General features: G+C 42.2%; 10 protein-coding genes and 1 long non-coding RNA gene across 22 annotated transcripts; 4 read left to right on the forward strand and 7 right to left on the reverse strand.

Annotated features, from left to right (window-relative positions):
* Positions 1-6,143: 6,143 nt before the first annotated feature.
* LOC144410247 (uncharacterized) lies at positions 6,144-7,382 on the reverse strand. The gene is made up of 3 exons (XR_013468191.1): positions 6,879-7,382; positions 6,462-6,644; positions 6,144-6,295 (listed from the first exon to the last, which is right to left on the reverse strand). It is a non-coding gene; the product is annotated as an uncharacterized LOC144410247 (long non-coding RNA).
* Positions 7,383-11,288: 3,906 nt separating this feature from the next.
* Positions 11,289-29,801, reverse strand: slc1a1 (solute carrier family 1 member 1). 2 transcript variants are annotated; one of them, XM_040182252.2, is made up of 12 exons: positions 29,686-29,801; positions 24,059-24,199; positions 23,178-23,270; positions 22,926-23,040; positions 21,987-22,029; positions 21,715-21,810; positions 21,040-21,224; positions 20,481-20,588; positions 19,035-19,157; positions 18,736-18,930; positions 13,818-13,952; positions 11,289-13,744 (listed from the first exon to the last, which is right to left on the reverse strand). In XM_040182252.2, the coding sequence occupies exons 1-12, from the start codon at positions 29,687-29,689 to the stop codon at positions 13,504-13,506; spliced, it is 1,479 nt and encodes a 492-aa protein (XP_040038186.2). In that variant the 5' UTR covers positions 29,690-29,801; the 3' UTR covers positions 11,289-13,503. The 2 variants fall into 2 exon arrangements, with proteins under 2 accessions (XP_040038186.2, XP_040038185.2); XM_040182251.2 differs by lacking the exon at positions 29,686-29,801 and adding an exon at positions 29,252-29,550.
* Positions 29,802-31,232: 1,431 nt separating this feature from the next.
* Positions 31,233-53,371, forward strand: rap1gds1 (RAP1, GTP-GDP dissociation stimulator 1). Of its 2 annotated transcripts, XM_040179921.2 has the most exons (15): positions 31,233-31,655; positions 34,958-35,065; positions 35,359-35,481; positions 36,668-36,793; positions 39,982-40,128; positions 43,342-43,470; positions 44,676-44,801; positions 45,770-45,913; positions 46,786-46,917; positions 47,224-47,358; positions 48,584-48,709; positions 49,056-49,195; positions 50,205-50,331; positions 50,474-50,602; positions 51,289-53,371. In XM_040179921.2, exons 1-15 carry the CDS (start codon positions 31,652-31,654, stop codon positions 51,414-51,416), a joined length of 1,824 nt encoding a protein of 607 aa, XP_040035855.1. In that variant the 5' UTR covers positions 31,233-31,651; the 3' UTR covers positions 51,417-53,371. The 2 variants fall into 2 exon arrangements, with proteins under 2 accessions (XP_040035855.1, XP_040035856.1); XM_040179922.2 differs by lacking the exon at positions 39,982-40,128.
* A 669-nt stretch (positions 53,372-54,040) lies between these two features.
* On the reverse strand, positions 54,041-62,636 carry tspan5a (tetraspanin 5a). 2 transcript variants are annotated; one of them, XM_040179924.2, is made up of 11 exons: positions 62,246-62,589; positions 61,428-61,494; positions 60,575-60,625; positions 59,825-59,971; positions 59,562-59,732; positions 58,168-58,293; positions 57,952-57,999; positions 57,466-57,582; positions 57,307-57,368; positions 55,947-55,987; positions 54,041-55,863 (listed from the first exon to the last, which is right to left on the reverse strand). In XM_040179924.2, exons 3-10 carry the CDS (start codon positions 60,614-60,616, stop codon positions 55,975-55,977), a joined length of 726 nt encoding a protein of 241 aa, XP_040035858.1. In that variant the 5' UTR covers positions 60,617-60,625; positions 61,428-61,494; positions 62,246-62,589; the 3' UTR covers positions 54,041-55,863; positions 55,947-55,974. The 2 variants fall into 2 exon arrangements, with proteins under 2 accessions (XP_040035858.1, XP_040035857.1); XM_040179923.2 differs by lacking the exon at positions 61,428-61,494 and having other exon boundaries at positions 62,246-62,636.
* A 487-nt stretch (positions 62,637-63,123) lies between these two features.
* Positions 63,124-65,064, reverse strand: LOC120821424 (uncharacterized). Its single transcript, XM_040179925.2, has 2 exons — positions 64,613-65,064; positions 63,124-63,709 (listed from the first exon to the last, which is right to left on the reverse strand). The coding sequence occupies exons 1-2, from the start codon at positions 64,896-64,898 to the stop codon at positions 63,294-63,296; spliced, it is 702 nt and encodes a 233-aa protein (XP_040035859.1). The 5' UTR covers positions 64,899-65,064; the 3' UTR covers positions 63,124-63,293.
* A 4,357-nt stretch (positions 65,065-69,421) lies between these two features.
* frem1a (Fras1 related extracellular matrix 1a) lies at positions 69,422-106,865 on the forward strand. 3 transcript variants are annotated; one of them, XR_013468192.1, is made up of 37 exons: positions 69,422-69,562; positions 75,311-75,749; positions 77,195-77,289; positions 77,390-77,700; positions 78,471-78,667; positions 78,881-79,204; positions 79,306-79,414; positions 80,016-80,147; positions 81,416-81,760; positions 81,857-81,999; positions 84,168-84,364; positions 84,453-84,543; positions 84,638-84,805; positions 85,183-85,391; positions 86,008-86,101; positions 86,203-86,455; positions 86,967-87,170; positions 89,507-89,692; positions 92,081-92,277; positions 92,354-92,555; positions 95,206-95,350; positions 95,452-95,593; positions 98,361-98,556; positions 98,709-98,973; positions 100,276-100,693; positions 101,863-102,064; positions 102,142-102,286; positions 102,364-102,493; positions 102,623-102,695; positions 102,904-103,941; positions 104,139-104,326; positions 104,404-104,451; positions 104,531-104,716; positions 105,123-105,248; positions 105,817-105,932; positions 106,083-106,168; positions 106,290-106,696. XR_013468192.1 is itself a non-coding variant. In XM_040181739.2 (37 exons), the coding sequence occupies exons 2-37, from the start codon at positions 75,504-75,506 to the stop codon at positions 106,490-106,492; spliced, it is 6,540 nt and encodes a 2,179-aa protein (XP_040037673.2). In that variant the 5' UTR covers positions 69,422-69,562; positions 75,311-75,503; the 3' UTR covers positions 106,493-106,865. The 3 variants fall into 3 exon arrangements, 2 of the variants coding, with proteins under 2 accessions (XP_040037673.2, XP_040037674.2); XM_040181739.2 differs by having other exon boundaries at positions 103,792-103,941; positions 104,121-104,326; positions 106,290-106,865; XM_040181740.2 differs by having other exon boundaries at positions 103,792-103,941; positions 106,290-106,865.
* A 5,413-nt stretch (positions 106,866-112,278) lies between these two features.
* sorcs2 (sortilin-related VPS10 domain containing receptor 2) lies at positions 112,279-232,166 on the reverse strand. Of its 7 annotated transcripts, none has more exons than XM_040181590.2 (27): positions 231,075-232,166; positions 182,986-183,053; positions 165,624-165,723; positions 147,086-147,250; positions 145,401-145,474; positions 144,969-145,033; positions 142,715-142,833; positions 141,734-141,823; positions 140,664-140,843; positions 138,592-138,738; positions 137,073-137,175; positions 135,509-135,585; positions 135,330-135,421; positions 127,758-127,865; positions 123,002-123,122; positions 122,781-122,914; positions 121,938-122,057; positions 121,139-121,310; positions 120,863-121,049; positions 119,173-119,306; positions 118,524-118,647; positions 118,087-118,199; positions 116,686-116,808; positions 115,863-115,962; positions 115,452-115,554; positions 114,556-114,662; positions 112,279-114,067 (listed from the first exon to the last, which is right to left on the reverse strand). In XM_040181590.2, the coding sequence occupies exons 1-27, from the start codon at positions 231,639-231,641 to the stop codon at positions 114,003-114,005; spliced, it is 3,558 nt and encodes a 1,185-aa protein (XP_040037524.2). In that variant the 5' UTR covers positions 231,642-232,166; the 3' UTR covers positions 112,279-114,002. The 7 variants fall into 7 exon arrangements, with proteins under 7 accessions (XP_040037524.2, XP_077961905.1, XP_040037522.2 ...); XM_078105779.1 differs by having other exon boundaries at positions 112,279-114,063; positions 114,514-114,662; XM_040181588.2 differs by having other exon boundaries at positions 114,514-114,662.
* A 24,373-nt stretch (positions 232,167-256,539) lies between these two features.
* LOC144410187 (uncharacterized) lies at positions 256,540-259,889 on the reverse strand. The gene has a single exon (XM_078105070.1). It carries the CDS (start codon positions 259,409-259,411, stop codon positions 258,470-258,472), a length of 942 nt encoding a protein of 313 aa, XP_077961196.1. The 5' UTR covers positions 259,412-259,889; the 3' UTR covers positions 256,540-258,469.
* Positions 259,890-266,035: 6,146 nt separating this feature from the next.
* On the forward strand, positions 266,036-269,602 carry grpel1 (GrpE-like 1, mitochondrial). The gene is made up of 4 exons (XM_040180100.2): positions 266,036-266,254; positions 267,261-267,405; positions 267,827-267,908; positions 268,534-269,602. Exons 1-4 carry the CDS (start codon positions 266,139-266,141, stop codon positions 268,884-268,886), a joined length of 696 nt encoding a protein of 231 aa, XP_040036034.1. The 5' UTR covers positions 266,036-266,138; the 3' UTR covers positions 268,887-269,602.
* A 2,420-nt stretch (positions 269,603-272,022) lies between these two features.
* tada2b (transcriptional adaptor 2B) lies at positions 272,023-276,997 on the reverse strand. Its single transcript, XM_040180098.2, has 2 exons — positions 276,608-276,997; positions 272,023-275,773 (listed from the first exon to the last, which is right to left on the reverse strand). The coding sequence occupies exons 1-2, from the start codon at positions 276,875-276,877 to the stop codon at positions 274,562-274,564; spliced, it is 1,482 nt and encodes a 493-aa protein (XP_040036032.1). The 5' UTR covers positions 276,878-276,997; the 3' UTR covers positions 272,023-274,561.
* cfap184 (cilia and flagella associated protein 184) lies at positions 276,992-279,711 on the forward strand. Its single transcript, XM_040180099.2, has 3 exons — positions 276,992-277,824; positions 278,739-279,086; positions 279,179-279,711. Exons 1-3 carry the CDS (start codon positions 277,129-277,131, stop codon positions 279,473-279,475), a joined length of 1,341 nt encoding a protein of 446 aa, XP_040036033.1. The 5' UTR covers positions 276,992-277,128; the 3' UTR covers positions 279,476-279,711.
* Positions 279,712-280,856: the final 1,145 nt, after the last annotated feature.

Here is a 280,856-nt window from a genome sequence, read left to right on the forward strand (position 1 = left end):
CTTACCTCCGTAACTGGATACTGGACTTCCTATCCAACAGACCCCAGTCTGTTGGGGTAGAGAACCACACCTCCTCAACCCTCATCCTGAACACCGGCGTGCCACAGGGCTGTGTGCTAAGTCCTGTCCTCCCTCTTCACCTACGACTGCACACCTGTACACGGTTCTAATACCATTGTCAAGTTTGCAGACGACACAACGGTGATTGGCCTCATCAGTGACAGCAGGTTCAGGAACAGCTTCATCCCTGCGGCTGTCACTCTACTGAACTCTGCCCCCCACACACATCTCCCTCAGTGACTGTACATCCCCCCTCCACCCTGGCTTGACTGCCACACACCCTCCTCCAGCCACTGAACATTTGCACTGTTATTACATATACATTTCTTACTGTTCATATTGCATAACTATTTCTTACTGTACATATCTATGTATTCACTTATTACACTTTACATATGCACATACTCTGCACTTTTTGCTATTTTGCACTTCTGGTTAGATGTTAAACTGCATTTCGTTGCCTCAGTACTTGTACCCTGTGCAATGACAATAAAGTTGAATATAATCTAAATCCTGGAAGACTGCTGCTAAATTGTTGAGGGAGTCCGCGACTTGGCTGAGTCTATGACCTTGCTCTGATTGTACGGCGGAAAGGTGTTCAATGACCTGTTGCACACTGGGGACTCCTACTGTATGCTGATCCCACTCGGACATCCTCAAAGGCTGAGGGAGGACTGTGACAAACACTGCTGGGTCTGGTTGAGGCGAAATCTTCTTTGACGCTTCGCAGGAGTAGACCCAAGCGCAGGGCACTGATTTAATCAACAAAAGGGAGTAGGCTAGTCGTATCCAGGAAACAGGCAGGAGGTAAATATTCAGTCTTCAGCAAGAGGCCAAACAGGAGATCAGAATGTGATGGTCAACTACATAAGTTGACCATCGCTGTTGACCGTCGCAAGGAATACAAAGGAATCAGGGGTGTCTATATATACAGACCAGCTTGATGGGTAACTAGACACAGGTGTGTAGGGATAAGTGGGCGTGCACAACAGATAGGCAGACACAAAACGGAACAAACCAACTAGACAGTAAACGGGGAATTTGGGGTCCAGATTTGAAGGCCTCAGTACTCAGGGGAAGGGTAGCGCTGGATCATGACAGTTTTGGTAAAATGTATAGGCTCATTTTAAGTGCCTCGCCATTCTAATCAATCAGATTATATTTCTTTAAGTGTGTCCAATGAGAATGATCTCTATGCTTTCAGAAGATGTAGATGAAAACAAGCCCAAAGAATCTAATTGATACGAATAAATAGGATATATGTACTGTATCAGCTTATGGATCATGTAGATGATCATATAGAACAAGGAATTTTATTATGTGTGTGAGTGAATATGAATGGGAGAATCAGTATATAGCCATTGTTCATAATCAGACATTTGATCAATTGAAGCAGTGAAATGTGGAACATCCAGAAGTTTATTAAGCAACAAATAAACCAACAGTACTTTACAAAGAGCACAACATGTAGCTGCTTTCCAGATGTTCTCTGCATCGCAACCCTGTACAGACATGTACAGTATGAGAGACAGTGGCACACAGGCCGTGGGATAGTGTGTGAGAGTCTGCGGGACAGTGGATGCCCGGCTGCAGCGTGTGGTGTTCATCACGTAACGTTTCGGCTCGGGAAAATCTTCTTGTAATTAAATGATTCCTGTCTTCAGCATCTATAGCGCTCCTACATGGACGTCATAACGGGTCTTGGAGCACTCTCTCCCTATACAATTTTAATCTAACTGATATCACTCACATCAATGAGGAAGAGTACTGCCCTTTTTTCTGGGGTAGTGGTGAACTAATCTAGCAGATCAAATGAACCTGCGGCAAAGCAGCAAGTTTTTCGATGTGTTGCTATGGTGATTTAGCCAAATCTGCTTCGGTGAATCATCTCATCCTGAAAATTATCCAGCTAACTCAGTTAGCCACGTACGAGGAACAGGGCCCAGATCTTCATCCAAATGTTAAAAAAACAAAAAAAAAAACACTTTTGGATTCTTTTCCCAAACAACTGAAGCTTGCCGGTCAAATAAATTTTTTAAAAAACAAAAATGTATGTCATTAAATAAACATCAACATTGCAACCAAAAAATATTGACGTCAACTTCTAGTTGAATCCATCCTACATCTCAGCTGACAACCCGAGCGCCACCTCATAAAACTGTTGACATTTTCTCCAACTTGCTGAATTCTTTAATCTGTACTTCATGAATTGTGCGGCATTGTGTACGCTGGAGTTGAGGATGAATAGGATACACTTGTAAAGAACATAATGTCATGGCGCTCTTGAGTTTCGTTATTTCTACAACTCTGATTTTGTCTGAGTGATTGGAACAAATACTTGGTGACAAATACGGTCACAAAAAACATTTTATGTTATCTTGAATAATTTGAAGGTAATCCTTCATTATCCCATATACTCTCTGTAAAGCACCAGTTCCATGGGCAGCAAAACAGCATAATACTACCACCACTGTGCTTGACGGTAGGCATGGTGTTCTTGGGGTTAAAGGCCTCACCTTTCCTCCTCCAAACATATTGCTGGGCATTGTGGCCAAACAGCTGGATTTTTGTTTCGTCTGACCACAGAACTTTCCTCCAGAAGGTCAAATCTTTGTCCATGTGATCAGCAGCAAACTTCAGTCGAGCCTTAAGGTGCCGCTTTTGTTGCACCGCAGTTTCTCAGTCCATGGAGATGCAAAACACGCTTGACTGTGGACACTGACACCTGTGTTCCAGCAGCTTCTAATTCTTGGCAGATCTGCTTTTTGGTGGTTCTCGGTTGACTCTTCACCCTCCTGACCAATTTTCTCTCAGCAGCAGGCTTGCATTTTCTTCCTGATCATGACAGTGACAAAACAGTGCCATGCACTTTGTACTTACAAACAATTTTTTGCACTGTTGGTCGTGGGACCGGCAGCTGCTTTGAAATGGCTCCAAGTGACTTTCCTGACTTGTTCAAGTATACAATTCGCTTTTTCAGATCCATGCTGAGCTCCTTTGACTTTCCCATTGTAGCGTTTGTGGGTGTTTGTATCCAATGAGCCCTATTTAAATGGCCTCAGAGAAGTCACCAGCTGTAGTCACTCATAATCACTCACAAAAAGTTAAGAGGCCATGCTATGAAGCTCATTTCATAGCATGGCCGGCATATTTTTGACCCAGCAGATTTTGTTACTTTTTCTGTTAATCCATAATAAAGTCATAAAAGAACCAAACTTCATGAATGTTTTTTGTGACAAAGAAGTATCTGTTCCAATCACTCTATCAGACAAAATCAGAGTTGTAGAAATAACTGGAAACTCAAGAGAGCCATGACATTATGTTCTTTAAAAGTGTATGTAAACTTTTGACCACAACTGTATGTTAATTGAGTCACTTGGTGTTTGGTATCAATGGGGATAACGATGTGTCCAAAGTATAGTTTGGGAAAGAGACAGTGGCCCATATTTTGCTGACCGCTAAAAAGTATGATTAAAAGTATGGTGTACAAGATGACAGATGATTTTATAACAAATAAAGCAAAAATAAAACAACAAAACGCAGCCAGTGGATCCTTGACTCATTGAAGGAAGCGCTTCCACAAGTTATATCCACTACTCAGCTCTCAGTGATACAAACAAGATTACGATGGTCACCTACACCCGGTATAATCCCGAACTTTGCTTAAAAAGAGCTATTTCAGGTGCGTGGCGCAGTGCCACTGCATGCAGTGGAAATGTGCCACAAGAGTCCAGGAAGCTCCACCCGGGTGCAAGTTAACTTCTTCTTAATCCAGAATAGTTGGTTTTACATTTCTGTTTGTGTACAGATGAAACAAGCAGGATATAACACAATGACCTGTTAACCACTGAGTTTGTTAGTGTTAGAAGAACTGTTGAACTTTGACGGTTTCCAACTGTTTTCAGTTTTTATGCTAAGCTAGGTTACACACATACTACAATCCCAGACAATGACCACAATGATGTTTGTTTATGAATTTGAATCATGACGAGTTAAGAAAATACAAATATGTAGATTTGATAATCCATCATTTATGCTCTTCAACCATATGTAAATATATTGAAATAGAACAGATTCATGTACACAATAATGTGTTACATTAATAATGCGCTTCCATTGGTAGGTTGGAGGGATATCCAAAAACACACGCCAGTTCTTCAGAAAGAAATGCCCCCTTTGACTACCAGCAAGGTCCTGACCCATCTGAGCTGTGGGATCATGCCAGGTACAGCAGGTCCTATTCTCTACAATTGCAGTTGTGACTTAATTCGGCTCATCATTCCAAAAGTCCGTATGTTTGGTCATAACTCCTTTAATTTTGCTGCTTTACAAAGAACTTCCAGTAATGTGCCTTTTCAGCCATTTGTTTTCATGTGTTTGTCATACTGTATTGTATCTGTGATGTCTGTATCACTTGTGTGGACTGTGCTACTGCCTCTTGGCTAGGTCATCATTGTAAATGAGAATTTACAGGTCAAATAAAAATTTGACTTATTCAACAAAGAATTTACTGTAACAACAATTCAGAAATATTGCGCAGTATATTAAAAATGGCTCATTTGCTTTTTTTAAATATAACATTTGTCACGTTAAAACTTTGTTTATGTTTGTCACGACTGGACCGAACCCAAGTGCATGACTCCACAGACGATGTTCAATAATAAAAGTTTATTAACAAAGGCAAATGCCGCTAAAATGAAAATCACTCTCGGTCAAAGAAAAACCCTATACTAAATCTAAGAACAAACAGGGATCTAGAACATAAACAATTAGGCTGAGAAAAGGAATCAAACAGAAAGCGAGCCTGAACAAAAAACATAGTAAAGCTTTAACGATGGATGCTGGTACACGCATGCTGGTTCTTTGACTTGGGAAAAGACAAACTGTCACAGCACAAAGGGAGACGTAGACAATATATACACACAGGGTAAGGGCACAGGTGGAAACAAACAGCAGAGCAGACAATCAGACCGGCACACACAAATTTACCTTATTTGGGTTTGCTTTGTTTTGGCCTCCTAACTGGGTCAAGACATATTTTAACTGTGTACGAGAAACAGGCCGTGCCTATTATTTGTTTGGATCCTTTGTTATTTTCCTTATTTTGTCATTTTGTTAAGCTTTGGTTAAGCCGTTTGTCGGTGTTTTATTAGTATAGTGTTTGTTTAAATTTAATTATTTTCTTTCTGTATGTTTGGGTTTAGTTTATTTTATTTTAAACCTATTGTGCTCCTTGGGTCCCCTTTTCTTTGGACAGTCCATCATCGTAAGTCTCAGCCCTGATTGGTTTCCCCGTTGCTCGTCCCAGAGTGAGTGAAGTTTTTACCGTTGTTTTTAAACCGTAAATTGAATTGAATAAACTTATATTTTGTATTTTTATTTGGGTCTCTGCCTCATTTGCGACGAACCTGAGTGCCTCCCCTTTTTCTTACTTTTGTTGGGTTGAGAAGATGTAAAACAATTCCCTGGGTGAAATTCCCAGGCTGGCGTTGTCTGGCAACATTAAAAAATTTAAACTGGCCTCACCCATACAATGTAGGCAAGGACCCCATTCTCCGCCTATAAGAGTAATTCCCAAGTCTCACACTTGTGTAGCTGCTATCAAAGTTGTGTTTTGCTGCACATACTTTCTTATCTGTTGACACACACCCTGCAAAATGATGTAACCACAGAGGTTTTAAATTGTGACAAAAGAACAGCGGTCTCTAGTCGACCCGCGCTTACAGCTGCAAAGGGCCAAGGCGTGAACTTCAGCTCCAGCCACCTTTTATTCATAACGAAAGCAGCGCCAATAGATGTGAATAGTAACTTGCTGACAAATTCTGCATCCAAAGCCCTGACTATGTGTGTGTATATATATATATATAATATATATAATAGTGGTGGGCATAGATACATTTCACTGTAATCTTGGTATTAATCTAGATTAATCTAGATTAAAATGGCTCATTTGAATTCTGCCGAAGGCATTTAGAATATGTGTGCTACCCAAATAATTACTAAAAGTAAGTCTTTGAGAATTGGTGAACAAATCATGCTCAATAAGATATACTTGTGTTTACTAACTGTTTATTCAGTTAAACATGCATTTTGAACTGTAGTGGTCGTACATAAGAGGTCATGATGAACTGTTTACTTCCTTCACCAACTCACTTAGCTTTGCCCACACTGGCTCCCTCTCTGCTCTGGGCAAGCACTTGAGGTCCTTAAATTGTGGATCTAGAGCAGTCGCCACCTTTGATGAATAAAAAATAATAATTATTGATTGATGAAAATTTCACTTCCCAAATCCAACCTCCATATTTCTTCATGACTCATTCGTCTATTCATTGACCGATCTACTGGCTTAACAGTCTATAATGGTCAAACAATGCAGTTATCTTCTGGTCAGTCTGACATACCTTAAGCCATTCCAGGTTTATTTTCTCCCTCCGCTGGTTGAGGTCCTTGGTGAAGGCAGCCTTGAATCGCACAATATAGGCAGGATCATCATCTGAGATCTTCATCGCGTGCTGGAGGTGGCACAGGGCAGAACCACAGGGCAGGATACATACTTATCCCCACCAAGGAGCTCAGTGATATACCTACACAGACAGACAGACAGAGACACACACACACACACACACACACACACACACACACAGACAGACAGACACAGAGCAATAAAATAATAAATGACTGATTTATTAAACTCAGATTACACATTTTTAAAACTCTTAATCACATTACATTTACAGGCATGTGTTTCTTAAATACAAAGTGACATTTAAAAGAACTTGTATGCCAATTCATGAACACGCTATCTTTGTAGACCATACCTGCATGGCTCCAGCAGTTTCTCTAGCTTTGCCAACTTCTCATATTCAGCATTTGTTGGGAGGGCCAGATTGTGCTTCTGCTGAGACAGTGTTGTGTGCAGTGCGTCTCTGTTGCGCCTCACGCGGCTGATCATCTCAAGGGTGGAATTCCACCGTGTTGGAACATCTTGCACGAGTGGCTCCTGAACCTGTCCAAGGGAGGCTTGCTGGACATTCAGCTCGTCTGAGTTGGCCGGACTGTGTTTGAAATGTCCAACCACTTTACGGCACTTGGCCAGCGCACCATCAAAACCACCTTCCCGAAGTGACATTACAATAGCTGTCTGTACAACATGTGCAACACAGGGCAAATGCTCGAATGGCAGTATTCTCCCTGCTGCCACCATATTAGGAGCGCTGTCTGTTCCAATAGTACTAATTTTGTCAGCTATCCCCCACTGATTAGCGACGTCGAGAAACTGCCTGGCACACGCTTCTGCAAAGTGACGCTCCTCTGTTTTCATCACACCTAATGGACAGACAAAGTAGATCAGAATGATGTCATTCAAAATTACATAACGTTAACGTAGCTTACCTAAAGCGAAGGAGTGAAGTTCCCAGCTGGCATCGATAAGGTGTACAGTAACGCCGAGGTAGTTATCGTTGTTGACAGATGTCCAATAGTCCCCAGTCAGTGCTACACACCTCGCCTCTACCATCTTCAGACACACACATCCACGCTTCAACGGGGTCGCAGAACTTGTGTCAACACGATCTGCAGCTCCCCGATGCCCAATGGTTATCAAAGGAGTCCTGTAGAACTGCAGGCCCAAAGGGCCGATACCGTACACAATGACACTGCCAGCCACTGCTCCCACCACCTGAGCACTCATGTAGAAAAGGGCTCTAAGCGGACTGATATTGCGCCAAGAGGCCCAGCGTGATGGCGGGATTAAGGTGGGCACCGCTGCCGTGTCCCAGGCACTGCGCCAATGTGGCAACGGCCAAGCCGAAGGCCAACGCCACTTTTATCTCCTGGTCGAGGTAGGAGTTATTGCGGTCTTCTATTGCGGCCGAGAGGCCGATGAAGATGAAGACGATCGTCCCCAGACACTCTGCCCGGACTGCCCTCCAAAATCCCCACACTTTGATTTCCGACATGACCGCTCAGTTGAATCATGACTTGGCGACGGCAAACAGATTCTGGAGTGTCAGTGACGCGCGGAACTTATATGACATTTTATTCCTGAACACTTTCTACATTTTTTTTGTGGCTTCTGACAGTATTTGCTTCTTTATGGAGCGATACACATTCCCACAGATTTTTTTTGGATTGCTGTTCTGGAAATCTATAGATAATATCTAATAAGATAATGGCACATTTGCATACATGTAACGGAGGAAAGCGTGACTATGAATTATGTTCCTACAAGAAAGACTTTAGGAAAGAAGCAAAGCGGGGAATGTTGGTTTATGATGACAGTAATAACAATGTGATTAATATTTATAATAATAATAATGATAATGGCAGCAGCAGTTGCCAGCGTGGCCATGGCACGAGGCAGATCCGTGGAAACCTGTGAGGCAAGAAGACTCCCTCGAAGAAACAAAGTTAGTGATGGGCATTCATTTTGACAGTGATAGTAATGGGAATAATAATGGTGTTTGAAGCGGTAGCTGTCTGCGGGACCAGGCAGGAATCAGGACCAGGGTCCAGCAAAACCACAATCTACAGAAACCTGCGAATCGAGAAAGCACTAAAACACTAAAGCACTAAAACTCCTCTTTGATTCTGCCTATAGTTAGGGCTGGCTCAGGTTAGCCCGGACCAGCCCTTAGTTAAGCTGCTATAGGCTTAGACTGCCGGGGGACTTCTTAGGACACACCGAGCTCCTCTCTCACACTCTCGTTCTATGATAATTCACGTTTTATTAATGCACATGACTAATTCAGCTTCTTTCCGGGAGTTTTTTTTGTGCTTTCTCCCCTAGCAGGTCTCCGTAGATCGTAGTTCCTTCTGGACCCTGGTCCTGACACCTGCCGTGGCCCTGCTGACGCCTGCTGCTGCCATCTGTTACGTTTTGGGGGTGTTTGTGTTGGTTTGTGTCCTGTCTCTCCATGTACAGGAAATCTGCAGGCAAGATGGCTACCCTTCACCCAAGGTGTAGCCGATTGGATACGACCGACCTGGACTCCTCCCCTTCATTATTGGATGCAGCTGGTGCAGGTCTATAAAGACCTGTCATTGTAGATCTTTGAGGGGGAGGGTTCTGCAGCTCTGATGGCAGAGCGCTTCTGGTGGCTCGCTGGTGTCCTCTCTGCTGGTGGCTCGCTGGTGTCCTCTCTGCTGGTGGCTCGCTGGTGTCCTCTCTGCTGGTGGCTCGCTGGTGTCCTCTCTGCTGGTGGCTCGCTGGTGTCCTCTCTCCTGGTGGCTCGCTGGTGTCCTCTCTCCTGGTGGCTCGCTGGTGTCCTCTCTCCTGGTTCTGTGTTTATTTCCGTCGTTGGGGTTTGTGAGTATCTTGTTCAGAGAGAGAGAGGGAGTTTGTTTGTTAAAAGGTAGTCCCAGAGCGTGGGCTCTTTGGGTTAGTGTGTATGTTACATTTGTTTTGTATACTGTTTGTTATTTGAGTTAAACATTTTTCTTCCTGTGTTGCAGGGGGGGATATTGTTAGGGAAGAGACCCATGGGTATACACCACCCGTAGCTGACTGCCTGTCTAGATACACTAGGCAAGACCTGGGCGGACCACTCCCTGTACTTTTGGTTAGCGCGCCTCATCCGTGCCCGAGGTAGAGTAAAGGGGGGGGGGATTAGGTCAGTTAGAGAAGTGTTCACCCTTTTTGCTTGTTTCTTTGCTTTGGTCTCGCCCAGCCCCTTTTCCCCTGAACATTTGTTTGGTTTTTCCTTTTAAGGAGAGAATAAACCTCCTATTTTGTTTACACCGTTTGCCTGTGCCAGTAGTCGTCACTCACACCACGACCCCATACCTCTGGTCGCCGCGTTCATCAGGGCTCATGTTTGCGGGGGTTGCGCTCCCTTACACCTAGACTAAGGGAGACGTAACACCATCATCCTCATCATTATTATTTTAGATATTAATCATATTACTGTACTCGTAAACCAACATTACCCTCTCCTAAAGCCTCTGTGCTCTCCCTCCCCACAGGCTTCTGTAGATGGTGGTTCTATCTGATGGTGGTTGCCCCTGCAGTGGTCCTGCTGTGCGCCTGGCTTACTACTCACAATTACTTGAATCATTTCTGTCATAGGAATTGCATGTATTATACATTGTTCATTCTGTACACATGGCATCCATTGTAGTCTGTCCACCCCGGGAGTGGGATCCCTCCTGACGTTCTCCCTAAAGTTTCTTCCCTTTTTTCCTGTTTTTTTCCCCCGTTTTTTTCTTTTTTCTGTATGTGTACAGACTGTAAAGCCCTCGGATGTCAATTATTATAGAAAGAGAAATAGAGAGAGAGAGAGAGAGAGAGAGAGAGCAGCTCGGTGAGTCCTAAGACATCCCCTGGCAGTCTGGGCCTATAGCAGCTTACATGAGCCACCCCTAACTATACTTGTTATCAAAGAGGAATATTTTAAGCTTTATCTTAAATAAAAGGGTCATCCCCACAATGTACAGTGTTCAACTACAACCACACTTAACCTACGCATTGCATAAACACTATTCAGCTTTGCTAGTTTTTCCAAGCCGGACCGCTGAAATTAGCAGATCAACATAGCATAGACTTGAAGAGTAGTGTATACAGTTCCTTATCTTTTGTACCAGCCTAGCTATTTACGTATGCAGTACAATATTGACACACTTACTACTGATTTGTGCGCAGTGCTTTACAAAAACTAAAGAAAATCTCACATGTGTTTCTTAAGCGATAATTTTGCCCAAGCTAGCAGATAGCATATCTAACTAGCAGGGAATTCCAACTTCTAACTTCAAATGGAACACAACGGTATGATATTGGGCTACAAACTAATCTGATAGTTACCACATTCACACCAACAACCTTCCTAGACGCTTTACTTTTGTTTGTAAAATGTTAATGTGCAGAGTCTATTCTTCTATAAAATACCCCTTGTGATTGTGCTTCCTCCTAGGAGATAGGAAAGTAGGCTACTTGGCTCCGACTCTTCAAATGGAAAGCAAACCGAAATGTACGACTGTTACCTCAACCTAGGGACAATGGTATTTGTAATTGTACCAATGGTAAAATGGTTGTAGAGTTGATGATGGGACCATCACTGTGAACATACTAGATACTACACAAGAAAACCCTCAGCAACTGTTGATCCCAAGTTAAAGGTTTTTCATGTTGACGCCACCAAACAACTCTATACTTTATTCAAGTTTAGGTACTGTACTGTATGTGTAGCCATCCCAGTATTCAACTGTGGCATGGAGTCAAATAAACAGATCAATTACAGTTACAGATATACATTTTATTTAAAAAAAACACAAGCATCACACGCAGTGATCATCACAAATAACAGTGCAGACAAGGAGCATTAATATTAGTAGTCATTTGTGGCATTTCTATCAAAGGATTAACTGTCATTGACATTTTAAGGAAGCTGAGGCTCATTCTGTTAGTCTGTCCATACAACACATTTGTCCATAGTATTCTAAAAACTGGTTAAGTCATTTCAATTGTTGCCATCATTTCAATCTGCCAACCAAAAATTCAAATATTATTACTAGATCACTAGGCATGAAATGAATTAAACATATGAAGTATGCAGTTACATCCACCCATTTTTATTCCCACAAAATAACTATGTGGAAATGCAGAAAATAACTACAAAATCTTGAATATAGAAATATTGGAAGCAGAAAAGTATGTGTCCACAAACACAAAATAAGACAAGGAAGGCATATTAATGAAGTAAAGTAAAGATGTGACTTAGTCAAAAAATATCATCAGATAAAAACCTCTGTACTCCACACAGACCTTATATACCTTCCTCACATAAAACACACAGATTTGTCTTATTTGAGTTTTCTAAATGGTTTTCAATGTTGGTACATACAGGGGATTTTGCAGATTTAATATTGGTTTAAAACCTTTTCAGCTACTGGACCACTCTTATATTGGGAAAGTCGTCATTGACACTATATGCCTTTTATTCTGACTATCTCTACAGAAGAACATCTCTTTCAAACCCACAATGTTTTTTGCTCATGCTAACTAGTTGCAATTACACAAATATGGTACATAGTTAGGGTAGATTACCTGCCATACTTTTAGTCATTACAAATTTGGACATGACAAGCAAAGGTAAGAAAACAAGGCAGATTGGACAGGTTAATGACTCCACAAAGTGCCTATACAGTTTTGTCTATATCATTCAATGTTTTTGATGCATCATATCCTTTCTCCACAGCCTGGTTTATTTCAAGACGTGGTACCGTTTTGCAGCTTTACTGCATGACTGAAAACTTGATAATGTCAAGGTATTAGATGTTATAAATGACACCAATACTCTGAATTTGACAATGCTGTTCAGTATTTTCATCAATTGCAAAAAAAGCTGGCGTAGCTTTCAGCCAGGGTGCCATACCTGTATCAAAGGAATACCTCAACATTAAGAATAGTTATTGATCTTGTCATCAAACTATTGACAAAAAAGCAGAGCATATTTACCAACATGTCCAACTCTTCTTTATCAATGGTACTGTTTTCATGTGTTGTTCAAGCAGAAATACCTATAACATGCAAAATTTACTGTAGTCAGCCATTGGTTTCAGCCATTGGTTTAAGAGCATTTGAACATTTTACAACGTAACCAAACAGTAAAAGACCACTAGCTAAGTTATGTTGTTGCATCATGTTAAAACCCGCTGTGATTAAGTGGGTCTTAACCAATAGGTCACAATTAAAATAATATTGGTTAAGAAGGTACAATTTGGGGTCTTATGTAATGTAATGAACATTATATTTTGGAATAAATCAATGACTTTTATTGATTTGGTTTACAGTTTCACAGTGTTTGATGACTTCATAAATCTTGCTTAACCATCGCCATTCTCTGTAAAGGCTCTATAAAATTCATTTTGCAGCCAGTGATTAGCATTTTTTTAACATATTGCTTCATGCAACTTGGTGAAAAACCTCTTTAAATGTTTGGCACAAATATACATATTTGATAGATATACAGTACAAGCAGTGCATTATGGGACATAGAAATTCAACAACAGCCACGCAAAAAACAATCATTCAGACATGTTAGAATTATTTTCTAATCAAAAAGCAAATTGAGAATGGAGCTTCAAATTAAGATTATTGTTTTATTTTTACAATGTACACACACTCCGGAAAGATCCCCAAAAACATACTAACAGCTCTTCTTTTAAATAAATCTTTGCACAAACGAAAACAGACATTTTCAAAAATCTTGGCACAATTTGAGTGTAAGAAGGAAGCACTTAAACTAGTCGTGGTTATAAATGTCCGACATGAAAGGTGATCATCTTGGATAAGCTTAAGGTCGACTGCTATTGCTGATGTCAGAGCTTGGATGGGTCTGGTTGGCTAGTTTTCTCCTCTTGTCATGATGCTGATACATGATGGAAGGCTTTCCGTTTTACATCCGTAGCAGCATGGCACTTTCTCTGTCCCTCGGAACTAGCCACAGGCTAGAACTGAGAGGTTTCAGTAAAGGAGATTGCATCTGTCTTATCAACGGTGAAACCTCCGTTGACATAGGATTTCTTCTCACACTCTTCGTCATCCAAAGTGCCTTCCAGAGCGAAGGGGTTGGCGACGTCGACATCCGATGTTAGGTCCATCCTCTCCAGTTCCAGCTTGGATAGTTTCTGGACAATTCCTGCTCCATAAGCATCGCCAAGAACGTTGATCATAGTACGGAACCGGTCCCTGAAATACACCACTCAAAGTCAATCTACAGCACTGTAGCAAAATAAGATAAAAGGTAGACAGATGGACTTACAGCAGCCAATCCACAGCAACTATCAGAGTGACATCACTTGCAGGTAATCCAACAGCGGTTAAGACTATCACCATGGTGACGAGACCAGCATTAGGGACTCCTGCTGCTCCAATACTGGCAACTGTTGCTGTTATACTGCAACACAAAGCACAATCTCATAACACTAATATTCATATTCATATTCCGGAGTTACTGTCAGACCATCCCACTCAATACACGCATTGCACGTAATGACGAGACAGTGGCCTACCTCGCTGGGCAGCCCCACCTACTTCGCCACCAGAGAAGTTGCCAGTTTTGTTGTTAGTAGCTTTTGTTGTACCTTTTGGGACTTTTAGTATCAGCTTGTGTGACGGTGGGCCAGTTATGATACACACATGAGCCAGCTAGGACATCTTAAATAAAGTTAGACTGATTAGAGATTAGATTAGTAAAGCTGGGGTCGAAATTATCTAAGGTTTTCTAAGCCTGAGATAGGTAAATAAATTAGGAGGTAAACTACGCTCCGGGTAGTATTGTTAGAGATTCAAGTAGAATAGCACACCAAGGGGTAGAAATTATAGTAGCAATGTTTATGTTTATAAGTAGAAATGGTTAGTCTAGAATTGTAGTTTGTGTTAGATATTAGTTATTACATTAGCATGTTAGATCAGTGAATGCAATATGAATCAAACACAATTTATAGTCATGTAAATCATATAAACACTGTACGCATTCTGTCAATGTGATGTTAAAACCTGGGGACGGATGCTAATTGCTGTCCCATTTCTCCCAATTTTCTCCCCAAAGAGGGTTTTTTGGGAGTTTTTTCTCCTGTCAGGTAGTAGATAAGCAACTGAATGCAAGACAGCCAGCAAATATCTTGAGTATGGGACTGTGTTAAAGCTTATGATGACGTGTGATGAAGTGTGATCATTTATGATGTGTTGTAACTAAAGTGTACCGTATTTTCTGTGCTTTCAGGATCCGATCAGTGCTGCGAGGTGCGTCCGCTCCCACCGCCCCCCTCGGCATCCACGCCTTAAATCTTCGGCTGCTCATCTCCAGCCACGCCGCCTGCCAAGGGCCCCTTTTAGAATAACTTATTTTCCCAGTTAAGATGGTTCAGCTACTGTAAAGAAAACGGCACCGTCTCTCGCTCTTTAATCTCATGTGCTCGGCGAGAACGACAGCTTTGTTTCTCCGACGCGCCCTGAAACAAGCTCCATATCTCATACGCTTGAGCGCCCGCTCAGCATCTCGCCGTCGTAGACCGAGCTTTGGCATGTTTGGCAGAGCGCCTTGAGCGCTGTGTACAACCAGTATGGATCAACCGATTAACGAATTGATCCATATATAAGGCACTCCGGATTATAAGGCGCCCTGTCGTTTTTTTGAGAAAATTAAAGGCTTTTAAGTGCGCCTTATAGTGCGGAAAATACGGTACTAGTTATAAGATGAAGACAAACTATGCATGCTATGTTATATTCACTCATTAAGGCCATTAGCGAAATGTTTCTACATTGAAAGTATTCGAATGTGAGGGACAGAGAGGTTTCAGGTTACAGCAGCAGATTCACACCTCGATGTGAAGGGGACAGACCAAGAGGACACGCTTGTAGGAGAAGCCAATGACATTCAAATGCACCCAAAAAGACACACCCCAGGAGTTGTCAAAGGACTAAAGCCTAGTTTATGCTTCTGCGTTTTCAGAGCGACGCAGACGCAAGACCCCCTTGCGTGCCTTTTCACACCTCCTTGCGTCCTTGCGTGTGTCGAGCCATTTTGCAAGCGACGCAAGCCTCCCGCAGCTCACCAGGCTGCGATTGGTCTGCTAACTACATCCTTTACGGAGTCTCACATTTCCGTTTTCATAGCCCGATACCGCCAATATTAAAACGAAGAATGTTTACGAGAGAACGGATCAGATTGAAGAATCTTTGTCGGAAGAAATGCGTAAATATGACCGCTTATACAAGCCATCATTGGCGGGTTGTAGAAGCGGGTTGGATTCACGGAGGGAGATCGCCGCAAACGCCGGTTTGCCGGTCGAGAAGTGCACAAAGTTGTGGAGGAAAATACGGGACAAATGTGTCTGCGATGAAAAGCAACAGTGGCGATGCACGTGGCAATAAAGTCTATGATAAATAAATAAATAAATAGACGTGACTCTCTAGGTTGTCTTCGACACGTTACTCCACCTGTTGTTCTGGCGGTGAATTGCTCTGCAACACACGCAAGACTTTTAGAACCATGAATTGAAACGAGTGCGTCGACGCAACCACGCAGACGCAACCACGCAGACGCAGAAGCATGCGTGGGTACCAAGATCGCAACCTCTACAGCCAAACAATCAGGAATCAGGAATCAGGAAACATTTATTGCTAAAATATGTCAAACATACAAGGAATTTGTCTTGGCGGTTGTTGCATGACAGACAGTGTAACAATAGACAACAAGACAGCAGTGCACAAGTAATAAAATAAAGTAAAATGAAATGCTAATGCAGTGGGTTAGTAGAATAAGGCTATGGGTTAGTATAAAACAAGGGAATAAAGTTAAAGTTAAAAATTAAATTAAAAAAGTTATAAAATATTAAGCATAAAGTGCACTAGCGAACAAGTAACAAAGTGACGAGTGACGACAAAGTGATAAATTACAGTTAGTGACATGACATTAAAGTGACATGTGCAGTGTGAAGGGGAGTGACCGGTGTAATGTTATAGTCAGACAGTTGGGGACCGGGCTGTTGATGAGCCCGACTGCCAACGGGAAGAAACTGTTTGTGTGGCGGGAGGTCTTAGTCCTGATGGACCTCAGCCTCCTGCCAGATGGAAGGGGCACAAACAGTTTTTGTACCTGCAATCTAACTATTTTGTGCCCAATGAACAAGGCTATTAATACGGAGAGGTCCGCAGTAAGTAACCACTATATTAAGTTTGCTAAGTAGTGTCAATAAGCTACACAGTGCAAACACACACCTTCCATTAACTAATCAAATGATACCCTATTGGTGTTGGTATCACTTTAAGGGTAGATACTCTTTTGGGTACTGGCATATAATTGTTTACACTTGCACCCATCACCCTGTGTGACTGTGCAACCTCGTTGACACTGTGGAGTCCTTCTGCTTCCTGGTCTCCAATATTACCAGGGCCCAGGGCTGTAGTGGAGGGTATACGCACGTAAACGGCGTTTACGCACCTCTAGAATTTTGGAAATAGCGTTTACGCACCTATAAATAGCGTTTACGCACCTCAAAATTCCCTGCGCCTTGTATTCTTCCGTTGGAATAATCCGAAATAAACTTGGTGTAATTTTAAAACAGCTAAGACTACGTTTCCTATTGTTAAACATATAAACGACGTAGTCTGAATCATGTCCATCTGCGCTGTATTACGGTCTGTGAGCATCCAATCAGTGCCTTGCGGCTGCAGCAGCGACACCAATCAGGATCCAGGCGGTGTGTAAACACACGTTGTGGATCAGCCCAGTGGTCCCCAACCTCACGGACCGGTTTCATGTCAGACAATATTTCGCGGACCGGTCGAGAAGGTCCGACGGGGGGGGGGGTGTAGTAGTCGTTGCGGGCGGAACGACCGACGGGTGGGGGGGGGGGGGGGTAGTAGTCGCGCGCTCTGTGTCCTGCTGTATAGGCTATTTATGATGACATAGGTAGTACACGAGTGTTCCTTTAACTTATGTTGTCAGTGTAATTGACAGGCTGCTTAACAGGTTAACTCTTAAATTCAACATATTTTTTCAGGCAGTGAGAGGACAGGCAATGATGCAGAGAGCACAGGGAGAGGAGAAACACCAGGTCCAATAGAGAGAGAAGCACAGAGGAGCCAGGCAGGACCTGACGTGGAGGACAAGGAGGCCCTCTGGGCACTACTGTAAAAAGGAGACTCCATATGTAGATAGTTCTTAATCTGCAATTGTGTTGTTGTGTTGTGTTGACATACTTTTCTTTACTGTTTTCTTAAATTTAATAAACTACAAACTACTAACACATTTATTCATTGTCATTGATTGTATATGACTTTTACTGATAACATAATGCAATATAGCCAGGACAGCCTAACAGAGTCGCGACGCTTTGTGTTGCGTTGCTTCGCATCGCGTCGAGGTCTGTATGATCACAAAATTCAGAGTTTACCCACCTCGAATTTTACCACTACAGCCCTGCCAGGGCCCTCAAGTTAGATCTGCTTCATCACCAAGAAGGCCCTGCAGAGGATGTGCTTCTTAAGGCAGCTGTTGGTACACTTCTAAACTGCCATTGTTAGGTCCATCCTCTTCTCTATCATAGTTTGGTACACTACATCCACAGGCAAGAACAAGTGAGGACTGCAGCAATAACCTTAACGTTATGGTGTTAAATTTCATCAATGACCACAAAAGTTTCCTAACCTTAACATAATGATGCTTTATTTCCTCAATGACCACAAAGGTTCCCTGACCTTTACATAATATTGATTTATTTCATTAATGACCACAAAGGTTATATAACCTTAACATAATGGTGCTTTATTTCATTAATGACCACAAAGGTTACCTAACCTTAACATAATAATGATTTATTTCATTAATGACCACAAAAGTTATCTAACCTTGTTTTCTGATCATAGAAATAGCATATACATTTTTTTTTTCCAGACCTTGCAAACGCATGGTCTCGTTATCATCATCCTCAATATCATCTGGTGTGGATGATGAAATGTATTAAGTATAGTAGTAAGTGGCTTTATTTCATGTTTGTTTACCACACATCAGAATTTGTATTCATGGTTATATATTATCCGGACAATGGTTATGTTAGAGTTAGCGAAACATTTCTCTCTTGGTCAACAATAGTTTAATTTTATGGTATCATAAGTTGTATTTATAGTCGTTTATAGCCTGCAGTAAGAAGAGTCCTTTAGTAACTATGATGTACCTGATAGTAACAATCTGGCCCACATCCAGAGCGTAGTCGTTCAGCTGGGCGATGAAGATGGCGGCCACTGCCTCATATAGCGCTGTCCCGTCCATGTTGATGGTGGCACCCACTGGGAGGACAAAACGTGTGATACGCTTGTCAATGCGATTGTTCTCCTCGGCACATCGGAAGGTGACAGGCAGTGTGGCAGAGCTAAAAGACATGTGAGCAGTTGTCACACAATCATTTTGATTCACAGATATGAAAATGGGTTATTTGGTTTTCAACTAATATTGAGGGACACAGTGGATTCTGACCTGGAGGAGATCATGAGTGCTGTCACCAGAGCCTGAGCCATTCCCAATGTGAATGTATACGGGTTCTTCCTCACAATAACAAAGAAGATCAGTGGCAGACAGATGGTGGCGTGGATAGCTAGTCTGAAGGACAAAACAGACATTTTTATTGAACAACATTCTATGTTCTGTTATATGTCTTAAGAGTTTGGTTCTGTTCTATGCAGAAAATGATTATACCATCAAACTTATTTTCTACAGGTTTTTAAGCCAATACCGTATTAAAAAGGTGTTTCCCAGAATTTATATTCATACATGAAATGTACTGGCGCAAGAGATTACAGCCCAATTCGGTATTTGTTGAATGAATAGTTCGACATTTAGTTTCTTTCTTTCTTTTAGAGTAGGTACGTAGCCTGGCTTAGCAAAAAAGTAGAGGATAAACTTGTTGATTCCTTCTAAATCATGAAATGAATGCCTACCAACAGTTGGTGTTTATTCCCAAACTAATTGTCAATTAGTACTCATTACAATTGTTCGTTGAGGTACTGTTTTCATGGCAACTATTCCCCTGCTTACAGTCTTAGTGCTAAACTAGGTTAACTGCGCTTCTGGCCGTAGCTTGGTATCAATCTTATCCCACTCTGAAAATATATATGAAAATAAAGCAGTTTCACAAAAGGTTGAACTATTCTTCCAAAGCATTAAAAATAAATTGGATCAATTTTAGGATAAAAACCTACAGCATTTATCATTTATTTATGCTAAGTCACGCTGAGCATTTCTTTTTATTCAAACCCATTAAAAAATTGCAATAGAATGCTGTTTCACAGAACTAAACCTGTGTTGGGCAAGTTGAACAATGCTCAAGTCTAGTGATTATTAGATACAACTATTTTATTTATAAGCTATAATTTATAAGCTATTTTATTATAACTTATAATGACTGTTCACCTTTGATAAACACACAGGAGATAAAGGTGAGGTGTCCAAGTTGGAAATAATTACATCATTATCATCACTTAACAATTTGACATATGTATGAGGTTGAAATGTAAGTGAAAATTGCAAATTTATGTGTAAATACAATACATTAAAAAAAAATTAAAACATGTATTTATTTATTATCATGAGGAAATAATGCTTCAAAATCTTTTTTCATAGGCTATGAAAGCGTAAGAAACAAAGTGTGACTGTTGCGTGCAGATGGGGGCACTGACAGCTTTGGACCCACCCAATGGGAGAGGATTTACTGTAAAGTCTTTAATGGTGTCACTTAGATTTAGTGGCATGGGGGGAGCTTTCATTACTGCAGCTGCAGGTTGAGCAGTTTTAAATGTCCTTGGCCCTTATCAGAGCCTACACAGTGCTCAGCTTTTACTGTATCACTGTAGGGTGAATCGGCCCAAATGTCAAGCATAAATCCTGGTGTCTGGAATAGGTGGATACAGAGTAATGGCAGCTTACCCACTCAGCACCGTCACCATATAAAGACCCATCTTCTTGAAGATCTCCCAGTCTTCTACCTCGATGATCTTGGCTGCAATTAGGAACAGGATCCCTATTGGCATGTAGCTGAAAAAACAAATCAAGTTGGAGTCATTTGGTGTATAGAACATAACATTTGATTCTGGTTGTAGCTTCTCAAACATGAAAACGTGCTGATGTTTTTATGAAAAGAATTATTTACAAATATGACCTGTAAAATAAAGGTATTTTTCTCTATCCAAAGTGTGGTGAGTGTATATTGACGCTCTTGTTTAAATGTTTTTAAGGATTAAGAGGATCATAACCGATATTGTGCTGGAGTTTATTCACTCTTCCTCTCACCTTACACCTACAATAGTTTTTAAAGTTTTTTCTAAAACTCATTGTCCTAGACCATGGAATTTACAGGGTGGTGAAGATTACGAAATGCAATAGCACATCTTTGAAAATGCTAAGACCATGAGATAAGAGTGAGATTTTTTGTGGACCAGGATTCATTCTTAAGTACTGAAATTGTAGAGCACTCTTTCATACCTACCACATAATGATCTGGACCAGTTTCATGGTTGCTTCGTTTAGTGCATCAAAGAATTCCAAGAGGATACGTCCCCTTTCGCCCATCTTTCCAATGACAAGGCCAAAAGCAACACAGAACACGATAAGCCCCAGTACGTTGATTCCATCCGAATACCGTCCCACGATTTTATATTCCTTGGTTATGTTCTGCCAAGAGAGGACACAAGGAGGTTATTCATTCAGCTAACCAAAGAAGGTCAGGAAGCTCACTCTAAAGAGCCATTGATGAGCTATGCCAATGTTCTCAACAGGATCACAGCCCAGTGACCCGTGGTTACTTTACTTCGGATGTATTAAGAATAGATCTGGGGTTACCAGGTGCAGACACATAACCTGTAAAGTGACGTATCCACAAGGACACACATACAAAGATCAAAATCCCAACAGTTCTCCCAAAGGTTTCTTCCTTATTTCTCCCCACTGAAGGTTTTTTCATTTTTGGTGGAGTTTTTCCTGTGCCTGATGTGAAGGTTTTAGGACAGAGGATGTTGCATGTGTATAGACTGTAAAGCCCTCAGAGGTCATTTGTAAATCTCGATTTTGGGCTATGCAAAACAAACATTTTAATGGTTGTTTTTCCACCAGAAGACATGTGTGACCTATTGCGCAAGGTAGTGACTGCTCTAGGCACACCTACCTTTACCACCGACAGGAGAGTAGTGGCGAGAGGTGGAATTGTGGTGGTGTTGGATGAAACTTTTGCAGGCTCCAGCTCTTGGCGCATGGTCTTGTACTAGAGTATGAACAAATTTCCCAATTAGTGAAACAGTAAGTTAATCTAACATGGTACTTGTATTGACCATATCGTAATGAAGGTTTAAAAAATGAACATGGTTTGAAAGTGGAACAGAGATGAATGATAGATGCATGGCTGCATGCATCTATCATTCATCGTGCATGGCTTCTTACCTGCTGAAAACAAGCCTGCACCAGATTTTCGGGAAACATGTTTCTGTTGAAAAACCAAGATTGGTGGTTAATGACAGGCACTGACTAATGTTGGTATTACACATCTCTGACAGATGGATTATTGCAACTACATTACAGGTCATTTAGCTGATACGTTTTATCCAAAGCAACTTACACTGCATTTTTAACCCATGGCTTTTTACATTTTTGCCCAGGGAGCAATTAGGAGTTAGGGGTCTTGCTCAGGGACACTTCAACATGGGGCGTGGGCAGCGGGGGCTCAAACCACTAACCTTGCAGTTCCCGGCGCACCCTCTCTACCCCTGCGCCATGTCGACCCAACTACTATCAAGCAAGGGAGCCACAACTTTAGCCACAACTTTAAAAAGTAGGATTTTGTCAACACTGCGATTGGCTGGCGTACCCCGTCTCTCGCCCGAAGTTGGCTGGGATAGATTTCACCCCCCCTGTGTGCAGGATAAGTGGTTTGACAATGGATGGATGGATGGATGGATTTTGTCAACAGAATATTGTATTGGGAATTTGATTTTTATGAAATGCTTTATGAAGTTGAAGTTAACCCTCAGAGCTCTTGGATGAGCTCCCAACAGCTAACAACCCCTTCCTGAAAGCCGACTAAACTGTAACTTTATGTGTTGAACTAACTTCAGTTGACAAGTTCCATTGATGACAATAGTTGCCGTAACTTTTTGAGTTCTCATAATCTTTTCAAGTTGGTGTAAGCTTTTAAGGACCCTACTTCCTGGAACAGACAATCCCCGGAACATGAACACTTTTAAGTGTGTAATTTTCTCATCCAGTTCATTGCATTGAGTCATCAAAGACATGTACGATACAAAGAGAAGGGAATACCCTGCCTTCAACTGTGTATATTCAGAGTTGACCACATCAAAAAGGTTTATACTTATAGGAGGTCACCTGAGGAGGTCCAAGAGTGTGTCAACTGTTGTGATGTTGGGCGTTGTACCGGCTCTGTCAATGTGTTCCGCTGTCTGAGAGACTCCTGGTTTGATAGTCATCACCAAAATAATACCTGGAAATGATAACAACGTAACTCATTCAGATGTCACACCAACCACCTTTTTTACACAACAGTCTTTATGGGACTCAACTGTAAACCAGCGTAGGTGCTTCTGACAACTAGACAGGTGAAGAAAATAATCAACTCACCAAGAATAACTGCAATGATGGTTGTTGAAAAGTAATAAATAACAGCTCGTAGACCTATCTTTCCTGATACCTCAGAGTCCAGGGCTGCAACACCTGAGAAGAAAAAAGCACAATATTGAATAGAATTCCAATCCAGAAGATTATTCTCCTAAGCTTGCGGATCACACACCCTCATTGGACTCATCTCTGTTGGGGATGAGTCTGCCTACAGGTGGTAGATTCAACACCTGGTGCGGGCTGAACAACTTCAACGCACCAGAGCTCAACGCACTAAATACAGAGGAGATATGGTGGTGGGTTCCAGGAAGAACGTAGGTCCACCTGCCCTCCATGACCTAAGCGGGCATTCATGTTGTAGACATGTAAAAAGAACAGAGTGCAAACAACTGAAACTTCCGAGGGCTAAACATGTAGGAGAACTACAGTGGCCAATGTGAAAACCCAAATGGTTCTTTCTATTGCCAGTGTTGGGTTGTCCATAAGGGGCTACTGAGGAAACATGGCAGACTTGCTCTGTGTCTAATGAAAAACACAGGTATTTTTGTTTTAATTTTCAATCATTAGATGGGATGAGCAAACTTTGTCCCATAAATGTTAAAGACTGAATTAGCTCATCCCTGATGAGGTTGAAATGAACCGTGAAAAAGGATTATAAGGATGACAAGCCTTTATTTAATAGCCGGCAGTAGAGAAAATTTTAGTGGAAAAACTCCTAAATGAGGAATTCAAAGATATTTCCAAAGACTCTTAACTCTATGAATGAGCTACTCTCTCACAACGGTAATCACGTTATATTTATTTTTGTTTTTTTAAGCACATCAATATCTGCGGTACATCATTACAACAAATAGTACGAACAAAAGTAATTATGTTCCTGTTACCTGTTATCATGCTTGAAATGATGAGTGGGAGGATGACAAGCTTCAGCATTCTCATGAGGATCTCTCCTGGGAAGCCGAAGTACTGCTTGTGAAGGTGGGAGAGGGAAGCATACTCTCTCACCAAAACGCCTAAACTAATCCCTGACCAGGACAAAGACAAAATCACATCATAAAGAATTATTGTCCTCAACTGAAGAAAAGGGTCGAGTCCTTAGCTGGAGTTAGTTTTTTTTCTAAGTTAAACACTGTGGCAGAATTTGTAAAATATTGGCCAACAGACAGATCAAAGGGCAGAACATTTTGCTGTTATTTAAGAACACACCATCCCATGATTGTGTAATCACACAAATGGCATTGATCAAAAAGTAAAATACCTTAATAATTTTCCTAATAATAACTTGACACACACAGATTTAAATAGGTTTCCCACCTGTGTTAGGAAAGCACAGTTAGGTTGTAATTAATGGGATAAATAATTGGAAAGTTAGCCGTTCTGTTGATACCAGGTAAACCAACAAAGATGTCACAGCTATCAGGAAGAGAAAAGAAAAACCCACAACCAGCTTTGGCTAAAACACAGGCTTGTCTGCAAAAAAAGTGGTGGGACTATTTGAAGATGAACAATATTAATGAACTTGAACCAAAATAGGCTGCGCGGTAAAGCAACCAGAAAGAGCAATTACTGCACCAACACCACAAAACGGCCTGCTCAAAATATGCTGAACAGCAACCAAAACATTTGAGGTGATGATCCCTAAATTAAACTCAGTCATCCCAACCAAGAACACTAGCTTGGGCAGGAGTCAACAAGTCTCATGAAGAAGTCCACCATCCCAACTGTGAAGGATAGGTGGATCCCTTTTTTATTTGGTAGGGGTTTAGAGGGTGCAGGGAATTAGTTTAAATTCATGGCAAGATAAATGAAGCATGTTATTAGAAAATATTGGAGGAGAATTTCCCGTTGCACTCACCCCAATAGTGATGTGTTTCGAGAGGATTATCATGACCCACACACCCCCCCCTCCACACCACTGACCACTAACAGCCCCACTACACACACATACACACACACACATAGACATACACATACTGATCTGTGACTGACCGCTGCTGTGACTTCATGTCACCAATTCTTGTGCAATATTGGCAAATACGCATGGTGCGTATGTCAGACGCATGCTCATATTTATACATTGTGCTATTTAGTGTATATATATATTTAGCTATATGTAGCTTTGCGGAAAGAGGGCATAGTGAAATAAGAGCTCACATGAAGCTCAAAAGAACTCATTATTCATCTTGTTTTGTCTTCATTAATACGTTGTGTATAATGATTGTGCTACTGTGAAGTCTCATAGTTTAACAGGAACTCGCTCCAAATAAAATAAATGTGTTTTGCCTGGTGGTACAAATCTTACAAAATCTGCATGGTTTGTAAAATTGTGAGCCCAACAGATGGGACAGCCAAGCACATGCAACATTGAACTTGGTATAATGTTGCGCTTAAATTAAGGCTGATCATTCTCTGCATTGGCAACTGTCACATTATTGCACATCAAAGGTGAATCCTGAAGGAAATCATGATGCAAAACAAACTTTCAGCTATAACCTTCACATTTATCCCACTAGGTGATTTTGAAATCCACTCCTAACCTCCGTCTGTGCTATGGTGTGCTGTGTTAAAGAAGCCTAACATGATGTAAAACACTGCAATGACGCGGCAAACTGTACACCGGCACCTGGACCACTGTGAGCCATCTAACCATCATACAACCTTGAGCAAACCTTATTGTGTGACAGCCAATAAAAAATGCTGAAATTGACATATATGTCATAACTCTTCCTGCTGTTCTCATGCAGTTTGCTGTGCTCTCAACTCTTCATCATTTGACGGGCTGTGTTTGAAGTGCCAACAATCTCCCGACATTCAGCCAGGAAGTTTTTAAAACCACTGTCATTAAGAGCACCAGTGAACATCCTGTGCAGACTGTGTGCCGTGCTGTTGAGATGAAAGTAGCCAAGCAGCTACCAACATTTTCCCGGCACTAGCAATTCTAAAGTGGTCCGTTTACCACTCATCCCCCTTCTGTTTGACAACAAACTTCCAAAGCAAAAAGCTCTCTCCATCTTCAACTACCATCTCTGCCTCTTTTTTAACTGACTGCAGGCACGCAGCGGTTTTGTGTCAGTGGTCAATGGACACCGGAGATAAACAAGTCGCTAACTGCGTTAAAATATTTTAGCGCATTAATCTCGGCAATAATCTCATAGGTTAACTTTGACAGCTCTAATTATTTTATTAGGCCAGAGAGCCTTTGAAGTCAACTGTCATATTGTTTCTCTAGATGGCATTGCTCTGGTATCTAGCAGTCCCCGAAATAACCTTAGATCTATCTTCAATCACGATGTGTCCTTTAACTCTCAGATAAAACAAACTTTAAGGACTGCCTTACTTCACCTATGTAATATATACAACATCAGGCAGTTTATATCTCAAAGTGAGTGAAATATTAGTTCAGGGTTTAGTACTTCTAGACCAGATTACTGCTCTATCTATCTAATCTATATTATCAGCTAAATCTCTTCGCTTTTCCAGTTGATTCAGAACGTGCTGCAGCACATGTATTTACAAGAACTAAAAAAGGGGATCATATTACTCCTGTATTAGCTTCTCTACACTGGCTCCGTGTTGAATCAAGAATAGAATATAAGGTACTTCTCCTCACCTACAAGGCAGTTGCTGGTCAGGAACCGTCTTATCTTAAGGAGCTTATAATACCATATTACTATAGAGCTGCACTGCATAAATGGTGGGTTACTTGATGTTCCTAGAGTCTTAAAAAGTCGAGATCCAGATCCTTTAGTTATCAAGCTCCTCTTTTGTGGAATCAGGCTTCACTTTTAGTTGGGGGTCAGAAACAGTCACCTCTTTTAAGACAAGGCTTAAGATTGTTGTGGCTGTAGTTAGGGCTGGCTCAGGTCAGCCGGACCAGCCCTTAGATAACCTGCCGTAGGCCAAAACTGCCATGGGACTTCTTAGGATAGAAGCTCCTTGTCATCTCTCTCTCCTTTTATACAAAATCCCGTCTTATTAATGCACATCACCAATTCAGCTTCTTCCACGGAGTCTTTGTGCTTTCTCTCACATTTTTCCATGGACATGGTTCTTTCTGGACCCGCGCTATCACTCCTCACAGGGTTCTGTGGATGGTGGTTCTGTCTGAATGGCGGTTGTTCTTGCTGTGGTCCTGTTAGACATCTACTGATACTGTTATTATTATTTGTAATCCCATTACTAATGCTGACCCTTGTTTCAGCATTAGTAATGGGTAATTGTGTTTCCTTTGTAATTATAAATCAATATATATATCAATGCAGACTGTTCACCCAGAGAAGTAACAATTTTCTTTTTAAAGTAATAAAACCTTTTCAATAAATGAGAACATCTCAGGACAACAGACGACAATGCCCCTCAATATCACCACTGCCCTACACCTGCAGACCAAGAAAACGTCTTTAAAAACGCAACATAACTGATAAGTAAACAAAGAACATTAAAGAATCACAAAATATCTGATCCTCTCCAGACTCAGGTGACAACTCAACCAAATCTTACTTGCTGTGTCAAAATTATAAAAGAGAATGCATTAAAATGTTTCTGCCTGAGATGCAATAAGTTCTGTCTTTGGATGTGAGGTACAGTAGGTAGTCTACCTTTCTTACTGTACTGTTTATAATCGTGTCTCTTGATATTTTGATTAACATTATCCTAGAACATCAACAAACCAAAGACCTTTCAAAAGCATTAACTAACAAACAAATCTTTTTTATAGTACAATTAGAGGCAAGCGAAAAATATCCATCAATCTGTATCAAAAGATCTGTATGGTAGAAGGAAGGTACAGTGATCAACAATGTGTCAAAAGTCATAGTCATAGTATGTGACCCCCCTCCAAGTTAAGTAAAATCACTCAATACATTAACAGGTTGCAGAAAAAGGCACATTTTACATTTTTAAAAGAGAACCAAAAATATACATGCACAGGGAGATACAAACTTGAATACGTCATAGAACTATTTTTGCTTTAATCTAGATATAAGACTAGCACTGCTAAATACCAGAAACTCCGAAACCAAGAAATCCCTGATCTTGTAAAAAAGCATAACTTGTGACATTAGGCTATCTTTGGACAGAATATAAAAGTTAAGTCATTTTTGAGAATGACATGAAATGAGATCAATTGCATTTAAAGAGATACAACAATGGAATCAGAGTATGGTTAGCGTAGCTTAGCAAAAAAGCCGAGAGCAGGGGAGGCTTATTGTACATTAGCATGTTGTTCAAAAGTGAACAACATGCTAATGTGCCGACATAGCATAGCTAGACTATCCTGTTAAAACATACCTTATTATTAGTGAGGTTTGATGGAAGTGAAGGTAAAGTAGTCATGACGTGTTTTACGTGCTTCGGACTCTGTTTAAGGAAAGTTTTTAATGCTACATTATTTATCAACCGCCAGTCATACTGTGACTGAAGAGGCTAGTCTATGTGCTCTGATTAATGTGACGTGCAGTGAATGCACCAGGCATCATTTTGTAATAATGAAAAGTCTACTATTGTACTATTTTAGTAAAGCAAAAACGTAAGTGACTGGAAAACCAGCTGTAAAGTGGCCTGTTTAATTTATAATTAAATGGCTGTGGATTGGCATGACAGGTTTCCAAGTTCCCTCTCAGAAATAAAACAAATAACACCCCGCAATGTAAAGATGTTAAGTAATGCAGATCTTCAGATTGCATTGAGTCACATGCATCTGTCTGTAAGATACGCAGCTCATCTAACTGCCTCAGTGATGGGTCTCCTCACAGACCCAACATCAGCAGTCCCTTCAGTCTGGTCACGTTTGACTAAGACACGTCCAGACAGGCAGAGACTGTGTCTCCTGCAACACCTCACCACACGCCCATCCACCATTCGTTAATGAAATCGTATTATGAATTACCATGATCCTTTACATATTTAGTATTCAGTGCTGCTGGTTAGTCCACTGGTGCAAGAGAGGTTGATTTATATACAGGGTGACTGAATCTGAAAGCAAATCTGGAGGATAAAACAAAGAGGAATGAGGAAGATAAATAACGATGATCATTCTCTGTGCAAACACGATGAGGCATTCAAGGGCTTCCACGTACCGAGCAGCACAGCTACAATCGTGGCAATCAGCAGCCAGTTCCTCTTCAACAAGCCTTTGAAATTCATTCCTCGTCGCTCTTTGTTACTCATCATGTCCGCGGTTTTGTTATTTCTCCAAACAAACAAAAAGGAGTCTGAGAAACGCCAAATGGAGACGCAACAGACTCGTGCGGGTTTGGATGTCGGGTGGGAGACGCCGCAGAGCAGGATGGAGGAGGCGCGATGCTGCGCAGCAGAGGATGCAGCCGTCAGACGCTGCTGCTGGCCAGCGGTGGTGTGAGGCGGTGTGTGCATGCGTGGGGAGGAGTGAGCGAGACAGTCTCCTTCTCCCTCTGCCACCCTTCCCCCACACAATGTGTATCTGACATTTTCTCCTTTCCACGAGGGACAGTTTGTATTGTAAGAAGAATTATGAAATATATATCAAACTTACCCATTTGGAAACAAATGTTATAGGATGACTCCAAAATGTACAATCTAGTCTGACCTTAACCTGAAGCAGCTCCAAGATTAAACCATATTAACGTTTCATCTCAGTCTGGATCAAATGTTGGGTGTTAGATAACGGTGTGAATCCTGAAGCTTTACCCTGACAGAATATAAAACCTTGACTTTTTTACCTGAGACAAAATTATTCATTCCTATCTGATCTATGTATATATATATGAATTTCATATAATAAATATTAAAAGATAAATATATAATATCAATATATTTATGTAAAATCTAATAGAAGAACATTTATATATTTATATATATATACATATACGTAGATCCTCCTATGCCGTTCTCTCCACGTCAAAGGTTTTTTTGGGAGCGTTCTTCCTGGTCCAATGTGAAAGTTTTGGGATGGAGGATGTGTACAGATTGTAAAGTCCTACAAAATTAGAAATGTGTCACTTTGGAGCATTCTAAATATATTTATTTGACTGGAATTGAATCCCCTTAAGGCAAATTTGTGATATTGGCTTATGTATAAATCCATGTACTCTTTTTTGTGTTTTTTTCTAAAGTGAGATATGACTTCCCACCTGTCTCATCTTCGCTTACATCCAGTGTTTTAACCTTTCCCCTTGCTGCAGTGCAGGACAGGCGGGCTCCAGTACATATGTCCCAATCCAGCGATCGCTTCCTCCAGAGACTGCTCATCATTTGTTTGATTGCGTCACCGTGGCTGTCCTAAATTATAATATACAAGAAGAATATTATGATTTCTGGCTGCATTTCATACGTTTTTAGAATTATAAGGCATTTACTGTCAAGTGAAGCAGGTTGCTAAGCACCTGAGCGGCAGAGGACAAGTTGCTGACGCAAGCAGAAAGTCCCACGTACCGTCTCATTTCAGAGACTCCTTTTAGTTGATTAAATGTTTAAAAAAATGTTAAATGTCAAATATTACTCTGCAGTGAAATATTTAATATTTCTTGAAGAAAATCAGTAAATAACACTTTGACAATCTTATTTTTGTCACCCTCATAGGCAATTCAGTATAATGTAAAATATATATCAAATGTGATGAAGGTGCTGGAGAGGCTGGTCTTGGCCCGCCTCAGGCCGCAGGTGAAATCTTCACTTGACCCGCTGCAGTTTGCATACCAGCCTCATGTGGGAGTGGATGACGGCATCATCTACCTGCTGCAACGAGCCCAGTCGCACCTGGATGGAAAGGGTGGCTCTGTGAGAATAACTTTCTTTGATTTCTCCAGTGCCTTCAACACCATCCAACCACTGCTGCTGAGTGAGAAGCTGCGGGTGGTGGGGGTGGACTCGTCCACCGTCTCCTGGATCACTGACTACCTGACAGGCAGGCCACAGTTTGTCCGACTGGGCAGCGTGCTGTCTGATACAGTTGTCAGTGGTACTGGAGCTCCACAGGGAACTGTTCTGTCTCCCTTCCTGTTCACCTTATATACCACTGACTTTCAGTATAACTCGGAGTCCAGCCATCTGCAGAAATTCTCTGATGACTGATAAGTCTCAGCCTGCCATCTACCGGTGATGTTCCTTCCACATGACTTCAAATAATTTTATTTTGAAGGCTCTAACCGGAAAGCGTGCTCTGAATCCTCGGCGTTAGCATGTCAGACAGAGCCAGTCGTCCAAGGGAGCGCCAGGCAGTAGGTCTTGACTGTTTGTGCAAATGTGAGAGGAAGTCAGATGCGTTAACGTGGTAGTCACCCGGTGTACAAACCACTGTACAGCTCCCTCCAGTGCGACTTCCCGACCGGCTTAGTGGTTGCTGTTGCTATTTAACTGGCTAACTAGCTAGCTAACCGTAACCCGATAAATCTGCCAGTCTCCATTGCGGGGAAAGTGGGGCCTCCGGTTACGACTTGTTTTACATCTGCCCTGGAGAGCTTAACATATCGTGTTATATTCCGAAGCAACATCCTGTTGAGATGGGTGAGTAGACCGCTAGCAACCAGCGCACTCTGAGCCGAGTTAGCTAACAAGAACGGCTCTTACCACTTAACCTAACAGTTAACGTTTACTGGTTATTTACGCACTTAAGCAGCCATGGATGGTAGATTGTTCACGTATACTCACTGTTTATTAATGCATCTATACCCCTTTGATTCCATTGAACCGCATAGCTCTATGATTTATAACTCTTAGTTAGTCAAATGAAAGCTGACTGTAGCTAAATCATGTATTCGTGCGCGTGCGCGCTTCAGTCCTCGGGTGGGGTAGCTTCCCCGACTCCCTCCGTGCACCATCCGCTCTCAGTGGTCGTGATTGTTTTCCATTTAGCAACGCTAGTCCTGAAAATATGATGCGTTGCCTCTGCCTGGTCTGGATTCAGCGGGCATTGGAGATGGCGTGAAGGACCCAGGTGGCCAATGAAGCTGCATCCCGTGAAATGGCAGAGCCGTTGATGAAGCAGCTCACTCCTCCATCTCCACAGCTGTTATGCAATAGGAACCAGCAGTTTTTACTCCACTGCTTTCTAAGATGTAACTGCTTATACTGCTTATTGGTCATACACTCTTATTAGTGATGTTTTTGTAGTGTAGTAGCCATATACCTGAATGGAATTGAATAGAATTTGACTTAAAAAACATGGTGTGTATCTTGATATTACCTCCCCATCACATTTAAAAACCTGTTCCCGGATACTGCATCCCTGGGTGTTACACAGAGCATTATTGGTTTCACAGTGCATACAGTGCTTCTGATATTTCATAAAGTCTAATCCCAGGCTGGATCACTCGTGTTGTCACTTGATATCAGGCATCTATTATGGAGGGTGGATGTGTGGGTTGTGCAGTGCACAAGCAACCGACAGAAACAACCAGGTCACTGCAACAGGATCTGCAATCCTTATGCAACTTCTCATTACCTGGTTTGTTGGCAAAGTGCCGGGACAGCAGTTCCCTCTGTTAATACACTTCTTAGCATTACAGACAATGAAAGTCAGTCGTATTCTCTTTTGACGGTCAATAAAAAAGGGTGCCTCTCGAGTAAGTAGAGTGCCTTCTGGACTAAACCTCACAGGTCAGTCACATTTTGCTCAGAATGTAGTTCGGCGTGTAGGCATCCAAAATGTGTGTTATAGACCCATGAATAAGCATTACTCTAGTTCAGCGGTTCCCAAACTCAAGAATGCTGCGGCCCAATTTGAAATCTGAAAATCTTTTGCGGCCCACCCAAACATATAATCACAACTCTGATCAAAACATAAACTAGAGATGATTAAATTACCTTAAGAATTTAACCAATTAAAAATGTATTAACCGACAATGTATGTTTTGTAAACCATTTTCTCCGGAGCTCATATATATTTACTTTTAGTACTACAAGAGGGCTCCCCTTTTGATATTGTTTTGTTGAATGACGACAGGCGGACGACAGTGGGACATGTTCAGTAACATGTTCATTAGCAAGTGACTCTGTTACAGTGAGGTGGTTCCGCACTAAGCACTCAGCTGGGATTTTGTGTGCAGGGACGTTTTAGTCTGTGAGGTCCTGGATCCCAGTTTTTACTGGATTTCCTTTGGAGAATCTCGGTCCAAAAAAATACTTTTAAGGGATGCAGGTTATTAACTTTGGTTCAATCAACTCCGCTGTCTGGAAGACATTTGAAATGAATTGATTAAGATTTCATTACCTTTCTCCTTTTTTATGTCCCCGCCAGTTAGTCATTGTGAGCGCTGCAGCGGTCTTAGACCTGCCCCCAAATGCTCTCATTGGTTGTGATACTGATCAACACCCCCCCTCCTGTGACCCAGGGTTTGTCTGTGTATTTAGAGCCAGTGAGCAACAGACTTCAAAAATAATAATTTCTAAAAACTGCATTAGTTTACGATAAAATGGTTGTTGCCTTTTATTAAATAAACAGGTTAGTTAAACGCCCAGGCCTTGTTTTAACTAGTTACTAGTTGCTATGCAGCTATACAAGGAGGTTGGTGTTGGAGGACCCATATGGAAGTTGGGAGTTTGTTGGTATATGAGGTCAGAGTTATAAAGGAATCTCGAACTTGACTCCTCGCTGTATGGGGAGCGTGTGCTTTTGAATAACTGGGGTGATGTGATCTCTGGTGCAGTGGTGTTCTGGATTTATTTTAGTTTGATGATTCTGGTGGATTTGCCGTAGAGGATGTGTAGCCGTAGTCCAGTGTGGAGAGGAGATGAAGGCGGGGTGAGTGCTTCCATTAGGGGGTTGCTTTTGCTTTCCATGTTCCAGCAGCAGTTTCACAAATACATTCAGCACCTGCGGTAACTGCTACGTCACATAAATCCCAGTTTGAATCAGACTGTAGGGGCAGATGGGGTGGCCGGTAATTTCGAGAGACTGCAATACAATATGTCCAACATACACACATCAACACAGTATGGCCCCGGCCTCGCCCCTTCTAAAGAAAGCACTTTAAAGCTCATGGTGATGTCATGAAAAACTTCCATTTTTGCTGGTTGAACCATGAGAATTAACCATTTAGAATTGTTTCTACTGATGTCATGTTCAAGGTGCAAGGATAATTTATTGTTGTTATTTATCACATGGTGTGTTGTTTTGAACATTTGGGGTGTTAACATGTTCTAATAGCAACCATGAATGAGGATGATTGGTCCTCTTTAAAAAATGTGTTCCATTAAGGATTGGACATGTTATGCATCTTCCGAAATAGCAAACGGTCGTGAAAACGTATTCGACTCTTCCCTGCTCAGTCAGAGCTATTTTTTCATATGCATAGTCTCTAACAGCAGGCTATTCAACCTACAGAACTTAGAGGCCTGGACATAAACAAGTTTGAACTTCATATTGCATATGAAGCCTGCTCATGAAAACAATCTTTGCTTAGATATAGGCTCATAAGAAAGATGCTTGAAAACAACAATGTAACACTGCGACAAGAGAATAGAATTTAAACCTAAATAGTATCTACATTTCTGCCTACTTGCTCTCGTTGAGGAAAAGTACTGGAATATTCCACTAATGGACCATTAGTTTGTCGCGTAGGTGATGGATTTTTCCCAGAGAGGGGGAGACAAAACAGCACTTGGGGAGGAGGCTGATTATTCACTCGTCGATTAGTCGTTATAATCCCTGCTCCTCCTGTTAGATGTTTCAGAGAACAAACAAGTGAGCGGCCAGTAGTTTCAGGCATAAGTAAATGTGTGAACAGCAGCTACGCTGTGAGTGACCTGCAGCGATCTCTCAAGGCTGTCTGTCTCCCAGACTTTTCACTACACGTCTCTGTTTTCAGACAACCTGAGTGGCGCCCTGGAGAAGCTGAAGCTTGTGTCCACAGACAGCGCCACTGACAACGTGGAGAGCTGTCTTGACTGCATGCTGAAAGCACTCGCCAACAACAGTAAGTAGATCCAGTTTGACACCTGCTGTGTTCTGAGGCCACATGCACACTACTATGTTTCCTTTTTAAAACATTTACACTGATCGTCCACACTACAAAAAGGAGTTTAGAAACGCTTTGTAATGTGGACAGAAGTACAACAACCTTGATTTGTAAGTCTTCATTTTGAAGTGAAGTGTGTGTGTGTGTGTGTGTGTGTGTGTGTCACCCACCCTCCCCCCAATATAATGGTAGGGGACACACTGCACCTCATACGATGATGGAACCTTAAATTCTCTTTATTTCTCCTGCAGACACTGAGGCCAGTCTGAAGATCCAAGAGATGGGCATTCTCCCCCTTCTCCCCGCCTTGCTACGCCCCCAGTCCTCCTGCACCCCTAAAGTAGCCAACATCATAGCTGAGCTGGCCAAAAATGGTGAGGTTTGTTTTTCAAAACCATTCAACCGGGAACATCTTTACTTTTTGTTCCACCATTCCTCTCATCCTTTCTGTATTTCATCATACATACATTACTGGTGGGGACTGTATGTCTCTACAGTCATGGATATTATAGAATATTTACATGGATTCACTTTTATGTTTCATTGACATGCTATTCCCTAGCTAAACTTTCCCCGACTGAGGTTATTGTGTAAGGACTCAAATGTCCAAGTGCTTTAGTTAACCATCGTACCTCTGACAACAGGAGAAGCTTTTAAAGTGAGATGACGCCGACGCAAATAGAACTGGAGAAAAAGTTAGGATAATTGATGTCTTTTTAGCAGCTAATGATTAGGCTGTTTCCCAGCAGTTTTACTAAGCTTGTCAACCTCATACAGAAATTCATTTGTCACAACATCCGGAAATGACTGCAAGCAGGCCAAGTGACTGAGGGCTAAAGACAACTCCCTCTGTGCCTGACCGTCTGAGAGACATGATAGCTCAAAGCTACACTATGCATAGATTGAATGTAAAATATGAATTAGCACAATGCAGAGAAGTCACATGATGCACATCCACATGAACAGGATCTTCCAAATAAATATATATGATCAGTGCGGCTACGTGCTGCTGCAGCAAAAACTATTTTACACTTATTTAAAATAGCTTTACTCTTTTACATTGCCTTCAGACGGCCTTTCTGATGGGGAGCTGAAACAGTTTTCTACGCTTTCTTCCACAGCACTATGTTGCTTCTCTCCTGTGCTGGTCATTTCTGTTTCTCCAAACCCGATCTACTGTTGTACGACACTGACTATGGAGCGGTGGCAGCTACACAAACACTTCAAAACATCCAAACTCTCCCTTAAAATGTTAGATTTTCTTCATCCCAACCTGACTTACACACCAGTTATGTCTTGAGGATACACAAAGTAGTTATTGAGCACATTTGGAGCTGTTTTTTTGTCTTTGTCACTCATACACAGATAATGATTGTCAGGGACAATGTATTAATGTATTAATTATTCATTACATTTAAACTTGTCTTTGTTCAAGCCACTGCATATTTTGATCATGTGATCGCTCCATTTACTACAGATACTCTGAAGTTCAAGCAGTACAAGTTCCCCGTTGAGCACGTTTAATTCTGAGCTGTCCCCCAACGCCTCTCCCTCTCTCAGAGTTCATGCGGAGTCCCTGTGTGGAAGCCGGCCTCATCCCTCCTCTAGCTCAGCTGTTAAACTCCAGCAACCAGGAGGTTCTGCTGCAGACCGGCCGAGCACTTGGCAACATCTGTTATGACAGCCGTAAGTAGCAGTCTGCTTCGCACAGGGAGCACAGAATCCTTAATTAGCCTCGTAGTCACCAACACACAGAAAAGGGGTCACACATCTGATTGAACTTCTGAAAGCGTTGATGTTTATACGTTTGTTTCAGCCACACAGACCTTTAACAGGGGGAGGTCTTTGCATTCAGCCTTGTGTACTAACACTGCTGCTCTGCTGTCGGGTTTGCTTTGAACACTTGAATTGTATGAAAGTAAGTAGAAAAACAATAATAATGACAACGACTGAAAACATCTGGTATGATTTATCAGTTAATAGGAAATCTTAAAAACATTTTTTATGAATCACCCTAAACCTTGTTTAACATTTAGTGAATCACCTTTGTTTGAATCTTAACCAGATGTTCTTACCATAGTTATGTTTTGAAAGAAATATGTAAGGTTAAGTAGTACCTATACTTTTAAATAACAAACCCACTTTATATGCATTGTAAAGTGTTCATTACTTGACATTACACATTTCTAAGAGTACAAATATAACGTCCTAGTACTGCCGTTTGCAACTAAAAGCGAAGATACATTTACTTATTGTATTTTTGAAGTGAAGGGATCCAGAAAGGGTTTATGAAAAATTGTTTTGAGATTTTCGCTTAAAAATAACCATGTTGATATTTGTTTAGTGATGAGAAAACTGCCAAACTAAAGTATTACAGCACATATGACAATAATACTAGTATGTGTTTTGAAAGTTCTACATATGGCACCTTCTGAGATTTCTGCTGTAGGAGTATTTGAGTTTTGACCTGAAGGAGGGGTAGCCAACTGGAAGCCTGATTATACATCACACTTTAGAGGCTTTAATCACAGCTGTCAGTCGGGCTGCATGGTTTGTCCTCTTACTCAAAAGCCTGCAATCTGTGGAATCCAGGCGGATGCAACATTTGTTTGAGTGTAGGTGGCGGGGGGGCTGCATAGTTTTATCAAAGATGCACTGAGAGTGTGTGGAGATACAGCTGCTACTTTAAAGCACACTTTCATTTGGAGAACAGAAAAATGTTTAAAAAATCAGTTGCAGTTTAACAACAAGGAGTTTGACTGCTGCTTCTGTCTATATAATAATCACTGCATACATACATACATATACAATACTGAGGTGACATGATTGTCACCACATGCAAGTTGAGTCAAAAGTCAAAGGAATTGCAATACGTCACAATTTTTTTTAACATTGAATGAACTCACAAAAGGGCACGTTACATATAAGGTAATGAATAAAGTTTCCTGCAAATATTAAATTAGCACATTAAAACATGTCTTTGTATTGATGGAGTAAAACTGCATATATGCTTATATCTCAAATTAATAACTATCTTCATCCGGTATATTCAGACAAGCATCTTAAGTATGGCCTTGTCCACCCCAGGGACATCTTTCAATGTGAATGAGTGGTGGCTCTCCCACAGGCCTCTTCCAGATGTTGGTGCCTGCCATCACAGCCTCCCCACTGCCTCCACCAATCTCCTTCCTACTATGTATTTGTAGCCTGGATATGATCCCACCTGTTGGACATTACCTCATAGAAGACAGTGTTAATTTTGTTTGTCCACATTGAAAGGGATGGGAGAATTTATGTGGTTGTCTGGTTTTCTCTTTTAGTAACTTGTCAGAGGCAACCCCATGAGCATGAAGGCAAACCTAGAGCTTTGCCTTCATGCTCCGGTCGCTTTTCACAACCTGCCCCAGTGCTGCAGGGATTAGTCTGTTGATCTCACGGTCCGTTTGACCCTCACTCATGGACAGGACCCCAGTATACTTCAACTATACTCTGAGCATCAACTTGTTCCTAAGCTGGACTTTTTTCTCGCAGGGTATTCAATGTGTCGTCTTACTTTCTCACTGTCCCTTCATAAAATGGTCTCAATCGGTGAACTCATGACAACCCTGGGTTCCTTGCTAGAGTAAAGTAGGCTGCAAAAGTAAAACATGAAGCCTTTTGCGGAAGTGGCCTTTATTCTTTCTAATCTTTTCTTCATCATGTTGTTTGTTGTGTACACGTGGCATCTTTTGCACTACTCTTCATCTAAGGAGAGGAATCCCTCTCCAGTTAGTCTTCCTAAGGTTTCTTCCCTTTTGTGTTTTTTTTGGGAACATTTTCCATATCTGATGGGAGGGTCCAAGGAAACAGGATGGCTTTGTCATATCCAATTATTTGCCTCATTTATTATTATTTAATTGGACATTAGAAAATAAAATTAATTGACTCTAGATCAAGTTTGTGAAGAAATATGACTACTTCTCTCTTTATGTATCCCCTAAGTAAACGTTGTAAACATGAGTATAGTCCCAATCTCTAGTGTTGATTTAGTAAATTATTGTCCATTTAGAGTCGGATAGACCATAAAGCAAAGAATGCTTTAGGGTGGGGCTACCTTATGATTGACTCTACCACAACAATGGCCAGTCTAGGAGTTTTCTGTACACCTCATAAAAATATAATCTAGCCTTTTTTGTTACTCAAAAGCTTGGCAATGACCCAAATGACAAACTCCTTTTCTAAAACAAAAATGGGTAACATCGTGGTGACTACATACATTTCTTACATACAGTCTACAAAGTAAAGAAGGGATCTCTAAGGGATTTCTTCCTCCATGACTAGGAAGAATTCCCAGACAGCACCCTGGCATAGACTTTGTTAGAGCAACATAATCAACTCTGGCCAAAGGTTTCACAATACCAATGCATTAATGCAATTACCTGACGCAATAATCTAATAAATGCTTGTTATAGGAACTACTATCCAAACTATATGATTATTTACTATTATTATCATATATATATATATATATCTGTGTATGTAAGTAAATATAATAATCCCACTAAAAGTATTACATGTATTAGGTTGCTATTCTTAGCACACTAGCTGTAGTTGTGATGTTCTCTTGTGTCTAAATGAAGCTAAGAAACAGTGGACTTCTATAATTTTGCATTTTGAATTGTTTTCTTTTTATTCTTGGGAGCATACAATAATAATCAGTAAACTGCTTTGTAATGCCACAAATATTTTGAATGTCTTAGTTTGCCTTAATTTTTATACTTCGTACAACTCACTTCACATTGCTTTCACATGTACATTTTCAGGTTGTGGTTATTTTCTTCAATTTTTTCATTTTCTATGTGCTTGATTTGTGTCCTGGCCTCTTTGTTTTGCAGATGAGGGCAGGAGTGCAGTTGACCTGGCAGGAGGGGCTCAGATAGTAGCTGAACACATTAAATCCCTCTCCCAAAATACTGAGCCGGAAAATGAGAAGCTCTTGACTGTCTTTTGTGGCATGCTGATGAACTATAGCAATGATAATGGTAATGACCATCTTCCCCAAGAACAACTGTTAACTAATCTCAACTAATCAGCGGATGTTCTCTTTCTTATACACAGGCAATGTCGCCTCATTTATTTGTCTTAAGAACGTATGGTTGCACTGAACATGCCGTGCTTTGCTGTTTTTGGACTGATCCCTCTCTTGATCTTTTTCTACCATGTTGTCTGTTACTTTTCCAACTCCATCTCTTGGGTAATCTGAAGTTATTCATCTTTGTCGTAGTAGCAGTACCTTTTCTCCCTTTGTAAACATTCATTAGTTAGTCCAGGTCTAGCACCACAAGCAGACAAATACCTGTCTGTCAATGTTTTACAGACATTTCTGGTGATTTTTAGAGGATGCATTATAATTAGTGGTGACACGCAAACTTTGGTCTAGCTTCATCAGCAGGCTAATTCAAGTTTGTCAATTGTTTTTTTTTTTTTTTACAGACATTCGTAGTTACCAGATTATGTATCCCATCAACTTGCCGTATAGCTCCACCATAGGGTTGATTTTGTTGTGGTCTTAATTATAATTTTGCTATATAAAGCTATTGCCATGTGTGTTCTGCAAATTAGCAAATGTTGTCATGCTGACACGCAAACTTGGGTGGCGACCATGGCAAACATCCATTGAAAATCAACATGTTAGCGTTGTCCCTGCAAAGATGACCCTAGCGTTTAGCTCAAAGCCCTGCTGGGCCCAATTACATTAGCCACTTGTAGGGCTTATGTCTATTAGTCTGTTCGAATTGTGTGCAGTTAAAAGAAATCAGGAGCCGTATGTTAGTCAGAGAGCTTTCAAAATGGTGGTCGGGGATTTTTTAAACTTTGGACAAAGTCAGGCTAGCAGTTTACCCCCTTGCGTCTATTCATGTACTTGGCACACAATGCAACATTGACAAACTCGCGCTTTTTAAAGAAACCAAGTAAAGTTATTTACAAAAATGCTGACTCTCTCGTTAAAGTATCAAAAGTATCAAAGTATTTTTTTGTTTGTTGATTAAACGCATTCGTTCTTTGACGCCGAAATGGACCACCAGCCAACTTGTTCACCACTTGCTGGCCAACTCGCTCTCAAGTGGCCAGCTGTTAACTGTTGTGGCTGCTAGTGTTGCCACCAGAGGCTTAATAAACTTTGGAATAAATAATTTTCTTACGTCGTATTGTTGAAATTTGAAACCGGTGTACTGCCCAGTCCTGCTCTCAGACAACATGTATAAAATGTTTTCGAAACATCTAAATTCTATTTAGCTTAGTAAAGATTTGCAAAATAAAATAGGAGGAGTATATAGAAGTAACTTCACCCATATTTGATGTATCATGCTTAGAACTATTTTCGATCCTTCTAGCCTTCTATTTACCTAGAATGCTATCTCTACCATAGGTCTCTTTCTTCATTGATGATCTGCATTACTTTCTCTGGGCTTACCGTAATATTTATTATAACTTTACCTGAGAAAGGTGAATTTCCCTTTCACTGTATCTGTGCCTATATCTTTGTGGATTATGCTTACAGTTTGTGTCTTTGTGACAACACGGCTTGTTGACAAGAGCCCGTCTAGGATCTGATGGATCACACCGCCTGCCAAGTGTCTTGGCATTAGTTGGATCTATGCAGGGTTTTGGGATCCGCTAACACAATGAATGGAAGTTTGTCTTGCTTTCTGCAGCTTTCAGCATCTTTTTATAATCAAACATTGTGTGCCACGGCTGCCTAAGTGGTCGCTGTAAGCACTTTTAGCGCTGTTCGCTTTGAGCTGCTAGCTCAGCAATCCCGATTTTGAAAACCATATTTATGCTTTGAATTCTAAATGTAATACTTTAGACTTAAGCATAATCTTGCGAGGCAGGACATTTGTCAGTGCTCACTGGTAACTTAGTAATGGGAAGACTGTTTCTATTTTTCTTCTGTAATGTTATTACCCAACGGCAGACATGTATGTCCATACGTTTTTTTTATTAATCCAAAGTCAACCTGTTTTACGATGGCTTCAGGGTCACACAAGTGCTCTTTTGTACTGGCAGAGTGCTCATGCTTCCTGCCCGCAATACATATTCAATCTCTTAAGGCTCTGCAAACAGGAAACCGTTGTATTCATGAGATCCAATACACTACAGCATGAGGATTATAATCAAATATAAATGTGCCCCTCTTATGATTGCTGTTCAAAAAACACATCTGTTTAAGTTGTTTGTAACTTCTTACATTTATGCAATTCTGAGCAATTTATGTCTTTCTGTTATTTTCACACTAGCAAAGTCATCTGGGGGGCCAAGCTGGACCCACCTGGCTGTATGTTTGACATCCCTGTTCTAGAGGCTTTAACTGGATATGTTTCATCTGTCATCTGGTCTGCTCAGCTTGCCATTCTTTTGTCTTCCTTCGCCATTCATTTTCCCTGGTTGTTCACTTACACTATAGACTTTCCTTTTGCTTTCCAGGCACGTTTAATCTACCACTTTTGCCATTCTGTCCACTTTCTGTGGTGTAAACTACTGTTTAATGCAGATTTCACATTCAAACTCTTGTTATATAGTCTTCATATTTCATGTAAGGAGCCTTGAGACCAAACCCCTTGCGGGACAACATAGTGTGTCCTTTCTTAACTTAATATAGCAGCCAAGAACTATTATGTATGTAAGTAAAGATACAAGGGAATTGGTTTCCATCTGGGTGTGTTGTAATTCAGGCTTCTCTGGCCTTTTTCATCTTTGTTTGTAGCTGGTCGCTCTGCACCGGTTACCTCTAGGTTCACCCTGTTGGCTCTCTCAGCACTGCTGACTGCTATCTGCCAGCTGTCGCCATGTTGATGCATTTCCTGAATCATAGATATGTTTGAATTTGTACATTAGCCCCAATTAGGTAGGAATGGCTTTTTGTTGAATCAATAACACAATCAGTTCCCATTTTTAATCTGTTATGCCACCATTCACTCTTACTTACCCTTTGTAGCATTATAAACTTTTCCACATAAGAGGAATGACTTTAGACAGTTATGAGATAGGAGTCAATGGCGTCTTAAGGCTTTAGCAGCAAACCATCTTTTGAGATCAGATTTATACAAAAACTTACTGTTTGGTAAAGTAAAGTAAAACGGCTTTCAAGCAAAAATCAAATGTCTGACGGTTTTCTCCATGTCATGTTTGGAACAACACATGTCTTTCTGTATCTACTTTTTTTTTTTCTTTTTTTTTTTTTTTTTTTACAGATTCCTTACAGGCTCAGCTGATCAATATGGGTGTGATTCCCACTCTGGTGAAGCTGCTAGGCATCCATTCCGACAACACAGCCTTGACAGAAATGTGTCTTATTGCCTTTGGGAATTTGGCTGAACTTGGTGAGTAATTCTAAGCACCAATGGTTAACACACCTAGCAACCATTCTAAAATGTGTATATAAATATATGTATACACTGAGGTCCTCATGAACGTACATTAGCAAAGTTAGCGTTATCAGCGCCACGGCCAACCCGCAAAAAGCACATGCTGTGATACTTAAAAATCGTATTTACAAAACTGGCAGTCTCCACTGTACCGCACATTGGGAGCATTTAAACGTGGAAGTGAATTGAGCTGCTGGATTGGAATGTTAAAACTGAGTCGGAGATGCATTGTCATGATTTCTCCCTTGTCGCTGTCTGGCTCGGATTACTGCAGTCATTTCACCAGGAGGCATATGCGAGGAAACCCGCATTCTTGTTTACACCTGCTTTAAAGAGGCTGAGAATTTTCACCGCAAAACGGAGGTGCGGTTTCACAGGCAGTTTCTGTACATACCGCGGAATACATAATTCGCCGCACTATACACATCCTCTTCTCTCGTTATGGGAAATTTCCCCTTACCCGTGAATGCATATGCATGACATGGAAACGCGCAATTTGCCATTTTCAATTTCCGTTTTAGAATTGTTACAGTCAGGGCAAACGAGTAGTAGTGATAACCAATGGGAACAACAGCGCTGCATGCCATAAGCGCAAAACGATATGAAGAAAACAACGAGCCCCTCATCTGTCAGAACATGTGAACCGTCACAAGCATGCCACACATTCTTGATCTTTACCTTACTGGATGACTTGCACTGCATCTGCATTAGTCAAGCTTTAGAGGTTACAGAGTGAAATGTCCTTGTCTCATATCATTGTGTTTTTTAGTCTCTCACACACGCACACACACACACACACACACACACACTGCAGGGTGAGACTCGCATCACGGCACAGAGTAGAAACAGGTTTCCTGCAGTAGATGCTGAGGACTCTGGTTGTATCAAACACAATCAAAGAGAGGAACCAGCAGCAGACCACATGTGACCAACAAGCACAACATCAGTGTGCACTAATGATACATTTTCTACTGGTGGGGGAGCAGCAGGTAACCTTAGTGATGATAGACCCAGTTTGATCATGCGAAAGACAATCAATCAACTAATGCTGAGCCGACAATCTATTCCAATGTAGATGTTTTGTTATAGTTTTTTTCAAGAAAGACTATTTGTTGGTATACAAGAATATTAAATTAATTAATTAATTGCTTTCCCTTCAGAGTCCAGCAAAGAGCAGTTTGCATCTACCAATATTGCTGAGGAGCTGGTGCGTCTTTTCCAGAAGCAGTCCGAGCACGAGAAGAAGGAAATGGTTTTTGAGGTTCTGGCTCCACTTGCAGAAAATGGTAGTTTTTTAAAATGTATTTGATCTCTTTTAAATGATCATTTTTGGATTCCACAGAATGCCATATACTGTAATTTGAGATGGTGACAGACTGCAGTGGTCTCTCATCTCTTCCTTCTCGCTTTGTGAATAGTCATCTTCCTGTGATGCGTGCTCTGCAGACCAGCAGCTATCTCCTCAGTCTTGGCAGACAGCTCCTGCATTTCCCCATCTGCTCTTTCTCAGATGCGCGCATGCTTTATGCGCAGACATGAAAAGGACAGCAAGGTTATACAAGGTGTCTCCTTGTATAAAACAGTAACTTGGCTATCAATTAATCTGAAATCTTTTTTCAATAAACAGTTTATTTCATGAAAACTTAAAATTATGGAAATATTTCTGAGCCACATGAGATTTCTTCTCTTTTCTTCAGACAAACATTCCAGAGCTCCATATACACTTTGATAGTTAAGTTATATAACATGGTTGTAATGTTTTGGATATACTATTCCTGTATTAAAAATAATACTTTTTTTAAATAAAAGTAGTGCAGTACCATATTTTTCTGAGAGATGAAGTGGGTTAGAAGTATGAAATACTATGAAATGGTAATAGTCAACCAAACCACTACACCTAAACCCCTAGAGGAGATTTACTACAGGTGTTTTCCCTCCAACTATTTTCCATGTGCTTATAAAGACCGCTAGATGGAAACAATTATAGAAAACACTAAAGAAACATTGCTAGAAAGAGTAATGACAACACAACACACAGACCAATAGACCTAAATATCTAATCAAATATTTGTCACATTTTCCAAATGCGGGGTACCCCCTAATATAACGGAAGGGGAAAAACTGCACAGGTCCCAGATTGAAACATGAAAAAAGATTAGGTTCAAACTACTTAGATATGATGCACCACAGCATTATGTCACATACCACTCACTGACATCTGCTCTACCTGTCTCCTCCTGCTTCCCTCTGCCAGATGTGATAAAGCTCCAGCTGGTGGAGGCAGGTCTGGTGGAGTGTCTCCTGGAGGTGGTGGCCCAGACTGTAGATGGAGAGAGGGAGGAGGACGTCGCCCAGCTCAAGACTGCCTCGGACCTCATGGTTCTCTTGCTGCTGGGGGGTAAACACCACCGGGAAACTTGCTTAGGTTGACGTGTTCTGTCATAACGTACAGTGAAATGTATTTTCAGCAACATATTTTAGTGTGGTGTGTGTGGTTCATAAATATTTGAATTCAGTTCCACAGCATACTTTATTCATAGGCAGCCACAGTCAAATGTCCTCTTCATCTGCACTTTAAGAGAACCTTGTATAAGTCATTAATCATGCATACTTAGGACTCTTAGATTATTGTAGCAGGATGGATTCAAGGTCATCATCATCATCCCCTCAGTGACTCATTTTATGGACAGAACCTATACAAAATAGATTCACAGTCTTCTGACCATCACGATCTTAAGTATTAATAATTTAACCTTTTGTTTAAATGTTTTACTGCAGTGGATCAGACCTGAACATGCTGTGATCTAAATATCCTTACTGGAATGACACAGATCAGACAACAACATATCACATGTTCAACTGATGCTGGAAGTCTGTCCCCGTTGCTCCTATACAGAAAGTGGATGTAGTGTGCAGTTTGTAACCGGTTTGGTGGATTTAGTTGGCAAGAGGCAAATATTCGTGGCCATTTGAGTAAGACAACATGCTATAAAAAAGTTCATTTTATTCTGAATAGCCCAATATCACAATTTACAAATTAGACTCAGAAGGCTTTATAGTCTGCAACATCCCTAGTCCCGAAACCCTCACATCAGCACAGAAGAAAATTACATTATGTTATGTACTCCCTTTCCCAGTGTCAATGAAGCCTTTGTTGCCTTTATAACCCAGAATGGCCAAACGTTTCCTGAGAGGCTTCGTCTCATAGAAAACGGAAAGTGGCATGTTGCCTAGCAGCATACCCTAACCTGTCTTCCCTCTGTTGGCTAGATGAGTCCATGCAGAAGCTGTTTGAGGGAGGAAAGGGCAGTGTCTTCCAGAGAGTCTTGTCCTGGATTCCGTCTCATAACCACCAGCTGCAGCTTGCTGGCGCTCTGGCTATTGCCAATTTTGCTCGCAACGGTAAGTCTGACGCAGCATTTTAGGAGATGAGGGGAGAATTACAGACCAAAGATTTCATCAACCCGATTTGTCGAAAGGGAAATAGCTGTAGCGTAGAATAAAGACAAATAGTATATATGTATATATACTATAGTATTTAAAGTGGTCTTTATCTCATTAGTATTGTGTTGTTACAAAATGGTCAATAATGACAAAGCCACATTCAGGGTGTGTAAATGAAAAAAAGTGACAGTAATTCAACTGAGACCAAGCACTGCTCAGGGTCTGACTCAACATCAAGGTATACACTCCTTTGACTTTATATAGATGGAAATTGCATCCACATGGTGGACACTGGCATCGTGCAAAAGCTTCTGGAGTTGTTGGACCGGCATGTTGAAGAAGGCAACGTCACCGTTCAGCATGCAGCACTTAGCGCCCTGCGGAACCTGGCCATTCCCGGTGAGGAGCCCACGCACGAACACACACACACACCACACACCACACACACACAACACACGGGACCTATTTCTGGAGGCATTCAAAGGGCCACTTTGAGTGAGTGAGGTATTTTTACTAAGTCTAATTGAAACGGTTATGGATACATTCTCTCTTCATGGCACTAGAGTCTTGAGTGTCCGTATGTCTGCTAGCTTCTATACTGCCAGATGTCATTTTGTCTTGCCCACCCCATATTTATCAAGGTCACTGTAAATAAAGTTGACCAAATTACAGCAGCACCTCTCTGTGTAACACAATACGCTTGGACAGCAGTAACTGCAGTTTCCAAAGGGATTCACAGTCAAATCAAACCAGCACCCATCCAGATCCATTATTGTCCATTGTTGAGTCAATGTTGAAATGTATAGATATAAAGGGCCATTTCTAACGGGTGTTCGTTTCAGGGGATTATGCCCTAATCACCCTCCTCAGGTAAACACTGACTTTATCATTAGCTGTTTGTGCTGCTACCTTTGTTGGAACCCTTAGCGATGAGCCGCCGACTTCTGTGTTGCCAACTACATGTTGCTGCGACGTAGTGTACAACCACATGAGGGCTCTGAAGTCTGAACCAAAATGAAAAACTTGATTTCTCTTTTCAACCTTGACAAAGGCAGCGCTGACAAGATCCATTCATTCCATTCGTACCTTTCATAATAAAAGCCCTAGATGTATCTGTTCACCTGATTGAATCTAAATTCACACAGAGCCTAAAGGAAAGTCAATAAACTAGTTCACAGCAGCTAAGGCTAAACAACCTTTCACTTCCAACAGATTGCCCTCTGCTCTGGTTCAATAGGGTCCTGGTAGGTTGTGTATCGTGTCCCTGTTATAAGAATGCTCAGTCTTAACACTGATGTCACATTGCCACTCACCTTCTTAAAGAAAGCAACTTGATCATCATTTGTAGTTGTGAAAACATTTGTTTTGGTCTATCATGGTTCCAGAGAGCACCTGACATGGCTACATCATGTTGAGTTAAATTCAACATGATGGTTGTTTTTTATCACAGCTTTAAATCAGCTCCCATAAACAGCTGCCAAGACTATTGATTATTTAAAAACATACTGTATGTTTTGTTTTCCCTTAAGATGAAGCATCCAATAAATTTGCTGAATTCAAAGAATATTTTATATCAGAGAAGAATGCTTAATTTTGTGCTTTATGTCCGTTGTTTGCTCTCCAGTGGTAAATAAGTCCAAGATGCTGTCAGCTGGAGTAGCCGACGTGGTGTTGAAGTTTTTGCAATCTGAGATGCCTCCAGTCCAGTTTAAGCTGCTTGGGACGTTACGCATGCTCATCGATACACAAGGTAGAGATTTAATCACTTTTATCTTTTTCCTTGTTTCAAGCAAATCAGGTGTCGTCTGTTCTTTTTAAGCTTTGTCGTGTCAAAGGATTCTTTTCAGCCTTGAATCTGATTCATAACGACAGACCAATATGCCCACTGATGCTCAACTTGACACTGCACTATGGTTTTTCATGAAGAAAGTAATGGTTCAGTCATTAAATCCCAAACTCCAACTGCCATTTGAGCTTTTTTTGAAAAAAATGACCAAATTAAATGCATTTCAGTATGTTTGGGTACAAATAATGAAAAATAAAAATGTGAACACCCGACTAAATGTCAGTAATCTTGTGTGTGTGTTATGTTTCAGCTGAAGCCGCAAACCAGCTGGGAACCAATGGGAAGCTAGTGGAGAAGCTAGTGGAGTGGTGTGAGGCCAAAGATCACGCCGGGGTGATGGGCGAGTCCAACAGGCTCCTGTCGGCCCTCATTCGACACAGCAAGTCCAAGGTCTGAAACATAAAGCTTTTAGGCCCTGGTGCTCCTCATGTAGATGTAATTCAATATAATTTTCAACATAACTAGGAAATATCAAGTAAAAGTAGATCATTTCAATAAGTAAATCTCTGCAACCACAAGGTATTTTTGAATTATTTTTGTGATATGTGTTCAGGTGTGTAAATATTAATGTGTGTCTCACTGGTTACGACTAAAATAAAAATGGCACACGGCAGAAATAAAAAACGCACTTTCAGGATGTTTACGACTTTGGAATGATTCATTTGAAGCTTTAAATATCTCCCAAATCATAGCTCCATACATGGACATTCTTTCTGACTGAAAGTCTGACTTGAAGAAGTTTTTAGTATTGACAGTTCAGACAAGGTCTCCAAAATGGCCGTGGGATGACTCTGCAGCGTTATAGGAATGATGACATTTGGTAATTCATTTAGTTGTGTTTGGAGCCTGTAAAAATGGCTTACATCAACTTATAGCCCAGGTCCTTCTGTTTAATCTGATGTGACTTCAACTATAACTTTGTAATCAGTGCAAGCCTTCACTTTGGGTTTTTGTCTAACAATTAGATCTAGCCAACATCATTACGGTAACAAGCTAACATAAGCTATACATTCATGAAAAGAGTATTCATTAGAAGGATGTGTGGAAATAAAGCTTCAATTCAAATTGTGCTGGACTCTGACCATTAGATCAGAGAGATTTGCATTTTATGATTCATCAAATTCTGATAAACATATATGATTTATAAAATATCCTTTACGCCAGTTTATCAGTCTGTTTTCTGCCAAATTCACTCTCGAAAAAAATCAGACTGATGGCACCTGTCAAACTACTTGCTGTCGGTGACCAATCGATGGCATTGTAGTGCAGTGTTTCCCAGGGGTTTACAGCCTTGGGGGGGCTTTAACAAATGATGGTGTCAAGAACCTCCTGGTGCTCAATGCAAAGGTTATTATTTATCCTGAAAGCACATTACAGTGATTTGTTTTTTTCTTTGTAGGAAGTCGTCAGAACTGTCATCCAGGGAGGTGGAGTTAAGCACTTGGTTACCATGGCAACCAGTGAGCATATGATTATGCAGAACGAAGCACTGGTGGCTTTAGGTCTCATTGCAGCGCTGGATTTGGGTAAGCGTGAGAATGAATTATTCTGAAAACTTGTCATGTCAAAACTTCATGTCAGTTTGAACAAGTCTGAATTATTTGTCTTCTCTCAGTTTTGTCTAATGAGCCAAGTGCCTCTGTGAATTTCCTACTTTCTGCTTTCCAGTGGCAGCAGAGAATGACTTTGTCGGAGCCAGCCTGGTGTCGGTGCTTCACAAGCTGCTGTCAGATGAGAGGAGTGCACCAGAGATCAAGTACAACTCCATGATCCTCATCTGTGCAGTCATGGGCTCAGGTGAGGCTCTAAATGCTTTAATACAAATCTTTCTTATTGAAATGAACCCTAGGAACAAAAAATAATAATGCTTCTAACTGGTTGCATGTATTTATTACATATATAAATATATAAGTTGTGACGGTGCATATTTACACTAAATTGTCAAACATTGATGGGAGAGATGGTCTTCTATTCTAGACTGACTTTCATTCCTAAATGTTCCTTCTTCGGAAGTAGATTATTGAATCACGCTTTGGTAAGAAGCCTCCTATCTTTTCACCTGTTCCTTTTTTAATTGGCTGTAAATACAAACGGGACCCCTGTTATACTATGACTATTATATACTATTGATACCTTCTGCAACTCTAATTCACACAGTACAGTCATAGGCCATAATAGTTTGGAAATAGTGTTTTCATTCACTAGTTCTATTATTTCCTATTTAGCCATTTGTAGATTCACTTCACTTTCATCTTTAAGACAAAAGCCAACCTAAAACAAATATATTATGCCCTTCAAACAAAGGGAAGAATATATTTGTCTTAGCTTGGCTTTGTATATGAGTCTGCCGTTGATGGCTTAGCACAAACCAGATAATTGCCACAAAGTGTAAGCTTGAAGCTGACAGCCTAGTGCATGATATCACTCTATAATGTTGTACTTCACTACCAGCTTGTATTAAAAGCTTTCTCCTCTCTCTTTAGAACCCCTTCACAAAGAGGTCCAGAGCTTGGCCTTCATTGACGTGGTGTCCAAGCTAAGGGCCCACGAAAACAAAACGGTCTCCCACCAGGCGTCCCTCACAGAGCAGCGATTAACTGCCCAGAGCTAAATGACTGTCCCACCCGGCCCACAGGCCGTCCACCCAAACCGCCTGCCTGACCCATCTTATCACCAGTGACCCCTCATGACTGCCCTTCCCTCTGTGCCCCATCGTCATGTGCCAAGGTACCATGTCGCATTAGCTGCCAGCCAAGACCTGGTCATGTCTCTGTCCCCGGCCCCTCCTCCAGGATTAGACTGATGTGGATCTATTATATAAACATTTTCTACTGTAATTTTGTTTTGAATTACAACAGTTCACATAGAGTTGGAAAGCCTCTGAAACGGTTTTTAGACTGGTGTGGGACACCATCACTCTCCCCTGAGAGCCATAATAATGAGCTCCTTAACAAAGCCACACCTCTTAAACACTCAATGGACACCATCGAGTTCCTGGTCTCCCTGCATCGGCCCAACCCCAGGCCCCTGGTCGACTTGTGCATGCATCTTCTGTTACAAATAGCTGAGGCTCCATAAACAGCTTAACGCAATAGATAAGAGACAACACTCTTTTACGACCATAGCTGTGAGACCATCTACCGGTAATCCACCAGTGACAAAATGTGCACAAAAGAACAAAAAAAAAGACTCCCTGTTGTGATTTTTTCTTTGTTTGAAAAGCAGCCATGATGTGCCCAGTCGTGTCCCATGTAGCTCAAGTATAAATCGAATAGAAGCTGTGCATGTTTTAGTCCTGTTCAAGGTGACTGTTCATTTGACTGCTCCACCAGTAGAGTCCACCTTGAGTCTTTTTTTGCACTTGTTTACTACTCAGATCAAGACATTTGATCAGATTTTAATTCCACAGTTGTCTGATCGCTTCCCCTCTACTCCAGCAGCTGATCAGTGAACTCCACTCCATCCCTGAAAGAACCAGGCGACGCAAATGTATTGAAGTCTACCTTCAGTCTGCTCCAGTTCAGCTCCTCATCCAACCTGAAATACCCAAAAAATAACAATACTATGCTTAAAACAAGTGGCACTATCAGCAGGGAGCTCTGCTTGTTCTGATCCAGCACATCCTAATAGTTGGACATTTCAAAAATATGTTGTAAATACAAACACCAATTTTCCTGGGACAATAGTAATGATTTGCAAAGAAACAAAACATGCAACTTAGCCTGAAAAAGAAAGGTCTCTTCCATCAAAGTCAATACAGACCTTGTAGAATCACAGATGTCTTACGTTTCACATGGATGGTATTGACTGGAATTCAAAAGATAACATGTTTTGGTCGTTTAGTGCCTGCCGGTCATTATTTTCCCTGGAAACCATTGGTAAGCAGTTCACCTCTCCAGCATCAGTGCATGGCTGTTTGCCCACCACTTTGACTCCTTGTGTACCCACATCTCTAAAGATGAACATGTGTTTGCTGCACTGTAGACCAACTCCAAAAAATATCAATAGACAATCCATCCAACTCTTTTGGGATGGGCATGAAATGGTAGGATAATGTATGAAGAGCAGCCAAGAACAACAGGACAATCGACACAATACTAAGAATTCCAAAAGTAGACTGGAGCACTCCAGCCTGAGTTTACTCTAAGAGGTACAATTCTAACCCACAATAGAGTCCAAAAGAAATCCTTAACCACTAGTGGGATTCTTCCGTACGAAACAAAGCGTGCGTGTGTGTGTGTGTGTGTGTGTGTGTTGTGGATCCCAGTCTGAATGCAAACCCTGTTTCCCACAGATGTCTCTGTAGATGACAGTGCTCGTTCTACACGTCAGCACATCACTGTTCACATACCACCCTGTTTACTGGTCTGCTGCTTTTTCTTCTTTTTTTTTTTTTTAAAAGTATGAATGGTTATTTATCAGATTTGTGCTCTTTCTAAAGACACATGCCTGTGGAGATGTATCCATAGTAACTGCATAAAATCCTATAAACTTAAGTGTTTGTTGTAATGAGTTGTACATTTGGAGGATTGTAACTCAGCAGATAATTAAAAGATCATAACTGGTGATGGTTGACGTCTTCAATCCCTATTGTTGCTCACGTGTCTGTCATTAAACATCTAGCTGTGAACTTTTAAGTGACATATTGAGGGGATTGCGCATCAAACCCTTGTCCCTGTCCTCTCTATAGGATGAATTAGTCATACAGTTGGATGTGTAGGATTCATTTTCCTCAAATTTAAAAAGTGGAGGGGAAAGCGCCATTTGTGCACATACACTGACATATTCACGCGGGTGTGTTTTTAAAAAAAAATTTTATTCGAGTTCAAGCCCAGGATCATATTATTTGAAGCTTGCTGTGCATTTGGGAAATGATTGAGGTTTTATTTTTTTCAAATGTAGCTCTATTCTTCTGTAGTATTCTCTTGGTGTAGCAGTAATTGAGGACTGAGCAACGCGGCAGCCATTAGCTAGCCAGTTGGACACGCTTAATATGAAGTCCTCAATCATTATCGCAATACAAGGTTCTGGTGTTTGAATGTGAACGTTTATTCCCCCTAGGCGGCAAACCTTCACGCTCTACAAATGTCAGCTGTAGTTGATATATCAATTAAACAGTAGCAGCCGTATCGTCACATGATTTAAACCTCAATCAGTCCAGTTCAGAATAAACCGATTTCAGCAGCGACAGACCAGTGAGCTGGATGGAGAAACAAAACTTTAAAAACTCAAGTATGCATATTTGTCACTTTATTTCATTTTAATTGGTATTAAAATCAGTCCAATTCCAACATGACATGAGATGAGGACATTAGAGGAGGTAGTTACATGACAGTGAGAGACACATGAGATTCCACGTGATCGTTTAGTATGTAGAAGTGGTGCAGTAATTAGTGACACTAGTCAGCCTCTCTTCAGCGCCATCTGAAAAGTGGCACACAGCTTCAGTAGTAAAGCCTCATTTACATCAAATGTACGAGACAGTTTCAGTATCAAAACAATACTGACAATACTGTACAAAAAAACAAAACAAGTGACGCGTGCTTTGAGCAAATTGTTGTTTACTGATCGGATGTGCGTCATAATACAGGTAGTGACAATTTCTCATTCGAGTAAGGGAAGAATACTGAACACATTCTCATCTCACAATATGAAGAAGTCTAGATGAATGCTTGCTCCTCGTGTTGGAACCACCATGCTGTGGAACCTAGTGAGTGAAACCTTATCGAGCTTATAACCAACATGAAATGACGAGTGGGTTACAACTAGACGTGGATCAACATGTTTAAAAAAAAAAAATCAGGTTATTTAAAATCTTCGAAATGTTTTAAAAGGGGTTACTTCAGAGTGAGACGGACTTCATACTGGATATAGCATGATAGTAGGACCAGGTTGCCTGTGCTACTGCAAGTTTTGGTACGGATGCTAAAAAAAAAAAAGATTAGTTACAATTTTTCCACGCTCTTCATACAAACAGCATTCCTCCTGTCCGAACTCATGAAAACGAAATCTCTTTCAAAAGTCTGGTGGCCAAATAGCATGCGTTTCACAGACCTAGCTACTCGATTCAGGCAAACAGCAACTGTTAAGGGTCCAGTGTGTAGGATTTAGTGACATCTAGTGGTGAGGTAGCAGATTGTAACTTCCCTTTCATTGTGTGTAGCGGTGCGATGGCCTCCTGGTAGTCTCTCCAGGTTGGTTTATCTGTTCTGAGCTACCGTAGAAACGGAGGGCCTATGGAGCTATGGAGGATAATACTCTACTCTACATTTCTTGAAATATAGAGTAGATCCTACACACTGGCCCTTTTAAGTTTCATAACTGATGACTGGATCTTTTCTCTCCAGATGGACACGGGCACTATGTAGAGAAGTAATGATTCTAGAAACCAATAACTTTCACCATACAGACATCACGTATCATTATATGTATCATAGACATAGACGTAATATTTAGTAACACAAAAAGTCAAATTTTGCATTTCAAAAGGTTTTCGAAACAGAAGCTGCAAAAAACCTTTCATCCAAAATTGGAAAAGCAAACAAGCCGTTGGACATCGACTAGCAGTTTGTGTAGCCTGTAAAACACAGTGCATGGAGTCTGCCGTAACACACCAAAATCCTTTAAGTGTTATTGTGAAAAAGAAAACGTGACATCCTCTTCAGTTGTGTTACTCGGCCAACCCGAGGCAGAGAGGGCGCAGAGGAGAGGTACGCAAAGCAAGCAGCTTTAAAATGAGCCCGTCGGCCTGTTCTGGAACACAACTACGTCACATAATGAGTTTAGCAGTGGAGTGGCATTTCCACAGTGAAAAATACCGATCTATTATCAAAAAGATGTATCAAAACTCCTACTCTCTACGCGTCGCTATCAAAACCGAGCGACCTGCATGTAGTGCATGTTTAACCCTCCTCTCCAACAACTCACACAGTGTTATATATAGAGCGGTTCACGTAGTAGTGCCTCGGAGAAAAGGTGCTGGTTCGGTGAAGAAAAGCGGTGCAGCAGATCGGCGAGGTTGTCTGAATGGTCCCACAGCGATGTGTTCCAGATCCGAGCTGACCACACAAGATCAAATCAAATTATTGATTATCAAGGTTACATTATTGGGTATTTTACCCACAAAGCCATGTCAACTTACCTGTTAGAATTTAAATGCCACTTCATCATCAGGTAAAGAAACTAGAAGAGAGGAGACAGATTTAAAGGACAACTGGTAAAGCCTGTAGAGCCCCCTGCTTATGAAAGCAAAGGGGACAGCTTTGAGCCGCAGTCTGAAGTAGGACTGGGGTTGCAAAATTCCGGGAAAATAATATATGATAAAGTTCTATTCTCAAATGGATTAAACAAAAATGTCATTTTTAAATTTGTATTACAAATGTTTGAATGCATGTCTGCTCACGAACAGACCAAATGTTTTTTTGTGGCGAAGGTGCCAGTTGGGGGGACGAAGGCGCTTCCCCTTTTGAATGGTAGGGAAAACACTGGATATTTAGTTTACCAAGTAATCAATACGCTAGATAATGACAATGACGTTCACAAATAACAGAATGTTGGAGAGCTCAGCTAATAGGTGAATTAACTGATTCACATTGTCTGATTTCTACTACGGACGCTCCGGACACGTCACAGTGTAGATTGTTTGGACTATGGGGGAAGAAGATGCTTCCTGTGATGTGGCGTCAGCAGCAGCAGCTCACTATTGGGGCTTCTAAACAACTATGAACTTAGTTCTTTTAACTTTTGAAAAATAACTGCAAACCCAATGCTAACATACTGCCAGCAAACACAGCCGAATGTTAAATATCCCATGTCAAAGTGTCCCTGAGCAAGACACCTGACCCCTAATTGCTCCCCGGGCAAAAATGTAAAAAAGCCATGGGTTAAAAATGTAATGTAAGTTGCTTTGGATAAAAGCATCAGCTAAATGTAATGTAAAAATAACAGGAAATGCTACATGAACATCCAAGCTGTCATTTGCCACTGGAGTCCTTTTAGACTCTTTAATTACAACAAAGCAAAACCGCTTGGATTGCCCTGCTGCGACTAAGATTAACTTAAATTGTGGACAGAAGCTGTACTTCCTTATTATACTATCTCACCTAGTACAGGTTCTGGTTGGTGATGATACAATAAGTCACGTTATTGGTTGATTTATTTTTGTACATTCTAAATCATGAGTTTGTTAATGGATAAAGTTAAACACTGAACAAAATAACTACATAGCACACTATTAGAGTAGCAAGAGCACACAGCAGCTGTTACAGATGTGACCCAAACAGACATCATCCCACTAGTCAAGGAAGACAGGTTTCAGGAACAAATGTGGTGCACATGAACTGACTGGTGTGAAATATTATTAGAATGTTTGAAGTTTGAATTTGTCAAATTCAAAAATCTAGAATGGCCACTGTATATGTTCAACTTGGGTAATAAACAGATGGGCGCAAATCAAGGGGTCTGAGGGAGGAAACATGAAGTATTGCAGATCATTTTCTCACCAGCTCGCCTGCACAGCTTCGATGTCACTCACAAGGTTTTGGGCCAAACAAATCCCAAAGATCTGTGGATGAAAAAGAAGAAAAGGGTAACCTGGGATGATGCTTTTGCGTTTTCCTGGGCCATCATGGGGGGGGGGGCGCGGGGGACATGCAACTAGCCTGCAGGAGTGCGACTCCGATGAAGATCCCGGCCACCAGGGTGAGGTTGTCCTGCAGCCACTTCTCGAACTGCGGGACGCAGCCCTTCACGTTGATGTAGTCCTTTTGCTCAGAGTCCTGGTCAACACAACCTCCTCTCATCAGCCTCACAGGTTTAATTCAAGATGTCTGAATGAAAATGCTTTAAAAAACGATCCATAAAAAGATCCCTATGTGTGTCTTTTTAGCACACATAAGGATCTTTGACTGTCAAATACTGCAACAGTGACACTACATTTTCTTTTTGTCTGCCTTTAGCAAAAAAGCTACCTGGAAGAATATCTTTGGACATAATAGTGACCGGCCTTAAAATCCCTGTTCAAATATGAACTGACACCAAATTGGAAAATGAAATATATATATATATATATATATATATATATATATATATATATTTCTAAATGAATAAAAAGTAGGAGGGGTAGAGGGAGGGTGAGAGCGACTTACAGGTTTAGCTCGAATGTCGTATCCACACTGAGTGTTGATTACATCCTCCTGTAGGCAGAAAACAGACCACGCTGATTTCACCAACAAATCACAAAGTGAACCTTAGATACATACGGAGAAGTCAGTATGAGCCAGGTGCTGTGTGCAACCTCAGGTTTGATGCTGTTCTTGCATCGTGCACGGAGGACAATAGAAATGTGAGCAAGGGACTCGTACCGCCGGGTCCTTGGTGCAGCAGGAGAAGGGAACGCCACACTTTTCTCGACTAGGATTCCCATCAGTGCAGTTAAAATAGATGTTCAGGTTCCAGTCGTCTGCTCCAAACGCACCGCAGCATTCCCACTGAAGTCACACCGAAAACAACCCCACTGTCAAAAACGTCCACACACTCACTTAATTCACATCCAAACACTTACAAATGGTTAAATTAGTGAAAGCAGCCTTCAGTCACATCTTCTGCAAATCAATTCTTACTGAATCCCCATGTCTGTATTAACAGCATCATATTATAGTGTGCAGTTCAGTCCTTTAGTGTAGTCAGGGATGGACTTCAAAAGGGAAGTATCATAGCTTCTTGGCAGTGGTGAAGGAAGTACTCAGATACTTAAAGTACCCAACAATGTGGAGATAAGGTCATAACATCAAGATTTTACCTCAGTTAAGTGTGAGGTAAAGTATATTTTGCTATGAATACTTTTAAGTATGACAAGTAAAAGTTAAGCAGAAAAATATGTTTCAAATTATTAGATTGTGATTATTGACATATTCATGTGTTCATTTCTTTAATGGTAACTAACTGATTCACTGGTAAAAATGGAGTTCATTTTAAATACTCAATATATTGCTGGGTACTTTAATATATAATATTACATCAGGATGTATGTTTTGAGTATATTTTCTATGGATACACTTAATGTGCTCTCCTATTTAGAGTCAGATAAATGTAATATATTACAATGTAAGACAAATACCTTTAATGGGTATGCAAGTTTTCCGTGGAGGACTTTCTGGCAAACCAATGTGTAGACGGATTCTAGACTCTTCAACACTCATGACCAACTAGAGGTGCGTGGTAGCGTCTGCATCTGCAGAAGCCGTGCCTGGAGTTCTTCATCTTATTCTCATGTGTTCTAGGCGTAGTATAGGTAGAATAGGCAATTCTTTGCCTGTCACCATGTTTGAATGCAACCATTGCCATGTTTTTTTCTTTGCAACCAGTGAACAGAAGTTACCATGTCTGGAATCAGGAGAAGTGAAGTAGCGACTTGTCAATCAGGGTGTAGCCTCGTCCTAAAGCAACCCCTGATTTATGCACTACGTGACTCTAAATAGGTCATCATTTAGCAAAGGAACATTCTGCTGATTTGAAGAGGGCTCGAAACTAGAGAGTGAACTTTTATGACACTTTTGGATCCGCTTTACTCGACAGATCCAGAAGTTGTTGCTGCTCTCGCTCTCTGGCTCGTTGAGCCAACTGTAAATAGTGTGTTTACAATCAGTAAACCACAAATTCCAGCACAGTGTTCTTTCGAGGTTATTGAGTAAATGTACTGTCATGTTATCTAAGTAACTGCTGACATTGTCTTCATCATTGAACAGGAAGGACGTACGTATTCCTGAGTGAAGTCGATTAGGTTCTGCAGATCGATGTCGTCCCGGTACGCCCGGATGTTGTTATTGATAAACAGGTTGAGCTGGTCTTTAATCCAATCCTTAAAGACAAACGCCAGGACTCCCGTCGTCAGCTCCAAGAAAAAGATAATCCCCAGAAACACAGAAAACTACGGCAGAAAAGACAGACGGCAATAATGTAGGTTTACCCATCATGCATCGCTGTACTGTGCAAATAGGAAGGTCTTATCATGGAACATACAAACTTGAGTAGAAAGGTGTTTTCCCGCAGGGCTCCGATGCATCCCGCAAAGCCCAGAATGAACATGACTCCCCCGACCACCATGAAGAGCCAGACTGGGTCCAGCCCCCCCAGGTCCGTGATGGACGAGATGTTGGACAAAACCCCCTGAAGGGAAGAGACAATACAAAGTCTACATTTTAATGTTGGGGGAGAATTGGTTGACTGCAAATTCCACCACATTTAACACCTATTTATACTCATTTGAAAATTCTGATTCAGTAAAATGGTTCTCATTTATAATTCCCTGAGTTAGATCAGCAGATACATAGCTAACTACTTAATAAGGATAAAATTGTGCAAACATTGTGCTAAGGTTTAAAGATGAGTCTACTGTGTTTGGCCCAGAACAAGCTGCCAGAAGCATAACAATGTTTTTACATCACTGCTATAGCTCCACCAAAAGTGAAGGGGAAAATAGATGCCTGCTGCAGGTCAAACAATGAACTAAAAGAGGCCAAAAGGCTCAGTGAACCAGAGAGGGACGGCAGCATTAGTGTTAATTCACAGTCATTTGATCGCCTTAACATGTGATTTCGACCTAGGGATGTTTGTTTTCCTGCTCTGTTATCGTTAATTGAAAAAAGGTACAAAATCCAAAATGGTCCGGAAGAATATTAAATAGTGCTGCTTTTGGAAAAGGAAAATGATTATCAGCAAACAGCCTTTGATGAAAATAAGTTTTCAGCATGTTGGACTGTCTCTGCTCACCTTCTCACTCCATGCCCACAGGCCGATGCCCACCAAGGCCATGCCCAGCAGCTGTAAAACACGCAGATGTGAGCATGCACAGGGACACATTCACACATTCCTCAACTCATGTTGTCTTGAATTGTCTCTCAGGATGATGTCATAGCTCTACCTTAGTTACAGATGTTGATTCAGAAGAGGGCTTCTTCCTCAGAATGACATCACATGTGAAAGCTGCAGGTCTTTTTAATTATTGTTTCACCTTCCCCTCTAATTATGTATATACATTGATGAAAACGCCCCACTCTCACGTCTCCATCTCTTTGCGTTGCATTGTGAATTATTTTTTCTGCAGAGTCAGCTTTCTTAGACGTATAGTCATGTTTGCAACCTTGCACATTTGTACCTTTCGATAGAGCTTTCTATTAACTCTAAGCCAGAAGAGCAGTTCATCGATTGACAGAAAGTTTTTATTTTGGGAAATGATCAATCATGCAGGGTATTTCTTAAGCAGAGGGTTTGCTTTTTGAGCATTTTGAAAAGGGAAGGACAAAACATGTATTTAGAAGACCACTAATGTGGGAGTAGATGAGCAAGCAGCCCAGAAAACCTCTTTGCTGGGAGAACTGATATCTGTTTCACTCTTTTGATAGTCTGATGATTGTGTCAACAAGAACAATCGTAAAAAGATCAAATGCCTGCAGCCACCTGACAGCGGCAGGACGGACTGTAATGGAACTAGTTAACTGTTTGAGAACAAATCTGTTGTTCCTGGGTGCACATCTGTGGGAGCTGCATAATGGTTGGCTGAGCTGTTTCAGAATAAAGAGACCAGCGACGTAAAAGTGTTTTTATTCATTGCCTTGTTACTCACCTTCACAAAGCCCTTTTGTAACTTGTGAAGTGAAACAGGAGGTGTGTTTGAAGTTGCCCCCACATCACTGTGGGATTCAAATCATTATTTGTATTTTCAAATAAAAAACTATATAACTTTCAAAAGTGGTTTAATTTGCAGTTCATGAATATTTGTAACATGTTTCAGCCAAACCTCGCTCAACTAAAATGTATGCAAAAAATATCGTATTTATATTACGAGAGGATTTAATGAAAATAGATTGATGAATTTGTAATCAGACGTGAGACCAAATAAGACATGTAAAATGGATAATAAATAGCTGTAAAGATCCACTCATTTTACTTTGTTATACAATATAGTAAAGTGATGTATTGGAACTTGTGACAGTTCTTTTACTAACACATGATAGAAGATTATTAGTTACCTGAACTGAATTCACAGGCAGATTATAATCACATCAAAATCTCACAGGGGCCTCAAAACCGGGACCACTCACACGAATGACATCACCTCTTTAGACATATTACGTCATGTCAAGTAGGTCGCTGTATTCCACACAGGTGGAGCAGTCACTGTGGGTGTGATATGAATGATTAGCCGTGACTGAGCTGTCATTACTCCACTCTAAAAAGCCGATTAGCTGGGAGGCTCCGCGCCGCTTCACCGGACCAATAGAACCACAATATGGCGCGCGTGCATTGAACCGACTCTATGTGAATATGACCGATGAGATGAGACGGTGATCGGGGCCTTTCTCCCGATTGGCCGGTGGACTCGATAATAACCGAACTGAACCAGAGAGAGGCGCAGAGGAATACAATAATAAACCTTCTCACCCAAAACAGGATGTTGAATCCGAAGATGAAGTATTTGATGCAGCAGCTGACGTCGTTGCCTTTGTACTGATTCCCCGACATGTTTGAGGGGAGGAACACGGCCTGCTTTACAGGCTTTGTGTGCGGGGTGGAACAGGTTCAGCGCTGCGGGGAGGCATTACCACTGGGTCCGCTTCGAACCTTCTCACAGCCGGCTTCGAATCCGCATCGGGAGCATGTCGCGGGCTTCTGGAAGCGTGCGCACGCGGAGTCGCGGAAGGTGGAGAGGGGCGGTCAACCCCAGAATAAAAAAGATCCGCTATTTTCTGGGCGAATTGCGCCTGGAGGAGGCGTACCGCTGCTGCGGGAGCTCGTCGACGATTGGCTGGAAGAAACGTTCGAGAGACTGAAGACGTAACCAATCATATTCGAGGAAAGATGGGCAACTTCCTGTGTCCTGCGAATCATAAAAGAGATTTTACTGCTACTCAATAATGATACAACAATAAGGATCCAGATTTCAATATTATATATCTGAGATATGTTTTTACTTTTAGCTTAGCTGCTTAGAAATGTGACTAACTGTACTTCATACGTGTTTTTGTTTCTCTGAGATTTGTCGTACAGTTACTCACTTTACACTTTAAGCCCACTGGAGGGCGAGAGAGCTCACGTGATGGGTAAACATCTCAATCAAGTTTCGACTGTTATGTCTTACTAAAACTTCTGTTTTCTAAAATCTAAGTTCAGTACAGTTTAGTTTCGGTCTTTCTTCTCAAAATGATGATCAGAATTTTATTGTTACTTGAAAATACTTACAAACCTTTAATTGGAAATTCATTCATTTAATATGCCCATTTCAAGTAATGCCCTAAAGAAAAAAGAAAATACATATAACATAGAAGCCGACAAAGAAGTTTTATTTTTGTTTAGGTTTTGTTCATTTCAAAGTTACAATACTTAGCCTTTACAATTTAGTTATGAAAAATCCACCTTATCAGCAGTGGATTGGATATAATTGACAAAAAGGCATGATGATCCGGACACTAGTGACTTAGAGGTCACAGTGTTAGCTGTGGAGGGGGTGTGACTGGTAGAGCACCAGTAAAGGTTCTCTCAGGGAGCCTCTCTTCAGACAGTAAAGACTCTGTGTTAGGGCTTCATGAAGGACCAGACTCCCAGTCTCGTCCATATAACGCAGCTGAAAGCCCACTACCTCATGAGCCTTCAATGGCATAACAGCTGACACATCAAACACATCATATCCAGATGAGGATTGCTGATCCAGGGTCACTTGTCTCTCCTCCAGGGCTGGATTCTCCACCAGAGTGCCCTTGAAAGCTGAGGCACTGTGCAAGGCAACAGTTATACTGATGGGATTGGGGTGCAGTGTCTTCCTGTACATAACCAGCTCTGCAGCCAGCATGGAGGGGTTCAGGCCGCTGGCATTGAACCAGATCCACCCTGAAGGAGCATGATGTGGACCTGGGTGATAAAAGAAATTAAAAGAGAAGGGACATATCTTGCATTAATAGAGCAGCAAACAACTACATGAAACACTGTAAAAATTATCCTAATATTGCTACAGCGTTGACCAAAAAAAAGATGTTACCTGCAAAACCATTTTTTTTCTCAAAAAAACAAAAAACAAGTTTATGGTCAAATCTGTAATTTGTGTTCATTTAGTTAATTATGCTCCATTTAGGGTCAAACAGACTATAAGGCAGGGTCTGCTTTAGGCCGGGTTTACTGTGAATGACAGGTTGCTGCTGCTACCAAAAACATATCAGGCGTCACTGCATCACTCCTGCGCATTTCAGATATGGTTACGCCGTGGCCGTACTGTTCAAAGATCGCTTTATAGCAGCTGTCCACATACCAATAAGTGAGGTCACCATAACCACATCCACTTTTTCTATAGTGTGTAGCTTGTTTGCATTCACGGTAATATTATCCCAGAGATAATTCAGATTGAGAGCTGGAGAAGCTGTATACTCCCAAATTGGAAATGGAGGAAATAAAGATTTTTTATGGATGTCTGTCTTTTTACCTTTTTGTACAACTATATTCAGGACTCAAAAGTCGTTTCTGATATTTCCTTCCATGCACAAACACTTTCTATTTTGTACATACAAAACTAGTGGGAAAACCAAATAGGCCTACTGCAGATCCAAAAGCTCAAACAGTGATGTGTGATAAGCATTGCAAAAAATGTCAGTGTAAGCTAATGCTAACTACTTTGTTCTTTAAGGAAATACAAAACAAGACCTGCCGTGGTTGAAAAGGTTTCAATAAAACTATACAGTAGTTGTAATTATGTGAAGAAAAAAAGTTTACACATACACAAACACATTTAAAATAAGTTGACATTTGATTTCAAATCCTTACCAACTACACTCCGAAAACTCTGCACCACCGTTCCATCTGAACCCCCAAAGTCCTGAGCCTCCAGTGAGTCCAATTGCTGATAGATCTCTCTCATATAAGGATGTGGCTTAGCATGATGACTCGCAGACACTTTATTGATATGTAGCATTTCCAAAATGGCTTTGTTGCGCCCCTGGTCATCCTCTGTATCTCTGCGATGATCCATCAACAGCGAACCTGTGACGGAGAGCAGCAGGAGGAAGACAAACGTTATATCAGAAAATCCAAAACAAACTCCTTGGAACATTCTGAGTTCTGATTATTTCCAACCAGTCTGATAAGATTCTTTATCTGCACTTCTTTTTCTTTTAAAGTGCAGTTGGAATTTCCACTTGACAGGCTATTGTAACAGTGTGGTCCCTGATAGGTATGCAGGAACCACAGGGGCTGTCAGGACCCGGTGAACCCATTCCATTCTGAAGCTGAGGAATGTTTCTTTTAACAAGCACTACCAGGGACTCCACTGAGCCTGTCCTGATTTGCTCTTAACAAGCAACATCTGGTCTGATGCATGGTCCGCGGAACAATTAAGCAAGTAGAGCAAATACATCCCTACTATCTATTTGTCTTTCTATTTATAAGAAACCTGCCACCATTTAGCAGGGGTTGTTGAAAAAAAAGATAATGCTAGCAAACATTGAGTGAACCTCATTCCCTGTCTCAAGCCATCTGTAGATTAGCAGATTAGATAAGTAGAACTATGCCGCTGCTGAATTACAGGACAAAATTCCTGGGCAACATCAGCTAGCTGTGCTTGCCAGCCCACCAAACGTTAGCTTGCTGGTTGTACAGAAATGAATCAAAGAGTTGTCTTTAAGTTTAACATGTTATATTCTGCATTAGTTCTATGATATTTGGGATGTCTGATGTTTTCTTGCAGAATCCAAGTCTGAATCTAAGTCTTATATGCAGCGCTTGGTGTTAATATTTCTGCTCACCAGCCACTGTGGCAACTGGTTTTCCGAAGTTACTAGCCAGTCTGCAGTTTTAAGTTTAATTTGATTAAAGTTGACTACGGTTTGCTACAATTTACATGAAAAACTAGATTTAGAACCTTTAAAATGTAAATTACCACTATAAACCCCCAAATCAAGACAACATATGATGTATAGTCACCAAGTCTTCAGTTCTTATAAGTGTGTATAGCTCATTTTGTATGAAAACATATGCAACTGATTAAGACAAAAAGAGTGGCTGGTGCATGCGTTTAAAACTCTGCCAACTTCATGAGGACCACAATCAGGACAATTAATTATTTTCTTGGCTGGATCATAAACCAGCAATTCTCAACTTGACCTCCACTTTTCTCCTTTTTTTCTTTGTTTCCTCTTGATTTTCGGTTTCATCACTAGTTTTTTCTGGGTCCATTATTTTAGATGTGTTTTAAGGAGACTACTGCCTGGTGACTACCATGTTAACTAGCTACTTATTATTGATTTAGGTTAGAGCTAGGCAGTATTTGTTTAAAATCAATCATCATCATTTTGAAGCACATACGACAAAGAGTAGGTATCACAGTAGCTTTTGTTGAGGCTGGATATTCGACCCGGCACACAAAGATTCACCAGGGCTGATAATCCGTAGAAGTGACTTTAATGAATGCAGATTTCAAGGGAAGGGGACAGCCGGGGGAGGACGCCGGAGGGATGCAAGGCGGGCGGCACGGCAGGTCAGAGCGGGGACAGCGGGATCTGGACAGAGGAATCAGGGTTAGACAAATAGACAGTAGGACACTCAAAGTCTTGCGAGCCAGGATACGAAGTCAAGTTACCACATGGGGGTGTGTAACGATCTGGTGCTGGAGAAGCGGACAGCCCGGGTTTTAATACTGGAGGGGTGAATTGTGGAATGGGAATCAGCTGTGTGGGGATGGTTCAAGATGACTGGCCAAAACCCCAGACACTGGGAAAAAGGAAGATACAAACACACAGGATGGGGAGAAAAAAGCACCTGACCCATAACAGCTTTTTGTAAATGTATTGTATGTGAAGGGGTAAAACTCTTGTATAGTGGGGATTCATACTCATACATACATTTACGTTTATTGCACGACATAAGTATTTGATCACCTACCAACCAGTAACAATTCCGGCTCTCACAGACCTGTTAGTTTGTCTTTAAGAAGCCTCCTGTTCTCCACTCATTACCTGTATTAACTGCACCTGTTTGAACTCATTACCTGTATTAAAGACACCTCACACACACTCAATCAAACAGACTCCAACCTCTCCACAATGGACATCAGACCATCAGGGATAGAATTGTAGACCTGCACAAAGCTGGGATGGGCTACAGGACAATAGGCAAGCAGCTTGCTGAGAAGGCAACAACTGTTGGCGCAATTATTAGAAAATGGAAGAAGTTCAATATGACGGTCAATCTCCCTCGGTCTGGGGCTCCATACAAGATCTCCCCTTGTGTGGCATCAATCAGCCCAGAACTGCACGGCAGGACCTGGTCAATGACCTGTAGAGAGCTGGGACCACAGTCTCAAAGAAAACCATTAGTAACACACTACACAGTCATGGATTCAAATCCTGCAGCACACACAAGGTCCCCCTGCTCAAGCAAGCGCATGTCCAGGCCTGTCAGAAGTTTGCGAATGACCATCTCGATGATCCAGAGGAGGAAGGGAGCTTTCTGGTCTAAACTCCACTCGCCATGTTTGGAGGAAGAAGGATGAGTACAACCCCAAGAACACCATCCCAACCTCTTTCTTTGGGGATGCTTCTGCAAAGTGGACAGGCTGACTGCAGCGTATTGAGGGGAGGATGGATGGGGCCATGTATTGCGAGATCTTGGCCAACAACCTCCTTCCCTCAGTAAGAGCATTGAAGATGGGTTGCGGCTGGGTCTTTCAGCCTGACAACAACCTGAAACACACACACAGGGAAACTAAGGAGTTGCTTCGTAAGAAGCATCTCAATGCCCTGGAGTGGCTTAGCCAGTCTCCAGACCTGCACCCAATAGAAAATCTTTGGAGGGAGCTGAAAGTCCATGTTGCCCAGCGACAGCCCCGAAACCTGAAGGATCTGAAGAAGGTTTGAATGGAGGAGTGTGCCACAATCCCCGCTGCAGTGTGTGCAAACCCGGTCAAGAACTACAGGAAACGTATGCTTGCAAAAAAAGATTTCTGTACCAAATATTAAATACGGATTTTCTGATGCAATAAACTGCAAAAAAAATTCTTGGTTTTAGATTTTAGATTCTGTCACTCACAGTTGAAGAGTACTTATGATAAAATGACCGACTCCTACATGCTTTCTAAGTTGGAAAACTTGCAAAATTGGCAGTGTATCAACGTGTTCTCCCCACTGGCAACTGACCTTGCAGTTTCAATCATCCAAAAATAGATGTAACGTAACAGGTGACGTACAGTCCCAGAAGCAGTATGATGACAAAGCAGCAGCAGCAGTAGTTCAAAACAGAGTCTTTATAACCTTTTTTGTTTACAGAAAATAAAGTCACTAGGAAAAGATGTCGTTGATACTGTGTGAGCAACTGGTGCAGGGGCGAGGTAATCCAAGTCAGGGAGGGCTAGCAACAGAACCTCAGTCCAAGAGAAAATGCAGGCAAGTCTGGCACACGACAAATAATGATCTGGCAGCAAGTGAGTGACTGTGGTTACTATATAATAATAAATAAATAAATAATAATGAAGGGAGGGAGAACAGTAGGTGAGTGTGTTTGAGCTGACGGGCTGGATGTGACAAGCAGGTGCACAGAATGAACTAAGGTGGAGTGAGTGGAGGAAATGAAGGTAGAAGTGACAGCACTGTGACATGTAAACTGAAAAACAATTCTAAAAGTCAGGATTTGAGATTAGTTTTCTAAATTCTTGGAGAAATATCCTTGGAGAAAACCCCTTGACACAACTATAGCCATTTACGTTTATCATCAAAACCTGCATTTGAAAATATTATATTTCAATACACAATAGTGTTGCTATAATTTCCTTTGCCCAAAGGTAATTTTTGCAGAACAGCTTGAGCACATGCCCGTTCGTGCATGCCCGTTCTATCAAAAACCAACAAAAATGTAAATGGATGATAAAGGACTGTGCTTGTATAGTGCTTTTCTACTCTTCCGACCACTCAAAGCGCTTCAACACAACATAATTTACCCATTGACACGCTGCTGGCAGGAGCTACCATACACAGTTGTTGCCAAGGGCACATCAACATGGACACCAGCAGAGCCGGGGATTAAACCACCGATCCTCTCTTTTAAGGAAAACCTTGCTCTCCACTGAGCCACTATTGCCTTGTGATACTATAACATATGACACCTATTGGCTGGCTATTGGTTAATTTCAGAAAATCTGATCAGAACAACTGCTCTTGATGACTAAGTTCCAACTTCTGAGTTCATGTAAGTATATTGAATTGATTTGATTTTACGTTTCAAATGAAAATAACTAAGAGTAGGGCAAGATAAGGCAAAACGCTGTTTCATAATCTTAGTGTGACCAGAACAGTTGGTGTACGTTTTTATAGTTTGTTTATTGGACTAATTCAAAGTGGGATGTCAATGTATCATTTTATAGAGTAGATCTACATGAGCCCCAGTTTCTCTCCATTGCTGTTTTCCTCACCTTCGTGTGCTGCTAAACCTTTTATCTTTTGCCCTTTCTGTTAACTAATGACAAAGTTGCTCCTTAAACCAGCAGGTTCTTTGGACAGGACTTTGATCTCAGAGCTAGCAGTGTTTGTCCTTTGGTTTGCTGATCCCACAGCATACGTAGTCAGCCTCTGTCCCTCCCTCCTTCCCCACTACTCATCTCCCTCTCTTGTGGGTGGAGTTCGTTTCCGAGGAGCCGGGCGGATCTTGCCAATGAGAGAGTTTCAGTTGGAACCAGAGGAGAGCAGACAGATAGGGAAGAAGACAAAGGGCCAGATGCTTGCAGATCAGGTAAGGACATGTCTTTGTGTGTGGGGATCTCCGCTGGGAACTTTTCCTCTTCAGGAACAAAATAAGAATTCTCACTAGATGTCATTTCTTCCTCATTTGCGTTATTTTGCGATGGTTTGTTTATGAACTGTTTACCTGCCTTTCTCTCATTTGTACCTCATCGAGTATCATTTTTATGATAAATCTGCCTCTTTTGGTCCCTGTTAGCGACATCATTCACGATGGCAGTAGATGTCATTTAACAACCACATCCGGATGTACATGTAATGGAATTTGTTTTTCAATGCGGGTGTATTTAATGGAACATTCATTTTCAAAACTGCTCATACTTACTCTATGTAACCTGTAACAAAATACATTTTCACGCATTCATCTCATACATAGCATTAGTTTTGGGAAGTTATGGAGAACGTGGAAGCTTCTCTTGAAGCTTCGTTTCGTGCCTTAGCTACTGGATGGCAGCCAAATGTTATTCTTTCATGTTTTCAGGAGAATCCCTTCCTCTTCTCCAATGGCTTGTCTTTCTTCTTTGCTGAAATTGCTGGTTGCTAGGGACCCTGTCATTATTAAGATTAGAAGAAAAAGCTGTGAATAGATGGAACAGACATTCCCAACTGTGGTGTACACCCACTTGTTACATGACGAATCGCATTCCCTCACAGCTGTGTGTTTTTTGATCATCACTTGTTTTGTTATGGGAAAGGAATGGTCAAATTTTCCAGAGGAATGGAAGGGTCACTTGTTCTTACGATGGATTTATGAGATGTTATTAGACCTTCATAACTATTGATTATTATTCTTAGCCTGGGCTTCAGTGTAAACAGAAAGCACATGTTCTTATTGTCAAAGCTAATGTGTCGTCCCCCACTCTAATTTTGAAAATAACGGCCAACATTGCTGTACATACTTAACCCTGTGTGACTTAACCCAAACTCGCTCCCTACACTACTGATGACACAGCCTTTAATAAGTGACTTACCAATAGTAGGGGATACCGTGAAGAATGTGTAGATAAGAAATAGATGTAGTCGTCTTGATGTCATATTGGTTTGTGGACAGAGGCCTTTTATCTTGGAGTTTGGCTTTTGGTTGTTGTCACTTTGTTTGGCAACCAGTGAGAGCAAGTGACCAAATGTGAATGCTGAGGACTGACGTAGAGGCTCCATATACGGCTCTGGTAACAGCCTGTCAATCAGCGTGGGTGCACACCGTATTCTATTTGACTCTAAATGGACCAAAATGTACGAAATGAACATCATGCTATATTGAAGATTTAAAAATAGAGATTGAGAATATAAACTACTGTTTCCATTTTCTCACTGACAGAATATATCAAGAGAAGTCAAGTCATTTTCTCTATAGGACCAGAAGATTTTCCCCCTAATAGAGAGTATGCAGGTTTGCATTGGCTTCACTCGTCAGAGGTAGATTCTGCTGAGTGAAGATAAAGCAGCTAAATCAAAAGGCTTAAGTAAATTACATTACATTACATGTCATTTAGCGGACGCTTTTATCCAAAGCGACGTACAATAAGTGCATTCAACCATAGGGTACAAACTCAGGAGAACAAGAAACAAGAAAGTGCAATTTCCTCAAATAAGCCAATTTACAATTTGCTATAGATGAGTGACGTTACAAGTACAATTTAAGTGCTACAATTTGTTAGTCTTTTAGTCGAGGTAGAGTCTGAAGAGGTGTGTCTTTAGTTTGCGGCGGAAGATGTGAAGGCTCTCTGCGGTCCTGATGTCTTCGGGCAGCCATCGGTAGCCAGTGAAGAGAGAAATTAATATTTTGAATCCTTTCTTAACTCTTTCCAACCTCTTGGTTCTGCTTTCCCACCACAGGGTTTTTGTGTAAAACACATGGAGTGCCTCAAATAAGAGGGTGGGAATGAGTTGGGATAGTAGTGCAACAACACAGATGTTTGTTTTTCTCGCTGGATTAGGGAGTGCATGTTGTACTACGCACTGCAAATCCAGCTTGTCAGTAGAACTGCTGGTTCTGACACTCAACAGATGGGGAACCCCCCAAAATAACATGTCAGTAAAGAAAACAGTTAACTCTTGACATGTGAGGTTAATTTAAGAGTCTTTGCCCATCAAGGACCTAAATCCACAACATGTCAGGAAATTGGACAGCTTTCATAGCATCTTGTTGACATTAGATTCTATAGCAACTGTAATGTGAAGCTCTGCCAAAACAGGAAAAGGATCAACTGCAAACAGGGACAGAACCCATAGGATGATCCAGGCGGCATAACGTTAGAACCTTTCCCAGCACGCCCACCTCAAGTCTCCGCCTTGCTAACGGGACTCAAATCAATCAGTGGGTTTTTCTAATCAGATAAGAGAGGCCTCTGCCGCATTTTAATCATATCAGTGACATGCATTAATTTCCTGTGTAACAATTCCGGACCAGGTGTTATCTGCTAAAATGTGATCCCCACTCAGCTCTGGCATGCTGGACCATGGTTTTCTGTACTTCACAGTACTCACAAAGTTGCATGGGGGTGGTGAAGAATAATACATTTTTCCTTCGACTGAATGTTCATTTGTGGCATTAAAAAACACTACAGCAGGAGTGAGGTCCAATATTGATATTATGTTATAAGGCTTGCCTTTTCGCTTGTATTCCAGCTCATCCCAAAAGATGGGGTTGAGGTCAGGACCCCAAACCAGCAATCTTGCAAACCAGACCGGTTCTTCCACACAACAGCAGTGTCCTGTTGAAACGATACCAAAGCAAAACAATTGACACAGTTGTAAAACGTAACTATATAAAATGTCCCTCTATTACATTGGAGAACCAAGCTATGACACATGCACAGAGACACACATGCACACTTTCTTGGGAGGGGTTGGGCTGCCCCTCGGGCCCACTCACCCTATATAATGGTAGGGAAAACACTGGCACAAAATAAAGGCAAACTTTTAACAGTAAATCGGTGTTGTTTAAGAATGGGCTTAAAAGTAATGGCAGCCTATAATCTACTGTACGCATGCAGTTAGTCTCCAAACCCAGAGATGCTCACAAGTCACTCCTTGCTAGTCCAAGAAAATCCCTGTGTGAGGCGTAAATTGGAAGTGAGTCCATGTTCAAGTCCGCATCCCTGGTGGACACAGATGCAACTGTACGCTACATGGGAGAGGGTGTTGTGACCATTTGATATCCTGCATTTGCTCTCAGCTCCTTGAACAGGATCTGGCCAGCCCTCCAAAGACAAGCATTGTTGATGGGGACAAGCTATAACATGTTCCTCAATGCAGGAGCTGATTATAAGCCCTGTGAGGTGCTTGCTGTGTGAGGTCCCTGGTAGGTATCCTAGACAAGTGTTGAAGGAATGTTGCCAGATGACATATGAGGCCTGTTTCAATTACAAAGAGCTACACCACGTACTTTCAGTGGGATATAGGGTGAGATAAGTTGAAACGGTATTGATCTATGATGACAAGAGAAATGAAGTACTAAGAGCCAGGCTAGGATTTTAATAGAAGGGGAGCAGTTCCAGGCTCCTATAGGTTATTGTAAAGACAGTTTTGAATGATAGTGTAGGACTAGTATGGTAAATTCAGAAGACAATAGAAGTATCCAGTAGTAGAAAGGCCTGGGTGTGCGGGGGTGACTCCATAAAAAGGTCAAAGTTTATAATGTCACATTGTGTAATTACTACACACATCCTGTTTGGTCTCAAGTGTTTGTAATAAACATATTTCCTGACAACCAGAGCACAAATAAAGGCTCGGAGCATGCCTGAAGACGGCCTAAAATTATTGTTGTTAAAAAATAGTGGACAATGACTTTACATTTCAGGGTTGTTTGACTACCTTGCGATTGGCAGGTCACTGGGGTCTGGTCAGGGAGTTGTCTGCATTCACATCTTACAACTTTAACCCTTTCAATGTGTTTTCAGTTCATGTTTTGAACAGTTCATCAGTTTTGCAACAGCTATTATTTAATTCAATTCATTTTATTTTGTATTGCCCAAAATCGGAAATTACAAATTTGCCTCAGAGGGCTTTACAGTCTGTACACATACAACATCCATTGGCACAGGAAAAAACTCCCCAAAAAATGAAAAAAAAACTTCCAAGAGGGAAAAAGAGGGAAGAAATCAGAGGAGGGATCCCACTCCCGGGATGGACAGACTACAATGGATGCCATGTGCACAGAATGAACAATGTATAATACATTCAATTCCTATGACAGAAATTATTCAAGTAATTTTAAGTAGTAAGCCAGGTGCACAGCAAGACCACTGCAGGGGCAACCACCATCAGATAGAATCACCATCCACAAAAGCCTGTGGGGAGGGAGAGCACAGAGACTTTAGGAGAGGGTAATGTTGGTTTATGAGTACAGTAATATGATTAATATCTAAAATAATAATGATGATGATGATGGCAGCAGCAGGCATCAGCAGGGCCACGGCAGGTGTCAGGACCAGGGTCCAGAAGGAACTACGATCTACGGAGACCTGCTAGGGGAGAAAGCACAAAAAAACTCCTGGAAAGAAGTTGAATTAGTCATGTGCATTAATATAACATGAATTATTGTAGAACGAGAGCGTGAGGGAGGAGCTCGGTGTGTCCTAAGAAGTCCCCCGGCAGTCTAAGCCTATAGCAGCTTAACTAAGGGCTGGTCCGGGCTAACCTGAGCCAGCCCTAACTATAGGCAAAATCAAAGAGGAAAGTTTTAAGTTATACTTTAAAAGAGCTGACCGAATCTGCCCCCCGGACTGAAAGTGGAAGCTGGTTCCACAAAAGAGGAGCTTGATGACTGAAGGCTCTGGCCCCCAGCCTACTTTTTAAAACCATAGGAACAACAAGTAACCCAGTATCTATGGAGCGCAGCTGCCTTGTAGGGCAGTAAGGTGTTCCAAGCTCTTTAAGATACGACGGGGCCTCACCAGCAAGTGCCTTGTAGGTGAGGAGAAGTAATAATGTCTTATTCAGTTAGGTTGTACTGTGCAAAATGGTAAATGCACTGTACTTGTACTTCTGTTTTCCAGTCTTCTGACAACTCTAATCTCTTCATTACTATGTGTCATAATCCACCCATTCATACACTGGTGACCGGAGACACCAGATACAGTGACGCCAGTCCATCAGTAACTAACATTCACACACCGTGGTCACAGCTACGGGACCAATTTTGGACTTACTGTTTTACCCAAGGACACACCTATATCTGGATTAGCGGAGGGAGAGTACTGGTAACCAGCGAAGGGAGCGGAGTAGTGTGGGTCGAACTGCTGCATTCTGGATGAGCTGCAGAGGTAGAATGGAGCTGGCTTGTAGACCTGCTAGGAGGTGGTTACAATACATTAATGCGTGAGATGACCAGAGCCTGTACCAGAACCTGCACCGCCTCCTGAGTGAGAAGGGGACGTATTCTCCTGATGTTGTGGAGCATGTATCTACAGGAACATGTTGTTTGCAGTGATGTTGGCATTGAGGGAAAGTCTACTGTCAAGTGTCAGCTCTGGTCTAAAACTTTTACAGTCCATTAACTGGTTCATGTATCATCATTTAATCAGTTGTCACAAAATAAACTATGTCATCTGAAAGTAATGCTTCTTGAAATTCAAATGTTCAAATCAACCAATGCACCTTGTGTTGCTTTGCATTAACAATATCTTTAGACCTTCTCATTTGGTTCCTGTAAATTCTAGGGCATTTCATGTTTTCTTCATTTGTTTGTGTATGTTGTTTAGCGCAAAATATTGAAATTTGTTTAATTTCTTTACAGCTCCCGACTGGTCAGTATTAAATGGTAAAGGCTCGGAAGTTCACATTACAATGAAATCATACCACCAGAGCAAAATCAAGCTCCTTCTGAAGAGAAAAACATCTTGGATTTCATAATTATTCAATTGAAGTGTGTTTCTGAAAGCTTTCATTTGGATCCAGTCCTTGAAAACATTTGCTTGTGCCTGAAAGCGATGGGCTCACATGGTCAAGCACTGGTCGGGCTTCTGCTGCTTCTGCTGCTTCTGCTGGTAATAACCTGCTCATCACACAGTTCCCTCGTAAAAGTCAATAATGGTGTAAAGGTGAAACGGGGTCAGTCAGTCTACCTTCAGGAAGGTGACCTGCAGTTCCATATTCCCCGTCAGAAGGACGCTTGCAAGGTGGAGGTGGTGTTAAATGAACCCATAACTCAACGAGTGGGTAAAGTCTTGCCTCAGGTAAGGGAAGAACCCTTTTACAACGTTCCAGGCTTTTTACCGTGTTTGCTGTTGTATTCAAAAATCTTTAGTCGTAAACAAAGGACTTCAGGATTGAGTTATAATATAGCGGTTTTAATAAAAAATAGAGGCAGTAAAACAAGAATACATTTCTTAATTGAGGGACCTGGAACTTTCACAGTCCAGTTTGCTCCAGCTCGAGGTCCATGAATGAAGGTCAAACACAAAGTTTTATCCATTTCAACATGGGGCGTAGTGTCCTCTCATTGATTAAAACATGCTCATGTCTGACAGATTAAAACAGAGCATTTCTGGATCTGGGTGTTTTTTCATGTCCATTCATTGTCATTTACAAGTATGTATGCTCAGTCCAAAATGACCATGTTGTTTCAATTCAGAGAACGATGCTGAACAACATATTGTACAAAAATCATTATATGGTGTCATCTCTACAGAAAGCGCGAGGGGCTTGAGTCCCAATATACCTAGAAACCCACGCTCTGTCCGACTGTCTCCAGACAGAGTTCATGTGTGTGTTATTTCTCAATTCCATATCTATGATAATTTGTGTTCTAGACTGCTCATAAGATTATAATATTTCATAAAAAAATGTCAAATCCTATTATGCATATGCAGGAGATATACCATATTTCCAAAATACTCTTCAGTACTAAAAACAAATGGAAGGCATGCATTCTGCTTCTGTAGCACCATTTGACAGCAAACATGAAGGGAGTCATGTACGTTATACGGTATGATTAGTGTTCTGGTAATTTTGACAAGAGCTCAGAGGTGGGTTGATCACATTCATTCCTCATTTTCCTACTAATGTAACTGGCTCTCAGATCTCACTGTTGTGAACCCCTTAAGCCAAGGTCAAGTGTGAAAGCTTTGTTAGCTTTACTCTCAGCCCTTCATCCTATACACATCGGGGTTGAAGATGTATTTCAATTTTTGCAAGAGAGGCGTTTTGGGTAAAAGAGGGTAGAGAGACCGCTCTATACTTCGTCTTCTATACTTCGGAGACATATTTGATGCTTAAAAGTACAAACGTACAACATATATTCTTACTAAAATATATATAAATTCATAATGAATTAATTACTGAACACTTTTTTTCATTTCATTTTTATTTATTTTTTTCTTCAAATATATTTGGCTTCTAATATATTTTGGCTTCCCGTCTAAATGTAATGCAAGCTTTTCTTATGAATACACGGCATGCTCAAGTGTTAAAGCAAGATTATGTAAATCTGGAAAGAGGAGATGATAAAGTATAGAACATAAAACAATGGAATTACATTAGTGGGTGAAATATCTGAATTTGTTTTTTCACCACGATTGTCATGTCCAGGGTTCTAACAATGTTAGTTATCAAGCCAATGTTCAGATAGTTCTGCGCCCCAGTCCAACCTCACTCATGCCTTTGACCATTTCTTTGGTAGGTATTTGATTGCCACTATCGGACTGATGAGGTAAAGTACATCCACAACGGATGTCCATTATTAAATGAGGACACTGTCGAGCTTCGACTATACAGGTAAAACACTGCGATGTATTTCAAATACAGAACATGCTCATTTTTTTCGTTACTGTTTTCTGGTATGTCAGTATAATCATCTTGTTTTTTTTCTTAACAGGTTCACAGAGACAGAGACATACATGGAGAGTTTTTTTCTCCATGTGGACATTATGGAACCTGAATGCAGCATAATAAAGCTGGGACCCAAATCCCTGAAGGTTCGTGAATTCTACGGCTTCTCGGATGCCGTGGATGGCAATGTGGTGTCCTTCCATTATGAGGAGAGATCTAGTCTGGAGTGTAGTATCCATTTGAGTAGGCATGACACCCACCTGCCCGCCCATGGCCAGCTGGTCACCGGAGAGCCAGAGAAAGCTGTGAAAAGAGGGGACGAGCCAGAGAGCTTCATCCACCTACGCCAACAGCTTGGTAACCTAATAGGCAGCATGTCAGGGAGAACATCCCTCGGTTATGTATAAATGCATGGAAAAAAACTAGACAAAAAAAAGAACAGATTTGAACCAGAAATAGTATCAGTGTTATAATTAGTTAATAATAAGGGGATTTTCATGCTTTGATTTTTAATGTATTGCACCAAAAGCCCCAGCATTATTCTCTACTTGTAGAACATTAAAAACATGACTTTGGAACCTCTATATAAGACTATAACATCCTTCTAATTAGTTCAATTCAACATCATTATTTTTTTGTATTGTCACAGGGCTTTACAATCTGCAAAAATTAAATCTCCTCTGTGCTGAGACCCCCACATCAGTCCAGGGTGTGGGGTTTCAAGTAACAATATTAATTTGAGACCATTTCACAGTGCACAAGCATTCATAGTGTTTCTGGAGTTATTAACAACTAACCTCTTTAATTGACTGGGTATAAGAATGCATTAAGAGTTAAGAGTGTTGTCTCATCTGCATTCAACGCATATCTGTAATAAAGCAGTATGGCACTGGAAAGTATCAGAAGAGGAATTAAGATTGGCCTCAGAATCTGAATCATACAAATTTATGTTACCTGGAAATCTGCAACTAAAGAATGCCATGATTAGACAGAATAATGCTATTTATATGTAATGGATTGTTAAATGTGGTAATGGATCAAGAAAGGAACTGTGTGGAACTGTTAAAAAGAGGGATTCAATAATACCAAAATTTATCTAAAATCTCTATGCTCGTGTAATTATTCAGATAATAAAGCCACGGCAATGTGTAAATCTGAAGACTGCCTGAAAGGTCTGAAGCTAATGAAGTCCACCAAAATTCCTTGTGATGACTTCCTTTTGATGGGGCTAAAGTATCAGCACATAGACCCTCCATCTCCAGACATAGACTACATCGCAATCAAACTGGATCTCAAGGATACTCGGAGTGGCAGCACATATCAGGTATTGTAGCTGTTTTAGTGCCAACATTTTTTATTTTATTTCTTTAATACTAACAATTATGTGACTAACTACCTGATTAGCACTGTAATTGGAGTGCAAAAAACGTTTTTTAATTTTGCTCACGTTTTTACAACTCCAATATTAGAACTGAATCGAATCAATCATTTTCCCATTATTCATTTATTTTGAATAACATTGTGTTTTTCTGTGTAGTCTGAACAGGCCTGGATTCCAGTTCATATTGTTGGTGCTTTGCCCAACCAACCCCCCAAACCGTCCTTTATGTCCATGTTTATCCTTGAAGTGGACCAGTTCATCCTCACTCCACTCTCCACTGCAATACTAGACACTGAAGACGAAGAAACTCCCAAACAACTTTTGGTTTTCAACATCACCAAACCACCTATGAATGGCTTCATCACCCATCTCTCCGATCATACCCGTCCAATTTCCTCCTTTACATGGCTTGATCTCAATGAAATGCTCATTGGGTATCAACCTCCGAACTCATCAAACACCCAACGCAGGAATTACGAGGTAACACTAATTTTTCTTACTTTCATTCTTTGGGCTGTTCATTAAGCAATTAGTTTGGTCTTGTCAGGGTCTCTGAACGTCGTTTTCATCTTCCCATACAGATGGAATTTGAGGTTCATGATTTTTTCTTTGAGAAGAGCCCACCAATGACTGTTCACATGTCTGTAAGGAATGCAGACACCAATGCACCGAGAGTGTCTTGGAACATGGGTATGCTAACAACGCAATGCAAATACACAAAGCTTTTTCAAACACATGTGAACAGTTGAGTTGTTTATGTAACAGGTTGTACCAATACATTTATTTGAACAATAATCGTTTGTTGGAAAACACCATAAAGAGATTTCACACAACTCACTAGCTCAATGGAGCTTATTTCAGCTTTACGTTTTTATATACATATACAGTATACGTTCTCTCAACACCGGAAACTGGGCACAGTATTATCATTTTTAACTCTCAAGTCTTTCTGCTTGAATTAGTCTCTGCGAACGTATGCATATAACCCTTGATCAAAGTCTAAGAAAGGTTATGACAAGAACAGTGGAATAAAACTACAATCTGTCAGTTGGATAAAATACAAGATTGATCTGACTAACTGACAACATTGCATGTTGCAAATATTTTGTCAAGCGTGTATTTAATTATTTTTTTGTAGCACTTATACAGGTAATGTGTTTGTTGTGTTTTCTCCTCCCTGGTCTCTTTTTTAAAAATGTATTTTTCTTTCCCTTAAAGAAATTTAAGAAATGTAATTTCATGTACAATATAGTAAGCGTATTAACGTTTCTAAGAACAATTTGTCCTTTAGGCCTCAGTCTGTTGGAGGGTCAGTCTCGGCCAATAAATTGGGAGCAGCTACAGATTGTGGACAACGACAACCCGAATGCTGTTCGCATCATCACAGTGGACGGCCTGCAGCATGGACGGCTCACTGTCAGAGGTACAGACACCTGCTGGTGAACACAGTGACAATCACATTGTCTCTTCAGCCTGGTGGACTTTGATTTCTAGCTCGCTTATGCAGTCTGTGCTGCAGTTATGTTATCCCATTTATGACTTAGTTTATCATCAAGAAGTATACATTCAAACCAAAAATGTCCTTCATTCAATTCCTAATCAATGAGCTGTCTGTTCATTTTCCAGTAGGATCAGATGATTCAAAAAAGTGGTTGAAAGGGATGAATCGACCAACCAGAGCTAGACTGCACAAAACCGTCTTCTAGAGTAGTTTTCAGTACTCTATCAATGTGAAACATTCCATTCTTACTGTCCACACACTGGCCAATCACATAGACGTGTTTTTAGCCTGGTATCTCCATGTTTTATAGATTTGTATAGATTTTATAGATTACTTCACCAGTAACATATGAACTGATTTTACACATCAGAACACTCACAGGGATTCCTATTTATCCTCACAAACATTGTCTAGATACACAATGTAGTTAGTTATTACAGTAAAGTTTTTATCATGGTATGCCATTTTGGGAGCAAGAGCAAATAAATATTTGTCCACTGATTGATGATAGAAATGTAATTATTGTATGATTCCAATAATTCCATTGAGTTTTATAGTCAATATTGCTGAATTTGTGTATTTTCCTGATTAGATATGGGGGGGAAAGAGATTAAAAGACTCTGCATGTCCCCACACTGCAGGTTATTGTCTGTCAGTCAGATGCACTCTTGCAACCATATCACTTTGAACCAGACCCTGGACAAGTTTGAGAATGTAGGGTTCAAGAGGACGTATCTGAATGATTTGCGCAAACCCGCAGCTTCTTCCCAATTTTTTCATGGTCTCCATAAATTCAATTGTTTCCCCTACCATTGAATAGAGGGGGCGCTGCCGATCCCCCTCCCCCACCTCACGCCACCCTCACTTGTTTAAAATTACTCACTATCTGTCCCGATGTGCACACAGAGAGTGTGCGTCAGAAGATGCCGGTGTCATATATGCACCCCGCCTCGTCGACGGAGCCCCCCCGGGCTGTCCTCCTAAGCAGCCCCCCTCCCAAACCTGGAAACCTAGGGGGAAATCCTGTAATCCTAATCGTTCTTGTGCCTTGTAAGGCTGGGATGTGGTGGGAGGTTGGGCCAAGGCGATATAAAAGATTTCAGGATTTCCTGAAATTAATATAATATTGTTAAATAAATACAGTTTATGATAATGAAATCATAACATATTCCTCTTTGTTTTTAATCCAGGGGGAAAGAGCTTTATGTTCACTGTCAATGACATCAAAGCGGGCGTTGTTCGCTATCACCACGACGACAGTGACTCCACCAAAGACTACATCATCTTCCGCATTACTGACGGCCACCATCAGACACGACACAAGTTCCCCATCAAGATCCTGCCGAAGGACGACAGCCCTCCGGTCCTCATCACCAACATGCTGCTGGAGGTGTCTGAGGGCCAGATGGCTTTACTGAGAGGCTCCACCCTCCAAGCTTCAGACATGGACTCGAGCGACGACTACATCCTCTTTAACATCACCCGACCCCCACGAGGAGGGGAGGTCATAAAAATTCCAACGTCAGGACATACAGGTCAGTTGGATATATTTTCTTTTCTTATTAAACCCAACATGGAGTTTGTTTTATTTATTAATCAGATAATGTTATGTCCCTGTTGGTTTAACCCAGGTTATCGTGTCAGCCATTTTCTGCAGAGGGACCTCTCCCAGTCCATGGTTTACTATCGACACCAAGAAAACAAAGTGTTTGACGACTCCTTTGAAGTGGTGCTGTCTGATTTCCATGACCCCCCCAACCTGTCAGAGCCCCAAGTGGGTAACAGCAACACATCTCTAAACTAGAGTGTTGCACGCTTGATTGAATGAATTTCAAAAGAATTGCTGAAAATACAGAAATGAGAAAGGTTGAAATTAATTTTAAAAAATTGCTAAAAATACACAAATGACAAAAGCTGATTTTTTTTAATTGCTGAAAATACAGAAATATGAGAACTATGCAATACACAACCATTGTAAAGAAAGGGTCTGAAAAAAGCAAAGATTAATTGCGTGACATAGTGCCTGCACGCGTGTGTCTCTGGTTGCTATGGGAGAGGGGCAGAAGTTAATTAATGGCAATATATGAACATTCATTTATTTTTAATCAAGCATAAAGGGTAAAAAGTTGAAGCTAGCTTTGTGAATATTTTAATGTTTTGAAATTCATTTCAACTTTCAGCTTGCTGGTATTTTCTCATTTCTGTATTCCAACACATTTTCTAACTAATGCTAATCACCTGTGTGAGGTGGGGGTGCACAGAGACTGAGTGCATGCGGGGGTCTGTGGCTTGTCATGGTTATGGCATGCTGCCATGTTCCCGCACTGATCAAAGGGCAGGGAGAATAACAGAGATTTACCTAGTATCCACACGTCAAACAAGTTCCCTTGGATGCAAAACTATAAGTCCAATTCAAAAATTAAGTTTGTCTTTCCGAGACCCAAGACCCTGCCGAACGTAGAGATGTACTTTATATGTCTGAAGATATAAACAGGACTCTACCAGCAGTTTCAAAAATGTGTACCTTCTGCTATCGCTGAGAAATTTGTCACCAGAGACAGAGACATTGGTCTCTATGGGGCGAGAGTTAGACGTTGTCTCGCTGGTGCCAAAAGTAAAAGTCTGTTGGATTCCATGTTTACATTTATACAACCAGCACAACATTTCCTATCTATCAATCCAAAAATTAAGCATGAAGAGTTGTTTTAAATAGTTTCGGGTTTAAAATATACTATTAATATCTTAAAGTTTAAATGGCTGCTGTGGCTGAAAGATTGAGGAAGGAGAGTTTAAGAGAAAACCTTCATTGGAAAACAACATAAGAAATAGTATGAATATTGATTTGTATAATAAATCGAACATAGGAGGTAAAAAGCTAAGAAGGCAGAGTGTGAGGGGTCAGGACTTCGACTCAGGTGCAGAGTAATAAGGCAACAGAAAATTCTTTCAAGGTTTGGAATCTTTTACTAGGAGAGTAAACTAATGCAAAACAAAGGGTGCACAGGCAAAGGCGGAATCCACACGCTCTTGTAGAAACAAAAAGGAAGAGAGCCTGGCAACGAAGTAGAAACAAGATTACAAAAACAGCACTGGGAATTTAACAACAAACATGTACCTCTAGGAAGGACAAAAGATAACCTGACACAGACAAGTGGGGGAACTGAGGCTTAAATACAGGTGGAGGTGATTGCAAACTAAACTCAGCTGTGGGGGGAAACTAGATACAGGAAGTGCCGTGGTTACAAAAATAAAACAGGAAGTTAATCTGCACAGTCTCTTCGAGTCGTCACACAGAGCACCTCAAGGAGCTGAATATTGTAATAGCTGAATGGTAGCTGATAAGGAGTTCAAAATATGTAGGCCTATGTGTTGTAAAAGCATTCCAACAAATAGTGTCTCATATTAGCAAACGCCAATAATATTTTTACATGCAGTGTTCTGACTTTGAGATTAAAAAAACAAAAAGAAACTCCGATAGTACCTCCGTTCATTTGGTACATTTTTAGCTTGCTACATAGCATTGAATCTCCCTTAGAAGTATGAATTAGCTAGTCATGCTAGCAGCTCTGTGGGAACTGGATTAGCTTGGTAACATGATGACATGCTCTTGTTTTTATCATGTTCACCATCTTAGTTTAGTCTGTAAACATGCAAATTATTGCTAATTAGCACTTGACACATTTTGTGGCAATCCATCCACTGCAAGGCATTTTACTGCCAGGACTGACACATTTATTGACATTGAATTCCATAATAATTAATTTAATATGTATAGATATTCAATCATGAAACAAAGTAAAGGAAAAATTCTTTGAGCTATGTTGATTGCATGGTAAAACAATTATTGTCATTATCATTGTCTGGGATAAGACGCTTGTGCCTTGCGAAGAAATTATATTTCTGATCATGATTTCTAATTAAGTCATCTATATGCTTGTGTAGGTTGTGGTGGTGCACATAGAGCCTGCTCCAGACCAACCACCTAAAGAGGTTCCTGGTTCTAGTCGGTGTCTTGTGATCAAAGAAACAGAAGTGGTCCACATAACACGCCAACAGCTTCACTTCACAGACCAGGAGTGTCCAGACAGTGAGCTTACATATACTGTTACGACTCCTCCTTTTTATGCTGGTCCTCACAGGTTAGTGTGTCCTCACCCTCAGAGTGAACAGTGAACACCTGGGGGAAACCATTCAGTCTCAATTTTGTGTTGTCGTCTTTATGAGCAGCAGGCCAGATGCCGGGAGGTTGTTCTTAGTTGACAGCATCCCTAAATTCAACAAAGACCCCAATGCACCGGTGCTGAGGCTCTTTACACAGGTGACTCTTTGCACTTTTTATTCAGTTTAGCAAAATGAATCGAGACTAGCGAAATAAATAAGATATCCTTTTTTATTTCATGTTTTTTTTCTAGCATGCAGTGAACTTCATGAAAATAGCCTACATGCCTCCAGTCACAGACATCGGCCCTTACCCCCAGTACATCCAGTTTGTTCTCTCTGTAACCAACCTCCTGGGCAAAACAGTCTCTGGGATCTGCTTTAACATCACTGTGGTGCCAGTGGACAACCAGCCGCCGCAGGTGGAAATTAAAGTTTTATTGTAGTGTAATGTTACCTGTGTTTGGATGTAACTGGTAAGTAGACTATTTGTATTGTGCTTGACTAGTCTTCCACTTAATTAACTTGAACACTACATGTTACCATTCACACCCATTCACACACTGATGATAGGAGCTATCATAGACAGTGATACCTGCCCATCAGTTACTTCACACCCCATAGCCACAGCGACTGGAGCAATGTTCGGTTAAGTGTGTTGCCCACGGACACGCTGATATGGACACTAGCGGAGCCCGGAATCAACAACTCTTTGATTGGAGAACGACCCTGCTCTTCACTGAGCCACAGTCCACTGTCCATATACATACATGCAAAGTGTGGGTATGTTCTGTTTTAGGTTATTACCAACCCTCCAACCGTAGATGAAGGAGGGCATTGCTGGCTTGGCCCTGAGCACTTGCTGGTATCAGACGTGGACTCCGTAGAAAGCAAGCTGCAGGTGGCACTTCAGCGGAAACCGCAGCATGGAGCTCTGCAGTTTGGCGATCTCCCGCTGAAACCAGGCCAGGCTTTCGCTGTGAAGGACCTGAAAAGCCTCAAAGTTAGGTCAGACATTGTGCTTTAGTATTTTCATGTGGCATAGAAGTTGATATAGTCCTCTGACATTGCGGCAACAAAAACCTGGAGTTGGAGGAAACCAAAACAGATAAAAGAAAAGTAAATATTTGACTATTGGATACTTTTTAGATTGAGAGAATCATGAATCCAATCACTGCTAATTTTGGCTGTCTGGTTAATAGGAAACTGCTTACCAAAACATTAACCATACCATCTTAATACTGTAATGTAATTGGTCCAAACTGGCTTGCTGTGTTCTGCACCAAATCACCCCCCTAAAAGACTCCCACTGCATTCACTAATCAATAAAAGAAGTTCTTAAAAAGTTGTGGGCTTTATGTTAGCTATTTATTACAAGAGAGCGATTTATATCCTGAAAGAGGAAGAAGACCCAAAGCACAATTACAAAGACAAGCGGTGTTCAAAAAACACACTGATGTAAACTCAGGCCCTAGATCAAGAATAAGACCAGGTCTCACAATCTAATAATAACAATTTGTTTATTGCTGTGTGTTCTTAAGATGATTGTAAGATTTACATTTATATTACAAACATTGGTAATTCCTCAACAAATCTTGGTCTTGTCTGACTTTTGTCAAATCAGGTACAATCACGACGGCTCAGAAACTGTAGAGGACCACATTGAATTCACAGCAACAGATGGCTCCAATTCAGTCCATTTTGTCCTGCAAGTGAAGGTAACATAAGTGGGTTTATAGAGTGGCTCTTCTTTGCAGTCAGAAATAAGGAAAGTAAAAATTGAATTGAATGTTTTAACTTGTATTGATTTGCATTTCAGGTGTTGCCCATCAATGACGAGGTCCCAGTGTTGGTGGATGGTTTGAAATCGGTGCTCAGCTGTGCAGAAGGACAGGAAATCGTCATCACATCAGACTACATCTTAGCTGCTGACGCAGACAGCAACAGCAGTAGCCTGACCTTTCTGATCGCCCGGCAGCCACATCATGGCATAGTTTGTCGAAACTCCATCGAGGTTGATCGCTTCATCCAGGCAGACATTACTGCAAGGATCATAACCTACAAACACACAGGTAGGCAGCACATTATAGGTTTAAGGTGGAAGTGACAAAATGTCAATGATGATGGGTAGTATTGATACTACCCATCATCATTGACATTTTGTCTTCATCTTTCAACAGCTGCAATAAAAAATATCTGTACTTTATATCTCCTTCCACTTTTAAGGAGCCATATTGAAACCCAGGTTTGCTCTTTCTTTAATTGCATAACATTTTTATACAATAGGAGTGCATTTCCATGATGTATTTTGATATACAATATATCCCTACGTATATATATGTATTAAATTGCTGAATTATTTTCTAAATTCCCGGTACCTCTTTCTCTATGACCTTTGGTTGTTTCTTTATACATGGTCCTACATAGTTACTCCAGCTATACCATTATAATTCTACATAACGACTGAGCCATTCAGGGCTCGACATATCTCTTCAATATAAATATTGTAGAGATAAACAAGTATATAACAACCCAGTAAGGAGGGACTGTTCGATAACCTTTTTTCTATGCTTGTGGTTTTAGGACTGGAGATTGGACTTACTCCTCGCCATGACACCATCACCTTTGTTATATCTGATGGAGAAACAGAAAACTCTGCTTCATGCTGCAGTGAAGAAAATCCCACCCAGACCAGAGACAAGACGCTGATGCGAAAGAGTCTTCCGGTTTATGACCTCCAGATCACTGTGTTTCCAGTTGATAACCAACCACCTTCTCTAATAACAGGTGAGACATTTTGAACTCAAATAGTGTCTTCTCGACACACTAAATTGATGACCCCTTAAAACAAGTCCCTCACTGTCCCTTGACCTGGCTTTCAGCGCTATGTCGTTTTGCATGTCAGCCATCTCCCTGTCCACTCCATCTGGCAAAGGAATTTGGCTGCAACCCCCTGTCAATATGCAGGAAACAAATGTTGGAAACAAATGCAGCAATATCCTCCATGACGTCTAACTCACCAAACGTCGACTAAGCGCTGCTGCCAGTTTGTCCAGGTCCACACAGTACTGCTCGTGGTGAAAGTCGTAATCATCTTTCAAGGACTTGTTTTCCCCAGGTATTAATGTGTGTCATCCTCCCGTTCTTAAGGTGTGTGATCCAGACATGAAGTTTGGCCTTGAATGCATTCACTGCGCTTATCAGAGCTTGTTGTCGTCGCCTTGAATAAGCGATGCTGAAGTGCTTTTGGTCGAATCGAGTTTACTACTTTGACCACCAGTGTCATCAAAGTCCACAATCTTCTCAGCCAAGCCTTGCTGATGAATCACATAGTGATACTTCATGAAGTCGAGAAAATCTGCGGCAAATCATTGCGGCACAGTGCAATAAAACCAGCGTGCACACCGCACATTGCCGGGGCCCCATCAGTGGTGATTGCTGTTAGTTTATGAATGGGAAGCCGTCTTTGAATTTCTAGTGGTTAATGTTGTGCTTCCGCTCCAAATTCCCTCGCTTAAACAGTGCTTGCGACTAGTGGAACAACATGCACACACACCTTTGTTTCATCAAGGTAAAAATAAATTCCTCCTCCCATTCTGGATGGAAATGGTAGGCTTTCACTTTCTTTTGTGAAGCCTTTGCCAACTGCTAGATTTAGCAGTGATTAAAACTAAAAAATGTGTGATATACTGTACAATGCAGCCAATCAGTGTCCTTGAACAGATAGTCCCCTGTGTGTCTGTTGCTATGCAAACGCATTGGAAGCATCACATTTCTTACCTTTTGCGGCGTTTCCGGTCTTAATTCAACGATCGCCACCAAGCTGAAAACTGTAATGACAACTAACGGTTGCGCAAAATGTATTGATCTATTGTTATTTTGATTGACCTAAGCGTTCCACATCAGTGCACAATATTAACAGGTACAGTACATCATGGCTAGGACGTTTTTCCAAATACACCCAGTGGCTCACCAATCAGAATGCTGGATTTCATCTACCCGTATTATTTTTTATATATACAGTATATATATATATATATATATATATCCGGGAGAGGCCCGTAATCAACGGGTCTGCTGAGCCCTTCTTTGTTCGCGTCATTCTGTCAGGGGTGCGGGGAGCGGGAGACAGGATTCAAATTGCAGACTTTAAACCAAAAATACTTTAATAGTCAAAATGTTCAAAGCAAAAGGCCAAGGGGAAAAAACGCACACAGGAACCAGAGGTGAAAAAAGGCAGGCAGGAACGAGACACATCCGGGACGATAGACAAGTGACACAAGTGACACACTAGGGAGGTGCAGGTGATTGGACACAGGTGGAGACTATCAGACGATCACAGGGGATGACAGGACAAGGCAGGAAGTGAAGTTACCCGGGGACACGAGTGGCAGAAAACTACAAAATAAGACAGGACGTGAACCACACTGTGACACGATTGACAGGTTGGCGACCAATGCCTTGAAAGAATCCGGCTCACATGAAACCTCACTGATGTTTTATGTCAATTAAGAGATTTGAAAATAAAACACTGCAAAAAAGAATATTATACAAGGCAGAGAAAAAGTATTTCCGCCTTTCTGGTTTCTTATTTGCATATTTGTAACACGTAAATGTTTCAGATCATCAAACAAATGTTTATATATAAGAAGATACCCCAATTAAATACAAAATGTATTTAAATGATGATTTTATAAATTAAGGAGAAAAAACTATCCAAACTTACTTGGCCCTTTTTATTAAAACGTTATTGTTCCATAACTGGTTGTGACCGCCTTGGCGACAACAAAACTGCAATCAAGTGTTTGTATTAACTGGCCACAAACCTTTCACGACTGTGGAGGAGGTTTGGCCAACTCTTCTCTGCAGAATTGTTTTAATTCTGTTGTTGTTGTTTTAACATTGGATGGTTTCTAGCATAGACGACAAAACCATCATCTACTGTAGCTCCTTCTGAGCCTTTCAGAGGTGAACCTGCTTTGGGGGTTTGGGATCATTGTCCTGCTCGTGAACCCAAGTGTTCCTGAGCTTGAGGTCACAAACTGATGACAGGATATGTGTGTAGAAATTCTGGGGGGTTTTAAACCATGATGTTTGATGTTTGTGCTTGTTTTTATTCGAAGAAAACATCTTTACAGTGGATGAAGGTGGCTCTGCCCCGATAACTGCATCTCATTTGAAGGCCTCTGACCTGGACACAGTTCTGGACAAACTGGTGTTCAGTCTCATTTCACCGCCCCAGTTTGGCTACATTGAAAATGTCCTGCCAAGTCCAGGGTTTGAAAAAAGTAACACAGGCATAAGCATAGGTAAGCATTATGATATAAATGTTTTACGTCGTTTCTGTATCAAGATGGCGCCGACGATGGCTGCCACTGTGCTTGGGTGCGCTTCGTTTTTTGTTGTTCTTGTTGTTAATTATGTCTCCTATTGCGATTCCCGGAGCTCTTTCACCATGAGCTATTGAACAACCGAGGAACAACTCCAGCGGAGTTACTTTTTTATTCTTCTTTCTTCTGTGGAATTACTGGACATTCTAGTCAAAGGTGCGCTCATCTTTCGTCACGAAAGGGTGGAGGAATATGCTTCGATTTCAACCGCAGCTGGTGAAATGACGTAACAGTGATCCTACAACACTGTTCTCCTGATCTGGAAACTTTCATTATCAACTGTAAACCATTTATTCCCCCCGTCAGTTTGCTTCAATCATCCTGGTCGGTGTTTACATGCCATCATGCGGGCAACGTGCACGAGGCACAGCGGACACTCGCCGACCAGATACGGCATGTGAAGCGGACCAACCCGGACTCCTTAGTTATTGTCCTCGGGGACTTTAACAAAGGAAATCTCACCAATGAACTTCCTAAGTACAAACAGTTTATTAAATGCCCAACCAGAGAGGAGAACACGCTGGATCACTGTTACTGTGACAGTTATAACGCCGTCCCTCGTGCTGCACTGGGACGTCATGGTCAGCTTGATTCCTGCATACAGGCAGAAACTAAAGCTCTGCAAACCTGTGGTGAGGGAATTCAGGAATTGGACCAGTGAGGTGCTGGAGAATCTTCGAGCGTGCTTGGATTGCACAAACTGGGATGTTTTCAAGACTGCTACTAACAGTCTGGATGAGTTCACAGATGCTGTAACTTCTTAGATCAGCTTCTGTGAAGACAGCTTAAGTCCATCATGCACCAGGGTGAGTTTCAACAACGACAAACCTGAGTTCAAAGCGGAACTCAGAAAACTACATCTGCAGAAGGATCAGGCATTTAGGAGTGGGGGCAAAGACTTGCACACAGAGTCAAAATACAAGCTTAGCAAGGCGGTGAGAGATGCTAAATGACTGTACTCTGAGAAACTCCAACAATAGCTCTCAGCAAATGACTCTGCTTCGGTTTGGAGAGGCCTTAAACACCTCACAAATTACAAGCCCAAAACCCCCCACTCCATGAGTGAACTCCGCCTGCAGATTTGATAGACAATGTCGTGACTCCATCCCCCACAGCTCCACCAAACGATCATCCCATCTCTGCTGCAGGACAAACTCTCACAGCTGCACGTGCCCGACTCCACCTGCAAGTGGATCGCAGACTTCCTGTCCGATAGGAAGCAGCAAGTGAAGCTTGGGGAAACATGTCTCAGCCTCCCCGACCATCAGCACCGGTTCCCCCCAAGGCTGCGTTCTTTCCCCTCTGCTCTTCTCCCTGTACACAAACAGCTGCACCTCCAGCCACTAGTCCGTCAAGCTCCTGAAGTTCGCGGATGACACCACCTGAGCTGATCTCTGGGGGGGATGAGTCCGCCTATAGGTAGGAGTCTGACCATCTGGTGTCGTGGTGCAGCCAGAACAACCTGGAGCTCAACGCTCTAAAGACAGTGGAGATGATTGTGGATTTCAGGAAGTACAGAGTCCCACCCTCCCCCATCACCACTGTGGATTCCTTCCGTTTCCTGCTCTTCATCATCTTTCTTCATCATCACCTTTTACATCGAGTCCATTCTCTGCTCCTCCATCACCGTCTAGTACGTTGCAGCCACAGCCAAGGACAAGAGCAGGCTGCAGCGTGTCATCCGCTCTGCAGAGAGGGTGATTGGCTGCAATCTGCCGTTTCTCTAGGACTTCTAGGACCCTGAAGCGAGCTAAAAAGATCGTAGCCAACCCCTCTCACCCTGGACAAATCTGTTTGTGCCCCTTCTATCTGGCAGGAGGATGAGGTCCATCAGCATTAAGACCTTCCGCCACACAAACAGTTTCTTCCCGTCGGCAGTCGGGCTCATCAACAGAGCCTGGTCCCCAACTGGCTCTGACATTCCACAATATTTTTTTTCCTTTACTTTTAAACTAACCCATAGCCGTATATTACTAACCCATAGCATTATATTTTATTTTAGCCCGTCTTGTCTTGTCGTCCATTGTCGTACTGTCTGCTGTTATGCAGCAAAGTTAAATTCCTTGTATGTCTAACATATTATGGCAATACATGTTTCCTTATTCCTGATTCCTGATAACATCTATGGCATTCTGTCCATCCTTTTAGAGGAATCCTCCTCTGCCGTTCTCCCTAACAATTCATCCTATTTTCTCCAGGGTTTTTTTCTTGTACAGATATGAGGGTTTTTGGGCAGAGGATGTTGTATGTGTACATACTATAAAAAATATTATAACGTATAAGTATAAAAATACTTCCCTTCCGCAGCTTCCTTTTCATACAAAGACATAATTGATGGCCATGTGAACTACGTACAGTCCAGACACCAGAGGATGGAGCCTACAGCTGACCAGTTCATGCTCTGTGTATCAGACGGTAAACACAGTTCTGCCCATATCCCCTTCTACATTATCATAAACCCAACGAACGACGAGATCCCACAGTTTGTGGCTCAGAACATAACAGTAAGTTTTTGTGGTCCATCTCGCTACTGATTAGACCATGTTGCTCCTATGTTCATTGACTTTCTTCTGTGATGAGGTGCGAGAAGGAGAAATGAAGCAGCTGGACTCCTCAGTTTTACATGCGGTGGATCTGGATGTCCCCATGGACAGCTTGCTCTTCAGTGTGGTCAAAGGCCCGCAGCACGGCAGCATCGTCATCCACGGCAGTGAAAAGTCAGCCAACAAGAGACGAGAGGGCAGCCGTGTGGTGGACTTCACAATGACAGATCTCTCACATGGTACTTCTTACATGGCAATGCTAAAGCCTTGCCTACTCATTGGACTGACATGTACAACAAAGGGGCAGTCCAGTTCACTGATTATGAATCTGCTGTGGGTTAGGGCTGTCAAAATTGCTAAAAAAGGACGTTCGAATATTTGCTTTAAAAAAACACAGATATTCGAATGTATTCGGTTGCACATTAGGCACGTCAATAGCAGGACAAATTAATACAAGGAGACCTAACTACTTGTATAGGTAATTTATTTAAGTTTAAACCTATTTAACAACATATTACCTGCACAAAAATAAATAAATTAACTAATGGCCACGACCGCAGATCTCTCGCTCGCACACACGCACCCGCTCTCTCTCTCTCTCGCTCTCTCTCGCACCGTCACGCTCTCTGCGCAAAGCGGTTTAAATGAACGACAACAATAAACAACTGCTGAGTGCTGATCAAAAGTTTTGTGCAAGCAATTTAATGTCACGATTCTTGTCCCAAATATGGCAGGCTTCATTCAGTGATTGAAACTGAAGGTTTTACAGTACCGACATTGAACACTCCGAGCGAGCTGTGCTGTAAACACGGAACATTTCATTGGCATGGAATGGTATTCTATATTGGTCTGTCTAGCTGAGTCTCTGTTTTAATCATCCATGTGCTAATGCTGCATTATTGTACTTTGAGAAAGATGATATTTACCCACCCACCTCTTCTGTCAGGTAATAAACAAAAGTGCTTCCCAGCACACCTTCTCTAACCACTGCGCCACGACGACCCCTATGAGACTTAAGAGCACTATCCAATTGTGTTGAAAGAGATACAACTTAGTAACAAAATAGTAGTAAGTCAAAATAAAAGATATGTTCGGCCACGCCGCCATTCCATAGTTGTGCACAAACAACTTCCATCCCTAGATTTGTCCTCACTTGGAGGCAGGGTCATAATGAAGAGTTTTAGATGTTTAAAACAAGACTTTTTATTATTAAGAGAGAATTAAGAGGTTTTATTTAAACCAACATTTTTTTTTACCATTGTCCTTGTGTCCACGTCCAGTACTTTGAAGATGACGGATGCATTTGCAACTTTGCAACTTTCGCTAAGTCACACCCTTGAGAGATTTTGCCTGGATCTCTGATATTCTCTAAAGCAGCGATTCCCAAAGTGTGGGCCGCGAAGGTACTGCAGGTGGGCCGCGAGAGGTCATTTACAATAAATAAATAAAAAGTTTTTAATTTTCAATTTTGAAAAGTTTGAAATTAATATAAAAATATATATGATGCGGCACATTAGTTATGTGAAACATTAATTGATGAAGCACAAACAATTTAAACGAACAGATTAACAGATTACTGGTTAATCGGTTGATCCATACTGGTTGTACACGGCGCGCAAGGCGCTCTGCCAAACATGCCAAAGCTCAGTCTACGACGGCGAGATGCTGAGCGGCGCTCAAGCGCGTGAGATATGGAGCTTGTTTCAGGGCGCGTCGGAGAAACAAAGCTGTCGTTCTTGCTGAGCACTTAATGAGATTAAAGAGCGAGAGACGGTGCCGTTTTCTTTACAGTAGCTGAACCATCTTAACGGGGAAATAAGTTATTCTAAAAGGGGCCCTTGGCAGGCGGCGTGGCTGGAGAGCAGCCGAAGATTTAAGTCATGAATGGCGAGGGGGGCGGCGGGAGCGGACGCACCTCGCAGTATCGATCGGACGCTGAAAGCACCGTCTCCACCTCCCCACACCCCCCCATCCACCCGCCCCGACGCCAAACGTTTGACTGCTACGGCGGCCAGCAAATCACCAGCCGGTTTGCGAGCTGGACACATTGGTCTTAATGTGCCGGTAATGATGGTAAATGATGGTTGTAGCTGGTTGTCATCTACGGTCCACTACGGTTACATAAAGGTGTCGTTTGTGTTTTGACAACGTTTTATCTCATAATTTCGACTTTCTATCCCCTTTCTTCAGTGCGGAAATGGGCTCCTATAGTTGTGTGAATGCATCGCTCCAGCCAATCCACAGACGGGGTTTGTAACCAATCAGGTGTAGAGACCAAGTGACTGGCTCCGCCCCCTCACTGTCAGAAAGAACAACACCGAGCTCGTAGAAAACTCCTTCGAGCGCGAGCAGAGATTCTCCTCTCTCGAGCAACGAAGTTCACGTCTCGCAAATACCTCGCTCGAGACGGACTTTTGCTCGCGCGAGACGGACTTTTGCTGGCGGATGGTTGATTTACGCGCGCGCATCAACCTGATTTGTGCTCTCGAATTTTGACAGTGATTTGCGCTGATAAACTGCAATATCTTATGCGCCTTATTGTGCGGAAAACACGGCACATGAGCTCCGGAGAAAATGGTATACAAAACATGCATTGTCGGTTAATACATTTTGAATCAAAATTCAATTCTTAAGGTAATTTAATCATCGCTAGTTTATGTTTTGATCAGAGTTGTGATTAAAGCTTTGGATGGGCCGCAAAAGATTTTCAGATTTCAAAGTGGGCCACGGCATTCTTGAGTTTGGGAACCGCTGCTCTAAAGTTAACTGAGAAGTAATACAGAAGCAAAAGAGTTGAGGGTGAATTGTCCAAACCACATCTTGCCCCCTGTTGAAATCATCATATAGATAAATAATACTCATATATCTGTCATCATCATTTGCGTTTAGGTATCGATCTGATGTACATGCACGATGACTCAGAGAATGAGGAGGACAGTTTCACCATTCAGGTGACTGATGGCAGGCACCGACTCCAAAGAAAATTGATGGTTAAAGTGCTGCCAGTCAACGATGAAGAGCCTCACGTCATCAGGTAACATCTTCACTACAGCTCTCGGTTAAGGAAAGTTCTCACATCATTGTTGTGAGGAGCCTCCTCAAGCAGGAACGTTGTCTCCATCCGCTGTCCCCCAGGAACAATGGCCTGGAGGTGGAACGCGGAGAAGGCAGGCTTATTTCCAGCGTTGCTCTGTTTGCACAGGACGGTGACACTCCTTCTTCACGCGTCATGTACATATTGGACAGTACACCCACCCAAGGACTACTTCAGCTAAAGGTTTGTACAGTGTCATCAAATGTTAAAGAGAAACTGTAAATATTGTGGTATTATTTCCTTTGTCAATAACAATGTAAAGGCAGTATGTAGGATATCATGGGGGTCACTGCTGCCCAGTGCCAAACCAGGGCTCTCCTTCAATTAGAGGACCGGTGGTTTGATCTCTGTCTCTGCCAGTCCATGTTAATGGCAAAACACTCAACCCCAAATTACTCATACATCTTGGTGTGTGAATGGTTAAAGTACTGATAAGCAGTTCGCATTGTGCATGGTAGCTCCTGTCATCAATGCATGAGTGGGGAAACCATGACATGTAAAACCACTTTCTGTGGGTAGAATGCAATATAAGTGCGTACCTTTACCATTTATCATATATTAGGAGAAATGTAATATCGTATTTGTATTCCAGCTGTCAACATAAACGTGTTAATCTATGCGATTAACGTGGCTTGAGATTAATGCGACAAAATAAAAACTAATTCAACGCAGTTAACATAACCCCGGAAACGAAACGGTCGCTAGCTGCAGTCAGTTAGACACAGGAGAGCAAGACGATAGTTTGAAGATGGAGAGAGCTTTTTGCATTGATAGAGGCACAACATACAGCGGAGAACTAGAGAGAGCTAGGCTACGCTAGCTGCTAGGCTACTTCCATCTCAAAATCTAACGTTACCCTACGCGGCACATAAGCTGTGTCTCAAAGTCGCTAGACTGCATCCTTAAGGACGCATTTGTTGACTCCATACGTCACTTCCGCTGCGACTTGGCTGCGACTTAAGTAATATAATTCACTCGGAATATCTACCGATATATATGTTATGATATAGAACATCACATCTTTTCATAATATTGCATTATTACTTTTAGCTAAAAGTACATGGCTTAACTGATTTTATTTGAATTTGAAATAACCAAAACAGCCTGAAATATATCATGCAACGGAGGAGAATAATATCTTCTTAAATTAAATGAAATAAGATTATCTTCTGATTATCTTGAAGATTATATCGGGTCGTCATGGGCGCAGGGGTTAGAGAAGGTGTGCTGGGAAGCACAAGGTTGGTGGTTCGATTCCAGGCTGCCCCATGTTCCATGTCGAAGCGACCTTGAGCAAGACACCTAACCCCTAATTGCTTCCTGGGCAAAAATGTGAAAAAGCCATGGGTTTAAAGTGTAATGTAAGTTGTTTTGGAGGAAAGCGTCTGCTAAATGACCTGTTATGTAATTTTTTGGGGCTTTTAAGGCTTTTACTGTCAAGTTCAGAAGGTTGCCAGGCAACGGGAGCAGTAGAGGTAAAGCTGGACGCAGGCAGGAAGTCCCCCCCGGAGGTTTGGTTCAGCCTTTGCGGTTGTTGGAGGACCCAGCCCAGGTCTATCGCGAAGGCCGGTGAAGGCTACAAAGATGCAGCCTAGCAACTTTGAGACACAGCTACAGTCTGCAGAGGACCATCGCTATGACCATAAAAGACAATGGTTTGGATAACGTCCCGGCTAAATGTGGTATTTGTTGGCACTTCAAACACAGCCGTCAAATGATGGAGAGTTGAGAGCAAAATGCACGAGGACAGTTGCTAGTTCCACTCACTGGAATTCTGCCTCCAAGATGACAAAATGTGTGTAGTTTAAAATAACATTAACAATAATAACAGTGTCTAAAATACATGCTTTCCAAGGTGATTACTCATTAGTTAAGATTTTGTCTTTAGAAGAAAAACAACATTGTAACAACAACATTCATTAATCGCGATTAATGCATTTCAAAATGTGTGTTAATTTGCCTTTTACAAAAATCTGTTGACATCCCTAACTTTTATACATGCTTGCCTCAGTGTATAAACTTGAAGCAGGTTTTTTATTCCCTTTGTCAGCTTGAAATGAGCCCTTTAATATGTTCATAGGGTCTGGGTTTGTCGTGTTGCACCACCATGTTTTAGCCAAGAACAGACAACGAAATCACTGGCTCCAGAGAGAGACTTTTGTTATTTATGTTATTTGAAGGCCACTGTTGTTCCATGATATGCGTAGAGAAGTAGCGTAGGAAGGCTTAGGGATTAAAAGTTTGTTTTACAAGTAACGATGTGTGTATTTTAGAAACTGTTGTTTAATTAAAAAGATTCTAACACAAAACTACGCACATTTGATCGTCTCCAAGGCAGAATTCCTGGTGGAACATGTTGAACAAGCGACTCTTTTCGTGCAGTTTACTGAGTTCTCAACTCTCCATCATTCGACATTTAGCCAGGAAAATGGGGGTGTTCATGTCACCATTCACCCATTCATACCATGATGACAGGAGCTACCAACCATACACAGTGCCACCTACCCATCAGTAACGAACATTCACACACTGTAGTCACAGCTACAGGAGCAATGTTGGGTTAAGTGTCTTGCCCAAGGACACATTGACATGCGGGTTAGCCGGGCCTGGGATCGAACTGCTAATCCTCTGATTGGAGGACGACCGTGCTTCCCACTCACCCACAGTCGCCTTAATATACCACTGGTAAAGGCAGGACAGGTATTATATGCTGGAGTTGATAGAAACTGATGTTTTTTTTATCATTTGTCAGAAAATTTGTCAGTTGAATTGAGGAGTTGGATTGGCCAATCTTGGCAACGTTTATATGATGTTTCTGTAATGTAAGCCATCTAAGGAAATATTTTTCAAATCCAGTCCAAATTCACATTTGTTTGGGATTTGCTGTTTAACAATAGCTGTCACTGTTAACACAGCAGTTACACTGAGCGGGTTTGTGCTCCTGTCTCAGGAAGGTCTGGACTGGAGGACACTGTCAGTGGCGAGGAACTGTACCCAGGAAATGGTGGACATGAACCTCCTGCGCTATGTGAACACACACCTGCACAGTGCTAAAACACAAGACTTCTTTGTCTTCTACTTGTCAGATGGAAAGAATCAATCTCCCCCACAGCACTTCTACATCTCTGTCAAAGATGTGGAAAAAGGTACAGGAATTTCCTCATTCATTACTCATAGGTTTGACTGACTTGTGATGTGACTGCAAGGCCACACTGTATTCCCCTGCTCTCTGTCTACTGATACGTATGAGGTTTGAGTTTTAACGTAGCCTAAATATTTCCTCCACTGTGATTTCCAGGAAACATTGCCATGTTTGTGAAGACGGCGAACGTCAGCCGCGGAGACCGTGTGGTTCTCACAACGGACGTGCTGTTGGCCACAGACAGCACAGAAACGCCAGAGGAGCTTCTATATGTCATTACTAAGCCTCCGGCTCACGGACACGTAGAGTACATCAAGCATCCTGGACTGGCAATCACTACCTTCAGTCAGATGGACATAGCAGCCAACCTTGTGGCTTACTTACACGACAAGCGAGCCACCACACCCACAGAAACCTTTCAGTGAGTCCGTAAGCCGTCATGATTATAGATTACTATCATTATTTCCTCAGATGACACAGTTTCTATGGCACAATATGGCTAAGAACAATATGGGTAAGAATAATATGGGAAAGAAATACCTATTCAGAATGGGTTGCAACGCTAACTAAATGACACAGCATTAACATTAACAAAATTATTTTATTTCCACATTATGTATTAACATCATTTTCAAAAATGTGTGTGTCTCTGTGAGATAAGCAGGGGAAAGCTCATGGCTGAGGTGTTGCTAGCAGGCTGTTTGTACACCATGTGTGTTCCTCATACAGTTAAACCTCTCTCTTTAGGTAACTACAGTATATGTGTGTGGAGGGACAGGTGTGTGTGTGTGTGTGTGTGTGTGTGTGTGTGTGTGTGTGTGTGTGTGTGTGTGTGTGTGTGTGTGTGTTAGTGTATTAGAAATCAAAGAAGGAAGGACTCAAAGCATATCTTATTCAGAACAGTGAGGCACGATAGCGGTTCATAAACATACACAATCTCTCGTTACACAATACAGTAAACACCAAAACAAAAATAACAACACATGCTAATCTAACTTCTGCCTAGACATAGCCTTACTGTGCCTTAATGGGGTTTTCTGTCTTTCATCGAGTCTCGTCCAATGCTATGTCCGCTCAGTCCTTTGCTGCGGGGATCGTGAGAACTCTTGGTGGCGAGAGTTTCTTGGTGGCACAAAAGCTGTGGGTGTTCTTGTAACAAGCAAGTTGTATCCAAGGGGGTAGAAGAAGCTTTCCTTCTTGGTGAGCTGCTTGGGCCGGAAGAAAAGATTCAGGAGAGGCTGAAGATTCAGGAGAGAAATCACACCGAGGTGTGAAGGCACACTCCTTTTGGGGGTTTTATGTCCTGCACCACACTGCATTCGAAAGTCAGCCTTGGTTTTACGCTATGGTGGGAACCCAACTATATAGTATTTAGTCCAAATAGCCCTGACAAAGGAATCTTTCTCAACCCATCATCCCCGGCACAATGCTTAGACAATATTAGCTTAATAAGCCATTTCCTTGGCAGAACTGAAGAGATGCTCTGCCTTTCTCAAGTCGTCATTGTATGGCCAATGGCCAAACCGTAACATTTTAAAAATTGTTATAGAAAAGATGTGTCTGTTGGTCTAGCTCAATCTCTTCGTCTTTTAATCAGTACACCTGCTGTGAGCACATTGGTTTTGGAATACTAACTGTACAGTAAACATCATTTCATTCATAATTGATTAATTAAGGGATCAGTTCAGAATCCTAACATATAATCTGTTTTATGTTTTGCCAGGTTTGTTGTGAGTAATGGTAAAAACAGTCGAAACGGAAGCTTTGAGATCGCAGTTGAAATGGTGGACCGCATCCTGCCATCTCTCTCCTCAAACACAGGCCTCTCAGTTCCACAAGGCTCCTCCATGGTTCTGGGTCCTGACTGCCTCGTCATGTCTGACCCCGACACTCCACCCAGCGCCCTGACCTTTGTCCTCCTTCAGCCTCCACAGTATGGCAGGCTGCTTTTAGACGGTAGCAGACTAACTGTTGGCTCCAACTTTACCCAGCGACACATAGACAAACTGGAGGTAACTTATGAACATGATGGAGGGGCGTCGCAGATTGACCGATTCGCCTTTACCGCTGCTGACAGCACCAAACGGGGTATGCTGCTGGACGGGCAGCTATACACAGAACCGGTGTTCTTCACAATCCAAGTAGGTGATTATGTTCTCCAGCAGCCTCAGCTGGTCATGGGTTGAGATATATTCTCTGTGGATCCCAGGTCAATGAGCCAATGGAAAAATGTTCTGCAAAGCACCAAATATGGTCATAAGCTATAATGCTACTGGTCATACCGGCCAAATAGCCGTGCTGTTTCACTTGTGGATGATAGCATGTTCAATTCAATTGATTTTATTTTGTATAGCCCATAGAATTAATTACGAATTTGCCTTTACAGTCTGTACACATGCAACATTCTCTGTCCCAAAACCCTCACATTGGCACAGGAAAAACTCCCTGAATAAACCTTTGGAAGAACGGCAGAGGAGGATCCCTCTCCCGCGATGAACAGAATATCATGTGTACAGAATCAGATGTAACCACCGTAAGACATAACCACCATCCACAGAAACCTGGGAGTCGGGAAAGCACAAAGTAACGTTGGTTTATGAAGAGAGTAATAGTAATGTGCTTAATAATAATAAGCAGGTGTCCTTAGGTAATAGTAATAATTGCTCATGCGGGCTGTTCCTACAGCGTGTGAACAAACAGAAATAACACTCAAACTAAATCTTAGTTTGTGGTCCCAACCATTCCTCTAGTAAGCCCCTTTGAAAAGATACCTCTATTCATTGTCTATTTGTCCGTGGCTTTTTAATTACTCTAAAAAACCCAACTTAAAAGCAAATATAAGTGTATAATGTTTTAAACCTCATTTCCACTCAACATAGGAGCATACTGTTACTTACTACACAGTATGACTAAAAGCAAAATGAAAATCTCCTATATTCTCCCAATCAGGACTTCATCTTCAATATGTTTTTTTATGTTTGACTATTGAATGCTTTGACACTGAAACTCCATACAGAACTGTTACCTACTAAATCTGATTAAAAAGGAGTTCCAACTCTTTAAGATTTATTGTAATTGTATTGTATCAAGGAAATAAATGTAAGGTTCTTTAAGGTATCACAACTTCGTTCCGTGTGGCTCTCTGTGCTCTAATGTATCTTTGTGCTACGAATCAATTTGCTATGAGAAATAGTAACATTTGTTTTTGTCATATGGGCTCTAGCACGTATTTCCATTTTTCAATGATATTCATGTTCATATTGTAAATCAATCTCCGCTTCATTTACAAACAACCATATATGTTTTTCAGATCAAGCCTTTGGATAGGTCATGTCCAGAGGTTGTGAAGCTGCTTCCTCTTTGGCAAGCAGAGCCTCTCGGAGACGGTCGACACGGTATCTTGGTTTCATCTCGAGAGCTAAAGGCCCAAGACAGCGATAGCAAAGAAGAGGAGCTGATATTCTGCATTGTTCGACAGCCCTACTTTGGTTACCTAGAACACATGACTACAGGTTTGGAAATATATCTAAATCTTCTATCTAAATCACAGCTTAGAATGCAAAAAATAAGCTTGTGTTTTCTCTTGCAGGTGGTTTTGTATCACAGCGCTTCACTCAGATAGAGCTGGACAGGAGAACTATCGCCTACATCATCAACTCAGACAGGAAGTCTCTCTCAGACAGCCTGGAGTTCACAGTGTCGGACCCTCTAGGCAACACAGGGCCTTCTCACCTGTAAGAAAAACACTGATTTCTATGAAACCTTTTGAATCACGATTTAGTCTTCACTGTGCTTGACCACACTTTTGCAGTCTTGAGTTCAGCTGGTCCAGCGTGGAGCTGTCGCAGCCTGAGTACTCTGTGTGTGAAGAGCAGGGAGCCTTCTCACTTGACATCATCCGAAGAGGAAACCTGGCAGAGTCTTCATATGTCACTATCAAGGTCTGCTAGTGATTAGTTTTTATTAACTGCTCCAACTCCCTTTAAACAAGCATCATACTCATCAGTCATCTGATGCTGGACCTTTTTCTTAAAGATTTTCAGACCTGTTTTTGCTATTCTTTATCATAGGTGAAGGAAGGGACTGCATCAGCTGGAAAAGACTTCCTCATTAGCCATTCTTCCCTTATTCAGTTTGGTCCAGGTACAGTATGTCTTCATTGATGAATGTTTTTTAATTTCACTGACTACAAAGAATGTTTTATGCCTCCTGGAGAAGCTTTCTGTGACTTTGGAGAAGCTTTTTCAAATCTGAGATTATTACTCTTTATGTCATCAGGGGAATTCTTGGCAGGAAGACTGTATTTTTAATAATAATGTACTAACGTACAAAAATTTCCATTCTTTTTCAGCTTATGTTTAAATATCTACAAATAAACCACAAAGCACTGGTACACCCACCTAGAAGAACAGAAAAAAGGGGTCACCTCATTACACCGTGCCAGACATCATTGTGTACATAGATTAACACATACATCAGTATGTAACATAAACATGCAGATGTATAGAGTCAACACATCATACAAACACAGTACAGTATACCGAAAAATCAAATGGGAATAGGATTGGCCAATAGATAGAAACCAGAGCTCCCAAATTATTCCTACCCAACAGACGGAGAGTCAAATTTATAAATTAACCAAAGAACATAACAACTTATGTCTATTGTATGCCTCGTGATTAAGGGTCTACAACATCAAATACTGCTCGGGGTCTATCAGGTATAGTTTTAAGTTTCCCTAAGTATGTTGTTGGTTCCCTCCTGGAGTGAGTAAGTAAGTGAGTAATTTCTCTAATTGTATGAATTGCATCAGGTCGCTATGCCTTCGGTGAATTTGTCTATTCGGACACAAGAGTATTGTTCTACAAGCCAGAAGGATAATAACGTCATTATGGTTTTATGTAATTATGTAAAGTGTTGAATATCGGTGACACCGTGTATGAGGGTTGATCACTATTAAGAGCCTCAGAAAGGGTTTTAAAGATCATACACCAGTAAGATACCAGAGCGGGGAATGAGCAAAACATGCGAGTTAGGTTGGCAGGGTTATTACAACATCTGTGTCAACATCTGTGTACTGTACACTACAACGTCCATGATCTCTCACTACCATGTCATCAAAGTATAGCATTATTTATGGTGTACTGCAAAATCAAAAGGTACAAAACCGACAGGCATACATGAATACATGAGCACTGCACAAGCTCTTGTGAGAGGTTGTGATGTTGTGTCTTTGTAGGAGTGTCAAAGCGCAGCTGGCAAATCCAGATAATTCAGGATCAGCTTGAGGAGGCTGTGGAGAAGTTTGAAGTGCTGCTGGCCTCCCCTGAAAGCACAGTGATCGGCAGCATCGACAAGGCTCCGGTCATCATCAGGGACTCAGGAAGTGGTATAAATGGTCCCGCCGATTTTTGACATCTTATAAGATATTTTGTAAGGCTGCAATCACTTCACATTATTCATTTTTGACATGGCAACTGGCCCAAAATATATGTATTGTTAGGCACTCAATATAAATGGACTATATGGAGGGTTCCTGTTATTCTGATTAAAACCCAAAATGTATAGTTCTGTTACACACCACAGGACAGACTAAGCTGAACCAAGATCAGGCAAAAGAGGTTTCATCAGACACATACAACATACAACATGGATCCATTCAGCTAGAGAAGCTGCCCCTCGGCACAGAATCCGTGATCTGGAGCCGGGGAGACTCCAGGCTTGGAGCACATGTCCCAAAAAATAAACTTAAACTTATGGGAAACCCAAAGTCTGTAAGTACCTCTTCTTTCTTATTATATTGTGGAAGCTTAAAACTATGTATAAATTGTTATCGTTTCATTCGTTTCAGATTGCACCTTCATCAGTTTTTCACAATGGTACAGATATTGTTTACACGGTAAGCAGGAGCAGCTGTAATAACTGACCTGACCATGAAGTGAAAAGAGTCTTCATTTGTGGTGTATTTTTAATTACAGTATCATGGCATCATGCAAATGCAAGTAGAGGACAACACATCTCCGTTGAGGAAGGAAAGAAAGGCAAACATCCATGTGGTTAGCAGGGGAGCACAACAGCCGGTGCCAGCTGTGCTTACCGAGTCAAAGTCAGGGCATCACAGAAAGATCTCAAAACCAGAAAAAACAGCACTGGCTAAAGGACATGTGAGTACAAATGTTCCCTGAAAATAATTGTCTCGGGTTAAATCAGCAATGAGTTTTTCCGGAATCTCCAACTATGTGACCAGGACCACCTAGACGTAAAAGTGCTTTCTTTCTAATGGCCATCAGGGAGCAACTCTGGTTGCAAAAATAAGTGATACTCTATGAGACAACGACTCTACTCTGTTGATTTATTCCCTCAGTAAATATGAGTTTATGGTCTCAATCTCCGGTTTTAAGTGTTCTTAAATACAGCATGATGTTCATTTAGTAAAATATGGTCCAATATATTGTCAAATGGAAACTAAGTGTCTTTTCAGTGTTTTAGGGTATATCATTGTGAAAAAAAATTGCATTTCAGTTAAAGCAACACTAAATACATTTTCTTATGAATGTTCCTGCCTCATAGGCTAAAGCTTCCATACCAAAGCCCTGTGTACCACAACTGATGGGACTCCTGCATTTCCACCAGACCACCAATCAGCTATTTCACTGCGACGGTGTCTCCTGGAAGCCCTGGGCCCCAACTGATGAGGTATATAAGCACTAGCTTCTTTGCACATTTGGTAGAAAGAAGTCTTCTACCGTTGCAATATTTTCCATTACATTAATAGTATAATGCTGTTTTACTTATCGTTGCTGTCTGGTGAAACCTTTAGTTTTTACAAATATTCAGTTTTGTATTACAAAGAACTTGTGATTTTGCAACACCATTGGACCCTAAATCTAAACTGTGTTAAAAATCACAGGCCTTTTTTAAAATCATTTCCAGAAAAGTAATGGTTTTGGACGTTCCTGACTTTTTTTTTAGTTGGAGAAAAATTAATTTCTGAAATACAAGAGTTGTATTTCAGGAAGAAATGTCGTCAGGGATCACCAGAATAGCATCTGCTTAGTGATGACAGTCAATGCTGTCCTTTTTGAATGATGTGTGTATATTTTATAATGCAATGAGCAAAAAAGTAGTAGATCCAGGACGGAACCTTGGGTATCTCCATGTCAAAGATTTGTAAAAAATACATTTGCTTGAAACAAAACATTGACCTCTGAAATAAATATTCACATTTAGCTACAATGTCTGCCCATTTCCTCCTGGATCATAGATAGTGAGTGCTCAGATGTGTCCTCCGGGATGGACCTTTCACGATGGCTACTGTCACTACCTCAGCACCGAGCAAAAGGTTGCATGGAGCACAGCTAATAGGGTCTGCAGAGAGAGGTAAAGTTTAACACAGAGCTTGTATATTGTCTTTGTCAGAATAATAAAACAAAACAGACAAATTAAGGCACAAGGCATGTTTTTGATTAGATGTCTGTCATACATTACAGCTATATGATCTGAATTATATCCACTATCAATTGATTTCAGATACAAAGGCACATTGGTAAGCGTTCTCTCTAATGTCAAAATGGATTGGCTTTGGGACTTCAGCGGAAGAAAACCATTTTGGATAGGTGGGTATCTTCGAGCCCGTTCTTGCAACACCATTCAGTTTTATTTTTTCATCAAAAGTTTTTTCCCCATGGTTCTACAACTTCACTCTAATGGATAGGTTTTTTTCTCTTACCGTTGAAGGCCTTAATGACAGGGATGGCAGAGGACGCTGGGAATGGGCGGGTGGTGAGCCAGTCAGCTACACTAACTGGAGAAAGACACCCTCCCGTTCCAAAATGAAGGGAAACAAAAGGTGTGTCCAGGTGTGGAGAAGGGCAAAGTGGCAAGTCAGGGACTGCAAGAGGAGTATAGGTCATCGCTTTGTGTGTTCAATAAAAACTTGAACAATTTCAACAATGTTTACAACATCCCAGCCACGAGCCACTGTGTTGTTTCAGGAGGAAGGACTAAACCTCGGTACATTTAAACTGCAAATCCAGACAATGTTCCCATATGGTTCAAAGGGAACTTTTTGGAACTGCTTATATATATAAATATATTTTGTTGTCATTTATTCTATTTAAACACTAAAAGTATTTCAAACTGAAGCACTGCAATAACATTTTTTTTCCTCTCCTGCCTATGATTTAAAAGCATGTGAAAAAAATGTGTGTTACATCAATATTAATGCCTTTTGTGATTTATACAGTATATGAATGACTCTCCACAATTATGTTCCAAATTACAAAATAAATAATTACAATCCACGTGTTAAAATTAAGACTGAAAAACATGTTTCTGATGCACACAAAATATTTGTTTTAAATTAATTTATTAGAAATAAGCTTAGTAAGACTATTGCTAAGCACAGTGCATGAACAGGTTAACCGGCATTCCAGTTGTTCTGGATCCGTTTGCTGAAGCAGCTCTTTGAGTCGTTTCTTTGACAACCTGTAATCTTTTACACCAACCCCAGAAACAACCGACCCACCATAGTGTTTTTTGCAGAAGATCTGGTGCAAACAAATTCATTTACAAAACCCAATTTTATGATTTTTGTAGTGTGAATGCAAAAAGATTATGCTGAGGCTATAAGCAAACCACTGGCCTAAGTGCAACCTCCTACGACACTGCTCGCATTCCTTAGTGAGAAGACTAGTCTGCCCCACGTTTGGTCTCTCGACGAGGCTGGTGGGTTGGTATATTGTCCTACATTTTGTGTAAATGTAACAATAATCTACTAAATTTTTGCAAAACATTTCAAATACTATATATATATATATGTGTATACTGTATTTGTTATACTGTATACATATTATACTGTATTTTAAAAAAGTGTGTCTATATATACTATTTTGTCCCTCAATCCATCCTCAAAGCTGCACAATCCCAACCGACATCGGGCAAGAGACGGTGGACACCCTGGACTGGAGAGACACAAAAGCATTGACACTCCACTCACATTCGCACACACCTACAGAAAATTGTGTGTACATTTATCAATATTGAGATTGATCTGACCCTGTAAAAAAGGGTTTTGCCATGATTGTTATTAAATTGTAAACCAACTAGAGGAAACAACTGGGACTATGATAATGGATCATCTATTTTCTTTCTAACTTACCTGTTACTTATTTGGGCTTCCATACACATACATCTCAACATATTTATATGAAGATTAGAAGGCTTAATTCCTTCGAAGATATCTTCAGGCTTCATTATTTCCATTCCTAAACATTTTTATTTGGCACTGCAAACGGTAAAAGCAATGAAATGTAATTCAAAATAAAATTGAAAAAAAAGTCAATTCAAATTTAGTGAAATATTTTATACAATTTATTTTCTCATTCACAGAATGTGTTGAATCCCACTTAAACAGGTCTTATTCAATGGGATTCAGTAGAAGTTATCCTAATAGATTTAATTTAAAAAATCAGGAAGGACAGTGTGATAGATGTGCACAGAATGAACAACATAAGAAATTTACAATACGCTCAATGCATATGACCTTTAATATACAACAAAAAAAAAAACATGCAACGGCCTTAATCCAATATGACGACGGTGAACACGTCGTCAATTAGCTGAACTCCGTGCTTCGTGGGTGATGTCACAATGACTACGTCCACTTCTCATATACAATCTGTGACAAGCACTGGCATTTTCTTGAACCTTAGCCTCCTCTGTCCTTGGTCCAGCCTCCTTCTCGGGCTCATTCAATTAGAGCAGTGGTTCTTCACCTTAATAGAGCTACTGAACTCTGCAAGCTTCATCAGGGCATTCACCGACCCCTCCCTTATTGATAAAGTAAAATATAATTTCTTCAAAACATAGATATATTAGTGCACAAAATAAAATACTTCAATTGCACATTCTTTAATAAAAGAAAAGGTGTTGTGCTCAGAAGAACATCTCAACTGAGGAGCCGCTGGTTTCTGCAATCAACAGGCCACAGAGCAGCCCATTCATTACCCTATAGTGACTGTATCTTGCTTCCATCAACAAATTCCTAGAACAATGTATTTATACAGTTCAGTAAAGGCGTGAAAAGTTAGTGTCCACGCCCCTGGGCATGTGACCCCTGAAACATAAAACTGTCATTAAAAACATAAAATGAATGAAATTAGTAGTTTAAGATCACCAAAATGGTCAATTAAAGGCAGCTGCAAACGGAAAAGTATTTAATCTGGTTTTAAAAGAGCTGAGGGACTCAGCGGACATACAGATCTAGATACGTGGAACAGTAAAAACAGCCTGGATGACCGCTAGAGGCAGTGCTTAACACTGGATTATCTTCAGTCCCCACCGGGCCACGTGAGAGAAGGTAAGCAGAGTCCTGTCCAGTATTTTACACCCTGCAATTACAGAAGGAAAGGGAGGCAGTAACACACCCTGCAAGCACCCGTGGAGAGGGTCCGGATGAAAGCCCTCCGGACAGTAAGTGAAGAAGCTGCCTGTGGTGATGCACCCTGGAACACCCCCCCCCCCGCCCCCCGTCGCCTCTCGGGGATTATTTCTGGTCAGTTTGCGTGCATCGCATATTCGTGCTAAACGTAACAGAGGCGTGGTTTATCATCCTCAATAGTTTAACGTTCTGCCATTTTTCTTTCCTCTTTTCCTCCATCAACCATGCAAGACATAGTGATCCTGTACCCATTATGGAAGAACTGGCGTCGGACCACCAAACGCCGTCGTGTTTGGCTCCACAATATCATCCGTAGGCGCAGACAGTTCAATGAATTTCACCAACTCCAGTCCAGGGTCTGGGCCCGGATTTCTCACCTGGACAACTACAGGCGTACCATTTCAGCTGTGGAGCACCTGTCTCGGTGAGTCGCAGTTTAATAAAATGAATTCATGAAAGCCTGACATTAATGAGGCTTTGTATGTAACTATAAATGTAATGCAGGAGTCTTCAACGTTTTTCAGGCCAAGGTCCCCCAAACTGGTGGTGCGATGGAGCAGGGACCCCCTATTCTACAGAGTTTGGTCCGCCATCTTTTATTTTTGAGCTTCACTCTCTTTAGACGTGAGCATAAACGCGATCTGGCTAGTGCCTGTGCGGTCGTATTTGCATGAAAGGTGCTGTGAATGAACCGGTGCCCACAGGAGCTCTGTGGGTAGCTGAAAATGTGTTTTGCAGACTGAAAGATAACGACTTCTCCATCAATTTATCCATTCGTTACAATATGTTGGATTCATGTGAATGTGTATTTAAAGACAATAAATACAATTTTGATTCTGTACACTTTTAAATTTGTGGAAAAATAAATTGTCTAATTAACCAAAAATTTTGCGACCCCCCTGCAGTGTTCTCATTACATCAGAGGTCTTCGACTGCCTGCCTCTGATGTAATGTTTTTCTGTGCTGCGGACTCATTCAGGACGATTGCCAACAGCTTCCGTGTTGGGGCCTCCACTGTCTCCAGTATTGTCCCAGATGTTGCCACAGCTATTTGGGACTGCCTTGTGGAGGAGTTCATGGCTGTGCCCACCACAGAGGACTGGAGGTCAATTGCTGTGCAGTTTAGAATTTTCCTCTATGCTGTGGAATACTGGATGGTAAGCATGTTGTCCTCCAATCCACCTGCTAATTCCGAATCCCAGTTCTACCAATAAGGGAACCTTCTCATTAGTTCTCCTGGCTCATCCTACCTTGACGGCTGCACCTACCGGTTGACCTGGAGAGGATCTGTGTCGGAACCTTGTCCTCTTACTACTGGAGTTCCTCAGGGTTCCGTCCTCAGTCGCCTCCTCTTCTCGCTCTACACAAACTCTCTCGGCTCTGTCATTCGCTTGCATGGCTTCTCCTACCACCGCTATGCCGATGACACCCAACTAATTCTCTCCTTCCGTCACTCAAACACTCAGGTGGCGGCACGGATCTCGTGCTGAATCTTTAATCTCCTCCTGGTGGGAGAGGGCCACTGCATTGTCAGAGCTGACTGAGTTTAACAGATCAAAAAAGACTTCACAACTTCAGACTCTTAACACAGATTCTTGTATGCACTATGATGTTTTTCACCATAGGATGGTGTGCCACGATGTCCATCTTCTCTCTCATGTTAGAGACCATATATTTCGGAAAGCAGTATTTGGGTATTCATGCCGCATATCGTTCCGCCATTTTTAATAGCATAGTCCCCAACGAACCTAAATTGTTGTTCCAAAGGCCCACTTTTACTGCGGTCTTTTACGTTCACATTTACTTTCAGTCTGTTTTGAGTCCAAGTGGTATTGTTCCCACACCGCCCATTCACTTTCATCCATGTTCACTTTCAGTCGGTGGAATTTTGTTTCCAAGACTGTAATCTTCTGCAGGAGTTTGTAGTAGTTGCCTGTGAAGAAGGGAGGCATCCTGCTGCTACGTAGCTTTAGCGTAGCTGAAGGTCCGTATCTGGTCCTCACACCAAGTAAATAAGCACTTAAAGCAGGACTTTTAAATGTAATAAAACATCAACTAACTCAACTAACAATATTTGGCTGCTACTAATAATTTAGAAGATAAATTATACGTGATAAAATCACTTCCTAGTTCCTGCGGAGCCAAACCGAGGTAGAACCAAGTTACAACTGGACAATTCAGTACACAAACAAATATAATAATGCTTTAAACCATTCAAAACATTCTTGTCTTGGTTACAATCTCCACTTATCTATTTGAAAATGCTCAACACAAATCAAGTATTAAAAGATTTAGAAAATATCTAAAATATATCACAAATGTGTCCAGAAATGAAATATACGGCTGTTCACTTATCGGTCAAAGCTAGAAGCTTACAAACAGACTGTACTAGTAGCATTGTTCTTTCAACCACTGAAAGCGCTTTAGGACTACCTTACATTACATGTCATTTAGCTGACGCTTTTATCCAAAGCGACTTTGGATGTTGTGGTTGACATATCATTCAACCACAAAAACCACTATGTACTAGCTAATGTAGTTGTAGTTAATTCGCCATCACACGCGTCTCGCATCATTCGCTCTTGAAAAGGGGCGTGGCTTATCTTTGTTACTTTTTCGTCAAAAGTTGGCGAAAAAGCAATTCATTTGCTTCGATCTTTTTTTTTTTTGCATCCTCCGCGTCGCTTATTTGGCGTCCTCCACGCTGTCCTTTGAAAATTTGCTTCTTCCGCAACCAGTCTTGTCTGTGCATTGACTTTGCATTGGATCTACTCGCGCGAATAATTAGCTTTGCTTTTGGTGTGAACGCAGCATTAAGCCTAGTTTATGCTTCTGCGAATGGATCAGATTGAAGAGCTTTTGTCGGAATAAATCCGTAAATATGACCCTCCACCACCCCCCGCCCCTGTCGGTTGCCACCAGATGTTTTCACCACTTTAGGTCCAAAGCTGCATTCTACTCTGTTAGCCTCCCAGAAAGTTCTCAGAGTAGTAGATTACCAATTTCACATCTTTTTCATCAACTAAAAGTACAGAAGAAGATTTTCTGAAATTAGATTAAAAGAAATCGTTTTCAAGGATATCTGAATTACTTTACTGCCTAATAAAGCTTTTTTTAAGTTTTAAGCTTCCATTAGACTTTTTAGGCGACAAATATCTCAACTTTATTTTGAGAAAGAAAAGCTTGTTTGCATGATTTTCTTGAGTAACTGCCTCTGAATAGCAGATTTTCCCACAATCTGATAAAACCAAACACGCTAGAGTGATTATTCCCAGGAGGCAGGTAGAGTGCAATATGCCTCCCGATGAGGACAAACAATTATTTTAATGAGAAAATCAAAACATCAGACAAACCCGAAAGAAAGGAAATTAATGATGGTGAGGCTAAGATAGAAGATAGAAGTTCTTGTTATTCAACGTCCCCTTTGTTCAATTTAGGGGCAGTAATAAATGACCAATCATCACAACCAAACTAAGAACATAAACAGAATATGTACAAACATTTTAAATCAGAACAAGTGAAGTAAGTGATCTACTGTATGTATAACAAAAAATGATATTGGTGTCAAAGGTAGCATTAGTAATCTTAAGACCTTTACAGCAAGAAACTTTTGATTGAGAGTCTGTGGACTTTTTAAGATGTTTTGTTTGGTTCATATCGACAGTATTCTTACATCGTAGCATAATCAGACAAAGAAAAACACTTCATCAAAAACAATAACCAATGTTTACATTAACTGAATAAACTTGTGTATCAAATATATGCATAAACAGTCACTGTGTGAGTCTTTAAGAGAAATGATTTCCAGTTAACCAGTTAAGACCATAAAATGATCTTGTATGTAACTTTCTAAAGAAATTATATGAATGGATACATGCTACAATGGAAAGGGAACGGAGCAAACATATTTGATTCAAAATGCATTTTGGTAGTAGTTTAAAACACTCATACTCATACTCATGTCAAAGGGAACATGGACAAAGTAGAGATTGTTATTATTTTAACCTGTAGATACAACAAACCAAACCTTAAAGCGGGCACTTTGCCTAATATAGGCTGATACAGTTAAATACATGAGCTAGACATCCCTACAAAAGGGCATTTGGGTCCAGGAGAGTCCATTTTGACCTCTGACCCAGAACGTTTTGGGCAGTACGATGAAGGGACATGGTCTAATTAGAAATAAATCATCTTGACAACTGGAAGTATTACTGTGTAGATCATTCTTTTCTGAAATTTTAAGCACCATGGGCCAGACGATGAGCTCCATCAAAAAGGTTTTTGTCTCTGAAGTTCACTTAGAAACCTCTAGAAATGTGAGTGATAAACAGTACAAGAACACAAACGCTGTAGGATAAAAAAGGAACATTGCTCTGTGAACATACAGTATATTCCAGAGAAACTGTGACTTTAAGTGCAACAATGCCATCTAGTGTTTTCATGCTAACACTGTCATATGCAAATTGTCCAGCGTATCCTTCCGTTTGGAGACCATTATTGCAACGCAAAGAGAATAGAACAAGAAATAAGTTAAAGATGTTTTTTTCTAATATTCACTATTTTATGCATACTACTCTTAATGCTTGAAAAATTATCGTAGTGCACTACCTCCACTACCCAATTTCAGTAGCAATGACCTCTTGGTATTGGGTGGCTCTAGCCTCTGGGACTGTTGATATTACTGGAAACCAGTGTAGTTAGTCACAGTTGTTGACTGTCTGCAAGTGATAGATCGTACACACAGATTTTTTTTCTTTTCAAATCACAGATAAGAGAGTGTCACAAGTGTGTGTTGCCATCAATACCTTCACATTCTGCAACAAGCCTCCACCTCAAAAATAAAAAACAAAACAAAATCACGTTATAGCTGGAGGTGAAGGGTTCTGGAGGCCATGGTGTGGAGGTAAAAAGGAAGAAGTAGAGGAGAGAGAAAGAGGAAGGCTGAGGGGAGTCCTATGTCTGTTCGCCAACTCTGCTAGTCTAGCTCGTTAGCATTGCCATGGCAGCCATCAGCTGGTCAAGTAACTGTGTAGTTCTCTGGAGTTAATGCTCAGGACAACACCGGAATGACTACCTGGCAACAAGATGCATGGAGACAAAGAACAGGGATAAAGTCATTAAAACACTGATATCAGATACAACAGATATCAACAACTGACGAGACTCATATTAAATTTATTCATATGAGCAATGGTAACAAATAAAACGTGTGACACACTGAAGAGAAATATTTCACATTTTTATATTAACAGCAAAATGTTTTTTTTGCTCCTTTCTCTTTTTTGCTCTGGCAACTTCAATGTGCTCTGCACATGCAGGTGATGCCTTTTGATATTGAATGCTAAAAAGATTTGATGAGTTCTGAGCACAAAGTATATGATTTTAAACAATGATGACAGAAGTAAGGGGAACTCCTCCACTACCTTAGTGTGTTGGCTTCTGCTGTTAGTGATTGGGGTTTTAGTAGCAGTGGTTAGTGGAGGTCCTTAAAAGGGTACGGAAGGCGGTGCCACCTCCTACCTAGAGTCTGCGAGTCCAGGTCATCGTCAATGAACTCCTCACCCTGGATGATATTCTGGGTGGCCTCACTGTGATTAACAGGGCTGGTCATCTCCTGCTCCTTCTCGTTGTGCATCTGAGCGTAAACGTTGCGGCTACCCGGGAGCTTTCTGAAAAACAGCAGGGGAAAGGAATCCTCAGTCCAAAGCCAAGGACTGTGGGATTTGTAGATTTCTTAAAACATGGTCATGTTTTGCACACACATTTAAATCATTTCTCAAACTCATTTAGTCTTCAAATTATTTTAAAATTAAAATCAAAGTTTTAGTTATCCAGCAAATTAAGTGCAAATCTGAAAGGATATTGATACAAACCCCTAACCCTCTCCTGTTGTAAGGGGTGGAGAGTTGGACTCAAGCCCAGGAACCAGAATTAAGTTCCAAAACAAATGAAATGCCTAATGAGCTTAGAAATTATTATTGGAAACAATAAAATATAGGGTGAGAAAAGACCACCAGGGACCCAGTAATGAGAATGCCTGGCCATTGAAATAAAACAATAGGTGACAAGGGATACACATGGTTTAAATACACTGGGTAGTGTGAGGGGGGTATTAAACACAGGAGGATTAAATCAAGGCACAGACAACCATACAAGTGGGAAAAAATACAAAAGGCAGTAAGTGAAGTGAAAACTAACTACAAGAAAAAATAAGACCTTGACTTGATCATCACAAATTATTCTGATATTGTTGTTTATAATTAAATGGGCCTATTGTTTGCGCAGTGAACTGAAGTTAGTGCTGCCTTCATATGATTAAGAGGGATTTGATTTACATTTTATTTGCCATTCTGTTGAGTAGTGTTCATAGTGTTAGACAAAAATCATCAAATGCAGTGGGGAATCTTTCTAGTCCAAGGATTTCATTGTTTACATGACAAATCATTAATATGGATTACCTTTTGAACTTGTAAAGGATGATGGAACCGGTGGCAATGATGCTGATTGCAAAAGTCACTGCTAGGGCCCAAAAACCTGGACTTCCAAATGTTGCATGGTAGCCTAGGAAAATGAGGTACAAAAAACAAATCAGTAAAAATGCATAATATGAATGAACTGAACAATATTCCTCACACAAAACAGGATTACACACAGCAGAGCATAGAGAAGAAATATTTAAACTGTCTAGGATATTTTGTTGGCAAACCAGCCAAGGAAAGGCACAGGAATCAAAAGGCATCAGAGTTAAGCATTTCAACAGAAAGCGAAGGGTGTATGATTAATGAATTTATTGCCATAGCTTCTGCATCTGTAGAAAACATGCAAAAATATAGTTTTGAAAAGCAGTTAAAAAAAGTAATACACCTTACCTGCGTTTGGGTCAGCTAGCATCACCAGCACTCGTAAACCTCCACGCACAACAAAGCTGACATTGTTGCCGTTGAAGGCTTGTATGATGGCTGGAATACGCTATGGATAAGAAAATACAAAATAATTGGCATATACTAAAATAAACAGACACATTACACTAATCCTACAGCTACAACCTCCCATCATATTCCAGACAACCGACTTATGTCCTTTCAATCTCTAACTATGAGGGTTTCTTCAGTGTGCGTCCATGTTAATACATAAAGTAGCCCTCGCACTACTGTTTATCAGTGAAAGCAACACAATTATTAACAGGTCAGTGTGTTGTGTGTATTGACAGTACAGAGACAAAAAATTAAATTGACCGCGGAAACGAAATGGCCGCTAGCTGCAGTCAGTTACATTAGAGAAAGACGGAGAGAGCTTTTTGCATTGGAACAAGTAAAACAAACACAGGCGCGACATGCAGCACAGAACTGTGTAGAGGAATTCCTCCACGTCTCGAACAGAAGGGGAGTGAGTGGCAAACAGACCACTTAAGGCCACTTATGCTAAACTAGAGTTGCTAGTTTAGCATGTTCCACTCGGTGGAATTCTGCCTCCAAGATCACAAATGTGTGTTTTACTCATTATTTATAAGATCTAGTCTTTAGAAGAAAAACAAACATTCATTAAGAACAACATTGTAATAACAACAACATTCATTAATCGCCATTAATCGAGATTAATGAATTTCAAAATGTGCAATTAATTAGTTAATTTTTTTTAAATCTATTGAAAGCCCTAATTACTTGATATGCTTTTCTGGAAATGTGTATGTACCTTATCTGTAAACATGTTCATTTTAGCTGGTTCCCTGTCCAGTGGCAGGACATACAAGTCAGCAGTCGTGGGGAGGCCTGGCTTCACAACCGTGACCAGGGACTCCAAAGGAATACCTGTGGTCTGAGATCAGATGGGAAAGGGTAAGTCGGAACTCAGTAAAGCTGCACTAAACAATATCCACATTTTAATAAAGAAATTAATCAATGACTATGGGTGATCTGAAAGGGCTCATTGTAGTTACCCTAAACCCACAAGTAATTACCCTGAACTCTGCAATTCCCCTGCAAATGCTTGAATACTTACTTTTGCATCAATCTAACATGATGTTTCACAATGTTATTCTAAACTTAATTAAATATTTGCGTTGCATGACTGTGAATATTAAAAAAATAAGTTAGATTTTACTTTACATAGTTTGTGGTGGCAAAAGTTTTAGTAACCACTTTTATCAACATCAGTGTGTCCCCATTATAAGAGCCCCCCCCCCACCTTAAAAAAAAAGTCTGGAATTAAAAAATATATATATATCAATTCTCCGCAATTCTGCACCGACAGGAATACGTACATTGCGCTAGCACCAGTGGACAGAGAGCACAAGCGGACTGACTACTACACCCCTCCGAGGTCGGCTAAATCGTTCGCCGACCACTGCCCCCATTCTGAAGTTGTAAACCCAGGAGAAAAACTTAGGATCCTATATAAATGTCAGATGGACACAATAACAACCAACATAGGATGCTGATAAAAGAGTGTACCTTTTCCATAATAAAACATAACTTCATAATTCACTTATGTAATCTTCTGAAATATCTAAACAACCCCATTTAGCCATGCTTGCAGCAAGGCTCTATGAATCTCACTGCTAGTAGATCGTTGACATTCGTTTGTGGATTGGATTAAACTAAATTTAAATTTGGGGCCGATATTCAAGTGCTGTTTAGGATAAATTTAAGTGACGTTAGTGGCTACTTTTCTAGCACCATTATCAATTCAAATCAGGTCAGTGTGTCCAAAAGAAAAATATCAACCAGTCACCTGTACTTTGTCCATCTTCAAATTATTGCATGATAATATTCTAACCCCCTAAACAATGACGGTCAATTCGGTAAATGATGTAGTCCTTTACAAGACAAAAAAAAAGCATCTCAAAATTGTCATTCTGACTGTCAATGCAACAACAGGTGGAACAGACACATTTCAGAGGTTACAGCTATTTACTAGACTCTTAAATGTCTACATTCTCAAATAATTTATTTCCCTACTGTTTTATAATTAGGGTTTTATGTCTCCATATAAGGCCTATGGACATCATCTGCTGTTCCCATTACTTGGAAAAATTTTTCATGACAACAACGTGCTTAATAAAAGCTTTTTTTTAACTTATTCTTTGGAACCTACCTTAACGAGTATTTTGGTGACCAACTGGCCAATGTCCTCTCTCCAATCTGGAATGTTGGGGTTGAAGTTGTCCAGGCTTGTGCTGAAACTCAGAGGGATGACCTGGAAGTTATCTTGGATGGGACAAAACAATAGATTAAATAGCAATCATCGGTTATTCAAAACCCAAAGAATCATGCATCAAAAGTGTATGAATAGATATTTATTTATGAAGCACATCTAAATCTGAAAAATAAAAACAGATCTTTGCAAACTTTATTTTGATGCAAAATGTATGAATTGAACGTATTCAATCTTCAGACTTTATTATACCAATTGAGTAACTACCATTAGTTTAATTATTGTAGTTTCATTCCTATATTCTGTCAATATGTGCCGCTACACTGCCTCAACTGCACTGCCTCACTCTGTATAATTCTTTCAAATTTAATTGTTACCGTAGACTCGAACTGTCCTGGTATCCTGTACCATAGACCGGCTATTAGAAGCTTGGACAGTGACTGAAACTTCGCCTGTCTCTGGGAAACGGGTCCATAGGCTGTTCTGCAGAGTCAGGGTAGGCTAAGGGAGAAAGTCACAACAGGTTGGTTATTATTATTATTTTCACTGAGTGAGAATGTTGTCAGTGTTGTTGTAACTTTGATAAAAACAGTTAATGTTGTTAGTTCATCCAGCCTGCTCATAGGAAATGTGTTTTTTCTTGTTCATTTTGTGTGCGGGTAACAAATCATCTCCTTTTTATGTTAAGTAATTTAGTGTGCTCTTGGTCACATCAATTTGAAAGCTGGACCAACTTTTTTTTAATCTCATTCTACTGCAATTAGGCCAAATAAAAAAAGTAAAGTAAAGTAGTCTGGACAATCTTTTTCTTTCAATGCCTCAATAGGTGGATCTTTTCTGCCACCAATGCGTAGGTCGGTGATCTTGGGCTTAAAAATGTTGGTGACCACTGGATATAAAGAGCATACGATTTTTCAACAATTTCTGAAAGCTGAAGTGGTTTTCGGAAGAGGAAAAAAGTGTAATATAATTTAATGTTGGTAAAATTTATAAGAAGAAGTTTGTGTCCTCTAGTGTGTCCTTTACCCTCTGGTTATCTCCAATCCACCAGTAGAAGACAGACAGGTTGGCCTCAGTAGGGATGACTATTGCTGTCAGATTAACCTCATGGTTTCTCCCAGTGATGGGTACCACCTCCAGGTGCACTTCCTGCAGGGGAGCTGTAAGAGTAAAAAATACGTTTTCCATATTACATTCATTCATATTACATACTGATTTGGGGGGGAGTGGGGTTCTGGGAGATACTGAACTGGATCGGAATTTATTTGATTGATTAGAACATTTAAAAGATATTATTTAAATATTTTTCCCACACCCACTGTGGGTGAGTTGGTTGCACAGTTGTCCTCCAATCAGAGGATTGGTGTTTTTTTAATTCCAGCTCCGACTAACCCGCATGCCAATGTGTCTTGGGCAATGTTTAACCCCAACATTGCTCCTGTAGCTGTGACTACATTGTGTTAATTACTGATGGGCAGGTGAGTATGGTAGCCCCCTGTCATCAGTGTATGAATGGATGTGAGTGGGTGAATGACGACATTAAGTGTTAAAACGCTAGAAAAGCTATATACAAGTACAGCCGATTTACCACAAATGTCTTTAAATATACATTAACATGAATCCAACTTATTGTAGCGAATGGATTATTTGGAGGCAGAAGATGTTGTCTTTGTGTCAGAAAGCACATATTCAGCAAGACCGAGGAGCTCTCTCAAGCTGGGCACCGGTTCATTCACAGCACAAAACTAACCCGGACTGCCCTGCACACAAAGAGAAGGACCCGCCCCTATCGCTGCTGTTTCAATCACAAGACCAGTTTTACATGCTGGCTCTGATAGGTGACTGACAGAGAGCCCATTCGGTCCCCAGGGGACTAAGATCCCAGACACTTGACACACGCTGCCGCAATATTATTTGAAAAGAAGCAGTCTCAATACAGACCAATACTGCAGCCTGAAGCCTTCATGGTCCTATGCAGTGGAGGCTTGCCAATAGAGGGCCATGGGGCGTGGCCCCCCTCTTAAGCGCTCCTCCTTGAGCCACAATTTTAAAAAATAGTGATAAATATAAATATGAATACATACGAAACTTCCATATTTGTGTTTTTGAAATATGGAATGTACCCATTCGTATTTGTATAATTGGCCAATGTGGTTTGCCTCCGAAGTTCCCCATCCCTTTATCAGTTTAGGGATTGTTAACCTGAAAAATGTTCAAGACCCCTTGTGGCATCTGGAACTTACCAGTCCGTCTTTCACTGCTTTTTCTTTCATTTAAATTGAGACACTTGTTTGATGGACTTCATATTTGTTTGAGCGTACAAAATCAGATTCTGCCTTGCCTCTCCCTCTAGTACAGTGGTGATACGCAGGTATACGCTGTATACCCACTAGGAAAGGTCAAGAATTTCCCACCAACAAAAGCCCGATAATACGTAACAACATTGTTGTGACAGAACGTTTTAACTGTCATTCATAAATTCACCCTGTCTGAAGGCAGTCACATCATGCATGACCAAAACTATAGCGATCCTTGCTTACTAACAGACGTATTCTCCTCCCCCCCCGTCAACCGGGTCACCCCCGTCAGCTGGCAGTCACAGTATACTCACTACAAAAATATAGACTACACCACTGCTCTAGTATTCTTCCAACTAACTTCCAAAAACACAAAATATGCACAATTGAAACATTGAGTGACTGCTTGGTAGGCCGACCTGTGACCTGGATGAACATGGTGGCCTCATCTTGGCCTGCCATGTTCTCTGCCTTCACAGTGACCTTGTAAATGCCTGGATTTTTGTAACGATGTTGGATGGGCTCATCGGTCACTGTGAGGTTTTGGTAGATGGCCCAGACCCCATCGCCGAGGTCCACCTGGTACCGAGTGCTGCTGGTGTCGCCCTGGTAGAAATAAGTGCCGACTTTTAGCCAGTTCAAATTGAAAAGAAGGAAGGAAGCAAAGCATAAATATATGAAATGTTTCATCCTACCTCTTCCTGGTGGACAATGAATGTGATGTCATCTCCAGGAGCAACAGCCATCATCTGACCTTTAATGCTGACCCGGAGTCCTTTTGGGGGCAACAGAGGGCAGCTGTGGTGTTTGATACTGTGCTGCTTGTTAAGCCCTCCTTCACACATGTTAGATACCACCTTCCTGTAGCTAAAACACAACATGATATTGTTTAAAATTGTGAAGGTGTACAGATGTATGCATGTATTTTAATATTTTTGGAAATGTGATTATGTTATGAAAGTTTTGTTTATCATCTGTAGAAGCGTAATCAAGCTCTATAGACAAGGTTTAGCTAGTAAGCAACCACGCTCGGGTTGTGGACGACGTGGAAGTCAAGAATACAGTCAAAGTCTGTTGCGCCTATTACAGAGGGAATTATGGCTAATGAACCACAGCTCTCAGTGGTCCTACAGAACCATTGGATTACCACCAGGTATTTCACACACTGATTATTATAATTTTGTTTATGTTTTCCTTCCTGTACTGCAACGATTTTACACCATAAACCAAAACCGAGGTACATACAGAATAGTATGTTTTGTGTACCTTTCCACCACTATTACTATATACATTATATTATATTTAGTGAGTCCATTCATAGAGACAATAAAGTTTGGCTTTAAAGGCAGCGTTGAAAACAGCTCCATGATAAGAGCTTACATATGAGAATACGGCATATGAGAATCAATGCTCATCTCACTCCTGGAAAAAATAACTATGTGTGTGGGTGTATACATGTTTGAGTGATGAAGATATTTGTGCACATGCACGGACCCAGTGCTGGGCGTATAGGTTTGTCTTAGATGGCAGTCCTCAGGTGGTGAATCTGGATCATGCCAGAAGTCAGCCAAGCAGTGATTGCCTTCCGTTGGGGACCGTTCAAAACCATAGTCACTACACACGTACACCACAAATACACAGATATGAAAGAAGAATAATACAAAAATTGAGGAAATTTACCCGCAAAATTAACATAGTAGTACTATACAGTATGCATGTTTTAAATTAAATATTTTCATGTAAACTTGAATGCACATCACAGATATTTTGCATATGTGCTGTATATTACTTTCAAAGGCATTATTGTTATTAATTTCGTTTACACATGATATAACTTATAAACGTATAAAAAAAGAATGGACAAGGCTGAGGCTTCTGGGAAAACAGAAATGATGTTTTATTAATATAGTTACCTCAGCTTAAAAACTTTTTGCACTGATTTAGAGCATTATGTTGGACACTTGATAGATATATATATTTATATTTATAGATATATATATTTATATTATCTTAATATCGTTTATATAGTTAAGTCTTGCATGTACTGTGTGTATATATATATATATATATATATATATATACATGACCTTATATATACACACATGATCTTGTTTTACCTTATCTTATTCTAATATTTTCTTCCTATATTGCACCAATGCCAAGTCAAATCCCTCTGTGTGTAATATATGTGGCAATAAATGGCTCTGATCCTTAATTGTTTCCTCTATTATATATTTAGTTATACACAGTATATCATGTGCTTTTTTAATTTCAGATAGGCATTCCACATTATTTACGATATTGAATAATTGTTTTCTATATCTGTGGAGTGCTCACCAGTTGAAGTCTCTATCTGTGCATTGACATGGTTTGGTGTCAAGGGCTGATGTGTAGCTCTTTCCTTTGACACAGAACGCTGTGTCCTTCCTTTTCCTGAAACTTCGCTCCAGGCCCATAATGCACTTCTCTCCCTAACGGTGATGATAGGGAAATGACAATTTAGTTTCAAAAGACACATATGTACTGTAATTATTTGTGTATTTGTATGTTTACATTACCTGCAGGTCAGTGAGTTTCCAGAGCTCATAGTCAGACTCTGTACACTGATGGGAGAAAGACTGCCTGAAGTCCACTTTGACCAACTCCCAGTCTGACCTGTAGCTTATGTGCCCAAACACACTGCAGATACACGAGACAGACACAAAAATAAAAGACATCCCAATGTGGACAGCTGTGTGACAAAACCTTAATCATGATGTTACATCAATGTGTATCGGATTTATTTCATACAGATGATCACTGATAAGTACACTTTGTTTGTTCAAACCTGGTGGACTGAACAGCTGACGGTAAGCGTGTTGCGTCACTTCCTGTTGCCAACGTGTTTGATGTCATCGAACTTTTCACAGCTCTAGCTATACTGAGTTGACTGTAGCGTGATATTTTTCATTACAAACAGTGAATTCTTATCTATGTGAGGCGTTGTTAAACACCTCACCGTCTAACAAATTTTCGCTCCATCGAATAGTTGCTTAGACGTTGTTTAGCGTCAACGTTATTTCTATTAGCGTTAGCATTAGCTTAGCAGCTAACCTGGTGATGTCTTCCCTCCCTACCTCTCCTGCTCTTTCTTGCTCGGTGTGTCACATGTTTAGCTATTCCTCTGCCTCCCTTGCGGATAATGGTACATGTAAGAAGTGTAGTATATTTGATCAATTGGAGGCGAGGCTTCGTGAGCTAGAAGCACGGCTCCGCACCATGGAAGCTCAGTCGTTAGCAGCTGTAGTTACCCAGCCAACCCCCGTAGCCGGTGCGGGCCACATAGACGTAGCGTTCGCTCCTGCTAGCCGTCCCCCGGCAACCCCCGAGCAGCCGGGAGGCTTGGTGACTGTCCGGAGTAAGCATAAGTCGAAGTCGAAGCACACGGTCAACCACCAACCACTTCACGTTTCAAACCGCTTCTCCCCACTCAGCGACACACCCGCTGGGAAGCCAATCTGGTGATAGGTAGCTCCATTCTGAGGAACGTGAAGTTAGCGAAACCAGGGACCATAGTTACATGTATACCGGGTGCCAGAGCGGGCGACATTGAGTCTTATCTTAAACTGCTGGCTAAGGATAAACGTAAATACAGTAAGATTGTAATACATGTCGGCGGTAATGTCTCCCGATTACGTTGCTCGGAGGCCACTAAAGTTAATGTGGAATCGGTGTGTACATACGCTAAAACAATGTTGGACATAGTTATCTAAGTTAAAGGTAAACAACCGAGGAGTTATAGTAAATAACTTAATTAAAGTTAAAACTAATAATGCAATAGTGCAACAAAATAGGAGAATTAAAGGGGGTCTTTTGAATATCAGATCTGTCATCTAAAGCTGTTTTGGTAAATTAACTAATATCAGATCACCATGTTGATGTATTTTGTCTTACTGAAACGTGGTTGTTGAATGGGGAATATTTCTGTTTTAAATGAAGCGACTCCTCCGACTCATGTTAATACTGATATTCCCCAAGGCACAGGCCGAGGGGGGGGGAGTGGCAGCTATTTATGACTCCTGCCTTTTAATAAACTTTAAACCTAAGGTGGATTATAACTCATTTGAAAGCCTGGTTTTCAGTCTTTCGCAATTGACCCTGAAAATAATCCAGCCGGTTCTCTTTGTAATAGTGTACAGGGCCCCAGGTCCTTATTCAGAATTTCTTTCTGAATTTTCACAGTTCTTAACGAGTTTGGTCCTTAAAACGGACAAGGTAATTATTGTGGGTGACTTTAACATTCATGTGGATGTCGACAACGACAGCCTTAGTACTGCATTCCTTTCATTGTTAGATTCAATTGGTTTCTGTCAGTGTGTAAATAAACTGACTCACTGTTTTAACCACACTCTCGACTTGGTTCTTGTGTATGGGATTGGGATTGAACATTTAACAATTTTTCCACAGAACCCTCTCCTGTCGGACCATTGTCTGATAAACTTTGAATTTCTACTATCGGAACCACCTCCTCCTGCCAAGGGCTACTACAGTCGACGTTTATCGGATACCGCTGTAGCCTCATTTAAAGAAGCCATTCCTTCTGCTCTAAGTTCAGTGCCCTGCCTCAAGATACAAGAAGACTCCTGTGAGAACCTCGGTCCGTCGCAGATCGATAATTTTGTCGATACTGCTACAGGCTCTTTGAGAGTGGCGCTGAACGCTATTGCTCCTCTGGAAAGAAGAATAGCAACAAGAAGGAAGGTATAACCCTCAAACACGGAACCTAAAGCAAACTGTGCGGAAACTTGAACGATTATGGCGTTCTACCAAATCAGAAGCATCTAGGCTAGTTTGGCAAGGCAGCCTTAAAACATATAAGAAGGCTCTCCGTAACGCAAGAGCATCTTATTACTCATCATTAATAGAGAAAAATAAAAACAACCCCAGGTTTCTCTTCAGCACTGTAGCCAGACTGACAGAGAGTCACAGCCACGTTGAGCCGTGTATTCCTTTGGACCTCACTAGAAACAACTTCATGAACTTCTTCAATGATAAGATTCTGACTATCAAGGAGAAAATTGATGGTCTCCTGCCTTCAACCAGTGCCGAACTGTCCTCCGATGTAGGAACCTTGGATGCAGCAGTGGGCCCTGATGCCTGTTTGGATGCCTTCTCTTCCATCAACCTTGATCAACTGACTTATTTATTTTCAAAGTCTAAATCATCTACTTGTCTCTTGGATCCGATTCCGACCAAGCTGCTTAAGGAAGTTTTTCCTTTAGTTAGCACATCCTTATTAGATATTATGAATCTGTCTTTGTTGACAAGACATGTACCACAGTCCTTCAAGGTAGCTGTAATTAAACCTCTTCTTAAGAAACCTACTCTTGCTCCAGGGGTGTTGGCTAACTACAGACCTATCTCTAATCTTCCCTTCCTCTCTAAGATCCTTGAGAAATCCATTGCAAATCAATTATGTGACTTTCTACAAAACAATGCTTTGTTCAAGGATTTCCAGTCAGGATTTCGAGCGCATCACAGTACAGAAACAGCACTGGTGAAAATTACGAATGATCTTCTACTTGCATCGGACCAAGGACTCATCTCTTTTCTTGTCTTGCTGGACCTCAGTGCCGCATTTGATACCATAGACCATTGTATCCTGTTGCAGAGACTAGAACATTTAATTGGTATCAAAGGAACTGTACTCAGCTGGTTTAAATCCTACTTATCGGACCGATCCCAGTTTGTGCTTGTAAACGGTGAATCCTCAAAGACCACCAATGTTGGTCACGGAGTCCGACAAGGTTCTGTACTTGGACCGATTTTATTTACCCTCTATATGCTTCCTTTGGGTGATCTTATCAGGAAACACCGCATAAACTTCCATTGTTATGCAGACGATACTCAACTGTATCTGTCGATCAAGCCAGAAGAGACGGACCAGCTAGTTAGACTTCAACAATGTCTTGGAGACATCAAAACTTGGATGACTGGCAACTTCCTGATGCTAAACTCAGAAAAAACGGAAGTTATCCTGAGGCCCAGAGCGCCTTCGAAGCCAGCTGTCACGTGATACAGTTTTTATGGATGGAATTGCTCTGGTACCCAGCAGCACCATCAGGAATCTGAGTTCTCTTCGACCACGATATGACCTTCAACTCCCATATAAAGAAGACTTCACGGACTGCCTATTTTCATCTACGTAACATATCAAAAATCAGGAACTTCCTGTCTCAAAGTGATGCAGAAAAATTAGTTCATGCGTTTGTCACTTCCAGACTGGACTACTGTAATTCTTTGTTATCGGGCTGCACTTGTAAATCTCTTAAGCCTCTCCAGTTGATTCAGAATGCTGCAGCATGTGTATTAACAAGAACTAAGAAAAGGGATCATATCACTCCCGTAATAACTTCTCTGCACTGGCTGCCTGTTAAATCAAGAATAGATTTTAAGGTACTTCTCCTCACCTACAAGGCACTTGCTGGTGAGGCACCGTCGTATCTTAAAGAGCTTGTAACACCTTATTGCCCTACAAGGCAGCTGCGCTCCATAGATGCTAAAATAAAATGAATTGAATTGAATTAAGTACAGTACAGTGTTTCCTGTTTAATTTTTTACATTACATGTCATTTAAGTGTCGCTTTTCATCCAAAGTGACTTGCATTGCATTGTTAAGCCATGGTTTTACATTTTGCCCGGGGAGCAATTAAGGGTCAGGTGTTTTGCTCAGGGACACTTCAACATGGGACATGGAGCAGCCAGCCTCTTGTGACCCTGGTTAACTTCACTTCCTGCCTTGATATTTTTTCCTGTGGGTACTGTCACGCTGTAGGTTCGTTCCATGTTTTATTTTGTAGTTCCCTGCCTCTTGTGTCCATAGTTAACTTCACTTCCAGCTCTAATGTTTCTCCTGTGGGTGATTGTCGGCCGTGTACCTAATTGTTTCCCCTTGTGTCCTATCCCCTGCACCTTCCCAGTGTATTTAAACCTTGTTGGTCCATTGAATGAGTTGTCTGAGTGAGTGTCGTGCCTGTTGGTGAGGTTTTATTCGCCCTGGTTCCTGGTCCGCGTTTTGCCCCTCAGCATTTTTGATCTCTGTATTAATAAAGTAGTTTTGTTCTTAGAATACGCTGCCTGCCTGTTTTCTGAGTCTGGATTTTCTGCCTGGCCTTAGTTTCATTTTGTATGCAGGCTGAAGTTTCTAAAAGAAATCAAGGTTTTCAGACAATTTATGATAAATTCAACAAAGCTTACAGACTTCAATTTAATTATTATGACAGTGGTCCTGAAATTGATCATTTTTCTTTCTTTTGGAATTAGGATTCCACTCACGTCATAACCAGGGTCTCATCTCCTGGCTCACTGAGGAGTCCATCGACAAACACAGAGGTGCTGGTGAAGTTGTGAATGGTCCACGTCCGTCCTTCATCAATACTAAACCTGCAGAGAAAAGAAACGTGTTCACAATTAACACATTAATGAAAATCTCTTCAATTGGACTCATCTTTGTTTCGAAAAGAATAGTTCATAAAGAGGAGGCATTTATTACAAAGACAAAGTCCCAGGGAATTTACCGTTTACTAATACACGCCCCACGTCAGTTAAAACCTCCAAAAGAGTAACCCCACTGAAAGGAATAGATTTAACAATGTGATCCCTGCTGTTTAATTAAAAGGGTAGCAATGTGGCATGGCAGCCATTTTACGTGACTTTAACTAAAGAAACTACAGAATTCATGTGATCAACATCAAATTATGTCAGAATCATCGAATAACCTTTACGATGAAACTTGATCAAAATGGGTGTCTTCATTGAACAAGCTTTATACGGTGTGCACTTCACTCTCTCACATTTTGTGACATTCGCTATGAAAGAGGAAGTTGTTGTAATTCCAAGGTACATATCTAATCTCGCAGAGTTCCTTATGTATGCTATTAGTTTAGTCTAAGTCTAATCACATTCCCATGTTAACATGGAAATGATTCTCCGAACCATGACTTGACGGTCAACTTTGGCAACTCTGTGTTAACGCCCACTGTTAGGTACCTCGGCGTCACACTCGACAGCCAACTCTCCCTGACTCCCAACATTACAGCAACAATACGATCCTGTAGATACACGCTCTACAACATCAGGAGAATACGTCCTCTTCTCACTCAGAAGGCAGCGCAGGTACTGATTCAGGCTCTTGTCATCTCACGCCTGGACTATTGCAACTCTCTCCTGGCAGGTCTCCCTGCTACCGCCATTCGACCTTTGCAGCTTATCCAGAATGCAGCAGCCCAACTGGTCTTGAATCTTCCGAAATTCTCCCACACTACTCCACTCCTCCGCTCTCTTCACTGGCTACCGGTGGCTGCCCGCATCCAGTTCAAAGCGTTGGTGCCCACGTACCATGCTGTGAATGGATCGGGTCCAGCTTACATCCAGGACATGGTCAAACCCTACATCCCGACCCGGACTTTCCGCTTTGCATCTGCAAAACTGCTCGTCCCTCCCTCACTGAGAGCGAAACACTCAACTACATCACGACTCTTTGCTGTCCTTGCTCTGAAATGGTGGAACGAGCTCTCTGAAGACATCAGGACCGCAGAGAGCCTTCACATCTTCCGCTGCAAACTAAAGACACACCTCTTCAGACTCTACCTCGACTAAAAGACTAACAAATTGTAGCACTTAAATTGTACTTCTAACTCCACTTATCTATAGCAAATTGTAAATTTCTTCTTTCTCGTTTCTTGTTCTTCTATATATTACAATAAGTTACAACTTATTGTAAGTGTCAGCTAAATGACATGTAATGTAACATGGTGCCACTTGCTGGTAAAAGGAAATTACTAGGGCAGTCAATAGATTAAAGAAAATTAATCACACATTTTGAAATTGATGAATCTCGATTAATGAATTTTGTTGTTGTTACAATGTTGTTTTTAATGAATGTTTGTTTTTCTTCTAAAGACAAAATCTTAAAAATAATGAGTAATCACTTGAAAAATTGTATTTTAGACACTTTAATTGTTATTGTTATTTTAAACACAAAACTACACACAATTGATCATTTGATCAGAATTCCACAAGGTGGAACATGTTGAACTAGCGACTCTTCCTGCTGTCGTTTGGGGAGTTTTTCCTGTGCCGATGGTGGGTTTCGGGGCAGAGGATGTCGTATGTGTACAGACTGTAAAGCCCTCTGAGGCAAATTTGTAATTTGCGATTCTGGGCTATACAAAATAAAATGACTTGAAAATGACTTGTCCTTGTGCACTTTGCTCTCAACTTGGGGGGATAAGTAGTAGCGGGTACTGTCACCTAGCATAGGAACGACGAATTCGAATCCAGCCTCTGATATTACCTTTTCCACCGGTCACTCCCCCGCACATCCCTTCACACTCCATATGTACATACACTTGTTACTTTCACATACTCCCAACCTGTGTAGAGTATGGTTATCTTTTCAACTTATCACATTATTATTATTATTTTTGTATTCTATATTCCTCTAGCCTACAGCCTTCTATAACATACTGTAGATTTAAATTATACATTTGTAAATTGAGCATGTCATTTTTCCTGCACTGTGTTATTTGTTTTGATGTCCATTGTCTCATTGCCTCACTGTCCAATGTTATGCACCAACCGCCATGTCCCAATTCCTTGTATGTCTAACATAGGTTGTCAATAAATATTCCCTATTCCTTATTCAAGACTTTTTCTGATCCACTTCAAGTTTGGCAAGTACCTTGAAGTGTATCAGAATTTGTTTTAATTCAAATTTTGAAATATTTTACATTTGATGGAATGTTGTAACTGTGGAAGAGTGGCTATTTTATGTAGTTCCCTATTGTTTAAGTCCTCTGGACTCACTAACTGTTTAGTAACACTAATGGCCTGAAGATGCCAAGCAAATTTTCATACTGACGGAAATAAATCAGTATTATGTGACAGATCCCATCTAATCCATGCAGATCTGACCACGGGGCAAAATATGTGTAATTTAGGGATGCTTTGCACAACAGTTGCAAACACTCGTGGCTGTGGACGTTGCCGTCCTCCCAGTACACCGGACATCACAAAGGTGGGAGGGCCCATTCATTGCTGCTTGTAGCTTCAATATCAGGGCCAGGGCAACCAACAACGTCGGACTGCGAAGGCCCTGTGTAACTTGTAGTGTTAAAATAATAATCAGGAATCAGTACCATTTATTACCAAAATATGTTAGACATACACGGTTGGTGCATAACATCAGACAAGACAATGGACAACATAGGAACATGCAATAGGAATTAAAATTAAAATTAAAAGTTGAAAAAGGGAGTGACGGTGGGAGGTCAAGGTCAGTCAGTGGGGGACCCGGGCTGTGTTGATGAACCCGACTGCCGGCGGGAAGAAACTGTGGCGGGAGGTCTGGGTCCTGATGGACCTCAGCCTCCTGCCAGATGTAAGGGGCACAAACAGGTTTTGTCTGGGGTGAGAGGGGTCGGCAACGATCTTTTTAGCTCCCTTCAAGGTCCTGAAACCAAACAAGTCCTGGAGAGACGGCAGATTGCAGCTGATCACGCTCTCTGAAGAGCGGATGACAAGCTGCAGCCTGCCCTTGTCCTTAGCTGTGGCTGCAAGAGTACCAGACGGTGATGGAGTAGAGGATGTACTCGATGATGGCCGTGTAGAAGTGCACCATCATCGTCTTTGGCAGGTTAAATTTCTTGCCTCAGAAACATCAGCCTATGCTGAGCCTTCTTGGTGATGGAGGTGATGTTCCGCTCCCACTTGAGGTTCTAGGTGATGATGGAGCCCAGAATATGGGAGGAATCCACAGCGGTGACAGGGAAGTCACACAGGGTGATGCAGGAAGGTGGGATTCCCTTCTTCCTAACATCTACAATCATCTCCACTGTCTTCAAAGCGTGGAGCTCCAGATTATTTTGACCACCATCACCAAATGGTCAAATTCCCATCTGTAGGCGGACTTGGGGGGAACCGGTGCTGATGGTCCGAGAGGCTGAGACATGCTCAGACAGGAAGTCAGTGATCCACTTGCAGGTGGAGTCGGGCACGTGCAGCTGAGAGAGTTTGTCCAGCAGACGGGATGATCGTGTTGAAGTCCACAGACAGGATCCTGCCGTAGGTTCCTGGGGAGTCGAGGCTGGTAGGTGGCATGTCTCCAGGGAGGTGTTGAAGATGTCTGTGAACACCGGAGACAGCTGGTCAGCACAATGCTTCAGGGTGTGGGGGGGAGACAGAGTCCGGAACCGCTGCTTTGCGAGGGTTTTGTCTTTTAAAGAGCCTGTTAACGTCTCTCTCCAGAATAGAGAGGGTCTGGGGCAGGTTGGTGGAGCTGTGGGGGGTGGAGAGGGGATTGGACTATCAAATCTGCAGTATAACTCATTCTGCTTGTCTACCAGGCAGAGGTCAGAGGCAGAGGTCACTCCCCATGGAGTGTGGGGGGGGGGGGTGCCTTGTAGTTTGTGAGGTGTTTAATGCCTCTCCAAACCAAAGCAGAGTTACTTGCTGTGAACTGTTGTTGAGGTTTAGCATCTCTCACTCAAGTGCCCACTCCTTAATGCCTGATGCTTCTGCAGTCGGAGTTTCGCTGTAAAGCAGGGTTTGTCATTGTTATAGCTGACTCTGGTGCATGATGGTACACAGCTGTCCTCACAGAAGCCAATTGTAACGTGGTGATCCTTGGGGGGTCCTGTAATTAAGAGTACACACCAGATTGTTTCGGCAATCTTTATTTCGCACACTTTTCAGAACCGAGTGAGCTCCCGGGATCCAGCCTCCTCGTCTGGCTGAGTTTCTCAGTCTCTCGCCGGATCGCCACTGCTGAAATACAGGGAGACAAACACAATCATTGATTCCCTGCACTTGAGGCCAACCTAGCACCGTCCCCTCTACAGCTGAGCCAAACCACGCCCCGCCACCACACCAATGTAAGAAGTCACAGCCTCTGTGAACTCATCCAGACTGTTGGTAGCAGTCCTGAAAACATCCCTGTCCAAGCCCGCCCGAAGATCCTCCAGCGCCTCACTGGTCCACTTCTTGAATCCCCTCGCCACAGGTTTCTGCCTGTATGCAGGATTCAGATGGGCCATGACATCGTCAGAGTGTCCCAGTGCAGCACGAGGGACAGCGTGATAAGCCCTGCTTACTGTGTTGTAACAGTGATCCAGCGTTTTCTCCTCTCTGGTGGGGCATTTAATAAACTTTAAGTGTTTGTACTTAAGTGTTAGGGACCCAGTTTTCTTAACAGTTTTCCCCCAGTCTGTGCTTTTGTTTTGCTTGTTTTGTTTTTCCACCTAGAGTTTCCAACCGTGTGTTCCGGCCCCACCCCTCTCCCAAGTGCTCAGCTGTGGCTCATTCCGGGGATCACTTGTGACGAGCATAAAGGCTCCTGCATTCAGAGGCTCGTCGTCAGTCCGTCCCAGTACCCAAGCTGGTCTCAGGTGCCGTTGAGACTGAGATACAGCAGCTAACCAGTTTTTCATATTTTTGTTTGTTTTTTGTATCAGACCCACAGAAGTACCACAGAGTACACGTGACCTGTTTTTGAGTTGGACTGTGAGTATGGTGTCGGGCCTCGGGTTTCCACACCAAACCCTGCTTGATCCGCCCCAGACCGCCAGACGTCGGTGGAGTTTCCCTCCCGACTCCAGTTGAGCCAGGGGAGCGCTTTCTGTTTCCCTTATTCACTTAGTTTGTTTTTTTGTGGAAAATAAAATCATTTTGGCTCTAAATCCAAGGCTGCTGTGCGTGTGCTTTTGGGTCCACCAAATACACCCCCCCTAACATTAAGAAGTTCATGGGTGAGATTTCCTTTGTTAAAGTCCCTAAGAACAATAACTTTGTAGTCCGGGCTGCTCCGCTCCACACGCCATATCTGATCGGCGAGTGTCCGCTGTGCATCCTGCACGTTGCCTGCTGGCACCATGTAAACACCGACCAGGATGAATGAAACAAACTCACATAGGGAGTAAAAGGGTTTACAGTTAATGCTGAAGGATTCCAGATCAGGAGAACAGTGTTACAGGATCACTGTACGTCGTTGCACCAGCTGCTGTTGGAGTAGAAGCAGATTCCTCCCCCCTTTGTCCTGCCGTAGAGCTCAGTGTCGCGGTCCGCTCTGAGCAGCTGGAAGCCTGCCAGCTGTCCGGTATCGAACAACAAAGCTACGTCTCTGTGAAGCACAAAACGGAGGGTGTAGAAAAGTCTCTGTCTCTCCTCACCAGCAGCTGAAGTCCATCCAGTTTGTTGCACGGTGAGTGCACGTTGGAGAGAAAGATGCCTGGCAGCGGTGTGCGAGAACCACGCCTACGGCGTTTCACCTTGTGAGTAAAGGTGGGCACATCTTATGGAGTAGAATGTCCAGTAATTCCACAGAAGAAAAGTTGAAAGTAACTCCGCTGGAGTTGTTCCCTGGATGTTCATGAGCTCATCTCTAGAGATAGAGCACCGGGGATCTCAACAGAAAACAGAATTATCAACCAAAATAACAAAAAACAAAGAGCGCCGTCGTACGAGGCAGCCATCCGCGGGTCCATCTTTGTTTATTTTTTTGAGGCAGGTTTACCTGGGGGCTTTGTAAAAAAGTAGAATAAAGACATCCAGGATAACTGAAAAAGCACAGGGCTTATGAGGTTATGCTTATCAGGAGGTGAAGCATGTAATATGCAAAAAAGGAAATACGGCTGCTGTTATTAAACAAAGAGAAAAAGCCTGGCAGAGAATCGCTGACCGACTGTATGCGTAAGGATTTAAAAATATCTACTTACTAGGAAAATTGTACACTCTGTTCTAATTGCTTTTAATATGATTGTTTTGGGTGTTGGTTTATTGCTGTGTCTGTGTTTATATGCTAAATGTGCTGGTTTTACTGTAAAGCAGTGGTCCCCAACCACAAGTCCGTGGGCCATTTAGTACCGGGCCGCACCATAGAAGAATATTATTATTTTTTCTTCCTGAAAAATGTTTTATTTTAAAAATCGATGATTGAGATTCTCTCCTAATTATGTGCGCCCACCAGCGAACAGAGAGTGCGCAACTACTCTTCCCCCACCGTCGATCGGTCCACCCGCAACGACTACTACCCCCCCATTATTCCGCCGGACCTTCTTGACTGGTCCGCGAAATATTGTCTGACAAAAAAGGTTGGGGACCACTGCTGTAAAGGGTCTTTGAGGAGCCTACCATGTAAAACACTATAAATAAAATATATCATTATTTAGCCTACTTTAAACCCTTTAAACCCTTTAAAGGTGGTACTGAAAAGCTCAGGGAGAGAAAGACGAGACGTCTGGAGGAAGGTAAATCAAAATATTTTAAAATCTCTGACTTATTAGGAAACCACTGACTGGTGGCACAACTTACTGTTTGTTTATGCACCATCAACACCCTTACACACATACACAATCACACACCCAGATTGCAACACTAATGATACCATATTCTCACTCCATCTAATGTTATGCTCCATTTTATGATATAGTTCATACTAATGAACCAGTGTCTTTAATGTGTGGTCTTTCTCGGCTGACAATAATAACCATTATCATTTTATTACATGTGTCCATCCAGGCAAATTGGTGGATACATATAACATACATATATAACAAACATAGAGTTTGGAATTTCTTTGTAATCATCCAAAAAGTGAATGGGTATTTTTCCAAGGAGGCCATTGAATGGTTGATACGTGCATTGAGTGGCCTGGTCTGATAGTAACTCCGGGGCCACTTTTTTGGGTTCGAACTGCGGTTTCTCTGACTAAGGACAACCCCGCTTCAACAGTGAGCCATAATTGTTAGTAGACCATGTGTTAATGGTTTTAAGTCAAAAGTCTATAAACTTTGGTGTCACAGTAGTAGGGATTGCTATTGATAGAGTGACATACTGTAACAGTAATCTTACTTGAGTATCTTGAGAGGAATAGAGGTGTCCTTGATGGCAACAATGACCCCACCATGGTCCAGGTACAGAATGTGATGCTCTTCCTCAAAAACCTGAAAAGAAGTTAAATTAAAAGGTGTGTGGTTAAATTGAATGAAATTATATGATTTTTACAAATATGAAGAGCAGGGAGGGTGTACCTGTCTCCATGTCTTTCCGCAGTCTGAAGTAATGTACATCTCCTCCTTATACTCTACGAGCTTGGAGCCAAGGTTACCTGAAGGAAAGGTCAAGAATTAATTGTATGTAAGACCATCTACTCGTATAAGGCAATAATACATAATGTACACAATACAAAAAAAAAATATATATATATATATATATATATATATATATATATATATATATATATATATAGAGAGAGAGAAGAGAGAGAAGAGGAGAGACAAGAGGAGAGTGGTAGGAAAGAAAAGGAAAAACACGAGAGACTGGTGGTGGTGTATTTGGATGACTGGGCTGACCACATCGCAAGTCTTGGTGTTCCAGCGCCTGGCTGAAGCGTCGTTGACCCTGAACCGTGTGTGAGTGTGCGGTGCCGTTGCAGGAAGGTGGTTAGGGGGGGGGCGCCATCCTGTGTGCCACCAGCTGAACTATTCCACCATTGAGAAGGAGACACCGGGCATGCTTCTCGCGTTGCAGCATTTTGAGGTGTATGTTGGCTCTAGTGCATCTCCGGTGACTGTGTTCACTGACCATAATCCTCTTGTCTTCCTGACCCAGATGTACAACCACAACCAGCAATTGATGCGTTGGGCCTTGTTGGTGCAAGGGGCCAATATTGAAATAAAGCATGAGAAAGGGCAGAAAATGTGATCGCTGATGCTTTATCCTGTGGGTAAGATGTTTTGATGTGTTTGTGTGGATAGATAAAACATATGGGTCTTGTGGGAGGGGGTGTAACGGGTGTGTACTGTCCTCTCGCTCTCTCTCCCGGTAGCTCTGTGTCTTGCCTGGAACTACCAGCTGAAAACCCCTGAGTGAGCGGGGCTGGAAGCAATCGGCTGATTGATGCCACGGTGGCACAGAGGCTGGTGGAAGCCAGGCAACCGAAAGCTTGGATTTGGAATGCACGCACCTTGCAGTGTGTAGGTGTTTGCGTTCGCCAATGTTGGACAGTAAGTTTTAAGTTTGTACGTGATACGGACGTTTGGATTTATTGTCAAATTTCAATTTCAAGTGTTTCCTGTGCCGATGTGAGTGTTTCGGGACAGGAGATGTTGCATGTGCATGACTGTAAAGTGAATTTGCGCAATACAAAATAAAATTAATTGAATTATATGTTTACAATCTGCCATTGTTTTTCATGTATGCTGTCTATATTGTCATTTAATTTTGTTGGGCATCTGTACACACATGTTACATGTCGGTTTATGTGTTATTTCACATTCTGTTTATTGGTGGGAATTTTTCCATATCCAAATAAAGAATCTAAAGACAAAGTTTGCTGCTTGTTGTATTACATGTTAATCCATCCAACACAGTGGGAGTAATGTGCAGCCATAAGGCGCCTGGGGAGCAGTTAGGGGTTGGGTGTCTTGCTCATGGAAACTTCAACATACATGGAGTAGCCAGGGTTTGAACCGCCAACCTTGCGGTTCCCAGTGATTTGTATTTGGATATATGAATTAAATTCATGGGACTTTGAAAACATACATATCAGGTCCAACAGTCAATTAAATAAAAATGCATTTCCCTTAGACTCACCTGCACCCATGATGAGACCTGGAGCAGAATCTTTGGTGTGGACTGTCCCAGACACATACGGGTTGTCTGCCCAGCGAAGGTGGAGGTGAAGGTGACAGTCCGGCTGAAAAATGACAACGTTGAGTAATTTTATTGTGTGGATAGTTTTGCCAGAGTAGATTGGCTCGACTGCTTCACTATCAAATAGCCCACTACTGGTTGTATTCACATTAAAGCTTTAACCAACTCTCGTGTGTCCACCGTTACAACCTCCTTGACTCCACCAGTCAGACTTCAAGGCAGGCCATTCCACAGAGACTGCTCGCCCCGCTGTCTCAGAGCAACTCCACACTGCTAGAGCCGCCTCTCTCTCCTCTGTCCTCATCCTTCTGGACCGTTCTGCTGCATTTGACACAGCCAACCACCAGATCCTTATTTCCTCCCTTCAGGAACTTGGTGTCTTAGGCTCTGCTCTCTCCTCTCATCCTACCTTGATGGCCGCACTTACTCGGGAACCTGGAGAGGATCTGTGTCAAAACCTTGTCCTCGTCCTTGTCCTGGATCCCCTCCTCTGGTCTCTCTACACCAACTCTCTCGGCTCTGTCATTCGCTGTTATGGCTTCTCCTACCACTAGCTATGCCAATGACACCCAACTGATTCTCTCCTTCCCTCACTTGAACACTCAGGTGGCAGCACAGATCTGACTGTCTGACTGACATCACTCAGTGGATATCTGCTCAACATCTGAAAATCAATCCCGACAAGACTGAACTACTACTACGGGAAAGGATTTTCCTACACAGGACCTGACTGTTAACTTTGGCAACTGTGTGTTAACGCCCACTTTGACTGCTAGGAACCTTGGTGTGACACTTGACAGCCAGCTCTCCCTGACTCCCAACATTACAGCAACAATACGATCCTGTAGATACACGCTCTACAACATCTGGAGAATACGTCCCCTTCTCACTCAGAAGGTGGCGCAGGTACTGATTCAGGCGCTTGTCATCTCCCGCCTTGACTATTGTAACTCTCTCCTGGCAGGTCCCCCTGTCACCGCCATTCGACCTCTGCAGCTCATCCAGAATGCAGCAGCTCGACTGGTCTATATCCTTCCAAAATTCTCCCACACTACTCCAATCCTCTGCTCTCTTCACTGGATACCAGTGGCTGCCCGCATCCAGTTCAAAACATTGGTATTCCCGTATCATGCTGTGAATGGATCGGGTCCAGTCTACATCCACGACATGGTCAAACTCTACCTCCCAACCCTCACACTCCGCTCTGCATCTGCCAAACTGCTTGTCCCTCCCTCACTGAGAGCAAAACACTCGACTAGATCAAGACTCTTTGCTGTCCTTGCTCCGAAATGGTGGAATGAGCTCTCGGATGACATCATGACCGCAGAGACCCTTCACATCTCCCGCCGCAAACTAAAGACCCACCTCTTCAGACTAAAATGACTAGCAAATTGTAGCACGTAAATTGTAGTAAGTTGTAAATCGGCTTCAGGAAAGTTTTTGTGAGATCAGTACTTACTGCTTTGCAGCTGATTGGCTTGCCATTCATGTCAGTCGTAGGTGGGACCAACGGTTCCCACTTTTGTCCTTTGTTATAGGTGATGAGAGTTGTTACTTTGCCATCAATCTTCTGATTAGCTAGAAAGACTCCCTTTATTCCACGCACCTAGGGAACAAAGTGTAACAACTAGGGTTAACTTTTGCAAAACAGAACTGAAATACTATTTTAATGTGACCATATGCAGCTTTTGAAGTGGAAATCACAGTGTCACATGTGTAAACATGCTTCAGCACAAGCTTCTCTTTTTCCCTCTCACTTTGATGAAACCGCATGTTAATATGAAACATCAATATTACAGTAAAAACATTGTCTATTTGGTTTTTTGCATCTTGGGAAACTTAAGCAGATGGATTATGGTTATTTATATATATTGAGGCTGTCAAAGGTAACAAGTTAATCTATGAGATCATTGTGGCCGAGATTAATGCGATGAAAATATTTTAACGCAGTTAATGAAAATGAATTTACTTTAGGTGTGCGTCGACCCCGACACAAAATCCTGACATGCTGCAGTCAGTTAGATTGGAGAGACCGAGATGGTAGTTGAAGATGGAGAGAGCGGAGACAGCGGAGAACTGTGCAATTCCTCGACGTGTCAAACAGAAGGGGGAGGAGTGGCAAACGGACCACTTTAGGTGCTGATAGTGCCCAGAACATTTTGGAAGCTGCTAGGCTACTTTCATGGCAACATCTACCCTGCGTGGCACACAGTCTGCAAAGGATGTACTCCTTGCACAAACCACTGTAAAATCAGTGGTTTGGAAAATGTCTAAATGTCAAATGATGGAGAGCTGAGAGCACAGCAAACTGCACGAGGACAACAGGAAGCCTTGGAGATGATCAAATGTTGGTAGTTTTGTGTTCATACAATTAAACAACTAAAACATGTCTAAAATACATGCTCTCTGAAGTGCTTTTAATCGCTATTAATCTAGATTAAGAAATGTGAGATTCATTTGTTAATTTTAACTATTGACAGCAATATATGTCACACACACACACACATATATATATAATAGACAAAAGGAGGAGAAGACTAACACCGCTGTGTACGTCAGTGAAGCTAAGGTGGAGGAAGTTAATAGTTTTAAATTCCTGGGAATCAGCATCACAGACAACCTGACGTGGTTTTCATATCTCAATTCTACTGTAGAAAGCTCAAGAATGGCTGTATATCTTCAAGGAATTTAAGATTGCAAAATCCTCATGCCAAGTTCTTGTACATTTATACAGAGGAGCATTGGAAAGCATCCTGACTTGAAACATTACAGGCCGGCATGAGATGTGAGATATTTGTGACACTAAAATGTTTCAGATCTGTCACGGTTTGGGTTCATGTCCTGTTTTATTTTGTAGTTTTCTGCCTCTTTTCTCCATGGGTAACTTCACTTCCTGCCTTGTCCTGTCTTCCCCTGTGATTGTCTGTTGTGTCATGATTGTTTCCACCTGTGTCCAATCACCTGCACCTCCCTAGTGTATTTAAGCTATGTGGGTCTCGTTACTTGTCGCATTTTTGCCCCTTGGCCTTTTGAGTTTTGAAAGTTTGACTATTAAAGTCCCTTTTTGTTTTGAAAACTCTGCGTTTGAGTCGTACCTTCCCCTACGTACCTTCCTGACAAGATCATTAAACTAATTTTTCTTAGATTAGATTAAAATATGGCGAACAAACTGGGATTTACAACATATTTAGATATGAGATCATCTAAAAACCGCATTTTGTATTTACTCAGGTTGTCTTCTATAAAAATTAGTTAGATGATCTGAAATATTTAACAAAAAAAATAAGATGCTTACTTTTAGCGCACTTCGTGTCGATTTATTTGCCTATACAGACCGACTACTTGTGTATGACTGCTGGCTTTCTAGTAAAGACCTTACACAATACCTACCCCAATTGTAATCTTGCTGGCAAGAGTTGAGCGTAGTATCCCTGCTCCTCTGCAGCGAAAGAAGCCAGTTGAACTTGTTGAGGTATCTGATTAAGATGCCTCCCTCTCCCTGAAGGTACTTGTTCCTTCGCCACAACTCACCTCAAGTATATCGATGAGGACATTCTCCTCTGGCTGCTTGGTGCTGCGAACATTTTCCAAGACAATGGAGTAGTAGATGCCCTGGGGATCAGACTGGTACAAGTTATATGTGTCTGACTGGTACCACTCCTGGAGGGCGAGGAAGACCTGGTTCCCATCTGTACTCACTATCTGAACATCCTAGGGGCAGATAAAGGGGGTAGAATGAGGAGAGAACTGGGGGGGCAAAAGAAGAGTGAGTATTTTACAAATATTGTATTTCCTCTTGAGTACAGTAAGTGTAAACACTGTGCCATGCAATTTAATTTGATTTATTTTTTTATAACCTCAAATTACAGATTAAAAATGTCATCATCAACATGCAACATCCTTTCTCCAGGAACCCTCTCCCTTCCAAAAAAATTAACGAGGCAAAAAAAATAACCCCTTGGTGCCTCTGGAGAGGAGGGCAAAAAGCCATTTAGCTACCTAAATATTCCGCACCATGTGTAAGACTTATTTAAGAGCACTTGAGAGCTGCATATGTGTTCATTCCTTTAACAACACAGACTCCAACCTCGAAACAATCAAATCTGCAGGTCAGGTGGCAGTCAGTCATCCTGTCTGCACCAAAAATGTCATAACATAATTTGTTGTCCAGTATCGTAAAGGCTCTATAAGAAGTATACAAGAACGGAACATTATTACTTCTACTGAATGATGCATTCATTTATTCTGCATAATCTAATATTTACAAAGTGAAACCGTGGAACTACTCTGAAAATATGGCGTTGGTCCCTTTGGTTATCCAAGTAAATTTTGGCTGATAATGTCCAACAGAAATCTATTTCTAATCTATTGAATTCAATCCAGTGACATCACTGCACACCAATTTGTGTTTTGTGCAAATAATCAACATTGTTAATGGTCCAGGAACAAATTTGATATTAAAAATACATCATGGTCGATCTGAAAAATCTATATGCTGACATAGTTTCATTTTGTCAACGTCTAAACAATATAACAGTACACAAAATGATTTAGTTTTATGTGAAACCTGCAGTGAATAAATTATAATTTGTGTGCTCTACCTTTGGCAAGGCAAACTTGGGAAACCTCATCTGGACAAACTCGTTGCGTCGATAGGACACAAAGTGCTTTGTAGGATTACCTGTCGTGACCTGAAGAAAAATAGAAGACTCAATCTCAACAAGACAAACTTTTCCATGCAATAAATTACATATGATCCAAAACTGAAAATCCACACTTCTCACTGTAGCTAGTCTTATCGTCAGACCAAGATATGTTTATCTTCTCAATGTGAAATGTCATAATGCCATATCTATAACTGGCAGAAATTGTAGTTCAGTTAGCCAGACCATGAAAGTAGATGTCCATTGTCTAAACATTAAAAATCAAATGTATTTGATTTAAAAAGGCATATTATGAAAGTAATCCTAATTTTATTATTTCATACATTTGACAGTTGGCCAGGTGGACAACATGTGTCAGCAAGATGATCCATCAACCTGATGGAACCTGTGTCTGTAATCTTTAGGCTTTAGAATTTAGGTTCTGTACATCTCGTTCTCATTCTATATTTTGCTTTTATATTATAAATAGGCCTAATGTGTGATGCTATTAATATGTGATGAATATTTTCTTGTTGATACAATGCCAAAGTTTGGGCTGTTGAGTGCCATTAATACAAATTATATATATAATTACACACATAATCAATCAAGTTGTTGTCTTTTGATAGGTTAGTTACACTGTTGGTTTCCTTTTTATCGGGTTGACTTGTACATTATTCAGCCCAAATCTGAATTCTCTGCTATACCAAATTGTCATTTTCTGGCACCAGTATTTTATTTCAATACATTTATTACTGGGATATTTTGTATCATATTTTGCATATCAAAATACTAAATATCCCTGCCGCATGAAAATATATACCTCTAGATTCAAGAGAAAATTCCTTTTAATATTTAGGAAAAAACGTTTTGTTTCACTAAAATGATTATCTAATAAATGATTGTACCTTTCACCTCCCATTTTATAGTGATGTTTACCTTAACAAATATGTAGTCGTCCTTCACCAGCAGTGAGTTGTGGTCTATTTTTCCAAGAAACTGAGCCTTAACCATTTTGTCTGAACAGTTTTGGATGAGACAGGTAACGTACAGGTATCCTGCAGCAGAACACAGACAAAAAAACAAGTTTCTGTTGCTTTAATGTACAAAATATAATGAATAAGAAATGTTGGCCACATATTTGTGAAGGTTCACAAGAGGCAATGTGCGGCAATACATTCAATTTTACATTAAATACGTTGTACATTATTTCTAGTGAAATACAGCTCTATAACATTTTAACTAATACACCGACCATGCAATCTATGTTATGTGAAAACAGTGATGGATAAAGGAATCAAGAATGAGAGGAAAATTCCCATATATTTTGCTTTTTATACCATACATTTATTTAAACAGAATTCCACAAGGACAAGTAAAATAGTGGCACCACAGCAAGTGATCTTTGGTGACGAGGGACAATAATTCTAGGTAAAGGATCCAAAGGCTAAGTGGCCTCAGGTGCGTCCATGTGAATAGCATATTTCATTAATGCACATCACTAAATTAATTAGCTTCTTCCACAGAGTTTTTGTGCTTTCTCTCCTCACAGGTTTCCATGGATCATGGTTATATCTGGACCCTGGTCCTGCCTTCTGCCATGACCCTGCTGACACCTGCTGCTGCCATTGTTAGGAATTCAGGCAGCTATAGACCTAGACTGCCAGGGGACTTCTTAGGACACTCCTCTCTCAATCTCTCCTTTTATAAGAATCCACGTAGGATTTGAATGTATTGTACATCTTTTGCGTGTTCATTCTGTACACATGACATCCATTGTAGTCTGTCCATCCCGGGAGAGGGATCCCTCCTCTGACATTCTCCCTAAAGTTTCTTCGCTTTTTTCCCCATGGAAGGGTTTTTCATTTTTTGGGGAGATTTTCCTGTGCCGATGTGAGGGTTTTGGGACAGAGGATGTTGCATGTGTACAGACTGTAAAGCCCTCTGAGGCAAATATGTAATTTGCGATTTTGGGCTATGCAAAATAAAATGAATTGAATATATTTGAAATGGCATAACAAAGAGTAAGGAAATGTAAGAGATTAGCTCAAGCTTTCATGATAACTGGGCAAAACGGAATACATCCTGATTGAGTGTAAGCTGCAGAAGGCAGACATGATGAGGGTGACATGCCACGGTAATGAAATTGTATCATAGACTCGTGTCACATACCTCTGTATTACTCTGCATCCCATACTTTCTGGTGCAGCAAACAAACACTATCCAAGAGTGCAGAAGGTAACTTTTGCTTTACTTTCTATAGCTCTGTGTCAAAACCTCAATTATCTCCCTTATTTGGGTATATGTGGGAGAGCTAATTTGGGCAGATGTTTCTCAGTTTTAATCGACTCACAATCATCGAAGATAATGATGCAGTTGAGAACGCAAAGAACTGATTGCCCTCTATTAGACTTGATGGGTAATACTCTCCTCCTATCCAGAGCCACATGCTTGGCCACAGAAATTTTGCGTTTAGCTGGCCAATTGGGACAACATGGAAGCCCCTAAGTATACAACACAGCACACATCACTGCTCTTCAACAAAATAGGGTGCTTTTTAGGCCAGCTGCAGCTGCGAACCACTTTGGGCGTGATGGGCAATTTGCTGACATCCCCGCTATCTAACCCTTTCGCCAACCATCTCAATAAGGTTTTTGGTCAATTTCCTCTTGTGAATATTCTCTGTCACAGCTCTTTAAAAGCTCTTTTGGAATGAACCTTCTACTTATCAGTCTTTATTATGTACCACTTTGGTATATATCCATCTCCAAATTTGGAATTGAACAGTTTCATAAGAAATCTAAAATGTTTATCAACAAGTAGGTTCTGCCCAGTCTTCCCACAAGCTTCAACTCAGCAGGTCAGGGACTGCTACTGTGGCAGTATCCCCTTGTTTGACCGCTCCTGCAATCTTTGGCCCTTGCTCCCTCCATCTTAAGTGCTCCACAATCAACTCTTGGTCTGCATGTTAAGGCCATTCCTCATAACCCACCATATGGGGTTACTTCTCTTTTTTTGGCCTTGTTGACTTGTCATTGTTGTGTGGTATGTGTGACTGTGTGACAAAGTTTATACACCAATCAATTGTATTATAATGATACATTCCAGTCTGAATTCTAACTATGTTTATCTTACCAGACCCCTAACAGTATCATGAATTACCATACAAATAGTGCATGCAAAATCACAATACCTCCACTTGTGTCTTGCATTTCCATGTGCACCAGATCAGGATCCATGTCCACGTCAGATACTGACCTGGAAAAATTCATCAATGTACCATGAATGACCATGGATAATAAATTGAAATTAGAGGTAAAACTGCAATGTTAACTGTCCCCTCTTTAACCAGCCATTGCCAAGCAGCACAAACTGCACTGCTACATTTACAACGGTTTCCAGGAGAGTTTTTGTAAGATTTTCTTAGGAAACTTCTGTTTTTAGAATCTTTCAGTAAATATTCAGTCAATATTCACTACACACTATATTTGGCATTACTGTTCTACTTATTCATAATTTGAACACCATGATTTAGGTCTGCTGACCCATTTGTTACAACTTGTACATGACGCAGTAATAAACTAATACTCTTAGTACATAAAGTGAGTCTTGAAATCCTTATTACCAGAAGAATTTGTCCTTGTTCACCCGCTCCTGAAGCAAAGTCCACTTCCGGCCCAGGTCTATCGAAGCAAAGAGCTGGATACGAAGAAAGACAAAAATGACCTCAATTAGCCAGCCAACATAAGTATATAGCATTACATTAAGAAGCCTAACATTATGCCCAATTATAAAGGTATATACATTAAAAAGGAGGATAAATTCAGTCTATATGGATCAACTCAGTTCACCAAACACTGCTACTACATTTCATGGTTCACCAAGTTAATTTATAATATTATTGTTTATGAGACGTGTATTTTATTATAGTGTGTGTGTCTTGCCTGAGCTTGTATGTTATCTCAATCCTTAGAACGCATAAAACAGACTTATATTCTGGTGAGAATCGACTTTGGAAAACTCTAAACCTTCTACTTGTCTCATGGATCCGATTCGGACTAGCCTGCCTAAAGAGGTTTTTCCTTTAGTTAGCACATTATGAACCTGTCTCTGTTGACAGGACAGGACATGTACCTCAGTCCTGCCAAGTAGCTGTAATTTAGACCTCTTCTTAAGAAACCACCTCCTGTTCCAGAGGTGTTGACCAACTATAGACTTATCTCTAATCTACTCATCCTCTCTAAGATCCATGAGAAAGCAGTCGCAAATCAGTTGTGTAACTGCATAAGGAAGGTTTTTTTGAGGATTTTCAGTCAGGATTTAGAGTGTATTGTACCACAGAAACAGCACTGGTGAAAATAACAAATAATCTTCTACTTGCACCAGACAAAGGACTGTACCGGATTGCATAGACTAGAACATTTGATTGGTATTAAAAAGAAAAGCACCGTAAAAAATCTTGGAGTTACTTTCAAACAGGATAGGTCCTTTAACTCAGATAAAACAGACTACACAGACTGCTTCTTTCAACTACATTATATATTGAAAATCAGGAGCTTCCTTTCTCAAAGTTATGCAGAAAAATGATTTGTTATTTCTGAACTAGATTACTGCAATTCTTTATTATAGGCTGCTCTAATAAATCTAAGCCTTAAGCCTTTCCAGATTCAGAATGCTGCAGCACGTGTATTGACAGGAAGAAAGAAAAGGGTTTATATTATATTGCACAAAAATATATGCATTCTGTCCATGCTAGGAGAGGATCCTTCCTCCGCCGTTCTCCCTAAAGTTTCTTCATTTTTTCTCCCCTTTGAAGGTTTTTTTCCTAGGGATCTCAATAGACAAAAACATTAATTAATCTCACATATTGAAATTCATTAATTGGAAAAAAAGTTTGTTTGTCTTCAAAAGACTAAATCTCTAAATTTATGAGTAATCACTTCATACAACATGTATTTTAGACACTGATATAAAACAGCGGCGGTTTCATTTACAGGTTCAACAAACACCGGAAGTAAACCTGCGTTAACGGCATTAAAGTATTTTAGCAGATTCATTCATTTTGACGGCCCTAGTTTTTCCATCTTTGGGGAGGTATTTCCTATGCCGGTATGAAGGTTTCGGGACAGAGAATGTGACTATAATGCTCTCTGAGGATTTTGAGCTGTACACAATAAAATGAATTCAATTGAATGCAGGAATCAGGAATCATGCATTGCTGCACATACAACAATCTTGTCTTCTTGGATATTCTTTCAGCTCCAGAGGTTGCTAAATATTTACATGCTTCGGTTGCACTGCAATACCCACCCTGCCAGCTTTACAGTAGGCCAAGAGCTTGTCTTCTTCCTTAGGGTGGAAGATGAGAGTGTCCGGCGTGAAGGAGATGGACAGCCGCTGGAAAGAGAGACCTTCGTCTGTGCTGATAAACAGCATCTGATCCCTTTCATTTGTTGATGAACCTACCAGCACTACCTGGAAAGTGAAAAAGACAGAGCAGAAGGAAGCAAGGAAAACTGTTTAGAGGTCAAATGGTCAATGGGTAATTTCAACGTATAAGTCACTCAGTCAGCAGTCCGTGGAACAATGCATTTGAAATAATCATTGATTCAAACGTTTTATTTTGTTTGATTTTAGGCTGACACAACATATGAATTATTTATGAATCATATGTGGTTCATGTTTTGTTAATTTAATCCTTACTGGTGTCTAGGACTTTATTTCAGAAATGTATGGCACTAACACGGCCATTACTTTTGGCTGGCTGGATAGAGAGGTAATGTATAAATCCATGCAAAATGTTGCCTTATCTAACCTAATCTGTTTTATAGAGCTAACATCTGCCTGGATATGAAAGAAAGCAACCCCTGCTCTTCATGTAAAATCTACTGTCATCATGCAGGAGGAAAGTCTCAAACTCAGAACCAATTTAAATTTAAATTAATTTAAATCAATGGGAAAGTGGGCCCTATAACAATGTACTGGACTGATCTAAAATAACTACAACACTGTTCAAAGTAGAACTCCCAGAAGATCTGCAATGCTCCCCATTTGCTATGTAAAGTATTTCCTTGAAATGCAAACCCATCTCAGGAAATATAAACTATAAAAAAATCCAAATTCAATTCAAATTCAAATTTTGAATTAACACACACAAATCCTTTTCAGTGGTATTGTGAGGACTGCAGATAGGCAGTGAGCAGCAGGCCTCACATATGGCTGGCTGCACTACTTGAGAACTGTGTATGTCTGTCTCCTGCTTGTTCTCAACACATTTCCCAGAGCAGCATGGTCAATTTAAAGTGTTTTCAGTAGACAGTAGAGGCTGAAACGAGTTTATCCTTTCGCATAATAAACCAGAGAGGGCTTTAGCAAACTTTTTTAATCACAATCCGGCATTTCTATCCTGTAAACAGGTTAGGATGTCGATGAGCAAACAGCAGGTATCCTGTTAGAAAATGCGGCATTCATTTACATATCAAAATGTAAAAAAAAATGTGTCTTCTACTGTATTATTTAGAGAATTGTCATGTGTTTTTTAAATGTTTCTGTAGATTATCTGATGGCAACACCATCAATCTGATTGACCTTCATCAGCCAATATGTCTGTTTGAAAGACATCACTCAATTCAACAAAGTTGAGCTCTGACAGCTGGACATCCTCAGTTCTCACACACACACACACACACACACATCCAAACACTGGCAGCAGATGTACAGTTAGATGAAAAACATCTGGTAAACGTCATGTTACATTCACACAGAATTAATGTGTGTTTAATGTTTCTGTTAAAACTACAAATGTAGTGGGTTAAAAAATACACTACATCGTAAGTATATAACTACAGAAACCTTATACTTGGAAGAAGTAAGAAATGATACGTTAGGTTGGAATACAAAATCAGGCAAGCAAACATGTGCAGCATGTCCTGTGATGTGTCGGGTATAAGGCGATCTGACACAGTTTTCAGTCACCTTGACTACAATGTAATTAACTGAAGAGTGTCCTGTGCATTATACATATCAACATCCACTACGGCTCATGCACTTATACTCTATGGTGGCAGCACTGATGGGTCTGACCTTTCCCTTGACATAGTTGTGATGGACGATTGCGCCAGAGCACTACTAGGGAATGCAAATGGCGCACCTCCCTATGCAGCCCAGAGTGAATGACCTGGTGGTGCTTTTGACCTGGATTTTGCTCCATAAAGATATAGACAACGTGTACACAGTGCAAAAAAGAAAGACAAAAAAGATAGAGAAAAGACTTTTGAAGGCCCTATTTACGTCTCTTTGCAGAATAGATTATCAATGGTGAGGGGCCTTGTGGTGAACTGGGAACTGATGGTCTCTAGAAGGTTGATTGAGCCATAGCGGGTGGAGCTAGGACTGTGCCATCGTTCATCAAAGTACCAGTTGAACTTGTTCAGCTCGTCCAAGGAGTGCGGGGCTTTAGGCTTGTAATTGGTAATTTGTCTGAGACCTTTTCAAACAATTGCAGAGTCACTTGCTGAGAGCTGATGCTGGAGCTTCTCAAGCCACATCCACACTACTACATTTTCATTTTAAAACGCAAATGTTTTTCTTTCACACTGAGTGTCAACACTATGCCGCCATTTGAGCACTGAAATCTTTTGGAAACAATCCAGAAGAAGCATCAGTTTAAAAACGTCAGTTTTTCCTCACTCATGAATGTCTGTTCTTTATGCAGATGTAGCGGTTAGTCATTGTTAGAATTCACTCTAGTGCTTGTTAGGACACACATTATGTTTAAGAGCTCTTCTCTCATGAAAGAGTTCCAGACATCCCAGCAGAAGACTGTACAAAAACATCACAAAACAACACGCACCAAAACCACACAGCGCCATTTTCTCAGTTCTTCTATGAGAGGGTGAGATAAGAATTGAAAAAAGGTTATCATGGCTAATCCTCGTCACTACATCTATGAAATAGTAGGCAGACTAAGAAGAAGGGGATGGAGCTGTTGGCCTCCTTCTCCCGCCACTTTGTCCATGAAATCCGGAGGACAAATGCAAATACAACTCTTGAGACATTGGAAAATTGCATTTCAACAGGGGTCTGACACCTTCCATGAGCCTTTTCTGATCTTGCATCTACGTATATCAGCAGAACAACATCATTGCCAATGCCTTCTGAAACGCTAGTTACTGCATACTTAAGCGCTTTTGTTTAGCACACTGAAATATCAACTTTCCCTCTGTCTACACTATTCTCTCTATTTTGAAACTTATGCTAAGCAAATATTTAGTTTGAACCATATTCCATTCCAACTGATCCATACTTGTGCAGTTGTATTGCCTTGCTTAAAAAATATTCATTATCTGTCTTATCACCTGTGTTTTAAATCCTGTGTCTCATCGTCCGTTTGTTTACAGTGTTTCCTGCGCCACTGCTCTGTATCTTGGATGTATCCCTCGAGTTGTGTTTTTTTAATAACGTTAACCTGTTTTGTGTTGTTCTTGTTCTTGTTTTGTTTAGATTTTTGTGAATTAGTTATTAAGTTTAGGTTATTTATGTGACTTCTTTCTTTATCATTAATGCTGTGTTTGGGTCCATCCCCTGCTGTCATTCGGCAAATGCCACCATGCATTTTGCATCCTTTGCTTAAAATTGGAAATTGACTGTACTTGTATAGCCCTTTTCTAGTTTTACAATCACGCTGTACTATATGTTATCATTCAGGCACTCATACACTGATGGCTGGAACCACCTTATTTATGGCCACCTGCACTATCAGTAAATAAGATTCTTACACCGTGGGCGCCGCTATGGGAATCTCCTGCCCAAGCACACAAACATGCCAAACCGTGGATCCAACCTTTGATTTAAGGACAACCTAGCTCTCCACTAAGCCACTGTCCCCATGTAGACAGGAGGCTACTATTTGAAATGTTCATGAGCCCTCATCCGTGTAGCACAAAGCCTCTTTCATAGCCATGGCAGGTGTGCAAACTACTATTTACTTACTTTGGCACAGAAATCCAGTTGCTTGTTTACAAGCCTCCACAAAGTATAACTCCACACACTAGATAGAATATCAATCCCACAGGTGTCTACATTAAAACGTCTTTCTAATTTTGTGTGTCCATTCATATGTCCGCGTTGCGTGTGTGCGCGCATCTGGACAGAACTTCGCTGTGCGCAATACAGAGAGTGGAGTAAACACGTGAGACAAAAAAATAACGCAAGGTTATTTAGTCTGTATAATGTAAGAACAAGGCATGCCAATTAGTATCAGCAGGAAAAAACATGATCAGGGATCTCAAAGTTATATATTGTCCAATCCCTTTTAGTAGTCCTTATTGACCCAGATATAAAAAATGAATATACTCAGTAAAGACACTGGAAAGAGAAGCAAGTCTTCCCTCCAGTGAACTCATTGGATTCTGTACAGCTGACGACCAGTTGCTTCTCATTCGTGGAGATAATAAACAGTAACAAGCTAAGAGGCCAGATAATGTTGCATCGACTGTTTTACTTAATTATACAATCTGGTGTTAAGATTGTAGCCGGTCTGGAGCTACCACCGTCGGGTTACTTCAAGGACACACGGACACACATTCTCAGCAAAGTGTCTTTTATTTTGTCAGAGGGGGAGAGAGCAAGATTGGGGCCATTCGTTCGTCGGCTCTGCTTAGTTCAGTTCAGTTTGGCTCGGCTCGGCACAGCACAGCACAGTACAGCACCGCTCCGCTCTGATCAGCTCTGCTCTGATCTGCATCTCCCCTCCAGATCCTGCTCACTGTTTTTAACAGGGAGACCATCAGTCCAAATCACATCCACCTGTGTTCCTCACTCACCTGCCGGCACCGTCCCCCGAACCACTCCCCCGCTCTCCCCCCTGCAGCTGAGCGAACCACACCCCGCCACCACAAAGATGTTATCTGTAAAATCCCTGTCCTAGAGGGAACTGGCATCTAAATAAACGTCCTATGGGATCAGCCTAATGTGCAGCAATAAAACTGAACACCGACTAAATGTTGCACTAACTATGGCCTAAATTAGGTATTTAAAAAAACTCCTTCTTAATTCTGTCAATTTTCAATTTACAAGATATTAGATTACTAGAATTTAGTAATCTGCGAGAGAGATGTGGACAATTGAATTAGCTCCACCAGAGGCTCCCCCCTCTACTGGACACTGTGGGTAATGTTCTATAACCGACTAGCATTCAGCCTCTGAAAGTTATCTTGTGTAGATGGCAAATCTGAAATCGCCAACCCAAAGACATGCAAACCCCCAGAGTATATCAGCCAGGTGCCAAGCTATCTTTTTTCCCCCAGAAAATCCACTGTCTGCCTTCCTCCATATATGTGGCATTGGTTCAAGATTGTCTTCAGTGCCTGTCCTAACCTTATCGCCAGCTTCGGCGTGCCCTTGCAAAGAGCAGTGTTTAGCAGCCTTCAACCTTCAACTGCAGCAGCAGTGCAATCATTTCTGACCCTTATATGTGATGCTATGCTGTGATAAGAGCTCGCCAGAACTTGAGATCAATATCCTGTGGGGCAACGTTTGGCATATTGATCCTTGCCTCATCCAGTCTGAATGTAAATGCAAACATGGTATTTAATTAAAAATACTTAAATCAGTTTTATCAGATTGTTATTAACACTCACTTTTAGTAAGTTACTTGTAATTTGTGATTGGAAAATCTAACCAGCTCAGTCTGCTTGAGCTGGATTCATTTAGAAAAAGTATTCCTGAGTTGGAATGTAGCTAGGTTTACTCAATACTGCACTACTTTAAGTAGTTTTTTTTCATATTACTTTCTACTTTTACTCCACTACATTTCAGAGGGAAACATTAATTGTTTTACATCACTGCATATATATAATATATGCAGATATATAATAATAATAAACTATATTATACACAAGAAAATTACGCAGTAATTTTAAGAGTGTGGCCTAAACTGCCCGCAGGTGCCTGTGCATGAGTCGGCCAAGCAGGCTAGTGAAGGCTAGCCACAAAGGCTAGCCAGCAAACTAAAGACACGACCGATTTTCTCTGGCTGTTTGAGCCACTTGTCAGCAGTTAGGTCCTGTTATTATTAGTGCAATGCTAGCTAGCGCCATGTCCCCCCTCCCGCTCTTTTTAAACTGTCCCCTTACAGGCTCAGGCAGATAGTGATCAATCCACAGTTCCCTTGATTTCCAGCCACATAAGCGAGTTGTTTATCATTTACCTTTTGTACTGCAGTGTTCATGTGGTAGCTGTTCTTGTCTTAAAGAAGTTCAATGATTAAAAGCTTGACAAATTAGATACATTTTTGCACGTGTAAGTACTGCACATTTTGTGCTGAAAAAGAATGCCTGTCAAAAAGAAATGTAAGGTGGCTAGAAATCCCAACCCACTTGTTGGATTAACACCTCTGCCATCGCTCCACCCCCTACCCACCCCTCTCTTTACTTTTTAAGGTTTTTGCCGAGTTTAATAGAATCGCCAGTAAGAATCTTGAGGGAGACTTCTGGACCAGTATACCATTGTTAATTTCGTCGACGAAACTATGACGAAAATCTTTCGTTAACGACCTTTTTTTCCATGACTAAGACGAGACTAAGACGTGACGAAAACTATCTTAAAAAATAAAAACTATGACTAAATCTATTCTAACTTTCGTTAACGAGACGAGACGAACATGTTGGTGGTTGACGAAGTCACGATACTTTTTTCCCCCTAAATTTGCACGCAGCTGACAGTCAACAGACAGGCAAAGTATGGCGGTTATTAACGCGTCATGATGACGTCATGTGCTTCACATTATAACATTTCATACAATAAAGTGAAATAAAATGCAGGAATTAAAAGACAATTAAAAACAGCAAATAAAATTATAAATTAAAATCTTATTTAAATTGTTTAATTAAAGGCAGAGGTTAAAAGTGTAATGTAGGTCAAATTTAGCAGAAGGCGAAGCTGAACATAAAAGTTTTCAGTCTTGTTTTAAACGTGGTCAGAGTTGGGGCAAGTCTTAAATCTTCAGGAAGTTTATTCCAGCTGTTTGTTGCGTAGTAACTAAATGATGCTTTCCCATGATTTGTATTTACTCTGGGAATCACTAGCAGATTGGTGTCAGAAGATCTTAGTCATCTTGAAGGCTTATGTAGTGGAAGCATATCAGTGATATACTTTGGCCCTAAACCATGTAGTGATTTATATGTGAGCAGTAGGATTTTGAAATTAATTCTCTGACATACTGGGAGCCAATGTAAGGATTTAAGAATTGGTGTAATGTTTTTGGTCTTTGTTAGAACTCTAGCAGCAGCGTTCTGAACAAGCTGGAGCTGCCTGACAGTTTTTTTTTGGAAGACCTGCAAGGAGACCATTACAATAGTCTAGCCTACTAGTTATAAAGGCATGTACAAGTGTTTCTAAGTCTTGAGCTGACATGAGCCCTCTAAGTCGTGCTACATTTTTGAGGTGGTAGTAGGCCGATTTTGTTACTGATTTGATGTGACTCTCCAAGTGTGAAGAAGGGAAGAAAAGGAGTTTAATATGGCTATTAAATGTGACTAAAACTAATTGCATTTTAGTCTAGTTTACGTCGACTAAAACTAGACTAAAATGTTCTGAGTTGTCGGCGACGATAACTAGACTAAAACTAATATGCATTTTTCGGCTAAAGACTAAGACTAAATCAAAAATAGCTGCCAAAATTAACACTGCAGTACACCCATCGAAATTTTCAAAACAAAAAATGGAACCGTTGGCTGGAAACTCAGTGAGCTGATGCAGCACATGAGCTGGATGGTAAGTAGGTTAATTTTGCTTTTGATCTATATGATAGTCCATCAATTAAGTTCTAAATGAGAAGATCCAGACCTACCTGTTCTATTTTTTGTCTGACCTGTGCTTGTGCCAAATAACTCTGTCAACTGGTCTTTTCTCTCTCTCTGTATCATTAGACACCCGACGTGACAGTACTTCCCTTTGTTGTCCTCAAACGCATTCCGATTTTACTTGGTGATGACTCCAGTGAATTCTTCAAGACATGCTCTGTAAGTACTTGCACATAAGTAAAAGTTTGGTGTGCATTAATATAAAACTATACCTGTGCTGACAGAAGATGAGGTGATTCTATCTACATAATATACAACATACATTTTGTACTCCACAGCTAATATGAGAGGTATTTAAACAGCCCATACATAAAAATGTACATTAATTCATTTTAAATCTAAGGAGCAGAAGTCAAGGTTGAAAGGTCGGTGTCACTGTTCAAGAATAAATGGACCTTGTGGACCATAGCTTCAGTTTAATCATACCAAATGTATGTTGTTGGACAATCCATGTGAACACATATTTAAAACCATATAAGCAAATGCTTTCAACACAAAAAATCTAAATGTTTTAGGAGAGCATAAATTGCCAACACTGAAGAATGTCTGTGTAGGATACAGCAAGAGACGAGGCCCTAGAATGCATCACTGTTGGTGTGCTGACAGTTGTCAGTGAAGATAGTCCTCACGAGGACGAGTGGACCTCCAGCCCATCTCCACTGCCATCATTCAAAACATTTAATAGTTGTAATGTAGTACAAATACAAACCCCATGGAGTGATATTTTTAACCTTGTTTGAACCTTGCACTGATACTCTCTTTGGGACACAAAAGCATTTGTTGTAATTTCAGTTGTGATATGCAGAAATGCAGAAATAATTTTCATGCACTGAAGTCCTGTAGTTACAGTGTTAATTTTGGCAGCTATTTTTGATTTAGTCTTCATCTTTAGACGAAAATGCATATTAGTTTTATGTAACATTTAGTCATTTTAATCCTTCTTAGTTTTAGTCTAGTCTTCGTCGACGAAAAATCAGAACATTTTAGTCTAGTTTTAGTCAACCAAAACTAGACTAAAATATATTGAGTTTTAGTCACATTTAATAGCCATATTAAACTCCTTTTCTTCCCTTCTCGGGCCCAGGGACCCCCTGTGTTGTGTCTACAACTGCTTAATAGTCTAGCTTGCAGTACTTGGTGGTCCATTAGATGTCCCTTCTAGGACACGTCTGTAGCAGGGGTCTGCAAACTTTTTGACTCGCGGGCCACAATGGGTTGTAAAATTTGACAGAGGAGCCGGGCCAAGAACAAATGGTTGTGTGAGCTGATGTAAATGACATGTGAAAAATCATTACATGAGGGGATTGGGATTTTAACAAATAGCAAAGCATTTATTTGCAAGGCAATTTAACTAATTGGCAAGAGGTAACGCGTCTACGTTGCTTAGTAACGAACGTACGGTGGCCGAGATGGTTTAACAGTCTTCTCACGATGTGGCTTGTGAACTATAGTTGAAATGCGTGAGGCTTCAGAACCAGCAATGAGTTTATTATGTTAGACGTGTTTGGAGAAGCCTGTAACGGACCGTCTCATCCAGCCGAGGAAACGCTGCCTGCCGTCACCAGAGAACAGAGCAGAAAGGTCCGCATGGATGTCCGACAGTCTGTTAAATGGGTCTCCATATTTCTCTGAAGCACTGCGGCTTCAGCCTGCTAACAGTCAGCTAAACCGAGACAGCTGAGCTAAACTAACGAAGCGCACATTCAAACTCGCCGAAGCGTAAAATAGTTGTTGCGGTCCGTAGTCGGTGCACAAGAACCACTGCTGAGAGCGAGCGATCTGGGTTCGTGGATTCGGGGAAAAAGTATGGTGACTTCGTCAACCACCAACATTTTCGTCTCGTCTCGTTAACGAAAGTTAGAATAGATTTAGTCATAGTTTTTATTTTTTAAGATTGTTTTCGTCACGTCTTAGTCTCGTCTTAGTCATGGAAAAAAAGGTTGTTAACGAACATTTTTCGTCATATTTTTGGTCGACGAAATTAACACTGTGTAGTTATCAGGTGTTTGCCTGTTTAATATTGTGAGACTGTTACATGCATATAATTAGTCCATGACATGACAGTCCAATCAAACCACCAAGTTTGTTGTTTAGCTGCTGTTTTGTATTTGAATGTACAAGAAAGTGATACTTGGGAACAGAACACTTGAGGCTGAATAATATATTTAATGCACATTGTTATTACAATTGTTACAATTGGTTTAGACGAGTTGGTCGCTCTCGCCATTCGGATTGACGGCCGTCTGCGTGAGCGGAGAAGAGAGAGGGGCATTTCCGCAGCTTCAGAAGCACCGCCGCGTCGATTTCTGGATCCTCTAGGTGTTCCGACGGCCGTTGGACCCTATGAGGCTGTCAACGGGCCTAACCTTCTTGACAGGGATCTGTGTCATACATGTCCTGTTTTATTGTGGCGTCTAAACCCCCTCTCGTTTCAGGTGCCTTGCCCTCCCTCATGGATACTTATTGTCTGCGTCTCCCTTTGTACTGTGCCATTGTGTCTTGTAGTCGGGCATGTCCACACCCGCGTTCGTGTTAGTTTCTGAAAGGATCTTTGCATATTGTATTATTAGATATAGGAATAATTGGATGATTGTACTACTGGATTAATGGAATAAATCTCTAGCAGTCAAACCTCTCTGCGTCCTTGTCCTCCTCCCCGGCTCCGGCCTCATTGACAGTACACACTGGCCAGTATGGACTTGGCAGAGCAGGACCAGCGGCCTGCAGCACTGCGCGCACAGGCCTCTGGCACAGGAGTTCAGGACCACCGTGTCGGCACAGGTGGGACTTCTCAGCTCCCAGATGGAGCAGATTCTCACCCTCCTCTCCAGGAACGCAGCTCCGGCCCCGAGCCATCTCCAGCCCCTCCGGACCTCTCCACCGGGTCCACTCCTGCGGACACCGGCACCAGGTTGGCACCCCCGGAGCGTTATGACGGAACCATCGGAGGGAGTAGATTATTCCTCACGGAATGCGAGGTACATTTTGAACATTCACCCCGTCATTTCCACACAGAGCGGTCCAAGGTGGCGTTTATGATGTCGAACCTCACGGGAAGAGCGAAGGCGTGGGCCACTGCGGAGTGGGCTCGGAACTCTGCAACCTGCGCGTCATCCAGGCAGTTTTCCAACGCTTTGAAACTTGTCTTCGACCCAGGGGCGCTCGACCGGGAAAGGGCCCCGGAACTCAGTGAGATTAAGCAGGGGGGCAAGTCAGTATGTGATTACGGCATTCGTTTTCGCACCATGGCGACAGAGAGCGAGTGGAACACCGCGGCTCTATATGATGTTTTTTTAAAGGGACTCTCGGACCAGATCCAGGACCTTATGGTTCCATTGGACCTCCCCCCTGAACTCGACTCGCTCATCGCCCTCGCCATCCGCACTGACAACCGGTTGCAGGAACGGAGGCGGAAGTGTGCGAATCGGTGGACGCCGCCGGCACTTGGCTCCCCAACGGCACGCTGGAACGTCGAACCCCAGCGGACCCCGCCGGAGCCGCGGTTTCAATGTCCCTTAGAAGGGGACGAGGAGCCCATGCAGGAACCAGGAGCGGGAGCGGCTCTATCGAGAGGGTCGGTGATTTTATTGTGGACAGCGTGGCCATCTCGCCAACGTCTGCTACGGAAGGGGTAACCAGCCGGTGAGTGAGGTCAAAGAAATCACTCGCACCCCGCGACGGCTCACCACAATTATGATGAGACACCACAGCAAGGACATTGAGTTAGGAGTATTGATTGACTCTGGGGCATATGCGTTTTATTGACTGGGGCTTAGTTAGGAGCCTGGGAATTAGAGTTATCCCATTAAAGAAACCGGTGAAGGCGAGCGCGCTCAACGGGAACTCGTTGTTTACTATAACCCACTTGACAGAACCAGTTGAACTCTGCATAGGCGGTCATTGGGAGTGCATAAGGTTACGCCCCTGCACCACCTCATCCTTGGCTTCCCGTGGTTAACTCTGCACAACCCACACATACACTGGCGCACCGGGGACATTGTGGGTTGGGGGAAGAGTTGTAGGGACCAGTGTCAGGAGCCACAGCTCCAGGGGAGCAATTAATCAGGTGTGCACTGACTCTGTTACAGACTCGCAGGTCACCGATCTAACCAAGGTGCCGGGCTGTTACCACCACCTGGCGGAGGTATTTAGCAAGACCAAAGCCACAGCCCTACCACCTCACCGTCCGTTCGATTGCGCAATCAATCTCCTACCTGGATCCCCCATCCCTAAGGGTCGACTGTATTCAGTTTTGGGGCCCGAGAGGCAGGCCATGAAAGACTACATTGCATCATCCCTGGGGCAGGTTTGATTCGGCCGCCCTCATCCCCAGCAGGGGCGGGGTTCTTCTTCGTGGAGAAGAAGGATGGAACTCTTCGCCCATGCATAGACTATAGCCCGCTGAACGCAATCACGGTCAAGAATCGTTACCCCTAGTCATGCCTTTCGGTCTTACGAACGCCCCGGCAGTTTTCCAGGCCATGATTAATGATGTGTTGAGAGACTTTCTAGATCATTTTGTATATGTATACATTGATGACATCTTGATCTACTCACCCGACCTTGACACCCATAAGAGACAGGTCGAGCTCGTCCTGCAGCGCCTTTTGGACAATGTGCTATATGTCAAGGCGCAAAAGAGTGAGTTCCATGCCACTACTGTCGCCTTCCTGGGCTTTATCCTAGCTCCTGGAACGGTTCCGATGGATCCAGCTAAAGTAAGTGCGGTAGCCGATTGGCCTACACCTGATAACCTCAAGAAGTTTCAGCAATTCCTCGGTTTTGCCGACTTCTACAGGCAGTCTATCAGAGGCTTCAGCGCGACAGCAGCCCCGCTCCATGCTCTCACTCCCCCACAGTCCCGTTCCGCTCGTCGGCCGACGCAGACGCTGCATTCCGGGAGCTCAAGCGGAGATTCACCACAGCTCCCATCCTCACACTCCCCGACGCGGCTCGTCAGTTCGTGGTGGAAGTGGACGCCTCCAGCGAGGGGATCGGAGCCATCCTCTCCCAGCGAGCCGAAGGGGACCACAAGCTTCACCCCTGTGCCTTTTTGTCCCGCCGATTGACGCCAGCAGAGCGGAACTATGACGTGGGGGATCGGGAGATACTGGCAGTAAAGGTGGCATTGGAGGAATGGCGACACTGGCTTGAGGGGGCTCCGCACCCGTTTTTGGTTTGGACAGATCACTAAAATCTACAATATATTAGGAAAGCCAAGCAACTCAATTCACGTCAAGCCCAATGGTTATTGTTTTTTAAGCGCTTTGATTTTTCTTTATCCTACAGACCGGGGTCGAGGAACACCAAGCCTGATGCTCTGTCACGGTTGTTCAGCCCTGAGTCAGTGGCCAGGGAACCCGAGCCTATCCTCCCACTAAACTGTGTGGTTGGAGCAGTGACCTGGCCTATAGAATCCAAGGTGAAGCAGGCTAACGGTGAGACCCCTCCACCTCGTGGGTGTCCTGATAATCGCCTGTTTGTCCCCGTGGAATTGCGCCCTCAGGTGATTCACTGGGCTCACTCGTCCCTGCTCACCTGCCATCCGGGCGTACGGCAGACAATGTTTGCCATCACACAGAGGTTCTGGTGGCCCGCCATGGAGCCGGAGGTCCGAGAGTACGTGGAGGCATGCTCAGTCTGTGCCAGAAACAAGAACTCCTCCAGAACCCGGACAGGCTTGCTCCAGCCACTGCCCATTCCGTCCCGGCCATGGGCCGAGATCTCGGTAGACTTTGTCACGGGGCTCCCAACGTCAAACGGTAACACCCCTATCCTGACTGTGGTAGACAGATTTTCCAAGATGGTGCACTACATAGCCCTACCTAAACTGCCGTCAGCTAAGGAGACGGCAGTGGTGATGATGGACAGTGTTTTTAGGATTCACGGTTTCCCCCGGGACATTGTGTCGGATCGGGGGCCACAATTTGTCTCTAGGTTCTGGAAGGAGTTTTGCAAGCTCATCGGACCCACGGCGAGCCTTACATCAGGGTACCACCCTGAGGCTAACTGCCAGACGGAGCGCCATAACCAACAGCTGGAAACCGGCCTCCGGTGCATGGTGGCGCAGTGCCCTGCAGCCTGGAGCAAGCACCTGACGTGGGTCGAGTTCGCCCATAACTCCCTCCCCACTTCCGCCACTGGTATGTCCCCCTTCCAATTTGTGTTTGGCTACCAACCATCCCATTTTCCCAGAGTCCGAACCAGAGGTGTCTGTGCCCTCTGCTCACACCCTGGTCTGCCGCTTCCGCCGCATCTGGGCAGCAGCTCGCCAGACGCTGATCAGACAGGGGGACAGGGTCAAGAGGGCAGCAGACCGCAGACTGAGACCGGCTCCGGCTTATCAGCCCGGCCAGCGAGTGTGGCTCGTGGCCAAGGAACTGCCCCTGCAGGTGGAGTCACGCAAGCCCCCCCCCCCCCCCCGCCCCCTCGAATGATCGACGGTGGTGGCTTACACAGTGAAGAAACTGTTGGCAGTACAGAAGCGCGGCAGAGGCTGGCAGTACCTCGTAGACTGGGAGGGATACGGCCCGGAGGAACGACAATGGGTGGCTCCCAGCCTCATCATGGACCCTGATCTCGTTCGAGATTTTTACAGAGACCACCCGGACATTCCAAGGCCGCCTGGAATTCGGCCTTAGGGGGGGGTACTGTCATACATGTTGGTGAAGTTTGTGTTTGTGTGCCGTCTTACGTCTGATTTTGATACTCGGGTGTCTCCTGTCGATTGTCTCCCCTGTTTTCTAATTGTCTCCACCTGTTCCCTCACCTCCCTCATGGATACTTATTGTCTGTATCTCCGTAATGCGTACCATTTGGTCAGGATTAGGGAAGGGGATGAGTGTAAGACTGCCTTCAATACTTCCAGTGGACATTATAAATATTTGGTCATGCCATTTGGTCTCACCAATGCCCCTGCTGTTTTCAAGGGGCTAGTAAATTATGTTCTCCGGGATCTGCAAATTTCTATCTGCGGTTCATCCGCAACTACAGTTCTGTGGCTGCCCCGCTCACAGCTCTCACCTCCCCCCACATGCCATTTTAGTGGAAATCTGCGGCAGCAAGGTCATTTGGTGAATTAAAAATGCAATTCACCTCTGCCCCCATTCTTGTTTTCCCAGATCCCGCTCGCCAGTTCGTGGTGGAGGTGGACTCTTCTCTCACAGCGGTCATCTGCGGATCAGAAAGTTCACCCATGTGCTTTCTTCTCCCGGAAACCTTCTCCCGGAAACCTCCTCTGTCTCCCACAGAGAGAAATTATGGGATCGGGGATCGGGAGTTTTTAGCAGTTAAGCTGGCGCTGGAGGAGTGGAGACACTGACTGGAGGGAGCCGAGCAGCCGTTTATGGTATGGACGGACCACAAGAATTTAGAATATATTTGCTCTGCCAAGCGGTTGAACTCCCGCCAAGCAAGGTGGGCTCTGTTTTTAGCCGCTTTGAGTTTACCCTATCCTACTGTCCTGGCACAAAGAACGTCTAACCTGATGCCCTATCTCGTCAGTTCCAGTCCATGAGTTGCCCTCAAAGTCGGGGGCAGTGACCTGGGAAGTGGAGGAAGAAGTAAAATGCTCCCAAGTGGAGCAACCTGCTCCCAGTGCCTGTCCCGAGAACAGTCTGTTTGTTCCGGCAAATCTCCGTCCTCAGGTCCTCCAGTGGGGTCATTCCTCCCGCCTGGCTTGTCACCCTGGAGTTACCCGCACGCTAGCTCTGCTCAGGCAACGGTTTTGGTGGTCGTCGATGGAGGAGGACACAGGGGGATTTGTCGGTGCCTGTCTGATCTGCGCTCAGCATAAGAGCTCTCGCAAAGCAGCATCTGGTCTCCTTCACCCTCTGCCCATCCCTCATTGCCCCTGGTCCCACATCGCATTGGATTTCGTAACCGGCCTACCCCCCTCTGAAGGTAACACATTTATTATGACTATCATTGATCGATTCTCCAAATCAGCCTAACTAATCCCACTACCAAAGCTGCCTTCTGCACTTATCCCACTACCAAAGCTGCCTTCTGCTAAAGAAACAGCAGAGTTACTACTGCAGAAAGTGTTCCGCCTGCATGGTCTGCCCATCAACGTGTTGTCCGATTGGGGGACACAATTCACCTCACATTTTTGGTCTGAGTTTTTGAAGGCTACTGGGGGCCACCGTTAGCTTGTCATCTGGATTTCACCCACAGTCAAATGGTCAGGCAGAGCGCATGAACTAGGAGATGGAGACCTCACTACGCTGCGTCTCCTCCCGCAACCCTCACTCCTGATCCCAGCAACTTCTATGGGTCGAGTATGCCCACAACACACTGCCCAGCTCGGCCACCGGTCTCTCTCCCTTCCAATGTGCCCGGGGATACCAGCCTCCACTTTTTCCGGAGCAGGAACTGGAGGCAAGCGTCCCTTCTGTACAGGCGTTTATGCAGCGGTGTCTGCGTACCTCTGACCGCTACCAACGGTCAGTCAACAGACGATGAACCCTTGCACCTAGCTACGCCCCAGGACAACTCGGACACCCAGGTGGCGGCTCGGATCTCTGCCTGTCTAACTGACATCTCTCAGTGGATGTCCGCCCACCATCTGAAAATCAACCCCGACAAGACTGAACTACTTCTCTTTCCCGGAAAAGATTCGCTTACCCAGGACCTGACAGTCAAATTTGGGAACTCCGTACTAACGCCCACCTCGACCGCTAAGAACCTCGGCGTCACACTCGACAGCCAACTCTCCCTGACTCCCAACATTGCCGCGACAACGCGATCCTGTAGATACACGCTCTACAATATCAGGAGAATACGTCCCCTTCTCACTCAGAAGGCAGCGCAGGTACTGATTCAGGCTCTTGTCATCTCCCGCCTGGACTACTGCAACTCCCTCCTGGCAGGTCTCCCTGCCACCGCCATTCGACCTCTGCAGCTCATTCAGAATGCAGCAGCTCGACTGGTCTTCAACCTTCCGAAATTCTCCCACACTACTCCACTCCTCCGCTCTCTTCACTGGCTACCGGTGGCCGCCCGCATCCAGTTCAAAACATTGGTGCTCACGTACCATGCTGTGAATGGATCGGGTCCAGCTTACATCCAGGACATGGTCAAACCCTACATCCCAACCCGCACTCTCTGCTCTGCATCTGCAAAACTACTCGTCCCTCCCTCACTGAGAGCAAAACACTCGACTAGGTCTCGACTCTTCGCTGTCCTTGCGCCGAAATGGTGGAACGAGCTCTCTGAAGACACCAGGACCGCAGAGAGCCTTCACATCTTCCGCCGCAAACTAAAGACACACCTCTTCAGACTCTACCTCGACTAAAGACTAACAAATTGTAGCACTTAAATTGTACTTGTAACGTCACTCATCTATAGCAAATTGTAAATTGGCTTATTTGAGGAAATTGCACTTTCTTGTTTCTTGTTCTCCTGAGTTTGTACCCTATGGTTGAATGCACTTATTGTACGTCGCTTTGGATAAAAGCGTCAGCTAAATGACATGTAATGTAATGTAACAACGCGTCTGGCTGTCTGCCCGGGACCTTCCGCTCAGAGTGGAGTCCAGAAAAGTGGAGCCTCGGTTTGTGGGCCCTTTCCCTGCCGGGACGTCAACCCTGCGGCTGTTAAACTTCGGCTGCCACGGGCCATGAAGATCCACCGCACCTTTCATGTCTCCAGGGTGAAACCCGTCAAGGACAGTCCACAACCTGTCAAGGACAGTCCACTTGAACCCTCCCCCAGACCCCCTTCTCCCCCCCAGCTCATTGACGGGGGTCCGGCTTACGCGGTCCGTTGCTTGCTCAAGTCTCGTCGACGTGGTAGGGGGCTACAGTATCTGGTGGACTGGGAGGGGTACGGTCCGGAGGAGCGCTTGTGGGTTCCCTCGAGCCACATATTGGCTTCCTCCCTGATCAAGGACTTCCTCAAAGCACACCCAGATCAGCCCAGCAGGACGTCGGGAGCCATCCCAAGAGGGGGGAGTTCTGTCACACAATTGACCACATCATAGTTTATTTTCATCTTCACTGCATGCTATCTATCTCCCCTGTCATTTCAGATCCTCCCACATCATCAGCTCATTACCCTCACGTGGTTCTCCTTGCCCTCACCTGAAGCACATCCCCTCAAAGTAAGTAATGTACCTGGTGACTCAGAATTTGGATGCTGAGAAGTACATACATAGCAGAATACTGACATTTAGTTACAAGGATCAAAGTCTTTGATGACCAACTAGTCCTCAATCAACAGGGGAAAGCTTCTATCAGACCTCTGCTATCTGGTCAGAAGTGTGGTTAAGCAGCAGCTTAATCCTTGGTTTAAATTACTAGACACCTCCCTCCCTTCCCTCTCCTAACCCTGGGCAACAATCCCTGCACTACGGCAGTTCCTATGCATATCCGTTTTAAGTTGACAAGTGTAATTCTTGGCTCATGCGTAAACTTTTCTGGTATCTTTTATTCATCAAATTCATTTTTCTGCAGCTGCTGGATTGAGTAACTATAACGTGGGTAAGTGGGACCAAAATATATATTCTATAACTTTAACGCAAACCCATTATAACTGCGTCATTTTTTTTCCTCTGGAGATTGAGGTCTCATTTGTTTTTTTTCAATGTTTTTCTTTACATGTTGTGACCCAGCTACTTGATCCTTTGAGGGACAGTTCTACAAATGTCGCTCACAAAACAAATCCAGCACCCCTCCTTCATTTTGTGGTAAAAACTCCCACCAGCACGACAGCATAACATATGATCTGATGATGATATGATCGTATATTAAATTATTTTTTTAATTTTTTAGGCAAATCATTTCCAAGAACATACAAAACCCTAACCCTGAACCTGAAATGTCCACTTTATAATTGTATTTTGTATTGCCCTGTTTGGCAATGTTTAGCCAGAGCGCATTAAAATAAAAAAAATATGGAAAAAAATAAAGGGACATTTAGAATAGATAAAAATTGTCAGCAGTCTAGCTGCGAGACTTTTCAAAAAAGTCTATGTATCTTCCTACCTTTTTTTTGTTGTTTGGGCAGATATAAAAGCTTGTCACCACAATAGTTGTCCCTGGCATCAGGTTGAGTTTGGTGTAGGTGGTGCCATAGTCAGCAGACCTATAAGTAGACAGACAAAACAAGATCAAGTGGCAGTTGGTGAAAACCTTAAGAATATTTGTGGGGCAGATCAGTAAGAAAGTGCACTTTTGCTTAGGAAAAATAATATGGATTTAAATTTAAAGGGGAATGTTCTGGATACAAATCTCTTATTTGGCAAAGCAAATATTATGAAGTTAAGTTTTTTCTTCTAAGGCTACTTGGTATAATTTGGGAAATAAATAATGCATCAATTATGAAAGCATGTAGCGCCTTTCTAGTGTTCCAGCCACCCAATGTTTTTTTTTTACAAATAAACTGCTGATCTCCCGGCTCGCTATCAGCTCTAACGCCCAGATCCAATGTGCACATTGTTCACCATTGGACCTGGTGAACAAAGTGCTCACATGTGCATGCATATTAGTTTTTCCCAGGTAATGAAGAGACAAAATGCATAAATATATCATAATGACTGCAGCAATTGTGGGGATGTGAAAATATCTGTCACCGAGCCACCATATTGATGCATATTTCACCAGTGTTCCATTATGGAATGTAGCAGAGAGGACAGAACTTTTTATATGCCAACTATAGAGGTAGAAACATTGCGCAGGTTCCCTCAGCAAAACGCCAATGAGCTAAACATAAAGCATGGTGGAAAATTAAATAAATCATTCAACTGTAAAATGCAGTGCTTATTTTGTACCCAGTAAAGACCACACAATTTTGGATAATTAAAATTACATTTTCGGAAGTCAGAATATTCCTTTTGTAATTGAGCAAACTAAACTTTACACAAAAATGTTCTTATGGAATGTATGTTATGTCTCTTCAAATTTGAGAAACCTCCATGATTCAACACTGATGTTTGAAGGCATCAAAGTTACTCATGTGGAAAACATGAAAAGCAAAGAGGAAGCAGTCAGGAAAGATGCAATAATAAACCTAATTTGGGTATTGCTGTGCTCCAGAGCATTATACGGCGAGAATGATCGTTTTGAGTTCGGATAAGTACCCATTCTTCAGCGCTTGCCATACATACCTTTTGATTAATAGACTTTTGCCATTGATTATAGATTAATCAGTTACAATAACTTTGAAACAGAATGGAGAGAAGATGGGAGGGGAGATGTTAGAGCAAAGAGCGAACGAAAGGGAAGAAAGGTTGCTTGAAAAACATACTAAAATTGAATATGTAGCACTCAACACACAAAGAACCTTTCTCATAGTCATTAAGCTTTTTTAAAAATGTATAAAACAATATTTCACTTGGATGTCTTCATTCATACCAGTCTTCCCCCCCATAAAACCATTGGGGGTACTTGTGTTGAGGCCTGTGTTATAAATCAGTCAATAAATTCTTTACAATCCCACGCAATTCATTTCGAAAAAAGGGGGCACGTACAATCTTTCTTTTTAGGAACTAGAAACATTTCAAAATGTGCTTGTCGGACAATAGACTGCACCATGCTAAACCTGGACAGGAAAAAACTATTATTTTTATAAGAAAGACTGGACCGCAATAGACAAAATTCCCTCCAGTTCCGAAGAATTCTTGCTGCCTACTGTATGTGAAGAATTGATCATCACACAGCTCAAAACTAAGCTACCAAGTTTAACAGAAAAACTCAAAGAACCACATTAACGGCAATGGAGTCGATTCCAAGTAAGTTGTGTGCTGGGTAGAATGTTCTAACAACCTTGTTGGAAAAAACAAAAACAAATATTGGTCTCTTGTTACAGAAATTATGCTGAATTCAGACAGAAACCAAAACAAATGAAGGTCTCTCATTACAGAAACAATGTTGAATTCAGATGGAAACAAAAACAGTTCTCATTATAAAGACAGCTGTGGTGATTATGATTTCTGGGCCTTTATTTAGTGTTGTATATTTTGATCCTGGGTGCTGGCTGGCGCTGCTGTGTTTTCAGGCTGGGCGGGGCGACCAAGAGGAGCGCTCTCACTACCCGCACCTGTGGCGAATCAGCAATCCGACACGAGTTATAGCCTGCTGTCTCACAGGCCTCCTCATCGGATCATTACCTCTCGTCGGCGCGACGCGACTCTACGGCACGCGCCAACACGCTTACGCAGCCTTCGCTCCGGATCCTGCACTCGCGACCTTCTCCTCACGAGCCTCTTGAGAAATAAAGATTTTTGTTTGTTGACCACAAGACTTTGTCCCCGGTTCTGCTTTTGGATCCTCATCAACCCTAACAGAATGATCCGACCCGAAAAGATGGATCCAGCGAACCCAGACGCCCTCCAGGGCGCCCTCAGCTCACATGGAATCCTGATTGGTAAACACGATCATCTGTTGAGTGGAGTTATGGAAACCTTGCACTCCCTTTCCCAGAGCGTGCAGCAGATAACTTCTGCACTCGCTCAGTTGTCGGCTCCCAGCTCCAGTACATCCCCACCAGTGAGTAACCCACCTGCCACCTTACCCTCAGTTTCTCCCAAGGAACCCTGGGTTCCCACTCCGGAACCTTACGCTGATGAACCAGGTTCATGCAGTAGATTTTTGTTAAATTGTACGTTAGTTTTTGATCTTCAGCCCGCTAGTTACTCCACCGACAAGGCTAAGATAGCCTTCTGCGTTCATTTATTAAGAGGTAAAGCGGCCCAGTGGGCCACTGCGTTGTGGACTAGCCACTCAGCAGTTTTGAGTTCCTTCCTTATTTTTTCAACGGAGCTACGTAAAGTTTTCGATCACCCCGTTAAAGGACTAGAGGCCATGAATCGGCTATTTTGGTTAAGACAAGGGTCTGGATCAGTAGCAGACTTTTCCATTGAATTCTGGATTTTGGCGGCAGAATGTGGATGGGATGAGCTAGCACTAATGACCTTGTTCTCCAGGAATCTGTCTGAGGAGCTAAAGGACGAGCTGGCCTCTCGAGATGACTCTACCTCCCTCGAGCAATTGATTGCTTTAGCTATCAGGCTAGACAATAGTCTCCGGGAACGGAGGAGAGAACGAGCTGAACGGACCCGTAACCCAGTCCCATCCGCAGGCCTCAGGTTTAGTGTCCCCGCGCCCACGCGCGTCCCTGCCTCCCATCTTGGAGTCCTGCCAGGCCCTCTGCCCTCCAAGCTCCCTCTGAAGAACCCATGCAGCTTGGTCGAGCTCACCTATCTCCCTCAGAACGCCAGCGACGGATGCAACTAAGACTCTGCCTATACTGTGGACTCGCGGGCCATTATGCTGCAACCTGCTGGGCCCCGCCAAAAGATCTAGCGACGGAGAGCACTCTGGTGAGCAACACCTCGTCGTCTCGCTCTCCGGGCCGGATGTCCTTTCCGGCTACGCTCCGGAGCAACACCCAGTCCTACCCCCTACATGTATTTATCGATTCGGGTTCGGGTGACAATTTCATTGATGAGAACTTTGCCGCACAGACAAACATCTCTCTCGAGCCCTTAGAAGTCCCCAAATCTGTCAATGCACTGGATGGCCGGTTAATTTCCAAGGTTCCATATCGCACTGCTCCCCGCTCTGTCACTATTTCTGGCAACCATAGTGAGACAATACAGTTGTATGTGATACCCTCCCCCCTGTCACCAGCTGTCCTTGGCATACCCTGGCTTAAACTCCACAACCCCCTTCTCGACTGGAAAACATCGTCCATTTCCAGTTGGAGCGTCTCGTGTCACGCTCACTGTCTCAGGTCCTCTGCCCCGGAACCCAGTCAGGTTGCAGCTCCTCAGTCGCCCCCAGATCTTTCCCCCGTGCCGCCTGAGTATCTGGATCTCGCCCTAGTGTTCAACAAAGAGTTGGCACGCACCCTACCCCCCCCACCGCCCTTATGATTGCGCCCTTGATCTTCTCCCTGGAGCCCCTCTCCCCACCAGCAGGCTGTTCAACTCGTCCCGTCCGGAGAGAGCGGCCATGGAGACGTATATCAACGAGAGCCTAGCTTCGGGTTTGATTTGTCCCTCCTCATCACCTCTGGGAGCGGGCTTCTTTTTTGTTGAAAAGAAGGATGCTTCATTACGCCCCTGTATTGACTACTGGGGCTTAAATCAGACCACTGTGAAGAACTTACCTGACGGTAAGCGTGTCGTGTTGTCACTTCCTGTTGCCAGCGTGTTTGATGTCAGCGTGTTTGATGTCATCGAACTTTTCACAGCTCTAGCTATACTGAGTTGACTGTAGCGTGATATTTTTCATCACAAACAGTGAATTCTTATCTATGTGAGGCGCTGTTAAACGCCTCACCGTTCATCAAATAGTTGCTTGGACGTTGTTTAGCGTCAACGTTACTTCTATTAGCGTTAGCATTAGCTTAGCAGCTAACCTGGTGATTCCCTACCTCTCCTGCTCTTTCTTGCTCGGTGTGTCACATGTTCAGCTATTCCTCTGCCTCCCTTACGGATAATGGTACATGGTACAAGTGTAGTATATTTGATAAATTGGAGGCGAGGCTTAGTGAGCTAGAAGCACGGCTCCGCACCATGAAAGCTCAGTCGTTAGCCGCTGTAGTTACCCAGCCAACCCCCGTAGCCGGTGCGGGCCACATAGACGTAGCGTTCGCTCCTGCTAGCCGTCCCCCGGCAACCCCCGAGCAGCCGGGAGGCTGGGTGACTGTCCGGAGTAAGCATAAGTCGAAGCACACGGTTAACCACCAACCACTTCACGTTTCAAACCGCTTCTCCCCACTCTGCGACACACCCGCTGAGAAGCCAACTCTGGTGATAGGTAGCTCCATTCTGAGGAACGTGAAGTTAGCGAAACCAGGGACCATAGTTATGTGTATACTGGGGGCCAGAGCGGGCGACATTGAGTCTTATCTTAAACTGCTGGCTAAGGATAAACGTAAATACAGTAAGATTGTAATACACGTCGGCGGTAATGACTCCCGATTACGTTGCTCGGAGGTCACTAAAGTTAATGTGGAATCGGTGTGTACATACGCTAAAACAATGTCGGACACCGTAGTTTTCTCTGGCCCCCTCCCAAACTTGACCAGTGACGACATGTACAGCCGCATGTCGTCATTCCGCCGCTGGTTGTTGAGGTGGTGCCTAGTAAATAATGTGGGCTTCGTTGATCACTGGAAGACGTTTTGGGGAGAGCCTGGTCTGATTAGGAGGGACGGCATCCATCCCACTTTGAATGGAGCTGAACTTCTTTCTAAGAACCTGACCCAGTTTCTTAGTGGACTTAATCCATGACCCAGAGTTCAGACCAGGGAGCAGAGTCGCAGTCTTACACACTTCTCTGCGCTTCGATCTGAGCAGTCACTCGGCATAATGAACCCTATAGAGACCTTGTCTGCCCCACGGACCCAGTTATCTAAGTTAAAGGTAAACAACCGAGGAGTTATAGTAAATAACTTAATTAAAGTTAAAACTAATAATGCAATAGTGCAACAAAATAGGAGAATTAAAGGGGGTCTTTTGAATATCAGATCTGTCATCTAAAGCTGTTTTGGTAAATTAACTAATATCAGATCACCATGTTGATGTATTTTGTCTTACTGAAACGTGTTTGTTGAATGGGGAATATTTCTGTTTTAAATGAAGCAACTCCTCCGAGTCATGTTAATACTGATATTCCCCGAGGCACAGGCCGAGGGGGGGGAGTGGCAGGTATTTATGACTCCTGCCTTTTAATAAACTTTAAACCTAAGGTGGATTATAACTCATATATATATATATATATATATATATATATATATATATATATATATATATATATATATATATATTATAAGCCTGGTTTTCAGTCTTTCGCAACCGACCCTGAAAATAATCCAGCCGGTTCTCTTTGTAATAGTGTACAGGGCCCCAGGTCCTTATTCAGAATTTCTTTCTGAATTTTCACAGTTCTTAACGAGTTTGGTCCTTAAAACGGACAAGGTAATTATTGTGGGTGACTTTAACATTCATGTGGATGACGACAACGACAGCCTTAGTACTGCATTCCTTTCATTGTTAGATTCAATTGGTTTCTGTCAGTGTGTAAATAAACTGACTCACTGTTTTAACCACACTCTCGACTTGGTTCTTGTGTATGGGATTGGGATTGAACATTTAACAATTTTTCCACAGAACCCTCTCCTGTCGGACCATTGTCTGATAAACTTTGAATTTCTACTATCGGAACCACCTCCTCCTGCCAAGGGTTTCTACAGTCGACGTTTATCGGATACCGCTGTAGCCTCATTTAAAGAAGCCATTCCTCTGCTCCAAGTTCAATGCCCTGCCTCAAGATACAAGAAGACTCCTGTGAGAACCTCAGTCCGTCCCAGATCGATAATTTTGTCGATACTGCTACAGGCTCTTTGAGAGTGGCGCTGGACGCTATTGCTCCTCTGGAAAGAAGAATAGCAACAAGAAGGAAGGTATAACCCTCAAACACGGAACCTAAAGCAAACTGTGCGGAAACTTGAACGATTATGGCGTTCCACCAAATCAGAAGCATCTAGGCTAGTTTGGCAAGACAGCCTTAAAACGTATAAGAAGCCTCTCCGTAACGCAAGAGCATCTTATTACTCATCATTAACAGAGAAAAATAAAAACAACCCCAGGTTTCTCTTCAGCACTGTAGCCAGACTGACAGAGAGTCACAGCTCCGTTGAGCCGTGTATTCCTTTGGACCTCACTAGAAACGACTTCATGAACTTCTTCAATGATAAGATTCTGACTATCAGGGAGAAAATTGATGGTCTCCTGCCTTCAACCAGTGCCGACCTGTCCTCCGATGTAGGAACCTTGGTTGCAGCAGTGGGCCCTGATGCCTGTTTGGATGCCTTTCTTCCATCAACCTTGATCAACTGACTTCTTTATTTTCAAAGTCTAAATCTTCTACTTGTCTCTTGGATCCGATTCCGACCAAGCTGCTTAAGGAAGTTTTTCCTTTATTTAGCACATCCTTATTGGATATTATGAATCTGTCTTTGTTGACAGGACATGTACCACAGTCCTTCAAGGTAGCTGTAATTAAACCTCTTCTTAAGAAACCTACTCTTGCTCCAGAGGTGTTGGCTAACTACAGACCTATCTCTAATCTTCCCTTCCTCTCTAAGATCCTTGAGAAATCCGTCGCAAATCAATTATGTGACTTTCTACAAAACAATGCTTTGTTCGAGGATTTCCAGTCAGGATTTCGAGTGCATCACAGTACAGAAACAGCACTAGTGAAAATTACGAATGATCTTCTACTTGCATCGGACCAAGGACTCATCTCTTTTGATGATACCATAGACCATTGTATCCTGTTGCAGAGACTAGAACATTTAATTGGTATCAAAGGAACTGCACTCAGCTGGTTTAAATCCTACTTATCGGACCGATCCCAGTTTGTGCTTGTAAACGGTGAATCCTCAAAGACCACCAATGTTGGTCACGGAGTCCCACGAGGTTCTGTACTTGGACCGATTTTATTTACCCTCTATATGCTTCCTTTGGGCGATCTTATCAGGAAACACCGCATAAACTTCTATTGTTATGCAGACGATACTCAACTGTATCTGTCGATCAAGCCAGAAGAGACGGACCAGCTAGTTAGACTTCAAGAATGTCTTGGAGACATCAAAACTTGGATGACCGGCAACTTCCCGATGCTAAACTCAGAAAAAACGGAAGTTATCCTGATAGGCCCAGAGCGCCTTCGAAGCCAGCTGTCACGTGATACAGTTTTTATGGATGGAATTGCTCTGGTACCCAGCAGCACCGTCAGGAATCTGGGAGTTCTCTTCGACCAGGATATGACCTTCAACTCGCATATAAAGAAGACTTCAAGGACTGCCTATTTTCATCTACGTAACATATCAAAAATCAGGAACTTCCTGTCTCAAAGTGATGCAGAAAAATTAGTTCATGCGTTTGTCACTTCCAGACTGGACTACTGTAATTCTTTGTTATCAGGCTGCTCTTGTAAATCTCTTAAGCCTCTCCAGTTGATTCAGAATGCTGCAGCATGTGTATTAACAAGAACTAAGAAAAGGGATCATATCACTCCTGTATTAACTTCTCTGCACTGGCTCCCTGTTAAATCAAGAATAGATTTTAAGGTACTTCTCCTCACCTACAAGGCACTTGCTGGTGAGGCACCGTTGTATCTTCAAGAGCTTGTAACACCTTATTGCCCTACAAGGCAACTGCGCTCCATAGATGCTGGGTTACTTGTTGTTCCTATGGTTTTAAAAAGTAGCCTGGGGGCCAGAGCCTTCAGTTATCAAGCTTCTCTTTTGTGGAACCAGGTTCCACTTTCAGTCCGGGGGGCAGATTCGGTCAGCTCTTTTAAAGTAAAACTTAAAACTTTCCTCTTTGATTCTGCCTCTAGTTAGGGCTGGCTCAGGTTAGCCCGGACCAGCCCTTAGTTAAGCTGCTATAGGCTTAGAATGCCGGGGGACTTCTTAGGACACACCGAGCTCCTCCCTCACGCTCTCGTTCTACCATAATTCAAGTTTTATTAATGCACATGACTAATTCAGCTTCTTTCCGGGAGTTTTTTTTTGTGCTTTCTCCCCTATCAGGTCTCCGTAGATCGTGGTTCCTTCGGGACCCTGGTCCTGACACCTACCGTGGCCATGCTGACGCCTGCTGCTGCCATCATCATTATTTTAGATATTAATCATTACTGTACTGTATCATTACCCTCTCCTAAAGTCTCTGTGCTCTCCCTCCCCACAGGCTTCTGTGGATGGTGGTTCTATCTGATGGTGGTTGCCCCTGCAGTGGTCCTGCTGTGCGCCTGGCTTACTACTCACAACTACTTGAATCATTTCTGTCATAGGAATTGCATGTATTATACATTGTTCATTCTGTACACATGGCATCCATTGTAGTCTGTCCATCCCGGGAGTGGGATCCCTCCTCTGACGTTCTCCCTAAGGTTTCTTCCCTTTTTTCCCCTCTTGTAAGGGTTTTTTCATTTTTTGGGGAGTTTTTCCTGTGCCGATGGTGGGTTTCGGGGCAGAGGATGTTGTATGTGTACAGACTGTAAAGCCCTCTGAGGCAAATTTGTAATTTGCGATTATGGGCTATACAAAATAAAATGAATTGAATTGAACAAGACTCCCCTGCCACTCATCGACCCCTCTTTCGAGCAGTTATGTTATGCCCTGATCTTTTCCAAGTTGGACCTCCGGAATGCCTATAACCTTGTCAGTATCAGAGAAGGGGATGAATGGAAAACAGCCTTCAACACACCCCTGGGTCAGCTCCCTCCATGAATCGGAGGCCATCCGCGCGTCCTTATAGTCCGCCAATGACTTGTTGAAGAAATGGTCATATTTACGGATTTTTTTCCAACAAAAGCTCTTCAATCTCATTCATTCTCTCGGATAAAATCTTTTAATAATGGCGTATTGTGCTATGAAACCGGAAATGTGAGACTCCGGAAAGGATGTAGTTAGCAGACCAATCGCAGCTGCGGGAGGCTTGCGTAGCTTTTGAAGCTAGTCTAGAAAAATGGGTCGACGAACGCAAGGAGGGGTGAAAAGGCACGCAAAGACACGCAAGGGGCTCTCTGAAAACGCAGAAGCATGAACTAGGCTTAAGGCACGAAGTAAAATGAGACAACAAATGCAAAAATAATCCTACTTATAGAAGTATGTATAACATGAAATGGGCCATAAAAAGGAAATACAGACAGACAGTGAAGGAAACAGTGGAAAAGTTACCCAGACTGAGAAGTGAGTCTCAAGTGATGAGAGTAAAGCTGAAGAGACGATTGTGTCAGAGGTTATCGGCTGTTCCAGACTGTCACCTGGTCTAAACTAGTGCAGGCGCTGCATAAACTCAAATGCATTCATCCACAATATCAGGACATCACTATCAGAGATGAGGCTGAGCTATATGACCCAACACTTCCTGATGATGATGATGCCACTATGGATGAGAACAACTATGATAATGCCAATTTCAGCCTTCTGGTTGTTCACTGTCACAAGACATGTCAACATCCTGTTCTCTATCAAGCTCAGTTTCTGTCTCACATATCTCACATGCATTTTTATCACACGTCAATTTCCTTTTAAATTGGCATTATCATAGTTGTTCTCATCCATAGTGGCATCATCATCATCAGGAAGTGTTGGGTCATATAGCTCAGCCTCATCTCTGATAGTGATGTATCAGCAAAGAGATGATGAAGAACAGGAAGGTGACATGCCTAACTGTGGTTTTGCTCTAGAATCATCTCTTCAGCTATGTGTTACTTCAGAGGACATTTTGTGTTTCAGTGAAGGAGTCTACTCGGTTGCCCCTGCAGAAAGTAACAGTCCAGTTGGTTCCTTCAAAACTCCTAAACTTGAGGTGATAGCTTTCCCTGTGCAGTTCCCTGTGCAGTTCCCTACAGGTCAAAACACACTGTATGAAGGGAGACGTATGAAAGTAACACCCAGAAGTTATTTCAAAGCGAGTCTTTTCTGTGTCTGTGATTGTTTTGCCAGAGACACAAACTATTTGTTCTTGGCACAGTTTGTGACTGAAATACACTTGGCCACAGCATGACAATACATTTGAGGAAAAGAAAGCCAATGACTCAAGACGGACGAAAAATAACGAGAGGTAGAGAAACTGGTGAGGAACAAATGTAGTCAGATTCATGCAGCTGCTGAGAGGAACACCAGCCTAGTGGGATAAAACCCGAGAGATCTTTTTGCCATGATCAGATGGTTGGGAACTCCCACATTCTTTTGTACATTGTCGGCAGCTGAGATGCATTGGCCTGAAGTGATTGAAGCAATAAAAAGACAGCAAGGTGAGGAGGTGAAGTTTAGAACAGCTTGACTGGCCAGCAAAGTGTGAAATTCTGAGAAGCAATCCTGTGACAACAATGCGCATGTTTGATAAGCGTGATGAGGCCTTGTATAAAAGATGTGCTCTTATCTCCTGCACAGCCTCTTGGCAAATTGATTGACTACTTTTACAGAGTTGAGTTTCAGCACAGAGGAAGCCCGCACATTCACTGTCTCATATGGGTAGAAGGTGCACCTGTGTTTGAGGAGGATGATGATCAGACTGTTAGCTTTTGTGTCCAAATGCATCACAGCTCAGCTACCTGACCCACGCGCACAACATGAACTGGACAAGAAGGTCACAGAAGTGCAAATTCACAGCAAAAAACACTCATGGACATGTTTGAAATCTGGTTGCAGATTTGGTTTTCCCAAACCACTTTCCAGAAAGACAATGATATTGAGACCTGGTGAGGGCGTTCATCCACTGTGCAAATAAGCCACTGTGCAAATAGCAAAGACCAAGCTCCAACCACTGAAATTGTTGCTGAAGGAACCTGAAACTGCCTCACTCAGTTTGCAGCAGCACCTTGCTAAATGAGACCACTCCAGTATTAACGCTGCCTCAATGTAATCAACAAATCCAGTGCGGTGATCCGGAAATGTGAGCCAAAAGACTGCTGGGATATACACTCACCTAAAGGATTATTAGGAACACCATACTGATTCTACGTGGCATTGATTCAACAAGTTGCTGAAAGCATTCTTTAGAAATGTTGGCCCATATTGATAGGATAGCATCTTGGAGTTGATGGAGATTTGTGGGATGCACATCCAGGGCACGAAGCTCCCGTTCCACCACATCCCAAAGATGCTCTATTGGGTTGAGATCTGGTGACTGTGGGGGGCATTTTAGTACAGTGAACTCACTCAGTTTACACTGTGTTTACATGATGGTATAATTCGAATCTTTGCTTAGTCGGACTATCCTATCTTTCGGGGGGAGGTGCTCTTATCCCAATATACATGGCAGTGAATAAATCCAATCATTGGCCGAAAGCATGTCATATCCGATACGATAGGTGGCGCTGTTTTCATTTCAACCAGTTGTGATACAGCCATTTCCGCTTGACCGCTCCACCACTACCAACAACAACAACATCAACATTACGAGAAAGATGGCGAACCGAGAGCAAGGTGAAGCTACATCCCTCTACTATTTTTGCATGATGTTAATAGGAGTACAGCGAATGTGAATGGCACTATTGGCTGATTTGATAACGGAGAGAAGACGCCGTCGGGATCTCAAGCATGGAGGCAAAGTCCAGTTCCTTATCCGATTCACCGTTACATGCTGCAATAGTCGAACTATCAACTGGATCGGATCGAGTTATCCAGGGGTGTTAGTCGGACCGCACATAAAAGGTGTTTACATGAAACGGATAATTCGATTTCAGTCCGACTAAGCCAGTTATTCGAATCTATGTAACCACGCTGATTGTCATGTTCAAGAAACCAATTTGAAATGATTCGAGCTTTGTGACATGGTGCATTATCCTGCTGGAAGTAGCCGTCAGAGGATGGGTACAAGGTGGCCATAAAGGGATGGACATGATCAGAAACAATGCTCAGGTAGGCCGTGGCATTTAAACAATGCCCAATTGGCACCAAGGGGCCTAAAGTGTGCCAAGAAAACATCCCCCACATCAATACACCACCAGCCTGCACAGTGGTAACAAGGCATGATGGATCCATGTTCTCATTCTGTTTACGCCAAATTCTGACTCTACCATCTGAATGTCTCAACAGAAATCGAGACTCATCAGACCAGGCAACATTTTTCCAGTCTTCAACTGTCCAATTTTGGTGAGCTCTTGCAAATTGTAGCTTTTTTTTTTCCTATTTGTAGTGGAGTTGTACCCGGTGGGATCTTCTGGTGTTGTAGCCCATCCGCTTCAAGGTTGTGCGTGTTGTGGCTTCACAAATGCTTTGCTGCATGCCTCGGTTGTAATGAGTTAATGAGGTTATTTCAGTCAAAGTTGCTCTTCTATCAGCTTGAATCAGTCGGCCCATTCTCCTCTGACCTCTAGCATCAACAAGGCATTTTCGCCCACAGGACTGCCGCATACTGGATGTTTTTCCCTTTTCACACCATTCTTTGTAAACCCTAGAAATGGTTGTGCGTGAAAATCCCAGTAAGTGAGACGATTGTGAAATACTCAGACCGGCCCGTCTGGCACCAACAATCATGCCACGCTCAAAATTGCTTAAATCACCTTTCTTTCCCATTCTGACATTCAGTTTGGAGTTCAGGAGATTGTCATGACCAGGACCACACCCCTAAATGCATTGAAGCAACGTCATGTGATGAAATGAAGTAAATCATGCAGGCGTACTCTAAAATAAGAGGTCAGTAGTGTGAGAGCTCAGGAGTGTGTCACTCGTGCATGTGGAATAAATATAAAGAAGTGTTAGCGTTGTGTCATATTCGTACCGACCGATAACAACGCACTGAAAATGAGTCGCCCCATGTCTTACCTGGGGAACACCAAAGTGTCAATGTGTGGATGACATCTTTGAATGACAGATACAAAGTCAAACCAGAACAGTGTTAATTTCGTCGACGAAAACTGACGAAAAATGTTCGTTAACAACCTTTTTTCCATGACTAAGACGTGACTAAATCTATTCTAACTTTCGTTAACGAGATGAGCCGAAAAGGTTGGTTGTCGACGAAGTCACAATACTTTTTTCCCCTAAATTTGCATGCAGCTAACAGACAAAAGACAGGAAAAGTACGGCCCCGTACGGCGGATATTAACGTGTCATGATGACGTCATCCACGAAACCCAGAACGCTCGCGCACATCGGTGCAGTGGTGGTTCTTGTGCACCAATTACGGACCGTGACGACTATTTTACGGTTCGGCGAGTTTGAATGTGCACTTCCTTAGTTTAGCTCAGCTATCTCGGTTTAGCTGTAGACTGTTAGAAGGCTGAAGCCGCGGTGCTTCAGAGAAAGATGTGCGTGGAGATGAAGACCTGTTTAACAGCTCGGGGCTTTTCGGCAGACTGTCGGCCAGCAGAGATCTATGCGGACCTTTCTTCTCTGTTCTCTGGCGACGGGAGGCAGCGTTTCCTTGGGTGGATGAGACGGTCCGTTACAGGCTTCTCCAAACACGTCTAACATAATAAACTCATTGCAGGTTCTGAAGCCTCACGCATTGACCGTGAGACACACGCATTTCAACTATAGTTCACACGCCACATCGTGAGAAGACGTTGTTAAACCATCTCGGCCACCGTACGTTCGTTACTAAGCAACATAGAGGCGCACACACGTGACAGGTGGATCCTTTTGATAGAACTGCGCAGTGCAGGTGAAAGATGTGGCGGCACAGAGCAGGTGGAGGAAAACCCGCAAGACACAAGAGAGAAGAACTGGTTATGAAACCAAAAAATAAACAAAGAGAAAGAAAAGACTGTTGAATGAAAAGTGGCTGGTTTATGATACAGCCAAGAAAATAATGTATTGCAACGATTGTAGGACGTTAAGGGGTCTCTTTAGTTGGGACAAGCAATTTCACAGTGGAAACAATAAAGGACCATGAAGTTTCCGGTGGCCATGTCAAAAGCATTGCAAGTAAACAGACAAAGATAAACAAAGTGTTGCGTTTAGTTCCCTGGTCCTCATAAAGTTGTTACACCCTTGCCAATTAGTTAAATTGCCTTGCAAATAAATGCTTTGCTGTTTGTTCAAAGCCAAATCCTTTCATGTAATGATTTTTCACATGTCATTTATATCCGCTCTCACAACCATCTTTTCTTGGCCCGGCACCTCTGTCAAATTTTATAACCCATTGTGGCCCACGAGTCAAAACGTTTGCCGACCCCTGCTATAGACCTGTCCTAGGAGGGATATCTAATGGACAACCAAGTACTGCAAGCTAGACTACCATGCAGTTATAGACACAACACAGGGGGCCTGAGAAGGGAAGAAAAGGAGTTTAATATGGCTATTAAAGGGTTAGGGTTAGAATTAAAACTAATTACATTTTTGTCTAGTTTTCGTCGACTAAAAACTAGACTAAAACTAAGAAGGATAAAATTACTAAATGGGACTAAAACTAATATGCATTTTCGTCTAAAGACTAAATCAAAAATAGCTGCCAAAATTAACACTGGACCAGAAACACCAGACTTTGAGCAGATGTGTTTGGCTGATTTCGCAGCTTACTTACAGAATTTTCTATGGCCAGCTGAAAAAGGGAAGAGGTTGTCCTCAATGAGATGGGATTTGTGCAAAAGAGTAAAAACGATAAGCCTGCTATATAATATATATATATATATATATATATATATATATATATATATATATATATATATATATTTTATATACACTCAGAGGTTAGGTCCTCAAGATCACACTGGGTGAATTTGAAAAGAATTGGGTTTAATCCCTGGGAGGAGTTCGGTCTTTTACAACTCATGCGAATCATGAAAATAGGCCAAAAGGCAGATTTTCAACGATTAATAGCAGCGGCCCCTATTCTTCAAATATTCAAAAAAATCAGGGTGTGTTCAGGGGTTCAATGTTCACATGTGTTACAAGTTTGGTGAGAGCAGGCCAAATCATTTGGAGTCTTGCAAGATTAAGCCACACCCCTTGCAAAGTTCATTAGCCCATATCTTCTCAAAACAAGAAGACATCAACAAGATATTGAGGGGGCAGGGGAATCCAATAATGATCCACAGAAAGTTGTGTGACAATCGGACATAGTGTTTAGGAGAAATGGCCCAAAACGTGTTTTTCACAAAATTCAAAATGGCGGAAAATCTAGTTAGGGCATTTGCATACCATGATTGACTTTTTTTTGTAGAGCATGTTCAAGAGCACATGTGTGCCAAATTTCAAGTCAATCGGACATCAGGGGCGGAAATTGGCCTAGTGGGGTACTTTTTTACCTATCTAGGGGGCGCTATTGAGACAAAATTATCAAATCTTTCACCAGTTCTACTATGCGTGCCAAATGTAACACATTTTTGAACATGATAAAGGCCTCAGAAAGGGAAAATTCCTTAGAGAAAAAAATAATAATAATTCCTTGAAATACAATGGGTTCTTCTACGACTAGTCGTTGCTGTCGGGGGAGAATATGTTGAGCTGCATATTGTGAGTCTCTCAAGAACTCATGTGGGAAATCTTGGGAAACTCGTGACCTGACCAAGTCCACGATGGCATCCAGGTTTCCAGATAAGAACAGGATATGGTCTGTCCAGGCCCTATCTCCTTCCGTCCATTTCTGTCTGTCAAATACAAAAGTATCTTGAACTTTCTTTGTGATTAAGTATTCATTACTAACTAGAATATAGAAAAATGATAAATACAGAAATCATCAGCACAAGCCGTAAGTACAGACAGAAGTCAAATGACTACAATTCAGCTGAAAAGGGTTCCTTCACCCAAAAGGACCAGGAAGATCTGACAAAGTTTCTGGGGGAGAGCAGGAGCTTTCATGCATCTCTGAAGGTTCGAGGAAGAGGGAAGAGGAAGACCCCCCCAGCCCCCCCCAATTAAGGGAGATTAGTGGTAAACAGATGTCGCTTGGGAACATCCATGACCCCCTCTTAATGGGACATTATTATATTTGACAGACAGAAATGGACGGAAGGACATAAGAACAGGATATGGTCTGTCCAGGCCCCATCTGGAAACCTGGATGCCATCGTGGTCAGGTCACAGGTTTCCCAAGATTTCCCACATACGAGTTCCTGAGACACTCATAGAGGACCCTAATGATCCCGAGAGCCCTGCCGCGCATTTGGAGCGTTTCAGGCGACGCTAAAGACTCGCAACTCGTTCAGGGTGAACGTACAAGAGTACTACATAGAAAAAACATAACCCATATAATAGTAACTGAGGTCCCCCTCCCCGCCACACAAAACACCTACCAAAACGGGGTGAGAGATCCTCTTGGAAATATGCAAACGTTATGAAAATGTATGCTTTTTGAACAACTTGCAGCTTTTTCGGTCTGCTAATTTAGATCGAATTCAGATTGTAGTTTTGTTCAGAAAACTAGGGAAAAAGTGGTAAAAATATCTCTTTTGCCCCCCAGTAGCTGGTAGGTCGATATAGAATACAGAAGACATTAATAACACTTGAGCGTATGCAAGAGCACAATATATACATGTTGTCAAGTAATGGATGGATTGGGTTTTCCGCCGTTTAAAGAAAGTGAGGTGTGAAGTGGTTTTGGCGAAAGGCAGTTTTGCTCAGCCGCACTTGACCCCTTTTCCTGGCATTCCTGGTGCCTGCTGTCCTACCCTGTGCCATGCGGGTATGCATATCTTTCCAATCAGATGACTGGACTGGACTCAAAGTGCCACTCTTCCATCCCCCACTTTACTAGTAGCTGCCTGCTGATGTTTTGACCACAGAAACACTCTGCATTACTCCTGCCTCCTTAAGGAAGTACAGCGGAGAGCTGAACGAAACCTACACTTACTTTGAAATCTGTAGGTGAAAGGTCTGCATGAGATTGTAATAAACATAGCATAGGCATTAAGCAAGGGTAAATGTTTGGCGTACCTCCACAGTGAGCTCTCCAGCACTTTGGTGGAGTCAGCATGATAGTACTTGGTCAGGATCAGGATTACCTATAACACAAAGTAGAGAAGAAAGATACGTTTAGGCTGCTAGTGGAGAAAATTGGTCAGGACAGTAATTCTTAAAGTAGGAGGTGTGTCTCTAGAGAAGGGAATGATAAAGCAACCCTGTGCCCTGATGCAAGCATAGCTTTATTGCTAACCTGAAGTTAAACCATTTGACTTATTTTTCCTGTTACTTTCCTTAATATTGTCAAAGACTGATAAACATAAAACAGCCTAGGCAAAAATTGGATTACAGAAAAGGATTTAGAGCAACTGAGTTAGGAAATGAAATCAGGTCACATGCTACGTAGGCTTTTCAAATAGTATAGTAGAGTATGTATCAAAGCAAATACCAACAACCAGTAAAATTTTGACACCACATAAAAAAATAATAATAATGTATTAAATTAATCTTGATATATATTTTTTTCCAAGTAATTTGCCACAATTTGGAATACTGCAAATATGTACATAAAGAAATATTTTAATCAATGGTGACTTCAATTTTTTTTTATGAAAATCGATTGGCACTCTGCAAACATATTGCAGTTGTAGGCACTAGACTTGAGGGAATGTTTTTAATAAATACCTATATTTTATATGAGTTTGACAAATGTCATAAATAAAATGTTTAGATGCATTATTAATGCATGGGCTAGGCTAACGATGTGATTGAGAGGCTTGTTTGCAGTCCTTGGTTATTAAACAAAAACGGCCTTTGGCATATGGGAGTTGATCAGCCAACAGGGGCTACCAGGAGGCAGCTGGTCGTGTTGAAGGTGTGCTGCGAACTTTTAGTGACAGGTACACTCATGCAAAGAAAGCAGTCTGTGACACCATATTCACTGCAGTAATAGTACATGATTATAGAGCTTAATTTTTTCGGTGACTTGCAGAACAAGCACATGCAAATTCCACAGTCTCCGTGACCTTTTTTGACAGTTTGTGTGTCCTCTGAGGAAACGAAAAATAGCTTTAAGAGGTAAATATTTGTCTGTTTTCATTGTCAAATACAATAAAATATGTGCCTGACTTCATATATCTGCTGCAAGGCCAATTATTTTATCAAATATATTTTTATCCTGTTAAGTAAAAAAAATCCTGTTACTACGTAGAGCCTTATTAAAGACTTTCGTATGCCCACGTGTCAGAGATCAAGACAACTACCATCAAAGCCTGCAACCCCAATGGAGTTTGGCTTCCGATTATGTACTGTTTACAAATGGGAACAGAGAACATTCAGCTATAAAAATCACCTCTCACTCACCAATAGGTCAAACCCAAACAATTTTAACTCCAATATTTGGTTTGAAAAGAAAAACTAACCCTGATTCTTAAGCTTGATTAAACTTATGCCTAGCAGTCATTTCTCAGTTCAATCAATTCCTCTTTGGTGAAAGTCAGTGAAGAGAAACTAAGCTCTGAAAGGTATTGTTTCATCAGTCCTGTGAGAATGAGATATTCATCACTCATCCGAAGGCTTGTGTCAATAAACTATTCTGGCTCTCTATCCATATGTTAAGATTCCAAAGAATAGGTTCAATTGTAAATACATTCATCACTTAGGATATAGCAGAAAAGTGAAGGATGTGGTCGGCCATAAATCACTAGTGGCAGGAGGCGGAGAAAGTGTTTATTTGGCAGCATCAAACCTCGCCACATTGATAAAATAGCACAGAAGCCAGAAGTCTCTACGGCCTCTCATGCACAGAGGAGCGTTTTTAATAGTACTGTCAACATAAATAAATCTATGCAATTAATGTGGCCGAATTAATGCAACAAAATATTTTAACGCAGTTAACTTGTTTGTTTACGGAGATAAACCAAAGGTTGACTGCGTTAACGAAACTGCCGCTAACTGCAGTCAGTTACATTAAGATGGAGAGAGCTTTTTGCATTAGAAGTAAAACGAACAGGCGCGACATACAGAGAAGAACTGTGCTGAGGAATTACTCCACGTGTCAAACAGAAGGGGGGTGAGTGGCAAATAGACCACTTAAAGCACCACTATGCTAAGCTAGCTTCTGTGCTACTTCCAACTCAATGTCTAACGTTACCCTGCGCAGCAGTCTGCAGAGGACCACCACTGTGTCCATAAAAGACAGTGGTTTGTAAAGGTCCTGGCTAAATGTGGGGAGATTTTTGGCATGTTAAGAGGCATGTTGAGAACAAAGTGCACGTGGACAGCAGGAAGAGTAGCTAGTTGAACATGTTCCATCAGGTATAATTCTCCCTCCAAGATGATCAAATGTGGGGTCGTCGTGGCGCAGGGGTTAGAGAATGTGTGCTGGGAAGCACAAGGTTGTTGGTTCGATTCCAGGCTGCCCCATGTTCCATGTCGAAGTGTCCCTGAGCAAGACACCTAACCCCTAATTGCTCCCCGGGCAAAAATGTGAAAAAGCCATATGGGTTTAAAGTGTAATGTAAGTCGCTTTGGACAAAAGCGTCTGCTAAATGACCTGTAATGTAATGTAATGTGTAGTTTTGTTTAAAATAACATTAACAATTAAACATCAGTGTCTAAAATACACGTTTTCTAAAGTTACTTTAGATTTAGTCTTTAGAAGAAAAACAAATTCATTAAAAACAACATTGTAACAACAACATTCATTAATCGCCATGAATGAATTTCAAAATGTGCGATTAATTAGTTAATTTATTATTATAAATAATTTATTATTATTTATCTATTGACAGCTCTAGTTTTTAACACGAAAACTTGCTTCTACCTACTACTCATTGGACTAAAGGGAAACATTGGTAAGGAGTATCCAACCAGGGAGTTAAGAAAAACTGCCCACTTTATTCAAGAAAGGCCATGCCATGAAGTTGGTTTTAACAAAGATTCGGTTGAGGGAAAGAAAAGTGACCCATAGAACCAGAAAGACAGAGTCTAGACAGGAAAGCAGACACAATTTAAAGACACAAATTGGATGTGGACAGTGTTGTGACACCAGGGCCCTGTTCCTCGTACGTGGTTCAACTAAGTCGATCAAATGGAGAACTCTCACCTTATAAAACGTTACTCTAACTGATATCGCTCCGTCATCCAGCAGCTTGAATGAACCTGCTCTGGAGCAGGCTCAAGTTTTTCAATGTGTGGCTATGTGGTGATTTAGCCAAACCTGATTCGGGAAAACCGAAAAGCCTGATCTATGTCATCTCATCCTCAAAATTATCCGGCTAACTAAGTTATCCACGTACGAGGAACAGGGCCCAGCTTTGAGGGTTTTCGACAAGCATATAAAGCAAAAGAGCAATGTAGTCTCATAACATTTAAGGATTTTAAAGGCAGTCAATGCTTTTATCTAGGTTATTATCCATTCTGTGTTCAATTAATAGTTAAGTGCTCACCACCTGTGTTTCTGTACCTTTTTTAAATACTCAACAGAACTCAACTGTTTTCTCATGTACTTTGCAGCCCCAGTGAACGTTCTTTGCAAAGAAGAGAGCTTAAAAAGTCTGTTCATTTCAGTATTTAATAAACTCAAAGTAAGGTTTGGCAGTTTTTCCACCACAGGACAAATCCTGTGAAAATGTTTTAGGTGTAGGGCATTACTTGTTTTTCACATACATCCACACATAAGGCATATGCTTTTTTTTAAACTTGTATGACCATTAATAGACAGATTCATTTCATTTAAATATAAAACTCATTATGTCAAAGTTAACGATTTAAACTGTGTTATTATTGAGGCAAAGATTAATGCTGTTTACTTAACACAAAACCAAGGCGTGCCTTCAGTCAGTTAGACCGAGACGGTGAAGAGAGTAAATCAAACAGGCACGATATACAGCAGAGAACTGTGCAGAGGAATTCCTCAACGTCTCAAACAGAAGGGGGATGAGTGGCAAACGGACCACTTAAGGCACTGCTAGTGCATGTTGGTAGCTTCTAGGTTACATCTCAACATCTATCCTGCGTGGCAGTCTGCAGAGGACCTATACTGTGGAAAACATCCCGACAAAATTTCGGGAGCTTGTGGGCCACTTCGAACGCGTGATGGAGAGTTGAGAGCAGAGGAAAGTGCACGAAGACAGCAGAAAGAGTCGCTTGTTCCACCCGATGGAGTTCTGTCTTGACGATGATCAAATTTGTGTTGTTTAAAAAAAATACAATTAAAGTGTTTAGAAGACACAATTTCTAAAGTGATTACTCGTTAATTTAGAAGATAAGTGTAACCCACAATAAGAGTTAGTATCTCTAAAAACAAACTTAATAGTGATTAATCTAGATTAATTGATTTCAAAATGTGAAATGAATTACTAACGTTAAATCTATTGGTAGCCCTGGTTTTAAATGTTAAAATAAATAATAGGCCGACTGCTAAGTTAAAAAAAATGTTTGCTATCATAAGAATCACTCAATTGAAAAACTGTAAAGTCAGGAAAACTAGGACAACAGCATTGTCTCATTTGCAGCATAGTTTCCATTAATCTATAAAATTTAATTTCTGAAAAAAATGGTCATTGGACCTGAAATGTACCCCAATTTGCCAGATTCCATATCTGTACAACAGAGGCAAGGAGTACGTTACAATGACCCTGATAAGTACCAGGATAAGGAACAGCAGAATGTAATCATTTAATCCCTAAAACCTAAATTATTTGTGAAATGAGGAAGGGATGATTTTGCCTTTGAGCATCTTCCTTTGATTTTAGTCTCCAATTCGGTAAGTAATTGGACCGACAGGAATGATTGACTTGAATTCCTTAGATGTGTGATAATCCACTGCGGGGAGCCTGAGGCCTTTGGGATGGAGAAAGAGAGTGTAGGGCGAGGGAGAAGAAGCAATAAAGAGACATACTGTATGATAAATAAGAGGAGATGAAAGGAAGGATGTGAGAGACCAAGAGACAAAGAAAAGGGTTTATAATAGATGGGAGGGAAGACGCTGCATGAAACAAAGACAGAAAATAATATTTACAGTTTGAGAACGACCAAAAAGGATGAAGAGAAAGGGGAAGGGCTAGAGATTCATGGTGGAGAAAAACAAGTAAAGGCTTAAAATAGGACATGGAAATTTGGGGTGTGAAGGCTGCAAGGGGGATGGTAATCAATGAAGCCGAGGGATTGAGCTTTCTGGCCCTCAAATCTGTCTATTGATCAGAGCATCTTACTAGTGGAGAAGATTTGTTCAGACAGGGCTGCTGAACCGCAAACCCAACAACCTGGCTCTACGTAATCAGTGGTTCTCTTTAAAAAGGAAACCTATTCAGGTTCATCATCTTTCCTAGAACTTGTACTTAATACAAACTGATACGGTCTTTACCAAGACTCAGTGTAATTTGATTCAAGAGTCTATTTTCTTCAGCCTCACCCATGTTAGAAAAGCCTCTTACGGGTTTGTGAGCTCCTTATGTTATAGATCAAAGGGCTTGAAAGTATTGCATTTTTTGAAAATTATTCCCGCCCCACAGTCTGGCATCTACACAATCTTTAGTTCATAAAGTCGTGCTAAGCTACCAAAAAAAAAAGGTTTGTAGCTGAAATTCCAGTCGATTTTCGAACGGTATATGGTTTTATGCAGAACTAGTTTCTTCAGAGTGTAATAGGGTTTTGGTCGCAAGCGGTGACGCGGTTCGACACGTGATCTTTCTACACTAATGAGGTAGCTTTAGAAATGGTTTCGAAACAGTGCTGTATACATACCCGCGTCATATCGCTGGATACTGTACCAGCATGAAATATCCGCTATCGCAAGACAGAGTGAGTCAACGGCAGGGATATCTCCTGAGCTACGAACACAAAAAGACCTTGACACACACGCATCGATGCTGATGAAAAGGCTGCGAGCAGAATCATTTCCACCATTGATTCCATGCTCAACCCTTTTGATGTATACCAAGACGGGATTGTGTGTTTGAGCTTTGGAATAGTAGCAACAGAAATCATGAAGGATTTTTAAGCAAATACGACCGCACAGGCACTAGTCAATCAGATCGCGTTTATACTCACGTCTAACGAGCGCGAAGCGAAATACTAAAGTGTATGGACATTTTTAAGAGCAAAAATTGATTGATTTTGTAACTCAACCAAAAATCTCCACAAGCACGAGAGATACCCTCCACCTCAGAAACCACAGGTAAAAATGCAACTGGCAGGGCGGCATCTGTAACTAATAAGGGTAAGCGCAAACGAGACCCGAAAATATACAGGTAATTATCTGAAGTTCGGATTTACTTTCAAGAAGACCGATGGCATTGAATTACCAATGTGTGTAATTTGCTCTACTCCGCTGTCAAATTAATCCATGAAGCCATCGAAGCAGGGTGGTGTGGTGGTTAGCACTGTCGCCTCACAGCAAGAAGGTCCTGGGTTCGACTCCGCCCAGTGGCCTTTCTGTGTTGAGTCTGCATGTTCTCCCAGTGGAGAAAAGAAGCAATCAACAACGAGGTCGCAGAGAACGTAACAAACCAATTTTATTGGTGATAACCCAAAGGGGAGAGGTGAGGGGGGAAAAAAAAGGGTAACTCAAAAACTGTTCACCGTGATGGCCAAGGGCGTCAGGGGGCTCCGTCAGTCGGGCTCATCAACGGAGCCGGGTCCCCCACTGACTCTGACATTCCACCGTTAACTTTCTTTCACACTGCATACGTCACCTTCACTTTCTGTTCGTTGGTGCCCTTTATTTTTAATTTAACATTTTTTTTAACTTTAACTTTTATTCCTTTATTTTTAAACTAACCCATAGTCTTATATTACTAACCCATAGCATTATATTTTATTTATTCCTCTTGCACTGTTGTCTTGTCCATTGTCGTACTGTCTGGTGTTATGCACCAACCGCCAAGTCAAATTCCGTTCAGAATACGAAATGCTTGAGGAAAGAAGCTCCTCCTCGGTCTCTCTGTTCTTGTCTTGTAGCAGCAGAGACGTTTACCTGACCTCGGTGTTTTGAAAAGTCCATGGTTAGGATGTTAGGAGTCCTTTACAATACTTTGGGCCCTGGTACGTTGTCTTCTCTTGTAGGTCTCCTGAAGAATAGGGAGAGGTGGTCTGATGGTGCGGTACTGCAGTCACGGCTGCTGTGGAGCACGACACTATCCACAGCTGATGGGTGCTGATACTTTGAACCTCAGCGGACGTAGGAAGTAGTCTTTGCCTTGATTTCTTCAGTGTGTGCTGGGTGTTCACAGTCCATGTTAGATTGTCAGTAAGGGAGCGGGATGAAACGATAACAGGGTTCACCTTACGGCCTATGACGAGATAATCACAAACTGGGGGTAAACTGTGCCTTTCATCTTGAGTACATTACCACCATATGCTCCCGAAGTGCTGAAGAGACTCATTAGAAATTACTTTGATACTGTATCAAAGGCATCCTTTGATACAGAATCTGAGTGATTATCTGTGGTTTTTCTCTTTCATGCAGGCTGTTGCAGAATGACTGCTGACTAAAAACATCTTAAAGTCGGAATCACTAGAAGACTAAATAGATGGGTAAGTGGCTGAGGAAGTCGCTCCCTTTTCTTGTTGTCTACTGTTTGAGACTGTTACCCAGTGCAAGTATTTGCTGAACGAGTAAACAAGGTGTGATTTCTCTCTCTGGGTGAGCCCTGAGACTTGATTGGCCAAGCCACAGACACCACAGGGGTGCCCCTGGTGTCTACTGTGAGTTCCCCCTCTCAAACTTTCTTTCTGAACTGACTCTGGGCAGTGTAAGGACAAGACCGTCGGATCTCTCCTGAATCTTTCCGGGCTGACTCTGGTCGGTATAAGGTTATAGACAGTATCCCTCAACTCTTTTTGGACTGACCTCAGGTCGGCGTGAGGTTAAATACAGTCTCTCCTAAATCTTTCCGAACTGACTCTGGTCAATATAAGGATGGTACAACACAGCCTCCTCAAATGAACTTTCCGGACTGGCCTCAGGATTAAGGATTCAGGCCGCTCCAACCATTTTCTAGCTTCTCCAGAGAAGTCCGGCTAACCCAAGCCCCCACTTCTGACCCAGGCAGCTCACCAAGAAGGAAAACTTATTCTACTCCCTTCGATACAACTTGCGTAAAGAGCACTCAAGAACACCAACAGCTTTTGTGCCACCAAGTAACCCAACGGTCCTCATCATCATCGCCAATCGATTGATCGAAACACAGAACGAAACACAGAAACCCCATCAACGCACAGAATTAGATTAGCATGTGTCGCTATTTTTTTTTTGGTGTATTGTTTAACGAGAGATTGTGTTTGTTTATGAACCGCTATCGTGCCTCACTGTTCTGAATAAGATCTGCTTTGCTTTGAGTTTTTTCCTTCTTCCTTTGATTTCTAATTTACTAACACACACACACACACATATGTCCCTCCACACATATAGTTACCTACAGACAGAGGTTTAACCCACGTGGTGTACAAACACAGCCTGCTAGCACGGCCATCATCGAGTGCATCCTCTGCTCCTCCATCACCTTCTGGTACGCTACAGCCAAGGACAAGGGCAGGCTGCAGCGTGTCATCCGCTCTGCAGAGAGGGTGATCGGTTGCAATCTGCCGTCCCTGCAGGACTTGTTCGCTTCCAGGTCTCTGAAGCAAGTTAAAAAGATCGTAGCCGACCCCTCTCACCCCAGACAAAAACTTTTGTGCCCCTTCCATCTGGCAGGAGGCTGAGGTCCATCAAGACTAAGACCTCCCGCCACACGAACAGTTTCGTCCCGACGGCAGTCGGGCTCATCAACAGAGCCCGGTCCCTCACTGACTGACTATAACATTCCACCAGTCACTCCCCTTCATACTGCACATGTCACTTTAACTGTCATTTCTCACTCGTCACTTTGTCAGTTGTTCGATAGTGCACTTTATTTTTTATATTTAACTTTTTAAATACTTTAAATTTTTAACTTTAACTTTATTCTCTTATTTTATACTAACCCATAGCCTTATTCTACTAAGCCATTGCATTAGCATTTTATTTAATTTTATTACTTGTGCACTGCTGTCTTATTGTCTGTTTTGTGTCTACTGTCACGCACCAACCGCCAAGACAAATTCCTTGTATGTTTGACATATTTTGGCAATAAATGTTTCCTGATTCCTGATCCTGATTACTTCCGTGAGCTGCGTAACAAATGTACATCTTCGATTAAGAAGGAAAAAGCTGAGTTCTATTAGAAACCACAAGAAATCTAAATGATCCAAAGAAATTTTGGAATGTGGTAAAGTCGACAGCTGGTGCTGCTCAGCAAAATTAACTACTATATCTCTTGGTGCATGGCTCTGTCAATTTGACTGACAACTTGTCAATGCTAAATTTCTTCAACTAGCACTTTGTCTCTGTGGGTCATTTATTTGATAAGGACAACCGTAATCAATTACATTCCGATATGGGAAAGGAGTCTAAGGATGAGGCTGTAAATAGCCCCACTCAGAATTTATTTTATTTTGGATCTGTGTCCACATCTGAAGTGTGCAAAGCCCTGTCCAGCTTGGATGTTAAAAAAGCAGCTGGTACTGATCAATTGGACCCCATCCTCTTGAAGTTTGCTGCAAATCATATAGCTGAACCCTTGACTCACATTTTTAATCTTAGTCTCAGCACTAATATACTTCCAAAACATTGGAAATCCGCTTTTGTCCTTTCCCTGTTAAAAGGGGGTGACCCATCTGATGTAAATAATTACAGGCCTATTTCGAAGTTAGGCAATGTTGTAAAAATATTGGAAAAAATAATTAGCGAACAATTAAAAGATTTCTTATATACTAATAGTATCCTAAATAATTTCCAATCTGGTTTTAGGAAGCAACACAGTACAGTCACCGCCGCCCTGAAAGTTTTAAATGATTTAATTGAAGCACTTGAACTTAAAAAAGTATGTGTTGCCCTTTTTATCGATCTCTCCAAAGATTTTGACACAAGATATTGGTCAGTATCTTCAAAAAAATCGGCATTTCTAACCAGGCATCCACCTGATTTGCTGATTACCTGTCCAACAGGACTCAGTCAGTCCAGTTAGCCAATGCCACATCATCCTCACTTGAGATCACTAAAGGTGTGCCTCAGGGCTCGATCCTAGGACCTATTTTATTTTCTATTTATATAAATGATCTTTGTGTAAATGTGTCAAATGCTGCCTATCACTTTTATGCTGACGACACTGTTATTTATTGTTGTGCATACTCGGTTGTGCTTGCATTTGAGTTGTTACAATCAGCTTTTAACGCTGTACAGGACCGCCTACAAAATGTCAAATTGGTTTTAAATGTCAACAAATCAAAAATCATGGTGTTCTCAAAAGCTCCTTACTCAAATGAAAATATGTCTTCTGTAAAACATGCTCAAGGTAACCCAATCGAGATTGTCACCAATTATAAATACCTTAGGTGTTCTTTTAGATAGGGAGCTCTTTTAATTTACATATTGAAAACCTAGTAAAAAAAACTAAGACTAAGGCTTGGCTTCTTTTACAGAAATCGTCAACCTTTTTACCTTTAGCTGACTATGGAGATGTGCTGTACATATGTGCTTCGTCCAAAAGCCTAGCAGCTCTGGACACTGTATCACACTGCACTGAGGTTTTTCACTGGCTGTGGTCGCCTCACACATCACTGTCAGCTTTATATGACGTCTGGGTGGCCATCTCTGAGCACTCGGAGAGAAACTCACTGGTTGTCCTTGATCTATAAGGCTCTCCTCGGTATGGTTCCGTCTTATCTATGTTCACTCCTCCGTGGAGCAGAAAACTGGTACGCTTTACGGTCCAGTGATATTTACTGCTTGTACATTCCACGAGTGCGGACTGAATTGGGAAAAAAGCATTCAGTTTTGCCGCCCCATCAACATGGAACAATCTCCAGGCTGAACTGAAATTGTCTGAACTTGTATCTTTTAATGTTTTCTGACATCTCCAAATGGACAGAAAACAAAAATCTATTGAACGGTGCCTCTGCTTTTGACCATTTTTTTCTTTGTATTGTTGTTTTTAACTTAATTTGTATTGTGGTTTTACTCATGTCATGTATATGTATTTTATGGCTGTTTTTTAACGACGTGTGCTGCTGCCTTCTTGGCCAGGTCACCCTTGAAAATGAGATCTCGATCTCAATGGGACTTTTACCTGGTTAAATCATTTTTGTTATTTTTATTTAACCTTTAAGAAGAAAGAACGCACTGGTGAGCTCAGCACCAAATGACCCGGAAGACCACAGAAGACAACTATGGTGGATGACAAGAATAATTTCCCTGGTGAAGAAAAACCCCTTCACAACAGTTGGCCAGATCAAGAACACTCTCCAGGAGGTAGGTGTATCTGTGTCAAAGTCGAGAATCAAGAGACGACTTCACCAGAGTAAATACAGAGGGTTACCACAAGATGTAAACCGTTGGTGAGCCTCAAAAAGAGGAAGAGCAGATTAGAGTTTGCCAAAAAACATCTAAAAGAGCCTGTACAGTTCTGGAAGAACATCCTACGGACAGATGAGACAAAGATAAACTTATACCAGAATGATGGGAAGAGAAGAGTATGGAGAAGGAAAGGAACTGCTCATGATCGAAAGCACACCACCTCATCAAGCATAGAGAGAGGTAGTGTTATGGCGTGGGCATGTATGGCTGCCAATGGAACAAGTTCCCTTGTATTTATTGATGGTATGACCGCTGACAAAAGCAGCAGGATGAATTCGGAAGTGTTTCGGGCAATATTATCTGCTCATATTCAGCAGAATGCTTCAGAACTCATTGGATGGCGCTTGACAGTTCAGAACAACCCGAAGCACACTGCGAAAGCAATCAAGGAGTTTTTTAAGGCAAAGAAGTGCAATGTTCTGCAATGGCCAAGTCAATCACCTGACCTGAATCCAATTGAGCATGCACTTCACTTGCTGAAGACAAAACTGAAGGGAAAATGCCCCGAGAACCAGCAGGAGCTGAAGACTGTTGCAGTAGAGGCCTGGCAGAGCATCACCAGGGACGAAACCAAGCGTCTTGGCGATGTCTATGGAATCCAGACTTCAGGCTGTCATTGATTGAAAAGGGTTTTCAACAAAGTATTAAAAGTGACAATTCAATTTATGATTGTATTAATTACTTTTGGTCCCTTAAAAACGGGGTGGCCACTTATACATTTGTTGTAGTTCCTACACTGCTCACCTGATTTGGATGTAAACACCCTAAAATTAAAGCTGAAAGTCTGCACTTAAAGCACATCTTGATTTTTTCCATTTTAACTCCATTGTTGTGGTGTACAGAGCCAAAATGAGAAATGTGTCAATGTCCAAATATGTATGGACCTGACTGTAGTTTGGGAATGTGGTATATCAGGGGTTCTAAATTAGATTTGAGCTGGGACCAAAATCGTGGGACCGACAAGAGACATTTGCACAACTAATCGATTCTAAAAATGGACTGAATGAAAAGATTTTTTTATTTCATATCAATTCTTTTTATTTTTTGACAGCTGATGTGCTTGCCCATAGAAAGTCTACAGTTCTACGAGGTCTAGCTTTGTGAGGAGTCGGATGGCTTGCTGAACTGTCTGATAAGACTAATGTGTCTTGTAGTTTTTAAAATGTGCCTAAAAATTGTATTGTTAACAGAATGGAAAGGGAAAAAAAATCAAAAAGCGGGTGATTATACTTTCTGTATGCTTGTTTTTCTGTAGAATACAGACCTGTAGTCTTATGTCAAGGGAGTTCAACTTGGAATTATCACAGTGGTTAAAGGTGACGTTGAAACGGTCCGCTCAACTCCAACAATAACAAGCATCAACCTGGCTATTGAGCAACTGATTGTCCTGTATGATGTATGCAACATCTCAACAGCATTGCTCTTTTGTTGGGCTCATCTATACTTTGTGTGTTTTGACTAAATGCATGTGGTACGTGTTGACCGTATTTGGTCAAAAATATTTCTAAAGACCAGTGTACAGTTTGCAGTTGTCTTGTTACAGACAATACAGTACAATAGTTATTTTTGTTCCTGTCCATTCATAATAAAGGCAAAAAAAGTCACACAGGTTTTTGTTCTTGGTCAGTTCATCTAGGATTTAGACAGATGTAGTTACTACAAGTGAAGACAAAAGAGGAACTTTATAGATAATGATTAGTTACGACAAAAAACTATTACAGAAATAATTTAAACTAACAGGTTGTTACTGATTTGTTGACAATTTAGGATAGCACTTTGAGCAAACTTATCACAAGTGGACACAACACATTATCCATTAGTTGAGTATACTCAAAAAAGCTTTGCAGCTGGTTGCTTAACCATTTTAAGTTTTTTGTTTTTGTTTTAAGAGTATATGCACACCCAAAGTAAACAAAGTTCCAGTGATTGAGTTCAAATATTTCATTACATTAATCTTGGCCACATTAATCGCATAGATTAACACGATAGTTTTGACAGCCCCTATAGGCCAGCGGCCTACCCAGGATTCACTGAGCTCTTCCCCAGAGTTGCTCTGCTCTCAGGTTATGAATTGTGGTTATACGTGGACTGTGAATATACTTGCCGATGCAGGAATTAATAGTTATTGTACTTCTACCCATAGGTGGGAAAAGATGATTCATTTTTTCTGCTGTAGGGGCGGGTTTTTCCTTCTAATCTAATGTAAGTCCAAGGATAGAGGGTATTGTATGTTGAAAATAATATTGAGCAATCCAAAGCAAACTTATAGCAAGATTATTAGACACATTAAAAATATGGCTTGGGATTGGGACACTAGCAGAAAATGTATACAATTGGAATACAAAGTTATACTGATGTTTGTACCATTTTTAATGGCAATCCAGACATCTCAATGTGTGTAAGATATTTTAGTATGGACCACACTGGTTCCTGAATACAAAACCACCTGGTGTAATGACATTAGGACCTCAAACTTCCATGCTGTACCACCCGGGAGGTGAACACCAGATGCTTGCACACTTTCAATTGTATGAGAAATGTCAAAAGGTGACGTGTTTTTTTTCCTTTTTTTGCGGGGTCCAGTTGTAACCTGTCCCTGTGTTACGATGTGCTTCTCATCCATAAACATGGTGGCAAGCTGTGAATGTCGTAGTCTGCAGGAGAAATGCCAAGTATAGGCCTTTCATTATTCATAGCAGTCCTTGTTTGGAAGCACAGAGATGTGAGAAATTGTTTATAAAATAGAAAGAAAATCCATCCGATACAAAAATTGCCTCTATTCAGTGGCAGTTAAATGCAATATTTATTGCATGATATAGCCTTTTCTCCATAACATATCTTTTGTTATATTTTGTAATTCTAAATGGGGCTTCTTTTATGTATATCTACTTTCTGATGCCTCTTCTAATAGACTTGTATTGCATGTCTTTGTGTCTGTGTCTCAGATACTACTAGTTTTGGCTAGTTGGCTGCGATTGACTTCAGCCCCCCCTCCTTCACGACCCTGTAGGAAATTTAGGCTCATGAAAGCTAAATTAAATGGCATGACACTATCCATCTTCAAACCGCCTATTTTTCATACAGGGTCGAGGGGAGGCTGAAGTCAATCGCAGCCAACTTTGGGTGAGAGACTGAATATCATGATAAGCACCACGGATAACGACTAATAACAATTAACATTCTAGAGGTTAGTAAAAAAATGAATATTTCATCCTACTATAACTAGGTAACCTTGATTAAGATGCAAACTATTAAGCAGAAGGAATTTGAAACTCTCAAACTTATTCACCAACAGAAGGTAGATAACTTCTCTGACAACCTGTTCGTCTAAACAGCTTTTTAGAGATCACATCAAGGACAATGTAGGTAACATATTGAATGCCATTATTATGTCGGCTCTTACTTCCATTTCCCGGCAGCATGGCAGGTAAATATAATCATTCTTCACATGAAACAGAATTACAATTGCAAAAATGGCTGATTACTTATGGCCATATGTGATGACAGACTTAAATGCATAGAAGATATGCTATAAGGAACAAAAAAAGGAAACAATACAATACAAGGGGTAGGAAGTTGTTGCATGTGCATGGAGAACAGCAATGAAAAGTAACACTGATAAGACATGACATAATTCACAGTGGCCAAACAAAATAAAATAATGTAAGCTCTGGTTTCTAATTCAGCCTCTAGAATCGGTCACCATCTCCACAGAAAATACGTAGAAAATACATCATAAAACGACAATGTTTTTTGATTTAACCAAAAGAAATGTGTCCGGCCTTTGCTTTTTTTATTAGGCTAATTCTATTAAGAGCTATTAAACTTAAATAACTTCCACAATTTAAATGTCCAGAAAAACATGAAATCATAATAATGCACAATAAAAGGAGGACAATACATAAATTGACAAAATTGACATGCGTCTGTTTCAAATACATCATCATCTTTGCAAGCAGGGTTAGCAACAACTCAACAAAAAAAAAAATACATTGACAAAATTATCCTGAGTTGTAATATAATAAATAATATATAAATATAATAAATATTTAAATGTATCAGTCATTCAGTATAGTAATATTTAAAGAGCCGTTTTTAGAGTTTTAATTTTCCGGTGTTAGGCAAAAGTGTTGTCAAGTACAGAGTTAAAATCACACTGCAAAAAGTTGATTCATGTATGTCAAGTTGGATTTTGGAAATTAACTCTCATCTCGTTTCAGGTTCCTTGCCCTTCCTCATGTGTCACCAGTCTGTCTTCCCTGATTCCTGATTGTGTCCACCTGTTCCCACATTTCCCTCATGTGTACTTATAGTCTGCGTCTCCCCTTGTCCTTTCGCCTCGCACACCCGCCTCATGGTGGAATTAAGCCAAAGTCATAGTTTTGTTCGTCCCGAGCCACGTTAGAGACTCCTTAGTTGGCTTTATGCCGTTGATTGCTCCTCAGCTCCTCGATTGATTCCAGAGCCTTTTTTTGTGATTGGTTGTTTTATTTTTTGTTTTTGGTTCCCAGGGATTTCTCTGTGTTTTTTGTTAGGAAATAAAAGCTTCAGCTGAAACCCTATTCTTGAGTCCTCCTCAAGAGCTCCCTTCGTGACAATTCAACTTTTACAGAGTCAATTGTTCGAAAGAGCTGGAGTCATTATCCAGTGTCAAGGACTTGGATTTCTAACTCTACATAGAGTGTATTTAACACCGATCAGATTTATTTGTGACACTTAGTAGTAGTAGAGCTACATTTCAAACTTATGAAAGAGTTAATTTAACTGTACACCACTGTCACACTTCTTGGTGTTGGGTTTAACTTTACGTACAGTATATTTAGCATTTATTCCGAGTTAAATTGTTAACACTTCGTTGAGTGTTGATTTAACACTGACAACATTGGGACAATATAAACACCAGCTTAGAGGTCAAATTGATTAATTTAGGACATGTTCTATGTCATCCTAAGGAATTCAATTGATATCATTGATTTCCATTTAAATGGAGAACTTGATAAAGTTCAAGATCTTTTAACTGCAGGATCACATTATCTACAATTTCAAGAGTCAAAGCTGATATTTTCACACTTGTGGCTCTCAGCTAAAAGCTTTCAATTGGATGATATTCCCACAAACTAAGGAGTATCTACTACTACTACTATATCCGTAGTATAGTGATATGGTCTCACTAGCTGCTTTCTCTATATAACACAATATTATGTGGAAAACTGCATCTGAGAGCAACTGTTCTCTCTCAGACTCAGATTAGCCAAAACTAGAATAATCTTCTGTCCAGAAGTAGCAAGTGAGAGAAGGATGCAAGAGCTTATTTAGGAGCTATCAATGTCAGCAGTTGCGCTCTGGCCTTGTCACGGCTGCAGCTCAACCAAACCTCAGCCAATCATTCTTTCGCTCCTCGTTTTTTACGTTTTTTCTGCAGCCATTCTGCCACTCACGTTGTTCTTTTCTATTTGTGAGGAACACGGAGTGGGATGGTTAGAGACTGAGAAAAGAGAAAAAAGGGGTGGTGAAGGAGTAGCCACCCAAAGCAGACATTGGGATGGAGGAAGAGTGCAAATGTGATGATATGTTGAGAAATAGTAAAAGAGAAGATTGATTAGAGATAAACAAAATAAGGAATCAAAAACAGGGCCTTTGGGAAGCTCCAGGTGTAAGGCAAGCGGCAGAGACAAAGAAGGGGATGACAGAGAGTAGGGCGGGAGTGACAGGGTATACTGGGGATAACAGTGCACCAATGTGATCCCGCGACCTTCCTCCCTGTGTGTGTCCTCTCCCCTCTAGTAGTCGGGCGAACGAGTAGTAGAGGTAACCAAGCAAAACAACAGCGCTACATAAGGTACGCCTCTCCCCTGTCAGAACTGAGGGAACAGTCACAGCCATTACATACACTCACCTAAAGGATTAATAGGAACACCTGTTCAATTTCTCATTAATGCAATTATCTAATCAACCAATCACATGGCAGTTGCTTCAATGCATTTAGGGGTGTGGTCCTGGTGAAGACAATCTCCTGAACTCCAAACTGAATGTCAGAATGGGAAAGAAAGGTGATTTAAGCAATTTTGAGCGTGGCATGGTTGTTGGTGCCAGACGGGCCGGTCTGAGTATGATGAGTCTCGATTTCTGTTGAGACATTCAGATGGTAGAGTCAGAATTTGGCATAAACAGAATGAGAACATGGATCCATCATGCCTTTGTTACCACTGTGCACGCTGGTGGCTGGTGGTGGTGGTGTAATGGTGTGGGGGATGTTTTCTTGGCACACTGTAGGACCCTTAGTGCCAATTGGGCATCGTTTAAATGCCACGGCCTACCTGAGCATTGTTTCTGACCATGTCCATCCCTTTATGGCCACCATGTACCCATCCTCTGACGGCTTCTTCCAGCAGGATAATGCACCATGTCACAAAGCTCGAATCATTTCAAATTGGTTTCTTGAACATGACAATGAGTTCACTGTACTAAAATGGCCCCCACAGTCCCCAGATCTCAACCCAATAGAGCATCTTTGGGATGTGGTAGAACGGGAGCTTCGTGCCCTGGATGTGCATCCCACAAATCTCCATCAACTACAAGATGCTATCCTATCAATATGGGCCAACATTTCTAAAGAATGCTTTCAGCACCTTGTTGACTCAATGCCACGTATAATTAAGGCAGTTCTGAAGGCAAAAGGGGGTCAAACACAGTATTAGTATGGTGTTTCTAATAATCCTTTAGGTGAGTGTACATTCTTGATCATTACCTTACTCGTTTTACTGATTGGAGTCAGCCAGAGTTGCTTGTAAATTAACTTTAAATGTGTCCGCTAGTAAGCAATGATTGCTAATTACCACTACTAGGTTTTCTGTTAGCTCCCGCAGCCAATGGCGCATGCGTGGTGACCCGACGTGATTTTTTTTTTTTGCAATCGCAATCTACCGGCACTGCTTTGGCGATTGACCGATCCCGATGACCTACTGGCACCACTGACCTAGATGTATCAAATTAGGTAGGCACATGTCCATATCATATGGACCAAATTGTTCACTACTATCTAAAGCAGGGGTCTTCAAGCGGTTCATTGACCTTTCATGCAAATACGACAGCACAGGCACTAGCCAATCAGATCGCGTTTATGCTCACGTCTAAAGAGCGCAAAGCTCAAAAATAAAAGATGGCGGACCAAACTCCGTAGAATAGGGGGTCCCAGGCCTGAAAAACGTTGAAGACCCCTGATCTAAAGAATTGAGTTACCAAAAGCTTGCAGTGTCATTGTGGACTAGTGTCATTGGGGGCCATTTGACACAACTTTCAGGCATACATCAAACTGTCAAACAACCATTCTGTCACGATCCAGCGCTCCCCTTCCCTGGAGTACTGAGGCCTTCAATTCGGGTCCCCAAACTCCCCCCTGTTTACTGTCTAGTTGGTCTGTCCCGTTTTTTTGTGTTGGTTTGTTCCATTGTGTGTCTGCCTGTTGTGCACGCCCACTCATCCCTACACACCTGTGTCTGGTTCCCCATCAAGCTCATCCCTCTTTGTTCCTTGCAAAGGCTTGTGTAGTCAACATCCCATTCTGAGCGTTATTTGGATCTCCTGTTTGTACCCCCCGTTGAAGATTCCTTGTTTGTTCCAGACCACGTTGCCTCCTGCCTGATCCCTGTTGGTACCTCCGCCTATCTCCTCGCTACTGGATTTCGACCCCCTGCCTGTCTACTGGATGCCACTAAGCCTACTCCCTGTGTAACTGTTGTTGATGTTGTTGATTAAATCTGCGCTTGGGTCTATACTGTCTCCTGTGATGCGTCACACATTCTTAATTCAAACCTTCCTAATCTTGAGAAGCTAAATTAAAATCATGGTTTGAGGATTTTTGCATGTTTATCAACTTATTGCCATAACCCCACCTGATGACAACTATGGCCATAATCATACTTGGATACTGCGATCCAAAAACTCATTTAAAGGGTTTGTGGGCACACAACCAGAAAAACAAACTTCTCTGACCTAAATATGTGCAAAAAAAAGCAACAATAGTTTTCAAATTGTGCTTCTTAATCATCAAACAGGCTGCGAGTTTATGTGTGGGTGAACGTCTCATGAGCCAGAATGCATGTCTAAGGTTATCCTTAACTAGGCTACATTTTGGATGGCCAGACAGCCTGAGAATAGCTTGTAACATATCTTCCCTGCATTAGTATTACAACAAATAAACTCTCACACGATAGTAATCTTCTCCCGCTGCAATAATCACTTTACCTTCTTCCTCAGGGATGTTTCGTGACCTTGAATGCAGCCATACGCCAGTGTGTGTGTGTGTATATATAAAAGGCAGTGTGTTTGGTTTTCTGTGTTACCATTCAAACCAGCCCCACAAAAGCTGCAGCCCTGTTTTTAACAATTCCCAGTGCACAAACACACACACACATTCGGAAGAAAAACAAGAGAAAGAAAAAAATAACATTGCCGGAGTGAGGCAGCTGGTATCTGTTCCGATTGGCTGGGCAGCATCTGAAGGTTATCCCAGCTAACAAACATGTCATGCCAACCATGGAAACACAGAAGCAATGATGCACACACCGACACCCTTTTTTGTGGCCAGACAATCATGTATAACTTGTGTAGCAGTGAAATACAAGGTGCAGTCCCTTACTCATCCATACATTCTTACTGAGGCGCTCTCGAAAATGTAAAAACTGTATTATAATACGGGTAGATAAAATCATGCATTGTGATTGGTTGAGAATGAGTCTCGGGGTGTACTACAGTACATAAAGTGAGCCATAAAGTAGTGTACACCTGTTTATAGTAACAGAGCGTCTCATATCAGTGCACACTCAAAAAAAGTTTGATTTAGTTAGTGAGATAGTTGTCATTTTAGTTTTCAGCTCGGTGAAAAAGACCGCAAATTACCGATTTAGGGCACCTTTTAGCCAAAGAGGACAATTTAGGTGGACGTCATGAGCAATGTGAATGAATGAGATGGTGCGAGACCTAGCAAGGAGACCTGTACGGTGGCCCTGAAGTGCAAAACACAACGGCAAATAGGAACGCACAACGCAAATAGGAAAACACAACGAAATTAACTCCTTACGGAAAGGGTAGGGCCTTATAGCAGAGGACGGACTGTCTGTCTTTTAACAGGAAATGATATAGGGCTGTCACGCTCTGAGCGAGACAGTCACGCATTCCCGCCACATATCCAATTCATCACGCCAAGGAATCGGACTCCGGTCCCCCGAGCCATATCGGCCGTAGCGTCCGCGGCACCCCACCCACCGCTTTTATTTACTTTTAAGTACACCTAAATATAATTGAACAAAACACCGGTAAAACATTGGTGAAAAACTAGTAGGACACTTGTAAAATATCGCCATCTCTCCGTGACTTTCTGCTGCAGCTCTCCTGCTGCGCTCCCCCCCTCACCACAGACTCTCAGTCCCGCCACTGATTTATTGATTGACATAATATCTAGAAAGCGGCTTTCAGAATCCGATTGTGCAAATAGTTAAGGAGTCACGGTAATTTGAATCCTCCATGTCACTTTCAGTCACCGGCGAAAGGCTTCGAATTAAGAGGGTTAAAAGACACAGTCCGTCTGCCCAATCAAGGGTCCGTCCTCTGCTTCCTGCTTTAAGGTCCTACCCTTCCCGTAAGAAATTAATTTCGTTGTGTTTTCCCATTTGCCGTTATGCGTTCCTATTTGCCGTGTTTTGCACTTCAGGGCCACCGTAGACCTGGGATGTTTTCAGATGCACAAATTAATGTCAATCCCATTTTTAAACGCTGTTTTTGTTCGCACGTTGCATTAAAACAGGGACAAACGCTTTTAATAACCTGCTTTCAAATAGGAGGTGCAGGTAACAGGCCAGCCTTCCCGGTTCCATCTTAAATAGGCCTAATAAAAAGGTAGATTCCTTCAGCAATTTGAAGATGCATGAGTAAATAATCCTCACGCAGTTGCATTGCTACGGGTCAAGGTCGGTCTGTTCACAAAATTCACAGTTTACCACCTCCAATTCTAGCACTAGAGCCTTGCCCAGGACATAGCAGTGTGTAAAAGCATTTCAGTGTTTTGGGTGCCCAACCCTACTTAAAACCATATCATTGTGTTGTATTAAAGACAAACCAGACAGTGATTTCCACTGGGGATGGGGAGCAATAACGCGTTTGTGAAATAGCCTTAATTACCCTACCCGACACCCTCAGTATGTCTGAATTTTGGCAGCTTCATCCAACAATAGAATTATTTTCCAAATCATTAAATGAGAGATCAAGCCTTAGACCTTAAACCTTAGAAAGTGATGGCTGGAGTTGAAACATGGCCTAGTTTTTCATCCTTTACTCAAATACACTATTCACTTTATGTCAAAGCGTGAGTGCAGCCCCATAAAAGCCTCTGGGGACACTCATTTGTATGATTCATTGCATCTCAGCCCTCTCTATGGCCCAAGACCACTGGCCTTTGAGTGCCATTCAGAACAGCTATTATCACACTTCGGATGGGGTTGTATGACATCCTATGCAGCTAGTTCATTAAGGAATGCTCATTTTGAGGTTCAGCTACTTTATTTATTCATTTCTATTACTAGAAAATGGTCACAGGCTTCACTGTTTAAAAACATGTAATTTTTCTCATGCTTTCTATGCTGCAGATCTTCTATTACCCACCTCTCTGAAATAGTCTCTTTTGAGACCCGCCTCCTAGAAAGCCAAGTCTGCACTGATTAGTTGGTGTTTTCCTTTTCCTGCCAGGGAAACACTGACCAATCAAATATGTGTATTTGAGCATTTCAACCTCCAGATATTAAACCCTCAATTGATTCCGTCAGTGGTATCAAATATTTACCAGAGATAAAAATACTTATTTTATTTGAGTATTTTAAGTAAAATAAAAAGTAATAAAATACTTATGGCTGCATGAATCTGAAAAACATGAATTAGGTAATGTGTGCATTGAAGTGCAATGATGTGGTGGCAAAAACAACCAGGGTGTCCAAAGTCTGGCCCGGGGCCAATAACTGCTCGCAGCAAATTTCATACGGCCCGCAGCTTCGGTCTTATAATGTATTATTTATGGCCCGATAAGACTGTTAAATAAATCATTCAACTTTCAAATGCAATACCTCCTTTTAACAGAAAACAGACAGACAACTCTTGTTTAGAATAATCGTTTGATAAATATCATTATAAATATCTTTACCTTCATGGAAGTTTACAGTATTCCATTGACTCTTGAGAATTGTGTTTGTTATTGTTTACGCCTGCCTAATTGGCTTATATTTGGCTATATCGCCATTTCAAAAATAAAGATAATAGGGACAAAGAAAGTTGTGTTATTTGCATCTAACTTTTATATGGTAAAAAGAAAATGTCAGAAGGGACTATTGAGCCCGGTGTCACAATGTGGGTTTGTTTCTCGTTTTATTTTGTAGTTTCCTGCCTCTTGTTGTACCTGGGTTAGCTTCACTTCCTGCCCTGTCGTGTCATCCCCTGTGCTTGTCTACAGTGTCCCTGGTTGTTTCCACCGGTGTCCAATCACCTGCATCTTTCCAGTGTAACCATGTAACCATGTGTGTGTCTTGTCTCTTGTTGGTTCATTGAATGTGTTTTGTTTGCGTGTGTCCTGATCCTCGTTTTGCCCCCAGGCATGTTGATTTGAACTTCAATAAAAGTACTTTTTGTTTGCAACATCTGTGTTTGAGTCCTACTTCCGTCACCCCAACGTGACACCCGGGAATTTTCATATTATCAAATCTTCCCAGTTCTACAACATGTTAAAGCAGATTTTTTTTAACCATTATCTCTTTATGTTTTTTGTACAAGTGTTCTTTTTAAAACAGTCACAGGAAACATTTTACGAGTGAGGTGCTCTTGGCAACCCTTTTTTCAAACCTAGGAAAAAATATTTATTATAATTATGGAAAACAATCTGCTTCAACATAATCTGGTGTTACAAATCAATAAAAATACCCCCCTTGTCTCTCTGCCTGTCCCCATTTCTCTCTGATTGTTGATGTCAAGCAGAGTTATTTCATGTCACACTTGAGTGAGACAGGTAGTCGCAAGGAATTAGGAAAGGTTGGACAGGTTTTGGATTATCGCCAGCAGCGCAGATTCGACCTGTCAGGATTTAACCTAATCTACCGTCCCGGAAACAGTGCTGAATTGAATGATTTAGAGCTGAAGCGAGAGTACAAATCTTTTGTTTGTGTCTCAGGACTACATTTCACCCTTCCAAAAAAACTACATTTTATTACTTTTTGAAGATAATAGGAAACTAACATTTTGCATACCAGCAATGTAACAACAACCCAATTTACACAAAACAGAACAGCCCTGAGGTGTTTCATTGGAATGCCTTTAGTGGTGATTTGTGATTAATAAGTGCTTAGTGGTGGCAATAAATTACACACACAACATAACTCACTCCAGTGTGCGAAGCATAATAAAATATCTTATGCATCTTATATCTTATTAATTATTCAAGAACCAGCGCAAACAAGTTGTTTATACGCAAGCCTGCAGTCAATCATTAGATATTGATCATTAGGGAGCATTCTTGGAAAATCTCCAGATTAAGAAGTGTTTTGGTTAGAAAAGCAGGGTAAATCTCTTTAATACTGATTTGCTCCATTAGCTCGCTGTTTTACCATATGAGGGCATTAGTTCAAAGGAGCTCAGTTTACTATTCATGAAGAGTATTATTCAGCCTGCGTTAACAGTTGTATAATGTCTTCGGAAGCACTGGAGTGGCCTTGAGTATAAAAAAAATAACTTTGATGAAGGGTGAGGGCCCCCTTGCAGTGAAATTTAAAATGAGATTTAAAATTCAGTTTGAATACAACAAATCTCTTCAGCCACTGTGGTGGAATCAACGTCGAAATGAAGGTAAACTGCCTTCCCAGCAAATTTGAAGGCATGAGTTTCAAGAAGTATGGAACTGGAAAGCTTTTAGATGTAGGTTGGTGTAAAAAATATTTACCCATGGGATTTTACGCTGGACACTTGATCCTAAGGAATATCATCTAAAATGTCGTCCTCGATCGGACATTTGCTGGCTAACAAAACAGCATAGAGCCTTGGCAAAAGATATACTCAATCGATCATTTTGAGATTTTGCCAGTTCTTTACTGAGTGACTTTAGAAAAAAAGACAATCTTTACATCCAAGAATTGGTAGCCATTTGTGTTTTTGGTGTTTACTTTACAATAGCTCTTTGCTTATGTTAATCTTAAAGAAGATCAAATGTTGCCCAAAACTGGGAGTGGTTGCATCTTGATACTAAATGTTGTGTTGACTCAGGTAATACAGATTATTGATGTTGAATGTGCAGCAGCATGGATTTCTAAACACCTTATATGTAATATGGTCTTTCCTTGTTTTTCTAGAAACCCAATGCTTAAAATCAGATCAAGAACTTTTAACTGGTGTCTCTGACTCCCTTCTTACGGTAAGTGAGAAATTCTTAGATGAACCCGCTACAATTAAAAGCAAACCAATGTAGTTGCATCTCAATGCTCTGGATGAATCAAAATGTGTGCTACTCAACAATTGCAATTTCCTGCAATTATTTTTACTTTAGGCACCTCCACCCAGTCAGATGACCGAGAGAAGCAGGAGATTGACGGGGCTGAATAACCCGGTGTGATGGAGGTCCGTGGTCCACAGGTCTAGAAGGAAACAAGTGGAGTTTTCGTATTTGTTCCCCCGGTGATCTTTTTTGGATCAAACCATCCATTAAATAGCTGTAAAGAAATTTATTATTTCACGAAAATCCAAATTCCATTTTTTTTAACCAATATCCTCTTCACTGTTTTTTATAGTCGCCCTCCCTACCTCTCTCTCTTGTCGACTCATTATTTACCTGCTTCCCTGCCAGTCTCTCCCTAACCGGGTGAGGAAATCAATCTACACCTTACACTCAGAAAGAGATTCAACCAGCTCCTCCCTGCAAAGATTCAAAGGTTTGTGGAAGAATGGAGGGAGAGGGTGTGAGTTAGTGTCATGTGATTTTCCACATATGTGTGTCAAATAGGTGGGGGAACAATGGGGGAAGACTCCCTTGCTCTTTGGCCTCAGGATAAGCTCCTGCCTCATGGTTGTTCTATTTTTCTCTTTCTTTCCTATGTTATACAAACACACACTATGTTGCCTGTGTTATTATTTAGTGAGCCCTCAAGTCTATGGAGACTAATGATGGGGCTTGGTTAGTTGTGATACCTTTCATTTCAATTTTACAGGATGCTAACACACACTGACAGATGCACACAAACACCAACCTATCATTGTCCTGTCACAGCCACAAGCTATTTTTGGAAAACTTTCCCACAGCTCTGAGTGCAAGTGCCTTCCCTGCCTGTCTTCCCAAAGCAACCGTCAACCCTCTGTCGTCCTCTGTCACCATGCCAGCCAATCAGAGCCCTCTCTGCTGACAGCCCACATATCAACTAATAACTACTCTCTGCAACAAGATGTTGAAAATGCTCTTTGTGGATATGGATGCAGTACTTATTGCAGTGGTTATTTATGGGACAATTGCAGCTTGTTTACATAAACACTTTGCTGTGATGTGACACAGGCTAGCTGGTGAGTTACACCCACATCAGAATGAGAAAAAGAAGGTATGGGATTATGAATCTTCAATCTTGTAATGAAGTGGATTACACAATTCCATTAAATTAAATGCACCAAGAGATTGTTTAAACCAACTAGACTGACAAAATTGCATTTTTTTTAGCACAGTCAGATTATTTAGCATTTGTATGTACAGGACTGTCTCAGAAAATTAGAATATTGTGATAAAGTTCTTTATTTTCTGTAATGCAATTTAAAAAAAACAAAAATGTCATGCATTCTGGATTCATTACAAATCAACTGAAATATTGCAAGCCTTTTATTCTTTTAATATTGCTGATTATGGGTTACAGCTTAAGAAAACTCAAATATCCTATCTCTAAATATTAGAATATCATGCAAAAGTATACTAGTAGGGTATTCAACTAATCACTTGAATCGTCTAATTAACTCAACACCTGCAAGGGTTTCCTGAGCCTTGAAAAACACTCAGCTTGGTTCAATAAACTAAATCACAAGTATGGGGAAATGTGCTGATCTGACTGCTGTCCAGAGGACCATCATTGACACCCTCCATCAGGAGGGTAAGACACAAAAAGAAATTTCTCAAAGAGCAAGCTGTTCACAGAGTGCAGTTTCAAAGCACATCCACAAAAAGTCTGTTGGAAGGGGGAAATGTGGCAGGAAACGCTGCACAACCAAGAGAGATGACCGCAGCCTTAACAGCATTGTGAAGAAGAGTCGCTTCCAGAATTTGGGGAAGCTTCAAAGACAGTAGACTGAAGCTGGAGTCCAGGTATCAAAAGCCACTGTTCACAGACGTGTCCGGGAAATGGGCTACAATAGCCGTATTCCCATGGTCAAGCCACTTCTGAACTCAAGACAACGGAAGAAGCGTTTGACTTGGGCTATGGAAAAGAAGCACCAGACAGTTGCAGAGTGGTCCAAAGTCCTCTTTTCAGACGAAAGCAAGTGTTCATTTGGAAGTCAAGGCGCCAGAGTCTGGAGAAAGGCTGGAGAGGAGCAAAATCCAAGTTGCTTGAAATCCAGTGTGAAGTTCCCACAGTCAGTGATGGTTTGGGGAGCCATGTCAGCTGCTGGTGTTGGTCCACTGTGTTTCATCAAGTCCAGAGTAAATGCAGCTGTGTACCAAGAGATTTTAGAGCACTACATGCTTCCGTCTGCTGAAAAGCTCTATGGAGATGAGGATTTCATTTTCCAGCATGATCTGGCACCTGCCCACAGTGCCAAAACCACCGGTAACTGGTGTACTGACCATGGCATTACTGTCCTTGATTGGCCTGCCAATTCCCCTGACCTGAACCCTATAGAGAATTTGTGGGGTATTGTGAAGAAGAAGCTGAAAGACACCAGACCCAACAATGCAAATGAGCTGAAGGCCGCTATTGAAGCTTCCTGGGCATCCATAAAACCTCAGCAATGCCACAGGCTGATTGCCTCCATGCCACGCCGCATTGATGCAGTAATCCGTGCAAAAGGATTCCCAACCAAGTACTGAGTGCATTAATGGACATTTTCAAATGTTTGATTTTGTTTTGCTGTTATAAATCTTTTTTTTACTTGAGGAAATATTCTAATATTTAGAGATAGGATATTTGAGTTTTCTTAAGCTGTAAGCCATAATCAGCAATATTAAAAGAATAAAAGGCTTGCAATATTTCAGTTGATTTGTAATGAATCCAGAATGCATGACATTTGTTTTTTTGATTGCATTACAGAAAATAAAGAACTTTATCACAATATTCTAATTTTCTGAGACAGTCCTGTATATAGCATGTATTCACTATTTCAAAAAAGCACTACGAGAAAAAACAATACAAATGGAAAAAGATTATTAGGTGATGATAATTTACCTTAATATTAGTGGTGCAACGGATCATAGAACAAAGGCTTTTGATTGCATCATGGATAAGAGTCACAGATCAGCACAAAATAACAGCACCAATTTTAATTGCCTGTCACTGATGATCCATAGTGTTGTTTATTATGTAGCTGATCTACAAGCCTCCAGACAGTTTTGTTTTTGATGTCCTCCAAATAAGTCAGATAACCTATTTATTTTTTAAATGTTATGTTAATGTCATTTTACATAACTTTATCCGATACAAATTATCACTGAACAGAGCCGAAACACATCTTAATGTTACTGAACTGAACAGTCGTTGCCCTTCTGTCAATTTAAACAGAGATTAAAAAATGTCCCGACCACCTTCACCTGAATAACCCCACTAAGACTTTTAAACAAAAAAGGTTGAGACACTTAGTTAAAAACGTTATAACGGGAAAGTCTATGGTTCATTCTCCCCTAGTTCCTATCTATAGTATCTAAATTAAAGAAAAGACCTACTCAACCAGAAGGAGAAGATATTAAAATTGCAAAGCCTTCTTTAAAGGAAACCCTATCCCCAAAGAACATCTACATCAAAACATCATCAAAAAAGAAAATGACTGCAGGGTCTACCCTAGGTTTACTACTTCATGGCAGGGGGTGGTGCAGCGCTGTTATAATGATGGGAATTACTGAACTGTCAGGGGTCGGTTATGAGCCAATACAGAATCCCTTTGTGTTCATTTCTAAAGCCTCGCGTTAAGACATACAGTGCATCCGGAAAGTATTCACAGCGCTTAACTTTTTCCACATTTTATGTTACAGCCTTATTCCAAAGTGGATTAAATTCATTATTTTCCTCAACATTCTACACACAACAACCCATAATGACAAAGTGAAAACTGTTTTTTGCAAATCTGTTAAAAATAAAGAACGAAAACATAACATGTACATAAGTATTCACAGCCTTTGCTCAATACTTTGTTGAAGCACCTTTGGCAGCAATTACATTCTTGGGTAGGATTCCACAAGCGTGGCACACCTATTTCTGGGCAGTTTCTCCCATTCTTCTTTGCAGAACCTCTCAAGTTCCATCAGGTTGAATGGGGAGCGTCGGTGCACAGCCATTTTCAGATCTCTCCAGAGATGTTCAATCGGGTTCAAGTCAGGGCTCTGGCTGGGCCACTCAAGGACATTCACAGAGTTGCGCCGAAGCCACTCCTTAGTTATCTTGGCTGTGTGCTTCGGGTCGTTGTCCTGATGAACCGTCACCACAGTCTGAGCTCCAGAGCGCTTTGGAGCGGGTTTTCATCAAGGATGTCTCTGTACTTTGCTGCATTCATCTTTCCCTCAATCCTGACTAGTCTCCCAGTTCCTCCTGCTGAAAAACATCCCCACAGCATGATGCTGCCACCACCATGCTTCACTGTAGGGATGGTATTGTCCAGGTGATGAGCAGTGCCTGGTTTCCTCCAGACATGACGCTTGGCATTCAGGCCAAAGAGTTCAATCTTTGTTTTGCATGGTCTGAGAGTCCTTCAGGTGCTTTTTTGCAAACTTCAAGCGGGCTGTCATGTGCTTTTTACTGAGGAGTGGCTTCCATCTGGCCACTCTACCAAACAGACCTGATTTGTGGAGTGCTGCAGAGATGGTTGTCCTTCTGGAAGGTTTTCCTCTCTTCATAGAACAACGCTGTAGCTCTGTCAGAGTGACCATCGGGTTCCTGGTCACCTCCCTGACTAAGGCCCTTTACCCCCGATCGCTCAGTCTGGCTGGGTGGCCAACTCTAGGAAGAGTCCTGGCGGTTCCAAACTTCTTCCATTTCCGGATGATGGAGGCCACTGTGCTGATTTTCAATGCTGAGGAAATCTTTCTGTACCCTTCGCCAGATCTTTGCCTTGATACAATTCTGTCTCGGAGGTCTACAGATAATTCCTTGGACTTCATGGCTTGGTTTATGCTCTGATATGCACTGTCAACTGTGATACCTTATATTGACAGGTGTGTGCCTTTCTCAATCATGTCCAATCAACTGAATTTAGCACAGGTGGACTCCAATCAAGTTGTAGCAACATCTCAAGGATGATCAGTGGAAACAGGATGCACCTGAGCTAAATTTTGAGTGTCATGGCAAAGGCTGTGAATACTTATGTACATGTTATGTTTTCGTTCTTTCTATTTTTAACAGATTTGCAAAAAAATGTTTTCACTTTGTCATTATGGGTTGTGTGTAGAATGTCGAGGAAAATAATGAATTTAATCCATTTTGGAATAAGGCTTTAACATAACAAAATGTGGAAAAAGTGAAGCGCTGTGAATACTTTCCGGATGCACTGTATATCACTTTATTCAAGACGCTCCGCAACTTGCAAGTTGCTGTGTTGTGCAGATAATCAATAAAGTTAGAAAAAAACATTTACGGCAAACCCATGGTCATGAAGATACTCATTTAACGTTACATGGGATTTGCATGAGGAGGGTCCATGTCACTACATACCCAACTGAGATCGGCTTGTGCCATTCTGAAAAAGGATGCGACCACCGGAGTGACCAACCACCCAACCTGCCGTTCCGATAAAGGATCCTACCACCAACCACTTTTTGCACCCGGCGTCACTCTGATTTGTGACATCTACAGGTGCATCACAGAGAAAACCAATAGGTTGTCTGGATGGTAAGTGTTTATACTTCTCATCAAACCACAATCAAATTCACTCTATCTGGATTGCGCAATTTATCTGGATAAGTTTTTTTGGTGTGTGTGTGTGTGTTTTAGAACAACGACTAGTCGGAATGAAAACAAGCCAAAATGAAATAGGATTAACGAGGCAATTTTTAAAATGTAAGGAGTAGTACATATATTTATAATTAAAAAGTCATCTGAAAAAAAAATACCTCAGTAAAGTATAGGTACCCAACATTTCTACTTAGGTAAGATAACAAAGTATTTGTACTTCGTTACTTGACACCTCTGATTATAACTAACCTTTCCTTTAAAAAAAAAAAACATTAGTTTTTACCATCTTTTCCAGGGTTCTTTTCTACAGGGCTATACACATCACAGATAATTAATCAAGACAAACTATTTCATCATGTTGAGCCCATTGAAGATACATGCAAATGTGTAGTAACAGAGAACTAGCTAAATACAAGGACACTTGAACACAGCCCTCTCCTGCAGATGTGTAATTGGGCATGCTTCCACGGAAAGGACAATTGTAATCATTAGAGCAGCCTCATCTGTGCAAAACAATTCATAAGCACAATTGTTAGCAGAAGAAAGAGGGGAGATGATTCTTAGGGTGGACGAAAATAAAACAGACCAAAATGAAATTGTAGAACGTCCAATACACACCTTATTACTGTAGAAGTAAAGTAATAGGGTGTGTATCAGTACAGTAGGAAAAGGTTGATGAATGAACACTTCTTTAGAGACATTCGTTCACTTCAAGCCCCATGAAAAAGCCCTTTTGCTTCCTTGCATCACTTCAGATGCAAGGCTTTTGTTCTTCTGCTGTCACCATACTTGTTCTGTGTAAATCATTAACCAGCTTTTATAATCAAAGGGGCTACATGCTGCTACGACAGGCTTCACTTCTGCATCATTGCCTGGCTATAGAGAGGATAAAGGGGAGTGGCTTTGTCTATGACACAATCGCCTACCAGGTACTAGGCTAAATTCCGTCTCTAGATGTACGAGTAGGCTCTTCGCATCTCTCACCGACTAATTATCAACCAAATGTATGGTATCCACCAATGGGACACATGGTACTGTCTGTGCTTGGCAGTAGAACCGAGGCTAATTGGAACAATGTTGTCATTTGATTGATACACAATCCTTATTTAGATGGGTAGTAGGGCTGGGCCACTGTACCAGTTTCAAATTTCCATGTGGTATGAATTTTTCAGATATCGTTATACCAGTCGGTGCATAGCCATAACAAAATAAAACGTTCACCTCTCAGGGCATAGCGGTTGGAGCTACTTGTTGTGTGTTGAGATGAAGTCATAACCCACAACGCTCTTTAACAGGGTAAAACAACACAACAAGTTTGTGATACATAAATAATTAGTAACACTAATAATTGTACATTTATAAAATTGAACCGCCGAAGGGCATGCTGGGTACAGCTCGCCCACTAAGAAGATACTCCGCCGCTACATTAATAAATAGAAAATAGCGATGCAGGAGAAACAATGAGAGAGAGAGATGCACCGATACAACTTATGCCCGAGAGGAGCTGCGTCGGCTGGATATATTTTGGTTTTGATCCGACATAGAATCGGAAAACGATTTATTTATAATTTATAAGTTTGGCGAGCCTCTCTGATAAGGATCTGAACTTGGAATGTAGGTGAAAAAACCACAACGCGTTTACCACTCGGTGGCCAGTTGCGAGCGAGTGGTGAACAGCTGTTCCTTTTGGTCAATAAATGAATGTGTTAACTCGAAATACCGTGCTATAGCGTGAAACCACCAGAATCTTACAATCTATACCGTGATATGAATTTTTGGCCAAATCACCCTGCCCTAATAGGTAGTACAACTTACTGTACCCAATATGAAAAATATATAAAGGCAAGTATCCTTTTTTGGCACCTATAGTGAAAGAACAATGTCCAAGAAATACACAGTGGCTAATAAGATAATAAAAAGCAAAGAGTGAATGAGTGTGCCATCCAACAATCGTTGGCAAGATACTGTTGTCATAGAAATGTTAACTCAAGACAATGTTTTGGCCATTGAAACAAAAAGGTGCTTTGTGGTCACAAGCCATGAAGGCCTGATGGTGAAAAGTGAAAAAACACACAGATTCGTCCATAGAGATGTCATCTACACTAGGGGTCCCCAACCCTTTTTGCCTCACCGGCCGTTTTCATGTTAGACAGTATTTCGCGGATGGGTCTTGATGGTGTGGTGGATAAACACGGCCAAAAATAACCGGCCGACGGTGGTGGGGTAGTAGTCGCTATTGCGCAATTGTATAAGGTGAAAAGAAAAACGCTTGGTAAGGATGTCGAGAGGGACAACCACACGTAACTAGGAAAGAATTCAGGCAATTTCCAAAATAAAATAATAATAATAAAAATTTGACAAATGACAAAAAAAACCTTACTGTGGTGCGGCCCACAGAGACAATCATTCAGATTCACTCATCTACAGGTAATTTGGAGTCCCCAATCAACCTAATCCCCAGTGCATATCTTTTGGACTGTGGGAGGAGTAGCCGGAGAGTACCCACGCAGACACGGGGAGAACATACAGACTCCACACAGAAAGGCCACTGGACGGAGTCGAACCCAAGACCTTCTTGCTGTGAGGCAACAGTGCTAACCACCACACCACCATGCAGCCCAACTGCCATTCTATTTTTTGTTAAATTGTATGACTGTAGTAGCCTTTTGTCCAATGAATTATTGTCTGAGCCATCCAGATGGAGGTGCAGAGTGGACTACAGCACAGTGAAAGGCCACACCAACCCAACCTTGCTACCTTTAACACAAGCTTTATGATCTACACATGTAACAGCCTGAAACTCCTCATGTTGGCATTATTAGGTGACAGGCTGTAGCAGATGAACAGAGAAATAACTGCTTGCTGTTTAACACAATGAGTTAACGGAGTTAACACAATGTATTTTATTGACTTATTGGGTGTATGTGAGAGAAAGTCTTTTCTTAAGGCAATGAATTGCCTTGCATGGACTAAAACTCTTTAGGTTTTGGTATCAACATGAAAACTGGGGACATTTAAACGTAATCAAGATCTTATACCGTTGAAGAAAAAATTTATCAAATTGTTTTAAGTGTTATTTTAAGAAATTGATTATGGGGTTGGGAACAGCTACTTCCCAATAGAAAGCACCCAATAAATGATGATTTGGTTTAAATAGACCATAACATTCTTAGTAAATATCTAGTGTCTGTTAAATAGTTTTTCTTGTTGTGGGACTGAACTTCAAATGCCTGTATCATGTAATCAAACATTGTTCCAGTAATAGCCTTTATTAAATGTTTTACCCATTTAGTGCACATTAGGTCCCACTGCAAAGCCATATTACATCCACAGATATTCCTGAAGTACATTTGATACACATATGCTCACATAATTAATCTATCGCTCCTTAATCATACATACACTGAACACCTCATTCTCCAGCGTTCTCCTTTCATGTGGAGCTAAATAAGTGTTGCTGTTAATTAATTATTCACCCACGTTCCCCCTCTCATTGTGGCAAATGAACACGTCCTTTTTATTGTTGCTGTCCAAGGAGCACTCTCGATTTAGGCAAAGTTTGTGTTGGTTGCATCTGTGTGTGTGCATTGTTGCAGGTTTGTTTCCATTGCTTAAGGTAAAGTAATTAAAGGTTAACAGGTGCTTGTATAGCGTTTTTCTAGTCTTCCGACTACTCAAAGCACTTTAACACAGCATTACACCATTGACCGATTTACCGATGACCATGCATACCTAATAATCAAGATTAACTTATTATTTGTAATGCGCTTGGCTACCAAGTGTGTCCATTTACTGACTTGTGTTACATTACATTTAGCTGACGCAAAGCGACATTTTTAACCCATGGTTTTTACATTTTGCCCGGGGAGCAGGTCGGGGTTAGGTGTCTTGCTCAGAGAGCCGGAACAGCCAGGGTTTGAACCGCCAACCTTGCAGTTCCCGACGCACCCTGTCTACTCCATGCGCCACCGTTGCCTCGTCCTGAGCCAATGTGAGGGTTTCGGGACAGAGGATGTGTACAGACTGTGAAGCCCTCTGAGGAAAATTTGTAATTTGCGATTTTGGGCTATACAAAATAAAATTAACTGAATTGAATTGAAATTAAGTGTGGCAGCGTTTCCAGTCCATGCAATGTGCCATGATGTAATAAGCTTTAATGCTGAAGGGTTTAACCCAGAGCTCTGGGCACATTTTCCTATTTGAAAAAGATGTTTACGGTTTGCTTCTATTTTCTCTTATCTCAATGTTTGTTCACACCAAATGCGGCGCAAATTTCTAGCGCCACAGGATTACATACAGAGGCCCAATCCCCGGCAGTGATCCTGACACAGTTCATAAAATATATCTTTAGTAGTCCCACAATGGGAAAATTCACAGGATCGCGCAGCAAAGTGGACAGTGCTGACAAGATACATGGTTAAAAAACAAACAATACAAGAGCAGCAGTAATAGTAAATAGGTAAATAAATATAATAGACTATTTTTAAAAAAATGAATAAAAAAGGAGGTAAAAGAGTGCAAAAAAAGAACCACAGTATATTGTAATTTTTATTACATGTATATTTTAGTGTTCTTTGGTGATGTTTTCAGTGATTTAATGTCCTGTGGTTCACTGGGTGCAGCACTCGGTTGAGCAGCCTGACAGCAGCAGGAAGGAAGGACCTTCGGTACCTCTCCTTCACACACACCGGGGGTGAATCAGCGGCTGGCTGAAGGACCTGTATAGAGCTTCCAGGGCATCAACCATGGGGTGGGAGGTGTTGCTCATCACAGATGATAGCTTAGTCATCACCCTCCTGTCTCCCACCACCTCCACAGTGTCCAGTGGCCTTCTTGATGAGCTTGTTGAGTGTCTTCCCATCAGCCGCCGATATGCTGCTGCCCAAACAGACCACTGTATGCCATGAAAGAGTTAAAGAAGGTCTTTCGAAGTGCTCCCTGCACTCCAAAGGACCTCAGTCACCTCAGCAGACTGTCTGCTCTGACCCGTCTTGTAGAGTGCACGAATGTGATCTGTCCAGTTTATTGTTCGAGTGAACACCCAGGTACGTATAAGATCTCACAATGTCTGTTCCCTCGATGTTCACTTATACCGGAGGAGTGCATTTACCCCGACGAAAGTCTACCACCAGCTCCTTGGTTTTGCTAGAGTTTATCTGGAGGCGTTTCTGCTGGCACCATCATAAGAAGTCCTGGTTGGGTTCTCTGTAGTAGTCAACCTATAGGATCAGGATCAGGATCAGGAAACATTTATTACCATAATATGCCAAACATACAAGGAATTTGTCTTGGTGGTTGGTGCGCAACAGTTTCTTCCCGTCGGCAGTCGGGCTCATCAATAGAGCCCGGTCCCCCACTGACTGACTATAACATTCCACCGGTCACTCCCCTTCATACTGCACATGTCACTTTAACTGCAATTCATCACTTTGTCTTCACTCGTCACTTTGTCTCTTGTCTGTTACTTGTTCGTTAGTGCACTTTATGCTTAATATTTTTCTTTTTAACTTTTTAATATTTAATTTTTTTTTAACTTTATTCCCTTGTTTTATACTAACCCATGGCCTTAGCCTTATTCTACTAACCCATTGCATTAGCATTTCATTCCACTTTATTTTATTACTTGTGCACTGTTGTCTTGTCTGTCTACTGTCGCGCACTAACCGCCAAGACAAATTCCTTGTATGTTTGACATATTTTGGCTAATAAATGTTTCCTGATCCTGATCCTGATCCTGACAATGTGACAATAGACAAGACAGCAGTGCACAAGTAATAAAATAAAGTAAAATGAAATGCTAATGCAATGGGTTAGTAAATAAGGCTATGGGTTAGTATAAAACAAGGGAATAAAGTTAAAAATTTCAAATATTAAAAAAGTAAAAAAAGAAATATTAAGCAACAAGTAACAAAGTGACGAGTGACGACAAAGTGATCAATTACAGTTAAAGTGACATGTGCAGTGTGAAGGGGAGTGACCGGTGGAATGTTATAGTCAGTCAGTGGGGGACCGGGCTCTGTTGATGAGCCCGACTGTCTTAGTCCTGATGGACCTCAGCCTCCTGGCAGATGGAAGGGGCACAAACAGTTTTTGTCCGGGGTGAGAGGGGTCGTCCATGATCTTTTTAGCTCGCTTCAGAGACCTGGAAGCGAACAAGTCCTGCAGGGACGGCAGATTGCAGCCGATCACCCTCTCTGCAGAGCGGATGACCCGCAGTAGCCTGTCCTTGGCTGTGGCTGCAGTGTACCAGACGGTGATGGAGGAGCAGAGGATGGACTCGATGATGGCCCTGTAGAAGTGGATCATCATCGTCTTTGGCAGGTTGAATTTCTTCAGCTGCCTCAGGAAGAACAACCTCTGCTGAGCCTTCTTTGTGATGCAGCTGATGTTCAGCTCCCACTTGAGGTCCTGGGTGATGATGGAGCCCAGGAAACGGAAGGAATCCACAATAGTGACGGGGGAGTCACACCGGGTGATGGGGGAGGGTGGGGCTCTGTTCCGCCGTAAATCCACAACCATCTCCACTGTCTTTAGAGCGTTGAGCTCCAGGTTGTTCTGACTGCACCAGGACACCAGATGGTCAGACTCCCACCTGTAGGCAGACTCATCCCCACCAGAGGTCAGTCCAATGAGGGTGGTGTCATTCGCAAACTTCAAGAGCTTGACGGACTGGTGACTGGAGGTGCAGCTGTTGGTGTACAGGGAGAAGAGCAGAGGGGAAAGAACGCAGCCTTGGGGGGAACCGGTGCTGATGGTCCGAGAGGCTGAGACATGTTTCCCCAGCTTCACGTGCTGCTTCCTGTCAGTAATTCATTTGCAGGGGGAGTCAGGAACGTGCAGCTGAGAGTGTTTTTCCTGCAGCAGAGACGGGATGATAGTGTTGAAGCCAGAGCTGAAGTCCACAAACAGGATCCTTCATTAATCTTGCCTTTGTGTCTCTGGCATGACACCGTTGCGCAGTGTTTATGTTCGTATTCTGTTTTGTGCTCACTGCCGTACAGCCATGCATTCTGCACTACTGATAACTGATGCCTCCAGATTACATTGTGGTATTGATTTAGCTAACAATACGTTGATTCTTCTTAGCAGCTCGCTCGTTTGTCTCCCTTTTTTGTTGCAGTCTCTGAGCTGGCCTGTGGAACATCTATGACAATTAAATATGTTATTCTTTTGGGTACTGTACAAGAACATAACTCCACATGGATGTGAATATATTTTGAAAATATTTTCTGCTTAGCTCTGAATGATTACACTCTGGAGAGCTGTAAATCAATGAGGAGGAAGAAGGATTACCCAGCAGACAAAAGGAAGACACAGGAAAAACATCCTCCTCCATTGGCAGTGTGCATTGAGAATATATTAAAGCCAGACTGAAGATACGCAGCCTACAGATTTTCCCTTTTAGATGTTTTCACCTAACAAGCTCAGGGAACACTGTGTCCCCGATTTTTGAAACAGTCATTTAAAAATCTATTACACAACTTCTAAGCCCATAAAGGAATCTGCTTCTGCTTCATAAAATCATTTAAATCTGACATCAAATGAGTAAAATCTCTCAGCATTTTCCACAGGGGCTATTATCACAGCTCAGCTCAATTACCAATGACCCCAAAAGGTTATTGGTAATTAGCCCTCTAATTACAGGTGTTACTCGAGAGGTAGGCTTTTAAAGGTATAACTGTTCTGACCAGCTGAGCAGCGTAGCTTGGAAAAGACAGTGACACAAACCTTAACTTTGAATTATGAAAAACATGTATTTTTAAATTGGGTGACACATCTTCCGATACGTCAATGACCAAAATGCTAAATATTGTATTTAATCAGTGAACAGTATCTATAGATATACATAGATATTAGTGCGGAGCAACAATGTAATCAATTAATCACATTATTTTTCAGTGATTAACAATGATTAATAACATTATGCACAAAATTCAATGATTAATTAAAAACCAGTGTATGGCACACTTTTAGTATTATTTTTTCCATCTCATAGTAATGCTAAGAGAACTTTGGAAAACTTTGAAAAAAACTTAAAAGTAAAACACAACAACCAAATGAACTTTTAACACGCTGCATCCAAGTTTTGCTCCACTGGTTGTTTGAGTAGCTAGTGGACTGTATCAATGCTAAGTAACGCTTTAAGTGGTACTTTAGAATTGAATCAGCTCCCGGAAGGCTTTAACTGATACGGCAAAAGGATAAATTGTGAAAAACATAATAGTATTGAATATACTCAACGGCTCCTCCGGTTGATTTTTATTTGTATTCATTTCCATTCATACAGTTGCCCTCCACCACATACACAAATGTCACAGAAGTGTGTTTTCAAGGCATTATGAAAGCAGTCTCTGCCAAAGATTAAGATTGACGCTTTCACTTTCGATCTTTCGATCCAGAGCAGTGCAAGGATAGCTGTTCTTCAGCACAGCCCAGAAGATGAATCACTGAAGCACCAAGGGCTTAAAATGAATTATTATTACATTACATGTAATTTAGCTGACGCTTTTATCCAAAGCAACTTTCATTGCATTTTAACCCATCCCACAGTGGGAGCAGTGTGCTGCCATAAGGGTGCCCGGGGAGCAGTTAAGGGTTGGGTGTCTTGCTCAGGGACACTTCATCTTCAGTTGACACTATATTTTTACTTAGCTAAGCCTGTTCATGGAAAAGTCTTTTTTGGCAAAAAACCCAATTGGAAGAGATGGGGAGACATAGCCAATGCAGGTTTTAATGCAAGAATACAACCTGCACCTCTCTGCAGTGTGAATCACAAAGCCTTTTACATGACTCCGACCTCCATCGCTGCTCGACTACCAGCACAACACACGCAATTATTTTCTCTCTCTGCAAGACAAGGTGAATGCCAGAAATATTGCTATTTAAACCAGTGTTAATTTCGTCTACGAAAACTATGACGAAAATTTTTCGTTAACGAACCTTTTTTTCATGACTAAGACGAGACTGAGACGTGACGAAAACTATCTTAAAAAATAAAAACTATGACTAAATCTTTTCTAACTTTCGTTAACGAGACGAGAAAAATATGTTGGTGGTTGACGAAGTACGATACTTTTTCCCCCTAAATTTGCACGCAGCTAACAGACAGGCAAAGTACGGCGGATATTAAAGCCTAGTTTATGCTTCTGCGTTTTCAGAGGGACGCAGACGCAAGCCCCCTTGCGTGTCCCTTGCGTGCCTTTTCACACTTCCTTGCGTGTGTCGAGCCATTTTTCTACTTTCGACGCAAGCAACGCAAGCCTCCCGCAGCGCACCAGGCTGCGATTGGTCCGCTAACTGCATCCTTTACGGAGTCTCACATTTCCACTTTCATAGCCTGATTCCCGCCATTATTAAAACGAAGAATGTTTACAAGAGAACGGATCAGATTTAAAAACTTCTGTCGGAAGAAATGCGTAAATATGACCGCTTATACAAGCCGTCATTGGCGGCTTGTATAAGCGGGTTGGATTCACGGAGGGATATCTCCGCAAACGCCGGTTTGCCGGTCGAGAGGTGCGCAAAGTTGTGGAGGAAAATACGGGACAAATGTGTCCGCGATGAAAAGCAGCAGCGGCGATGCACGGGGAAATTAAGTCTATGTTAATAAATAAACAAACCAAGAACTTCCACACACAAAGACGGGACTCTCTAGGTCGTCTTCAACAAAACACGTCACTCCGCCTGTTGTTCTGGCAGTGAATTGCTCTGCAACACACGCAGAACCATGAATTGAAACGAGTGCGTCGACGCATCAACGCAGACGCAGAAGCATGCGCCAGCCTTAAGCCGTCATGATGACGTCATCCACGAACCCAGAACGCGCGCTTGCATCTGTGCAGCGGTGGTTCTTGTGCACCGACTACGGACCGCGACGACTATTTTACGCTTCGGCGAGTTTGAATGTGCGCTTCGTTAGTTTAGCTCCGCTGTCTCGGTTTAGCTGACTGTTAGCAGGCTGAAGCCGCGGTGCTTCACAGAAACATAAAGGCCCGTTTAACAGGTCATGGCTGTTAACACGTCTAACATAATAAAGTCATTGCAGGTTCTGAAGCCTCACGCATTTCAACTATAGTTCACGCGCCACATCGTGAGAAGACGGTGTTAAACCATCTCGGCCACCGTATGCTCGTTACTAAGCAACATAGAGGCGCGCACACACGTGACAGGTGGATCCTTTTGATGGAACTGCGCAGTGCAGGTGAAGGATGTGGCGGCACAGAGCAGGTGGAGGAAAACCCGCAGGACACAAGAGAGAAGAACTGGTCATGAAACCAAAAAATGAACAAAGAGAAAAAGAGAAAGAAAAGACTGTTGAATGAAAAGTGGGGGTCCAGTTTAGAATGGTTGGTTTATGATGCAGAAAATAATGTATTGCACCGATTGTAGGACGTTAAGGGGTCTCTTTTGTTGGGACAAGCAATTTCACAGTGGAATCAATAAAAGCATTGCAAGTAAACAGACAAAGACAACAAAGTGTTGCGTTTAGATCCCTGGTCCTCATGAACTTGTTACACCTTTGCCAATTTGTTAAATTGCCTTGCAAATAAATGCTTTGCTATTTGTTACAATTCAAATCCTTTCATGTAATGATTTTTCACATGTCATTTATATTAGCTCACACAAACACTTCAACCATTTGTTCTTGGCCCGGCTTCTCCGTCAAATTTTACAACTGACTCGTGGGCCACAATGGGAGTCAGCGAGTTTGTCGACCGCTGCTATAGACCTGTCCTAGAAGGGACATCTAATGGACAACCAAGTACTGCAAGCTAGACTAGTTTGCAGTTGTAGACAGAACACAAGGGGTTGGCTTGTGGGTGGTATACCAACAATAAGGCTGCCACATTCAGGGTCAAGTCCCACTCAGACATGAACCGTCTAGAAAAAGGCGACTGTGACGCAGTGGTAGAGCGGTCATTGGCGGTTCTATCTTGTTTGACTACTCCATGTCAATGTGTCCTTGGGTAGGACAGATACGTCTGCGTTGTGTAAATGATATATGATTGATTAGATAGTGCTGATGAGAAGGTGCCACCTTGCATGGTTTCCCCTGCCATCACTGTGTGAATACTTGAGCAATGACATGTAGGCTAAATATGCTTTGAGTGGACGGAAGACAAGAAAAGCACTATTCAAGTACAAATTGTTTACCATTTAGAAACGGCCCGTATACAACATTCTGGCTTCTGTGTTTGATTTTGCAGCTTGTCAGGCTGAACACTGTGGATGATGTTCACAAAGAGAATTCAGTTCTTCTCTCTGGATGTGCATCCATTTAAGTGTCAGCACACAAACATCTTCACCGTATAGCTTTAAAATGGACCAGCCCGCCTAGCCATACTAAATAAGGTTTGCAGAAACCTTGTGTTGATTGCAAAAGATAAAGTAAACGTAACAAAATAAATGAAATAACTACGGTAATAATATTTGTCATGTCAAATCAAGTATTTGATACAGTGCCGATTTTGCAGGTTTTCCCACTTACTAAGCATGTAGGAGTCTGTCATTTTTATCATAGGAACTCTTCAACTGTGAGTGACGGAATCTAAAACAAATCCAGAAAATCACATGATGTATGATTTTTTTAAATTATTTTGCAGTTCATTGCATGACATACATATTTGATCACCTACCAACCAGTAACAATTCCGGCTCTCACAGACCTGTTAATTTGTCTTTAGGAATCCCTCCTGTTCTTCACTCATTACCTGTATTAACTGCACCTGTTTGAACTTGTTACCTGTATAAAAGACACCTGTCCACACATACACACACACACTCAAACAGAATCCAACCTCTCCACAATGGCCAAGACCAGAGAGCTGTGTAAGTACATCAGGGATAAAATTTTAGACCTGCACAAGGCTGGGATGGGCTACATGACAATAGGCAAGCAGCTTGCTGAAAAGCCAATAACTGTTGGCACAATTAATAGAAAATGGAAAGAAGTTCAAGATGACGGTCAATCTCCCTCAGTCTATGGCTCCAAGCAAGATCTCACCTCAAGGGGCATCAATGATCATGAGGAAGGTGAGGGATCAGCCCAGAACTACACGGAAGGACCTGGTCGATGACCTGAAGAGAGCTGGGACCACAGTCTCAAAAAAAACTATTAGTAAGATTCTAAGCTGTCATGGATTAAAATACTGCAGCGCACGCAAGGTCCCCCTGCTCAAGCAAGCGCATGTCCAGGCCCGTCTGAAGTTTGCCATTAACCATCTGGATGGTCCAGAGGAGGTATGCGAGAAGGTCATGTGGTCTGATGAGATGAAAATAGAGCTTTTTGGTCTAAACTCCACCTGCCGTGTTTGGAGGAAGAAAGACGAGTACAACCCCAAGAACACCATCCCAACCGTGAAGCATGGAGGTGAAAATATCATTCTTTGGGGATGCTTTTCTGCAAAGGGAACAGGCCGACTCCACCGTATTAAGGGGAGGATAGATGGGCCATGTATGTGATTTTTCTGGATTTGTTTTAGAATCTGTCACTTGCAGTTGAAGAGTACCTATGATAACAATTACAGACTCCTACATCCTTGTAAGTGGGAAAATCAGCAGTGTATCAAATACTTGTTCTCCCCACTGTATTTCCCTAGAATATTATTAATAATATTGCCACTTCTTAACAACGGGAAAAACATCAACTCAATACTCTGGTCTTGGTAGTGATCCAATGAATCAGCATACCAGCTTTTAGCTACAGCTTATTAATTATAGTGAAGAATTTAGGTAGATATTCTACATGGATCCACTCCTCCACAGTGCGCCACTTCTCAGAGCAGTGGCTCCGTCCAATTAATTTAAGAGCTCCTGTAGCTCACTCTAAGATGACAGTTTCTTGCATGATAGTCCCCCATGTACATCAGACATATTTGACTTATGTACACTATTTGCATCGCTACCAACAAACTCCAACCATTTTTCAAAATGCAGCAGATATCTCAGCAGGCAATCCATTGATTGCCGATGACCTCTAATGAGAATGAAGCAATAGGGATTTTGGCAACCATTGCAACAGATGTGGAAAGAGACCCACCCATAACAACCACTTTTTCTACAACACGCACACCCATTGTGCCAAAATATGTTGCGTGTTGGGCCAGTGTCAGCAGCTGACTGGGAAATATGTGCAGCTTCTTGGAAACAGGAAGCCATGCTAGGGGCCAGTTATAATGATTAAAACAGAAAGGAAACAAAGTTCCCTTCTTTGTCATGCAATAAAAAACCCAGCAGAGCAACGAAACCATTGCAGATGAAGTACGAAAACACACTCAAACACAACGAAGAGTTCTTGATTTAAACTGATCAAACATTGTATTCTTTGGCTTCTTAATGGCCTGTTAGTAAAATAGGCTGTGGGGAAGATGAAGGGTAATTGGTTTAACAAGGCTGTACCACAGCCAAAACATACAAGCATAGGCATCATAGAAGAAATACAGTGTCATGTTTTATCAACCAATATCAAGTACATCCTGCTCCAATTTCACTCTGGCTCACACCTCACAGGTTTCCATGATTTGGGGCTATATATCTCAACCTTGACAGCACAATTCCTTCTGCAATGGCACTTATTGTCAGTCCTCCCTGCACGCGGCAGTTCCGCCACGATGGACACCTGCGGACACAAAGCAGGTGACTGCCCCCCCCCCCCCCTCGTTGGCCAGTCCGTCCCCAATGTTGTAAACCTACGGGAAACACTGTTCTGTCAGGGATATGGACACGACCGCCCACCAGTGTCTTCCTAAAACACTACAACTGACCTGTTACAAACAAGTTTCACAATCAATAACAACGACTTAAAGTATAGTTTAGTATAACCGTGTTACACAGCTGTGTAGGTTTGATAGGAAAAAAATTCTAATTCACAAGGCCACTTGTGAGTGGAGAGTAGGGTCATACTTCAATCAGATGATCAGTGATTTGAGGCTTGGCTCCGCTAGAGCTGATTTGTGTGGAGGGCTCCATGCTGTTGTTGGCTATTGGCTTCAGAAAGTGATTTAGATGGGGGGTTTTGATAGACGTTCAGGACGGCATAGCACGTAGCGAAGAAGATCCAATCTCTGAATGTATTGCTGCGTAAGAGAAATCCTGCTGGTGCGCAGTTCACAACTCTCAGAGGGGCTCTAGTGGCAGTGCTTACACACTACAATTATAGTATGTGCAGACAGGCAAGCACACACAAACACATCTTCCACCCCCTTCCTCGCAGACATACTGTATAATAAAAACTACGGCTTTTTGCCGAGCCAACCCACAGGAGGTCTTCTCAACCCAAATCTAAGTAATTTTTTTGTCATGTTTTATCTTCTGTTTGACACATAGGACTTAATTTTACCTTAATCTACCATGCAAATAAAATACCGTATTTAAAACGTTATTATTCCCTCTAAAGACTTAATTTAAATTCAACCAATGTCTTGTTTTCATCAGATGCATCCTGCAGGCAGAATATTGTTTGACCTGATTGGCTAAAATGGTGCTCGGAAGCACAAACGAGAAGCTTCAATCTAACAAAGGTTTTTCAATATATGTTACATATCTTTAGTTCGTGCACAATGAGCATAGATCTAAAATGAAATGATTAATATTCCCCAAATTCCAATTAACTAACATATTAAGAAGTGTTAGTATTAGGAAACAATAAGTATACTCTAAATTGTTAATATATTGTACATATTCTGAGTTAAAAAGTTTGAAGCTGTAGTTTAAAGCAAAGTGTTTTGTATTATTGTATATTAACAGTATACTTTAAACAGTTAATATTAATTGTTTAATTTGAAGAAAAAAATGTATAATAAATAAACAATAAAAAATAACTTTCTTTGTTATAAATTGTTGTTTTTGAGCTTTCTTTTAAACAATAAACAATACTTTATAAAAAAGTATTCTTTTAGCACCGGTATCAGAAAAACCCAAACAATACCCTTCCCTATCAATACATGCAAAAACCTTATTAAATGTGGAAGGCTGTTTTCTCACTGATACAAACACACACACATACAGACGCTCTTCATTAACATAAAGACAGGACAGAAATAGAGGGAAGACGAACAGAGCTCAAAGTTCCCTTGGGCTGATCAACAGAGTGGAGAGAGAGAGGAACAAAGGGTGTCCTTTTTAATACTGGAGGCTCTTTTCATTCTGAATGCTGGTATCTTGTTGTACAGTCTCATCTCAGGATGTCTACTGGGACTCAAAAATATGCATGCATGAATGTTGATGTGTGTGTCACTGAATGTGGTTGTTTTCTTATGGAAATAATATCTAATCATTTCCTAAAATGTCCTCTGAGCTATAGTATTCAACTTTAAATTTAAAAGGTCCCATGTGTAAAGCTGTTTTTTAGCAAATAAATGAAACAATCCTTTAGGGACTTAATTGATGTCAACTGGTATGTGCTGGTGTCAGGACAAAATGGTACAATAGATTACTATTGCCATTAGACTTTTCATGTTACATTGGAGAACAAGTAAAAAGCAGCATCAGAAGAGCTGCTGACTTCACTTCAAAACAGGACAAAAGTATGATTCTGTAGTGACCTGCTGTTGAACTCCCTTCCTCTTCATCAAGGACTCCAATATGCTTTTGTTTAAGGTGCTGAATCATCATTGCGGTGGTCCCGTGCCATGTCATGTTGATTTTGCATGTTTTGCAATTGACACACTTGTTTTTACATGGTTTATTTAGTGTGAAATGCTCCCACACCTTCAACGACTAAAGTCGTACAGACTTCTCTGCCTGTGATTCACCACAACTGCCGCTGCTGTACCTTGGCTCTTTTTTTTTCCAATGCACAAAATATTGGATCTGAATTTACAACATATTATAATTAAGTATATTTCTTGCTTTTCTCCTGACGGTTTAAAAACATCTTTAAATTGCAACTGTACAATTTGTTCCTGTTAGGTCGCTAAAAGGGTCTGAAAACTAAATTGCTACATCTAGCGAGAAAGAAGTTGGCAACACTCCACTGGGCTGTTTCCACAAATAGGCTTCATCTGGTAAAAAACAACCAAAAACTGTGACTAGTTTTCTTGTAGCTTTAATTCCTTTACATATAAAAATTGAACTTCAACTTTGAAGCTTTTGAGATTAAACATGGCAATTACAAACACCTTGACACCCCTTTAATCTCTGGGTGAAATCAAAACGATGATCTGCCTCTCTTATGCATTAGGAGTATGGTGTACAAGATTTATGGCTTCTGAAAAAACATTCTCCCTGCCGCTTGGACCCATCAATGTGTGACGCTACCTAGACCCGCTTCAAATTGAATCTCTGCCTGTGTTGCTAATCCAATAAATTGAGGGTGAGCAGCAAATGCCACAGTTCATATTATTTACCAAATAATTTTTTATTAAACTCAAATTAATTTGATGGAAAATAGGACTACTGGCTGTTTCGCGGCCAGATTATTTTCTCTCGCAATTTTTTTTCTCCAGATCCGGCCAATACAACAACATTGTGTTCCGAACCAAAAGGCTCTTTTTGCAAGTAATGTCCCCGCCAGGCACCACCACTGAAATTTGCCCACCGTCTGTCAATATACATCACAAGAGCTGCTCTTCTTTACATGTGGATGTGTGGATGCTCTCACTTGACCAGCCCCTAAGTAGAAATCCTGGTGATATTCATCCACTTTTCTTTTTTTCAACAGTAACTTAAATATCACCTTATTATTCAGTTTAATTCAGTAATAGTGTTTCAGGAATATTAGTAAGGACTTTAGTGGATGTATCAGATGTTGTGCTATTTTTGTCTTTGCTCATATCACAGGCAAAGCAGCTGTTTGCATAAAGAGCATAAGGCAGACACTGGCGGTTCATGCATGAAGTAGGCTTCATCCATTTTTGCGTTTTAAGCCTCAAATAAACAAGGCATTGCAAAATTCATGACCGTATAAAGCCTCATTAATATTTTATTCATGGCTTCATGTGACTCAACCGAGGACCTAGCTGTCTGGTTAATGCTTGCTCCTTGTCTCCACACAGGCCAGCTCTTGTCCACTCACTGAGCGTCCTTGGACCTCTGAATGCACCATACAGTGTGGCATGAGTGCTTTTTATTGTGCTGTTCAGTGAGTCACTTACCCACAGGACACCGTTGAACATCAGCAAAACAGATTAAATAGTGTAACACCAATAACAATTATAAACAAATGTAACCCCAACCATGCTGCCTCTGCACAGCACAGTGTAAACAGACAACAACGAACTGCTCGTGAGCCCGGGCCAATGTGATGCGATGGGCCGGCAGTGTGTCAGACTGTGGAGCCGCTGACATAAACACGATTCAAAAGTCCTAATCGAAAAGTCTTAGGATTCTTGGTCCTGGAGGCACCACCTAGATGCGTAAAAAGCACACGATGGAGAGCGGCGCAGTTGGAGCCTGCATTGGTAGCGTGCTGCGAGAACAATAACTTGTTTCTGGCGATGTGCGCTGTGGCCGTAGTGCTGCATGGTGGAATGTGACAAAGAGGGAAATTTGGAGACGGTGCATGTACAAGCGGGACGGGACGGGGATGGGCTACTCACGCTGCTGTTCTCTCCTGTCCAGTGGACCATCGCCTGGTTGTGTGTTGCATCCCCTTTGAGCACGAACGAGCTGCTGAGCAGGGTCATTTGTGTTTCCCGGGACAGCTCTCTCCTGAAGCGGCGTGAGCTCTCTTCCCCGACGGCTTGCTCGTCCCCATCCGTTACTAAGCCCGACAAGGATCCTCTGTCTCCGCCGCCCATGTCAAACGTACGGTCCTCCACGCCGCGCCGGTTTAAACCCCCGCTGTCACAGCGCACTGGTCCCGGAACGACCACCCAGGCCGAGGTGATCAACAGAAAGCCGCATAGGTACGCAGTGGCGGAGAGCGGTTCTTCGGTGCGCAAAAATGCCATGTTTTGCTCCGAAGTAGCGCTGCGTACCGCGTAGACCGATGGAGATATTGCTGATGCTTGGGAGATAGGTGTATACTGTAAGCCAATGGAAGAGAAAGGAGTAAGGGGGGGAGGGGACGGAGGGAGGGGAACTAGAGCGGAGGCAGACAGTGGGAATAACGTGGACTCGTCTCTGTGGCGAGCGGGGTCTACAGAACCGCGCAGTGGTGCCATCTGTTGTCCTACAGCTGCAGTACATTGCAACTGTACATCTTCATTTAAATATAAATTATGACTTGATATTTGCTTTGGCACAATCAATGAAGGAAAATACAATTTTAGAAACACTGAAAATCTCCAATTATGCTCTTGTTGCTTTCACATATTCTGTAAATGACTCAGATGATTTCATCACTTATAGGAAGAGTCAATCACAAGTCTTCAGCCATCCATTCATCAATCTCTTGCTTTAAATATTATTCCTTCATCCATCATTTTAGATTCTTACATCCTGGCATTTTTGATAACTTGGAAAGGCCGTATTCTCTGACAGCCTCTCTGACCTGTAAGTGCAACAACGAATTTGCCTACATGGAAACGCAGAGGACCATGCATATTGAAAAGTCTGGCTTATTGAATGTCACAGAAAACAAATATGTGGTGGAAATCCTACAACCTTTCAGTAGTAGTCCATTGCATCTGTGTTATACCAACCCGCACTGGAAACATTTAACTCTTTTGAAGTTTAAACCTATGATAGCCCATCAGCGAAGTCGAACTTGTTAAAGGTTTTTGTCCACATGTATTCCTTTAACTACATTTGAGCAGAGGAAACAATAACTGGAGACTAAGCCACCAATCAATCAACATATAGAGAGGGGGTATTAAACTTGCATCTAGCTATTGCCGTGCCCCTTCCCACGGCTACATAATGCCAACAATATCATATTATGCTTCTCTGAAAATATTAATTAATTAATATTTCCATCCATCCATTGTCAAACCGCTTATCCCGCACACAGGTCGCACGAATCTATCCCAGCCAACTTCAGGCACGAGATGGGGTACACCCTGGACTGGTCACCAGCCAATCACAAGGCTACACAGAGACAAACGACTCACTCACACTCACACACCTACGGGCAATTTAGAGTCCCCAGTCCCCCATGCCCTAATCCCCAGAGCATGTCTTTGGACTGTGGGAGGAAGCTGGAGTACCCGGCGAGAACCCACGCAGACAACATGCAGACTGTGACGGCCCCAGGGAATTTGTGGGTGTCTGTGTGTGTTACAGGGTGAACGTCCTGGTGGAGTGGAGTTGAGGCCATCAGGCAGATCAGACGCAGCTGGCCACTGTCTGCATTAAAACCTCCCTCTTTCTGGTTTGAGGGTGACTGCTGGTTTTCTCCTGTTCCCCAGCACAATGGCGTTTTTCCTTTGCTGTGTTGTGTTGTGTTGTGTTTTGTTTGTTACTTTGGTGAATAAACATCTTTGGCTGGTAATCCCTGGAGCGTGGTTTCCTCTATTTGTTGTAGCCTTTGAGCCGGACCATAACAAGACTCCACACAGAAAGGCCACTGGGCGGAGTCGAACCCAGGACCTTCTTGCTGTGAGGCGACAGTACTAACCACCACACCACCGTGCCACCGTGCCACCTTTAATTAGTATTTGTTTTACGTTTATTAATTTAAACTGCTCCTTAAATCATATGTAAATAAAAAAGTAATTCCAATACAACATGTAGTTTCTTTGATGCAAAATAATGGCAGAGGTCAAAGGTGACTGCACATGACCGGGCAGTTTTGCATGAGAAGAGCGCAGGTTTTATCAGATTTTTTAAAGTTGCAAACAATAAATATATCTCTTTCCAGTTTCAAGATAGATGGATATTGCGATATTTTTTGAGGAGTTTAAAGGAAATGCTGCTTGTCTGATATGTACAGAAAACAGTATGAGAAGTACCTGGAAGACCAGAGGGACAAATGACCAACGCAGCTCCAGAGTCACGTGGTGAGTGAGCTAATAGGCAAAGCAGGAATGCCGTTCACGTAAGGGCGGTTTCTGAAGGATTGCATGTTGCATGTCGCCAATCTTCTGTGTCCAGAAAAGAAGAGCTTGCTCAGCAATATCTCTCTATCGGCAAACACAGTGGCAAATTGGATATACGAGCAAGTGACATTCATGACTAGTGACGCAAAAAAACGTTTTCACTGCATACTCTGTGGCGCTTGATGAAAGCACAGACTGAACCGACACTACACAGCTAGCCATCTTAACAGCCATCTTATCAGCGGGAAGTAAGGAAGTTCTTGAAGTCCCTTCCCAAATACAGAACAGTGGGTACTGACATGCTGGACAGTAAAGTAATTGGCCAGGCAGGTGACTATGTTTGCGGTTCGTTATGTCAAATATTAAATTCATGTTTAATGAAAGGTTTTTTTCCCACTATCTGGAAAGAAGGTAAAATGATTCCCTTACCTAAAGATGGCAGACAAGAACTCACTTCTCCCAGTTCTTAGTAAACTGATAGAGAGAATAGTCCATTACATTACATGTCATTTAGCTGACGCTTTTATCCAAAGCGACTTACAATAAGAGTAAGTTCACAAATACAGGAATACTTTGACTGTAACGGCTTAAACACAAACTTCCAACATGCTTATAGACCGCTCCATTCAACTTGTTCCACCCTTACAGACGACTGCCTCAAGAAAATGGATAACTCAAAGATGACTGGTGCAGTATTACTTGATTTTAGTGCGGCATTCAATGTCATTGATCACAATGTACTCATCGGTAAACTAGAATGCTATGGATTTAGTCCAACCGCGATCCAATTAATGAAGAGTTATCTTACAAATAGGGTGCAATGCATTTATTACACTGGCAGATGGTCTAATTCTAATGTCTTGGATTGTGGAGTCCCGCAAGGGAGCTGCCTTGGACCACTCCTATACGCCATCTTCGCAAATGATCTTCCATCAGTATTGTGTAAAGCAACTGTAAAAATGTATGCTGATGATTCTACATTGTATTATGCTGCAAAAACTGTCAGTGAACTGGACAATGTTTTATCAGCTGAGTTAAATATGGTTTTTGAAAACGAAATAAGTTGGTACGGAACATCTCGAAAACCAAATCAATTATCTTGGGATTGAGTCAGACTGTCATCAAAGAGGAGTATGCACTTGTCTGGAAGATGGATTGTGGTATCTCTATGGTGAGGTAATGTCTTTATGTCCCTACACACATTCAACGTGGTTACATGGATTCGAATAACTGGCTTAGTCGGACTGAAATTGAATTATCCGTTTCATGTAAACACCTTTGTCCGACTGTGCGGCCCGACTACGATCCGACTAACACCCCTGGATAACTCGATCCGATCCAGTTGATAGTTCGACTATTGCGGCATGTGACGGTGAATTGGATAAGGAACTGGTCTTTGCGTCTTTGCGCATGCTTGAGATCCCGACGGCGTCTTCTCTCCGTTATCAAATCAGCCAGTAGCGCCATTCGCATTCGCTGTACTGCTATTAACATCATGCAGAAATAGTAGAGGGATGTAGCTTCACCTTGCTCTCCGTTCGCCATCTTTCTCGTAATGTTGATGTTGTTGTTGGTAGTGGTGAAGAGGTCAAGCGGAAATGGCTGTATCACAACTAGTTGTAATGAAAACAGCGCCACCTATCGTATCGGATATGGCATGCTTTCGGCCAATGATTCGATTTATTCACTGCCATGTATATTGGGATAATAGCACTTGCCCCAAAAGATAGCATAGTCCGACTAAGCAAAGATTCGAATTATACCATAATGTAAACACACTGATTGGGGGACAGGTGGCTAAATCTCTCATTTTATGTCACCTAGATTATTGTGCACCCGTATAGTTATCTACATCTAAAAGGTCAATTAAAGAGATTACAAATTTCCCAAAACAGAGCTGCTGTCAGCTGATGATGTGGCCAGATGATGTTACCACACCCAAAATCTAATGCTTTAAAGAGAACAGTTATTTATCGTGCCGTCAATCATTGGAATAATTGCCCACTGTATATACGTAAAATGAATATCAAGTCTCTTTCAAGTACTATCTGAGAATGCACTATTTAAAATTGTGAGTAGGGAATGGATATAATTACTGTATGAATTAAATAATGAATGTAATACTGATATGAAGGTGGCAGTGGCGCATGGAGTAGAGCAAGTGTGCTTAACTCCCCTAACCACAGGGTTGGCAGTTCGATCCCCGGCTTCTCCATGTCGCATGTCAAATTGTTCCTGAGCAAGACACCTAACCTCTAATTGCTCCCTGGGCTAAAATAGAAAAGCCATGGGTTAAAAATGCAATGTAAGTCGCTTTGGATAAAAGCATCAGCTAAATGACCTGTAATGTAGTAAATTATTCTGCAATATTTCTGACGATGTTTATAATGATACAATGTTTTACTGCTTTTAGTTTATTATTGTTAAGTGATTTTTCTTTTTGTTGGACCCCCAGGAAGATTAGCTCGTTCCACTTTGGTGACAGATAATGGAGATCCTTTTAACAATAAACAATTATCAGGAGTGTAAATGATAAATTCAATTTAATGTAACAACTGCTGAGTTTCAGTCCAATGCACCTAGCATTGCAGTCCCACCACAGCCAAGGATGTTTCTCAGAAGCTGTGTGTCACGATCCAGACTGGTGGGCGTTACCACTGATGGTCTATGACTGGGATGACTGTTCCAAAGCACTGGTCCAAACAAAGTTAGAGGAGTAAAATGTAGATCCAGCAATTATTCTGCCCTGTATTATTCACAGGAACTGTGCAGCAAATGCTTGAAATATGAATATGGCATGGTGTTGTCCTGAAATATATTTATCACATTTACAACATTTACGACTGAAAGATCGTGAACAAAATGAAGTTCAAAATGACAAAGAAATTCAAATGAAGATGGCAGAATGTGTGTTCATGCACTTGATGATACAAGATGGGTTATTGGTCATAACACAGGAGCTGAACATCCTTAACCTGAAGCCACACAGCACTGGACAGCACAGCAGTGTGTGTAATGTGTAGCAGGCTCGAGCTACCACCTTCAGGGTTCGCTTTAAGGACGCACGGACACACGGTTCTTCTGGGCAATATTTAAATAATTTTATTTTCTCGCAGTGAGCAGGTTTCAGTTGGTTGTCTTCCTCGGCTCCGCTCCTCGGCCTTGCCCCTGAGCGTCTGCTGCCGAGTCCCTCTCTCTAGGTCCTGCTCACTGCTTTTCAAGAGATACACAATCAGTCCTCATCACTTCCACCTGTGCTCCTTACTCACCTGCCGGCACAGTCTCCTGAACCACTCCCCCGCTATCCCCCCTGCAGCTGAGCTTACCACACCCCGCCACCACAGTATAAAAATGTAAAAGCCATCTCCACAAAATTTAGGAAAACTCAGCTTTCTCAAAAAAAACATCTCAGCCATTCCCATACATGAAAATCTATTCCATGCCTTTGTTCTCATTTGCTTCCATTTTAAAAGATCAGTTGTAGCAGTTGGGAACATTTCTTAAAAAGGCACTGACAAAGCATATCTGCACGATATTACTCCATTCATCCCTACTGCTTCACTGCATATGTGTTGGTGGCCAGTTGGCCAAGAGGCCATAGTGTAGATCCCAGTTAGTAATAGCTCTCCTCTGAGCCTATCCTCCTATCCAATTATAGCTAGAAGCTGGCTTAATCAATGAGTCGTGGGACAGGATTGGTATGGGTTGAATGTATTTTCAATTTTTTTTAAAAGAGGTTTGACATGCTGCATGCGGTTTTGGGCAGACCACTGCCCCGAAGCAGTCCTGTTCTGCCACACTGCACCCCATCCTAAGAGGGAGGCATCTGTGGTGACCACCTCCCGTCGAGATTGGACAGAGCCCATTGGGACCCCCCTCGTTAGATATGCCCTGTCCCTCCATGGGGATAGGGTGAGCAGGCACTTTCTTGACACGGCAACTGCCCTGTGTCTGTGCCGCTTGACATCTAGATGGAAAGTTGTTCAGCCATCTCTGTAGAGGGCGTAGTAACAGTAGGCCTAAGGGGACGACTGCTGAGGCAGCTGTGAGAGAGAAGGTGAGCAGTGTCTCCTGCCGCCTGAAGCCGGGATGGCGCACAGACTAGCCAATCGTATATGTACGGCAATATTTCTATGCCCTGCGATTGGGGGAAAAGGGCAGCGGCCACACACCTTGTAAACACCCGTGGAGAGAGGGCGAGTCCAAATGGGAGCGCCTTGAACTGGTAGTGACGCCCTTGAAGGCGAAACGAAGAAACTGCCGGTGGCCAAATGGGAACGTGGAAATAGGCATCCTTCAGGTCGACAGACGTGAGCCATTCCCCTTTGGAAACAGTTCGAATGACATCTGCTGTGCTCAGCATGTGGAAGGGTAACACCTTCAGGAACCTGTTGAGCCCCCTCAGGTCTAGGATTGGACGTAGCCTGCCGTCTTCACAAGAAAGTAAGTTGAGTAGAAGTCCCTGGATTGTGACCGGGGGTCCACTCTCTCGATGGCACCCTTGGCCAGAAGCACGGCTAACTCCTGGTTTAGGGTTAGAAATCTTGCCGGGTGTCACGGTTTGGGTTTATTTCCTGTCTTCCTGGGTACTTCAACTTCAGTTCCTGCCTTGTTTTGTCATCCCCTGTGATTGTCTGATTGTTTCCACCTGTGTCCAATCACCTGCACCTCCCCAGTGTATTTAAGCTATGTGTGTCTCTTGTCACTTGTGGCGTCATTGTTATTGTCATTGTGCTGTCCTCGCTAAAAGTTGTTGGAAGAGAAACGTTTTTTCTAGCTATACAGGCAGCACCGTATTCTCCAAGGAACAGACGTTGGTTGTGTTGGCAGACTTTAATGCAGGAATATGTGGATTTTTAAAATCAAATACAAAGGGTGATGTAAGTACAAATGATATCCCTCAGGAACTATGCGCTGTCAGTATGAGCAGTTCAATACATATAACATATAACAGATGAAATACACAGCGCGTTCTGTTTGTTAGCGCCAAGATGTAATGACCATGTAATAACACACTCATACCGACATCATGACTACATTGTGGAACTTAACAAATATCAACATAAACATATTAATACAACTGTAAATAGTGGCAAACTTCCGGATGAAGCCGATTTTGTGGACTCTAAAGCACAGGATTATAAAGATTGACGGCTAAAATGCTAACTTGAGCTCATGGGCATGATGAACTTCCTGAACTTCACTTTCTGTACGTCACTGTTGCTAGCTAGTCAGTGTGGCAACCAACATTCACCAGCAGGTGTCAGTATGGAATACACAAATGAAACAACGTAGTGGTTCCATAGTCATGTTCTACCCTCTGAGGTCCTGGTTCCTGTCCGCGTTTTGCCCCTTTGGCCTTGATCTTTTGAATTTTGACTTTTAAAGTATTTTTGTTTTCTTGAACTCTGCGTTTGAGTCCTGCCTACACCCGCCACCCTGACACCGGGTCGGTAATGTTGGTAACCCTGACCTGGTTAGAGGCTGGGGGCCGGCATCGGAATTGAAGCTTGTACCCCTGGGTCAGGGTGGAAACAACTCAGGGGTCCGAAGCATGAACTGCCCAGTAGCTGATCTGCTAGTGGGAGAGAAGACCCACAGCCGGCCCAGATGGAGGCAGATGGAGGCTCTGGAGGCTTTGGGGGGGGCGACGATTGCCAATCGGAGGTTGTCTAGGCGGGGTAGGTGGGATTGTGCGGGTAGCGGGCCGGCCTCGAAATGCCCGGGATGAGCTGTGGGCTGGGACTGGCCTTGGGGGGCCGGAGCGGGACCCCTACGTCTGTGGTGTATAGGCCTGTTTTTACGAAGGCTCGAGAATTGTTGCCTGCTCTGGCTAGCGTCAACAGTCCGCTAAAGTGCCTGTATAGCAGCTGACCCGAACAGCTCCCCGGGTTCCACTGGGACGGTGTGGAGGACCCTCCTACATGTCTCCGACAAGGGTGACTGCGCCAGCCAAACCTGGCGGTGAGTCTGAACCAGGGTGGACATCAGGCGTCCGAGTTCCCTCGACATGAGGGCAAACGCCTGCAGTGAGGCTGGTGGTGGAAGCGTCAAGAGGAGCCTGCTGGAGAGAGGCCGAAAGGGCCAGCATGAGGTGGGAAAGGGAGTTCCCAATACGCCTCATGTGGGCTGCGGCCTCATACGCCTTGGATAAAAGGTTGTCCGTGACCCGACATAGCGTGCCCTCGACCTTAATGACGCCTCGGGGGAAATTATGAGGGACGCAATGGTTGGTTCAATTGACGGGATACGGGCTAGGCTGAATTTCGCCGCGTCCTGCATGGCCGCCAGGGCTCGTTCATCCGATGTATGCTGGAACCGAGCTGTGGTGTCCCTCCATCATGCATGCAGCTCTCTCAGATAGTCCTCTGAGGGAAGAACGGAAAACGTAGCAGGGGTGGGGACGTGCCGGAAGAAGGCTCTAGACAGGGTGAGCTCTGGCGGATGCGTGTCCAACTGCAAGTGTGCCAACGCGGATGACAGTCGATCGCTCTTTCCGACTGGCAGTTAGGAAGTAGTTGGACTCGACCTCACCGATTGTTTAGCTACCAAAGTAGCTACCAAAGTAGCTACCAAAGTAGCGAGAAGATGAAATAGGACTGATCTCAGGATGACGCCGGAACTCATAGATGCCGGGCGGGTCATCCGGGGTCACAGGTGACTTTGTTGATATAAATACTCGAGCTGCGCAAGCGCGAGACAGAAGATAATCCAGTGTGAAGCATTGCCTCAGGCGGTCAGTAAGGATGAAATAGAACCTCATTGGTGTGGTTGGTGACATGAAGAGCCTAAAGCCACAAAGAGCTAAAGGAATTTTAACAGACAAAACCCACATAGCCATTGTCTGGAAAGAAAGAAGTATCACCTGCCATAACACCAGACTGTCAGTGAAAGTTTTTCATTTGTTCTCCAGCCTCCATATAAATATTCCATTCTTTTCTGCAATTTTGTTGATGGAATCTTTTATGTTTTATAAATGTGTTGGCCCACTGATCGTCAGCTGAGCATGTTCAAGGCACAATTACATTGTCTAAAAACAGCAAACCATTTCAATTTAATCACCAAATTGTAGTAACCCAGTGTCAATAAAACAATGAAGGCTATGTTTTTGTATGGTAGACTGGGACTGAGAAGGGTGTCAGAGCAACAACAAAGGTTATATAGCTCAAGTGATGACAACCAAACAATCTCAATGATAACTGAACAAATTTTGTGTTTTGATGAGGACTATTGGACCGGATAAAGCCAGTAAGTAAGCCTTCAGCTTGCCCAAACACAAACATGCCATTATGCTCATTTTAATGTTGTTTGAAGTATGTCGCAAAAAATGTTACAGATTGGGAAGAAGTTTTTAATCTTCTGATCTCTAGTAGACAGCGGTAGGCAATATTATTTCAGTATAACCTCTTCTTGAAGACCAAATTCTGCTTTTAGTGAATCATGGAGCTGGAGCAGTGCTGAAAAGGTGATCTTTGTTAATTATTTACAGGGCAGAGTCCTTCTGTTGGTGCCGCGGGTTAGGAATAGATGGAGAGTACACTGTTGTTGGCTCAACTGGTCTCAGATCAGTTCAGTCAGGTGTTCGGAGTAGCAGAACAGGAGCAGAGTCAATTTTAATGTTTCATGGCTGGGGGCAAAAGGTGCAGCAATGTTGCAAAAAGGTGAGAGGAGGAAGATAGAACACACTCTCACAGTATCTTACTGATTTTGTGAATGTCTTTTTATTTTTTTCAATTTTCTTTTATAGTTTCTATTTTTCTGCACCCACCTTGACAATAAACATTTTAATGATGTTTAGAAGTAGACATGCTGTTTTAATTGGAGCGATAAACCCCAGTAGGAAATGTCAAACAACCCCCCATTCGTATTAATTATTTCTTTTTGTTACAAAATAATTCAACCGACATCCCGTTTACATAATACATGTGCCTGGAAAATGTAGGATCATTCAATAGTAATGATATGTTTAAAAAAAATATATATACCTACTGTATATATGATGTGAATACAGCCTAAATGTCTAGTTGATCTGGCCAACTTCAACTTAACTTGTGAACTTGAAAACACATCTATCTTCTGCCCTAAATGTAGAGCACTCATGCATAAGTCAGTGAGGCAGAGTTTGCACCCTCCATGACCTCCACTACCAGAATACTGCCTGTAATAGCACTTTAGAAACTGGAGCTTGGGTTTAAATATTTCATACCTCAGTGGAAGTGTGTGTGTGTGTGTGTGTGTGTGTGTGTGTATACGTGTTTACAAAACCTTTTTCTTTTATACAGTATACCATATGTCCTCTGGGGAGCTCCATATTGCTTAAATAAGTGAAAACAATCAGACTAAAGGTAAGAATATTAAAAAGGTACACAACGCGTCTGTGGGGAGCAGGGTCATCGTTTTATGAATAAATAAGCAGTTCGATCCCAGGATCCCAGGCACTGGTGTCATCCTATTAATGAGTCCTTGGGCAAAACACTTAACCCACAATTTCTGTGAATGTTAACAAGTAGTGTTAAAGAGCTATGAGTGGGCGGAAGATAAGGAAAGCACTCAACAAGTGCACTCCATTTACCATGTTAAATGTAGTATAATTGGTGTACATTGAAGTTATTTAATAACCATAATGTGATTGAAATTATGATTCTGTTTCCTAAGCCATAGAGAAATTAAATAGGTCTTCATATATATAACTCGACTGAAAATATCAAGTTGAGTGAAGGGGTGAAGCAATCAAGCTCCTCTGATGAAATAAGTAACTTTACCCTGTGGAAGCAATGAGAGTGTGTATGTAAATAGTAACATGAGCAGCTGGATGAGATAATATATGGAAAGAAGGATGGCTCTACATAAATAGAATGGATTTGGATCATCGGCTTGGGATTCGGCTTCGGACTAAGGTCATAGTCCAGGATAAGCATCTGAGGTCTTTGTATCTGCTCACAGCACAGAGGACACCAAACATGAGCAGTAATTGACTAATGGGGATTCTCATAGACCCCCCTGCATAAGCGGGACAAGAAGGGTACTGTTTCCTGTCGCTTTGTACAGTCAAGAGGATTGCAGAAGGAACGTCTTCATCCTGGCAGAATAGAGCAGGTGTCATACAAAGGCCTGGCAAGTCACCTCCTGCTTAACCATCAAGGATTTTTCCTCCAAAAGAACATTCACTCAGCCTCGGTCCATTAAGTAATTAATGCAATTGTAACTGTAGAGAAATCAAGTAAAAGGAAATATTTTAGCTGTTGCCCTTGCTACCAATCCCACAATATTTATCTTTCAAGTTCAACTAAGTATGTACAATAAAGGAAATCGGGACTAGAAATTTAGTAGTGTTTTCAAAATGCATTCAAAACTAGTCCTGAAAATGAATAAAAAAGGAAATAAAGATTATGTGATTTAAATGTATTTTGGATGCTTTTTGCATGATACTTTGCAAGGACAAAGCAACAGCTCATATATACTTCTTTACTTTGGTTGATTACGGTCTGATCCTATTTTTCATTTCTTACTGAACCGGGATAGGGTTTAGACTTTTTTCCTGGAGTAAATTGTTTTTGGTTTGGGGTAAAACAGGACTCTTCCTTTCCCAGAAAATAGGTTTTCCCTCGGCCCCTTTTGGTTCCATATGCACACAGTCATAGAAGCAGAATACTTCTGCTCCTGCTCAAGCAGGGAGAAATGAGAATCTTTGGCCACTCATTCCTGCTCACGATGGCGGTCTCTTTACCATTAGCAGAGAGGAAGTACTCTGATACTTGTCACAAACGCTGTCCTCAGTCGAGGAGAGCAATTTAATTCATTGGATGTTGAGATGGTGGTAACAGCAAGAACTTCAACCTACTTCAGCTCTCCATAAATATTGGCAGACCCTTAATGGCGATCACTTTAGTGGCCATAAATAGACCATGCCAAATTGCCTATTAAGGCTATGCTGAAGCCTCCAATTCTGGACAAATGTGGGAATATAACAGGTCAAAAGGTGATAAACCAGTGGAACTTCTCTTACGGCTCTTAGCGCAAACTAGAGATACGGGAAAAGCTTGTCCCAATTCCTTCTGTCTCGGTCAATAACCTCCCTCATCATCAACAAAGCACCCAACTCTTTAGTGACTCTGGACATAAAAGGGCCCCTTGGTCGGTGAGGATCTGGGGCTGCCGGCATAAGACCTCTTTGTCGGTACACTATCCAGGCAGGGAGAGAAGCAGTAGTCTCTTTACGGGGTGGGCGGAGCATCTCTGAGGCCGCCTCGTGCTGCTCTACTGCTTCTATCAACGCAGTTACTGTTGTTATCTTCTGGGCCCGTTTTTTCAAAAGGTTTAATCCGGATAAAAAATCCGGATTTAGTAATCCTTTTTTTTGCGATCCGTGATCACGTAATCCAGTTTACTTTTGAGCCAGTTTTTTAAAGCAACATCGGATTGGATCAATCTGATCCGGATAGGAACTTTTCAGGATTACCAAATCTGGATAACCAGTGCTCAAACAGGATAGGAAATCACAATGTAGAACTATAGATATGTAAAGAGCAACAAGTAGAATAGCCAGTGTGGGGTCAATATAAGTTTATTTTTATTTGAAATAAAAACACACACATTTAAAAAAAAAAAAAAAAAAGGAAAACCCCACTCCATCCTCTTCCAGCAGTCCGCTCATCTGAGACCTACAACACAAACACTGTACATTGAGGATATTTATAACAAGTTTCAAATATAGATGTATTGAAAAAAAAAAAAGACTTAATGGCAAATACTCCACAATAATTTCAGACTTCCTCATCTGATGGTGGAGAGACCAGCTTGTCTGAGCATAGCCTTAAGGAGGCGGATCTTAAGTCTGGCCTTGGTTTGCTGCAGTTTGGTCAGTCAGTTGTTCCTCTGCCAGAACGAGCAAACAGGACGTGCAACAAGGGACGCAATAGTTAGACTATTTCTGATTTTGATTTGTTTTGGATTTCAAAAATCTGTGATTGCCATTCTTTGCATTTTTTTGGTTATTCTGTAATCATTGCATGCATCACTAATAAATATTCTAAAAACAAAAATATTTTGGATTGTGATGAATATATATATCAATTAGTGACATAATAAAATGTATTGTTTTGGGTCAATTTTGACAGCTGTTTGGGGGATTATTTTATGAGGCCAAACTCTTTCTTTGCTGTAGGCCTATACTGAAAGGCTGAATACGTTAAAGCCTACCTAATTACTGTAGCCTGATGGATGAACAAAATGAAAACCTTATGAATAAATAGGATATCTTGTAAGATACTGCATGATCCAAATATAGTAGTAATAGTAAGTTTTCATTACATTTTGGGCATGAAATCCACGCTGAATCCACCCTTCTGATGGGATCAATTTAATCCAGAAGGATCAAAGTGATCCAAATCCTACAAAAAAGTTCTGAAAAACCCAAACTAAAGGTTTGATCCGGATCAAAACAAAGATTGGATTACGTGATCTAATCCGATTATGTAATCCGTTTTTTCTTTTGAAAAATCCATTTTCAAGATTTGATCCAATCCGTTATCCAAAATCCTAGTGGATTACTTTTGAAAAACCGGGCCCTGGTCTGTGGCTGATGAGGAGGTGAGGCACATTGATATTTTTGAAAACATCTCCGGTTTCTCTACTTTCTCTCATCAAAGTAAATCTTTACATAGATTCGTTGACATGTATGAATTAACATCACTTTCCCGACGATCAACAAAAAAAGAACCGGAAACAGCGTAAAATGACGAGTGTCCGGATCATGCTAATATTAGCTTTCGCTGGCCGGGTCAACACATTACGTTGTATTAACGTTCATGGGATATACACTTACCAAATCTTGTTTGAAGCAATATGTTGATGTTATATCCCTCTTGAGAAATATATCGCTGATTACTGACAACTTTACGTTACCTCAGGGGAACATGGTTCATCAACAGTGACAATATATTGTAGTCAAAACAACATCAACTTCTATCTTGTAACGTGCTCAGCGTTAATGTTGATGTATAACATCTTACATTTACAAAATTCACCAGTAATAGTTACCTCATTGAGTTGCCTACAGCTGTAGGCATTAACGTTACCTTGCAAATTAATGCCTTAGCTGTAGGCATTAACGTTACCTTGCAAATTAGCTAACGCTTGTATTAAAATGCCGCAAAATACATCGGTGTGTTTTAACTCTATTATATGCCATCAGTGTGGTTTGTGCCTGTAAGATTCAGTAATAGACAGCTGACATTTGTACATTGGACGTGAACTAAGCGGAAGTTAAACGACATGACGTTCGGTTGTTGTTTTTTCAAGCTCAGTACGATGTCATATATTATATGGTATCATATAGAACCCACCAAAAACACAAACATATCAGACATATACACATTATAGTGTGACAAATGTTCATTGTCCCATACGACCTTACAGTTGTGAAGCAAAGATTGTGATCTGTCACTGAATTTTTAAAAAGTTCTTAAAAGTAAAGTTCCGCTAAAGCCGCTGCCCCCCCCCCCACTACGCTGCAGCAGCTCATATGCGCTCTACAAACGCGTTCCTGGTTTCAAAACTCCGCCAATCACTCCTAATAGCTTGTCGCAGCATCCCAGCATCAGCTGTCTATTACTGAATCTTACAGACACAAACCACACTGATGGCATAAAGTTAAGGTTAAAACACTCAACGAAGCCCCATTATTAATGGACATGGCTGAAATCCGGTCATCATAGTCGACAAGCTGAAGTTGTATTGGGGCGCTCGCTCCTTTTGCTTGACGCACGCTCCCGATCTTGAATCTAGAATCAATTGCTCTTCCTTGGGTTCCCGGATATTGCGGTTGAATTTTTTGAGGTTGATTTTTGCGGTTGAATTTTTTGAGGTTGAATTTTTGCATTGAATTCTTTGCGGTTGAATTTTGCGGTTGAATTTTTGCATTGAATTCTTTGCGGTTTAATTTTTTTACAGTTGAATATTTTAACGTTGAAAAACATTCAGATACATGATTTCAATGCATAAATATTCAGTGCTAGAAATTCAATCACCTTTTTCTTTCAAAATCCGATGACACAGATTTACTTCCATACTACAGACAACCTAGCATCATAAGCTAACGTTAACTTAGTTAGTTACTGTACAATTATTTTTACTAACTTCACACAAGCCATGATACAATGATGCCTCCTTCCCTGACAAGCTCAACAGCTTTTATGCACGCTTCGACAGGGACAACCAGGAGGCCGCCATCAAGGCTGTGCTCACTTCAGACCACCAGCCCCTCACACTCTCCTCCACCGACGTGTGTGCTGCACTGAGCAGGATTAATGCACGTAAGGCTGCTGGCCCTGATGGCGTCCCCGGACGCGTGCTCAGGGCCTGTGCTGGGCAGCTAGCTGAGGTCCTGACTGACATATTCAACCTGTCACTAGCCCAAGCTACTGTCCCCACGTGCTTTAAAACCACCTCCATCGTGGCAGTGCCAAAGCACTCCACCGCAGTGAGCCTAAATGACTTCCGCCCAGTTGCACTCACTCCAACCATCATGAAGTGCTTCGAGAGGCTGGTCCTGGCTCACCTCAAAACCTGCTTACCACCCACACTGGACCCCTTTCAATTCGCTTACCGCAAGAACAGGAGTACGGAGGATGCCATCTCCACGGCATTACACTCCGCCCTTTCTCACCTGGACAATAACAACAGCTATGTGAGGATGCTGTTCATAGACTTCAGTTCAGCTTTCAACACTGTTATCCCCTCCAAACTAATCACGAAACTCAGTCACCTGGGTATCAACACTTCCCTCTGTTACTGGATACTGGACTTCCTATCCAACAGACCCCAGTCTGTTAGGGTAGAGAACCATACCTCCTCAACCCTCATCCTGAACACTGGCGTGCCACAGGGCTGTGTGCTAAGTCCTCTCCTCTACTCCCTCTTCACCTATGACTGCACACCTGCACACGGTTCTAATACCATTGTCTCCGTTCCCGGACCAGCAGGTTCAGGAACAGCTTCATCCCTGCGGCTGTCACTTTATTGAACTCTGCCCCCCCTGAACTCTGAACTCTGCCCCCCACACACACATCTACCTCAGTGACTGTACTTCCCCCCTCCACCCTGGCTTGACTGCCACACACCCTCCTCCAGCCACTGAACATTTGCACTGTTATTGTATATCCATTTCTTACTGTTCATATTGCACAACTATTTCTTACTGTACATATCTATTTATTCACTTATTACACTTTACATATGCACTCTGCACTTTTTGCTATTTTCCACTTGGTTGGACTGCATTTCGTTGCCTCAGTACTCAGTACCCTGTGCAATGACAATAAAGTTGAATCTAATCTAATCTAATCTTGTGTTTCAAAAATGAAGAAACTCCGGACGGACAGAAGACATCTTCTATTTGAGCATTTAATTAAGTTTGAGTTAACTTTGCTGTCGTTCTTGCATACAATGTGCACATAGAAACAATTAAAAAACAAAACAATGCACTGCTTTACTGTGGCTCAAGGAAGTGGTCATTTGTATGGGTTAACTGTATTGAATTAAATAATTAAAGAACTTCAGAAACTATACTAGGGCATATTTGGGTAAGTTGACTTTACGACCGCAACCATGAGGCTTCTCTCCAGCGGCTCCCACCAAACCCAGAACTTCATGTCAAGTCACGGACCACCTCCGCTGATGGAAGAGAAAATGTTGATGCCTCAAATGCATTTAATTGAAATGTGAGCCACTAAAACTTGCCAATATATCATACACAGCATGCATAGAATTATATCTGTATTTTGTATCAGAACTGACATCTTTCTTTCTTTTTTTCCTTTTTAGCAATCACAGCACCCAAACAAGTTGCAAATAGAGATGCAATAATAAGTATGTAACTTGAAGAGGATCAGACAAGTGATGTTAGGCGACAGACTCTGTCACACATCAGTTATTTTCAATAATTGGAAATTGGTTTAAGGATATTACCTCGCAGAGGAAACAAATTAGCATGCAGAAACTGTAGACAACATTAGCTAGCTAACTAATCTCATGGAGTTAAAAGATTAAACTAAATTAGATGCTAATAATTCATGGAATTTACTTTAGCGCTAACATAACGTTAACATATAAAAACTAACAACACGGGGGAATGGTTAATTGATCACTTACACTTGAAGCGGAGTGTCGTCGCTATCAGACACCATTGACCCGTTGCATCGCAAGTTGCGTTGCTGTAACGCTGGGAGCTCGTGGGGAGGGCAGGGGGAGCTGCGCTCATGTGAGTGGTTGAAAATGAGGGCGACATCTGATTGGCGCATTTGTGAGGCTTTCTGTGTGCATTTGCAATTATTGAGACTGATCTGACCCCATATTTTGTTCGCTCTTTTTCCTGGTCTGCGTTTTGCCCAAGCATTTTTGATTTTTGTATTAATAAAGTAGTTTTGAATAATTTAACAACCTTGAACAGTGGGCGACTGTGGGTGAGTGGGGAGCACGATCGTCCTCCGATCAGAGGGTTGTCGGTTCGATCCCAGTCCTGGCTAACCCTCATGTCGATGTGTCCTTGGGCAAGACACTTAACCCAACATTGCTCCTGTAGCTGCGACTACAGCGTATGAATGTTAGTTACTGATGGGCAGGTGTCACTGTGTATGGTTCTCCTGTCATCAGTGTATGAATGGGTGTGAATGGGTGAATGATGTCATGTAGAGTTAAAGCGCTTTGAGTGGTCGGAAGACTAGAAAAGCACTATACAAGCACAGTCCATTTACCATGAACAATTTCCCTTCTAGCTTGCGTGAAAAACATGTTTAAACAATCTGACTCCATACTCCATTTTTAACTATACTTCCATCAACTCTCCCCCTCTACGCCATCCCCAGAGCCGACTGCTCACAATGACTATTCATAAAGACAAAATCCTTAAATCGGATGAGCTTAAAACAAACACACTCCTGATCAAGCTTTCAAAAGGACAAAAAGAAATGGGAACGTTTGAAACATACATTTCAGTTTTCACCGGAAGATATATTTATCAACAAACAAAGATATATTCGATTCAATTCATTTTATTTTGTATAGCCAAAAATCTCTTTGCCCTCTGAGGCAAATTACAAATTTGCCTTACAGTCTGTACACATGCGACAGCCTCTGTCCCGAAATCCTCACATCAGCGCAGGTAAAACTCCCCAAAAAATGAAAAACCCTTCCATGGGGTAAAGAGGGAAGAAACCTGAGGGAGAACGTCAAAGGAGGGATCCCACTCCCGGGATGGAAAGACTACAATGGATATCATGTATACAGAATGAACAATGTAAAAGATATATAAATACATTCAATTCCTACAACAGAAATGATTCAACTATTGCGTAGTAAGCCAGGTGGATGGTTAGGACCACTGCAGGGGGGAACGACCATCCAAAGAAGCCTGTGGGGAGGGAAAACACAAAGACTTTATATATAAACCAACATTACCCTTTCCTAAAGATATAATATATGAAAACTATAAAATAATATGGCTTAGGGTCAGATTAATCACTTATTTTAACATCAACAACTGATGTGTCCATGGGACAATATGCAACGTTTATCTTAATAGTCATGAAAATATGAATAACTAATATTGCTCATTAGTTCCATGGTCATGTCAGCAGTTAATAGTTACATGTAAGGGTGCCCTAAAAGAACCGACAAGAGCTGTGGTTGAAATGTTTTTTCTTGCAAAGATGGAAAGCTGCTTCAATACTTCCTTTCTTATGCCCAACAATTCATTCCAGCAGCCACATTTAAAGCCCATTCGTGAAAACCAATTATTTGCCTTTTTTTTCAGATATTTAACTTGAGTTATCTGGGAAAATGTATCATTCTACCGCTCTGCTTCGCTCCAGAACTGGTTACCGTTTTCCGCATTTCGCAATCCTATACCTGTCACCATACTCTCCATTTCTACCCAACCCAATTGAGCAGTTTCTCTGCATGGCGGTGGAGGGTTCATGATCTCTAGCCCCAGGCTCAGGTACCCCTCATCCGGGCCAAGGAGGAGGCCTGTGACAAAATAGAGCCCCCAGCTACACAAGGATGGATTTGCCATTCAAAGCTTTCTTGCGGTCTTGCGAATGAGGATATTGCCTTTGATGTGGATGAAATTCTCTGGCCAGATCCACCTAGGCGAAGAGACGTGTAGCATGTTTGTCAGATGTAGAAAACTGGAAAATGTTTTTGTTGACTAATTTGAGTCTATGGAGAAAAATGTATTATATTTTTATCAATCTGTTGCATTGGTCTTGTGTGGTGTCTATTGTAAACAGGTGTGTTCTGTTACGGGGGTGGATATTCAATCCAGCACACAGATTCAACCAGGAGTGATAATCTGTGAAAACGATTTAATGAATACAGATTTCTAGGACAGGAGACAGCTGGGTGAAGACGCCGGAGGTACGGAGGTCGACGGCACGGCAGGACAGAACAGGGACAGCGGGATCTGGACACAGGGATAAGCGTTAGACAAGACAGTAGGAATACTCAATGTCTTACAAGCCAGGATACAGAGTCAAGTTACCACGTATGGGTGTGTAACGATCTGGCGCTGGAGAAGCAGACAGCCCGGGTGGATTGTGGAATGAGGATCAGCTGTGTGGGGACGGAGCAGGATGGCTGTCCACGCCTCTTGTAGGTGGGGACAAGAAGCACAGACAGACACACACAGGGGAAAGGATACAAACACACCGGATGGGGAGAAACGGCAGCTGACCCATAACAGTAACCCCCCCCTCAACGAGCACCTCCTGGCATCCCCCCCCCGGTTTGTCTGGATGTGCCCAATGGAAGTCGGTCACCAATTGTGGATCCAGAATGAGCCTCCTGGGGATCCACATCCTTTCCTTGGGTCCATACCCCTCCCAATCCACCAGATATTGATATCCCCTACCACGTCTCCGACCGTCCAAGAGCTGACGGACCGTGTAGGCTGGGTGTTCATTGATCAAACGCACTGGGGGTGGGGGTTCCGGCGGGGGACAAAGGGGACTGGAGGATACGGGACACATGAAAGGTTGGGTGAATCTTCATCGGCGGAGGAAACTTCAGCCGAATAGCAGAGGGGTTCACGATGGACTCAATGACCAATGGTCCCAGATACCGGGGGGAGAGCTTCCGGGACTCCGTACGAAGGGGGATGTTTCTGGATGAGAGCCAGACCTCCTGCCCCAGGTGGTACGGAGGAGCAGGGGTTCTATGTCTATCCGCAGTCTTCTTATTGCGCGCCGTGGTCCGAAGCAGGGCTTCCCGGGCATCGCTCCAAACCGGTGGCAGCGGCGAAGATGTTCCTGTACAGAGGGCATAGCCAGTTCTTTCTCCTGGGTGGGAAACAGTGGGGGTTGGTATCCCAGAGCTACCTCGAAGGGAGAGAGGCCGGTAGCAGAGGTGGTCAGCGAGTTATGAGCATACTCAATCCAAGGGAGGTGTTTTGCCCAGGAGGAGGGATGCTGCGCGGCCACACAACGGAGGGATGCTTCCAGGTCTTGATTCGCCCTCTCCGTCTGACCATTAGATTGGGGATGGAACCCTGAAGACAGACTGACAGACGCACCAAGGGCAGAACAGAATGTCTTCCAAACACATGAAATAAATTGCCGCCATGTAGGCTCGGAGGTCCGCTTCCACCGAAGGCCACCAGAAGTGTCTCTTTAGTAATGTTAGTGTGCTGCATCCCAGGGTGGCAGGCAAAACGTGAGGTGTGGACCCACTGCAAAACTTGGGGGCGCACAGACTTGGGAACAAAGCCGATTCGGGGGTCCTTCTGCAGGTCCACAATTCAAAACTTGGGCCGCTCTTACTAGCGACTCGTTCTCCCAACGAACAGCGGCCACCACACAGGAGGGGGGCAAGACTGCTTCAGGCTTGTAGGAATCCTCAGCGTCTGTGAACTGACGGGACAGGGCATCTGGTTTACCATCTGAGAGCCAGGTCGGTAGGTCAAATTAAAGGTAAACCTGCTGAAGAACAATGACCATCTGGCTAGACGGGAATTGAGTCTTTTGGTGGACTGGATGTAAGCCAGGTTTTTATGGTCAGTCCACACCACAAACAGTTGTTCAGCTCCCTCTAGCCAGTGCCGCCATTCCTCCAGTGCCAGCTTCACCGCAAACAACTCTCGATTCCCCACGTTGTAGTTTTGTTCTGCGGATGACAATTTCTTAGACAGAAAGGCACAGGAATGGAGTTTCTGGTCTGAGGAGGAGCGTTGGGAGAGAACGGCTCCCACCCCAGAGTCAGAAGCGTCAACCTCCACAACAAATGGCAAAGATGCATCAGGATGGATCAACACAGGTGGGGAGGTAAACAGTCTCTGTAGGCTTTCCATAGTGAGTTAGTGAGGCCAAACGGCATGACCAGGTATTCAAAATGGCGTAAAGGGGTGTTGAAAGCAGTCTTCCATTTGTCTCCATGGCGAATTCGAACAAGATGATAGGCATTCCGGAGGTCCAGTTTAGAAAAAAACGTGGCGCCCTGAAGGGGTTCGAAAGCGGAATTAATGAGGGGCAGGGGATACTTATTTTTCACCGTTATGTTGTTGAGTCCACGAAAGTCGAGAGTCGCCAATGTATTTCTCCATCGCCTCCCTCTCTGGCCGGGACAGACTGTACAGCCGACTCAAAAGCAACAGGACTCCCTGCAGAAGCTTGATAGAGCAGTCGTACGGCCTATGGGGAGGTAGTGACAATGCTTTATCCTTGCTGAAAGGTCATGATAAATCTCGGGAACAGAGGATAAATCAGCTGTTAATGTTAGTTGGGTGACCTGGTTGATTAGCTGCTGATTGTTCTCCAGAAGGGTGCCAATCAACTGGTCGTGTTGGCCAAGCAAAATTCCTTGAGAATTGCTTGCCCGTTGTGTGCCATCCGCCTGAACAGCCTGGGGAATCTCCGTAGAGTCCATGGCCAGATCGTTCTGTTACGGGGGTGGATATTCATCCCAGCACACAGAGATTCAACCAGGAGTGATACTCCGTAGAAGCGATTTAATGAATACAGATTTCTAGGGAAGGAGACAGCTGGGTGAGGAAGCCGGAGGGACGGAGGCAGACGGCAGGACAGGACAGAACAGTAGTGTTGTTACCTCCGACCCTCCTGATCAGTGACGTCCGAAGCTTCGGTCCGGCGCATAGTCACGTGACCGCTTCGATTTGATTCAAATGGGCTGAAACAGGGTTCGGGCTTCTCGGTTTGATACAGTCAAAGTCAGTGTTGCGAGTAGTAGTGACAAAGTGAAAATTTACAATGGAACCTGTGGCAAAGAGAGGTCGCTCCGAGATGTGGGAGCACTTTAATTTGATTTCCTCTAACAAGGTTGGCAATAGGCAGGCCAAGTCTGTCATTTGTATTGTGTAATTATGGATGTTTATTTTTATTGTGGAGACCACCCGATATTTGGTTGAGCCAAACATTCCACGGAGTGAAGACCCGCTAAAATATTGGGTCAAACACAAACATGTGTACCCACATCTATTTGTGTAGCATGTAATCATTTGAGCATTCCTGCCTCATCCGTGCCGTGTGAGCGTGTTTTTTCTAAGACGGGGGAAATAGTATCTACAAAAAGAAACCAACTTAACCCTGATACTGTGGAGAAAATGGTGTTTCCCAATAAAAATCAATAATAATTTCATGCCCCATCCCATGTGTCCACAAGCACCTCAATATCCTGTCATAACAAACCTCTCCAAAAGCACAATCACTGCCCCACTGACCTTTCTTCTGTAAATCACTTCCCACGTTCCAGATTCAAACAATTCACATAAGTCCCTATGACTGCCATGAACTGCACATGCAGTAGGAAGCACTTGCTGGTATTTTAAATGATATTGCTTACAGATAACTAATATATAAATATGTATATAATATATATAATTGTAAATATATATATATATATATATATATTCTATTAATTATTCTGCTAGTATGATCACAAACATACATGCACAAAGGTGCAGAAAGGATTAGATAAGTGTTTGTTCCACTACTTCCCAATGTACAGATAATTGAAATACACAAACAAGGACACAATTCAAACCTGTGTGAGGATGTCACAACCGAGGGAATCCTGGAATTAGGAGGCAGGCAAGCGAGACTTGGTCCAGGTAAAAAATATGTTTATTTGTAAAAAGTCAAGAAGTTTCCTTATACAGGTCTGATTAAAACAGATAAACAACCAAACGGAAGAAACTTAACATCACCTCATCTGACATCAGCCCTCAGCTACACATGTTCCACCATTCCTCCCCCCCAACCGTCAATGTCCTCCACCTTTATAGCGCCGTCAATCAATGTGCACAGGTGACACTCATTATGACAATCCACCCGATGATGTCACTGCTGACATCAGCCCCTGCACAAACACTAGGCCTCACTGCCTGCCCCCTCTAGCCTCCAGCACACCTGCAGAGCATGGCAAGCACTCAACCACACACCATCATGGGGACAAAGGTGAGTTGTCACCCACTTTGTCACACATCCCCCCCTTACAATGTCACTCCTCAGAGTCACGAGACAAGAAGTCAGCGACGACATTCTGGGGTCCCGGTCTGTACTGGATCTGAAAACGATAAGGCTGGAGAGACAAGTACCATCTGGTAATTCGGGCATTAGTGTCTTTCATTTTATGAATCCATTGCAATGCACGATGGTCCGACTCAAGAACAAACTCTTTGCCAATGAGGTAGTACCTCAACGTGTCCAATGCCCATTTAATGGCAAGGGCTTCCTTTTCCACTGTTGAGTACCTCATTTCCCTGGGGAAGAGTTTCCGGCTGATGTACTGCACGGGCAACTGGTTTCCGTCCTTCTCTTGCAATAACACGGCACCGAGACCTACTCCAGAAGCATCTGTCTGAACAGTAAAGGGAAGAGTGTAATCTGGGCACTGCAAAACCGGTTCTTTACACACACAGTCTTTCAAGTCCTTGAAAGCCTTCTTAGTTTCCTGATTCCATTTAACCTTTATTGGGCTAGATTTGCGAGTCATGTCAGTGAGTACTGCAGATCGTGACGAAAAGTTTGGGATGAGTCTGCGATACCAACCTACTAACCCAAGAACGATCGCAGCCTCCTCTTGGTGTTGGGCGGTTGAGAGGCCGCAATCGCCTCAACCTTTCCTACCTGAGGACGGATGGCCCCCCCTCCAATCACATAACCAAGGTACTGGACCTCCGGCTTAGCAATGTGACACTTCTTGGCATTGATGACCAAACCAGCTCCGTGGATGCGTCTGCAGACATCGGCAAGATGTTGTACATGTTCCTCCCATGTCCGGCTGAAGATAACAATATCATCAATGTAAGCTGCTGCACAGTCCTCGGCTCCTCTCAGCACTTCATCAACCAATCTTTGGAATGTTGCTGGTGCGCCATGTAAACCGAAGGGCATCATTCTGAATCTGAACAGGCCGCTGGGAACCCTGAATGTTGTCAAGTCCTTTGATGACTCCGATAAGGGCACTTGCCAGTACCCTTTACACAGATCAAGGGTGGTTAGGAAATTCGCATTCCCCAACCGCTCAATCAGTTCATCAACCCTTGGCATTGGATAGGAATCAAAGGCAGACACAGCATTTAACTTTGAGAAGTTAACACAGAATCTCAGCTTCGAATCATCTTTCTTTGGCACCAAAACCACCGGGCTACACCACTCACTCCGTGAAGGCTCGATGATTCCTGTAGCCAGCATCTCCTCCACCTCCTGCTTTAATCCTGGGACCAGTCTGGCTGGAATGCGGCAGGTGGTGTCCCTGATTGCCCGCTGCGCTGGTGAATGCAGATGAATGTGATGCTCGATGAGATTTGTACAACCTGGCTTTAGACTAAAGAGATCTTTATGCATGAAGGCCTGTAGTTTCCTGCGTTTTCCTGGCTCCAGATGACTCAGATCTGGAAACACTGGAGTCTCCATTGACGTGGGAAAATACTGCTCCTGAAGTTCTTCCTCATCCACAACTGTGCGTGCCCACATGATTAATGACTGCTCCGATTGGTCTACCCACTCTTTTAGAAGGTTCACATGGAAGACTTGATTCTTTTTCCGACGATCTGGTAAAAAGAGTTCATACGTGACAGGGCCAGTTTTTTTTGTTATCTTGTATGGCCCCTGCCACTTAGCCAAGAGACCACTGTCTGATGTTGGTAGCAATAACAGAACTTTCTGGCCCTCCTGGAAAATTCTTCTCTTAGATGCCTTATCATAACTCCTCTTCTGACGCTGCTGTGCCTCCGCCAGATGACCATTGGCAAGCTCCTGAAATTGGTTCAGTTTGTCTCTCATTTTCAGGACATACGAGAGCTCACTGCACTGCTGTTGTGGCATTGGACCCTCCCAAGCATCCTTCAAGACATCCATAGGACCCCTCACTGGATGTCCATATAGCAGCTGGAAAGGTGAAAACCCTGTAGAGGCTTGTGGAACCTCTCTGTATGCAAACAGCACGAATGGCAGCCATCGGTCCCAATCTGACCCGGAGTCATTCACAAACTTCTTCAGCATAGATTTGAGGGTCTTGTTGAAGCGCTCCACTAGGCCATCAGTTTGTGGATGATAGGGACTGGTCTTTACCCCCTGAATTCCCAGCATGCTGTACACTTCTTTTAGCAGGCTTGAGGTGAAGTTGGTGCCTTGGTCTGTGATTATCTCCTTGGGGATTCCCACTCTGGAAAACAGCTGAATGAGGCAGTTGACAATCTGGCGAGCCTTGATCTTCTTCAAGGGGAAAGCTTCAGGGTATCTTGTGGCATAATCGGAAACCACCAGTATGTACCTGTGGCCTACACTACTCCTTTCGAGTGGGCCTACCACGTCCATGGCAATGCGGGAAAAGGGTGCATCTATGATGGGCATGCTGATGAGAGGAGCTCTATCTCCATTCCTGCCTGGAGCTGTTAATTGACACTGTGGACAAGACCGGCACCATTTTATGGTGTCTGCGTACTGCTGGGGCCAATAGAACCGAGTAACCATTCTTGAAAATGTTTTAGCCTGTCCCAAGTGTCCTGCCCATGGGATAGAGTGGCTCAGGTTAAGGATAGTGGGTCTTAAACTCTGTGGAATAACTAACTGATCACCAATCTGGCTACGGCGATACAACTTGTCTCCCTTGACCACAAATGCTTCCTTCCCTCCACCCATCACCTGGGTTGACTCAGGCACACATTTAGCAAACAACGTGACGAGTGTGGAGTCTTCCCTCTGTAGCTTAGCAATGTCACTAGGAATCGGAAAAAAGTTTAATTCTACCGGCTTTGCCACCTGTTCAGCAACTTGTGTTCCCCTTACCCGGTCTCGTCTCCTCTCTCTCTTGCTTTTCCTTTCCTTACAGTGGCTAGTGTGCTCGCCCCCGGGGAGTTCCGCGTTTGCAAATGGCAGCTCTTCCCACTCTGCTGAACTAATTTGTTCTTGCTTGGTTTTCGACCTAGTAACAGCTAGCAAATTTTCGCTGGTGCAGCTTGCTCTAGCCTCACACGATTGCTTGGCTATCAGTTCCGCCAGAATAGGTAAATCAGAGCCTAACACAACCTGATAGGGCAGGTGCTTTAAAACTCCTACTGGAAGCAAGTAGTGTTGCCCTTCAATTTGGATAGCTACCTCAGCTATGGGGTAACGTACATTGTCACCATGAATACAGAAAACATCAACTGTCCCTCTACAAAAAATGACATCCCTCGGAAGGCTGTCCTGTCTGACGAGGGTGCGATTACTTCCGGAATCTAAGAGGGCTACACAGGGCCTGTCTTCAATTAACACCGCTATTGTAAGTTCCTCCGCTTGCAATTCCGAGACACTATTTCTCTCTAACTCATTGCTATGCAACTGGGGCGCGAAACACATGTAATTGTTACTAACCCGCAACCTAGGACATTCTGCCTTAAAATGTCCCTTCTGGCCGCAAGCATGACATGGGAAGAGGGCTTTGTTTCTTGACTCACGTGCAACAGAGTTTGAGGGGAGGAAGCTATGTCCTGTGTTAGCTCTCAATTCATTACTGCCCTACTACTGCAAAGGTGGAAGGTACTCTTTTGCTGATCGGCGGGCAGCTAAAAAAACTTCTGCCAGTTCTGCTGCTTCTTTGGAGGACTTCGGGTTTCGTTCTTTAATCCAGGTACAAAGTTCTGGATTCAGGATTTTGAGAAACTGCTCCATGATGATAGTGTCTCCAATTTGTTCCTTTGTCTTTGCTTCCGGCGACATCCACTTACTGAACAAATCCTTGAGGCGGACCTGCAGCTCTTTAGGAGTTTCCCCTTCTCCTGGCACAGTGGCACGGAACCTCACTCGATAGGTCTCGGCACTGATTTCGAATTTCTGCAACACAGCACCCTTCACTTTTGCATAGTCCATGGTGTCATCAATGTCCATAGCTACATATGCATACCGTGCTTTACCGGTTAGCAATGAAGCTAGGTGAAGAGCCCACTCATCCTGAGGCCACTGACAGGCATGAGCAATTCTTTCAAACGTGATTAAATAATGTTCTATGTCCTCACCTTCTTGGTAGGGCTGCATTTTGGGACTTTTCCAGCCCGAAACCCTCACCGAACTGGCGTGCGTTCCTCCAGCAGCCAAATGTTGCTCATCCCCCGGCCTATCCTGGATCTGAGGTGGATCCGCGGTTAATCCTATGAAGTGGGAAGGTGTGGCTGCGGCCCCTTCTTGTAGGTACTGACGAGCCTGACGGTCCTGGGTTACTTCTTGCTGGAGCTGTACAAATTGATGCTGAATTCGCTTCCATCTCTCCTCCTGTCGCTTATGCTCATGTTCGGTCCTGCTATCGCGGTCAGCCTGCTGTTGCATCAGGGATTTCATAAGTCTTGACAGCTCAGTTATACTTTCTCGCTCATGGGGTTGCCCACCTGCTGTCCCTTGTTGGTTTCCGTCATCTTGGTCCTCCTTCTGGCCTGGATCCGCTGCTTTTGTCTTTTGTCTGGTTGACATTTTCTTCACTGCCTCCTCCTGGCCTGGATCCCACTTCTGACACCACTTGTGAGGATGTCACAACCGAGGGAATCCTGGAATTAGGAGGCAGGCAAGCGAGACTTGGTCCAGGTAAAAAATATGTTTATTTGTAAAAAGTCAAGAAGTTTCCTTATACAGGTCTGATTAAAACAGATAAACAACCAAACGGAAGAAACTTAACATCACCTCATCTGACATCAGCCCTCAGCTACACATGTTCCACCATTCCTCCCCCCCAACCGTCAATGTCCTCCACCTTTATAGCGCCGTCAATCAATGTGCACAGGTGACACTCATTATGACAATCCACCCGATGATGTCACTGCTGACATCAGCCCCTGCACAAACACTAGGCCTCACTGCCTGCCCCCTCTAGCCTCCAGCACACCTGCAGAGCATGGCAAGCACTCAACCACACACCATCATGGGGACAAAGGTGAGTTGTCACCCACTTTGTCACAACCTGAAAAACAATAGTTTTATTTATATAGGAATCCATGTATTTATTAGATGATTTATTGGTTCAACTTTTCATAATCAGAGATTGGGCCAAAATATACTGGTACGAAACATTTGCACTACAAGTTTTCAACAGCAGAGGTCACCATAGAGTTTGCGATGCATTGAATGAATGAACCTTTTCCCGATACAATTGGCTGGAACGCTTCACTTGGCCATCACTACAGGACAGGGACAGCGGGATCTGGACACAGGGTTAAGGGTTAGACACGACAGCAGGAATACTCAATGTCTTACAAGCCAGGATACAGAGTCAAGTTACCGGGTGTGTAACGATCTGGCGCTAGAGAAGCGGACGGCCCGGGTCTAAATACTGCAGGGGTGGATTGTGGAATGAGGATCAGCTGTGTGGGGACGGAGCAAGATGGCTGGCCACTCCTCTTGTAGGTGGGGACAAGAAGCACAGACAGACATACACAGGGGAAAAGATCCAAACACACCGGATGGGGAGAAACGGCAGCTGACCTATAACATGATCAGTGTGAACAGACATTGTGCTGATAGTTATGCAAATGTGGGCGAGGTTTTGCACTTTCTCCGTGTAGTTCACTTATAGTAGAAGTAGAATTGCTAAAAGTGTTGCTAAAAGGTTTTCATCAGTGTGTGACTGGTACAAAAATAATTAAGTCATAAGGAATGTGTTTCTTCATAATGTCATTTATATTGAGTGTTAGCATGTAAGATCCAGACATAACAGTCTATTATTGTCAGGCCTCATCATAGACAAAAACAAGAGCCATGCTTCACTTCATGAAGAAAAACTACCAAAATGAAGCAGCGATTTTAAGACACGTAACCAGTGTTGCAGTGCTAGGAAGGAGCAAAGGCATGTCTATCAACTGTGCCTTCAGAAAGAACGAGAGTGAAATGGGAAATGAAAAGGAGAATACAGCGTGTATGTTTGACAAAACTGAGAAAAAGCAGAAAGACTTATAGTATGGATTGGTTATAACAGGGAGTGTCACTACCTTTAGGCTACATATTGGATCATATTCAGCACTCAGCTTTGGCCCCTTTTTGGCTCATTATTCTGCTAATACATAATAAATATATTTTTGCCAAAACAGTAAGCTGGTGAAGACAGTGTGGCAGCAAGAGAGCCACATTTTAAGAGCTGTTGTCAGAGCTAAAAGAAAAGAGTAAATTTGACTTTCATTTGTCATTTGGATGTAGAAATGTGTCCAAATACATGCCAATGTTGCTCTACTGCAGTGTGACGAAAGACATTCTGGAGTAAATAATATGTTGTTAATAGTAGGATCTTAACTAACAGCTTTAATGCTATGTAATCAAATACTACAACAGTAGAATGCATATGTTGAGGCAACATTTGAATGCCATACTTTGCAGGTAAAAGTCTATGAGGAGGCTAACGCTAAAAACATTTTTTTGTAAAATACAAATTAACAATACCACTTTTCATTACATTACATGTCATTTAGATGACGCTTTTATCCAAAGCGACTTACCGACTTACTTTCCTCGCAGAATCATAGCTGTTTTTGTATATATGATGTATGGATGATCACAGGATGGATGTAAGTAGGAACTTCTTGAAACAGAACTACTGAGGAAGAAATACAGACCCTGTAGCATGAGAATCTTGTCAATGTTGTCACCTACTTAAGACATGGATGCTAAAAGTACTGACATGAGGATTTGCAAAAGTTGACCACCCACAAGGATGACAAACCAGCCCCCAAAATGAACTATGGTATGTATTTATTAATAAGGAATAATAGTCTTTACCAGCTTGCCAGGCACATGCACCGGCAAGGTCTACACAAGCAGCAGCACCTGGACAGCGGACCGGTCAGGTCATACAAGTTCTTTCATCTACTCAGCTACTCTGTCACATTGGCGTGGTGAGGCAGCAACCCATAGGCCCATGCAATATTTCTCATTATTAAATTATGATTATGAGATATTAAGTCACGATAATGTTATGTCACAAAAAGAGGACATTGTGTCCCAATTATGACTCACCAAGTCGTAATCATGAGAAGTGAAGTCATTATTTTGAGATACTAACCCATTATTTTGAGATACTATGTCTGTAGGAGCCGCATTTAAATTTATGTCCATGCATTTAAATAACTAATTTTTGTTATTTTTATTTATGTTAAAAGCAAAGTGTGCCCCCTACAGGTGAGGCGTGCGCTCCTATAAGTTGGTGTGAATGACGCGTCGTTGTGGTGGAGAAACGGCAGATACCTGTTAGGAGGGGGTGTATTTGGTGGACCCAAAAGCACACGCACAGCAGCCTTGGATTTTCAGCCAAAATGATTTTATTTTCCACAAAAAAACAAACTAGGTGAATAAGGGAAACAGAAAGCGCTCCTCTGGCTCAACTGGAGTCGGGAGGGAAACTCCACCAACGTCTGGCGGTCTGGGGGCGGCTCAAGCAGGGTCTGGTGTGGAAACCCGAGGCCCGACACCATACTCACAGTCCAACTCAAAAACAGGTCACGTGTACTCCGTGGGTCTGATACAAAAACAAACAAAAACATGAAAAAACTGGTTAGCTGCTGTATCTCAGGCTCAACGGCACCTGAGACCAGCTTGGGTACTGGGACGGACTGACGACGACGAGCCTCTAAAAGCAGGAGCCTTTATGCTCGTCACAAGTGATCCCCGAAATGAGCCACAGCTGGGCACGTGGGAGAGGGGTGGGGCCGGAGGCGGAACACATGGTTGGAAACTATAGGTGGAAAAACAAAACAAGCAAAAGCACAGACTGGGGGAAAAACTGTTAAGAAAACCGGGTCCCTAACAGTACCCCCCCCCCTCAACGGGAGCCTCTCGGCGAACCGTTTAGACTCTCTGGGTTCCGACGGCGGTAATCCCTAATGAGCCCCGGATCCAAGATCCGGGAACGGGGCACCCAGCAACGCTCCTCTGGTCCATAACCCTGCCAGTCCACCAGGTACTGATACCCGGCGCACATCCAGGAGGCGATTGACTGTGTAGACGGGCCCCCCCTCGACGAGACGGGCGGGTGGAGTGGGTTCGGGGGGCTGGAGACAACTGGTTTAAGGAGGGAGACATGGAATACTGGGTGAATCCTCAAGGAGCGCGGCAACTGCAATTTTACAGAGACTGGGTTGATGATGGAGATGATCGGGAAGGGGCCGATATATCTCGGAGAGAGCTTCCTAGACTCTGTGCGCAGGGGGATGTCCCTGGACGAAAGCCAAACCGACTGGCCGATGCGGTAGGCAGGGGCGGGGGCGCGTCGCCTGTCTGCCACCCTCCTGTTCTGCTCCACCGTGCGAAGCAAAGCGGCCCGAGTAGCTTTCCAGATCCGCCTACAACGACTGGCTTTGCTCAGGACCGATGGCACAGCAACCTCAACTTCCTGGCTGGGGAACAGGGGAGGCTGATAGCCCAAGGAGGCCTCAAATGGGGACAGTCCAGTGGCCGTTGACGTATGGGGATTGTGGGCATACTCGACCCATGGAAGGTGACGGCTCCACGAGGAGGGATTGGTAGAGATCACACACCTGAGGATGGCCTTGAGCTCCTGGTTCAGCCTCTCCGTCTGGCCATTAGTTTGGGGGTGGAATCCCGAGGATAGGCTGGCCGTGGCACCGAGGGTGTGACAGAACGCCTTCCAAAGCTGGGACGAGAACTGCGGGCCACGGTCAGAAACTATGTCCGCAGGGATGCCATGGAGCCGAATGACATGCTGAACCAGTAAATCGGCGGTCTCAGTGGTCGCAGCAATCCCATCGAGGGGGTCGGTGCCTTGTTGCGGGCACAGGTAGTGCAGGCCAGCACATAAGCACGGGCGTCCTCCTCAAGGGATGGCCATCAAAATTTGCGGCGAAGCCAGTGTATAGTCCGTCGGATGCCGGGATGATCAGAGAGGCGGGACTCATGGGCCCACCTCAGGACCTGGGAACAGACGGGCGCAGGAACAAACAGGCGATTCGGTGGACCCCCCCTGGGTCAGGTTGGGCGTCGTGTACCACTCTCTCTATTTCCCAGGTAACAGCTCCGAGAACGCACGAGGCGGGAAGGATGGTGTCAGGACTTGAGTCGCCCTCAGGGGCAAACTGACGGGAGAGGGCGTCCGGCTTGGTGTTCTTGTGTCCCGGCCGATAGGTGAGTGTGAAATTAAAACGGGCAAAAAACAAAGCCCAGCGGGCCTGGCGTGAGTTGAGACGTCGGGCCGTATGGATATATTCCAAATTCCGGTGGTCGGTCCATACCACAAAGGGGACCATCGCTCCCTCCAACCAGTGCCTCCACTCCTCCAAGGCCAACTTGACTGCCAACAGTTCTCGGTTGCCCACGCCATAGTTCCTCTCCGCCGGGGAAAGTCTGCGGGAGAAGAAAGCACACGGATGGAGTTTAGAGTCGGACGCCGACCGCTGGGATAGTACGGCTCCAACGCGGGTGTCAGAAGCGTCAACCTTGACGACAAACTGGCGGGTCTTGTCGGAGTGAACCAGGATTGGGGCCGAGGCAAAGCGTTCCTTGAGGGTACAAAATGCCTTCTCTGCCTCTGGGGTCCATGAAAAAGGTATCTTAGAGGAAGTGAGTTGAGTCAGTGTTGCTGCTATTCGGCTGTAGTCCCAGATGAATCGGCGATAGAAATGAGCAAATCCCGGGAACTGCTGTAGCTTCTTTCGTGAGGCGGGTACTGGCCATTCAGTTACCGCCTTCACCTTTTCAGGATCCTTTCTCACTTTCCCTCCTCAATGAAAACGCCAAGGAACTGCACAGAGGCGACGTGGAATTCACACTTCTCAGCCTTAACGAATAGCTGATTCTCCAGCAGTCGCTGCAGAACCTGGCGGACATGGTTAATGTGCTCCTAGGGATTCGGAGAGAAGATGAGAATGTCATCAATATACACAAACACGAATCGGTTTAGGAAGTCACGTAGCACATCATTAACCAGTGCCTGAAAAACGGCAGGGGCATTAGTTAATCCAAACGGCATCACCAGGTATTCAAAGTGTCCCAACGGTGTGTTAAAGGCAGTCTTCCATTCGTCCCCCTCTCGGATGCGCACCAGATGATACGCATTGCGGCGGCCCAGTTTCGTGAATATCTTTGCTTCAGCTAGGGACCCGAAAACAGAGGAGATAAGTGGCAATGGATATTTATTTTTGATAGTAATCTGATTCAAACCTTTGTAATCAATGCAGGGATGGAGGGTCTTGTCCTTCTTGGAGACGAAGAAGAATCCCGCTCCCACAGGGGAAGATGAGGGACGTATGATCCCTGCGGCAACAGAGTCTGTAATATATTTCTCCATGGATTCGCGGTGGGGCCGGAGGCGGAACACACGGTTGGAAACTATAGGTGTAAAAACAAAACAAGCAAAACAAAAGCACAGACTGGGGGGAAAACTGTTAAGAAAACCGGGTCCCTAACAGATACCGTCTTTGACCTCAGCCTCAGCCCTGTGACTGCGCCTGGTGGTGATTGGCAGCATCAGGCATCCAAACAATTTAATGTTTTTCATTACAATACATACAAGCAAGTGAACAACAAATTGCTATTATTACGTTATTATTGTAATAACTGACAGTAAGTCCTTATTATGAGATTGTATGTCATGAGCGAGTAGTAATAATAATAAAAAAGAGTAAGTCATATTCATAAAATGCTAGATAGTAATGTATACACGTGAGGTGCTAAATAAGGATTATGATATGCTAAATCAACTTTATAAGATGGAAAATCGTAAATATGAGATATTAAGACATGGTTATGAGATGGTATGACTTTATTATGAGATACTAGGTCATATTGAGTCATAATTATGAGACAGTAATACATTATGAAATGCTAAGTCATAATTATTTTCATAATTACTTATATATCTTTATGATAAACTAAGTCACAATTATGCGATTTTAAGTTATCATTATTAGATTCTGAGTCATCATTTTGAGACACTTAAATTTATCAATATAATCTTTTTTATTTTTGGAAATTGTCTTACATAGTAATTGACTTCGATAATAATATCCATAAACTTCTATCCGATAATGATTTCTTTGAAACTGTCCTTGGTCACATGAAGAGCTTTCACCTCCGTGCAACTCAACCGAACTACACTTTGTCGTCAAACTCTTTTCGGGCTCTCATTGGTCAAATGTGAGTCAGTGGGTTTTTTCTGACTCCGGATTGGCTCCAACCCGCCACTGTCGTCACTATTCCGCGTCCCATGAGCGTGTGTTCCATTGAGGTTGTAGCAGTGTGTTTTAGACTAAAAATGGCGAGTTTTTGCGTGCGAGCTGTGAGACGGAGCTACTCACGTGTAGCTTTACCTGCGTTTATAAGGTAACACACTTAAATCTCTACTCTGTAAAGTAAAATGTGCCAGTAACGCCATGTTAGGCTTGATTTGGCAGAATGTTTAGCTTATGTCTGCTTAGGGAACGGTAAGTTAGCAGCAGCCTGGCTAGCAGCGTTAGCTCTCTTAACCGACCATGGTCCTAAATGTTGACCTTTAACGTTACGTCACGATACTGACTTAAACTGTCTGACGAGGCTTGTGTGTTGGAGATCACCTAATACACCTTTGACCAGCATATGTCGAGTGTATAGTTTGTTTATTTGCACAATTAACAAACAACAAAGATACATATTATCACAGTGAAGCCGCTTGGCTTGTTTGAAGCTTCCACCTACGTTAAAAATATTAAATGTTACTGAAGTTGATATTATAGAGAACCTGGAATGAATATTCAAAGGATATAATAACTTTTAGTGTGTGTGTGTGTGTGTGTGTGTGTGTGTGTGTGTGTGTGTGTGTGTCACTGTCACTGTCAGAATCGAAGGTTGATGACATAACGTGACACATGGACCTTTTGCCGTGAGACTTGTTGTATCGAATATGCTAAACCGAATTCTTGAAGTTGGTTTATTTTAGTGAACCTGTACTTCTTCACCTAAAGCTTGCCATTAGATGATTGTGGGGTTTGATGAAATTGCGCTACAATACTCCATAGGCCAGAGAAAAAAAGGTGACCCTATTTAGGCTGTAAAGTAAATATAAGTTATAACAAAATATATTTGAACAACGTTTTAGTCATACAAGTTGTTACTTTAGCTCTCTGCTTCAATTAGCAGGTCTGGACAACGAACTGCTGTGATACAGCTGATGTGTCCCACATGAACATATTAGGGCTGTAACTATTTACAGTCAAGTTTGTTCCATGATTTGAATAATCTACTAATGATGGAGATGTTTTGTTTTTTCAACTGACGATGCAAAACTCAACTTTAATTTACTATCATAGTAAATAAACTATTTTATTACTATAACTCCCTCCCTACCATACAGAGCATATCCACGATTGCTTTGCACAGCCACCCAGCAGAAGAATGGCAACGTGTCAGACGGGGCTGAGAAGCCGGAGCAAAGTGCAGCAGAAACACTCCTGCTGGAGGAGAAGAGCCAGCTGGAGGACCAGCTGAAGGACATGACGGTGAGTTAGTTTGCTAACTAAGTTGTCGGGCTGTCAGACTGGTGGTATCTCATCTTTTACTGCATCCTCTGAAATGACAATAGTCAGAAGAATTTCCCATATCTTTCCCCCCTATTATTTTAGCTGAAAACAATTTTAAGGTGGACTAACCTGAACCGTGTCACTGAAATACAAGATTTCTATGATAATCTTCTAAACCCATGTCACTTGTAGATCCTAAATGTTCAAATGATTTTCTGTCTCATTTTGAGAAAGAAATTACTTTTAGTGTATGTGAACCCTTGTCCAATTTTCCAAGCTTATATGCATAGCTAACATTTGAAGTTCCTATAAGAAGGTGGTATTGACAAATGGTAATTAAGTAAAGTTTATTCCTGAGCCTCATAATGTCAGGTTTATTATATTTTCAACTTGTTTTCAGGAGAAGTACAAGCGGGCGTTAGCGGACACAGAAAACCTCAGAACGAGGACACAGAAGATGATAGAAGATGCTAAATTATACGGTAAATAGGCTCTCTATTTTAGCTCTGTCACTTTTCATACTTTGTACCAAATCCACAACCTAATGTTGCAATGGATGAATTCTGCAGAAAATGTTGTCTTCATTCTGTAGTTGCATGTTCTAACCACTAAATGTCACTCGGAACAAAGGCAATTCAAGCATTTTCTATTAAATGATGTGGTGTCATGAAGTGATACTGTTGGTTTAGTGTACTTTTAAATCCGTATTTCCACTATTTACACACTAAAATGCATGGATTTTCCATAACAATCTTATCAAGCCTGTTTCTAATTGGAGTACATTTTTCTCTTCAAAGAGAAGCTGTACTTTTCAGTTATTTTCTGGCATTCAGACATATAAAACCTATTTAGTAAATATCAGATATGAACTTGTTAGTGTTGTTTGGTGACTGAATGAAATGTATATTCTTTTCCTATTTGATTTTGTAATTCTTCATTTGATAAGCTATGATATACCTCCCACTTTGCTAATAGGGAAGATGATTTTGCTTCTATAGCCCTGCGTAGTTCTATATTGCTGCTGGCTAAAGTTAACAAACTCTTTGTAACTGATGTTAGGAGATTTAAATGACGTTGAAGAACATTCTAACGTCCTTCCATCACCAGGAATCCAGGGCTTCTGTAAGGATCTGGTGGAGGTGGCCGACATCTTGGAAAAGGCCACAGAGAGTGTGCCCAAGGAGGAGGTGACCACCCAGAACCCTCACCTGAAGAACCTGTTTGACGGTCTGGTGATGACAGAGGTCCAGATCCAGAAGGTCTTCATCAAGCACGGCCTTGTCAAGCTCAACCCAGACGGCGAGAAGTTTGACCCCTACGAGCATGAGGCACTCTTTCACGCACCAGTGGATGGCAAGGAACCTGGCACTGTCGCCATGGTAACAAAAGTGGGTTACAAGCTTCACGGTCGTACCCTCAGGCCAGCATTAGTGGGCGTGGCCAAAGCCCCTTTAAAGTGAAGGTTTTAACTGCGACATTGGGATTTGCTTTGTTCCCTGAGTGACTTGTGAGCTCAAGTACAACAGTCTGGTTGAGTGTCACAGAGACGGTAAACCAACTGAGCTGGACTTTGTATCAGGACAATATCCAACAGCTTTTAACAGAAATATTAAAGTACACTATGTCTTTACAGTAAATCCCCAGCTTGTAATGTTATTCATTCCAGAGTCAGTTCTTGTCAGCCTCACTACGTCATAGAGAGAGGCTTTATGTCTCTTACAACCACCAACCCTAACTGAAAGACACCGGTTAAACATGAGAATGATCAAGTGATCATGGTCCTATGATGTGAAATCCATCCACAAATTGAGCAGTACTTGAGCAGTAGTTCTGAACTGTAAGTATCATTCCTGACTTTTGTTTAATGCTCTAATAATCTTGAACTTTATTATTCAATTTGATTATTTTTGAGTGTTAAATTGATTCTGTGAATAAAGGGAGGAGCAGGAGGCTACTTGAATATCTGACGAAAGGATGCAATGTTACTTTGAATGGAGTTAGTTGTGCTTCCCCGAGGCTTCCTGGTAAATGCATCCATCTCTTGTTCATTTGGATGCGATCAAGCTGTGGTGGGCCAGCTTTCGGCATTGTGACATTAATGTCTCTTTAATGGAAACCATTAGAAGGATTGTGTTATATTGGCTGTCACAGCATCAGAATAAATTGATCAACTTTGGCATCTTGTTTTAGTACTCTTCTTTTTCATGCAGCCTGAAATTAAATAAAATGTTGTTATTTGAACTACGTTAAATCAGTTATTTAGTCTAACCTGGGCATAATTGTATTTGAGATAGTGTGACTTGACAAGGATATTATCTGTGGTGCATCACAAATAAATGCCCATGAGACGCCTTCAAATGTGAAGAAATACCTCTTATAAACTCCAAACCAGGCAGGCTGCGGCATTTATACAAAGCTTAATTGGTACTAAAGGGTCCAAAGTGTGCCAACAAAGTATCCCTCACACCATTACACCACCAGCAGCAGCCTGAAGCGTCGATGCAAGGCCGGATGGATCTACGCTTTCATGTTGTTTAAGCCAAATTCTGACCCTACCATCCGAATGTAGCAGCTGAAATCGAGACCCATCAGACCAAACAACGTTGTTCCAATCTTCTATTGTCCAATTTTGGTGAACCTGTGTGAGTCGTGGTCTCTGTTTCCTGTTCTTAGGTGACAGGAGTGGCATCCGGTGTGATCTCCTGCTGGAGCCCATTTTCTTCAAGGTTCCACGTGTTGTGTGTTCAGAGATCGTACTTTGCATTCCTTGTTTGTAACGAGTTTTCTCTTTTTCGAACCATTCTCTGTGAACCCGAGAGATGGTTGTGCGTAAATATCAGCAGCAGATCAGCAGTTTCTGACATGATCAGAGTTTCCTACTAACATTGTTGTGTAAATCTGTGTTAATTATTGTGAGGAATAATTAACATTGACATATATTCACATTCATCATTATTATTATTATTATTTAAAGTGTTCTGTGCAACTTATTTAGGAAGTTTGTATCAAACAAGTAGCCCTTCGTACTACTTGGTATTGTTAAAGAAGCTTCCCAGTTTCAGAAAGGAAGGTGACCCCTGCTCTGGACAGTACTGGGCAATTTATTATAGCATAGGGGTCCAGAACAGACTGGGCCGAACCAGAGGTTGGCCTTCAATTATCAGCGTGCTCAACCTTCTGTGTAATATTGATGGACAGAACTTCAAGGCGCAACCCATATAGAAGGAGAGTGTCTCTTTAGGGAAAACAAACAATAGGCTGCTCTGTTCTGTTTGCTTCATCCAACCACGACCTTCATCGGGCACCAGTTTACATGCCAAGTAATAAGCCTTTGGGTAAAAGGCCTGCAGCCATGGTTCTCTGCTGGTAGTTGGTGGATTGCTCCCTTCAGGTTGGGTGAGTGAGTCACTGTCCCAAGTGATGGACTTCAAGCATCTTAAGTTCTTGATTTAGCACTAAACCTACGTTCTAAACTTCACTATGGTCATGTGGGAAGTGACAGAAACAATGATAGTGGATATGACATGAGGTTAGTTTTCCCTTTCAGGGTCACAATTTCTGAAAATGAAGAGGAAACAGGAATATGTACAAGATTATTTGTTTTTTGTACTTTTAATATCTCTATTCCTTGGCATGTGCAATAACTAAATAAAAAGACTCGATAGTATCAAAACTGTAACAAGATTGAAGGACAGTATGCCATCACCACCTTCCCCTTCAGAAAAAACTGCTTTGTATTCCAAAATATTTTTTTGTTTTTAGTAGAAAAGCTATAAACATTTCCATGACACAGAATACTGTGCACTTCACAGGCCAGTGATTATAGTTTCTTTTTCAAATTGATCTTACAGATGTGTCTACAATTGGTGATAAACAGTACACAAACTTGTCCTAGGAAAATACAAACGCTAATTCTTAATAATTTACAGCACAATTTTAGAACAATAAGAAGCATTTAGTTGTGCATGCCAAACAACGGCACTGTTAAAAAAAAAAAAATCACACTCAATCAACTATTGGTGGTCTAAAGGAATTTACAAAAGCTAACATTCAAAGTAAGAGGAGCCCTCGGCTCTAAATGGGGGCTGTTTGCTTTACAGGCCTTTGGACACATCTGGATTCAGATGGCATTTTGAGCTGACCTCAAAGATTCTTATGATCTCCTTTCCTTTTTTAACAATACCAATACGATGCTCATACTAAGCTCCCACATAAGATGCCTGGCGTGTTGCTCAATCAGCACCCTCAATAAACACATAACAGTTCCCATTAGAACTCGTTAGCCATGTGTAAATAGCCAATGTATCCAACCACAGGTCTCAACTCTAATGGAGGTGATACACAATGAATGTAGGAAAGATGACAATGAAGATATTCCACAGCAGCATCACGTCCGGGTATCAAGTGAGCAACCGCTACCAAAGTGAAACGTTTCATGCCTATTTGTGGTCCATTTAACATTGACGATGCAGCAAAGTTGTAATGGCCAGCATTTAGCAGAGGTCTGATTGACATACCGTGTTGAGAGAAATTATTTTTTTAGGACGATAAAATATTATCCAGATTTTTTTAAAGTATTTTCATTGACTGAAACCCTTTCCAGGAAAAGTTGGAAGTGATTTTATTCATTTACAACAAAAGCCATGAAAAGACAGTCAACCTCTAAATACTTTACAACTTCCATGTGCCTATTGATCCCTTTATGTTAACTAGTTCATCAATACGAACTAGTTCATCAATGCGTGTATGTTCTTAAGGACACAGTTTGCAGTTACATTCCTCAACATGAGCAAATGGTGCATTTATCCGCAAGGATTATCAGCTGGTACACATTTGCTATGACAGCTGATTCGGGATTGAGTCACAATGACTACAGTGTTTTTGTTAAAATGTCTTTTTTTTATGTTTGGACAATCAAAGATTGGAACAACATTGCCTGGCCTGATGAGTCTCGATTTCAGCTGCAATATTCGGATGGTAGGGTCAGAATGTTGCATAAACAACATGACAGCATGGATCCATCCTGCCTTGCATCAACGCTTCAGGCTGCTGCTGGTTCAGGCTGCTGCTGGTTGTGTAATGGTTGTGGGGAATATTTTCTCACTTTGGGCCCCTTACTACCACTTAATCATTGTTTAAATGCCACAGCCTACCTGAGTATTGTTGCTGACCATGTCCATCCCTTTATGACCACAATGTACCATCTTCTGATGGCTACTTCCAGTAGGATAATGCACCATGTCACAAAGCTCATATCATCTCAAACCGGTTTCTTGAACATGACAATGAGTTCACTGTACTCCAATGGCCTCCACAGTCACATCTCAATACAATAATCACCTTTGGGATGTGATGGAACGGGAGATTCACATCATAGATGTGTAGCCGACAAATCTGCAGCAACTGAACGATGCTTTCATATCAGTATGGACCATAATCTCTGAGGAATGTTTCCAACACCTTGTAGAAAGTATGACACGGAGAATTGAGGCAGTTCTGAAGGCAATAGTGAACCTGTTGCATGAACACCAGAATATCTCTGCAACAATGCAACACTTGTTAGCATTGTAGTGCTAACAAGTCAGCCTTTGGCCAAAAATAGATTTCACATTGATTAAACATGACAAAGCTCTACTTTCAAGGTCTACCGGTAAATAACTAGTGTGACTTTTAACTTTCATTTCCCCACAAAAAGGCCAACTTCAAAGCTTGAGTAATTCCAATGCATTTATTTTGAAGCTCCTCCTTCGAAATTACACATTTAGATTTTAAAACTGCGATTGCCAGCGCACGGCTTGTAGAAAAAGCAGGAAAATGAGAATGAGTCACCAGTTGTGTTTTCATACCAAGTAGAGTCACCTTTAAGAAACAAGGATATGCTGCCAATAAGAGGCTGTGTGCATATGGAGCTGTTAGGACAGAAGAGGGACACTGACCTTCTAACTATAACCCATTTAGGTTCAGACCTAAATTAAATTACAAATGGGAGCCCAACTGATACAATACTAGTACGGATATGTAAACTTGATTATTACATAAACTCTTCTCACATGATAGATTACTGTGTACTTATTTAAAGCCAGGTTTGCAGACAAATGCATTTCTGTTAATAATCCTTAGAAATTGATTTTTAAAGAAGGCTACCTCTCAAAAATCCAAAACATATTTTCTTTGACCTTGTTAGTAGTAAATGGCTCATGATATCTGGAGAGACATTGTTGTGGAGTTTTTTTAATTTATGTTTTTGTCACTTTGAGCACAATAAGCAGAGTGCCATTTAGTAACGTTATGTTGGAGGAACTACATCAATAGATGAAACGGAAAGTAGGGGAAAAATGGTCATTAGATTTTGTGGTGAGCTGGCACTTTAGAAAATTATGCAGAGCAGGTTCTTTTGACTTTCACGCTATTTAGTGGACAGTTTGTAATGACAACACTCTGAATGACTTTTTAATATTCTTTGGCATATATTTACATACATTTCTTGCTGCTTATTGGCACAAATGTGTACCAATACTGATATGCCACATATATATATATATATATATATATATATATATATATATAAAAACAAACTCTTTCTCTCTGACCCAGATACAATTTGCCTTCAGTAGCCCGTGCTCAGTCGAGAGACAGCGAGTTTGACTATTGAACCCAGATACTTTTTCTTTATTGAGATGAATTGAGAGTTTACTGACTATGGAGAATTTTTTTTTAAATGTTAAAAGATGTGAACAGTCCAGCTTTAAGTGATACAACAGCTGACACAGTTAATCAAATTAGAATTTGAGAGGTCCTGAAATATGAATACGATAATCTAATCCTTGTTTCCCCAATCTGTCATGTGCAAGTGGCTTTTTTCCAGTACATCGCCGCAACTATGAGATACCTGTTAGCATTGTAGTTTATGTAGTAACAATATGGACACAAAGTACTTTAAACCGCGGAGGTGATTGCATCCCTTTCCAAAAATATAGGGTAGTTTTCATTCTGGTATGAAAATACTTTTCTTTTTCATCTGCTTTCTTTGCAATGTACATATTCACAAGGTCACCTTTGAAAAAAGCCAGTAGTTTTGTCCCGCCCACGAAGATTATACCAAATCAGCTATCATCAATTGATCAGAGATGGGCCGCTAGGATGCGTCTCGAGATATCCAGCCACTTTCCGTGAGGAAGATCAGAATGCGCTTCTTGAGGACCTTGTCCAGGTAGCTGGGCAGCCGGCTCTTGGCTGGGATGCCTTGCCTCTTCTGCAGGTGATCTTTGATGATGATAGTTTTGACAGTCAGGTACCGTGCTGGGCTGAGATTCAGAGAGCTACACAGCACCTTCTCTCTGTCTGACAGCAGCTCAAAGCCGGTCAGATTCTCAATAGTGGCAAACTCACCATCTTTGCCCTCTTCTTTGATCCCACCTCCAACCCCCAACCCACCAGCAAGGCCTCCTCCCCCTGTAGCTCCACCCCCGAGTCCCATACCAGAAACAAGCCCGCCGCCTCCTGCGCTGCCTCGTTTGGACGTGATCACACTTTTGTTCTCTTTGCGTTTCTCTCGTTTGTGTCGCGCTGATTCATACTCTGCCGACTCCTCCAGGCGGGTGATGCCGTTGCGACGGAAGCGTTGCAGCTCACGCACTTTGGCCCTAAGCACGCGTTCCTTATGCATGTTCTCAAATAAGTCTTCAAACTCCTTATGGGCCATGAACTGGCAGAGCCCCCGTAGTCTGAGCCGTTGCTCTTTCTCTTCCTTGGTGATCTTTCTTTTGGGGGTACTGGAAACAGGACCTGATCCTGCCGCTGTTGTGGAACCTGATCCGATTGTGCCGCCTCCAGCTCCTGCACCCCCCACCCCACCAGCGCTGCATACGACTCCCGGCGCTCCCGGCTTCTCTTTCTCCTTGTCCTTCTTGTCCCGGCCCAGGAACGTGGGCACCAGGTTGTAGTCCCGGGCAATGTTCTTACGTCGCTGGCGCTCTCTGAGCTTTCGCACATAAATGTCCACGTGGGCGCGTTTCATTTCAATTTCCACATCCTCATCGTCGTAGTTGACAGACAGCCCGCTGATGAGCTTCTCTGCGTCCTGGTCATATTCAATCTCATAGTCGTCACGTAGCGGCATGTAGCCCAGCTGCTGCTGCTCGGCCAGGCTGATCTCCAGCGGGGGGAGTGGGGTGGTGAGGCTCGGCGACAGGGGCCCTCCGCTGGGGCAGGTGTGGTCCGTCACTCGGTTGGGAATGCTGTCGGAGATGCAGGCCTTACCCAGGTTCCCGTGGATGTACATGGTGACGTAGTGCTCCATGACTTCCTGAGGAGTTCGGGTTGCTCCAACGTGAGCGGCCATGTCCTCCTGAAACACAGCACAGACAGGAAGTTGGTAGACAAGCAACAAGCATCAAAGAAGAAATACAAAAAGGATGGATTTTATTTTCTATTTCTTTTATTTTCATTCTATTTAAAGGGTTCAGGATTTTCTGAAAATGCCCATGTACGTTTTTATGAAATATCCACGTAATTTGATGCCAACAATAAGGAAAGTAAGACAGTATTCAGTTACTTACTATTAATAAAACCTAGAGCACCGGATAGGCAACATGCAAGTGTGTGCAAGATAAAGATTATGATTATAAATTATTCAAGTCTTGAATCGTAAAACATTGTGGTGGAGTTCAATTTTGACTTATGTAATAAGTTTGTTGTAAATACATTTGATATTTAGCATATAGTTCAGTGTCTGATTATTCAACAATTTATCTTAACCATCTAGCAATGCATTTATATATTTGTGGTACATTTGCGTATTTCAATGTTTCATTTATCATGTGTGTGATATTTAAAACGCCCGGTTACACTTAACGTTCCTACTACGTAACCTACCTGCATCCCACCTTCACCTCTAGCTTAGTGGACTTCCTTTAAAACATATTTATTTCTGACCAGTTCTTTAATTTGATCTCTTCTGTTCCTCCTGGTTTGTCATATACAAAGCTTTTCGTCCAACGCTTACGACTAGGAAGCCAACACGTATTGCCCTAAAGGTCATTAACGATAACTTCAAATGATCGATACTTGACGACTTGTTACTGCCACATTTACTTTGAACTCAAAGTACAAGTCATACTAGGAACGTAGCTACTGTGCTGAAGGGAGGAATGAAGTGAAGTAAGTTAACAAACTGATGTACCCAGTTTCCAAATCCATATTGCTCGATGGCATCGAGGAGCGACTGCTCTTCCCTGCTAGTCCATCCTCCCGCTGCCTCGGGACCCCAGAGGGAGAACCGACCACCGTCGACCTGCTGGTAGCCGTGCCATCTCCGGTGATTACCGATTTCTGCGCCCGCCGAGAAACACTCCGGACACAGCTCGATATCGGGGCAGTCGGTGCAGCGAAGCCGCAGGTTCGTAACATCTGCTAGGCAGTTAACGCAGTACTTCTTCCCCAGGTCGGCCATGTTGCCTGGCTCCAGCTCCTTCTTGTTGTTGGAGGCAGAACTGCGCGCATGCGCATAACGAGCTTCGCGGCGCAACCTACTCAAATCCTGACTGTTAATATTAATGAGTGAGATCGTGGCGCCTCTGATTCGTTCACGATCCCAGTTTCCAGGACAACCGAAACAAAACGAGCCGTGTCGCTGACTTCGGAAATGCACGAGCCCTGTAGAGAAATGTAATACTACTTTGGGGTATTTTCTTTCTATTGAAAATGTATGGAAAGACAGAAAGTGAGGTGAAGAATGATGGGGTTTTAGCGGCAGATCCCTTCAAGGAGGAAGTTAATGGTAAGGGGAAGCAAGGCGTTCGAGCTGAAATGAATGCATCAGATCATGTTGAAGAAAACTCTAATAAAGGGACCCGTGTAGAAGAAGAGACACGATTGGAACCAGAAGAGAACAGTGGAAGCAAGTTCCAGGGTGTTGATTACATCAAGACATGTGAAACGTTGGATTTGAAGAAGAATGTAGTGATGGAACAGCCCCACGAGGAGTGTGCTGTTTTTCGAAGCAACATTATTAATAAAAATGGACCACTCAAATTGCACTGGGAGACTCCAGTAGGCCAGAACACCATTTGTACACAGGAGGAAGGCGACGCTGAAGAACATAAATCCACTTGTGCTCCTGCAGCTGTAGGAGCTACCAGCCCTAAAGAGACCACACTCCTCCAGGAGCTGCGTGAGGACAGGGAGAAAGCCCTCCGGCAGCGCGGCCTGCTGCATGCAAAGCTGGCAGAGTTCTTCCACAAGAAAGCCATGGACGACGGCCACATGGGCATGGACCAACCGCTGTTGGAGCAGGAGTACGAGAAGCACATGAGCATCCTGACTGACCTGAAGCTGCACGTCGCAACTGAGCCGCCGGCAGAGAAGCTGAGATTAAAGTTCCAGGAGAAGCTGGACATGGTCGGTGTGATTTCTGGCGCCTGTGCAGGCCAATCTCATACATGAAACAGATTTACAGTTGGCACAGCATACAACCATCTCCGAGGACCTTCACGGAAAAGAAAAAAACAGAACGATCCCTCCATCAGGATGGGCTGAATTATAGATCGCTTAATAGAATCACAACATACTCAACCCATATGACAGTGATACATACAGAGAGTAGTTATAGGAGTAATACTAATATAATGGAAGCATTCATTATTGAAGCAGTGGATACAAAAAAACCTATTGAACAAAAATAGAGAAATGTGCAATTTAAGATTCATGAAAGTGAAATGAGAAGAGCTTTGCATATTCGACAAGGAAGAGAATATTCACAGGATCAAGTAGATATGTGCATGTGATGATGATGACCCCAAATATTTGATTATCTGTTAATTTAACGTGTTGTACAATAATGCAGCATGTGGTGTCTCTGGGGTGGGTAACCCTCAGGGCTGGGGGTGCGGGGGTCCGAGGGTTCTGAGGGCCCCGCTGTGGCAGCTGCAGTCAAGATGAGACGGTTCTTGTGGCGTGTGGTTTTAGTGCCGGTGGACCCCAGGCAGCTGTAGGGAAATGTTTTTGTCCATTCATGATGTATTACTTTCTACAAAAGGTGGAGGTGAGGTGCTTTTTGAGCCATGGGAGTGATTTAGGAGAAAGGAGAAAGTTAGCATGCAAAATAAAACTGCAAAAAATAGTGTAATCTGAACACATGAAGGGACCCACTGTATGCTATTTATAAATTACAATTGAAACATTTAGCAAGTACTCACCTTATTATTATTATATGAAATACACTTATGATAAAAACGATGCTGTTTTTCAACGTATGCTAAAGCACCCAATTGAGAAGTGTGATTTACTGATCCGTGAGTCCTGTTCATCCTCAGGTGGAACGAGAATGGGGAGAGTTGGTGGCATTGGAGCAGCCGGTAGTGGTGGCAACACTGAGCCCATGCCTGGGTAAACAGGCCGCTCAGCTTAAAGTGAGGGAAACCGTGGCAACAGAGGAGCTGCTGCAGGATGAGCTGACCAAACTGCGCCTCAAGCACATTCAGCTGAAGATCAAGATTCACAGACTGGAGACCGAGCTGCGCAAGGAGGATGCACCTGACAGGGAGCCCCTACATCTGCAGTTTGAGCAGCTGCAGACAGAGAGGCAGGAGCTGAAAAAACTCAATAAAAAGCAAAATGAGGAATCTTCAAAGATGCAAAAAAAGATCAGCAGTAGTTTGGAAGTAGGTTGACCAATCTAAAAGTACAGATTGCGTATTCAAAATTAAGAATTCAGGTCATTAGCAAGTGAGTGAGCTGTGTTTGTTTTTATTAGTTCCTGTCAAACGTGAAGGAGAAGCTGTTCTGGAGTCAGAGGGAGGTCCAGGCCCAGCGAGAGAAACTGGCCGAGCTGGAGGCCACGGTGTCACGGAAGAGGGACCGCCTGACCAGGACCAAGCAGGCCCGCAACAGCCTGCTGGAAGACAACCTAAGGCTGAAGGAGCGTCGTGGCCTGCTGGGGAACTGGGTCCTGCTGCGTGACTATGAGGACACTGTGGACGCCTCCAATCACCTGGAAGAACAACTGGACACAATTAAAGCCGCCAACAACATCTCTGGTACCATCCACTGAGCATCAGGGATGTTGGTGACAAGAGGAGCCTGGCAAGAGCTAAAGGCATAAGTAAAGTTTGCTTTTTGTGTCTTTTTGTTACAGTATGCATGCTCCATATTGTTGTCTGTATTTCCTAACAGCTGACACTGTAAGTCTCCCAAGACAAATTTCTTTTGGGACAATAAAATCAGATCTAAGTGAAATTGAAATACAAACCTGTTGTACAATGGCAATAAAGAATGTGACGATAGAAACAGTTTATCTCTAATGGCATAGCTCATAGATTTGATGTGAAATGTCATTTTAAAACATGCGGCGTGTAGGTAGTGACCCACATATGCTTTAGCACACTCTAATGCATTTCACATGTGGTATATTCAACCTGTTTTACATTAAATGTGATCTCATTTGAGAAGCTTTCGACTGCAGGAAGGAACTGTCAATGTATTGTTCAGCCTACTTGAAATACTTTTGAGAAGATGTTGAAAAGAGAATATCAACACATGGTCCATTAAGTAACTCAAGAAGATTTCCCACTTGTCTGGAAATGTAGACATTCCAAGTATGTAGTACTTCACGGACCTCAGTTGATCAGACACAATCGATCAGAAAAGTGGCAGCTGGTGGAAGATTTTCTAGGTAGCTGTCCACATCTACAACACTTCTATTTTAGCCAACATCCCAGAATTATTTAATGCAAAACCGTAAAAGATATCAAACGCAATACTAATTTGTAGTTTAATATTCAGCATTTATTGCAACACAAAAAAATAGCTGTAAATAAAAGCTTAAAAATCTTATTTGTGTCCCCCGCACTGGCAATACAGTATAATTATATTATATATTATAATTTTTCCTCTTCTCTCAAACTGAAATGTTTGATTTGTTCTTTTGTCCGTCAATGAACTTGATACTGACGCAAATATTAACATTTTTTAGACTTTAATATTATCCTTTTTTTCTTTTTCTTTTCGGCTGAACGGTTAGGATCACACCTCATTCAGAGGTGAGAGAAAACAGACACGTTGGATGTTAAAAATATAACACAAATATTTAATGCGGTCATGAAGAGACTTTGGGATATACAAGGCCCAGCAAGGGCAGCAAATACAATCACTAGTCAACATTCTAATTGAATGGTAACTAGAAGACTGCTCCTTGGTATAACGTGAAAGGTTATGTTGCTCCACCAATTTAGAAGAACCTAGGTTTGTAAAGTCTTGTTAGTCCCATGTCTCTTTCTATCTGTGTCTGTGTGTATTTTCCCCTGATTGCACTCCTCCTACTCACCTGCCCCATCCAATCACTGCCTCCCGTTGCCTCATCACCCTTCTCATATATACTTCCCTGTGTTCCCCCGCTCCAGTTGTCAGATTGTCATAGTTATGGATTCAGGCTC

The sequence above is a fragment of the Gasterosteus aculeatus genome, chromosome 7 (genome assembly GCF_964276395.1).
Source record: "Gasterosteus aculeatus chromosome 7, fGasAcu3.hap1.1, whole genome shotgun sequence".
Lineage (NCBI taxonomy): Eukaryota > Metazoa > Chordata > Actinopteri > Perciformes > Gasterosteidae > Gasterosteus > Gasterosteus aculeatus.

Excerpts from the sequence above, each read along its gene's own strand:
- slc1a1 (XM_040182251.2), bottom strand. The coding sequence starts at position 29,546 with ATGCACACACCGCCTCACACCACCGCTGGCCAGCAGCAGCGTCTGACG. Across the intron at positions 23,041-23,177 it reads CATCATTGCAGTTATTCTTG|GTATTATTTTGGTGATGACT; the intron begins GTGAGTTGATTA and ends TATCATTTCCAG. Across the intron at positions 13,745-13,817 it reads GTTGCTGTGGATTGGCTGCT|GGACCGGTTCCGTACTATGA; the intron begins GTAAGTCCATCT and ends GGTGTATTTCAG.
- rap1gds1 (XM_040179921.2), top strand. Across the intron at positions 35,066-35,358 it reads GAAAGCACTCGCCAACAACA|ACACTGAGGCCAGTCTGAAG; the intron begins GTAAGTAGATCC and ends TTTCTCCTGCAG. Across the intron at positions 50,603-51,288 it reads CTGTGCAGTCATGGGCTCAG|AACCCCTTCACAAAGAGGTC; the intron begins GTGAGGCTCTAA and ends CTCTCTCTTTAG.
- tspan5a (XM_040179923.2), bottom strand. The coding sequence starts at position 62,326 with ATGTCGGGGAATCAGTACAAAGGCAACGACGTCAGCTGCTGCATCAAA. Across the intron at positions 59,972-60,574 it reads TGTGGGCATGGAGTGAGAAG|GGGGTTTTGTCCAACATCTC; the intron begins GTGAGCAGAGAC and ends TCTTCCCTTCAG. Across the intron at positions 57,583-57,951 it reads ACGACATTCGAGCTAAACCT|GACTCTGAGCAAAAGGACTA; the intron begins GTAAGTCGCTCT and ends TGTGTTGACCAG.
- LOC120821424 (XM_040179925.2), bottom strand. The coding sequence starts at position 64,898 with ATGTTCCAAGGAGTTTGTTTTGGATTTTCTGATATAACGTTTGTCTTC. Across the intron at positions 63,710-64,612 it reads GAGTTTTCGGAGTGTAGTTG|GTCCACATCATGCTCCTTCA; the intron begins GTAAGGATTTGA and ends TTTATCACCCAG.
- frem1a (XM_040181739.2), top strand. The coding sequence starts at position 75,504 with ATGGGCTCACATGGTCAAGCACTGGTCGGGCTTCTGCTGCTTCTGCTG. Across the intron at positions 75,750-77,194 it reads TGGGTAAAGTCTTGCCTCAG|GTATTTGATTGCCACTATCG; the intron begins GTAAGGGAAGAA and ends TTTCTTTGGTAG. Across the intron at positions 102,696-103,791 it reads CCTTATTCAGTTTGGTCCAG|GAGTGTCAAAGCGCAGCTGG; the intron begins GTACAGTATGTC and ends GTGTCTTTGTAG.
- sorcs2 (XM_040181586.2), bottom strand. The coding sequence starts at position 231,641 with ATGGCACCACTGCGCGGTTCTGTAGACCCCGCTCGCCACAGAGACGAG. Across the intron at positions 119,307-120,862 it reads CATGTTCATCCAGGTCACAG|CTCCCCTGCAGGAAGTGCAC; the intron begins GTCGGCCTACCA and ends TTACTCTTACAG. Across the intron at positions 115,963-116,685 it reads TGAACATGTTTACAGATAAG|CGTATTCCAGCCATCATACA; the intron begins GTACATACACAT and ends TCTTATCCATAG.
- LOC144410187 (XM_078105070.1), bottom strand. The coding sequence starts at position 259,411 with ATGTCAACCAGACAAAAGACAAAAGCAGCGGATCCAGGCCAGAAGGAG.
- grpel1 (XM_040180100.2), top strand. The coding sequence starts at position 266,139 with ATGAGCGTGTGTTCCATTGAGGTTGTAGCAGTGTGTTTTAGACTAAAA. Across the intron at positions 267,406-267,826 it reads ACCAGCTGAAGGACATGACG|GAGAAGTACAAGCGGGCGTT; the intron begins GTGAGTTAGTTT and ends ACTTGTTTTCAG. Across the intron at positions 267,909-268,533 it reads AGAAGATGCTAAATTATACG|GAATCCAGGGCTTCTGTAAG; the intron begins GTAAATAGGCTC and ends TTCCATCACCAG.
- tada2b (XM_040180098.2), bottom strand. The coding sequence starts at position 276,877 with ATGGCCGACCTGGGGAAGAAGTACTGCGTTAACTGCCTAGCAGATGTT. Across the intron at positions 275,774-276,607 it reads AATATGGATTTGGAAACTGG|GAGGACATGGCCGCTCACGT; the intron begins GTACATCAGTTT and ends GCTGTGTTTCAG.
- cfap184 (XM_040180099.2), top strand. The coding sequence starts at position 277,129 with ATGTATGGAAAGACAGAAAGTGAGGTGAAGAATGATGGGGTTTTAGCG. Across the intron at positions 277,825-278,738 it reads TCCAGGAGAAGCTGGACATG|GTGGAACGAGAATGGGGAGA; the intron begins GTCGGTGTGATT and ends GTTCATCCTCAG. Across the intron at positions 279,087-279,178 it reads AGATCAGCAGTAGTTTGGAA|TTCCTGTCAAACGTGAAGGA; the intron begins GTAGGTTGACCA and ends TGTTTTTATTAG.